At 38.2% G+C, this 288,358-nt stretch overlaps 2 non-coding genes and 2 pseudogenes across 2 annotated transcripts; 2 read left to right on the top strand and 2 right to left on the bottom strand.

Moving 5' to 3' along the window:
- Positions 1 to 20,643: 20,643 nt before the first annotated feature.
- LOC143657077 (RNA-binding protein 3 pseudogene) lies at positions 20,644 to 140,642 on the bottom strand (annotated as a pseudogene).
- On the top strand, positions 139,655 to 139,761 carry LOC143675170 (U6 spliceosomal RNA). The gene has a single exon (XR_013171414.1). It is a non-coding gene; the product is annotated as a U6 spliceosomal RNA (small nuclear RNA).
- A 10,517-nt stretch (positions 140,643 to 151,159) lies between the features above and the next one.
- On the bottom strand, positions 151,160 to 151,266 carry LOC143675275 (U6 spliceosomal RNA). Its single transcript, XR_013171513.1, has one exon. It is a non-coding gene; the product is annotated as a U6 spliceosomal RNA (small nuclear RNA).
- Positions 151,267 to 255,270: 104,004 nt separating this feature from the next.
- LOC143661362 (coiled-coil domain-containing protein 25 pseudogene) lies at positions 255,271 to 255,690 on the top strand (annotated as a pseudogene).
- Positions 255,691 to 288,358: the final 32,668 nt, after the last annotated feature.

The following is a 288,358-nucleotide window of genomic DNA, read 5'->3' on the forward strand; positions in this document are numbered from 1 at the left end:
TTACAGAGTTGTGTATTCATCACCACAATCAGTTTTAGAACATTTGCAACACTCTAGAAAGAGAAATAAAAAGAAAAAAAGGAAAACATACATCTTTTTCAAACATTCCATACCCTTTACAACTCCCTCTCATTGATCACTAGTATTTCAATCTACCCAATTTATTTTACCCCTTATCCCCCTATTATTTATTTATTTTTATCTTTATATTTTACTCATCTGTCCCTACTCAGGATAAAAGGCGCATCAGATACAAGGCTTTCACAATTACACAGTCACACTGTAAAAGCTCTATCATTATGCAATCATCTTCAAGAATCAAGGCTACTGGAACACAGCTCAACAGTTCAGGTACTTCCATCCAGCGACTCCACTATACCATAAACTCAAAAGGGATATCTATATAGCATAAGAATAACCTCTAGGATAATACCTCTCAACTCTATTTGAAATCTCTCAGCCACTGAAACTTTATTTTGTCTCATTTCTCTCTTCTTCTGTTTGGTCGAGAAGGTTTTCATCCCATGATGCCAGGTCCTAATGAATCACAGGAATTCTGTTCCACATTGCGAGGGGGTATTTAAACCCCTGGGAGTCAAGACCCACGTGGGGTGGGGTGGGGAAGGCAGTGAGTTCACCTGCTGAGTTGGCTTAGAGAAAGAGGCCACATCTGAGTAACGAGAGAGGTTCTCTGGGAGTGTCTCTTAGGCATAATTACAAGTAGGCTTAACTTCTCTTTTACAGGAGTAAGTTTCATAGGGGTGAACCCCAAGACTGAGGGTTCAGCCTATTGTTTGTTTGTACCCACTGCTAGTAAGAATATCAGGAATTCTCCAAATGGGGAAGTTGAATATTTCCTCCTTTCTCTCCAATCCCCCAAGGGGATTTTGCAAACACTTCTTTATTCGCTGCCCAAATTACTCTGGTATGTATTGGGACACCACACTAATCTGAACAAACCAACAAGATCTCACACCCTGTTTGGGATTCCATGTACTTATGGTATTCAACTAAACTAATCATACAAATTAGGTAATGCACTACCCAAAATATAAATTTTGCACCAATAAACACTTCGCCCTTCGGTCTCACACCAAAATTGAAGTTTTAAAATATGAACGATATCATCCTTCACCCTGTATTCTGATCTACCCCAATCCTATTCAGATCAGCCTCATTCATATCTCTAGTCAAAACTGATCCACCTTTCAACTTTTTATACAGTATGACTGACATTTTGATTATATTAGTATATATCGAAGGCTAACATTACAGTCACAGTAATAAGATATTCTGGAACACAGCTGCAAACTCACAGGGCCACCATCACCATACTAAAAAGCCATAGTAAAAAGGGATGGAAACAACGCTCACAAATGCCATTTTGAGGTGAAATAAATGAGTGTACACTTTTTTACTTCGCTCATTGCCAGATATTTTTTTCTCTTTAGAAACTAAGTCTTGAGACACAAAATCAACCATAAATCCAATCTTCTTCTCAGCATTCCAATAGGGGCACCTAGGGAGCCCAGTAGCAGAACAGTAGAAAAGCTTTCTTACTCTCCATTAATAATTGTATTGAATTCTAAGAAGCTCTGCCTCCAGAGTTATAAAATAAATCAGAACAAATTAATTAGCACAGTCTGCTGCAATTAAATTTAAGTTCAGTGTTCCAGGTAAGGGAATTCAATACAACCATATGTATTGAATTAGACATTCATAGTAATACTGAAATGAATAAACTCTTTGCCTGAGTTTCAATCGAGTAATAGAGCAGATGCACATGTAAACTCTTCCTTATGTCCTTAGGGTCTGAGGTATGGGAATTGGAAGTATTTTACTTTACTTTTCCAGCTGAGTCAACCATTAGTTCATAAAGTCCACATTGTTGGGAGTCCTTCCTCTTTCTCTTGAGCCTTTCTCCTTTCTTACCCTGTTGCCCTGTTCATATTTCCAGCCGTCTTTTCTTCCTTTGGTACCTAGGTGATCAGTACCTGATTGGTTCCAATTCCAACTGTTTTCCTCCAGGATAGAAGCTAGAGTTTTGGTTCCCAAACTCTGTACCAAGGTGTCCTGGAACACAGCAGCAAACTCACAGGACCACCATCACCATGGATATTTTACATTTTAAAGAAAACAATGTGACTTCTGTCAGAGACCATGTAAATGAACATATGAACGACCCTGTGAACTAAGGTCTTAACATCAGGCAATGTTACATTCTTCTAATGTTGCATTTTTGCAAAGCCAGGTTTTTGACAGTTGTTGTGATTCAAGCCAGTTCCCTTGTAAATCAGTGTGGAATAGGAAATAGATATCCAATCTTATTCTAAAGTTTGAGAAGCTGTGCAATGGTCTATAGGCACATACCTTCCATTAGCTAAGCAATTATTGCCATTTTAAGAATAAAATAACATTTTTTCTTTCAGTTTATGCACAGTATTTTTTCCAAGTTGCTCTAAGTTATTATGCCTAAAGTACTTATTAAGTTGCTTGGACTGTAACTACTTAATAGTTGAAACTCTTGGCATTTCTTTCAGCCTTGGGTGACACAAAGGATGCCCTGAACTGAGAAAGTCTTGAGACCTTTGAGCTTGAGGAAAAGTAATATGCTCCTAAGGTTCCATGAGAGGTGTATAAAACCTTTACATGGTCTTCCACCTACAACAAGAAGAAAGCATTCTCTCTGTAAAATGAACCAGCCGTTTTGGCATCAGTTCTATATGTTTTCAGAATCAGATGCATTATTGTTTCCCTCTATCTGTCCAAACAGGGGTATGGATGTCATTGGGTGTAGGGGGAAATTGAAGAAAGCAAAGAAGGGGTTAAAGGAGAAGAAACTCTACCCTGCCACACCCCTAGATAATTATTATCCAAGTGTTATAGTGAGATTCAAAGAAATTGTAATGGGAAATCAGAGAAGATGCATGAAAAGAAATGGCCAAATCTGTTCTTTCTTCTCTTCCCTTTGTGGGTAGACTGGTGAGACTTGAGAGCCCATAATACAGAAGACTGGTATCTTAAAGTTGGAAGCAACCTCAAGGATGCTCTAATATTGATTATGAGAACTTTCTCATTTTACAGAGGAGTGAACAGACTAATGAAGGCAAGTGATTTGTGGAAGTTCTCATTGTTAGCCTTAGAGCTGAAAATAGAGGTGTGTTTCAGGGATGCCCTGTCCATCTTTTGTCTGCTTCTCAAGCAGGTCCTTATGTGTCCTTGGGGTGCAGCTGCTGGTAAGGGCGGCAGCTATTGTCACTTGCTGGGTTTTGTGCCATTTGGTAGGCAAAGTATCATGTCACACAACCACAGGAAAATATACTCAAGTTGTAATTTTAGTCACAAATTCATCCTTGAGAAAGTTTGCATGAACACTTAAACCAGCTCCTGGTGCCCAGCTCACTACTCTTCACACACCATGCCTCCACTTAAAAAGTGGCACCATTAATGTGTCCAGATGTTGTATTCTAAGCTCCTGACTGGAGTGTAATGATATTGTTAGAACCGTAGGCTTTGTGTTTTACTGGCTTCTCTGTTTCTCCCAGTCTTTAAGAAGAAGAATCTTATAAACTCTTAGAAATAAAAAAGGTATGCAGAAATTATAGGTGATCAATTTTCTTTGAAGTATATGCATTCATGGTGCCTTTTCCCACCATGAATGCATACACTTCAAAGTCAATGAGTCAATGAGTGTCTGAGATTCTCTCTCTCTCTCAATCTCTCTTTTTTTTTTTTTTTTTTGGCATGGGCAGGTACTGGGAATTGAATCCAGGTCTCCGGCATAGCAGGTGAGAATTCTGCCACCCTGCCACCATTGCCCACCCTGAGAGTCTATATTTGAAGTTACCCTCTTTGCACACCAAATTCTTTTTTGAAATAATTTTCTCTGCACAACTTTGCCTCATCTGTTTGAGCAACGTGATGCAGAAAGAATAGTAAGAAATGCATCAGTATTATTCCACAAACCTGCTGGGAACATGAATTCCCAGGGACATCTGGAAATTACTTTAGTAGAATGTAAAAAAAACATCTACTCCAGAGATTTCATATGACTATAACTTCTAAAATAGATATGACAATTTAGTGAAGAATTTTTCAGAATAAAATAAAGCAATAGCAAACAAGATATAGTAGGTAAGGAGCAAAATTTAATAAATAATAAAATGGTGAAGAAGGTCAAAAGGAAACAAAAGGATGATTTTTGGATGGAGACACGCGGTTGTTTCAAGTAATGAGGTATTTTGTAGCTATTGTTTGCAAGGGGTTGGAAAAACAGCATTGTGTAGTGGGATGGCAGGGCTTGGAGCTACAAAAACCTGGTTTGTGCCCAGCTCTACCAGGTCCTAAGGAGGAATGCCTTGAGCTTTACTAGAGGCAGACAAGTCATCAGAGATAGGATGCAGTGCTGTGACCTCTTGTTGTTTTGAACTGACTGTGGACACAAATTCAGAGCAGGTCTTGATGGCAAAATTTCACTTGTGAGGCATTGAAAGGAGAACTCTTGTCAGCATCTAAATTTGCTTCTTTAAAGAGACTTTCCTTGTTTATTTACATTAGCTGGTCTTCACCGAGTGTGTATTGCCTTCTCTTGCCTCTAAATGGATTTCCAGGTGGAGACTGTATGTCCATGTGTGTCTGCTTTTGGCTTCTATAGTTGACTTTCTGGATAAAGCTAGATGGTGAGCCAAGTGGTGAGTATTTCTCCAGGATCTTCTAGGTTTTTCTAATTTCAGGCCGTTGTTTCTGTCAACTCCAGCCATCTTTCACACACATACTTGCACATGATCTGAATCTTCTGTTCTTCTAGTACTTCTGAGTGATCTAGACTAGCAGTCACTGTATAGCTGTGAGAATGAAGGGACAATCACAAAGAATTGGGCCCAGCATTGAGGTGTTAAACAAATCCTGGAATTTTAATTCCAGACGTCTTGTAATTTAAGAAACATAAAACACTACTTAAGTTACTGCCAATCAGATGTTCTATTACATGCAGCCAAAATACTCCTGTTTCAATTTTATACTTTAAAGGGTCAGCTAGAATAATTTGTAGCAGGAGATACCACAATCTCATCTTTAAAACTGAAGATAAAAGTGCCTGCCCTGAAAACTATTGAGAGAATATATGTGAAAAAATCTAAAATGCTGCTTGCAACATAGTAGATATTCAAAAGTATTTTCTTTTCCCTGGCTTGGCTCTGCTAGATCTAACATTCTTGTTCAAATTGTTTAACTGTTAATGCATCAATTTGCCATTCTCTTAAATGGAGCCAATGTCTTCCATCTTTATGATTTTTTTTTAATCCTTTTTTTTAAATTCCTTATGGAATCTATTATGCTAATAAATTAAATTTTTGAAATGTTTTTATCACTTCCCCTTATGCTGTAGACTTGGGCCATAGGATAGTAACCCTAAGTGCTTCATTAGTTTTTCCAGGACCCTAGAACACAATAAAATAAATTATTTACTATAGGTCAATTTGTATTAAATACAAGTGTAATGAAAACATTTTTTTAATAGGATAATTTGAGGCCTTGGGATCATAGAACATTTAGGGCTAGAAGGAAGCTTCGAATCATTTAGAGTATCTCTCTAAATACAGGGTAACTTACGTCAAAATAGTTAATAGAGAGCAGAGTATACCCACTCTACAAAAGAATATTTCTCTGAGTGAAACAGAAATAAGAACATACAATGAAACCTAAAAAAAGAAATCCTATCAAGAACTATTGGCTGTTTGTTTTGAGAATTTGTATTTTAAAATAATTTATTCTATTGTTAAAGAAAGACAAGATGGTGGTTTGCCATTTCAATTCAGTTAATGATTTTAGATGCAATTCAAGGAACAAATACATAAAAGATTCACAGGCATATTTTTGTAAGAAATTGAACCCTCTGGTTTTCTTTGTAAAAAATTTATATTATGGTAGTATTCTCACTATAGAAAGGTACAGCAAATGTATAGCACGCTCATGAGTATAATTTTTGTGCTGTTGCATGAAATCAACATTGATAATAAAATGAAATTGCATAAAATACAGTTTGTTTTAAGGCAAATACTTCTTTGATAGGAAAACAATGTCAATGATTCTGACTAGGTTAGACTCCGACTAGGTTAAATGGGTCTTCCATTTAATTCTGTGACTGAGATCCATAATACTGCATAAAATCAGAAGTTGCTGGTGGTATCCCATATCAGCAATTCTAAATGTTGCTTTTACCTTTGCCTGGAACTGTGGAAGTGAATTCAGGAAGCAAACATTTCTGGAAAGTTGGGTATGAGTTTCAAACCCAGGGAGGCCACACAAGAGTCCCATGCTCCTAGACAGCCCCTGGATTTTGTTATAAACTGTCACCACACCATGAATGTATAACATTCATGCCCAAATATGGACACTCAGCCAAACCAAGTGCTTTCACTGATGGACCTTTGGTGTGATTTGAATTACAGGACCTTTTCCTATGTACATATACCTCTCCCTCTCCAAAAATAAAATGAAAATCATGTCTTTTCCAATATGGTTATTCCTGTCACCAGAAGTCTGGGGAAGAGGCTTCAAGGCCCACACATGGAATGCTCCCCAACAGCTTGTTAAAGTTTCATGAGCTCATCTGTAGTCTTTTGTTAACAACTCCCCACAGCACTCCCCTTGCCCCCTCCACTTACACACAATTCTCTCAGCATTTAAAGAATTTTAGAGAAGGGAGGTGACTTCAACATGCTTAAGGGAGTTAAATTCCATGGCTGGCCCACACACGTTGCCTCTAGTCTCCAGAGATTGGCTCAGGAGTTTACGCCACATGTTTGCAAATTAACATAGGCCCCTTATCCAAGAAGTGAATTCATGTCTTGAGCCATATATTCTTCATTGTACATATTCAGTGCTTTTCACTGAAAAGTGTTAGACTATGTGTTTCAAGATTCGGCAGTTTTATTTTTAGCTGAGGCTCAAAGGCTAGAAGGTTCAAAAAAAAAATCTCCTTTTTCAAGGCATTAAAAAAAATAGAGAAGTAAAGAAAATAACCAAGTTTCACCTCAGTGAATTCTGTTGCTTAACTTTTTGGTTTTGACTGACGTATTGAGTAGTTTTTGAATGTGGTGCTTATATTTCTGGGAATAAAGAAGCAGGGATGTGTCAGTGTCACTGTGACCTCTAAAACTATTTATCTCATCTAGCTAGGGATGAACAAAGCAGGACCTTTTGCCTCATTTTCAAGGATCAAGATTGATTTTCCACTTCTGTCTTGTCTGAGTAAATTATTTTATGGTTTCAAAATTATATTCATGTGCTTTACTTCATTTTATCCTCACACCTCTAGACATTGTTGCTTTCTTCTCATACAGATGGGAAAATTGAGTCTAGGGGAGCCATGTATTTGATTGCTCATGGTCTCACATTAAATAACAAAAGATAGGACTAATCTATTTTGCATAGGGAATGAGGATTTATCCTGGAAAATATGTCACCCCATGGATCTATGTTCATCTCTCAGAGGCAGTTTCAAAGGAAGATTTTCAACAGTATCTCGAGTAATTACTTCATCTACTACAGAAATACTCCAAAGCAATACTCCTAAAGGGAATAGCATTCATTTGGATGCCCAAGTCTAAGACATTTGCCGAAAGTCGGGCCTTCCCCTTTGTTGGGACTAATTTAGATTTCATAGCTCTTTTCCCAGTGTTCTTCATCTACTCCAGGGCCTTAGTGCTTTCTGTTTTTGTTCATGTGGAGAAAATGCTATAAGATGACATTTATAGGTAGAAATTTCCTTCAATGAGGTGATAAAGAGCCATTAATCATGTCTTCCCAGAAGAAGGGGGACAGGCAATGACTCCAAAGCTGCATAATCCAAGCAAGATTCCTAAGCTTTTCTCTATTTGGGCAAATGATTAAAATATGGATTGCGTTTATTTATTCTATGTATGTATGTATCTACCTATCTATCTACCTACCTAGTTGGGGGAGGCATGGTGGAGAGTTATAGGGACACACAGTTCTATGATTATCCCACAACATGGTCTGGTAATTAGTGTGCAAGTCAGAGGGATTGGGCTGTTCAGTCCCAAATTCAGTCAGTGAATGAGGGCAGGTTGTTTGCCTGCTGAGAAGAGCATGGGCTTTGGATTCTAATTTTGGATTAGGGATTCTAGCTAGAACTCTGCCACATGAGCTACATGGCCTCAATTAAGCAGATTGCTTCTAAGCTTACTTCTTCTATAAAGTAGGAATAAGGACATCTTTATACTTTATTGGGAATAAATAAAACTCTTGCTGTAAAGAACTTAACCAAGTGCCTGACACATACTGAGTACTTGGCTAAAGTTACATTATCTTAATACACTTACTAGTAATAACAACAATAAGCACTTGAAAAGCTATGTGGTGTACTAGAAAGATCATCAGTCAGAGTCAAAGGACTTGAGCCTGAATAATAGATAATTCAGCTCTTAGTGAGCTAGCCAAGCATTTACTGTCACTGAGATTCTACAATAAACTGTGGGATGATTCTTTGAGATCACTTTCAGTTGTAAAACTTCAATTATTCTAATTCTTGAGTTCGTTTCTGGTTCTCCAAATAGGATGAATGCAAATCCTAGGTCCCTTTCCTTCTTACTAAGCCAGTCCTGGTGCCATTTTTGATGTAGTTAATATGTATCTGCCTTAAACTCGTTGAAACCACCAAATTTTCTGTGTCCTCTTGTGAGAATATTTAAATTCTTTCTACCTCTATTTATCTTTGTGGCATTAGCAACAATGTGAGAAGTGTGAACTCCTGGGTTCTGAAGACTGGGAGGCATGGTTGATGGCTGTGACAGACAATGACAGTGCCCAGGACACAGACATTTATGTGAGCTATTCCTTGCTCCCTTGTTTGTATGCTTCCTTATTCGTGGGACAAGCAGAAGAATTAGAATAAATGGTAATCCCCCACTAGCTAAATCTAGGGATATTTTTTTAGTGTTTACCTTCCTTGATCAATCAAAACCATTAAAATTTTTGACTGCTATGTTTCAGAGGGTGGCAGTGGTGGTGTTCTTGGATGTGTGTGTCTTAAGTTGGATTCACCAGAAGTGAACTTGGAGAATTCACGTACGTGCCTGTGATTTATTGAGGGAGTGCTCCCGGGAAAGACCAGTAAATGACTGGGGGAAACAGGATGGGGGAAGGATCAAGTCAAGCACTGGTGCAGTCTCCTGTGAAGTGTTACCTTCAGTCAGACCCCACAGGGGAACTCAGCCACAGTACTCATCCCCACGTGAGCCAAGAGAATTGGGCTTTCATACTTTCGAACCTGATTAGTCATTGCTATGGACCGCTTTGGGGGAATATAAATTTCTAAGCATTTCCAGCTCTTTGCACATATGGGGAGAGCTTCTGCAATGACCTTGGGTCAGTCCTCTGAAAAGAGTCAAGGGTGCAGACTACTTGTAAATGAGATTGAGGAGATCTGGGTGGAATGCTGCAATGTCCATTAATCTGCGGTGTTATGCTCTACTTTTTGTGTCTCTCCTTAACCACATTCCTCTGTCCATTTCATCCACTCCCATGATTATATCATAATGACACTCAGGATTTCTTAACACTTATCTCTGTACTTGACCTCTTACTAAAATATATGACTCCCTTTATTTACATCAAAAGTTGACAAACACCCCCAGTTCTTCAGTTTGGTGAAGGCTGTGCTAGGGGACTCAAAGATCAAACTAATGTAGTGTGGTCTACTTGGGGTGATGCTGATGCCTGTTGAAGTTCTGTGTGGATGGGTAAACACAGATTGGGACACAGTGGGGCAGGCCTGTGTCTCTTTATGGGCCCTCCTCTAAGGTGCCTCTACACATCACACAAAGTTTAAAGATTATATGGAAGGGTGACATATTACGGTTCTCTAGTGAAACAGAACCAACAGGAGATATCTGTAAATATAAGATTTATAACAGTGTCTCACACAACCGTGGAACTGCATGAGTCCCAAATCTGTAGGGTAGGTTGTGTGGCTGGCAGCTCTGATGAAGGATCTTGACAGGAGAGGCTTGCTGGCTGAAGAAGCAGTGAAAATTCTCTCTTCTTCTCCTTTAAAAGTCTTCAGCTGATCAGATCAAACCCAGCTGGTTGGATGATCTCATTTGCGGGAACCAAGCCCTTCATTGAGCATAGTTATAGTCAGCTACAGCTGCAATAAACTGGTAATTTTATAAACCAGCCACAAGATATCCTTGCAGTACCGATTAGGCCTTTTGTCCCCAGGTCCTTGTCTCTCTTCAGGGAAATTCTTCTTAAAACTTCCAAAGTACAGATCTCCAGTCTACTCTGAGGGAAACCCAAAGCACTGGGGCTTTGTCACATCCTCACTAGGCTCCATCCTCTCACACTACCGGATGCTTTGTGGGTGTGATGTTTCCCAACAGCACATTTCCTAAGTCTGGATTTCCAAGTCTGGAATAATACTCAGCATAATAGTGAGGTATAACAGAAATAATGGAAAATGGTGGGAGCAGGGTGGTCTAGGGTTGACTTTGCCATTCCCAGGATTGTGAGAGAGGCCAGGTGGGTGGGCACTTCATGTCAGGGTCCACAGAAGGTTTTTTAGTGGTGTGAGCTGGAGGCATGCCTTATATTCTTCTGAGTTCAGCACATAAATGGTGGATCACACACACATACGCAAACACATACACATACACCACAGACACAATGCCATAGTCTTAAGAGCAAAGATTAATTCTCAGATGCTATATAGCTGAAATTCACAGGGAGGAAGAGATTCATTTTGCCTGTTTTCATTTGCTAAAGACATTCTTGGAAATATGTTAAAGATGACAGAACTTCTAAATCCTGGGTCCCCAAATGACTATATCATGTGTTGTCTCTTGTCTTCTGCCAGTAGCAACTGGACTCAGATGGGTGAAAAATAAATTCTGCAGTGCTGGGCCACAGAGATTTGGGGGCTTTTCTTTCACAGCAGTTAGCATTGTCTTAACTAACACATATCTTTGCTTGAAATAAGTAATGGCGCCACCTTTGACCACATACCTTTTAATGGGTGCTTCATTAATTATACAAACATTTGACCCCCTATAAAATTGGATCAAGTTCTTAGTCAAGGTTTTAGCCACCACCTGTTTTAGCCACAGCTGCATATAGTGGGGTGCGACAGGGAGGTTAGGTGATTTTTTTCTTACAGCTCCACATTTTCCATGACAAATATCTCTGATGAATACTGGGCACAGTCAAATACTCCTTATTTTTTTGAATTCAGTAATTGGTGTTAGCTTTGTAGTCACATATGCCAGCTTCCTTCTTTCACTCACATTTTCTCTCTAATTAGTCAAAGAGTTGTTTTGATTTTATATTTTTAATGGCCCTCACATGTATCCAATATTTTCTTCCCATTTCTACTCTCACTATCTTAAACCTTATTATTTCTTATCCAGGTTATTGCCATGGCTTCATAAGTTCTCAGCCTCCTCCAAATCATTCTACATCTTACTGCCAGATTAATCTTAAAGCTCTATTCTGATTTTATCATTCCTCTATTCAAAAATCATCAGTAATTCTCCATTGCTTACCAAGTGTTCATATTCCTTTGCAAAGCATTCAAGGCATTCCATGACCTGATCCCAACCCAGATTTCCAGGCTTTTCTATCACTCCTCTCCTTTATAAAATAGTATTCCAGTCAAACTGGACCACTTACTTTTCTTTAAGTGTGCATGATTTCCTCACTCCTTACCTTTTGCTCTCTTTAAATGATTTCCCTTAGCTTATGATTTCCTATATGCCCATTACAGTCTGTCAGAATCCTGCCTTCCTTCAAGCCTCAGATCAAATACCTCCATGAAATCTTTTCTGGTTTCCTCAGTGAGAAAGAGTGCCAATAACGCTTTGCACATACCTTCCTTTTGACACTTATGACATTTACTTTGAGTTTTAGAGGCAGTGAATTATAGTGGATCTGGTGTCAGATAACTTAGGTTTGAATCTGTGTTCTGCCTTTTATTATTTCTGTGTGACGTTAGTGCAAATCATTTAGCCTCTCTCAGCCTTGGTTTTCTTTCAGATTACATAAGAATGAACGCTTATTCTACATAACTCACATGGTTAATTTTAATGTAAAATGGATGAATACATATTTAAGTTTTGCATATAAGTTTATATTTTGTCTAATCTCCTCAATCGCATATCAGATTCCATGTAGCTAAAAAGTATATTTCATTGATTTTTGTGGTGTGTGTCCTCCCTCAATATGGGATACATATATATATATACACACACATATGTAGCTGTTACTCAATAAATGTTTAATTAATTTTTAATACAACTAATTACAATGAAAAAGAAGGCCGTGTCATTTTAGGTTTACACCCTACATAAACATTAAACTCTTTAATGCAATCCTTCCCTTTGTCTCTTTATTTGAGATTTTTTCTTAATCCACTTCCACTCTTTAATCCAAATGGTATAAAATGATATTGTTTACTTTTATGGAATAACCTCCTCAGTGTTGGTAATCCAGTTTGACTACAATGTTCATCAATAATATCATAAGTCCTTTGGTGAACAAAATAAGAGGATTTTTTTTCCCTTCTAGTTTGGAAAATTTATAGAAATTTCCAGATACAACTCTGTACTACTACAAGTTTGGGAATTTAGATCTCATCATTCTTGTACATCAAGTAAAGAAAACACATACACATAAATGAATAAGAAGAACTTGTTTGGTTTTGAAAAAAAAAGATTCTCTTTATATCCTGAAGGCTCACCCATTCATGAGAACCAAGAGTGTAGAGGTTCAGGGCTTTTGTATGATATGCATATAATTTGCACTCCCCTACATGGCTTGGTCTGCTTTTTTGGTCTAGTAAGATGATTGCCCAACTGGATTGTTAAGATTTATTTATATTTTCCCTTCCTCCAATGTATTTGGTCCAGATGCCCTTTCTCAGAACTATCAAGCAGTTAGTAACGAGACTCACAGGGAATGTTGCAAGACATCACAATATTGAATAGACTACAGCTTTAGAGGATATGGATCACAATGAGAGGGTGTCACTCATTAGTAAATGCTTATCTAGAAGAAGAAAAATTCACTTTTATTTATTTCTTTGATTGAACCAATGATGAATCAAGCTAAGAGACTCAAGATCTTGTCCCTGGTTTGGAGAAAGAGCTGAAGGTGCACTCCTTCTACAGTAGAAGAAAATCTTGTTTGGGTTACTTTAGAAGCAGCATAGGATTAAAGAATGACATACTGCTTCTTGGAAATGTCTGGCTGGATTTTGTGCCACTTTTGGAAAATGAGGGTGATGCACCAAGAATAACAGGCTGCTCAGAAAGAGAACTGCATGGAAACGTCTTATCCCCTGTTTCAGTTTGCTAAAGCTGCCAAAATGCAATATACAAAAAATGGATTGGCTTTTGCAAAGGGGATTTATTAAGTTGCAAGCTATAATTCTAAAGCCATGAAAATGTCCAAATTAAGGCATCAACAAGAGGATACTTTCATTGAAGAAGGGCTGATTGTGTCCCGGTTCTTCTATCATGTGGGGAAACCCATGATGACGTCTGCTGGCCCTTCTCTCCTGCGTTGGTTTAAAAATGGCTTTCTCTCTCTCTGCTCCTGTGGGTCTTTCTGGCTTCTGCTGGAGTATTTTCTTTCTCTTAGTTTAGCATCTCAAGGGAGATTTTCTTTCTTCTCCAAGCAACTATGGGTCCTCTCTTAGCTTCTCTGGGACAAGCTCTGAACTTCATCTCTTAGCTTAACATCTCCGGGGCATTTTCTGTCTCTGAGCATTTGTGCTTCCTCCAAAAGGTCTCCCTCTTATAGGACTCCAGTAAGTGGATTAAAAATCTACCCTGAATGGGTGGTGTCACTTCTCCATGGATACAGCCTATTCAAAGGGTCACTCCCAAAATAGGTCTGCCCTCACGAGGAATTAAAAGAACATGATTTTTCTGGGTTGTATAACAGTTTCAAACCAACATCTCCCCCCACCCAATTCCTTGGGTTTTATTCAAGGAGAAATTAGAGGGCAAGAGAAAGCCTAAACAATAATGCACAAATTCCTGCTAATACTGATATATAAAGAGTTATGGGCCTGAAATACTTAAAAACAAATCTGTCTGATACTATAGGGGCTACATACATGAAGACGGAATCTTAGGTCATCTCAACGATTTCGATGTAGAATTTTCCATCTTGTCTAGAACTCAGGGAAGGAATTTCATGAGAAGAAAAGGGAAAATACAAAGAAAAGTATTATCAGAAGCTGTGCTGAATCAAAGAAGCTGTGAGGAGTTGCTTAGATAGAAATGGTTGTCACTGCCATTTCCAGACCATATATACGGTCTTCTTTTTTGGTCAAGTAAGATGATTGCCCAACTGCACAAACACTTCAAGCTTGTATAAATTGACTATAAGGAATGGTTGGAGGATAGGGTCTGGTTTAAGACACTGTGTTCTCTCAATTGTTCGTGCTGATGAAATGGACAGTGACAGTTTGGGTAATCCAATATGTGGTGTTCTCTCTCTCACTCTCTCTCTGTCTTTTTGTCTCACATGAACACACTTCCTTTCTAGTTTCATAAGAAATTCTAGTTTCTAGACAGGTAACTCTGCTCTTCTCTAAACCTCTCTTGCCCAGCATACTTTCTCTCCTTTCATTGCTGTTTTGCTGGAAGCCAAAGTTCATCTAAATAAAAGTAAACATGTCTTTGGAAAATTGACAAATGATAAGAAGATCAGCTTCCTGCCTTCAAAAGACCGAATGACAGTTGATTAACTTCATTCTTGATCAAGCTGGTAGAAGTTGAATCCTGGAAAGGATCAGTTACATTTTTAAAGAAACCCACTTTGTCCCAGGGACTGAGGTTGTATGTTTCAGCCCCATGTCTCCTGAAGGCAGGGACTATGTTATAGAATTGTACTTTCCCACAACTTTTGGTCAGTAACATTTTAATGAATGAGTAGAACTATTGATTGTAAGAGGAGTTGTTAGAGAATATTGATGATACTCTGCTGACTAGGAAAACATCTCAAAAATGACATCTTCTGTCAAAGACCTGAGTTCAATTTCTGGTCCATGCACTTTCTCAAAACTAACAAACAAACAAAAACCAACCAAACAAAAATTCAACAAATGTGCTGGGATAATGGGATACTCACATGGAAAAATAATGAAAGGGGACCCCACCGTACAGCATACGAAAAAAAAAAGATATCTTCTGGATTTGTAGGCAGGAAAGTGATTTGAATTCTAAGCAATTCAAGATAATGACCTGAGGAAGGGGCTGGTTTGGGACAAAAATGCTAATTTTAGTTCCACTGGCTTCTTTTCTTTTTAACTTTTTGTGTGTGTGCGCGTGTGTGTGTGTGTGTGTGTGTGTGCTCAGCTTACTTCCTTAATCCTTTGGAATGTCCTGGACTCTGTTATCCGATTGAGGGAGGCAGAGCTACACACAAACTCTTTTGGCCCTAGTACATGTACATGGTTAACTAGGGGCACGCATGGGGCCAGTAATTTGAACTGAAAACAGGCCTGAATGAAGAGATATCTGTATTGCATCCCAATACCTCCTGTGTCCAACTAGTTATCAGAAGCCCGTGTGGAATGAGAAGGTCTTCCAGCAATCCAGGCTCATCACTGTCTAGTGATTTAACACAAGAGCCCAGACCATAAATTGGACTTGATGTAAAACAGCAGCCAAGGCTGAGAATCCTCCTGGGTGTGCTGGGCTCTCCTCAGGCTGACCTAACCAGCAGGCATGCTGTCACAGTCTCAGTCGTCTGCTGTCAGTTGTTGGCTCCCTCTGGGAGGTCCCTGCAGCAAGCACTCCAGTAGTCTAGACGGGAGGTGACAAACACGTTGACCTTTGGGATGAGATTGATCTCCATGTTTTTTGACAAGAAGCCTTTCCAGAAGGCAGTCTCAGGAGGAACAGCCTAGAAACTTCATCATCTGTGAGTGGAATCCAGCCTGTGTATCTGTTCCACCAAGACTGCAATGGCAAAGAGAATCTCCCAAGGTTGTTTTTGTGGGCTAAAGGTGATGTTTATTTATCTCAGAGGTTTTCTTGAACTATTCAGATTGGGATTCAAGAGTGGGCTGTTTGCTGAAAAGAGGGAAGTAAAAAAGGGAAAACCCTAGGAAAGGTGTTTTTCCACATGCTACTTCATTTGATCCTCAGAAAAAGTTACAGGTTTGGCATCATTACCTTCATGTTAAAGAGGTAAATAGAATCTCAGAGATTATTAAACTTTATCCAAGGTCAGGCAGCAAGTAGTTGCCAAGGCCTAGATTTGAGACTAGATTTATTATTGTCATTGTGCCAGGATTACTTCCCACAGTCTGGTTTGTCTGCCTACATTGAGTGTGACTTCAGTTCCTCCTGGACATCTGGGGATTAGACAAACATTTAACAAAACCTTAAAATACAGACTTTTGCTTCTCCTCAAACCATGTACATTTCAGTAAAATGAAACTCATCTCCACATTTAATAGCCATGGTTGATAGTTATCTTATTACCCTTGAATGAGACTAGAAATTGTTCAGTTTTGAGGTGAAGTAGGAATTAGTCTAGACCAATGTGTCCTAAAGTGCATTCCTTGGAACACTAATCCCTGCACATTCTCTGCACAAGAATGGACGGGAAAATTGGCATAAAATATTCCCTTCATGGAGAGTCATGATTGGAATTCGTTTTGTTGAAACTCAGGTCTCTCAATTTGATGTATCATGCAATCTTTTCCCCTACGATATAACTAATTAACATCATATGGGTCCAGTGTTCTGTGAACCACGATTTCCCTGAATCTAGACTCTCAGAAGCTTTATTTGCTTCATCCAGGCAAGGAGAATGGGATCAATTATCCAAGTTTTCAGCCACTGGCTGTGGCAAAGGTTCCAAGCTATTAGCAAATGCAAGGATGATTGCATACAGCTTGAGAACTACTTAAATACTGTTTTGAAGATAGTGAAGGCATCTTCAAGCTTGAAGGAAATATACTAGGCTGTATCTGCACTTTTCTAGAGTGTATGCTTTGTGTTTCAAAACATTTGCACAGAGCATCTTTCAGTAAGGTTTACTAAACATAAATATTTCAAATCCAAAGGCATTTATCTTTTGCAGATTAAAAAATAATAATAAAAAGAAAAAGAGTCTTTACCAAAATGCTCTTGAACCATTTGGCAAAGGCAAATGTGATTTTCTCTTTTCATCTCTCTTCCTTCTTATTTCCTTCCTCTTCTCCTTCTTTCTTCCTTCTAGTCTTTTCCTTTGCCTTTGTTCTTCTGCTTGCTTGCTGGCTGGCTGGCTTCCTCTCTTCCTTTAGCCTTGTCCTTCATTATATCCCTATTTTGAGTACTTTATTGAAATATTACCCTAAAACCAAGCTTTGTGGCAAAGACATCTCTGCTGAAAGTCCTAAAGGAGGCAGATGAGGAAGAAGGGACAAAGGGAGAAAATGAGTTCATCAAGGCCTCACTGAAGAAGTCTCTCTGTCTCACAGCTTTACAAGCTCTGTGACCACTTCAGAGACCACAGAGAAAACACACTTTTTCGCACTTTTGGTAAAAGTTCAGATACAGCCTTTGGAAACAGAGTGGTAGAAATATAGTTAAAATTTAAAAAACATAATTTTGAGAATAAGAAGTCAGTGATATTTGTCCCTGGTTTGGTTCTTTGTCTTATGCCCCTGGGGGAATGATCTTTAAGGAAGCAGAGGGCATAAGAAACAAAATTACTTGGCATTGTCTGAATATGTTACTTGACCTGCATTAGGAAAGTGACACATATACAACAGAGAATAATAGAATGAGATAAATGCATTTGGAAAGGATTTGTGCATGAATGGTAAATGGAGATGGAATCTGCTCAAGTATGTCAGAAAATCAGCTTCTAAATGAAGTGTCTGGGGTAGGAAATACCATTGAGACAGGCATTGGAGCTGCATGGAAGGTTGAGAGATGACTGTGAATGGATACCATGCTTCTAAAGATCACTTTGAACCCTTGTTCCAAACATATGATTTCATTTATGCTTCTGACACAGTTTCACAATGGCAGCAAATCTGGTCTCATCATTCAATGTTATCAAAGATCTCCCATTAAGCATATTTTAAATGTGTAGATTTGGGCTTCTCTCCACATCTGACCGCATCTATAATCCATTTTGCCTGAATGATTTGTCACTCTGGGACTAGACATGATAATAATCCTTACACAGACATGCAGATATCCAGAAGTCTTTAACCATCTTGGAGTTGAGCTTCATGTGATTAGACTTGTCAATTAAAAAAAAAGGATTTCCACTGAGATTAACCTGGGCTTGTGGGTAATAAAAACTACTCTGGTTGAAAATGAATTTGAACCAAAATTTCAATCTATGAACTAATAAATAAAATTATAAATTTCCTCCAATGATTTGTTTTGGATTTTTTGGAGTGTTTGTAGGTACACTAGATATTCTTTTTGTTCAGTTTTAAAAAATAATTAATATATAAATATATATTTCAAATCTAGGGGGATTGTCTAAGTATATATACTACTTTGATTGCTTCAAGGTATTTATTGCTTTATTCTACCATGAAATTTCACATGCCCTGCCTATTTAAAGGGGAATAATATGTGGTCCAAGAATTTCCTTTAAATTATTAGGAAGCTGAAATTCTATTTTTATTTGTTCTGATAAACACAAAATTCTGTCTCTCAGATCTTCAATATAACACTAGGAGGATAGCTCTCTGTTTAGGTTTGCTTAAGCTGCCAGAATACAATATACCAGAAATAAACTGGCTTTTACATTGGGGATTTATTAGTTTACAAATTCACACTTCTAAGGCCATGAAAATGTCCAAATTCGGGCTTCAACAGGATGATACTTTCTCTGGAGACAGGCTGCTAGCATCTGGGTTTCCTTTGTCAGCTGAGAAGGCGTAGGGCCAGCATCTGCTGGTCTTTCACTCCTGGATTCCATTGCTTTCAGCTTCTGATTCCAGTGACTTTCTCTCTGAGTGGGCCCTCTCTTAGCTCCTCTGGGTATTTATCTTTCAGCTCTCTCTGGGTATGTCTTTCTTTTTATTTCTTTCTTGGTGTTTCTCTCTCTGAGTTCTCTGGGCTTTTCCTATCTTTTTATCCTCATAAAAGATTCCAGTAAAGGATAAAAACTCACCTAGAATGGGGTGCATCACATCTCACTTGAAATAGCCTAACCAAAACGTCCTACTCACAATATATCTGTACCCACAGGAATGGATTAAAAGAACATGGCCTTTTCTGGGGTACATGACAGCTTCAAAACAGCACACTCCCTAAACAAAGAACTTTGAGACAGCTTAATTTTTCCAGTAGGAAGCTTTATGTGTTCACCACCCAGGCATAACCAGGCGTTCTGCTGTGCTTGGTGGAGGATCCCAATAAAAAATGTTGCAAAACCACAAGCAGTAACACACTCTTTCAAATAAGAAGCTGAAGCAAGCTACCTACTTCTTGACTCCTTTACCCATTATGAACATAATCTATCTACCAGACAGGAGAAAAACTAGGTCTTGAAGTAGGAGTTAGAAGTTTATAGAGTTTAATAGTCCTTTTTTAAATATTGTGAAATATACATATTTTTGTATATGTGCTATATTGTGAAATATAGCACATATACAAAAAAGCAATACATTTCAAAGTACATTGTAATAAGTAGTTATACAACTGATTTCATAGTTTGATATGAGTTTCAGTTCCACAATTTTGAGTTTTTCCTTCTAGCTGCTCCAAGATCCTGGGGAATGAAAGAAACATCAATACAATGATTCAACAGTCATACTCATTTGTTAAATCCTACATTCTTATTATAACTTCTGTTTCTCCTTTGATCCTTATCTCAATCTTTAGGGGTATGTTCATTCTAACTTTTTCGCATTGGAAAGGGATGTTGATAATATAGGATGGGATAGAACTAGTTGATATTCTTGGAGAGGATGACCCCTCTGAATTTCAGGACTTCTGGCCTAGGAACCTATCTGGAGTTAGTAGGTTTCTGGAAAGTAATCTTAGTGTGTGAAACTTTTGTAGAATCTCAGATAAAGCCCTAGATGTTCCTTAGGGTTGACAGAAATGGATTTGATTGGGGGTTGGCAAACCCTGGTAATTAGCAATATCTAGCTGAATATAGTGTAAGAACAGCCTCCAGAATACACTTTTGACTCTATTTGAACTCTCTTAGCCAATGATTTTTACTTTTATTATTAAATGTACCTGATAGCTACCAATATCTGGGCCCACGATTTTTCTGGTCTCTACCTTAAATTTTGCATCCCTCAATGGATGTACAAGAAACAGGCATTGCTGATATATTAATTGAGTTGCTGAATCAATTATTCAACCCATTTTTTGTTTGTTTTCAAATTCCATCTTTTTAATCAGCTACATGAAGGACATCCTAAATACTATATGGAACACAACAGAATATATCTTCCTTTCAGCATTAAAAAGATGACATTCAGAGACATTTTAAAGAAGTTCTTCTATATAATCAGAGTGGTGTTCTCATAAGGTAGAGTAAAAAACACCTCTTAGCAATCATGGTCTTGATGGAGCTTTCTTTTAGGTACATCTGGGAATTGCTTCCTAACTACATTATATGTGTGTAGGCCTCATCTCAGTTGTCATAATTGTCTCTGTAATTCCCTCCAGAGTAGTGGTAATAACCACCCTGACTTCTGCTACCATAGTCTCTGGACCTTCCATATCTATACCTTCCAGCCAGTTGTTATACTGGCTGCTCTTATATCCTGGTCCCCACTACTTCTAGAGTCACTGTGACCATGCCTGTGCCCTCATAGGCACCCCTTCTTATTCCCCGGGCTGACTTGCCCACGTGCTCCACACAGATCTGGTGGCTATCCAGGGACTCTCCATTCATAGCTGGCATGGTATCTGAGACATGCTCTGGATTGGTGAAAGTGATGAAGCCAAAACCCTGGGACCACTAAGTCTCCCAGTCCTTGACAACAACCACTTCAGAGATGGAAGCTACTGAAATGGTCTTCCAATGCCTGCTCATCAGTGTTGAAGTAGAACCCTCCCAACTCAACCCTCTGTTGAGTTTCCTTTCTTCAGACAACATGGTAGGGACTTCAAGTCCTGGAAACTGGAAAAGAAGACAGCCAGACCAATAGCCAACACTGAGGAGCAGAGACTCTCAACCCGTTTTTCACGAGTGGAAAGGTAGTTCTTGGACTGGGGATATGGAAAAGACAACAGAAATAAGATTTATGTCCTGTGAAGTTTGTTGAGAGGAGAATCAATATATACATAAATAAATAAGTTCACATAGTGACAAGAGCTTTGAAGAAAATAAAACAGAAAAAATGGTTGGAACATTCTATTTCAGATTAGGTGATCAGGAAAGGTCTCATGAGGAAGTGTTATTTAAGCTGACAACTAAATTAGGGGACAACATAGTCATTTGGAGATCTGAGGAAGAGGGAGAAGGAATACTGAAGGCAAAGGCCTTGAGATGAGTTTGTATTTGGAGTGTGGATTTGCTCAAACTTAAACAAGTGTGGTTAGAGCAGAATGAGCAAGGAAGAGTGGTAAGGAAAGAGTCAGAGAATTAGGCAAGGGACAGAGCAAGATAGCTTTGAAGGTCATGGTAAGATCTTCAGATTTTATTCTATAATAGTCTTAATAAAGCTATTGTAGACCTTTATATAAAGAGATGATTCTGTGGCGCTTCCATATAAATGCTAAATGTCTTGTTTTTCTGAGCAGTGGAGATAATTTTGCATTGTTCTCTCTTTCTCTGATCATCTTGGGAATAGCCACCTAAAGAGAGGTTGAGCAATTGCTCAACAGAGTAAAACTTTAAGAGCATTCAACCAAGACCTTAGATACATTAGATCTAGGATTCAGCCTGATGTCTGAAACCTATGCCCACTTTTGATAAATATCTAAAAATGCCCCGCTGAAGATTCTAATACGTCCTTGGGTGGGGCAGGGGAAGTTGGTTCCGTTCTTTTCCTTATGCTTGTTAAGAAAAAAAAAGACACAATTCAGATTCTCCATAATCCCACTAGAAGAAAAGATTTTGTCTAGTTGTCTTTCTGTAGTTTGCAAAACATAAAAAATAGGTTTGTAAAATTTCCGAACATGAAATTATGTTATGATTTTTTCCAATATCCAACTTCTATCAGGTTGAGTATTCTCACCATATGGCCTAACCAACTAAGAATCCATTAACTATTGCATTTGGTTTCATGTTCCATCATCTTACAGGTGTTCCTTCATCTTACAGGTGTTCCTTCATCTTACAGGTGTTCCTTCATGTGTTACTGCACTATGATAGCCTCATGGAGTTGGAACCACGCATAAAGATTTGGGGGGCAGTGCATGGAAGTCATTAGGCTAGGTGTCAGGGGACCCTCATTCTAGACCCAGCCCTGTCTCTGATCTGCAGAATAACCTGAGCATGGCACTTGGTCTTTCTGGCCCTTCCCCCACCCTATTTTTTAGCTGCAGAAGGTAAAAATTATATCTTTTTATCAGTGAGATTCCTTGCAGGTACAAGTATTTATCTATAAAATCGGCTTAAAATCCAAAGAGGCAGGATAGCTCTGACATAAAATTATGTGAGAGAGAAAAAAATTATCACTATTGTCTGACCTCCCCATTCTTTTAACACCACCCAAAGGAACAAAACTCAAAATATGGTATTTTAGACATTATTCACTGAATGAAAAAGTATGGTAGAGAATAGCGAGCCTTCCTATACCCTTAAACATACATTGTTCAGGTGATAACATACTTCATCTTTGTAAAGAAGCTTGTCTAAAAATCTTTGTGCCTTGGAAGATTTCCATGTTTATGTATGTGTTGGAGGTAGGACTGCACCTCCTTCCAAGTTATACTTCATGAAAGTCAGTAAAAATACACAATCACATTTCTTTTTTCTTTCCTTCTCATCTCTCTCCTACCTTAGCAAACAGATAATAATGATTCTGCACAAGATTCAGTTCAGTAGGTACCTAGATATACTGGTGGATTAACTTGGGGCAGACAGTGAAGTTTTTCACTCTCCGAGGTGGAAGCTGGGGCTCGGGATGTTAAGATGCTGTACGAGACCTAAGTCTGCTAGTCTACATATCAGCTCATGGATTAAAAATGGATTTGTTAGAGGCAGATACCCCTCAGAATTGAAGCAGGAGTTCAACAGATACTTGTACATCAGTGTGCATGGCAGCATGATAAATAGCCAAAAGATGGAAACAACTCAAGTGCCCATTAATAGATGAATGGGTAAACAAAATGTGATTTATATATAGATAAGTAATAGAATGTTATTTAACTGTAAAAAGGAAGAGAGTTTTGATACATACTACAGTATGGATGAACTTTGAAGATATTATTGTTGACTGAAGTAAGTCAAACCACAAAAAGAAAAATATTGCATCATTCCATTTTTATGAACTAACTAGAGTATGTAAATTTATAGGAACAGAAAGTATATTAGATGTTACCAAAGGATGGGGGAGGGGAAACAGGAAATTATTGCTTAATGAGTACAGAGTTTCTGTTTGAGGTGATGAAAGATTTGGTAATGGATAGTGTTAATGGTAGCACAACATTGTAAAAATAACTCATAGCACAGAATTGTACACTTAAAAATGGTTAAAATGGGCTTGGCATAAACACATTCTGTAGGTCACAACTAAGCTATTTCCTCCCCTATTTCAGCTCATGATGTAAGTTACATCTTTCCTTGTCATTTTAAGCGGTCAATTATATAGTCAGTGTCCACTCAGACATCAGTTTCTTGCTGTTTTAAACAAAACCAAGCCACTTGTGCTGGTTTGAAACTGTTATATACCCCAGAAAAGCCATGCTCTTTTAAAATAATACATATTTTTATTGATAAATCTTCACAAACATACAGTCCATACATGGTGTACAAACAATGCCTCACAGTATCATTACATAGTTGTGTATCATCACCATTATCCTTTTTAGAACATTTGCATCACCCCAGAAAAAGAAATAAAAAGAAAAAACTCATACATTCCATACCCATTACCCAGCCCTCTGATGGACCACTAGTATTTCAATCTACCAAGTTTTTTAATCCTTATCCCCCCCTATTATTTACTTTTTTCCATATTTTTTTACTCATCTGTCCATACCCTGGATGAAAGGAGCATTAGACACAAAGTTTTCACCATCCACATTGTAAAAGCTATATAGTTATACAATCACCTTCAAGAATCAAGACTGCTAGGACACAACTCAGCAGTTTCAGGTACTTCCCTCCAGTCACTCCAATCCACCATAAATTAAAAAAGGATATCTCTATAAAGCATAAGAAAAACCTCCAGGATAACTTCTCAAACTCTGTTTGAAATCTCTCAGTCACTGAAACTACTTTGTCTTATTTCTCTCTTCCCCCTTTTGGTCAAGAAGGCTTTCTCAATCCCATGATGCTGGGTCCTGGTGAATCCTGGGAGTTTTGACCCATGTTGCCAGGGAGATTCATACTCCTGGAAGTCATGCCCCATGTAGGAGGGAAGGCAGTAACTTTACCTGCCCAGTTGGCTTGGAGAGAGAGGCCACATCTGAGAAATAAAAGAGGTTCTCTGAGGATGACCCTTAGGCATAATTAGAAGTAACCTATCTTTTGCAGGAATAAGTTTCATGAGGGTGAAGCCATGCTTTCTTAATCCAGTTTTGTGGGTGCAGATTTATTGTGGGTGAGACCTTTTGATTAGGTTGTTTCCATGGAAATGTGACCCTCCTAATTGTGGGTGGGACCTTTTGATTAGATTATTTCCATAGAAATGTTACCCTACCCATTCAACATAGGTCTTTAAAAAAATGTGATTTTATTGATATATGATGTATTCACATACCATGTAATTATCCAAAGTGTGTACAATCAATGGTTCACAGTATTGTCATACAGCTGTGCATTCATCATCACAATCAACTTGGTTTTTCTTTTTTGTGAAAAATAACACAAACACAAAAAAAGCAATGAACTTCAAAGCACACCACAACAATTAGTTGTGGAACAGATTTCAGAGTTTGGTATGGGTTGCACTTCCACAATTTTAGGTTTTTACTACTAGCTTCTCCAAGACACTGTAGACTAAGAGAAATATCAGTATAATGATTCAGCAATCATACTCATTTGTTAAACTCTACCTTCTCTGTATAACTCCACCACCTCCTGTGATCTTTCTCCTACTCTTTAGGGTTATTTGGGCTAGGCCCATTTTAACTTTTTCATATTGTAAGGGCTAGTGATAATATGGGATGGGGGTGGAACTAGATGATGTTCTGGAGAGGCTGGACCTTCTGTGTTTCAGGATTAATGTGGCCTAGGAACCCATCTGGAGGTTGTAGATTTCTGGAAAATAATCCTAGTGAATGGAACCTTTGTAGAATCATATATTGCCCTAGGTGTTCTTTAGGATTGGCTGGAGTCATTTCGGTTGGGGCTTGGCAAGCTGTGATAGGTAGCAAAGTCTAGCTAAAGCTTGCACAAGAGTAGCCTCCAGAGTAGCCTCTCGACTCTATTTGAACTCTCTCAGCCATTGATACCTTATTTGTTACTCTTCTTTTCCCCCTTTTGGCCAGGATGGCATTGTTGATCCCACAGTGCCAGGGCCAGACTCACCTCTGGGAGTCTTCTCCCATGCCACCAGGGAGATTTTCATCCCTGAATGTCATGTCCCATATAAGAGTAAGGGCAATGAGTTGCAGAGTTGGGCTTAGAGAGAGTAAGACCACATCTGAGCTACAAAAAGTTCCTCTAAAAGTAACTCTTAGGCATGTCTATAGGTAGGCTAAGCTTCTCTGCTACATACAGAAGCTTCACAAGAGCAAGCCTCAAGATCAAGGGCTTTGCCTGTTGTCTTGGGAGTCCCTAATGTTTGACACAGTATCAGGGATTTCCCAGGTGGTATAGTTTAACTGTTCCGTATATTTTCTCTCATACCCTCAAGGAACTTTGCCAGTGTTTTTAAATTCTTTGCTACTCTGGGATGCATCCAGGCATTACAACAAGCTATATGGGATTACAGGCCTTCATTCCATTCTGGGCTCCCTGTGCCTGGGTTGTTTAAATTATGTGTCCAGACAGGTCCAGCAAGACTATGTGCCACTGAAAATTCAGGTCCTGCACAAAATAAACCTTTCTTCCTTTGGTCTCATAGAGTAGGTGAAGTTCTAAAATTAGACAGTGTCTGCCCTACCCCTGTATCCTGAATTACCTGAGTTCCAACCTAACTGGCTTCATTCTTATCTCCATATACCAGGTTATACACATATAACACAATCTCTTAAAATAGAAACAGCAATGGCTGGTCCAGACTAAATGTCACTGCTATGAGAGCTTGCAGTCTAGGTCCCAATTTTCTTATGAGTATTTTCTAAATGAGATCATACAATATTTGCCCTTTTTTTTCTGGCTTATTTTGCCTCACAGAATGTTCCACAAATTCATTCACAATGTTGCATGCCTCACAACTTTATTCCTTTCTGTAGCAGCACAATTTTCAATCATATTATATACCACTGTTTGCTGCTCTACTTCTCAGTCAGGGCATCCTTCAGCCACCTCCATCCATTATGCATCATGTCTAATGGCCAAAGCCAACAGCCTATCAGCACTCAATTTTAGACAATTTCATTGTTCTCAAGAGAAAAATAACTGATAAGCATATCCTCACTAAATAGAAACTCCAAACCTCCCCTTAACTCTTGTTCCTACCCCAATTACTTACCCCTGGTATTGCTGTGGTACTGTTGATGTTTTCCTATTAAACAAAGGCCATAGCATGCAATAACAGCTTTCCCCCATATCATTATATCATATACTCCTTGTATAAGATTAATTCCTTTGAAATAGTTCATTCAAGTACTTACTTATATATTTTTTAAAATTTTTTTATTAATCAAAAAAAGAAAAGAAATTAACACAACATTTAGAAATCATTCCATTCTACACATGCACTCAGTAATTCTTAGTATCATCACATAGATGTATGATCATCATTTCTTAGTACATTTGCATCGATTTAGGAAAAGAACTAGCAAAACAGCAGAAAAAGATATAGAATGTTAATATAGAGAAGAGAATTAAAATAATAATACTAATAAAAAATATATATATATAAAAAGGAAAAAGAAAAAACAAAAACAAAAGATACAAACAAACAAACAAAAAACTATATTTCAGGTGCAGCTTCATTCAGTGTTCCAACATAGTTACATTACACTTAGGTATTATTGTGCTGTCCATTTCTGAGTTTTTGTATCTAGTCCTGTTGCACAGTCTGTATCCCTTCAGCTCCAATTACCCATTATCTTACCCTGTTTCTAACTCCGGCTGGTCTCCGTTACCAATGATATATTCCAAGCTGATTCTCGAATGTCGGTTCACATCAGTGGGACCATACAGTATTTGTCCTTTAGTTTTTGGCTAGACTCACTCAGCATAATGTTCTCTAGGTCCATGCATGTTATTACATGCTTCATAAGTTTAGTCTGTCTTAAAGCTACATAATATTCCATCGTAGGTATACGCCACAGTTTGTTTAGCCACTCGTCTGTTGATGGACATTTTGGCTGTTTCCATCTCTTTGCAATTGTAGATAATGCTTCTATAAACACTGGTGTGCAAATGTCCATCTGTGTCTTTGCCCTTAAGTCCTTTGAGTAGATACCTAGCAGTGGTATTGCTGGGTCGTAATCCATTCTGCCAGTCTATGTCTTTTGATTGGGAAATTCAGTCCATTAACTTTTAGTATTATTACTGTTTGGATAATATTTTCCTCTACCATTTTGGCTTTTGTATTATATATATCATATCTGATTTTCCTTCTTTCTACACTTTACTCCATACCTCTCTCTTCTGTCTTTTCGTATCTGACTCTAGTGCTCCCTTTAGTATTTCTTGCAGAGCTGGTCTCTTGGTCACAAATTCTCTCAGTGACTTTTTGTCTATAAATGTTTTAATTTCTCCTTCATTTTTGAAGGACAATTTTGCTGGATATAGAAGTCTTGGTTGGCAGTTTTTCTCTTTTAGTAATTTAAATATATCATCCCACTGTCTTCTAGCTTCCATGGTTTCTGCTGAGAAATCTACACATAGTCTTATTGGGTTTCCCTTGTATGTGATGGATTGTTTTTCTCTTGCTGCTTTCAAGATCCTCTCTTTCTCTTTGACCTCTGACATTCTAACTAGTAAGTGTCTTGGAGAACGCCTATTTGGGTCTATTCTCTTTGGAGTGCGCTGTACTTCTTGGATCTGCAAATTTAGGTCTTTCATAAGAGTTGGGAAATTTTCAGTGATAATTTCTTCCATTAGTTTTTCTCCTCCTTTTCCCTTCTCTTCTCCTTCTGGGACACCCACAACACGTATATTTGTGCGCTTCATATTGTCATTCAGTTCCCTGATCCCCTGCTCAAGTTTTTCCATTCTTTTCCCTATAGTTTCTGTTTCTTTTTGGAGTTGAGATGTTCCATCCTCCAGTTCACTAATTGTAGCTTCTGTCTCTTTAGATCTACCATTGTAGGTATCCATTGTTTTTTCCATCTTTTCTTCTTTGTCCTTCACTCCCATAAGTTCTGTGATTTGTTTTTTCAGATTTTCTATTTCTTCTTTTTGTTCAGCCCATGTCTTCTTCATGTCCTCCCTCAATTTATCGATTTTGTTTTTGAAGAGTTTTTCCATTTCTGTTCGTATATTCAGCATTAGTTGTCTCAGCTCCTGTATCTCATTTGAACTATTGGTTTGTTCCTTTGACTGGGCCATAGCTTCAATTTTCCGAGCGTCATCCATTATTTTCTGCTGGTGTCTGGGCATTTGATCAGATTTCCCTGGGTGTGGGACCCGGCTGGTTGAAAGGTTTTTCTGTGAAATCTCTGGGCTTTGTTTTTCTTTTCCTGCCCAGTAGGTGGCGCTCGTGGCGCTCGTCTGTCTGCGGGGCCCACCAGTAAAAGATGCTGTGGCTCCTTTAACTTGCCAATCCGAATCTCGCAGTTGGCCTGGGAAACCGCGCGTGGAGGGGGGGGTCGCGGCTTGGGGGAGTGCCGGTCCAAATTGCCCAGCTGGCCCAAGACGCCAAGCATGGCGGGAGGGCCCCGCTATCCAACGTTCCCAGTCAGACCGGGGAGCCACGTGCGTGGAGGGGACCCCAGTCGCCAGCTGCCCCGGCCGGGAAAACACGCGCCCCTTGGGTATCTCACCGCAGCGGATTTTCCCTGCCCGTTCAGCCGTTCCAGAATGGGATACGCTGTCTTTTTGGTCTCTGTCGTGGCTCCGGGAGCTGTTTTGTATTGTTTCTGTTTTTTTAGTTGCTTTTCTGGAGGAGGAACTAAGACCCGCGCGTCTTACTAAGCCGCCATCTTCTCCGGAAGTCCTTACTCATATTTTTAATGTTAATCTATGGCACACATGAGTCTATACAACCTTTTCACTTATATTCACTTTCAAAGTGACACACTGCTTATAAATCCACAAATAAACTGTGTTCACTTCTATCTACTCTCTTATCTTTAAGTTCAACCTCATTAGTTAACCATTCACCCATCTCTAGCTTCTGTGTATCTCTAGGTCCCCTATATTCAGTATTATAAGTCTCTGACTTTAACAGGGTCATAAAAGCAAATTAGTACAATATCTATCCTTTTGTATTTGGCTTATTTCAATCAGCATTATGTCCTCAAGTTTCATCCATATTGTCATGTGCTTCAGGATTTCATTTCGCCTTACTGCTGCATGATATTGCATCATATTTATACTGCATTTTATTAATCCACTCATTTGTTGATGGGCACTTGGATTGTTTTAAGTTTTGGCAATTGTGAATAATGCTGCTATGAACATTAATGTGTAAATGTCTTTTTGTGTCACTATTTTCAACTCTTCTGAGTATATATTGAGTAGTAGTATTGCCTAGTGTTTTAGTTTGCAAGCTGCCAGAACACAATATACCAGAAACAGAATGGCTTCTAAAAGGAAGGAATTTATTAATTTGCAAGCTTACAGTTCTAAGACCATGGAAATGACCCAATCAAAGCAAGTCTATAAAAATGTCCAAATTAAAGTGCCAACAAGAGGATAACTTCACTCAAACAGGCCAATGAAGTTCAGGGTTTCTCTCTCAGCTGAAAAGGCACATGGTGAACATGGCGGCATCTGCTAGGTTTATCTCTAGATTTCTTGTTTCATGAAGCACCCCTAGGAGCATTTTCCTTCTTCATCTCCAAGGGTCTCTGGATGCATAGGCACTTATGGTTCTCTCCAAAATGTTTCTTCTTTTAAAGGATTCAAGTAAACTAATCAAGATCCACCTGGAATGGATGGAGTCATATCTCCCTTTAATCAAAGGTTAATACCCACAATTGGGTGAGTCACATCTCTTTGGAGATAATCTAATCAAGTTTCCAACCACCAGTGTTGAGTAGGAATTAAAACATGGCTTTTCTAGGGTGCATAATTCTTTCAACCAGCACACTGGTTTGAAACAATATTTAGTTGGATTGTTTTAAGTTTTGGCAATTGTGAATAATGCTGCTATGAACATTAATGTGTAAATGTCTTTTTGTGTCACTATTTTCAACTCTTTCATCAGCCAGTGGTAGAATTCTTGCTTGCCATGCAGGAGACCAGGGTTCAATTCCCTGCCCATGCACTTCTCAAAAAATAAACAACAAAAAAAAATTCAGCAAATGGTGCTCCAATAATGGATACTAGACAAGACAAACCCTCGCACCCATTCTGGATAATAATTAATCAAGGGTTTGTCTTGTCTAGCTCTTGAAGGAATGTGAGTCATGATAAGGAAAAAGATAGGAAGGCAGGATGGCAGTAACAGAGTAAAGGGTGAGGTGCCACACCCCATCTTTTCTTCAGCTGTACCTGGCTGATGAAAGTTTAGAGTACGTCTTTTCCAAATTTAATGTGCATATGAATCACTTGGGGCTCTTGATAAAATGCCAATTCTGAATCACTCAGCTTGGGTTGTCGTGGAAGATAGGCGAAGACCTGAGGTCCTGCATTTCTAACAAGCTCCCAAGTGAAAAGAGATACTGTTCTATGGGCCACACTTCGAGTAGCAAGGGTAGACCATATGGAACCAGTGGTGACAATTGACAAAACTTCCAAATCTGTGTGTGCATGCATGTGTGTATGTGCATGTGTGTATGAGACAGAGACAGAGAAATAAGTTATGAGCTCCTTCTCCTTACAGGACAGTTTGGAATTTTAAGGAGAGACAGAAAATAAAACAGGAAGGATGAGAGGATGGGAATATGGTAACTGAGTGAGACCAAAATCCCAAATTTATTAGTATTCCTATGCTCTCCCTTTGCTGACATCCTGCCAATATTCTCCATGTTTTTTTCACCTCATGGATGTGTACTCCCCAATCCCTTTTCTTGAAATACACTTTCCCTGCTATCAGAGGCCCTTCATCTGTCAGAGAAGACATCTGTCATCAGGTAAGATCTTCATCATCAAATTATATGGTAGCACCTATTCCTTTTTTTTGGAGTTGTTACTCTTATGATATTAATAAATGTTCTTTGTTTTTTCAAGAACAGGAATGGGTCCATTATGTTCTCTCCATAATGAGAGAAGCTTCTGGTGCATAGGAGTTGCTCAAGGTACAGTTTGAATGAATAGATGAAAAGGTCTGGAGGGTCATATGTCCTAGATCTTCTGGGCCGTAGGTCTTTCAGGCCATGTGTAACCTCAATTGATTTGGCAACTCTAGCCCCAAAGTCATCAGAAAACATAAACAATATGAATTGAAAGGTAAAGGGGAAGGGAGCAATGCATCACATGTTGGCAATTTAAGATAGGAGAAAGGCATGGAGTCAGCCAAAATAATTATAATTTTAATATTCTTTAAGCACCTGGTGATTCCAGATATGGTCACAATATATTCCATCTCATCTCATTGAATCCTCACATTAGGTAGGTATTAGGTGGTAGATACTATGGCCTAGAGAAGGTAATAATTTTCCTAGGTCTTTTGGCAAGGAAATGTCGAAGGAGAATTCAAATTCAGCAGCTGTATATGAACACTTTGGAGGCCTGTCCTTGTGGTTCATCATCCATGTGATACCTAATGCCCAATATCTGCTTTCTCTAGTGGCTTCAAGCCCCAGGAGGGCAAGAGTGCATGTCCAACCCTTGGCTGTGTCCCTGGCATCCACCATATTTTATTGCACATTATATGTACTAAAAAATAATTGTTGAATGAATGAATGGTCTGTTCAACTTGAAACACGTCCTTTCCTGTGCAATACGCAAGCAGTAGAATAGTAAAGAGAAGCTTTGTAAAAATACATTCATTTTTTTATTTGACCTTAATGTATGTTTCTGAACATATATGTGTTAGAATGGTGTTTTTCACCCCTTTATAAATTGTCCCTTCTCCTCGCCCAAGGAGAATTTTGGACATTTTTTTCCTCTAATAGTGCCTTCCACCCCTGAAATTTTAATACTGTAGTTATATTATTTATCTATTATGTGTGGTATATATGTCTGTGATTTACACATAATAAGGTTAAGACTTTTTGCCCCTCAAGAACCAATTTCTCCCTATTTGGGGCTATATCACTCTGTTGAGAATACATGGATTAGAAAGATGCACATCACGAGTAAAACTTTGAAAGTGCTTAGAATAAGTTTTATGTTTACTCAACAGAGTTCCAGTTATGTGGTAGAGACTGCCAATCATCTTCCCATATCCATCTTACCTTATTTTGAAGTTACAAATTGCAGATTTTTCGTTAACACATCACCATGAAACTAAAGGACTGGTCTTCTTATCTTCTCTTGGAGACTCCCTTTGGTCATCTGATCAAGTTATGGTCTTGCGCTCCAAGCAGTGAAAGAAATAAATTCTACATTATATATATATATATATTTAAGATCTCTGTTACCTAGTGCTAAACCTAATACTGATTGAAACAAATCCTATTTTCACTACATCTTAAATTATTAATCACAAATTCTTTTTAATTAATTTACGTTTATCAAACCACACTCCCTGTAAATTTTTTAAGATTTCCCCTGTGCCCTCTTTTTTTTCTGTTTTAATGAGTTGCATTAAACATTTGTATAGAGATGCACACTTTGTATATTTAGTATTTGCTAATGTGGTGACTACAATGCAAGTCATTTAGTCTTAAATTTATGACTTCAGTGTAAGTGTAATTGAATTTTGAATAAGGGGCATTTTTGATGAGGGAAGGGTAAATGAATACTAGAATAACCAGGAGGTAATTAGTAAAGAGAAAAAAGGAGGAAAAATGTTAAGATGAGATAAAGTAAAGGATGATAGATTCATTTAGAAAAGAAGGAAGATAAGAAGGGAGAAAGTATTGGGAATTCACTTTGAGTTGCTATGATTAGCAGGGAAAATAAGGTTCTAATGGTTGAAGTAACTGACAGAGAAGAGAAAAGTTAGAAACAGAAGTCCTTAGGGAAGGAATGGATTCCAGCCACAGTTGGGTTTGTACAAATTTGGATTAGGCTTTTGCCCACTGGAAAACATCTGCAAGAATTGTGACAGGCAGAATAGTACAAGGGTGTAATGGGTTAACTTGTGTTCCCCACAAATACATCTTGTAGTTCTAATCTCCCAATACCTCAGAATATGGTCCTATTTGGAAATAGGATGCTCAAAGATGAAATTAGTTAAGACAAAGTCATCCTTAGCCCAGGATGACTGATGTCCTCATAAGAAGAGGAGAGACAGACAAACATAGGGGGAAAGGCATTTGAAAATGGAGGCAGAGATTGGAGTCATGCTGCCACAAGCTGAGGATTGTTGACAAACACCAGAAGCTAAAAGAGGCAAAGGACTCTCCCCTACAGTTTTCAGAGGAGGCATGACCCTACCAATACCTTGATTTTGAACATCTAGCCTTCAGAACTATGAATGATAGATTTCTGTTGTTTTTAAGCCATCCAGTTTGTGGCACTTTGTTCTGGCATCCATAGAAACGTAATAGGATGACCCATTAATTATTTTGCTTAAGAGTGATGGGTAATGGGTGATATCAGGAATTGGATTTTTGTAAGCATTTCTTTGCTTTCTGGGAACTTGATTGCAATGCCTTTTGTAGTGGTAACTAGCAGAATGACTCACAGTAAAGTACAAAATTGAGCAATAAAATGTAGGCCTCTTGGAGATTTGAAAAGAAATAAAAAACACATAAAAACAAGGAGAGAGTTTGGTTGCCTTGTGAGGTTGCATCAAGAGAAAACATTTACTGGGATGCAACATCTTGCTTAGTTTAAGATTATATAAGAGCATAAATTCTCTTTACAATCCATGAGTTATACAAAAAAATTATTATACATGCTGTATGGAGTGTCTGTGTAGCAGATGTATTTAGTGGCAGATGTTATTAGTGTCAGACCAATAACCATTCCTTACTACTTTGTTAACAAAACTCTTACTTTGGTCAGAGACCCAAAGTACCCTGCTCCAAAGACTGGATCAGCCTTAGCCTAAGTCAGTCATGGAGCTCCCCTTATTCTTTATTGGATTTTCACTTTCCCAACCTCCCTTGCAGCTAAGGGTGGACATTTGACTCAGTTCTCATCAATGACCTGAAGTCTTAGGTCATTAGGAAGTCTGCTAGGGAGTATCTGTGAAAGATCTTCCTGCCTGGATAAAAATGCAAAGATTTACTGGTTTTTGGATGCTAGTGTAATGACATGATAACTGGTTCTGTGTTGACCATTTTGTGAGCTTGAGGCAACAAACAGAAAGATAAAATGACTAGACAAGGATGTTGATGAACCATAATTATGGAAAAAACTATGGTGTTTTGTGTGAAGCTTGGATTCTTGATAACATTATTGAGCTGCTAAATCACTCTCTGGTTGGCTGTGGACAAGATGCTAGGCTTGATGGTGCTGAGAAATAGTAACCTACAGGGGCAGCAAGAACCCTTTTAACTCCTAGTAGGGCAGACCATTTTGTTCTGACACTGCTGACTCTCTTCCAGATAAATGGTATTAAGGGCAACAATCACATATATCTGAAATCCCCTGACTCAGTGGCTCCCTTGTACTGATTTTATCCTTTGACTCAAATTTGGGCACATTCTGCAATTCCCAGAGAAACACCAACTTGTCTCTTAAGTTCCTGTACATCTTTTTTTTTTTTTTGTCAGTTTGGTGGTAAATTGCAAGGAGTAGTAAAACAAAATCACTCTAGCCAATTCTGAGTTGTTTTTCCTCAATCTTTGAACCTGTATAAGTATTTGTAATCTTACCTAATTTAAATATCCTTATAGTTTAAGACTCTGAGAGCTGGGTTTTCTTTATTTGAGGCCATAAGCATTCCTAACATTTGTCATCAGAAATCCCTACAAAGACTCTTTGGATCACAAAGGAGATAAGGGTCATTGGAGGAGAAAGCCTGTCTTCTGGCAGTTTCATCTTAAATGTTGAAATTACACTCAAATAAAAAAATTACACAAATGAACAAGAGTCCTGAATGCTGTACAGATATATGAGAAAATAATATCTATTCATTTAATTCAATTCCAGCCAAGTATTGGCAACAGAAGTAGCAGAAGTTCTACATAGTGACCAGAGAATGTTAGAAAGCCTGGGTTTGAAACTTGGCCCCAACACTGTCTCTTTGAGTGGTTGTGGGTAGGTTCATCACCACTCTAAGCTTCAGATTCCTAATAAAAATCTCTACACTTTATAAGGTTATGATGAAATGATCTGAGATGGCATATTGTTTAGTTTATAGTGTTAAGTATGCACTAGATTCTGATTGATAGAAAAAGGATAATATTCTATCTTCAAATATGTGAATATAGAAAATTCTTGCGTTCTTGGAGAAAGTCACTTAAACATCTTTGGATCTCCGTTTTATAGTACACATAAATGGAAAGTTTGGACTAGATGGTTTCAAAAATTTTAAATGTCATTTGGCTCCAAATTTATATTTGTTTATAAATATATAGGAACAAATTTCAGAAATGAAGAAAAAGAAGAGATAAAAATATAAAGAGAAAGAAAGCATATGGGAGGCTGGACTTAAAAATCGGAAGGGGACCATGGACAAATTCCATCTTTGTACCTTCCTTTAATTGCCTCAGAGCCCAGGGTGTTCCCCATCTCCCAAGCTCACTCTTTTGAAAGGGGAACCTCAGAGGAGATACATAAGGTGGGAAGAAATAAGAATTGAGGTAGTAGTCTGCCTTGTGCTTGGAGATAATAAGGCTTCCTTCTTCATGTCTCGCCTCATGCATTTATACTCAGCAGGTCTCACCAGCAGATAGTCTGGCACAAGGTGGCACTGAGATGGGATTTTAAACTCTCTTCTGGGTCATGGTGCCATCAAATGTCATGGCACTCTAGGTGGCTATTCTGCTACCCACAATACAGATTCTGCCAGGTGTGGTGGGAACTAATGGGAACTTTAGGGAAACTGAGTGAGCAAGGTAACCTGGGAGGTGAAAACCCATCTAGGGAAATTTTTATGAGAATGTAGTGGGACATGTAAGCGGGGAATGAGAGGATAGGATGATACTAAACCCTAAAAGTAGGAGATGGTGGGAGATAATGAGAAGTGGGGGACCTGTGGGGACAGATGCCTAATATAAATGATCTTGAAGGATAATTTCATTCCACAATTGTGAAAACATACATTTTTCAATGCTTACCATTTAATTCTCAAAAATTAATGACTTAGGTAAATCTTGTATATTCTCATCCTTACTAGCTCACCTCGGACTCTTTACTCTCTTTGGGATTTCTTACCAGGTGGTCCCAGATGCACCTTTCATCATATGCTTTCTGATTCATGCCAGAAGCTTTTTAACTCATCTCACTGTGAGCAGGATTTCCCCCCAAATAGATCTATCTGGGATCATAACACTGTTTGTAAGAGCAAGTGTGGTGGTTTGTAGCTATGTACCCCAGAAAAACACGTCTTAAACTTAATCCATTCCTGTGGGCATGAACCCTTGTAAACAGGATGTTTTGGTAAAAAAAAATAAAGGGGGAGGGGGGAGCCTTCTTTCTCTTGGCCCAAAGTTTAGCACATTCTGACAGCCAGTGGCTGGGAAGATGCTCAGCTTCATGCTGAAGCAGCTGACTGCCTTTGAGGGGCCATGCAAAAGAGCCCAATAGGATGAATACATTTTTTTTTTTGGCTTAACAACAGGAATTTATTGGTTCACAGTTTCAGAGGCTAGAAGGCTTGCTTCTTCCCAGGGTATCTCTGGCTAGCTGGCAATTTTTGAGGTTCCTTGGCTTTTCCATCACATGGCAATACAAACTGATAACTTCTCCTAACTCTTCTGGGTTCCATTGGCTTCCTGCTGCTCTCCATGGCTTCTGTCTCTGTGGCTTTTTTTTTTATTAATTAAAAAAAAATTAACAAAAAAAAACATTTAGAAATCATTCCATTCTACATATATAATCAGTAATTCTTAATATCATCACATAGTTGCATATTCATCATTTCTTAGTACATTTGCATCGATTTAGAAAAAGAAATAAATAGACAACGGAAAAAGAAATAAAATGACAATAGAGAAAAAAGAACTATACGTACCATACCCCTTACCCCTCTCTTTCATTTACCACTATTTCAAACTGAATTTATTTTAACATTTATTCCCCCTATTATTTATTTTTATTCCATATGTTCTACTCTTCTGTTGATGTAGTAGCTAAAAGGAGCATCAGACATAAGGTTTTCACATTCACAGAGTCTCATTGTGAAAGCTATATCATTGTTCAATCATGATCAAGAACCATGGCTACTGGAACACAGCTCTACATTTTCAGGCAGTTCCCTCCAGCCTCTCCACTACATCTTGAACAACAAGGTGTTATCTACTTAATGCGTAAGAATAACCTCCAGGATAACCTCTCGACTCTGTTTGGAATCTCTCAGCCATTGACACTTTGCCTCATTTTACTCTTCCCCCTTTTGGTTGAGAAGGTTCTCTCAGTCTCTTGATGTTAATTCTCAGCTCATTCTAGGGTTTTTCTCAGTCCTTTGATGCTGAGTCTCAGCTCATTCCAGGATCTTTGTTCCACATTGCCAGGAAGGTCCACACCCCTGGGAGTCATGTCCCATGCAGAGAGGGGGAGGGTGGTGAGAGTGCTCATCATATTGGCTGGAGAGAGAGGCCACATCTGAGCAACAAAAGAGGCTCTCTTGGGGGTGACTCTTAGGCTTAAATTTTAAGTAGACTTGACCTACCCTTTGTGGGGTTAAGTTTCATGTGAACAAACCCCAAGACTGGGGGCTCAGCCTATAGCTTTGGTTGTCCACACTGCTTGTGAGAATATAGGATGAATACTTTTGATGAGGTTACTTCAGATAAGCAGCGGCCAGGTTGGGCTTCATCTTAGTACTGATTATTTTTTTGTTAAAAAAACAAACAGATTTCAACAAAGTCTGATCTTATTTATTTGCTTCTCTTAGGAAATCTTATTTTTGACTGGACTCAGACTTAGAGTTAGAAGCCTTCAGAGAGGACAATTGCCATCTGTTGGCATCTGTTCCTGGCCTTTTTCTTTGGCCACCTTGTTTCTCTTGACCCAAAGTTTAGCATATCTTCCTTATTTTTCTTATTACACTGTTTCTTCAGGGCAATGTGCTGATGTTTATGTTGCAGGATACACAGAGTAACAGGATGCAGAACCTTGGGCACTTGGGCCTTTGATTTCCTGCCTCCTTTCTCACAGCCTCCTGGTGGACATGATCTTTAAAGACTGACAATTTTGCTGAGGCTGCTAGTTTTTTAAGGCCCCAAGTGATGAGGCATAGTAGTATCCTCAGTCCAGTAATATCCTTCTCTCTCTTTTTTTAAAATAATCACCAAGTTGGGAGCACTCAGATGGCCTCCAAAATGCAACCACAAACAGATTTGTGCTTTCTTTCCCCAGTTCTCCTTGATCTATAACAAAATTCCTCCTACTCAGTACGAGGTGGACGTGGACATGGGTCAAGACATCCTGCTTCATGGGAAACCAGCCTGTCGTTTCCACCAGTGATGTGGACAACTTAACCCTTCCACTCTTCACCCAGAGTGTCAGAAGCAACTTCTGTGGCCATACACTTTTTTTTCTTCACTTTTTTATTGTATAGTATAATATACATACAAAACAAAGAAATATAAAATCTATAGTTTTCCAAGCACTCTTCAATAAGTAGTTAGAGGACAGATCCCAGAATTTGTCATGGGCTACCATACCATTCTCTCAGATTTTTCCTTTTAGCTACTCCAGAATATAGGAGGCTAAGAGGAATAAATATATATTTTTTATCATTGCAATCAACTTTTTTTCTTTTTTGTAAAAATAACATATATACAAAAAGCAATAAATTTCACCACACAGCACAACAATTAGTTGTAGATCAGATTTCAGAGCTTGGTATGGGTTACAATTCCACGATTTTTTATTTTTACTTTAGCTGCTCTAAGATACTGGAGACTAAAAGAAATATCAATGTAATGATTCAGCACTCATACTCATTTGTTAAACCCTACCTTCTCTGTATAGCTCCACCATCACCTTTGATCTTTCTATCCCACTCTTTAGGGGTATTTGGACTATGGCCATTCTAACTTTTTCACGTTGGAAAGGGCTGTCAATAATATATGGTAGGAAGATGGAACTAGCTGATGTTCTGGATAGGCTGGGCCCTCTAGATTTCAGGATTTATCTGGTTCAGGGAACCATATGGATTTTGTAGGATTCTGGAAAGTTATCTTAGTGCATGGAATCTTTGTAGACTCTTATATATTGCCCTAGGTGTTCTTTAGAATTGGCTGGAATGGTTTTGGTTAGGGTTTGGCAAGCTATGATAGGTAGCAATGTCTAACTGAAGCTTGCATAAGACGGACCTCCAGAGTAGCCTCTCGACTCTATTTGAACTCTTTCTGCCACTGATACTTTATTAGTTATGCTTCTTTTCCCCCTTTTGGTCAGGATGGAATCGTTGATCCCATAATGCCAGGGCCAGACTCATCCTTGGAAGTCATCTCCCATGCCATGAGAGAAACTTTCACCCCTGGATATCATGTCCCATGTAGGGGGGAGGGCAGTGATTTCACTTGCAGAGTTAGGCTTGGAGAGAGGGTGAGGTGTGGCCATACACTTTTTGTATAAGCTACAAAGTTTGTGTTCATTGTCTACTTCAATGAGTTTCTGGAAGCCAGCCACTGGGAAGGAGATGTTTAGCTTCAGGCTGAAGCAGTTGACCACCTCTGAGGACCATGAAAAAGAAGTGAATAGAGCATTTTGATGAGGTTACTTCAGATAAGGAGGGGCCCAGGTTGATTTCATTCCTATTATTGGAGGCCTTATAGGGAAAGTCAATGAGAATAAAGAAAGCCACAGAGAGAGAAGCCAGAAGCTGAAAGTCAGTGGAACCAGGAAGAGAAAGGGGAGACCAGGAGAAGCTGCCATGTGCATTGTCATGTGACAAAGAAGACAAGGATCGAGTTCATTGGCAGTCGGCCCCAGACTGCCAGTCTTTGTGAAGAAAGTGTCAACTTGATGACACCTTGATTTGGACTTCTCTTAGCCTCAAAACTGTGAACCAACCAATTCTCATTGCTTGACCCAACCTATTGCTCGGTGTTTCCTTTAGCAACAAGAAAACTAAAACAGCAAATATTGTTCTAAGTATGTTAGAAATATTAATTCATTTAATCTGCTGAACAGCCCAGTGAGGCAGATACTAATCTTATTTCCGTTTACAGATGTGGATACTGAGGCAATGGAGAGGTTAAGTGGCTCACCCAAGGTCACAGAGCTAGTGAGTGGAGGAGCCAGGATACGAACCTAGGCTTCCCACCTCCAAAGCCCATATTCACCTACTGTGCTATGTTGCATCTCTTTTTATGAAATACTGCTTTTACAATGCTTCTTTCCTGCTTCAAAATCTAAAATGGTTTGTTTTTGTTTTAATTGGCTAATTTGTAGAATGAATTGCAATCTCTTGGGTTTGACATAGAAAGATGTTCAGCAGAAGATTTTATCTATCCAGGTTTGCCTTTAACTGTTCTTTATGAGGCCCCTCTCTCTTTGCCAAACCCATCTCCTTGTGCAGATCTTCCGTGGTGCTGGAGGTTGTGTTTTCACTGCCATTTGCAATTCTTTTCTTCTCATAGGGCTCAGCCTGGGCCATTTTCCCTTCCCTGAATTCTACAGAATTTGAACTATGAGTTAGCTAATGTAGGAATTAAATAACATGCGATTCTTTTTTTCTTTTTTGGTTCTTTTAAAGAGTGTCTTATATCCTGAACTAGGTCTAAAAGTTCTCTAAGGCAAGAGCCAGATCTTCTAAGTAGATCTAAATCCTCCAGGTCTCAGTTTTCTCATGTATAACTTGACAAGAGACTTCTTTTTCTTTTTTCTATTCGTCTTTATTGGTTTTTTCAAGTTTTCTCTTTTTTTTTAATTAATGGAAAGAAAAAAAAGAAATTAACACAACATTTAGAAATCATACCATTCTACATATGCACTCAGTAATTCTTAACATCATCACATAGATGCATGATCATCGTTTCTTAGTACATTTGCATCGGTTTAGAGGAGTTTAAAATGTAAAATGATGCATTCATCTCAGTAAATTCTGTCTTACTAAAATTATTTTTAAAAATTTAACTTCTTAGAACTGTTAAGTATATAATAAAGCTAATTTTCCTTAACCTCAAAGTATTAAGTCTATATGTTCAAGTGGAAATGATGAGAGGTCACTATCTTACCTTGTATAACATGGAATCTAATGTTACTTTATTGAGTGCCTCATCACCCATTAGGACAATGACTACTGTGCCTGATCAAAAATCCTTACAGTATCCTGGTTCTGAGATGTTTCTCTTCTCCTTTTCACTTGGTTGATCATGGCTGAGGTGAACAGTTCTTCTTTGTATATCATGGTAATTTTTTATCTTATATTTATTAAGTTACTTTATGTTAGGTACTCTGCTGAGCAATATACATGCATTTTCCATTTAATTCTCCCATTAACTTTTTCATGATTTTTTTTTTTTTTTTGGATGGGCAGGCACCAGGAATCAAACCTGGGTCTCTGACGTGGCAGGTGAGAACTCTGCCTGCTGAACCACTGTGGCCTGCCCTCTCCCATTAACTTTTGATGTAGTACTATTATTATTCCCATAATATAAATAAAAAGACTGAAGCTTGCAAGGACAGGATACTTCCCCAAAATTAGAGGACTAAAAAGCTAAAGAGCAAAGATTGGAGCCCACATCTATTTGACACTGGAATATGAGTTCTTAACTCTGGATAAGAACCCGGCAAATAAGATGGATAATGACATGAGATAGGTCTTTGAAAGGTATCTTGATGAGGGCAGGTTTAGGCCATTTTGGGGTAATCTCGGTTCTTAACTGAAATTCTCCAAGTCTTCTCATTAATGTTAGTTCATATCAGTGTGATCATGCAGTATTTGTCATTTTGTTTCTGGCTAATCTCACTCAGCATAACATCCTCAAGGTCCATCCATGTTGCTACATGCTTCATGAATTTATTCTTGACAAAGATTTTTTAAAAAATATTTTATTGATAAATCTTTACACACATACAGTCCATACATGCTGTATGATCAATGGCTCACAATGTGATCACATAGTTATGTATTCATCACCATGGTCATTTTCTAGAACATTTGTATCACTCTAGAAAAAGAAATAAAAAGAAAAAAAAACTCACACATACCATACCCCTTACTGCTCCCTCTCACTGACCACTGGTATTTCCATTTACCTAATTTGTTTTACCCTTTGTCTCCCCTACTATTTATTCATTTTTTTTGTATGCTGTATGGTGCGGTCACATTTAATTGTTTTTCCATGAGAGTATCCCATTATTGCAGCACCATTTGTTGAATTTTTTGGCTTGTTTGTTTTTTGGGAAGTGCATGGACCAGAAATTGAACCTGGGTTTCCTGCATAGCAGGCTAGAATTCTACCACTGAACTACCCTTGCCCCCCTATTTATTTATTCTTTATCCATATTGTTTTAACTCATCTATCCATACACTGGATAAAAGGAGCAACAAACATGAGGTTTCACAATCCCACAGTCATATTGTAAAAGTTTGACCTTTATACAATCGTCTTCAAGAATCAAAGGTACCGGAATGCAGCTCAACAGTTTCAGGTACTTCCCTCCAGCCACTCCAATACACTATAAACTAAAAAGGGATATCTATATAATGCATAAGAATAACCTTCAGGATAACCTCTTGACTCTTTGAAATCTCTCAGCAACTGAAGCTTTATTTTGTTTGTCTCATTTATCTCTTTCCCCTTTTGGTCAAGAAGCCTTTCTCAATCCCTTGATGCTGCATCCTGGCTTCTTTCAGGATTTCTGTCCCAAGTTGCCATTGACAAAGACTTTTTAAGTTCTTGTTTAGTTCTGGAGTTCTGTAATGTTTCTGGAAGTGTAGAACAGGAAGCAAAGTGCTGGGCAGAAGTAGATGTTTAATAAATATAAGTTGTTTTGAGTCATTCTGAAGTCCTTCTGAAAGAAAGCAAAGATCAGTATTTCTTTGATTTGGTTAGAAATTATTGAAGACTAGAATCATGGGGATTCTAAGGGGACTTGCTATAATTACCAAGAATTTTTCTTAAGAGTTACCCAAAATATATTGACACTTTAAGGCTTAAAATTTTGTATGGAATTCCATAATCCCAAATAACAGCATTTGATCAACTAGACTGAAAATGTTAAAACAGCAGTGCAATGAATTGCAGCTATTTTATGATGAATACTATATACTGAAGAGGTGAGATAAAGTTGTGATGAGAAGGACTCTCTTTTGAGAGGCTCAAACCTTGTTCCTGAATGCCAAAGTCATTTTATTTGCCAAATGGAATAATTGTTCACTTACTCTTGATAACCCTATTCAAAAATTGTCATATTAAAGCCCATGGGCCATCCAAGTTTCCAGAAAGCATTATAAATAATACTTGGTTTTCATCAAAGCATTAGGAGTTTTGATCCATGCTGATAGTTACTTCAAGGGGATAAAGTATAATTTTGCTCCAAGTAAAGAATAAGTAATGGAAGTAAAGATGTGGTACCCAGGTTCCCCTTTGGGACCAACATGATCATTCTTCTCAACTTTGGGGGTGCAGGCTGTGGGTGGCTCACAGTTGAGTTTCTCCAGAGACTTGTTTTTGACCTAAAGGAGCAGCTTCACCCAATGTTAGACTCCCACCCCAGAGGCAGCTTCTATCCAATGACTGGTTGATGCAGGAGTCCAAAGGCCTGCTTCACCACTGCCTCATTAGGGGATATTATGGATTGAGTTGTGTCCTCAAAAAGATATGTTGAATTCCTAACTCACAATACCTCAGAATATGAACTTATTTAGAAACAGAGTCATCTGAGATGAAATCAGTTCAAATGAGCTCATCCTGAATTAGAGTAGGTCCTTAATGCAATATGATTGGTGTACTTATCAGAGGAGAAGTGAAGCAGAAACAAGTACACAGAGAGAAGGCCTTGTGAAGATGGGGGGAAGCAGAGACTCCAGGGTAGCAGTGACAAGACTTCGAATGTCAAGATTTGCCAGCAACCACCAGAAGCTAGGAAGAAGCCAGGAAGGATTCTTCTCTAGAACATCAGACAGAGTTTGACCCTAGTGATGCTTTGATTTCAGATTTACAGTCTTCATAAGAGTAAGAGAATATATTTCTGTTGGTTTATGGCGCTCCGTTTGTGATAGATTGTTATGGCAGCCCTAGGAACTAAATCAGGGAACAACTCTGAAGGACCCTCCTAAAGCTAGTGCTCCTGGTGAAATGGACCAACACCTTAATTTTGTCCTCTCCCTTTGCTGGGTCCTGCTTCTTTCACTCCTTATGGGTGTTGATCCCAGGAGCAAGCTCAAGTAAATTCCCTGCCCTCTATGCTCCGGCTCAGACTCTGTTTCATAGAGAATCCAACCTATGACAACACATATGTATAAAATGCCTAATAATTCCAAAGAGAATGCATGCATTCTATAGGATCCTGAATTTTTTTTTGATTGCAAATTTAGTGAAGGATGATGGAATAAAGTTCATGTACTGGTTTTTTCAAAATTGTATCTGTCATGAAAAGAAAGAATATCCAATGTATTTAGAAAACTTCAGAGCACAGGTAAGGAAAATCCTGATTCTTTATATAATGCCAGCATAATTTTAACACTAAAAATTGGTCAATATATTACAAAAAAGGAAAAAAGCCTATAATTTCCTATATGAATATAGATATAAAAATTCTACATGGCATATAGTAATTGATTTTGGCTGCATATTAAAAGAACAGTATAATATGTCCTAGTAGAGTTTATTTGAAGACCATAAGGATGGTTCAATATTAAGGAATCTATCAACCTAATTTATTACGTCAACAAATTCAATGAAGAAAGCCAATGATTATATCAATAGATGCCTAAAGGCATCATAAAATCCAACAGCCATTCCTTATAAAAATTCCAACTAGTTCATAAATAAAGGAAACTATTTAAATATGATAGATTCTTTTTATAAAAACCTAATAGAAACATTATAATAAACCATGAAATGCTGAAGGCAGTTACATTAAAATATAGCGCTGATTTCTTGTTAAAATTAATCTATAGTGAAATTAATCACACCTTCCTTTCTAACCCCCACTCATCTAGGACATTTCCCCAGTGCAGTGATTGCAAGGACATATATAGAAGTTTCTTTCTGCCAGTAGACCAAGATTTTCTATAGGTAGGTGCGTGTCTCACAAATCTCTGTATCCTTAACCCCTGACATGATTCCTGCCACAAAAAATTTATGGAAGGTATAAACAATTGAATGAATATAGTAGTAGAATTTTGCCTTTTCCTTTCCCCACAAGAGGACTGAGTCAATTTGATTTATATATAAGACATTGAGCATATCATGAACATAATTTTCAAAATCTGTTCCAAAAATTCCAGAATTTTATCTGTATCAGGGAGTAGAGACCAATGAGCCCAAACATTTTCACTTTTTATTATATTGTATTTCCATTTTATTACTTCAAAAATCCCACATACTTTCATTATGACCAGTGTTATAGCTCCTTCCTCATTGTTTTAGGATGCATCCATCACATTGAGAAGTTTAGCTATAAAGAACATGAAAATGCAATAGTATGTCACATAGCTTACATTTATACACCTTAGAAGCCATAACAAGATTGACAGACAAACAAATAAACAAAAAAACCCAAAAACTACTTCGGAAATGCTTCTCTAAAAGTAATTTTAGGGTACACAGGTGGTTCGGTGGTAGAATGCTTGCCTTTCATGTGGGAGACCTGGGTTTGATTCCCAGATCATGCACTCCCACTCCCACCCCCAAAAAGGGAATTTTAATTTCATATACTTCTCATCTTCTAAAACTGAATTTTCTTCGAATTCGTTTTTTCCTTTCAAAATTTCTGCTTCAATCCAAAGGCATCCACATATCTCACTTCTCTGGAGCCCTGGGTTACTTCATTTAAAGGACCAGGCTTCCTTACCTGAAACTTGCTGCTTAGTTACTTTTTCAGAAGCCACTACCTATTATCACTGAGTTTTTCCTCTAAGAGTCAATGGATTTGTTACCTTCATTGGTAACAAACGGAAGTTGCATGTTCAGGACCCCACCCTGGAAAGGTTGCCCACCCACAAGTTAACCTCACTCAGTTGTTCAAGAAGTGCTTATGATGCTCAAACACTGGTATAAGTACAGTGTGAAGACAGGGCACAGCCCCCATCAAGGAATCCACAATATGGCACACTTATTCTTTTTTTAGACCTTGTTCATGTGTATGCTATTTCTTGATAGAGTCCTATGGTAGCAACAAGGCAAAAAAATGTCATGTTCTTACATCCAAGCAATCTAATTACTCTAATGAATGATTTTTTAAAAAATAAATGTTTCCTTTCCTTGTTTTCTTCCTCTCTCTCTAATCACCACCATCATTTTCTATCTAAATATCTAGTCACCCCTCTCTCTATTTAGAAATTATCTATCTACCTATCTATCAAATCTATCTGCCTCTCATCTATTTTTTATCTATCATCTAACCAACTATTATTGATCTATCTATCTAATCATCCATCTACCTATTTGCTTATTGTCTATCACCATCATTATCTATCTATCTATCTATCTATCTATCTATCTATCTATCTATCTATCTATCTATCTATCTATCTATCTATCTATCTATCTATCTATCTAATCTATCTATCTACTTATCCATCCATCCATCCATCCATCCATCCATCCATCCATCCATCCATCCATCTATCTATCTATCCATCTATCTGTCTTTCTATCCTTAGCTATCTAGAGCTATCATCCTTGTTTTGGTTTGCCTAGCCTCTATTCTCAATCCTCTCCTCCTGGAAACAGAACCCAGATTTCCCTTTCTTTCACTGTCAGACTATGTGGTTGGGGGAAGTCCACCTTCGTGCATGCTCATATGGGGTTGCTAAATGGGTAGAACCTAATCTTGGAGTTGTTGATGCCCATCTTGCTCCCACACACGGAGAAACTATTTGAAAAACAAGCTAAACACAGAAGAAAATGAACTGAGTGATGACGGAAGGCACATTTTTGTTGACACCATTTGAGTATTTGGATTAAGCCAGGCTTGAAGCTAGGCCTATAAGCTTTTCAATCATGTGAGTCAATAAATTGTCTTTTAAAAAAAAATCAGTTTGAGAGGCAATTTTGTCACCTGCAACTAAAATGCATATAACAGGAGCTTCTACTATATAGGGTATCAACAGAGGAGAAGTGTCCCCAAAGGAGCCCAGAAAGAATTAACCAAAAGAGTAAAAGAAAAATCAGAGTAGTATGTTATTTCAGCATTTCAGAGGCTAAAACTAGAGGGCATGTCAAGGAGATGATGGATCAAAGAATGGATATAAGTTATGGAAGATTGCTCTATTGCTTGTCTTTCACAAGTGGTACCAGAATACTTATTTTAGAGAGATATAGATTTCTTGGGAAAAAATACTTTGATAAGCATTTGATATAGAACAACTCATGCTAAAGTTTTGAAAGAAGGAAAACTTGATCTTTACAATAGAAGAATTTTTGGAGTTCTTGGGCGTAATTCTAGAAGGAAAAGAATCAGGAAGATAGCAGAGGCCCAGCTCTCTGTGTGGTGTGACCCTGTCATGGCATCTCACTGAAATTTTTTAAGATTTAATAAACATGTATGTGACTGAAGTTATTATTACTACTACTGCTGCTGTTCTATACAGACCAAAGAGGGATCTGAATTCCATGTTAGAATAAGTGTGGTGAGGGACAGAGAGAGCAGGTAACAAAATGGAAGCTAGGGATGCAGAGGTGGCCTGGAGACCAGAGTGGAGAGTGTTGGGTAGAGGTGAGGCTGTTGGAACCACCCTGAGCCTTGATTACTTTATATATCCTTCATAGGATGGGATTAAATGAATAACCACATGTGCGTGGCACTTTGTAGCCTTTTAATAGACAAAAGACATTGGCTATTTTTGCAAAGCTCTTTGGAAGGGTGTTGTGCTCCTATGAGCTATAGAATTAGGGTAGAGTAAGCAATTTTCTCTGGTGCTGAAGGTCAAGAGAAGTTCCCAACTGATGCCTGCCTTGTACAAGAGATTGAAAATTGTTTTGGGGACATGACCGCACAGAGGGTACTACTGATCCTGGAGAGAGCAGTTTTAATGAAGGGATATAGACAGAAGCCAGGCAACATTGTGTTCAGAAGTAAGTGGATGGGAATATAGAAAAGTTTAAAAGAATCTTGACTAGGAAAGGCGGGAGAAGAGCGGGGTGGGGGGGGGGGGTTGACTGATGGGGGTCAAGGAGGGAACAAGGGTGGATTGCCTCAGGATGGGAGTGATTTAAGAGTTTCCTTATTGGTAGGATGGAACCTTACGCCAGAGGCTGTCTATCCACTCAGGGTGGTGTAATTGTCTCTTCTAATAGAGGTGATACTACTCTGATACCACAAAATTTGCCTTATATTTCTTTACTCTATGTCCCATCTGTCATTTAGATTTAAAGAACATAGTCAAGACATAAAAAGCATAGGCTGTTGTGAAGTTTCAATTTGTGTCTTGTGCTTTAAAGAGGTTTATTATTTTTCCATGCTTATGTACTGAAAACTAATCTGTGCTATATAGCCTCTCATATTTTCTTCCCAAATAGAGAGAAACATCTTACTGGCATATCAGCACTCTTCAATAGCTGGAGGCATCATTAAAAATTTAGGTAATTACCTTTAACAAGAATAAATGAATTTTGAGTACATAGGTTCCCACCTCTTGAAGCAAGGCAAAAGAGGTTAACAGGAAGGGTGACGCTTGGCTGGAGGAGTACACATATGTTATTCTTAATTGGAAGCGTCACCCTTGTTCCCCTGAGTGGCTGCCAAGGAAATTTCTACATGTTACTTGAGATAAATGGGCAAGTCAAGGAGCAGTTTGCATCTTTAAGATGAACTGCTGGGCTATTCCTTTGATATCCTAGAGGGGATGATGGTGATTAAAGAGAGTTTTTATAATCCTAGTATAAGAGAGTGTAGTCTTGAAGGAAGAGGCTTGGCTCAGAGAACCCCCTGACCAGTGATTCTGGGAGGTTGTCTTTCTTTTCGTTTTTCTTATTAATGCTAGAAGGAGGCTGACTTGGAAGACTCACACCAGGAGAACCACAGAGCATGAGTCAGAGTATCTGTCCTTTTTTTGTAAAGAACAAAGGAAACAGAGGGGAACCTTGAAACGAGAGTTATATGAATACACTCTCTTCCCCCTAAATCTTTCCCTTTCCTCCTTCTTTGGAGGCACTAGACTTAACAGCTATAAATTGAGCATGGTTGCACGATGCCAGGGAAACAGTCTAGGTGGAGAGTCAAGAATCTGAGGCTAATGTCTAGTTTACTCACATCTCTGGCACTCATTTGGTGACTTAGGCAAATCTTACTCCTCCAAGCCTCTTTTATCCCATGTGTAAAATGGTAGAAAGTATACAACCTCTAAGATTCCTGTCCATTCTGGAGTTCTGTGCATCTGGAGAGATGGGCTAGGAAATGCATATTCACAATAAAGACATTCAGAAGAAAACAGTTTCTTGTGTATTTTGCTTTGGGACTTATATATGCCATGTGATTATATGGGAAAAGGAAGAATGGATGTGAGACCCAAGCATCTCAGGTTGGTATGTGCAGACAATAATACCCTTACATAAAATTTTGGATAAACACTTATTATACACTTGCTTTCACCCCAAATATTTGGTTTTCAGCTTCTTAATCTTCTGTAATGCTGGAAATTACTTTTGGCATTTTGATCATTCCTAGGGTACAACTTTATGCTATTTGAAACAGAAATGGTTTCAGCCTCAAAATAACACAGTTACTGCTAATCAACTCAAAATCTTCCAAGTCATACAGACCTTCAGAAACCAGAACCTGTTTTTCTGGAACAGGAAATGTATTTGCTCAATCCATGAGATTGAGATCAAATTTGGATATTATTTTCCCGACTCTTGTCTTTGGAAAGCAGACAAAGAATACCCCAGCGGCATGAGTTGTTTTGTGAGTAGCAAACTCTATCAACATTTTCTTAAGAACAACATTTTGGCCTATGAATAAATTATGCAGCTCATAAATATTTTTTCATAAAAGTATTTTATCTTTGAATCCCTTATGCTTGGTGTGGAAGGTAGCACATATTTTCTCACTCAAAAATATTCATTGAATAAATGCATACCTGGATGGCATTTAAAGGAGACTAGGAAATCTGTCATTTAGGAATTTTTCTAATTAAAATTTAATTATTGCTATCAATTTTGATCTATTATGTATATAAAATGATTGACATTTAATGAATTTCTGAGTAGATTCTTCTGAACTTGTCTTGAGATACAGTCTTAACTTTCAATTGCTTCTCTTGGCATCTGACTTAAAAAAAAAACAAAGAGAAAGAAAGTGAAAAGAAAATGAGCCTGACTTGTTTTCGAGACCTCTATGGACCCATTCAGGGATGATTTAATCTGGGAATAGCTCCTCAAATCAGGTGGAGTATATCTGAGAGGTGGGCCTCCATTAAAATCTTCTTGAGTCCCTGGTGGTGCCATTTGAAGTATGAGCATCATTGGATTCAGAGAGGAAATATGGAAAGGAAAAGAGCTGACGAGAGGAGGATGTGATTGCTTTTGACAACAAAAGATGGGGAAAGAAGTGCTAACTATTCATTTATTATTCTGGCCCCTGGCTAAAAATGTGAGTAGAGACTTTAGATATGTCCCACCAGCTGCAACTTGGCAATATTTAATTTTGATCAACTATTTTCCTTTTTGATTAAGATAACTTTTCCTGGAGGCTTTGCCTGTGGGAAGCAAGCTCAGCAGTCTTGGGCTGGTACTGAGTCTTCCTCTGATCATTATGTCTGTTAATGAAAACACTGAGAGTGTACATGATAAAAGAGTATCAAATTGGGACCAAATGTTTAAAGGACTTCTTTGCAGCTGGCCAGTTGACATTTATACGTTGAAATATCACTCCAGGTTTGATCACACACATTTATTAGATGTATAAGATGTTACATTTTTTTTTTCCTGCAGACAGCCACAGAACACAAAAGCTAGTCGACTACATCACCATCCTCATTTTACCATGAGAACCTGGGGTCTGAGGAGGTAAAATAACTGACCAAGGGCAATATTAGCTAGAAGTAGAATTTAGGCCTCTTGATACTTTCAAAATTTGTAACAGAGGATGCATTGCCACATCTTGACAAATACTACGTAAGTTCTAATCTTCTATAAGGCTTCACTTGAGGTAGAAAATGGTGTTTTCAAGAGCTCCTAATGTGTGACTATTATTCCTATAAGATTTTTCATGCACATGCATAGCTTCCTATCACGGCATGTGCAGCAGAAAAATCTTTATCTCTTTATTTTGGTTCGATCCTCAGGGCTTTACAAATCTACATGTGAACTTTGGGGGCATCAACCTGGCTTGCATCATATTTAGTTCTTATCCAACTATTTTACCCTCAGTGAGGGGCTGCAAACTTCTGATCTTCACTTATGAGAGGCTGCAGGCTCTGTTTCAACAGGAGAGGCTGCACAATGCAAATCAAATCCTCTTCAGTCTCAAGAGATCACTCTGTGCACAATTTTGGGGAGGATATTGGTGGGGCCAGGGCTTCTTGGTTCCACACACTTGTTCTATTTCTAGCTAACAGAGAACAGGGCTTTGGGTAATTCACTTCTCCTCTCTGTGTCTCAGACTTCTGTCGGTGAAAGGAGGATGTGGGCACAATGGCTTCTGAGCTCCCTTCCAGCACTTGTAATATGAGAGACTTCAATGTGCTTTCAAAATTAGAAAGGACAATGACACCTGTGGGCCTAATGATATTTCTGCAGAAAGAAAACTGGGACCATGTTGGGAGAAGAGCACTGGAGCAGAATCAGAGCATCTACCACTCAAAGTCCTGTGCTTCAGGCAAGCCACTTAGCTTCTGTGGCTTGGTTTCCTTAGGTATCTTCTGAGAACAGTCACACTGGCTTCATCACAGTGCCTCATGGAACTCAAGGGATGCCAAGTCCTCCTTGTGTACCTACCAGCCCTCAGTATGCAATGACACACTGCTTGTAGTCTTGATGTTTTCTATTTTCGGGGGTTGTACTCCTCCTGGGGTATGTTCAGGTGCTGGGAAAATGTAAACACATTTGAAGAGAGTCATTTGAAGAGGGACCAAAAGAACAAACAAACTACAAACCACTTCCTGAGTTAACTTTTGTGACTTTCCCTTGCCACAGTGAAATCCCCGTCAGCCCTGAGTGGATGTTCCAGATTAAAAAGCAAGACATAAGATCATCTTTGCAAAAGGGCAGACATGGGAGTGATGTAGGAATCAAAGTATTTTTCTGTTTTTGCTTTTTAAAAACTGAACCATATTTCCTGTTTTTATTCGAACCTTTTGGCAAGGTGGTTTCCGTTTCGTCAATGTCTCTTCATTTCTTAACCCTTGAATGTATTTCATTCTTTTTCTGTTCGAAACTACTTAAAATTTAATGTTTGGTAATAACTTTCTTAAGATATAATTTAATCCTCATACAATTCACCCATGAAAGTGTTCAAAGTTTGTAAAGTATACTCTTAGGGTTGTGCAACTGTCACCCACAGTCTTGGATCTACTTTTGCTACAGTCACAAATGTGCTCCTGATGATCACATCAGTGTATCTTCTCAGTGCTCTTCTCATGCACCTTTCTGTGCATACAGCACAGTTGAATAGTCCCTCCTTGATATTTCTATTCCCTTGACTTATGGAGGTTAATCTTCTATGTATTTACCACTGTAATGGGTGAAAAAAAATCACTCCAATGCTCTTTTAATTTGTTTAATTATCTCTTCTTATGTCTTTCTTTCTATAGTTGACCTTCCTGAGAATGAAAATCATGGCTTATTTACTTCTGAAGTCCCAGGGCAGACCATTGGAACACCTGATTCATTACATACGTAATAAATGCCTATTGAGTAAATAAGACATGTAGAACATATCAAACAATGGTGGACCTGAGTTTGTGCAATTACTGAACAAATTTAGAGGCTAGTGTTGATCAATACTCTCAGGTTCCTTGCAAGATGACCCAAGTAGTACATGAATGATTGAGAAGATGGGTAGACTGCAGTTTTGGGAAAAGATGCTGTATTTAAGGGATGTGAGCAGCAATGACCTCTGTTTTGTGTGGACGATGCAGCGATGACATCTATTTTTCAGCCCAAAGAGTGCTTTCACATCCTTGATCCAGTTTGGTGTGGGCAATAACCTTGGGAGGTTGTTAGCACAGTTATTTAGAGTTCTATTTTACAGGTGAGGAAACTGAAGCTTATAGAGGTTAAATAACTGGCTCCAAGTTACATGATTAGTGTGGATTTAGAACTCAAGCTTAGACTTGGTAAATGGGTTTTTGGAGAAAAGACAGGCTGTGCTAAAAATAATTCCTCTGCAAAATCCAAGTGAAGAGATAAAGCTGGAATTTTAATGTTCAGATTTCTACCAATTTCTATAAGATTCCTATCTTTTCTACCAGTTTAGGAATGTTTGCATTAAAACCATTGCCGATTTTCATTAATGCTTAATGACAGTAGGATGAAAAATACAATTTTTGCCAGTCTCATCAAACAGCTTATTTAGTGCTTATAAGATCTTGATAGGCTGCTGCAACGAAGACACCAAATTAACAATGTTTTAAAGAACATTGTTCTTTCACATCTAAGTAAGAACGGATGGGTAGTTTAGGGTAGGCATGAAATTTCCACAGTCCAGGGACCCAGCATTCTTCTCTCTTGTTCTCCTGCCACCTTCCTTTCACATGAATGAAGAGGGCTGCTTCAGCTTCAGCGATATAATCTTCTTTCCTGGTAATGAGAAGAGGTAAAAGGTGGAAAGGAAGGGCATACTACTTCACTGACAAATGCTAATTTCCTAGTTCTGATAATGCCCTATAGTTACATCAGATATTACTGTTGAAGGACCATGAGTGATGAGTACAGGACATCCCTGTAGTGTATTTGTAGCTTCTTGTGAGTCTATGATTAGACAACTAGATGTAAAGGAGGCTGGGAAACAGTCTTTATTCAGAACCACTGAGTCCTGAAATTTCATTGGGACAATCAGTAGCCTCAGCAATGTAGCATGTCACTTGTCAGGTACTGGGTTTCAAGGGTAATCTATTTACCCTGAAGGTGATCCATTCAAAAGAAGAGTTATCCGCAACTCTGTTTCTCCCCTAACCGTGTTTCTTTTCTACATCTCCCAGCATCTTTACCCCTTCTTTTAGCTCTGAGGTCAGATCAGGTCTTCTAGAACTGGATGACTCATGGGTTATCAGCCGAGTCCCCAGCACTGACCATGCCCAATCTCAGCATTTATCACAGGGTCCCAGTGTTCCTTCCCTACCACACTCTCCCAGCATGGTAGGGGGGCAGCTATTGAGGTGGTTAAGCTTTACACAGCCTCTGAAGCCACTTTGGACAAAGCATGTAATCTTTTGGTCCCTCAGTTTCCTCATTTGTATATGAGGATAATATTTGTGTCAGTGTTCAAGAAATACATTGAACATTGAATAGGACTTTCCAAAAATGGCTTTGAACAATTGCCCCAATCTCAATGTCCCATCAGATTGGTAGCTTCCTCTTCCTAGCACAAAGGGCTACAACCTTCCATGGATTGCCAAATCCTCTAGGGTTTGAGAGCTAACTTTCTCAACAATTGATGTAAACAGCTGGCACCTAAGCCCCAAATACCTGGCACCCAAGCAAACTTTGTAAGATGGTTTTCATGCCTGCTCCATATGAAGAAAGCTGGAGCAGCATCCTTTGCTGGGACATTGCCCCTCTCTTAGAACAAAGTGCTTCCAACTCCACCTAGGTTGCAGCAGGGCTCTCGGCAAAATGCTAAGAACCCAGGGATCCTGCACACCTCTGCCCTGAGTGCCAGCCTTACTTAAGGGATGCGTCTGGTATTTGCTGAAAACTCTTAGAATATCAGTTTACTGTAAGGATTAAATGAACAGATTTGTAAACAACACTAAAGACGGCGTCTGTTGTTAGCTTTCAAATGGGTTAATCACCAAATTAAAGGGCCATAGTGAGATAGCAGATGTAAAAGCCACAAGTAAACTATAAAGCATGATACACGTATTAGCTATTTTTGCTTTAAGCTACATCCATCTTTTGTAGTATAATGTCCTCTTTATAACCCAAGGTATAAACAGAAATGGGAGTTATATCAGTGTTTATTGCAGAATGGAAGAAATGAGGTGTATGTGAACAACTGGGCAGGAGGACTTTCAATTTAATTGGTTTTCCTTCCAGTATTAAAGTCTTTAATTATTTTGAAAGGATCAACAAAGCACTGGAAATTCAGACTTGTCTTTGTATCTTCAGAATGGGGATGCTTTTTTGTTCCTTTGCACTAACTACCAAAAATCGTATCTGTGACTTTCCACAGAAAGTTGTTATAAACCCAGTTTTTTTCCCCTCACACTTTAAGGTGTAAAAATATATTTTTATGTGTTCTTATAAGCCTCAATATGAGGATGAGGTGGATAAATTCCTGTTAAAAATACTACCAGGTTACTACTGCCTAGAATGAGAAATGATATGTCAATAAACCTGGAACACGACTATCTCGATTTATGGGTACAGGGTACCTTTACCACGAATATAGCAGCAAGGAAAATATTCAATTGTCTATGATTACTCCATAAATGACACCTGCAGAAACCTGAGTCAGTCTTTGTTCCCATCTCTCCTCCACATCGTCCTTTCAATTCCATTTTTAATATATCTTAAAGCTATTCCCTTCTCTTTATTACCTTCGCTGCCATCATAGTTCCAGCTGCCATCTTCTCTCACTTGAACTACTACAAGAGCCTTCCCTCTTGTCTCTCAGCTTGTATTTTTGTCCCACTCCAATTCTTTACAAAGAAGTTGGAGTAATGTGGGACAGGACTCCCAGGGATGGGCCTGGCCTTGGCATCATGGGATCAACAATGCCTACCTGACCAAAAGGGGAAAAAGAAATTAAGAAATAAGGTATGAGTGGATAAGAGATTTCAAATAGACTTGAGAGGCTATTCTGGAGTTTACTCTTATGCAAGCTTCAGCTAGATATTGCTAATTGCCATATTATGCTAAGCCCCAACCAACAAAATTCCTGAAAACCCGAAAGCATACCCAGAGTTCTATCCGAGGCTCTATGAAAGTTTAATTCACTGTTCATTTTTCAGAAACTTGAAACTTCAAGATTGTTCCTGTTTAAGCCCTGAGGCCCAGAGGTACCAGTCTCTCCAAGAACAGTAGCTAGTTTTATCTCCCTAATCCATAATGTTGACACCCCTTTTCAATATGAAGAAATGAGAATGGTCATTGCCTAAATATACCTGAAGATTGGGAAATGGATCAAATCAAAGGGAGGAGTTGTAATAGAGAAGATAGGATTTAAGAAATGATTGTGACTACTGAATTACTATATTGATATTTCTTGTTAGTCTCTAATGTATTAAAATAGCTAGAAGGAAGTGCCAGATATTGTGGAACTGTAACCCATATCATACTTTGAAATTTACTCTATAACTACTTGTTAAGCTGTATTTTGAAATGTATCACTTTTCAGCATATATGCTGTATTTCATGATAAAAAATGCTAAAAACAAAAAGTTAGAGAAATCTTTTGAAGCCTAAATTGGATCATGTCTCTTCCTGGTTCTACTAGCCTCTTATTGCACTTGAAGTACAACCCAAACTCATCAACATGTTCCACAATGATGTGCATAAACTCAGAAATTCTCCCTGCTGTACAGAAAGATGCAGCTACCCTGGATTTCTTTTAGTTCCTGGAAAGTGCTAGGTGCTTTCAGGCCTCAGAGCATTTGTACATCTGATGTTCTTCATTCCTCCCCCTGACCCCCTCTGGTTATGCTTTACTCTCCTTCTGTCTTGGCTCAAATGTCTTATTTCTCTCTCTCTCTCTCTCACACACACACCTTTCTAATTAAAGCCCCTTCTTTCATTTTTGGGACTCTGGGTTGTTCACTCATCATTCTAATTACAGAGCATATAAATACATCAGTATTTGTTCATGTATTTATTTAATAGTGTTTTCACTCAGTGGCCAGCAAGATTGTTGAGGACAGAGACCATGTTTGGTATGTTCCCTACTGAATACCTAGTATTTAGCATGGTACATAGCAGAGACTAAGTGTTCAAGAAATAGTGATAACCTAACAAATACATTCTTACACACTGTGATAGTATGTCCAAAAGCTAAGGACATACAGGGATTTTCCATTGAATTACAGTCTTGTTGGGAGGAAGAGAATGGACATATGGAATCAATTGGGGACCCTGGAATTTAGATCTGTAAGACCTTAGGCAAGTTTCTAAACTTTGCTGGACCCATTTTTATCATTGGTAAATTAAGGAAAATAGATAACTGTAGAACTCCCTTTACCCTCCAGTAGGGTGGTGAGAATGAAATGAAAGAATTATTTTAATAGTGCTTAAGAACCCTAAAATATTTATGCAAATTTTCATTGTTATTATTAAATGAAAAATGGTATCTGCAAGGAGAATAGGAAAAGAAGGAAAGGCAGACAGAATGAGAAGGAGGGGTAAACGAATGACAGCCTAGAGCTTGTTGGTAAATAAAAACAGTGGCCTGTAATTTGTTGTCCATTCTTTGAAATGTCAATATTTGAGTAAAACCAAATCAATCAAAATAATCATAAAGCATTTATAATATGTAGATTCTTAGACTGCTTATACCTTTGGCCAATCTTCTAGCAAATAAATCTCACTGGATTAAGAACAGATGTTATCCATATTTTTAAACTTCTTAGATCTTTACAATTTTGAATATTGCATCAACATTCAGTGCTTACTTTTGTCATGCATGATTTCATATCTTCCCTAATTCTCCTTTGCTTTTGTAAGTCGTACGCTAATTTCTAAACCTGTATGAATTCTTTTATGATGCTAATGATTGCTTTTCTTATGCCCATTTAATGTACTTATTTCTGAAATTCTCAATTCATCTGTCAATTTAAGTAAAACTTATAAAGCATCCATTATAATCTGTGTCATTGCATTTACTGTGGGTGATTTTAGCTTAGAAAGTGTTAGGTAAACCTTAGTCACAAACTTCACTCATGACATCATCTTGACTCCTAGTATCACAGTGGAATTTTTAAGAAGACAGCAAGACCTACTTCTGGTCTAAAACTGTATGATGGAGAAATATCATCTCTGGTCTCCAAGTGGGCAAGACACTTCAGTGAATTTATCACTCTAACTGTAATTTAAAAAAAAAAATAATGGATCAGCAAAGTGTCTTATTTCATTCAGTGTGAACTTAAATTCTTTGAAGAAAATGTATGCTTGGCACAAGTGGGTGCTCCAGGTATGCTTATGGATTCACCGATCCTTTTATTCAAAAACTATTTCTTATGTGCCAGGCCCTGTGTTGTGTACTAAGGTTAAAATAATAAAAGAACAAACAAGATGGCCCTTGACTACGTTTTTACTTTCTTATCCATTTGTGTCTTTGACTCGGAGCTCAGTCAAGTAAAACTCATAAAACTCAGACTTGGTATGAAGACTACTGATAGTCTAGAGATTAATGGGCCAATAATAGTTGCCTGATAGTTGATTCTCAATACCAGTTTTTCAAAACCTGAGTTGTGATTAGTTACACACAAACACACACATATATATTATCTATCATTGCAATTCACTTTAATTTTCTGAAAATAAGGATGCTCCATTGCTCCTTGCTGACCTTCTGTATTAGCCAGGATTCAAGTTTGGCTGTCTTCACATAAACCATAACAGTAAGTTAAAACAGGGAGAGTTTTATTTAATTCATAGATAAAAATCCAGGTTGGCAGGGAGTTCAGGGGAAGGTCAGCTGTGGTCCATAAGATTACCCTGGGGCCCAGGGTCTTAGTTTCCCAGCTGCTAAGTCAAATATCATACAATGGGTTGGCTCATAGTTTAAGAGGCTAGAAGGTTTGCTTCCTCCTGAGGTCGGTATCTTCTGGCAGGCCAGTGATCTTGGGGTTCCATGGCTTTCCTATCAACTAGGAAATGCATAAGGCAGCATCTGCTTTTTTCTCTCCTGGGTTCTGTTGACTTGCAGCCTCTGGCTGCTCCCTGTTGCTTCTTTTCACTCTATCTGAATCATTCCATTTATTATAAAGGACTCCAGTAATCCAGATTAAAGCCCAAACTGATGCAGTTGGTTATATCCTAACCCTAAAAAAACAGTATCTTTAAAAGGTCCTATTTACCATGGCTTTGCACCCACAGGAATGAATCATGATTAAAAACAAGTTTTTAGTGTTTTCCAAGTCCCCTTGGGAGAATGGCAAGAAAGGGGGAAAATCCAACCTCCCCATGTGGAGAATTCCTGATATTCTCAAAGCAATTAGGCCAGGCCCTCAATCTTGGGGGTTGCCCCTATGAAACTTATCTGAGCAAAGGGTAGGCTAAGCTTACTTAAAATCAGGCCTAAGAGTCACCCCCCAGAGAACCTCTTTTCTTGCTCAGATGTGGCCTCTCTCTCTCAGCCAACATGCAAACAAACTCACTGCCCTCTCCCCTCTACATGGGACATAACTCCCAGAGGTGTAAACCTCCCTGGTGATGTGGGACAGAAATCCTAGAATGAGCTGGGACTCAGCATCAAGGGATTGAAAAAACCTTCTAGATTAAAAGGGGGAAGAGAGAAATGAGTCAAAATCATATCAATGGCTGAAAGATTTCAAACAGAGTTGAGAGGTTATCCTGGAGGTTATTCTTACGCATTATATAGATAGACCCTTTTTAGTTTAAGGTGTATTAGAGAGGCTAGAGGGAAGTGTCTGAAACTGTAGAGCTGTGTTCCAGTAGCCATGTTTCCTGAAGATGAATGTATAATGATATATAGCTTTCACAATGTGACTATGCGATTCTGAAAACCTTGTCTGATGCTCCTATTATCTACGGTATGGACAGATGAGAAAAACATATGGATTAAAAATAAATAAATAACAGGGGGGACAAATGTTAAAATAAATTTAGTAGATTGAAGTGCTAGTGATCAATGAAAGGGCATGGTAAGGGGTATAGAAAAAATAGGGGAAACAAAGGCTAAAATATATTGGGTAGATGGAAATACTAGCAGTCAGTGAGAGGGAGGGGTAAGGCATATGTATGAGTTTTTTTCTTTTTTCTTGTTATTTCTTTATCTGAATTGATGCAAATATTCTAAGAAATAATCATGGTGATGAATATACAACTCTCTGATGATACTGTGAGTTATTGATTATATACCAAGAATGGAATGATCATATGGTAAGAATGTTCATGTTTGTATGTTATGTTTAAAACAAAAAACAACAAAACAAAACCTAGGAGACAGTATTTTTCTCTGTCTTGTGACTCTGCCATTTCCTAGGCTTGGCTTTCATCAGTGTGGATTTGTCTCACTACCTCTTGCCTGTGCCCCAAGCAGAAGGTTGGGAAAGGAGAGAGGGGAGGACACAGTTTCCTTTTAAGAACATAACCTGGAAGTTGCACAGGTGTTCCTTCTCACAACCCGTTGTCTTGTTCTATGTTGTTTGACTGCACCAAGCTATGAGGGAGCCTGGGAAATTTAGCCTTGTGTCAGGCAATCTTTTATCTAGCAAAAACTCAAGGAAAGGAAAAGATTAAATACTGGAGACTAACTAGCAATCTTTGGGGCATGTCCTGACTCTATTCCCTCTAGGTATACATTGCGTTGTTTAAAGAGATTTTGCTATTGTTCCATAAAATCAACTTGAATATGAAAAGTAACAGAGTTTTAGAACAAACATCCCCATGAACTTAACATTCAGAATTTACAAAAGGTTTCATCCTACTTCTTGACCCAGTCCCAGGGCATAAAAGTTCTGATCCCCTGCACAATTCAATTCTCCTCTTTAGTCTCAAGGACTAGTAGTATGCACAATTTCCCTCATCACTAGTCCAACAGATGCCTACTGGGAGGAAATGGGCTACAACAGAGGCAGTCTATTAATGGCAAATGATGACATTTTACATATTCCTTATAAGGTCACCTCCTAATTCAGCATGTCTGGAGCCAGGCCCCAATCTGGCCAACTCACTAGCAGAATCTTCCTTGCAATCATTCATTGTTCTGGAAATCAGCTTTGGCTTCTGGGTATTCTTTAAAGTATTCATTTATTCACTCACTCAGTCAATATATATTGAATACCTGTTATGTGCAAGGCACTGGTGCTGGCTATTATAGGACTCGGAATAAAAGCATAAAAATGTTTACAATCTTTCCTGTAAGGTATTTATGGTCTGGGAGGGAAGACAAGGGATCTACACACTTAATTAATTAATCCTGTAATGTTTAATGGGTACAGAAAGTGGATGGCAATTCAGAAACAGACGCCATCTTTTCTGGTGGAGGGATTGTGCTTTAGGAAGGAGGAGTTGGCTGCTTAGGATGTGTCAGTTTTTAAAAGATACTCATAATAGTGACTTTTCTAAGCAGTGGGAACAGCATGAGGAAAATTGCGGAGGCAGGCATGTCTAGAGGTGTTATTACCTAGGCTGAAATTCCTCTAACAGGAAGAGAAGAGAGGCTCTAAGTACATTGGTAGCTACAGATGCCAGCTCCTTAATGCAGCGCTGCGAAGTGACTCTGGGGTCAGGCATCTAGAGGGTATTATACGCCTTCAAACTCATGTGACCTTATCCTCTCCACTGGGTCCATAGCAGCAGTACTCTGCACAGGAGCACATAAGGACCACTTCCATGTCTTCACAGGTCCTGGCAATGTCCCTGTGGTGACCTGTGCTCCCAGGATAATGGGGCCCATTAATTCCTTGTGTGGACAGAAAGCATTCCAAAGGTTGGTTTGCCAAAGGAGTTAATATCTGAACATCAATATGGCCCAGTACACTTCTCAAAATACAGGAAATTCATTATGTTGCATTATTTTTATTACTATTTGCTGTTGTTGTTTCTTAACTTGCAAATGGCAAATCTCCTTCTGCTGTAACGGATAGGGGAATTTTTCCTCTGTCGCAGTATAGGCAAGAATTGGGAAAACAACAGAGAGATGTGATTTAGGAAAGTAGATTATCCAAAGAGTCCTTTGAAAAGCATATATAAAGGAAGACTATTCTATTTTCATGACACTCAGAAGTGAGACTCTCATGAGTTAATTTCTCAAATACAGGAGAAATATCAAATCCTTAGAGGTTCTAATTGTCTTAATAGTTAAATAAAGGCATGTGAGTTTTGGTGCTGAGCATAGAAGATTCTGCATACAACTCTTGCTGGAAACTGGAGCCTGAAACAGAATGGAGGTAAACTTTAAAAATGGTATTAAAATGTTAATTTCTCTCCAATCTTTTCATTTATAACAGTTTTTGATCTCACAAAGTTGAAAAGAATGGTTTCAGCTTTACCTCAACAAGACGATGTCTGACTGAATTGTGAACATTTCAAAACCAGAATCAGTGTTCTGATTTTGATTTACATTTAAATGAAGCACCTTACAGACGGAAGACTTAAGAAAGTTGTCATGGCAGGAGATGCAGATTCTAGCTGAGGAGGAATCCAAAACAGAGGGAAGGGATTACAGGGCCTACCAAACAGCTGATTATTTTAGTCTTATCTTCTCATCCCAACAGGGATAAATGCTAGTGTTGGTGACATGTTTTGACCTCCCAAGAAGAAAGGGAATATGACAACCCAAGGTTGTGTGGATATCTTTGCTGTTATTTATGAGGTTTAAAGCTGTACAAGGGAGTGCAGTGATATTTCCATGCAGGTACTTTCTCTAGATGAAAAATGTACATTCAACTGGTGGGTATGAGCAGCTAAGTGCTTTTTCATTGTATGGCCCAAAGCCTCCTTACTTACCATTTACTGGCTCTCTTCTAAGTATCTAAGACTGAATATGCAGATTGTTTATGGGACCATTTGGTGAGTAATAGGCCCATGAGTAATAAATCAGCATTAATGTTCAGGCTCTTTTCACTTTTCTCACTCTTTTTACTAAGCTTTTCCCGAAAATATTCTTGTTACTGGGCAAAGACTGTGGATCCTTTTGCCCAATGCACTCAAACAACCAATACCTGAGACACTGGGTTTGCAAAGAGAGAAAAAGTTTACTACTTTTATATAGCAGATCAGATTGCCTATTGGCCCAAAAATCTGTCTCCCCAAACTGCAGTAATTTTTATAGTTTTATAGCCTTATAAGATGGGTAGGTTTTAAGATAATGATTACAGTGGCCCCAGATGATGTAATTAGAGGTGATCTAATTATTGAGCATGTGCAGATTGGTTACATGCTTAGTCACAGAACTTATGTAAGAAAATAATGGCCTTAATTTGATGATGGGTGTGATTTTTAGCATTATAATGTATAGGTGACTTGTAGGTTAAAATCTAAGCTGCTGAGCATGTCAGGTGGGCCCATTTTGGTTAGATTCAGTCTTGGTTATCAAAATAACTTTGGATTGGGGTAGGTTAGTTCTGGGCTGACACAGGACCCTTCATTAATAAACATTAGGGGCTGTCTTTGGTGATCACAAACTAAAGTAAAAAAAACTGGATACAAGTAAAGGTTAGTCACAAATTTTCTACAATCATAAGATAAAAGCTATACAACCATTATCAGAAATCAATGCAGCTGGATTACAATTCAGAAATTTCAGGTATTTCCCTCTGCTTACTCCAATATACCAGGAAGCAAAAAGAGAAATGTCTATTAAGTGATCAGCAATTAAAAGCATCCTTTAAATCCTAATTTCTGACTACCAGGATTTTGCTGACTACATTCTGACTCCCAGAATATTGCTGTGTCTTGGAAGGATATTCCTTGCCAAGATAGCATTTGGTAGACTATCAAAATTGACTCAACACAGCTGAATATCTGGAACTTGGAAGGAAGGAAGGTGGATCTCAAAGTTGCAACTCACCTTCTTGAGTTGATTCCAGACATCCACCGGATAAGTTTAAGGCAAATATCATGATATGACAGGTTTTAGAGCCAAGGCATATGGGCTGTGTTGCTTGCTGGCAGACTCACTTTGAAACACCCTCACACATTGCTTCTAACAATGAGAATAAAACAGTAGTAACTAGGAGACTTAAAATGAGCTGCAAATAGACAGGAGGTACCTGTTTGGCTGTAGTGCTCATCTCTTCTGCTGATTGCTAAAGGTCAAGTTCCATGTCACTGGGGAACCTCCAATACAGGTCTCTGCAGAAATGCTCTTTCATCTTAATTAGACATGACCTCCTCTGAGACAGGCGTTCAGTTCTGTGGGCCCTAGAGTAGGCAGCTCTTTCTAGTATCCATTGGGAAATGTCTTTTATTAAGCCAGCAGAAGCAGCTCCTGGGAAATTATTTGGCTCACTTTTCATTATTAGATTCACACTATTCCTTTGCCTGACTGTTGTATAGAAAAACTACTATAGTAAAAAAGGGATCAAATAATAAGTGGCTGGAAAACATTTCCTCTTCTAGACATGGTCTGAAGAGCTTCCATTCAAACTCTATTAGGCAAACTGGGGACCATTAGGTACATCAACTTGGCAACACTGAAAGTGATTAGGAATTATCCTGTCCTTCACTGAGAAAGTCCCACTGAGTCCCAACACACCCATTTTGGGACAGGAGATGGCTGCTTATATAACTATTCCAGCCTTTATCCACTGGATTAAGGGTAAAGTGAACTTAATGCACCCTCCTTAGGGAAGAGGAGGCATTACTTGAGTAATACTGCAGAAGACATAGTGCTCCAGCCTGACATCTTGACAATTTGTCCAGCCAACTTTGTGAAGATAGTCTCAACATCCACATTAGCTCTCTAGCATCTGAACCCTGTGGCTCCTCAGCCCCTCTGAGAACTTGCCACCTCCAGGATGTTAATTTCAAATTCAGGGACCTCCCAATCCCTGGCTCCTTTCCAGTCTCTGGAAATGTTTTTTCTTCTTTCTGTCTTTTTTCTCTCAAAAGCACCTTCCCACAATCATCGTGACTTCCCCTCTGGAGCGTAATCTCTTGGGTGAATTTAGGCTTTCAAAGATGAGAAAGGACTTTGAGCTGAAGAAGGAAAAAAATCCCCAAAGACAATGAAATATGAAAGGGTCATCAATTGGCTTAGAATGGGCGCAGTGGATGTGGAAAATACAAAAAGAACAGACACAAATTAAACCCCTCAAAAAATTGTTCTGTCATATCAGTAAATTGTCATTTCGATTAAGTTTGACAGAACATTTTGTACCTTTTATATGCTACTGGTGCAAAAAGAACATCACGATGAAAGGTACATGAGCTTGTGTTTAAACAATACACGGTTGTCCAAGGAGGTCAACGTATGAGACACAGACGTGTTGGGGTGGGGGTGAGGGACGGTAGGAGGAAAGAGAAGCAAAGACCAGTCAGATTATCAGGGACATTGAATATCCAAAATTGACTCTTAATTCTGTAAGCAAGCAATAGCTTCTATGTGAAGACTTGGAAGGATCAGACTCACACTTTAAAAGGATGACTCAATGGAAAATGTGTTGAAGCAGAAGAAGGAAGCAATGGGTCCAATTAGGAGGCTTTGTTTCTTGGGAGGTGATAGAGGCAGTTTCCCCACTCAACATTCATTTTATTTGCGAAGCCTGGGTTCCTGCCAAAGCCTATTTTCTTTTCTTCCCATCTGCCCTTCAAGGTCTTTGCATACCTGCATCCACATGTCTGCTCTGACTGTCAACCTGTTCTCCTTCCCCAAATAGCTTCCCCTGGGTGACACCCCTGGGTGCATTAGGGTGCACTCTCTGCCCTCAGGAGGAAGTTCAGGGCTGCTTGGGTTGGGACTTCCAGAACCCTGTAACCCAGCACATGTGTCTAAAAGCAGGGGCATGGGTTCCATGTGGACTCCTTCCTCAGGCTGGGCCTGCTAAAGCACAGGGCCTGTGGCTGCGGCACCAGTTGCTGGGCTTCAGGGAGGTGTGGGGGGTAGATCCAAAGTTTCTTTATAGGAAACACCCCCCTTTCACCAATGTGTAGTGATGCCACACAGAAGAATTACACAGTTCCTCAGTATGAGGATATGCAAAAAAGATGTCTCTCAGCAAAGGGCTGATGCCATCACTCTATTCTCTTGTGATAAACAGATACTGCTAAGCAGATACCATAAAGACTCCATCATCTCCTAATTGACTCATTTCAGAAGATTTCCAGTGACTTTTGTTTTTTCTCATTCTTTAATTGACAGGGGTGGTTAACAGATGGAATTTCCTGTTTATCTGTCCCTGGTCTTAAAAAGGTCTAAAAGAAGACCAAGAGTTCTTCTAGAATAGATAGAGACCCCATGATGCAATGAAATCCATTGAGAATGTTCATTCCATTCTCAGTGCAAGACATTTTCCACCTGAATCCACACGGAGCAGCTCTTATTTCTCTTCATGGATCCATTGCCTTAAGTATGTGTATAATGGTGAGTGTGAGCATGCATGAATATGTGTGAGTGTATGTGTGCACAAGTGCAATGTAAGAAAGGACAGAGTGCAAAGGTGGAAGGATAAAACAAACAAACAAACGAAAACACTCTGATGAGGGACTTTCCTGTTTATCCTCCTCCCTTTTTTTGTCCAGCAGGAACAAAGAGCTGAGTTTCAGGGGTGCTGAGTTCCCATGGGGAAACCCGCCAATGACCCAGTGGCATGGACCAGTCACCGGGCTACTCTGTATTTTAGTTTCCCCTTTTGCAACATAAGTAGAGCACATCCAATCAAATGAGACATGAAGTGAGCTTTAGAAAGTGCAGGGAAGCTATGACTTTGGGTAATGGCTTTAAGACTTCCTCCTACTGGCATCTCTATTTTTTTGTAATTCCTTCAGCTGAGTTGGAATGCTGGGTTAGGGATAGAGAGTGATGAAAAGTGAGAATTCTATATTTTGTTTTTGTTTTCAAGAACAGAGTCTCTCTCTGGTACCAGGACACTCTTGTATTTCTAGCCTTAAACAGCCATATCATGAAGCTCTCAAGTCAGAGTAGGTGCTTATACAGGATTTTGAATCCTTTTTATTTTATCTTTTATCAACAGATGAGTTCCGTGTCCAAGTGTGTCCATGGCCTCTGGCTCATACTACTTGCCTCTGTGACTATCACCCAGAGTTGGGATTGCTAACATTGATGTCCTTTACCCTGCAGAAGCCACTCTCTGGCCAGTCTTGGGCTTTCTCACCAACAGCACCTGCGTTTTCTCCAGAGATTTGAGAGGGGGCAAAGCAACACTAGGTATCTTCTCCAAATGGGGCTGTAGAATGTAGTATAGACTAAATAAAATTGTTCCAAAGCAGTTTTAAGAAAAAAAATTTGATTATTTGATTTTTCCAACTCAAAATGAGCCTCCTGTTTTAGAAGCTAGAAAACTGCATACCTTTTTGCTTTCTTTGCATTAGAATTTGCTTTTTGTATGCATTAGAATGTGCAGTGGAAAAGGAGCAAATTCAAACTCTGGCTTCATTATTTGCTGACTATTCAATGTTGAGTTACTTAACATCTTTGAAGCTTAGTCTTCTCATCTAAAAATTGAATTTAATAATATACATCTCAAAGGGCTGTTGTGAAGCATCCAATATGTGATATGAATATTTGTGAACACATCTAGCAGCAATAGTGATCTGCAGAATACCTACACAATTCAGTGTGTATGTTAATTTTCAGTTCTGTCTGTTCTATTATTTCTCATTGCACAGAATTCATGGAGCAAGTAATAACGCACATTGGCTAGGGAAAACTTTTCCAGGGACACACAATGTTTGCAACCATCACACTTTCTTACTTATTGTAAGGGGAGAGAAGGCACTCTAGTTCTTAGTGTCATCATAGCCAGGATGTTCCACTTTTGGTTAACTTTCTTTTATTTTTTTGCTGTAGAAAAAGAAATGATTGGAAGTCATTTTGCTCATTCTAAGGAGATTAAATCATCTTTGGTATCCTTAAATTGGTTCTTACCTGAAAAGGGAGGGAATGATTTCTTTCCCAATTCCCATACTTAGATAATCAGGGTGTACGCATAAGGAAGAGGGTAACAGAAACTTAAAATTATAACATTTTTTTGGAAGCATATAGGCTCCCAGAGCCTATCAGAATAGTTTCATTTTGATGGTGGATGGGTAGTCTTCTTGTCGACTAAATATGTGTGGTGAGGCTCTTTATGATTCAGGGGTGATTAGGAAAAGTCATCTAATTTTAGGAAAGAAGAAGAGTAGTGGATCTCAGGAAGGATAGGAGACAGTGGGTCTGTGTCTCCAATGGGCTGAGGCCTGAACTATTGTGACAGTACTGGGAAGTGAGCTTGGTCCTTGGAGGCATGGCTCCGCAGGAGAAAGCTGAGCACCTAAAGCTACAATTCTGGGACTTTATAGTGAGTTGAATGGTAGCCTCCTAGAAGATATGTCCATGCCTTGACCCCCACATCCTGTGAATGTGACCTTATTTGGGAAAGTGTCTTTGCTGATGCAATTGAATTAAGAATCTTGAGATCAGTTCATCCTGGATTATCCCATGGGCTCCAAATCCAATGACAAGTGTCCTTCACAGAGGAGAAGGCCACATGTAGGTGGAGATAGAGATTGAAGTTATGCAGCTACAAGCCAGGCAACACCTGGATCCAGGAGAAACTGAAAGAAGCAAGACAAGACAGGATTCTCTTCTAAAATCTCTGGGGGCAGGAAGGCTCTGCCAATATGGATGATGTGGGGCTTCTGGCCTCCAGAGCTGTGAGAGAATTCATTTCTGTTGTTTTAAGGCAAGGAGTTCATAGTGGGTTTTTATAACAACCTAAGGAAACTAATGCAGAACCCAAAATATTCTTGGCTAAACATACTTTTGTGGGAGTGAGATCATCTTCTCGTGACTGACCAGGCAGGGTGGGCTCCACAGGGACATGTGTGGGCAGCAGGCCTGGGAGATGCTGCTGCCTGTGGGGCTGAGAAGCAGAGGAGGTGAAGGATCCATCAGACGCCAAACTCTGTCTTCTTCAAATGTGTATGCCTGAATCATCCCACCTCTCTCCTTTTTAGGAGCTCTAAATCCTCGGGCCTTTCAGATATTTTAAGGAGCATTACAGGAGAAGAATACAGACAGTCTACTAATTTGGCAATAAAGGCTCGATACAGCTTCATTTAGGTAAAACAAAAGATATGTGAGGCTAATTGTATCTTCCATGTGTGAAGCAATTTGTTTCATTTACTTAGGTCTGCTTTAGTATTAGTCTGCTTGATTTTCCTTTTGCCTCATATTTCAAGTTATTTATTTATTTTGGCTGGTGTTCTTTTTCCTTTTCCAAAAAAACAAGCAAACAAACAAATCACAGAATGGCCTGCCTGGCAGACAGATCAGATTGGGGAAACAGGGCACACTCTTACTACCAGTTATTACTTGTCTTTCACAAATGCTGGTCATGGGTTATGACCTGTGTTCTCAGCGTTTGCTGGGAAATTACTCTTGTCAACTGCATGAGCAGTTGTACCTTCCTGCTCTCCCTTATGTGTCTTGGAGCCAGTACATTCAAAGGAACTTCTTTTTGTCTTCATATGGAGAAATATTATATTTTAACATTTCGCTTTCTATTAGGCTGCAGTTGCTGTCCTATTGGACATATTTGTGGTGCTGTCATTAAATATATTGAGTCTCTGAGAAAAGTAATATCTGGAACAAAAATAGGTGTAGATTATTTTATGAATAAATTATTAGGCTACAAATAATGTTGGTTGGCAACAAGAGAAGGTATGCCTCCCCACAAATAAAATTGTGGCAAGGTTGGTATGGGCTTTGCTGCTGAGAGGCATAATGAATGATTCTATTTTGCAATTTTTCTAAAATGTAAGCATTTTCAATTCATTGATGCAGTGTTTGGTCTCAGGAGAACACTGAGAATTTCTAAAGATATTTTCACTTTCCAAGTACAAATTGTTCAAAGAAGAACATTGTGCATTGCATGCTGTGTTAGGACAGTTGTATAATTTCTGATGAACATTGATTCAAAGTTGACTTAGAAAGGTCAATGGTGCTGCCCTAACTTGTTAAGAAACTCTTTGTTTCTTGTTTTACTTTAATCTATATAGTTTAGACTTCAGACAGTCCAATCTGTTTTTCAGAACTCTATGAAATCTGCTGCATTGATGGAGACAGAAAACAATCTTTTAGGACTTTTACAGATATCATGTAGGTCTCTGAGTCATAAATTTTTTTTTTTATTAATCAAAAAAAAGAAAAGATATTAACACAACATTTAGAAAACATTCCATTCTACACATGCACTCAGTAATTCTTAGTATCATCACATAGATGTATGATCATCATTTCTTAGTACATTTGCATCGATTTAGGAAAAGAACTAGCAAAAGGGCAGAAAAAGATATAGAATGTTAATACAGAGAAGAGAATTAAAATAATAATACTAATAAAAAATATATATATATAAAGGAAAAAGAAAAAACAAAAACAAAAGATACAAACAAACAAACAAACAAACAAAAAACTATATTTCAGGTGCAGCTTCATTCAGTGTTCCAACATAGTTACATTACACTTAGGTATTATTGTGCTGTCCATTTTTGAGTTTTTGTATCTAGTCCTGTTGCACAGTCTGTATCCCTTCAGCTCCAATTACCCATTATCTTACCCTGTTTCTAACTCCGGCTGGACTCTGTTACCAATGATATATTCCAAGCTGATTCTCGAATGTCGGTTCACATCAGTGGGACCATACAGTATTTGTCCTTTAGTTTTTGGCTAGACTCACTCAGCATAATGTTCTCTAGGTCCATTCATGTTATTACATGCTTCATAAGTTTAGTCTGTCTTAAAGCTGCCTAATATTCCATCGTAGGTATACGCCACAGTTTGTTTAGCCACTCGTCTGTTGATGGACATTTTGACTGTTTCCATCTCTTTGCAATTGTAGATAATGCTGCTATAAACACTGGTGTGCAAATGTCCGTCTGTGTCTTTGCCCTTAAGTCCTTTGAGTAGATACCTAGTAGTGGCATTGCTGGGTCGTAATCCATTCTGCCAGTCTATGTCTTTTGATTGGGGAATTCAGTCCATTAACTTTTAGTGTTATTACTGTTTGAATAATATTTTCCTCTACCATTTTGGCTTTTGTATTATATATATCATATCTGATTTTCCTTCTTTCTACACTTTACTCCATACCTCTCTCTTCTGTCTTTTCGTATCTGACTCTAGTGCTCCCTTTAGTATTTCTTGCAGAGCTGGTCTCTTGGTCACAAATTCTCTCAGTGACTTTTTGTCTATAAATGTTTTAATTTCTCCTTCATTTTTGAAGGACAATTTTGCTGGATATAGAAGTCTTGGTTGGCAGTTTTTCTCTTTTAGTAATTTAAATATATCATCCCACTGTCTTCTAGCTTCCATGGTTTCTGCTGAGAAATCTACACATAGTCTTATTGGGTTTCCCTTGTATGTGACGGATTGTTTTTCTCTTGCTGCTTTCAAGATCCTCTCTTTCTCTTTGACCTCTGACATTCTAACTAGTAAGTGTCTTGGAGAACGCCTATTTGGGTCTATTCTCTTTGGGGTGCGCTGTACTTCTTGGATCTGTAAATTTAGGTCTTTCATAAGAGTTGGGAAATTTTCAGTGATAATTTCTTCCATTAGTTTTTCTCCTCCTTTTCCCTTCTCTTCTCCTTCTGGGACACCCACAACACGTATATTTGTGCGCTTCATATTGTCATTCAGTTCCCTGATCCCCTGCTCAAGTTTTTCCATTCTTTTCCCTATAGTTTCTGTTTCTTTTTGGAGTTGAGATGTTCCATCCTCCAGTTCACTAATTGTAGCTTCTGTCTCTTTAGATCTACCATTGTAGGTATCCATTGTTTTTTCCATCTTTTCTTCTTTGTCCTTCACTCCCATAAGTTCTGTGATTTGTTTTTTCAGATTTTCTATTTCTTCATTTTGTTCAGCCCATGCCTTCTTCATGTCCTCCCTCAATTTATTGATTTGGTTTTTGAAGAGTTTTTCCATTTCTGTTCGTATATTCAGCATTAGTTGTCTCAGCTCCTGTATCTCATTTGAACTATTGGTTTGTTCCTTTGACTGGGCCATATCTTCAATTTTCCGAGCATCACCCATTATTTTCTGCTGGTGTCTGGGCATTTGATCAGATTTCCCTGGGTGTGGGACCCGGCTGGTTGAAAGGTTTTTCTCTGAAATCTCTGGGCTCTGTTTTTCTTTTCCTGCCCAGTAGGTGGCACTCATGGCGCTCGTCTGTCTATGAGTCCCACCAGTAAAAGATGCTGTGGCTCCTTTAACTTGCCAATCCGAATCTCACAGTTGGCCCTGGAAACCGTGCATGGAAGGGGGGTCACCGGTCGCCGCAGCTTGGGGGAGTGCCGGTCCAAATTGCCCAGCTGGCCCGAGACGCCAAGCGTGGCAGGAGGGCCCCGCTATCCAATGTTCCCAGTCAGACCGGGCAGCCACGTGCGTGGAGGGGACCCCAGTCGCCAGCCACCCCGGCCGGGAAAACGCACGCCCCTCGGGTATCTCACCGCAGCGGATTCTCCCTGCCCGTTCAGCCGTTCCAGAATGGGGTACACTGTCTTTTTGGTCTCTGTCGTGGCTCCGGGAGCTGTTTCGTATTGTTTCTGTTTCTTTAGTTGCTGTTCTGGAGAAGGAACTAAGACCCGCGCGTCTTACTAAGCTGCCATCTTCTCCAGAAGCCTGAGTCATAAAGTTTGAATGCTTTTGTCTTTCTCACCTTTTCAAATGCTTGGGGTTAGGTGTAAGGAGCAGTAGACTTGCAGGTCTGGGTTCTAAGGACCTAGTATATCTTGGCATAATGGGGAGAAAATGTTTGCCCTTCCATAGTTTCTCATATGGGAGTGAACATTCCAAAGGCATCAGGAAATCGGATCATCCCACCATTACTCCAGCAGGGGCAATTTAATCTTTTCTGCTTGGATCTCCAGGAGATCATGAGACAATGAACCTTGAAAGAATGAGATATCACAATCTCAGTACTTTTGCTTTCAGAATAGAAAAATACAAAACACTAAACACCTTTATCTTTACCTTATTTTTTTTTTTTGTTGTACTTTCCTCTTCCTTCCTATACCATGTGCTGGGATTAGATGAAAGGAATGTAAGGGAAGGAGGTGATTAGTATTTACTAATCTCATCCTATGTGCCAAGTCTAGTATTATACTAGATTCTTAATGAAAAGATTTTAATTCTTGCAATGTCACTTTGAATTGGCCTCTGCTATGATTCCCAGCTTTCAGATGAGGAAAGTGAGACTTAGATACTTAACATAATTTCCCTAAGATCATACATCCGGTAAGAGACACAGCCGAGATGGAAATCCAGATCTATATCAGTCTTCAATCTTTGCTCATTATTCCAGTACTTTTTTTCTTTATTATTTTCTTCATAATCCTCTTTCTTCTAGTGTTTCTTGCTGCCATCACTCTGGTCCTAAATTTGTTTGCCCAGAGAGCAACATTCTTAAATCTCTCCTTTCCTCTTCCCCTCTCTCTTTGCTATATTGTTCCTGTCAGTTTAGCAGGCTGGGTAGCCAATCCCATGAACGCAATTCAATCAAAGAGCTTAGTGACAGACATGGCTATAACATTTTACTCTTCCAACATAAAGTCTGCATTTTATCATTCCTAGTTACCATGGGAGAACAGATGTAGAGGCTGACTCTGGAAAACCACAAAATTTGTCCAGCCCAGTGATGTGTGAAGGGAGGTCTCCTCTCGTCAAGTATGGCTTGTCTTTCTACATAGGAGACAATGAGAAGTTGTTAAATAATGGCCTTCTTTCCTTCTCTTGTGTGAAGGCACATATAGAAAACCCTTCTGAGCATGTAAGGGGATTTTGGTCTCCTATGGAACTTCTAATTAATTTCACTGTTGATCCAGATATTATCACATCTAACTGGGGGTTAGATCTCCAACTTGAATCTGTATAAGGCATAGGTTCTAAATTCGCCAGTTCCCCCACCCCCTTCACCACAAGATTATTCGATTTCTTTTATGATATGGGGCAGACATGAAAGATTTCATTTTCAATTTCTTTTTCCTAAAGGCAAATAGCAACAAATGGCAAGTGGCTACCATTTGAGAGAGAATGCACTCCTGGACTCTCTCTGTTTAGGCCTCCGGGGTACTCTCCCCATTCCAGACCAGTTCTGAAGATTTTTTTTTTAAATCCACCAGTATCACTTCTTTCTCTGCAAGGTTGTCAGCTGAATGAATCAGTCTTCCCAGGAGTCCCTAGAGACAAGTTACAGATGCTGTCTGCCCTAAGGATGTCAGCGTTTTTCACCAAGGGTAACCAGAGAACATAGTATAGCAACGACACCAATGGAAGTGAACTGCAAGAGGTGAGGGAGAGAGGAAGGAAAAAAGGTGGAACAACCACTGCAACCTGTCACAGCCCACACAGACCACATGAGTTTGAAGAATGTACAAAAAAGTGTCTTGCCACTCGCAATACAGCAGAGAAGATGCACTGTCTTTGAAAGAATATCCCCACTCTGTGATGGTAGCATATGATCTTGTGGTTTAATTAGAAAAGAGGGAAGGTTGGGACCAGGCTTTAAAAACAAATAACAACCCCATCACTGATGTTAGCCATTAAAGAACTTGGAAATTCAGTTAGAAAGGTTTAGATTTGTTTGTCTGAAAGAGAATCACTAGAAACACTCACAGGTTTGAAAAGAGAGGCAGAATGAGCCTCTATCCCTTTTAGTATTTAAACTTCTCTCACAGGCTAGTGGTCAATTTTGTTGTGCAATATTTGAATATTCTGAGAAAATCAAACTAGTGATCTAGGTGCTTATTTTCTTTTCCATCTGTGCAATGTGAAAGCAGTCATAAATGTTGGGAAAGGGTTTATTAGAACAAAGACCAAAGAAATTCCAGCCAGATGGGTTATGGACAATGTAGATCCAAGAAGAATTTGCTGTTGGGTGCCCATCCTGCCCAATTTGGAAAACGGCACTATCCAGATTTCTGGAAGAATAACTATAGCCATCCCCACTCTGCTCACCTGAAGTCAGGTAAAGGAAGAGAAGAGGCAAGAGCAAAAGGAGAATGGAGCACAGTAATATTCATTTAGTGGGGAAGGAAAGCAGAACCAAAAGTTTTAATTCCTTCTATTATTTGTGTTTGTCTGAGGAGGAAGTGCTGGCTGAGGTTTGAAGAAAACACATTGCCATCATGATGACTCTATATGTGAGAAAGTAAAAGAAGGAAGCATAAATGAGGCTTATTTTTTTATGGTTTTGATTCCTCTCAGCAAACCAGATTTTCTGTTACAAAAAATAAAAGGTGATAGAATTTTGCTACCTGGAAATTTTTTCAAAAAGGTTGTGGGTAAAGGTGCTAAAAGATATGATAGTTGCAAAAATTTTTTGCTTCTTAAATTTTATTGGTTCATATAAAGAAGGATTTTTAAAAGCTTTTTAAAATTTTTTATTAATTAAAAAAATTACAAGAAACAAACATTCCCAACACATACACTCAGCAATTCACAATATCATCACATAGTTGCATATTCATCATCATGATCATTTCCCAGAACATTAGCATCAATTCAGAAAAAGAAATAAAAAGACAACAGAAAAATATAACAAACAGAAAAAAGAAATTTACAGGCCATACCCCTTACTGATCCTTTTCATTGATCATTAGCATTTCAAACTAAATCTATTTTAACATTTGTTCCCCCTATTATTTATTTTTATTCCATATGTTCCTCTCATCTGTTGACAAGGTAGATAAAAGGAGCATCAGACACAAGGTTTTCACAATCACACAGTCACATTGTGAAAGCTATATCATTACACAATCATCATCAAGAAACATGGCTACTGGAACACAGCACTACATTTTCAGGCAGTTCCCTCCAGCCTCTCCATTACATCTTGGATAGCAAGGTGATATATCTACTTAATGCGTAAGAATAACCTCCAGGATAACCTCTCGACTCTGGAATCTCTCAGCCATTGACACTTTGTCTCATTTCACTCTTCCCCCTTTTGGTCGAGAAGGCTTTCTCAATCCCTTGATGCTGGAAAATATTTTTTTAATTATGAAATATAATATATATATAAAGACAACAAATTTCAAAGTACATTGTAACAAGTAATTATAGATCAAGTAAGGTATGGGTTGCACTTCCACAATTTTGGGTATTTCCTTCTAGCTGCTCTAAGACACTGTAGACTAAAAAGAAATATGAATATAATGATCCCATAGTCATATTCATTTATTAGAATCCTATCTCCTCTGTTACAATTCCTCCTGGTCCTTTGATCCTTTTCCCATCTTAAGGGATATTTGGGCAATGGCTGTTTTACCTAATTCATGTTGAAAAACAGTGTCAACATTATTGGGTAGGGAGATGCAACTGGTTAATACTCTTCACGAGACTGGTAACTCTGGGTTTCAGGGCTTCCCTGGCCTAGAAGCCAGATTCCCTGGCCTATAAGCCTCTAGAGATTTATAAAAAATAAACCTAGTGAGTGAAACTTTTATAGACTATCAGATAGAGCCCTGGGTATTCTTTAGGGTTTACAGGAGTATTGTTAGTTGGGACTTGGCATACCATGGCAATCACCAATATCTAACTGAAGCTTGTATAAGAGCAAGCTCCACAATAGCCCCTTGACTTTATTTGAAATCTCTTAGTCACTGATACCTTATTTTATTACATTTCTTTCCCCTGTTTTTCGTCAGGTAGGTGTTATGAATCTCATGATGCCAGGGCCAAGCTTGTCCCTAGGAGTTATGTCCCATATTGACAGGGAGACTTATACCCCTAGACATCATGTCCCACTTTGGGGGTAGTGTTTTAATTTGGTAATGCTGTTGGAATGCAATATACCAGAAATGGGCTGGCTTTTATAAAGGGGATTTATTAAGTTACACTTTTACAGTTCTAAGGCCAATAAAAATGTACAAATTAAGACATTCAGAAAAAGATACTTTGATTCAAGAAAGCTGAATGGCATCTGAGATTTCTCCATCAGCTGCAAAGGCAAGTGGCTGGCATTTGAGGTCCTTACCCCAGGTCTGTTGCTTTGTGCTTCTAATTCCAGTGGTTTCCTCTCTAAGCATCTGTTGGGCTCTCACTTAGCTTTTCCATGTCAAAAATCTGGATTCTAGCTTGCTTAGCATTTCATGAGAAAGCACATGCCAATGTCTGCTGGGAGTGCTCTGGTTTCTGGTTTCAAATGACTCTCTCAGCTCCTGACATCCCCCCTGGCTTCTGCAATTCCAAACGTCTCCATCTCTGTTGGCTCTGAAGCAACTCCCAAATGTCCCCACTTTTAAAGGGTTCCAGTAAACTAATCAAGATGTAATGACTAGTTTATTCATTGAATGGGTGGAGTCACATCTCCATCTAATCAAAAAGTCACACCCACAATTGAGACTCCATGGAAACAATCTAATCAGACAGTTTTCCCCTTAAAACAGTAAGTTTGCCTCCACAAGATTGGATTAGAAAAAATAACATGGCTTTTCTGGGGATAAATAACAGCAAACTAGCAAAGTAAGGGTAAAAATTTTACTTGCAGAATTGGGCTTAGAGTTAGAGAGACCATATCTGAACAACAAAAGAGGTTCTCTGGAGGTAACTTTTAGGCATAATTATTGGTAGGTTTAGTATTTTAGTTTGTAAGTTGCCAAAATGCAACTTACAATGCAACAATATACCAGAAACAGAACAGCTTTAAAAGAGATAATTTATTAAGTTTCAAGTTTTCAGTTCTAAGGCCATGAAAATGTCCAAATTAAGGCATCAAGAGAAAAGTACCTTAACTCCAAAGAAAAGACCAATGAAGTTCTGGGTTTCTCTCTCAGCTAATGGACACAGGGTAATGTCTGCTAGCTTTCTCTCCTCATTTCATAAGACTGTCCCAGGAGCATTTTCCTTCTGCATCTCCAAAGATCTTTGGCTGTGTGGGCTATGCTGATTCTGAGCTTTTACAAAAATGGTTCCTTCTTAAAGGGCTCTAGTAAACAAACCTACCTTGAATGAATGGAGACACATCTCCATGGAAACAATAAAAGAGATGCCACCCAGCAATATTGAATGAGGATTAAAGAACTTGGCTTTTCTGGGGTACACAACAGATTCAAAGTGGCGCATTCCACTCTTTGGATCCCCAAAAGACATGTTCTTTCCAAATGTAAATTACATTCATTCCATCACAATATCACAAAGCCTTAAACCATTTCTGTAACAATACAAATACAACACAAAATTAGTAACAGTACAAAATCTCAACAAAGTCAGCTACAGGCATGGTCTGTCCTAAGGCAAAATTCTCCTCTGGCTCTGGACTTGTAAAACTCAGAACAAGTTATCTGCTGCCAGTATACAAAGGAGGGACAATCATAGGATACATATTTCCATTTACATAGGGAGAAATTGGAAGGAACCCAGGGGTCACCAGACCCAAACGGTTCTGGAAAACTGCAGGGCAAACTCCATTAGACTTCAAAGTCTGAGAGTCATTTATTCTTGGTGCTTTAGAAAGCACACCCTTTCTAAGGACCTGTGCAGTGGCCTGGCTCTCTCTAAATGCAATCTTGCAGAGCACTGGGGAGACCACCTTTTTCTCAGTTCTGCTGTCTCAAAATATCAGGGCAGCACCTGAGCTCTCTGCCATCTCCAGGACACATGTTCAACCCCTCCAGAACAATGGGGTGACAGCCAGACTCTTCCCAACCCCCAAGGAATGTGCTCCATCATCTCCAAGTCCTGGGGAACAACTCTTCCAGAACATCGAAGTGGAAGACCCACCCTCTGCCTTTGGGGCAAACTCACCATCTCCAAGTACTTCGATGGGTCTGCTCTCCTGGCTTCAGGTTTCTTGACTTCAGATCTTAGCTTCCTTGGTCTTGCTTCTGAAGTTATTTTCCCTTCAATTTGTCCCTTTTCTTTCCCTTTTGGTCCAGACTGGCAGTGGTTCCATTTATACAGATCCTGCAACACTCTTGTTGGTTTTCTATGCAGTACACTAGTATCATGTCTATCAGAATAAAGGACTTTCTACAGTCCTTTCTGGATGACCCCATCTCAAATCCTTGCTTGTCCTATAATGGCTGCCTTCTTCCATGTTTGGTTAAATCTTCATGTGGGGCATTATTCTCTGAGGTCTCCCTTTCTGGAAGCTCAAACTTTCCAGACCTTCAATTTCTGATTTATTTGTACCCTACAGTTCAGTTCTCAGCTTACCTCTTTTCTTTTGCATTTTTCTGTAAGCTGCAAAGAGAAACCAGGTCACACTTTCCACATTTAATTTGGAAATCTATTCTGCTAAATATCCAAGTTCATGGCTTTTAAAATCTGCCTTCCATCTAAATCCAGTAGTCAATTTTGCCAGATTCTTTGCCATTCTAAAACAAGGGTCATCTTCCTTCCACTCTGCCAAAACACATGCATCATTTCTGTCTAAGCCATTAGTAGAAGTATCCTTAGAGTCCACATTTCTACCAACACTTTCTTCAAAGCATTCTAAGCTTTCTCTACCAAGCTCTTCACATCACTTCCAGAATCTTCTCTTTATCCATTTAAAGAGCTATTCCAAGATGCTTGGTATTTGCAAACTGCAGCAGTACTCCACTCCTGGTACCAAAATCTTTTTCAGTTTGTAAGCTGCTGGAAAGCAATATACTAGAAAAGGAATGGCTTTTGAAAAGGGAATTTATTAATTTGCAAGTTTACAGTTCTAAAGCCATGAAAATGTCCAAATTAAGGCATCCAAAGAAAGGTACCTTAATTCCAAAGAAAGGGCTGATGAAGTTCAGGGTTTCCCTCTCAGCTGGAAGGGCATATGGAGACATTTGCCAGCTTTCTATCCTCATTTCACAAGGCTTCCCTGGGACATTTTCCTTATGTATCTCCAAAGGTCTCTGACTGTGTGGGCTCTGTTGGTTCTGAGATGCAGTAGGTGAAGTTCTAAAATACAGACAATAGCATCTTTTATCTTGCATTCTGATTTACATTAGTCCCAACCATATGAGCTTCATTCTTATCTATAAATGAAGCATGCTTTTTTTTTTGCTTCTTTAACAGGTGCTACATGTAGCAATGTTGACTTTCAGAGCTGCAGAACTCCAACTCTGAGTCTTTAGTGTCACACAGGTACCTAAAGTTCCAGGAAAACACATATGTGGCACAGAATTTCAGAATTTAAAAATAACACTTGAGCTCAGGAATAAATGAAACTGCTGTATGAGCTTACAACCTAGGCCCCAATTTTCTTATAAGTATTTTCTAAAAGAGACCATACAAAATTTGTCCTTTTATTTCTGGCTTATTTTGCTCAACAGAATGTCATCATGGTTCATCCACTTTGTTGTGTGCCTTATAACTTCATTCCTTTCTGTAGTTGCACAGAATTCCTTCATATGTAAACACCAGAGTTCACTCTTCTGCTTCTCAGTCAATGTACCTTTTGCATTTCCATCCATTGGGTATCATGAATAATGTCACTACAAACATCAGTGTGCAAAAGTCTATTTGAGTTCCTGCTTTTAGTTATTTTGAGTACATTTCCAGTAACTGGATTGCCTGATCATATGGCAACCCTATATTTAGCCTCCTGTGGATCCACTGCATTATCCTCAGGAGTGGTTACCCCATTCTACTACCCTGCCAACATTGAATAGGTATATCCCTCTATGTTTCTCTAACACTGGAGTCTGTTTATTTATTTATCTTGAGCCTGAAGATCTTGTTGAGATATATTCATACAGCATATATTCTATCCCAAATAAGCAATCAATTTTTCCCATTATCCTCATTTAGTTGAACAATCATCAACACTCTTAGTTTTAGACAATTTTTATTGCTCCAAAGAGAAAAATAATACATAGAAACACCACACCAAAGAGAAAATCCAAAACTCCCCTTAACCATTGTACCCCATCCCCACCAATTATTTACCCCTTGTATTGTTGTGGCATTAGTAATATATTCCTGTTAAATATAGGTCATAGCATTCAATAAGTGGTTTTTCCCATGCACCCCTCTATTATTATTAACTCTTTTTACAAGTGTCATACCTTTGAAGTAGTACATGCAAGAACTTATTTATGTTTGTACTGTTAATTGGTGAGAAACATACCTCTAAACAACTCTTTTCAATGATATTCATCCTCAATATGGCTCATTTACTTATAAACCTACTAATAGACTACTATCATCTCTATCCATTCCCATACTCTTATGCTCAATCTCATTAACTAGTAACCATTTCCCCTTCTCTAGCTTCTGCCTATCTCTAGGTCCCTTATATTTTACACTTTAAGACTCTGAGTCTACATTTTCCATTTTCTATCCTATTGTATCTAGCTTATTTCACTCAGCTTTACATCCTCAAGGTTCATCCATGTTGTCATGCTTCAGGACCTTATTTCTTCTTATTGTGGCATAATATTCCATCATATGTATATACAGCATTTTGTTTATCCACTAGTGTGCTGATCAACATTTGGATTGTTTCCATCTTTTGACAATTGTGAATAATGCTGCTATGAACATCTGTGTACAAATGTTTGTAGTATGACATTGCTTTCAGCTCTTCTGGGTACATACCAAGTAGTCAATGACTGTACCATTATACATTCCCACTAGCAATGAATAAGTGTTCCAATATCTCCATATATTCTCCAATATTTGTAGTTTCCTGTTTGCTTAATGGCAGCCATTCTTGTAGGTGTGAGATGATATCTCAGTGTAGTTTTGACTTGCATTTCCCTTATAGTTAATGAAAATGAACATCCTTTCATGTCCTTTTTAGCCATTTGAATTTCCTGTTTGGAAAAATGTCTGTTCACATCTTTAGCCCATTTTATAATTGGGTTGTTTGTTCTTTTGTTATTGAGTTATATGATTTCTTTGTATAGACTAGATCTCAAACCCTTATCTGATATGTGGTTTCCAAATATTTTCTCCCACTGAATTGGCTGCCTCTTCATGTTCTTTTACAAAGTCCTTTGAGACACAGAAGCATTTGATTTTAAGAAGTTCCCATTTATCTTTTTATTTTATTGCATGTGCTTTGGGTATAAGCTCTAAGAAGTGACTTCTTATTCTAGGTCTTGAAGATATTTCCCTATATTCTCTTCTAGGAGTTTTATGGTACTGGTTCTTATATTCAGGTCTTTGATCCACTTTGAATTAATTTTTGTATAGGGTGTGAGGTAGGGTCCTCTTTCATTTCTTGGGCTATGGATATACAGTTCTCCCATGTCCATTTATTGAAAAGACTATTCTGTCCCAGTTCAGTGGATTTGGGGGCCTTGTCAAATATCAATTGATCATAGATCTGGTGGTCTATCTCTACACTCTCAATTTGATTCCATTGGCTAATACTTCTATCTTTGTGTCAGTACCATGCTGTTTTGACCACTGTGGCTTTATAATTAGCTTTCAAGTCAGAAAGTATAAGTCACCCCCTTCATTCTTCTTTTAAAGGATGTTTTTGGCTTTGAGCCCTTTTCCCTTCCAAATGAATTTGGTAACTAGTTTTCCAAGTGGGTTCCTGAAATTTTGATTGGTATTGCATTGAATATGTAAATCAATTTGGGTAAAATTGACATCTTAATGATATTTAATCTTCCTATACACAAACATGGAGTGTGTTTGCACATATTTAGGTCTTTGATTTCTTTTAGCAATGTTTTTTAGTTTTCTGTGCACAGGTGCTTTACATTCTTGGTTAAGTATATTCCTAGATACCCAATTCTTTTTGTTATTATTGTGTATGGAATTTTTTCTTGTTTCCTCAGTTAGGTCATTACTTGTTATAGAAACATTATTGATTTTTGCTCATCCATCTTGCATCCTTCCATTTTTCTGAATTTGTTTATTAGCTCGAGTAGCTTTGTCATTTATTTCTTGGATTTTCCAAGTATAGGATCATGTCATCTGCAAATAATGAAAGTTTTACTACTTCCTTTCTGATTTGGATGCCTTTTATTTCTTTTTCTTACCAGATTGTTGTAGCTAGAACTTCTAGTACAATGTTGAATAACAGTGGTGACAATGGGCACCCTTGTCTCATTCCTCATCTCAGGGGACAGATTTTCAATTTCTCACCATTGAGTATGATGCTGGCTGTAGGTTCTTCATAATGCCTGTGTTAGTTAGGGTTCTCTAGAGAAACAGAACCAACAGGAGAGATCTATAAATACGAGATTTATGAAGGTGTCTCACACAACCATGGGAATGGAAAAGTCCAAAATCCTTAGGACAGGCTGTGAAGCTGGCAGCTCTGGTGAACAGTCTGGATAAACTCCACAGCTGATGCTTGCTGGTTGAAGAAGCAATGAAAGAGTCTCTCTTCTTCCTTAAAAGCCTTCAACTGATTGAATTATCTCATAGTGGGACATGCCTTAGTTGAACACTGATGTAATCAGCCTCAGATACAATCAACTGACTGATGACTTTATACACCAGCTTTCCGCTTCCTTGCAGTAATGGTCAGGCAAGTGCTTGCTGGAACATACAACTGGGCATAATCATTTGGCCAAGTTGACACCAAAACCTAATCAACCCAATGCCCTTTATCACATTGAGGAAGTTTCCTTCAATTCCTACCTTTTGAAGTGTTTTGTCAGAAAAGGATGCTGAATTTTGTTGAATACATTTTCAGCATCAATGAAGATATCATGTGATTTTTTTTCTTTCCACTTGTTAATATGCTGTATTTCATTGATTGATTTTCTTTTGTTGAACCACCCTTACATACCTGGAATAAACCTCACTTTGTTGTGGCATTTAATTCTTTCGATGTGCCATTGGATTTGATTTGCAAGTATTTTGTTGAGAATTTTTGCATCTATATTCATTAGGGAGATTGGCCTGTAGTTTTCCTTTATTGGAGTATCTTTATCTGGTTTTTGTATTAGAATGATGTTAGCTTCATAAAATGAGTTAGGTAGAGTTCTTCATTCAAAAAATTGAGGAAATAGGAACACTAACTCATTTTATGAAGCTAACATCCCTCTAATGCCAAAATCGGACTTTTTTTAATGAATGAACAAAAATTTCTAGTGAACTGAATCTGATATCTGCTCTTCTTCCCCCAAAGAAGAAAAGAAAAAGTTTCATGCTTTTTAAAAAAAATTTTTTTTTACCTATTTACAAACTCACATAATAAACATTTATTGAGCACCTATTATTTGTCTGGCTTTATTTAATATTCTCAATAATGGTTTAACTGAGTTTACAAAAAATAAAATTGAGGCTCAAGAGAGGTTCAGTTATTTTCCTAAAGTAACGAAAGTAAGACAATTTTATCGAGTACTTCCTTAGTGCCAATCATGGTTCCAAGGACTTTCCGTGATTTTACTAACTTAAAAGACTCAGCCTGAATTAGAATCTGATGACTTGATCTTCTCATTGACATCCCCTATTTGTAGGTGATGTGACTGAGCCTCAGAGAGGTTAAGTCACATGCTCCAGGTTAACATCAGAGCTACAACCAGCAGCTGTATTATTTCTGTTTCTAGTCCATACTTCTTGTTCTCCTGACTTCAGGAAAACAAGGAGAAATCCTATTTAACCAGGAAACAAATTATTTGTACTGGGGACAGCCCCTTCAGAGGAGATATTTAGTGAACTGTGGATTTGTTTTATGGGCTTATTTTGCCCTTTGGTGTGATGTCTATCAAGGTTATCAAGCTTGAGGATAAAGAGACAAAGTGTTCATTTTCTTGGATTTATAATTTCAACTCTCAAGTCATGCTCCAGATAATTTATAAATGCTGTTTATAAATGTGTATAAATACTGTTCTGAATTTTCTGGGTTAATGTGGTGATAACCATGTGGGTGAATCAAAGTTTGCCCAAATTCTGGAATTACAAATTACAAGGTATTTTTAGAGCTGCAGTGGGCATGTCTGACTTGTGTAAAAATACCGCATCACAAGAGAATAATAAAACATGAAGTCCTTGTCTAGGAATACGTTGGAGACTTTTCTGGGTTACTGTTCTGTCTTATGATTAATTCCTTCTGGTTGTGAGTAATACGACACATGATTGAGGCTATGCATGCAAGAACCTTTCTTTGCCTTTCCTTGCTTCTTGTAGGTTCTGGGTGGTAATAAAGTGCCTCAATTATTTGATGCTTTCCTGGTATAGGAGTGGAACACAGAATCCACAGGAATCTCACATTTTTTCCTTCCAATTTTCTGCTGGAGTCAAGAAGAATTCAGATTTGGAATCAATGCATGACATGCTGTGAAAGAATTAAACAGAAGACCTGGTAACATGAAGATAAAATGTCTCTTTCCACTCTTAGATTTTCTTTGGCTAAAGCAAGGCACAGTGATAATAAAAGCGAGAACTTATCTCGAGCAGGCAATTCACCCCATTGCCATGCAACCAGAGAGTAAACTGGTTTTAAAACACTGGTCAAAAGGTGAATTAAAGCAATATTATTTATTTACTTTCCAGTACAAATAGATGGATCTGTCCTTTTCCAAGGTGGTTATATCCAGTATTTTGGAGGAGTTTTCACTCTGAAATATTAGCATCTTTGTGCTTTTAAGCACATCATTGCCCTTCTTTCAGAGAAATCAAAATGCACGCTTACAGCCAATATGTTTTGTTAGCTAGCCCTCTTCTCTCCCTCAAGACACTGAGGGGATGCATAGATGGTAAAATGTCATCCACACAATTCAGCAATTTCACTGTGGGCTTCTATGAATATTTACTACCAGTGGGCCATGGGGTTTCATGCAAAACTTTTCTGGCCTCGAGTCAAAAATCTTTGCGGTTTAGCTCTCATCACAACCTGATTCAATTTCCTGACCATGGAAAAGGATTTCCACTAAAATTTCCCCTCTATAAACCTGGAATTGTAATAAATAAATGTTTCCTTCTCACCACCTCCAGGCCCCAAGGACCACCTGGGATTTGTGATGATTCAGCAATACTTGTGAAGGAGCTGGTACCCAGGATTATTTCCTGTAAGTATGGTGAATTTCAGATTATTTGGTTGTTTCTGTTTTGTTTAAGAATTTCTTCTCTTGGCTCAAAGCCTAGATTTTATTTCTCAGAAGGCTAAAATTTCTATCCTGAGACATAGTGCCTGAATCAGAATAAATCTACTTCTCAGTTTTATCAAAAGTCAATCCTATTACTTTTTTCTTAGTCAGTTTATGTTGTCCAACCTTTCTTCAACTTAAGTTCTGTTACCTCTATAATCAGATTTGAGCTACAATCAGAGATTTGCTCTTCTAATTACTGGCTTAGGGCTGGCTCCTGCTTCTATGGCAGGGAGGGGAGGGACTTGAATTGAGACAAATGACTGATACTGGAAGTTTACCTGGTGGCAGAAGCAACTCCTTTAAAAAATGGGATATGTTGCCTTGATCTCTTCTCTGGGTTGGCTTTTTTTTTTCTCTTTGAAGTGAAAACAACCAGCAGTGATGTTTGACTTCCCCAAGGACCTAGCAGTAATAGGAGAGGATCAGTCCAAGGCTGGGGTCCTGGTTTGGAGAGACATGCGAGAGCAGGCTGAACTCTGTGCACTCAGAGGTCCAAGTCAACATTTCACAGTTTCTGACAATATTCCCTCTCCAGTCTCCTTGCTTCCAATGTTGAGTCCTTGACCTTTTTCCCTTTCAATCTACTCAATTTATTTTGCCCCTTTCCCTCCTATTATTTATTTATTTTTATGCATAATTTTTTTACTCATCTGTCCATACCCTGGATAAAAGGATCATCAGACACAAGGTTTTTGCAATCGCACAATCACATTGCAAAAGTTGTGTCATTATGCAATCATCTTCAAGAATCAAGGCTACTGGAACACAGCTCAACAGTTTCATGTACTTTCCTCTAGCCATTCCAATACACCATAAGCTAAAAAGGAATATCTACATAATAAGTAAGAAAACTTCCAGGATGACCTATCAACTCTGTGAGTACCTGACCTTTAAAGAATATAAATGGTCAGTCATTCTGCTTAAAATCCTGCAGTGGTTTCCATTGCCTGAGACCAGAACACCAAAATTATCACAACTGGCAAAGCCTGACTTTGCCTTGTCCCTCCCTAAATTTCCAGTCTTTTTTCACTTTTCTCTTTGTTATTTCTTCCAGTCACGTTAACTTTCTTTCATTTCCTCAAATTTGCCCAGCTCTTTCTTGTCAGAAGATCTTAGGTCATATTTTTCTTGCCTGGAAAGTTCTTTGTCCATTTGACTTTTACTAATCATTCAGGTTTTAGCTTAAATATCACATTCTTGGAAAGCCCTTTATCATTAATCTATTGCAGAGCACTTTGTTCTTTTCTTTATTTGGGTATATGCTTAATATCTCTCTTAACCACTGGGTTGTACGATTTGTAAAGATGAGAGTCAAATTTGTTCCATTCACCACCGAACCTCCACTAACAGGCCACATGCAGATGTTCAAACAGTTTGCATGTGTGCAACTTGTGGTCAAGTCCAAGGCGAACAGTTCAGACTCAGATCACACTCAGCATAGTGCTGGATAATGAGATAAAACCAAGCAAGTTGCACACCTCCTGGAGGCCCAACTCTTTAGGAACAAGAGCATGCGTCGAGGTCCTAGAATACAGGACAGGACTAGGAAATTCACATGCTCTAAATGCAGAGGTGGAATCTAGATGCATGTTTGAGCAAGTGGCAGAGCTAGAAAAGGACAGAAATTTAGTAAAGTAGTAGGTGGTAGACACACAACACCAATAATGGAGTTATTATTAAAGGAGACCTCAAAAAACAGAAGCAGTATCATGCCTTAAGCAGGAAGTTTCCCACATGAGATCATTCAGATTTCAGTGCAGTGATTCAACTTACAAGGTCTTGCTGTGGCTCTCCTGTCACAGTTACAAGGCCTGATGGGTCCTGACATCCTTTTTGCCCTACAGAGTATGTGAAATGTCTGCATCTGATGACTTGCCCTGGCTGTGGGCACTCAGTGCACACAATACCTCAACCCAGGCAAAGCATGCTGTGCAAACACTGCATATCAATTTTTGGCATTCACCATACAGTTTGCAATTATGACAGCTCCCTTCTATTCCCAAAGGCATTTAGATTGGGTGATAGAACATTCTCATCTATTTTAACTGAGTTGTATCAGATTAAAAGAACCTGAGGCTGAGAAGCGAACACGAGTAACAAAGGGGGAAAAATCATTCAATGCTGCTTTTACAAATGATTTTTTTGCTTTGTAAGGGACACCCACCCTTATTAGGGAAGAGAGAGGCAAAACGAATGGCCTAGAATCTTTATGGGGTTGATTTAAAAAGCCTGATGGAATAGGATAATGTAGACTGCTTTTCAAATTATATTTATCTTTCTTAGGAGTTTTGAATGAAAGGGTTAGTATAATCATCGGGGATCCACCTTTTAGTCTTAAAATTTTTCCTCACATGTTCCCAAATTAGAAAAAGACACAAAAATTAAGCAAGGTCAGCCAACTTTGCCCCTATTTCTCCTTCTGATTCTATATGTATTTCAATTTTGTTGAGGAGATAAGCTTTTCTTTTCCTGACATACTACTGAGGCAGTAAAGTGCATCTCACACATCATGGCCTTCCCTTTTGCTGGTGTGGATGTTTTCTGGGAAAGCAGGGTACATTGTGAAAGAAAAGGAGCAAGGGATTGACTTTTCCAGGAAAACATTTTTTGTGGGTGACCCACCATAGCAAAACCAGAGGAAAAAATAAAGAGTAGCAGCTGTTAAACTTTGGCCCTGAGTGGGCCCCAAATCTTCGAGGTTGGAGGCCAGGAAACAGGGTGACCCAGCTGTGTTTTTGCACCACACATCTGGCCTTGTAGAGCTAAATCCTTGGACTTCACAAGAAGTAGCATGGTGCAACTCTGCAAAATAAGCTTGGGAGGCACAGCACCTGCCCTCTGCAAACACAGGTCTGATGTCGGTGGTGGGACAGCCACGTATTTCAGAGGAAAGGTAAAAATTTAGATAGAAGGTAACGATGCCTGTCGGAATTGTAGTTGGTAAGATGCACAGAAGAAGCTGATGGATTTCACTGCCCACTAAACCAGAAAAGAAGGAAGAGACACAGTAATTACTTCTGGAAATAGTGTGTGTTATTTATTTACTGTGGATACGTCAGGATATTATTGTCGTGTGGTTACAGAATGCCTTTTAATGAAAAGTCTCATGAGTAGATGGATGCCCTTTGATTTTATAATTTAATATACTACTCTTCAGTGAGTAGATTTAGCAAATGATTTGGTCTTTAGTCAAAGAAGCAGAAAATTTTGTTTATAGGTGTATATCTACATCCAGGTAACTGTAGTATGGTTTTTCTTTTTCTTTCCTTTCTTCCTTTCTCTCTCTCTTCTCCTCTCCCTCTCTCCCTCTGCCCTCCTTCCCTTCTTCCATTTTTCTTCCAATCCCTTCCCTCCTTCCTTGGCTGCTTCTGAAAACAGCTCAGCATTAGATAACTCCCCTTGTTTTTCTTAGGTATGGAGCAGATATTTCCACTCAGTGGTTCAGCTTATCAGGAGAAAATTACAAAGAGGGGGAGTAAACCAGAAAATGACCAGGAGTGTATTTCAAAGTTCTCTGTTGAGAAGAAAGCAAACCTTCCTCCTGGCTCTATCAAAGAACACCCCCTCACAAACATCTATCTGCCCCAGACGCATCCTTTCCTTACAACTTGTCTGATGACTCAAAGGGAATTTCAACATCTTCTCACCCAAGCACAAGCTTCTATATACAGAAAAATCTTCCTGGGGTGCACGTGTAGTTCAGTGGTTAGAATGCTCGCCTTTCATGCGGGAGACCCGGCTTCAACTCCCAGACCATGCAGCCCCCCTCAAAAAAAAATCTTCCTGCTATACGGTGATAACTGAGCAGACAGTGGGGTGGGGAGCCACTTGTAAATTATCATTCTTACCAGCCTGTATGGGCCAGACTAGAGTATTTTACTTGAAGCCGAGGGCGTATAAACCAGTGCTTTGTTGGACTCTCAGGGTGAGAGGAAATTTCTTCATCAAGGGCTCCTCGTGGAAAACGTTGTTTCTGTAATAGCCTGAGGTCAAACTCTGGGAATAGCCAGCAAAAATTCTTCTGGCAGCGTTCAGTTGTCTTGACATCATGAAGGGAGAAAAGGATCCCTTTCTCCCCTTGCCCCCTTCCGGGATGCAGGGCTGGGCCCTGGATTCTGAAGAACTTTGTCTGCCTCAGCCATTTTTGCAGTGCTCGTAGAAGCAGGCTGTGCCAATTGCAGCTGAGATTGTCTTTGCTGGTCAAAAAAAAAAGAAACAAAACAAGCTTTTAGGCCTGGAGAAGCACTGTTTCTTTAATTATGAGAAATAACTACCAGGTAGGAAAAAGAGATTGAAGGCTCAGAAGAGCTGCAGTCTCCACAGATCTTGCATTGGGGCTTAGAAAAGGATAACTGTGGCATCATGTGTTATGTTTTTCAAAGGCAGTTATTCTTAGAAGAGTTTGAAGTAAAACCCTTAGGAGGCCACAGTCATAGGCATTATTCAATCACGAAGGGACTCTTTTTTAAAAAAATATTTTTATTGAGAAATCTTCACACACATACAGTACATCCTGTATACAATCAATGGCTTTAAAAAATCATCACATAGTTGGGTGTTCATCACCATGATCATTTTTAGAATGTTTGCATCACTTCAGAAAAAGAAATAAAAAGAAAAAAGAAAAAACTCACATGTCCCATACCCTTTATCCCTCCCTTTCATTAACCACTGGTATTTCAATCCACCTAATTTTTTTCCACCCCATCCCCCTTATTATTTATTTTTATCCTTTTTTTTTATTCATCTGTCCAAACCCTGGATAAAAGGAGCAACAAGGTTTTCACAATCACACAGTCAGATTGTAAAAGTTATATAGTTGTACACTCTTCTACAAGAATCAAGGGTACTGGAACACAAGTCAAAGTTTCAGGTACTTCTATCCAGCCACTCCAATACACGATAAACTAAAAAGGGATAAATACATAATACATAAGAATAATCTACAGGATAACCTCTCAGCTCTGCTTGAAATCTCTCAGCTACTGAAATTTTATTTTGTCTCATTTCCTTCTCCCCCCTTTTGGTCAAGAAGGCTTTCTCAATTGCATGATGTTGGGTTCCAGCTCATCCTGGAAGTTCTGTCCCCCATTGCCAGGGAGATTTACACTCCTGGGAGTCGTGTCCCATGTAGGAGGGAGGGCAGTGAGTTCATCTACCAAGTTGGCTGAGAGAGAGGCCACCACAAAAGAGGTTTTCTAGGGGTGACCCTTAGGCATACTTATAATAGGTTTACCTTCTCATTTGCAGGAATGAATTTCATAGGGGTGAATCCCAAGATCAAGGGCTCAGCTTATTGAATTGATTGTCCCCACTATTGCGAGAATATCAGGAATTCTCCATCTGAGGAAGTTGAATATTTCCTCCCTTTTCTCCAATCCCACAAGTTGACTACAAATACTTTTTTATTCTCTGCCGAAATTGCTCTGGGATTTATGAGGGCATCACACTAACTCGAACAAACCAACAAGATCTCACGCCCTATTCAAGATTCTATGTAATTATGGTGTTCAAATAAACTGACCTTAAAAGTTAAATTAGATAATGTGTTACCCAAAATGTAAATTTTGCACCAAATAAGCAAATAAGCATCTCTCCCTTTGGTCTCGCACAGAAGTTGAAGTTTTAAAACATGGACCATATCATTCTTTACCCTGTATTCTGATATGCTTTAGTTCTATCCAGGTCAGTTTCATTCCTATCCCTTTTTGAAGTCTGATCACTATTTCAGCTTTTTTTTTTTTTTTTTTAACAGTTTCTGTATTGGGTAATGCTGACTTTCATAGCTTAAGACTCTAGCTCTGACTCTCAGGTGTCACATGAATATCCGAGGTTTCAGAGAACAATCAAGGTATACACAAACAGCTCAGTGTCACAGAAGTTAGGAATAACAGTTACAACTCCTGAATATATGTGACTGCTGGAAGAACTTACAATTTAGAAACCTTTACAATAGGCCCCAACTTGATAACCTGGGCTCTCTACTTCAATTCTTAGGGTTTGTATTTTACAGTTAATCCTTTGAGTGAGCCACGATGATGTTTATCTTTTTGCTTCTGACATTTCACTCAGCATACTGTCCTCAAGGTTCATTCACCTAGTTGCCTGTCTCACAACTTCATTTCTTCTTGCAGCTGCTCAGTAGTCCACTGTACTACAGTTTTCTTCTCATTCCTCAGTTGATGTATCCTTAAGCCTCCTCCATCTATTGCAAATCATGAAAGAACGCTTAAGGCATAAACACCAGTGTGCAAATATCCATTCCTGTCCTGACTCTCAGTTCCTCCAGTTATACACATAGCAATGCAATTGCAGGATCATATTGCAACCCTACCCCTAGTCTCCTGTGTGACCATCACACTGCCCTCCAAGGGGATGCACACAAGGGGACTCTTAAAACGGACTGTTTCCAAAATGCTATTTAAAGAAATTTAAGGAGAGAATTTTGGCAAGTTTTGATGTAAAAAAAATCCAAATACAAGGAAACTTGGGTTTGGGGTGGACATTAAAGTAAGTTAAGGTAAATATGAAAAGTCTCTGGCTCAGTTAGCAAATTTCCTGATAATTTTTTTTTCACTTAAGTTTCTAGGGGATGAGCGAGTGGAGGAGTTAGAGGCTGTTTTGCATTTCTCCACATGCTCTGCCACTCTTCAGTCTGATCTGAGTACCTGCCTCAAAAGCAGATCAATACCAGGTGGTTAACGTCTTCTGAGCAACAGAGGGCGAGGCTGTGCTTACACTGTGGCTTCTAAGACACAATCTGGTGCAAAACACACACTCAACTAATACTTGAATGAAAATATGGTGGAGGGAGGAGAAAGAACTGAAAACCACTTGGCTTATGACTTGATTTTACCTAATAATAACTTTAGGAAATCAAAAACAGTAGGCAGCAACTTAATATTTTGTTTCATTTAAAATCTTTTAATTCTAATTTAATCCCAATTCAGTCACCGTTTACATTTTGGATTTTTCCCAGAAAAAAGATCTTTAAAGTTCATTTAGTGAAAACATTATGTCTTTAAAATCCATCAATGTTCCTTCCTTTGTTCTTTCTCATACATCTCCACAATAACTCGACCTCGAATTTGGGAGATGAGGGAAGAGAAGGTTCTTAGGATGAAATGGTGAAGGGTGGAGGGTTTGAGTTGTCCTTGTGGGGCTTCTAAACAGCTCTCATCTCTCCTATTCCCTCATACTTTAGTCCTTATTTAACCAGGGTCAAAAACTGTTTTTAAAAACCTGGCCATCAAGTCTAGGGAAGTGATAGAAGACCACCTGGACTTTCTCAAGGGCAACCAAGCACCATACTAGACTAAGGGTGTGATTGTCATGGGAGGGATGGGGTCGGGGATGCCACCGATTGTGGGAGGGATGGCTTAACCACCCACACTATGGTGAGTTTCATGTAATTGTTGCCATTAATCCTAATTTTCAAATGCCTTTTAGGACTTGGATTTCAAAGATCAAGATGTGCCCTTTTTCATTGGGACTTTTTGGGAAAGAGAAGCAGGGGGATTTTGTAGCATGGATAATAGAAGAGTGGTTGGACATTTTTGAACCCCTAGAGAAGAATCAGGATGATTTCAGGGGTGTGTGTGTGGCTTGCTGTGCCTGAAATGAGTGAGGTTGGTGGGGCTGGCATTTTGCAAAAAGTTCTCAGTGAATGATATTCTGGGAGACAAAAATATCAATTTTTCCCAACAATCTGCATCATCATAAACAAGACACTCCAGCATCAATCTGTATTAAAGGGAGAATAAATAAATAAACCACCTTTAGAAAAATATTGTGGAGAAACCTATTACGGTTCTCTACCTTTGATTTGTTATAGCTTAGATCATTTTCCTGACTTCGAAAAATCTCTGGTTCTGATCATTTGAAGAGGATTTCCATAGCTGTCAATGAGTGACATGATATAGAAAGCCCTTAGGATCTTACCCCTTTTGCTTCATCTCTTGCCCCTTCTATACTTCAGACTTGTTGAACTCTTCCAAGACCTTGAGGTGTCTTGCTTTCACTTCTCACCTACTGTCCCTTTTGCATCAAAAGCTCTCATCTCATGTATTGACAAGGTAAGTCCAACTCACTCAGGCTCCAGAAAGCCTTTTCTTATTCCCAAGGCTGGGCGAGGGGTCCCTGCTGTGTGCCACACATCATTCTGCCCTCCCCCAGGCCAGTACTTAATGCATGGGATTGATAAGCCTTGTGTTTGTCTGTGACTCACCCTAGGCTCAGGGAAAGTTATCTGTGCCTCAGTTTCCTTCAGCTTACTTACCTGTAAAAATGGGGCAGTTAGGTACCCTGATCATAGGAAGCATGAAGATTAAATGAGTGAATATGTGTACAGCACAAGGAGGGTCTCTGGTACATGGTGAGTGCTCAACGAATGTCATCTTTTATTTTTATTATACTTGGGGGGTGGAGGAGTGGGGTTATGTCTGTGCTTTTTATGTCCCTAGAGGCTGTCTTAGTGCTCAGGTAGAGTAAGCTGCTAAAATATCTTTATTAAATTCATGGGAGAAGTTATAGAACTGTGTAAGTGCTGAGTCATAGACTTAGGAACATTGATGCCTCTGATAAGAGTCTTGTGGCTTTGCAAATATGTAGATTTACTCAAGCCAGCTCTGTAATATATGGCGGCAATAAGGCTTTGACCTTAATGCAGGCAACACTGGATAGTTCTGTGGGAATGAGGGAACTCATTTCTCAGCACTCAGGGGCCTGCTGAATTGCTTATAGGGCACTAAACAATTGAAGAGGCTAGAGCTGGGAGAAAACTGATAGGTACACATTCCCATTCACCAGCTCAAAGGTTTTGAAGAAAGACAGGAAAATGCAGAGGCAACATGGTCAGTAAGGAGAAAAGAACCTGGTTTTGTCTCCCAGCCCTGCAGTGTAACCAGCTATGGTTCAGTTATTAACCTCTCTTAGCCACAGTGTCTTCATCAACAAAATGGGAATTGTGGGCTTTGGAGTTAGTTGGTCTGGACTTAGAAAACTAATTTTGCTATTTACTAGTTGCATGACCTTAAGGGAGTTGCATAACCTCTTTAAGCCTCCGTTGAACTCATCAACAATATGTATATAATCATAATATCTGAAAATAAGATTGTTTGGTAGATTCAATGAGATGATATATACAAAAAGCAGCATTTCTAAGTGCTCAATAATGGGCAACCTGCCTGCTTGTGGTATTGGTATAAATTATTTCTTCAAGTATAGCATTTACACATGAAATATAGGATTTGCACAAAAAATTCTGATTTGTTGAGTAGAAGCTTAAAGGCATGTCTTCCTAACCTCAAACAGCACACATTCCTCTCAGGAGACAATCTTACTAAAAGAAACGACAACACAACTTGCAGCACAGACATCCAATTTGTTTTAACTCTATAACATTCACAATCATTTAAGTATTCCATTCGCTTTGGTTGCTTTTGGCAAGCAGCACTTAATCATAAAGAGAAACAAGCCAATGAGTGTCTCCTTCTTATAAAACATGTCTTTAGACACAAGCATTGTGCAATATGATTACAGACTGTTATGGGATGGCCTTCTTCCTACGAAAAGCGATGGAGCAAGCCATGGTAATTCTATTGGAACTTTGCCTGGCTCAACTGAATCTCAATAATACTTTTCTTTAGAAAGTGTCCGAGAATGGCTGGTGAATCTAATTGCCACCCGGTTCAACATTCTTCAGCTTACATTTTTGCATGTTTCGTGCGTTGGAATCAAATACCCTTAAATTGTTCTACTTTTAACTGCTGGTTTGCATTCCATCTTGAGATCACACTGAGGGAGGAAAGAAAAACAACTTTAGCAGAATTGGTTTAGCTGCTTTACATTCCTCTGCTTTACAATGAAAGTATCTTGTTTATGCCTTTTGGCATCTGTGAGTAGAACGCTGTGGATTTAATGGAGCCCTGAGTGAGCAATGGCGTGTGCTCTTGGGTAATTTATTGGCAGTTCTTCTGCAGTGGTCCCATCCATATGCTCAGGTGGTCTAATTTCTAATTCCAATGTTTCATCTAGAAACATTTTGGTGTACACAGTTTCCAAGACAGAAGGGAAAACAGGGCTAAGAACACCTTTGCCTCAGAGCCCTGAGGACAAAGAAAGCCTGAATATAAAATGGCCCACACTATCCCCCTCATATTATAATGTTCTCCTCTTTGCTTTCTGGAACTCCAGACCCAGTTTCCAAAAAGTGTCCTGTCACAGAGTCAGGAATGGCCTGCAGAGAAATAGGAAGTCCAGAATAAAACCACTGTCTGAGAACTCGCTTGCTTATTTGAATATTTCATGCATGAGTACTATGAGCAGGACTAAGTGCTGGCCCTGGAGATTCAAGAGTGAAAAATGTGGACTCTTGGCCTTCAAAGACCTTAGTGAGGGATACCACACACGCACTTTGAGTAGGAGGTGATATGTGTCAGAGGGGCTAATGAGGTGCTCACAATGTATGCAGAATGGAGAGTAATTCTACCTGGGAAACTGGGGATGCTGACACTGAGGATATGGCATTTGAGACAGACCTCAAAGGGCGTCCCACAGAGTTTCCAACAGTGTTGAAGAGGCTCTTCTGTCAGACAGGACCACAAACAATGAGACTTTTAAAAAATAGTTCATAGTCATGTTTGGTAAACAGGATGGACATCATTGTGTCTAATTTATAAAAGGAGAAGCTATGTTCAAAGAGGTAGAGTGATTGACCTGAGTTCACATAGATGAACTAGAGCTGGGACAAGTAGGCAGGGCAGAATCTTAATTTGTGTCTCCTTAGTGCCCGCTTGGTCATGTGTTCCCAAACCCAGTGCCTGTGAGACACCCAAGATTCTAAGGCATTATTGGCTCTAACAGATGTGTACCCCATGCCTGAAGTGCTACAGCTCAAAAGGCAGACACACCAGTGTCCTTGAATGTGCCAGACCCCTGTGCACCTGGGGTTTCCTGGATGGGGAGAAGTTTCAGCCAGCAGAAGGATGTCCTGAAAACTATGCAGCTACTTGCAGTTCCCAATTTGAGCCATTAGACTTAGGGGATACAAGAGAGCAATCAGACCTAAGGGGTGAGCTGAGCATCCTTTAACGAGGTACTTTCTCTTTATGTGGATTGTTCAATGACCCTTACAACAGCTTTGTGATATAGGTGTGACAGGATTTTCTTACTATAAACAAGGATACTGAAGTGCAGAGAGGTCAGATGACTTGCCCATATGACAAATACGTCATATAACTGAGGCTGGAATGCAGGCATCCCTTTAGTCCAGCTGACTTTTCAGTATGCTAAGGGATGTGGCATCTCTTTATCTTGGTTCCTGGAACGCCTTTGATAGGAAACAAATGCCTTTAACTCTATAATAGAGCCAAGGTTTAAAATGAAGTTCTAGTCTGTCTTCAGTTTTTCCCAAACCATAAGTCATTGTATCAGCTCTTTCCCTGATAGCAATTTTTGATGAATGGAGAAGGTACAAGGGGAAACTTCCAGGATGCCAAGACTCTGAAAGAATGGAAGAGAAAAGTGAAAAATGCCATTTCCTGCCAAAATGAGGGTGAAAAATCAAGAGCTTCACACCCAAGACCTTCAGTGATGACCTCACCTTCCCCAGAATCTACATGTTCTCTACACATATAATCTTCTTTAGCTTCCTATCCTCAAACATGATGCAGCTTCTCTACCCTGAATTTTTAAAAAAATTTTTATTAGGGAAGTTGTGGGTTTACAGAATAATCATGCATAAAATACATGATTCCTGTACACCATCCCACCACCAACCTTGCATTGGTGTGGAAAATTAGTTACAACTGATGAAAATACTGTTTTTTGTACTTCTGCTATTTTTTAACAATAGTTACACTTGTTACAATTGATGAAAGTTTTTCTTTTTTTTTTTTTGCTATATAGTTATACAATCATTATCAAAGATCAGGGCTACTGGATTATAGTTCAGCAACTTCAGGTATTTCCTTCTGGCTATTCTAAAACCCTAGATACTAAAAAAGAAATATCTATATCATGAGTCAGTGGTCACAGTCATTTGTCTAATCCTAATTTCTCAGTTACACCTCCTTCCTCTCATTTGATCTTTCTTGCAATCTTCAGAGATATGGGCAATAATCATTTTAACTTCTTCATGTTGAATGGCCTAACTTGAATTTTGCTCATGTTTCTTCTAGGAGCAATGTTCTTCTCAACCCGTCTTGACCTGTCAACATGACATTCGTCCTTCCAAGACCATTTCAGGTCTTTCTTGATGCTCCTTCCCAGATTCATTCTTTTTTTGCTTTGTGTTCCATACAAAAGCTCTGAGCACTTTGAAGCTTCTTGGTAGTTGCCTTATTGTGTCTTGAACTAGAGTTGAGTGGTGTTCTTCTATTACTATTATTCCCCCATTGGAGTGCAGAGGGAAAGGCCTTTGTCTAAGAGTTTCTAGGAGTATATATATATATATATACTCCAGAGGAGGCTCAGTTATCTAGTCATAAAATCTCCTGGACTTTAAGAGAAGAGCTGAATGTCCCAAGAGATCTTCTTGGAGTATGGAGAAGAAATGGTAGAGGTGAAGACCTCTGGAAAGAGGGTGCTTCATGTCCAAATATTTGACCATCTGTGACTCCTTCTCCATCTGTAGCATACTCCATTGCAAACAGTTCCTGTTCAACTAATTAGCATTAGTGACATTACCAGGGTGATAGAGTCAAGGGGAGAGAGAGAGGTCACTCTGTCCCTAATTCCCAACTCTCAAGTAAAGCTGCTCTAATACTTTTTTACTTGCGCAACACGTTGGCTTCCATCCAGCCAATGTTTGGAAATTTCTGACTCACATTAAGGACTTTGCTTTTCAAAATGACCTCAGTGTAATGGATGAGAAAAGGCCATTCGAGGTTTAGGTGTTTGTGAGTACAAACAAGAATCCCAAGATTTTTCAGCAGCTCATTTAATATGTGCAGTGCTTGACAGGTTACAAAACAATTGTAAGCATATTACCTGCCCCCATAATTACTCCCAGAAATAGGTAGGGCAGGTATTATTATTTTCCCTTTACAGATGAAGCTCAGAATTCAAGAGTCTTGTCTGACAACACAGTTAATGAGGGGCAAGGTAGTTTCTGGAGCCCAAATTTTCATTTGATGAGTCTAAGGCTATTTCAGCTATCCTCAAAACATCCTAACTAACACCCACAACCACTACTAAAATGAAAAGGGTAGGAATGGCCAGGAGGTGAAATTAAAAAATGAAAAAAGAGAAAAGGGAACAAAATGGAAACTGTCAGGGAATATTCAAGCCTAGAAGCAGTCCAGAGAGAAGCTGTTAACTTTATTTTGCCAGAGGATTTTTTTTTCTTTTTTAGGGGAAAAAAGGAAATGAGAAATACACAGAGAAATATTGTCTATCCCATACTTTTGTCTTGTCAGCAGCACTACCTCACAATGCAAGGGCTAGAAATAAGGACACTGCCTTCCCAGAATCCTTTACAGCAAGGACATTGTTTCAGTTTGTTAAAGTTGCCAGAATGCAACATACCAGAAATGGGTTGGCTTGTATAATGGAGATTTATTAGCTTGGCAAATTTACAGTTTTACGGCTGTGAAAATGTCCCAATTAAGGTGTTAAGAAAGAGACACCTTCTCTGAAAAAAGTCTGCTGACATCCTTCACTCCCGTCTGTCACATGGAAAGTCGCATAGTCCTTCACTCCTGGAGTTCATTGCTTTGAGCTCATGGTTTCAGTATTTTTCTCAGCTTCTGTAGGTTCTTCCTGCTTCTCTGGGCATTTCTGTCTAAGCTCTCTCCAAATGTCTTTGCCTCTTATCCTCTCATAAAGGACTCCAGTAAAGGATTAAGACCCACTTTGAATGGGCTAGCGCATATATCAATTGAAGCAACCTAATCAAAGGATCCCACCCACAGTAGTTCTGTGCCCACAAGAATGGATAAAATAATATGGCCTTTTCTGGGGTACATAACAGTTTCAAACTAGCACAGGCAAATACATGTGACTTAATTGTGATAAATGGGACAAAATATATATGCCGAGAGACTTCTGGGAAAGGTTTTCCTCCCTGATAAAAAAGACCAGAAGTGGAGAAACTGCCCTTCTTGTTTTGGATGGTACTGTGTGAGAACATAATGTCTGGCACTGCAGCAGCTACCTTGAGATCAGGAGGGTAAAAGCTTGACGATGAAAAATTAAAATTGAAAATAAGTGAGTACTCTTAATTTTGGTTAACAAAATGCAATCAGATAGGGGGGTGCAAGGGTAGTTCAATGGCAGAATACTCGCCTGCAGTGTATGAGACCTAGGCTCGATTACTGGCCTATATATTTCCGAAAAAAAAAAAATTGAACAAACGGTGCTGCAAAAACGGGATAGTCACATGGAAAAGGAATGAAATGTGACCGCCACCATACAACATACGCACACACACACACAAAATGCTATCAGATAAATCACATCGATTTCAATAATGTTTTGTCCCAACTTTGCATCTTTGTTTATATATTCTTGTAACATTTTGTTTCTCTCACCTGGTTTGTTCACATAATCATCAGGCTCAGGATTTCATCCATCCTCAGGCAATTTCACCATACCTTAAATTTCTGCAGCATGTTAATCCAAGAATTGGAAAGCTTCTTTGAAACCATAGTATTACATTTCTTTGCCACATTTCTCATCAGAGAGGAAGTAAAAGGCACTCTCCTTTTTCCTCGGGAGTAAAAGGGAGCTAGCAAAGAAGCAAAGCCCATGGAAAAACAAGAAAAGGAGCTGTGATTCTCTACTTGTGAATGAATGTCCCAACTCTGCTTAAGCGACAACAAAGATCATATTTGGGGAGGACAAAGGACAAAAAACAAAGGAAAGATGATTTCCGGCAACACTGCAAATTGGCCATGATGTGATAAACTACAGCTTTCATGTGTTACGTGGCCCAGAAGTGGTTTCAGCAAGGCCTGTCCTGTGGAAAAGCTCACTGTGGCGGTACTGGGCTTGTACTTTGCTCAGCTCAGTGCCGGGGAGATTCATTGATGACATGAAACCCACTTGATGTGCAGCTGGTCTGCAATGAAGAAACGTGTCATGTGATCCCGAAGCACTTTATGTCTAATGTTGGTTTTCCACGGTACATCTGTTTGCAGAGGAGCCTTTTGAATGCTTGTAAGCCTTTTGCAATGTTTGTGGATGTGGTGGTGGAGGTTGTCGAGTCTGTAAGTATGTGGGATAATGGGGTGCTCAGCAAGACGCCAACTTGTCAAATGTGGTCTTTAGACCAATAAGGATGGGAAGGTAATGGGCAGCTCTCATGGTAAAAAATTTTCCCTGTTCCTATACTTGGCCTGTAAATGTAGCTTTCCTGATATTTTGAGGTCCTGCTCCTCTTGTCCTTAAAGATATTGTTGCACATGTTAGGGCTGGGCCAAGCTCCGTTTTGTTGTACAAGTGGGAGCCTGAGAAGAAACAGAGAGGAGTCACTACAGCTTCTGCACAAATCATGACAAGGTGCATATTACTGGAGGCAATTACAGGCATCTCAGGGGCATTCAGTGGACTCTGACTCTGACTTTAATGACCCCCCCAAATCCACTTGCCCTTTCCTGTTTTCTTTGTAATCTTCAAGTAACAAAAATATTGAGCAGGCTCTTATAACTATAAAATTACAGTAGAGTTCCTTTTTTAAAAAAATAAAGCTTGATTTATCCTTTGACTTAGAAAATGTTTCATTATGCTTTTATTCAAAGTGAGAATAAAACCAGGAAAGCAGGAAGGGACTAACTCAGTTTGTCTGGTTTACTTGGCACCAAACCATTCATTCAGGCCCCAGCCCAGGATAGACGTTTATTTTTACATGGCTAAATTGGAGGAGGCAGCCTGTTCCACACTCAGTTTCCAGAAGGTCTCTAAAGATCAAAGACCAGGTATAATCTTATTGCTGCTACTTAGACTTTGGGAAAGGGTTTCTGTATTGGATAAGAAAGTATTTATAAAGTATCAGGTGTAGTCACCAGATTATCACGAGTACAATCCTTACGTTGTCAAGCAACTACTGTTACTTGTGGTCTATTTTGTGTTATTGCAAAGACTCTTTGGAGTGGTGTTAGCCCTCAGGGTCACCTGTCATTTACTCTAGGGAAGGACCTAAATTGTCTTATAATGAAAACTTAAGCTCTTCTTCCTTTGTAATTCTATGGCACCTTCTTACATATGTCTATTACACAACTTGTCACATTAGTCCAGATTCCTGTCATCATTGCAAATTGCCATTGATGTGATAAACTACAGCTTTTGCACATTAGTATGGTATTATGGGTATAGATTTGTTATGTGAGGGAGAAGGAATGGAGTTAGGGAGTACAAAGACAAACTCAGTAGACAAACATCTAAGTGATCGGAGAAAGAGGCAAAATCAATTAGATCTTGACAGTTTAAGTTCCATAAAATATGAGTGAGTCCACAATAAAAATTAACCAAAACTCCAAAGATAGAGCATTACTATATTTGAAAATCAATAGAAACAAATAGTGCTAGATTTCCCACATACCTCAGGTATTAGAATTATCAGATACCAAACATAAAGTAGCCATATTTTAAATATTAAAGGAAATGTAAAAGGGGAATAAAACAAGCAAATAAACCAAATCCTGGATGATGAACAATGACAAATATTGACAGACAGATTTGAAAAACAACCATATAGAACTTTAGAAAGAAAAAAATTGACAAAATCAAGAGCTCAATGGATGACCTAAATGGCTGAGATTAGGCAAAATCTAAAGAGAAAATCAGTGAACTAGAAGATAGGAGCAAAGAAATTACCCAGAAGTAACACAGAGATAAAACAAGATGAAAAATACAGAATAGAATTTAAGAGATATGGAGGATAGAAGAAGACATAATATAACATAAAATACAAACACTCAACAAATCCAAATAAAAAGGTCAACAGAAGCCAATAAAAAGCAACAAGAAAAAGGAAGCACAGATGGTAGAATTCGGAAGATATCGATAGTGACAATAAATGTAAATGAATGAAATATAATGAATTAAAAGATGGAGATAATAATATAGAAAGATAGTGACAATAAATGTAAATGAATGAAATGTAATGAATTAAAAGGTGGATATAATCATATAGAAAGCAACAAAATCCAGTGAAATATTCCTTACAAAAGACACTCTTAAAATTCATGGGCATAAAATAATTAAAATAAAAAAAAACTAAAGAAAACCAAGCTAAAATAGTTATTAATATTAGATAGATAAATTTTAAATCTATATGCATTATTAGGGATGAAGAGGATCACTACACAATGATAAAGATTTAATTCGTTAGGAAGAGTAAAATTCCTAAATTGTATAAGTTAAACGAAATATCTCAAATTATATAAAGCAAATATTGATGGTACGCAGGAGGAAATTGATAAATTTATAATTATACCGGGAGCTTTCACCAACCCTTTTTTAATCATTCATAAAGAAGGCTAAAAATTAATAAAATATAAAAGAGTTAGAATACAGAATTAAAAAGTTTGTTTTAATGAGCATATAAAATTCTGTGTCCCACCAAGTGGGGTGGGGGAAGTGGAGAGGAGTGAGACAAGGTAGGTTCTCAGTGGCTGAGAGATTTCAGGCAGAGTCAGGAGATTGTCTTGGAAGTTGTCCTTGTGCATTCTATAGATACCCCTTTTTAGTTTATCGTGTATTGGAGTGGCTGGAGGAGAGTGCCTGAGACTGTTGAGCTGTGTTCCAGTGGCCTTAATTCTTGAAGATGACTGTATAACTATTTAGCTTTTGTGTTGTGACTGTGTGATTTGAAGAACTTGTGTCTGGTGTTCCTTTTGTCCAGGATGTTGGTAGATGAATTTAAAAAAATAAAAAGAATAAGGAATAGATGGATAATGGGGAGAAATGGAGGGTGAAAATTGAGTGGATTGAGGTGCTGTGGGTCAGTGAGAGGGAGGGGTAGGGGGTGGGGGATGTGTGAGTTTTTTTCTTTTTCTGGAGTCATGCAAATACTCTAGGGATGATCATGGTGAAGAGTGCGTGGCTGTGTGATAATGTTGTGAGCCATTGATTGTGTGATGTGGTTGGACTATATGTGTGTGGATGATTCTATGAAAATATTGGGGGAAAAAAATTAAAAAAAAAAGAGAGGGTTTGGCTTTTCAAATGTGCTGGCCCAATATAAATATAGTTATATTCAACAATATATAATTCATATCTGACTATATTTGGCCTTCCTGTCCTTAGTACAAGTTTATTTCTTCAAACATGGTTCTTATTGTGATATTTTTTACTTGGTTTAATTTTCAAGATGTTATGAGATATATGTTAAAATCAAAGTTTATTTCTAAGTGAAAAAGAAAACAGTTTTAAAATGTATTTTTTGGTAACTTCAGTGAACTCCAAATTAATTGAGAAAATGTTAGCTTTACATTGCTTAAACTTTTATTGCAATATCTACACAAGTATAGATATATTATATATATGTATGTGTATGTATAGTTCAAAGAAGAATAATTACAGAACAACTGTGTGCCCATCATCCATCCTAAAAAAAAAAAACCTGTGTCCCCAAATTGAAATACACACTCTTACAAAGCATATATGGAAAATTTACAAAAATGGACTAAATTGACTACATAATAGACATACATAAAAACAAATCTCAAAAAAATTTGAAAAATGGTGTCAGATAACCATGTTCTCAGACCATAATGAAAAATGTTATAAATATAAAATAAAAGGTAAATTAAAAAATTTGCAATATACTTGGAATTCTATAAACACACTTCTGAATAATGCATTGGTTAAAGAGGAAATCACAATAGAAGTTAAGAAATATTTAAAACTGAATTTAATGAAATGCTATAGAGTAAAACTTGTGAAATGCCTTAAATGTCAACATTTATAGCCTTAAATGTTTTTTTGGTTTGCTAAATGCTGCCGGAATACAATATACCAGAAATGGAACAGCTTTTAAAAAAGAAATTTATTAAGTTAAAAGTTTACAGTTCTAAGGCCATAAGAATGTCCAAATTAAGGCATCCAGAAAAAGATACCTTGACTCAAGAAAGGCCGATGCCTGTGACATGGGAAGGCACATGCTGGCATTTACCGGTCCCTGTTCCAGGTTCTGTTGTTTCCAGTTCTGATGCCATTGGTTTCTTCTTTAAGCATTTATGGGCTTCTACTTAGCTCCTCTGAGACACAACTTGCTTAACATCTCATGGAAAGGCATATGGCAACATCTTGGCTGTTCACCTCCAAATGTTCATGTCTAGGCATCTGCTCTCTTTGGCGGCACTCTAAGCATCTTCAAATGTCTGTGTCTATGTCACTTCTGAAGCAACTCCAAACTGTTTCCCATTTTAAAGGACCCCAATAAATCAGCAAACACCTTAAATGCTCAAAGTCATATCTCCATCTTGTTAAAAGGTCACACCCACAATTGCATGGGTCGATCTTCATAGAAATAATTTGATCAACGGTTCTACCCTACAATATTGAATCAGGATTAGAAGAACAAGGCTTTTCTGGGGTGTATAATAATTGCAAACCAGCACAAATGTTTATATGAGAGTCAAATTGCTGAAATGTAATGAGTTAAGCATCTAATTTAAAGATTAGACCAATAGCAAGATTAAACCAAGCAACCATTGAAGAAAGGAGATGATGAATGTAAAGTCTGAAATTACTGAAATAGAAAAAAAATGTAGCAATAATAACTAATAAAGCTAAAAGCTATTTATTTGAAAATATAACCAATGCAGATACACTTCTTTTTAGACTGGTAAAGAGAAAATGAGAAGGCACAACATGAGGATGCAAAGATGACTTAAAACCAAGAAGCTAGTAATAGAATGTTATGAAAAAACTTATGCCAATCTATTTGAAAACTGAAGAAAATATGAAAGTTTTAAGAAAACTTACCAAATGTAAGTGAAAAAGAAAACTAAAATTGTTTAAAATCCATTAAGACAATTAAATGAATAATTAAGTCTTCTCAACAAAGAAAACATCAGGCCTGGATGATTTTATAGGTGATTTCAACTGATATAAGAATTAAATTATTTTAATAGTGTATAAATTCTTCCATAGAACAGAACGAATTTAATTCAGCTTTTTAGGCCAGTGCAACTGTTTTTTTTTCATTTTTAAACATGTCATACAATCTAACCTAAGTAAAAAAAAATAAGTAGGTTCCTGGTATAATCACATAGCCATGCCTTCACCACCACAATTTATATGAAGACATTTTCATTTCTTCCACAAAGAATCCCATACTCCACCCCTGTATCCCCCACTTCTTGACATAGCTTTGGCATATTGCCTTTGTTACATTCAATGGAAGCATATTAAAATGTTACTGTTAACTATATAACCTAGTTTGCATTGATTGCATTTATTCCCCAGATACCATCCCATTTTCAACACCTTGCAATGTTGACATTCATTTGCTCTCCTTCATGAAAAAACATTCCTATATTTGTACATTTAATCATCATAATTGTCCACTCTAGGCATTGCTAAATTATACCATCCCAGTCCTTATACTCTGTCTTTGCTTCTCATGTCATACATGTTCTCAGCCCTCCTTCCTCAACCATACTCACACTCAGTTTCATTCAGTGCACTTAAAATATTGTGCTACCATCAGATAGTACTGTGTTGTTCATTTCTGGATGTTTACAATCAGTCCTGTTGAACATTCTGTACTCCTTCAACATCAGATGCCCAATCTCTACCCTCTATCTCCTGATAACCTATATTCTTAAAGTTAACTCTTAAAGTTCACTCATTAATGTTAGTTCATATTAGTGGAGCCATATAGTATATGTCCTTTGATTTCTGGCTAATTTCATGCAGCTTAATGTCCTTAAGGTTCATCCACATTATTATGTGCTTCATGACTTTATTTTGTCTTACAGCTTTGTAATTTCACATCATATGTACACCACAGTTTGTTTAACCACTCTTCAGTTGTTGGACATTTGGGCTGTTTTCATCTCTTGGCAATCATGAATAATGCCACTGTAAACATCAGTGTGCAAATGTCTTTTTGTGTCCTTGCCTTCAGTTCCCTTGAATATATACTTAGCAATGGGATTGCTGGATCTACAGCAATTCTATACTTAGCTACCTGAGCAATGCCAAAGTAATCACTCAGAGTAATGACTAGAGTAACCACATTTTAAATCCCCACCAGCAGTGAATAAGTGTGCTAGTTTCTCCATGTCTTCTCCATCACCTATAGTTTTCTGTTTTTTTGATAATGACCATTCTAGTAGTTGTGAGATGATACTTCATTGTGGTTTTGATTTGCATTTCCTTATAGCTAGTGAAACTGAGTATCTTTTCACATGTTTTTGAGCCATTTGTATTCTCCTCTTCTGAAAAATATCTGTCTTTTGCTCATTTTTAAATTGGGTTGTTTGTCTTTTTTGTTGTTGAGTAGTAGAATCTCCTTATATATTTTTGGAATTAAGCCCTTATCTGTTATGTGGTTTCCAAATATTGGCTCCCATTTGTAGGCTGCCTTTTAACTTTCCTGACAAAGTCCTTTGACGCACAAAAGTGTTTGATTTTGAGGAATCCCATTTATATATTTCTTTTTTTAATTGTTTGTGCTTTGAGTGTAAGTTCTAGAAAACCACATCCTATCACAAGATCTATAAGATGTTTCCCAACATTTTCTTCTAGAAGTTTTATGGTCTTAGCTCTAGTGTTTAGGTCTCTGATCCACCTTGAGTTATTTTTTGTATCAGGTGTGTGAAATGGGTCCTCTTTCATTCTTTTGAATATGGATATCTAGTTCTCCAAACATTTATTGAAGAGGCTGTCTTGTCCCAGTTGAGCTGGCTTGATTGCGTTATCAAAGATAAATTATCTGTAGAAGAAAGGATCTATTTTTGAACACTTAATTTGATACCATTGGTCAGTATATCTATTTTTATGCCAGTACCATGTTGTTTTGACCACTGTAGCTTTGTAATAGACTTTAAAGTCAGGTAGTATGAGACTTCCACTTTATTCCTCTTTTCCAAAATATTTTTAGCTGTTCAGGGCACCCTGCCCTTCCAAATATATTTGGTTATCGACTTTTTATTTCTGCAAAGTAAATTGTTGGAATTTTAATTGGTATTGCATTGTATCTATAAAACAATTTAGGTAGCATAGACATCTTGATGATATTTAATCTTCCAATCTATGAACACAGTATGCCCTTCTATTTTATTTACATCTTTGATTTCTTTTAGCAATTTCTTGTAGTTTTCTGTGTATAGGTTTTTCATGGCCTTGGTTAAATTTGTCATAAATATTTGATTTTCTTTTGTTGCTATTGTAAATGGATTTTTTTTCTTGAATTCCTCCTCAGATTGCTCATCAGAGTATAGAAATACTACTGATTTTTGGGTGTTGATCTTATACTCTGCCTCTTTGTTGTACACATTATCAGGTCTAGTGCCTTTGCTGTAGATTTTTTTTTGGATTCTTGACATATAGTATCATGTCACATGCAAGCAGTGAACCTCTTACTTCTTCCCTTCCAACCTAAATACCTTTTATTTATTTATTTTTCTGCATAATTGCTTTAGCAAGAACATAGAGTGCAATATTGAATAACAATGGTGACAGTGGATATCCTTGTTTTTTTCCTGATCTTAGGAGGGAAAGCTTCCAGCTTTTCCCCATTGAGTATGATGTTCGCTGTGGGTTTTTCATATATTTCCTTTATCATGTTGAGGAAGTTTCTTTCTGTTCCTATCCTTTGAAGTGTTTCCATCAAGAAAAGATGTTGAGTTTTGTCAAATGTCTTTTCTGCATCAATCAAGATGGTCATATGTTTTTTTCTGTTCTGATTTATTGATATAGTGTATTACATTAATTGATTTTCTTGTGTTGAACCAGCTTTTCAAAACCACTTGGTTGTGGTGTATAATTCTTTCAATACGCTGTTGGATTCTATTTGAAAGTATTTTGCTGAGGATTTTGAGTCTATTTTAATTAAAGAGATTGGTCTGTAATTTTCTTTTCTTGTAATATCTTTGCCTGGTTATGGTATTAGGGTGATGTTGGTTTCATAGAGTGACGTTAGGTAGCTTTCCCTCCTCTTCAATTTTTTTGAAGAGCTTGAGCAGGATTGAAACTAATTTTTTCTTGGAGGCTTAGTAGAATTCATAAGTGAAGCCATCTGGTCCTGGACTTCTATTTTTGGCAAGCTTTTAGATGTCTTATTCAATCTCTCTACCTGTGATTTGTTTGTTGAGGTTGTCTGTTTCTTCTGGAGTCAATGTCAGTTGTTCATGCTTTTCTAAGAAGTTGTCCATTTTGTCTATGTTGTCTAGTTTATTAGCATATAGTTGCTCATAAGTATCCTCTCATTATCTTCTTTATTTCTGCAGGGTCAGTAGCTATTTCCTATCTGCTATGTCTGATTTCAGTTATATGCATCCTCTCTCTTTTTTTTTTATTTTTGGACAGCCTAGCTAAGCATCCATCAATTTCATTGATTTCCTCAAAGAACTAACTTCTCATCTTGTTGATTCTCTCTATTGTTTTCTTGTACTTGATTTCATTTATTTTTGCTCTAAAATTTGTTATTTTTTCCTTCTGTTTGTTTTGGGGTTAGTTTACTGTTCTTTCTCTAGTTCCTCTAACTGAACAGGTAATTTCTTTATTTTTGTGCTTTCTTCTTTTTGAATATAGACATTTAGGACAATAAATTTCTTTCTCTGTACCACCTTTGTTGTATAACATAAGTTTTTTTGGTATGCTGTTTTCATTTCCATTACACCAAGATATTTATTGGTTTCTCTTGCAATTTCTTCCTTGACTAACTGGTTGTTTAAGAGTGTGTTTAGCCTCCATATATTTGTGAATTTTCTGGCCTTCCACCTATTATTGATTTCTATACTCATTCCATTATGATCATAGAAAGTCTTGTGTATAACTTCAGTCTTTTTAAATTTACTGAGACTTGCTTTGTGACCTAACATGTACTCTATCCTGGAGAACGACCCATGAGCACTTGAGAAAAATATGTATCTTGCTGTTGTGGAGTGTAATGTTGTGTAAATGTCTGTTAAATCAAGTTCATTTATCATATTATTCAAAATCTCTGTTTCCTTATTGATCCTCTATCTAGATGATCCATTTATTGATGAAAGTGGTGTATTGAAGTCTCTAATTATTATTGCAGAGGTTTCTACTTCTCCCTTTGGTGTTGTCTTGTGTACCTCATGTTCGGAGGCACTCTGGCTTGGTGTATGATTATTTATGATTATGATGTCTTCTGGATGATTTGTTCCTTTTACTAATACATGGTGTCCTTCTTTGTCTCTTTTAATTGCTTTACATTTGAAGTCTAATTTGTCAGATATTAGCTATTAATAATAGAGCTAACCCCTCTATTCTGGTTGTTGTTTTTTTGAAGTATCTTCTTCTAGCCTTTCACTTATAATCTGTTTTAAATAGCACATAGATGGGTCCTGTTTATTGATCCACTTTGCCAGTCTATGTTTTTTGATTGGGGAATTTAATCCATTGACATTTAATGTTATTTCTGTAAAGGCAGTACTTTCTTCTACCATCTTGTCTTTTGAATTTTAGATTTCATATATTATCTTTTTTTTTACCTTGACTTATAGTCTTCATTTCTTCACTCTTCCTCAGACATCTCTCTCCTGTCTTCTCTTATTGACCTGAAGTGCTCTCTTTAGTATTTCTTGTAGAAATGTTCTTTTAGTCACAAGCTCACTCAGTGTCTGTTTGTCTAAGAATATTTTAAACTTTCCCTTATTTTTGAAAGACAATTTTGCTGGGTATAGAATTTTTGGTTGGCAATTTTCTCTTTCAGAATCTTAAAAATATCATACCACTGCCTTCTTGCCTCCATGGTTTCTATTGAGAAATCTACACATAGTCTTATCAACCTTCTCTAGCATGGAATGGGTTTCTTTCCTCTTGCTGCTTTCAGAATTTTCTCTTTGCCTTTGACATTTGACAGTCTGATTAGTAAGTGTCTTGGATTAGGTCTACTCAGATCTCTTCTGTTTGCAAGATGCTGCGCTTCTTGTATCTGTAATTTTGTTTCTTTCATAAGAAATGGGAAATTTTCAGTAATTATTTCCTCCATTATTCTTTCTGCCCCTTTTCCCTTTTCTCTTTTTGGGACATCTATAGCATGTATATTTGCATGCTTCATGTTGTCATTTAATTCTCTGAAAACCTGCTGTATTTTTTCATTCTTTTTCCTTATCCATTATTTTGTGTATAGGATTTCAGAGGCCCTGTTCTCTAGTTCATTAATCTTTTCTTCTGTCTCTTCAAATATGCTGTTGTAAGTCTCCATTGTGTTTTTCATCTCTATTATATTTTTCATTCCTATATGCTCTGCCATTCATTTTTTTCAAGCTTTTGAATTCTTCTTTATGTTTGCCCCATGTCTTCCTTCATCTCTTTTGCCATATTTTCCCTGAAGTCATTGATTTGATTTTTGATTGATTTAACATGCTTTGATTGAACATTAGTTAGTTATTTCAACTCCTATATCTCATTTGAAGTGTTGGTTTGTTCTTTTGACTTGGCCAAACCTTCATTTTTCCTAGTGTAAATTGTAATTTTTTGTTGTTGGCTCAGCATCTGATTTCCTTGATTAACTTTCCAAGAGGTAATTTTCACTGTTGTACCTAGGGTTTTCTTGTTTGTTGGTTTTGTTCTCTATCTGGTTTTTTTTTTTTTTTTTTTTGGTGTTTAGTTCAATGTATTCTAGACTTCTAGCATAGCATCTATTTAAATGTTCAGAAGTTTTTAGCTTTTGTTTTACCAATCTTTGCCCTGCCTAAATGAAACCTTTTTTTTTTTTATTAGGATGGTCTCCCCAGGTATCACTGACTTCAGTCAGCTTTTCCCAGCCAGGTCTTAGGAGGAATGTGAAATTGATATTAAATTACTCTGGAATGAGACCAAGCAGGTTGTTAGAGATTCCTGTGAAGCTTCCAGACTCTGGGCTTTTTCCTGTCCTTTCCAGCAGGTAGTGTTTGTCAGTCTGCCACTCTTTACTGGCATGAAGTGGTGTAGTGCCTTCAATTCTAAGCTAAACCTGTAGCTGCCAGGGGCATGATTGAGACAGAGGCTTGTGTAGAAGACAAGCTTAGGACTTAGCCCTTGGGGTCTGAATTCTCTGAGGACTGCCATTTGACCTGGACCCTGCCCCTCTTTTCCTGGAGAAGATACGCCCTTTAGGAAATTAAACCTTCACTTGACTTGTTATTTTGACTCTCAGATCTATTTTAACTTCACTTTTGCCTAGATCAGGGTTGATAATTGAAAAATGCCTGAGACTTTCTCTTATGTGCTACTTAGAATAGTTTTTTAAAAAAGTTCTCTTTTCAGAGCAGGTCCCTAGCCTCCAAGTTTCACCTGTCAAGAGCTGGAGTTGGCACATGGCTCTATGTGTTTTGTCATACAGTCCTTTTTCAATGTTCTGAGCTGGGTTGACTCCAAAGGTCTGTTGTTGGGTTTTTTTTTTGTATGCTGTATGGTGGGGGTCACATTTCATTCCTTTTCCAGGCAACTATCCTGGTTATTGCAGCACCATTTGTTGAGTTTATTTATTTTATGTTTGGAGGGGATGTTCACGGGCTGGAGATTGAACCCAGGTCTCTTGCATGGTCTTTGGTATTTTGTTTTTGCTTTTTTTTCTATCAGTCCTTCCCCCTCTCTGAAAGCAAAAACCTCAGGATTCCTTCCCTGCTTGCTCTAGGTATATCTGTGTTTTGAGCTTGTATTCAGTAGACCAAATTCACTAATTAAAACCACAATTAGAGCTTGGTTAGGCTGCCCTACCTTGCTCTCAGAAGGGGCCTCTTCTTCTGTGTCAAGTAGTGGGGGAGGGGCACCAGCTTTTAAGGGCTTTGCTCCTAGTTCTGTGGTGTGATCTTGGCCCTTCCACCCATTCCAGGCTGATGGACAATGTGTGCCCAGTCACGGATGTTCCCCAAACAGTTGTTCCAAACAGGTCCTGGCTATTTACTAACAGCTCCAGCAGATGAACTAAATTCCACACCGCCCTAGCCTGCCATCTTGCCCATCCCCCCTCTGTAATTCTGGCCAGTATAACTTTGACTTTAAAACCTGGCAAAGACATAACAAAATAGGCCAATTTCACACAAAAACAAAGATGTAAATATCTTAACCCGGACATTAACAAATGGTATACACCATCTTATAAAATGATAATACAGCATTACCAAGCTGAGTTTCCTTTGTGAATGTAAGTGGCTTAATATTAGAACACACATGGATGTTATTTTAATATCATAATAGATTAAAAAACAAAATCATCTTAATAGAGGCCTATTAGTATAAAAAATTCTTAGCAAATTGGGAATATATGCAAATGGCCTTATACTGATAAATATTAAGTACCCAAAATATACATATATTAAACATATCTTAATAGTGAGATGTTAGAACATTCATTTAAAAATCAGATTAAGGTAAGAATGCTGCCTGCCACTGATTCCATTCTCCACTGGAGGTTCTTGCCAGTACAGCAAGTCAAGAAAATAAAAGGATTTATATAACCAGTAACAAATGCAAAATATAATACAAAAAGAGATTCTAATAGTAACAAAGACATTGTTCCCAACAATGAATCTAACAAATACTGTACAAGATCTGTATGAAGAAAACTTGATATGTCAATAAAATTTTACTTAAGGACACTAAGAAGACCTAAAGAAATTGAGAAATAAACCATTTTCATGGATTTAATGTCTCAATATTATAAAGTTGCCACTGCTCCTTAAATTGAATTATAGATCCAGGGCAGTTTTCAACAAAATCCCACCACAATTTTTGAGGAAAATTTAAATGGAAGTGCAAAGTCCCAAGGCAAACCAAGACCATGTCTAAGAGGAAACATCTGGAGGGACTTGAATTACCAGATACCAGGCTTATTGTAAAGCTATTATATTCAGTATAATGTGGCATTTCTATAGGGATTTACAAATTAAACAAAATGAAAGAGAATAGCCTTTCAGATGGAACTTTACATGACAGAGGTGGCATGACAAATGTTAGGAAAGGACATTGTATTCAATAGGTGTTGAGATTGGTTGTTATATACATTTAATTTTTAAAAATTTTTCATTAATTAAAAAAATTACAAGAAACAAACATTCCTAACATATACACACAGCAATTCACAATATCATCACATAGTTGCATATTCATCATCATGATCATTTCCCAGAACATTAGCATCAATTCAGGAAAAGAAATAAAATGACGACAGAAAAATATGACAAACAGAAAAAAAAAAGTTTTTCAGGCCGTACCCCTTACTGATCCCTTTCATTGATCACTAGCATTTCAAACTAAATCTATTTTAACATTTGTTCCCCCTATTATTTATTTTTATTCCATATGTTCCTCTCATCTGTTGACAAGGTAGATAAAAGGAGGATCAGACACAAGGTTTTCACAATCACACAGTCACATTGTGAAAGCTGTATCATTATACAATCATCATCAAGAAACATGGCTACTGGAACACAGCTCTACATTTTCAGGCAGTTCCTTCCAGCCTCTCCATTACATCTTGGATAACAGGGTGATATCTACTTAATGCATAAGAATAACCACCAGGATAACCTCGGGACTCTGTTTGGAATCTCTCAGCCATTGACACTTTGTCTCATTTCACTCTTCCCCCTTTTGGTTGAGAAGTTTTTCTCAATCCCTTGATGTTGGGTCTCAGCTCATTCTAGAGTTTTTCTCAATCCCTTGATGCTGAATCTCAGCTCATTCTGGGATTTCTGTCCCACGCTGCCAGGAAGATCCACACCCCTGGTAGTCATGTCCCACGTAGACAGGGGGAGGGTGGTGAGTCTGTTTGCTGTGTTGGCTGGAGAGAAAGGCCAGATCTGAGCAACAAAAGAGGTTCTCTTGGGGGTGACTCTTAGGCCTAAATTTTAAGTAGGCTTGACCTATCCTTTGTGGGATTAAGTTTCATATGAACAAACCCCAAGACTGGGGGGTCAGCCTACAGCTTTGATTGTCCACACTGCTTGTGAGAATATCAAGAATTCAACTTGGGGAAGTTGAGTTTTCCCCCATTCTTACCATTCCCCAAAGGGGACTTTGCAAATACTTTCCCACTCACTGATCAGATCACTCTGGGATTCATCAGGGCATCACCTGGACAAACCAACAAAATCTCATGTCCTATACAAAGTTCCATGTACTTAAGGTGTCCAATCAACTATCTACATAAGTTATATTAGGAGATGCACTAGTCAAAGTATAGATTTGTACCAAATAAACATTTTTTGCTTTAGTCTCACACATTAGTTGAAATTTTAAAATATTAAGTACCATCTATTTTCAGCACACTGCAGTAGTGACATTCTTTTGTTCTTCCTCATGCAAAAACATTTTTTAAATTTGTACATTTAGTCACTATCATTATACACTCTAGGCATTCCTAGATTACACCATCTTAATCTTTATTGTCTATCTTTCTTTGTAATTTCATTTATGCCCCAGCCCTCCTCCCTCTATCATTCTCATATGCAGCTTCATTCAGTGTTTTAACATAATTGTATTGCAGTTAGGTAATATTGTGCTGTCCATTTCTGAGTTTTTATATTCAGTTCTGTTGCACAATCAGTATCCCTTCAGCTCCAATTACCCAATATCTTACCCTATTTCTATCTCCTGATGGTCTCTGTTACCAAGGAAATATTCCAAGTTTATCCGCTAATGTCAGTTCATATCAGTGAGACCATACAGTATTTGTCCTTTTGTTTCTGGCTAATCACACTCAGCATAATGTCCTTAAGATCCATTCGTGTTGTTAGATACTTCATAACTTTATTCTGTCTTACAGCTGCATAATATTCCATCTTATGTAAATGTCACAGTTTGTTTAGCCAACTGTCTGCTGATAGACATTTTGGCAGTTTCCATCTCTTGGTAATTGTTAATAATGCTGCTATAAACATTGGTGTGTAAATGTCCATTTGTGTCCTTGGCCTCATGTTCTTTGAGTAGAGGCAGCATATAGATGGGTCTTGTTTTTTAATCCATTCTGCCAGACTATGTCTTTTGATTGGAAAGTTTAATCCATTAACATTCAGTGTTATTACTGCATGGGTAGTACTTTCTTCTACTATTTTGCCTTCTGGATTTTATATGTCATATCTAATTTTCCTTCTTTTTACCTTTACTCATAGTCTTCTTTTCTACACTCTTCTCCACACCTCTCTCTTCTGTCTTCGTATCTTTCTCTAGTGTTCCCTGTAGTATTTCTTGCAGAGCTGGTTTCTTGGTCACAAATAATTCTCAGTGATTTTTTTGTCTGAAAATGTTTTAATTTCTCCCTCATTTTTGAAGGACAATTTTGCTGGATATAGAATTCTTGGTTGGCAGTTTTTCTCTTTTATTAATTTAAATATATTATCCCACTGTCTTCTTGCCTCCATGGTTTCTGCTGAGAGATCTGCACATAGTCTTATTGGGCTTCCCTTGTATGTGATGGGTTGCTTTTCTCTTGCTGCTTTCAAGATCCTCTCTTGCTCTTTGACCTCTGACATTCTGATTATTAAATGTCTTGGAGTATGTCTATTTGGATCTATTCTCTTTGGGGTACACTGCACTTCTTGGATCTGTAATTTTAAGTCTTTCATAAGAGTTGGGAAATTTTCAGTGATGATTTCCTCCATTAGTTTTTCTCCTCCTTTTCCCTTCTCTTCTCCTTCTGGGACACCCACAACATGTATATTCATGCACTTCATATTGTCTTTCAATTCCCTGAGTCCCTGCTCATATTTTTCCATTTTTTCCCTATAGTTTCTTTTTCTTGTTGGATTTCAGATATTCTGTCCTCCAGTTCAGAAATCCTATGTTCTGTCTCTTGAAATCTACCATTGTAGGTTTCCATTGTTTTTTTCATCTCTTCTACTGTGTCTTTCATTCCCATAAATTCTGTGATTTGTTTTTTCAGACTTTCAGTTTCTTCTTTTTGTTCTTTCCTTGCCTTCTTTATATCCTCCCCCAAATCATTGATTTGGTTTTTGATGAGGTCTTCCATGTCTGTTTGTATATTCTGAATTAATTGTTTCAGCTCTTGTATGTCATTTGAATTGTTGGTTTGTTCCTTTGACTGGGCCATATCTTCAATTTTCCTAGTGTGATTTGTTATTTTTTGCTGGCGTCTAGACATTTAATTACCTTAATTAGTTTATTCTGGAGATTGCTTTCACTTTTTTTATCTAGGGTTTTCTTGCTGGATGAATTTGTTGTCTATCTGTTCTTTGACATTCCATTCAGCTTTATCTGGACCTTTAGCTTAAGTTTTGTTTAACAGAGGAGAATTTTTCAGTTCTTGTTTTCTTGTTTCTTGCCCTGTTGTGCAGTGCCTACCCCCCCTCCCAACACACACACTTAGGAGGGTCTACTCAGATATTATAGACCCCAGCCAGATTTTCCCAGACCAAACTGGCCTCCTATCAGAAGGAAAGAGTCACCTGCATTGGTTTTCCCTGAGGGTGAGACCCAGCAGGTTGAAAGACTTTCCTGTGAAGTCTCTGGACTCTCTTTTTCTTATCCTGCCCAGTATGTGGCACTTGTCTGACTGCAGGTCCCACCAGCATAAGATGATGTGGTACCTTTAACTCTGGCAGACTCTCCCTGGATTCTGGGGGGCTCACAGCCAGTCAAGCTGGTCCAGACTGGGGTATGCTGTGTGTCTGGTCACTATCGTGGCTCCGGGAGCTGTTCTGTACTGTTTCTGGTTATTTAGTAGTTGTTCTGAAGGACGAACTAAAATGTGCATGTTGTTAAGCTGCCATCTTGACCTGGAATATATATACATTTAATTTTATAAACAGGGAAATGAAAGTTAAAGCCGCTTTCACAAAGTTCAAAATCTTGCAAGAGAAAATAATATATTATTTGTAAATATATATGCTAAAAATATAAGGTAAATCAATGATGAACACAAAATTCAGCATAGTGTTTACTTGTGGAGGGAAAAGAGAGGAACAAACACACAGGAGTTTCAATACTGAGTAAAGTTCTAGTTCTTTTGTTAATCGGAGGATTCACGATGTTTATTTTACTGTGATGCTCTTAGTTTGTATATCTGTTATGCACCAAATATTATATAATTTTTAAATTTCGGTGGGGGACATAAATGAAAGAAATAGGAGAAAAAGACCAGGTATACAGACTTTTCTCTGGTTCCTTGCCTCTCAAATGCCGTCTTGGAAGGTGGGTCTTTGAAACTGCAAGTGAAAAACATGGACCTATTGTCAGGTGCCACACAGAAAGGAGCCTTATACCTTTGGACTCTGATAAAGTTTACATGCAGGCCCCTGGCTATCTGACCACTCCTTTGTAGATGGTAGAACTTGACTCATTGCTTATTGAATGAAGTGAAGAACACCAAAATTACATTTTGAAGATGAAATGGCCTTTGTATTGTATTGCACCCAAAGCACCACATATATGGTCATTTAATAAATGCTTTTTGATGATAGGAATGATAAGGGAAAGTGTCTCTTTGGCTTATGCCCATTGGCAGGGTCATGAAACCTATAGATGATAAACTCTTTGCTATTTGAATAAAGCCACATAAGGAATTTGTGCTCCCTTGATTTTTCCCTGTGGAGCTTTCTCCCGGAGGCTAAGCAAATAGTTTTGCCATAAAGACCACACCTCCAGGGTACTGTTCACTGGGGATTTGGGGAATATGGGAAACATCTGGGTTTATGCCAATGCCCTTTTTTCTCACTCAGAGTCCAGATGGGAAATAACGCGGGGAAGTTTCCACCCGCTCTGAACTTACAGGATCCTCAGCAGAACAGCGTTTATCCTAATTGCCTGGGAATCTTGGGCATTCTCAGACTGGCTAACAGAAGGGAAAGGACTATTTTGAAATGTATCTCTATGGCTAAAAGCATCAGGGTGAGCATAGCTACCCTCGTCCAGACATATCTGAATGCTGCTATGGTTCCTTTGCCCAGCAAATGGCAAGACCATGTGCGACTTTACCTTTAGGATCAAAGTTCCTAGGAGGCAGGCTGTCAAAGGAAGAAAAGAACCCTCTGAAAAAGAAAGCAGGTCTTGATTTGAAGTAAAAAAAAAGAAATCACAAAATAGTGAGCCGCCATCCTCTTTAAAATAAAAAAGAAATAAAACTTAAGCAATGATTTCAAAGACAATGCAGCAAGCTTGAATTGTTTTTATTTGTTGGTTTTTAAGTTCTTTCTCAATTCTGCTGTTCATTTCCTCTTCTTTCCTTGAACTTTTATGAACTGTGGGGAAGACCACACCCCCTACCCACACCGCCTGCTTCTCTCATCCTTTTATGACCCCAATGGAATCCCATCTTTCTTGTCCCTGAATCCCTCAGGGCTAGAGGATCCCTCCCTTTGTGATTGTTTATGACTGTTTTTTTTTTTTTGTCTGAACAAAGTACTTGGCAATAAACCTTGTTCTGCCTTTTAGTTTTGATTGTTGCTGAGACCTGTTACTTAAATACAAGACATGATACACCAGACAGAATATGAGATTTGGAGTCAATTTAATCCAAAATTTTAAAGTAGACCTTGCTTCTTTCCAAAAAGGAATTGAAAAACAATAAAAAATACAGTTGCAATAAAATTAACCACATAGCAGAAATATGCCAATCATTAGGATAAATAGAGCTGAAAATCGGGCACTGAGCCACCTGCCAGCACCGTGAAAGGAAAAACATGACAAGTTACAAAGAGCTCATTACCTAAGAAGAAACACCAGCTCTGAAGAGTAGGCTAGCTCCTCACCCTGTCAGGAAACTCTGAAAAATTATTTAGAGTTACATCTGGTCTCAAATTCCAGCTCTTCCACTTACTAGCCATATATTCCAGGCAAGTTCATTAATTTTTTAACATCTCCAAGATTTGTTTTTTGTGAATCTGTAAAATGAATATAAATACCTAAATGAGTTATTGTGAGGATTAAAATGAAATAAATATATGCAAAGTAACCATCAGAATGCATGACACATAATAGTTAATCCCTATCTATCTATCTATCTATCTATCTATCTATCTATCTATCTATCTATATCTATCTATCTATCTATCCATATATGTTTATGTGTATATTTTTTACCTAATTTCTCCTACTTCATAAATCCTTTATTTTTATTTCATTTTTCCATGGATTTGGAACTTTTGTTCTTTGAGATTACAAATTTTGAAGGCAAGGATTGTGTCATACTTTTTAATCACTCTTACCTATAAAACAGTGGTCATAAAACTGGAATTAAATAAGTATTTATTGGTTTGATTCTTTCCATGAGAATGTCTTAAGTTCTCATTTGCTTCCTTTTTCTCAGGAACACTTTCTTTCTCTGTTAGGCTTCCCTTTTCTCTTGATTTCAGTGACAGGAACTATCCTACTTCTGGGATTGTACTCTGGGGCTAACTCCTCCTATGGCAAGTCTCAATGATTTTCTATGTTGCTTCTGCAGAATGGAGAGTACTGGCCATTGTCCTGCTGTAGATACCATTGGTCTCCATCAATGCCTGGGACAGTAGAAGGGGGATGAATGGCAAGCAAGTTTGTCTAATCCAAATTCTGGGCAATCAGAGCTGCTGACTGGGAGTGATCTCCCAGCAGGTGTATGGAGGCACACCTCCCTAAAAGGAACTTGGAAGTCTGTCAAATCCACAAGGCCTTCTGCCCAATGGCCCACAGGAACCCCAGACTGTTCATTGTGTATTCAGTGGGCACTCTTTAGTGAGTGAACAACGTGAGTGACCCTGCTTCTATGCCCTGGAGCAACTCTGCATTCAGAGATGGAAGGAGAACAATTATGTTCGGCAGGATGCATTGGCATTCAGATCTTCCCACAGATCCAGCCAAGCCTTAATGAGATGTCTCCCTAGGCTCTGAAGTTCAACTCTCCTTTGAAAACTTGGTGCTATAGCTTCCTCTCCTGCCTGTACCTTGGTTCCCAGGAGAGCTGCCATGGGACCTGCCAAGCACCTGGAGGAAAATAAGACCCTCTTGAATTGTCTTAAGCTCTGCTTTCAAAGAGGGCTCAATCTACTCATTTCTGCACTCTGCTTAGAGTCCATGGAGCTTCCCCAAGAGTTTACATCTTCCAAGATATAAGCAAGTCTCACAAAGACTCTTCCAGGCAGGCTTGATCACCCCAATTTTACAGAAAATTAATCCAACACTAGCAAATACTGGCTACCAACCCATCATCTTCCTCACATCAGAGTCTGTGCTTTGCCCAGCGGGCTGGGATGTCTTCTCTCCAAAATACAGAAATTTGATGTTTATTTAAAAATCATTTAACATTGCAACTACACTTAATTGGATCCCCATTTTGAGTTTGATTTTTTTTTATTTGAAGTACCTGGCAACAAATAAATTCAAAGATGTTTTGGAAAGTCAGAAGTAGGAAGTTTATTTAAAGAAGCACTGATGTATTAAGAAATACAACAACCTAGCAGGGAAAATCCAAAAGAGAGTGGCAGAAGGCTTCAACATCAATGTAAGCTTTTGGGACCTACTAACTCATGCACACTCTCTTTCTCCTGGATGGTCTCCTTAGATCCCTACTAGATGAGAATTCATTACACATGATGTTTTGTAAATAAATCTAAGGTCTCATGTGCAAAACATGCCTTATACTAATGAAAGAAAAGAGATTAAAAAAAAGAGTTTTGTAAAAATCACTAAGCATGTATTTTTTCCCTAGCCTTATATTTAATGAGTCAGGGTTGGGGGGGGGGTCACAATTTGAGGTCCAATAGGTTTAAGCTAGGCTGCTTCCTTTTCTGTCTCTTAATTTGTCAGGTTTATTGATATAGTAACACAACTGATTTATCAGGGGAATCTCATAAGTGTTGATATCATGATTCTCAAGTTCAAATAAAGCTGAATAAATAATTTGAATTGTTGTTGGTGCATTCTACCTGGTAGGTGAACACAGTTCTTTCTGTCACCCAGCCCACCTTGCTATGAAGATGAGAATATTAAAAATAAACACAATAAACCAGGTGTGAAAGATTATCACATGACTTTTCTGATAAACACAAAAGTATGAATTTAAGTAACTCTCATTAGACAGAAAAGAATCTTAGAAATGGCATAACTAGGATTTAATTTTTAATGACATTTAAAAATTATTACCAGTTATATATTGGAACAGCTAAAGGTTATATCATCATTGACCTATACTAAATTTTATTACAGATAATCATACTGGATTTCAAGGTGAGGCTTATTTTTTCATTTGGATTGATGACAACTCACCTTTTCCATATTCTCTCACAGGGTGACATCTGTTGAGTTGATGCAATTCACTGGTTTGTTAACATAAATCATTAAGCAGTTGGGCCAGTCTTTTTAAGTTCCTGCAGCCCCTGACATAGACAAACCTTGGAAAAATTGATTAACTGAACATTTTCTGACTCTACCTAGCTGTATAGACACAACTTTCATCTTCAGCTTATTCTTCTGTTGAATTTGGCAGCCATTGGGTTTGAGGCTCTATATAAAGTCATCCAAATGGCAGCTCCAACCACATAGTCTGGACCAATATTTCAGTGAACAAATAAACTCTGGGCAAAATGAATCAGGTGGAATTGCTAGGAGCGCCACAATTTTCAGATAACATTTACCCTTCCTGAAAATTTAAAAACTGTTCTTTACAGAAACCATTATTTAGAGTTCTTCTTCTAGAGTTTTAAAAATTTGTCTTATATTCTTGTATATCCATTGATAAGGTCAATGAAAAAAAGCTCCACCTATTCTTAGTCATTACTTGAATTCAACTCACTGTCAAATCTACCATATTTTTTCTTTATTCTCCATCTCCTCGTAAAAAGAAAACACCAAAACTGCTGTTATAGTTTGCTAGCTGCCGGAATGCAGTATACCAAAATGGAATGGCTTTCAAAAAGGGGAATTTAATAAGTTGGTAGTTAACAGTTCTAAGGCTGAGAAAATTTCCCAATTAAAGCAAGTCTATAGAAATGTCCAACCTAAGGCATCCAGGAAAAGATACCTTGGTTCAAGAAGGCCGATGAAGTTCAGAGTTTCTCTCTCATCTGGAAAGGCACATGATGAACACAGTCAGAGTTTCTTGCTCATCTAGAAGGGCACATGGCAAACATGGCATCATCTGTTAGCTTTCTCTCCTGGCTTCCTGTTTCATGAAGCTCCCCATTTTCCTTCTTCATCTCCAAAGGTCGCTGGCTGGTAGACTCTGCTTCATGTGGCTATGTCATTCTGCTCTGTTCTCTCTCAAATCTCCTTCAATCTCCAAAATGTTTCCTCTTTTATAGGACTTCAGAAACTAATCAAGACCTACCTAAATGGGTAGAGACACATTTCCCCGAATCCAGCTTAACAACCACTCTTGATTGTGTTACATCTCCAGGGAAAGGATCTAATTACAGATTCAAACATACAGTATTGAATGGGGATTGTTCTACCCTTACAAAATGGGATTTAGATTAAAACATTGCTTTTCTAGGAGACATACATCCTTTCAAACCAGCACAACTGCCTTCCAGTCCCTTTCCTCCATAAAAGAACTGTTTGAAAAAGTAAATAAAGCAACAAGAAATGAGGAACTTCATTGTGTTGCTTTTGGAATCAAAGTGTGATAGTGGATTTAGTGCATGTAATTAGTGCATGTAATAACTCTAAAGATGTATTGAAGTCATCCATGTAAGTCAGACTGCTGATGTAGAGAGACCTAATGAGGAAACAGAGCTGAGCAAGACCAAATTTAGCAAGCCCTGCCACTCTCTTCAGATATTGCAGCTTTTTTTAATGTCTTCATAGGAATGTAGTTCTGTGGGAGTGCTTTGAGTACATCCATCTGATCCTTTTACAGACAGTGTGAGCTCTAAATTTTATATATAACTATTTGTATGTATGCATATGTGTATGTATATACATATGAATGTATATATAAAAATATATATGTATATGATTCACATGTAGACAACTGCTTAGATGTTTTAAGATTCATCTAATTTCAGATCTAACTTTAGGCAATGGAATCAAACTGGAACTCAGACTCCCATTGCGGTCTGGTCAATCTACCATGTAATCCTATTTATGGGAACATTTTAATGTAAAACTAGAATCTTTGCTGGTAGAAGCCTGATGTTTCCATTTGGGCTGTTGGGGGTCTGTCTCTGCATTGTTATAGACCCTGCAAATTGCATCACATCAGAATGGGGAGTACTGATTTGAACCAGTACCACTGTATACACCTGCATTTAAACTAGAACTTTATGGAATATCATGGGAGAAGGTGAAGCTTGGCATGATAGAGGTAGGTGAGACATGAGGGCTTTAGGACAAGTTTTGGCTTCTGCAAGACTGTTTAGTGCTTAAAGTTACAGAATCATTAATGACTGCTTTGACCGTCAACATCGAATTAGTCACTTTGGATTATGGTTATATTTAGTCAAAATATACTTATTTAAGTTTTGTCATTTGTTGCAAAATATCAAATAAGCCATTTGGTTAAAAAATTAATTATAATTAAAATGCATTAAAAAAGAATTAAATGGTAATTGCTTGCAGTTGCTAAATCCATTGACTATTTTGTGGTCATGTGAACCCAGGCTGGAATCAACAGTCCAGGGATCTCAAATTCAATTACTTAAGAGTTTACACATATAAGCAAATGAAGTAGCCTAGTTCAATACATGCCCCATCCAAATGGATATTACTCTCATGTACAGCAATTATGACCATGTAGGAATATGAGCCCAGTATGGCCAAAGTTGATTATCAAAGAAACTTCCTATGTTCTCTAAACATGCTCTATAACTAAGCCTTTAAAACTTTGTTTAAATATTATCTGTGTTGGGAAACATTTCTTGACTCTGATGGGGAGAATGAATTGCTCTGATCCCCATCTCATACCCATAGCATGTTGTACAAATCTTCAATATTGATTTCACTTCATTAACAGTATAGTTATTACACATGTAGGGATAATGTCCCCAGCTATGCAGAGAACTATTCAAGGGCAGACTCCATGCTTCACTCATAATGTCCAGTTCCTGGCCCTGAGTAGGTGCCAAACAATGTTGAATGCATGTGAGAGAACTATGGAGGCAGGAACTTTAAACTCTTAAGTTTTTTAGTTGATTTGGTGATGTAATGGTTAATCAGCTATATCATCTTGGCTAGGCTATGGTATCCAGTTGTTTGCTCAAACACTAGCTTCGATGTTGTGGTGAAGGTGTTTTGTAGATGCAATTAGCACCTATAGTCAGTTGACTTTAAGTAAAGGAGATTACCCTCTATAATATGAGCAAGTCTCATCCAGTCAGGTGAAGGCCTTCAGAGCAAAAACAAAATTCTCAGAAGAAGAAATTCTGCCTCAATACTGCAACGTCAACCCTTGTCTGAGCGTCCAACCACTGGCCTCCTCTATCAATTTCGCACTCAAGGTTACAACATTAACTCTTGCCTGTATTTTTCAGCTTGTTGGTTAGCCCTAAAGATTTCAGACTTATCAGCCCCCACAATTGCATGAGCCAATTCCTTAAGATAATTTTCTTAATATATAAATATATCTCCTATTGGTTCTGTTTCTCTGGAGAATACTGGCTGTTACAGGTGGTTTAGCAAATAATGGAAGCAATAAACAAGTTGGGGTCAGTCCTTGGTAAAGCTTGTAATTAGCATTCCTAACCCCTTTTTAAATACTTTTTCTATATTTTAGTTCTTTTATTGCCACTTACTACATTCTTTTTCCAGCTGACACTTCAAATCCAGCTCCCTATCCCACACCAAGGTAGGTTTTATTAGAATATTACCTTCAACTCTAAGTTTTAAGTCTTCAAACTCTGAGACTACAGTGCTTAGAAATAGCTCAATAAATACTTTAATGAGTGGACAATTAATCCATTCATCAATTGCTTTCTGTCTGGGGCACCTAGCTAAGAGCAAAGCTGTAAGGGGATGTGATCCTGAGCAAGTGACTAGAAAAACAGATCACAGAGTTAAAGGGAGGTGGAAGATCCCTAGATGTGAAACCTGTGGACTTTTAATTTCCTTGGGAACTGGATTTAACTGGTAGGAGAACTTGACTTGAAAAACGGGTCCATAGCTAATGATTTTGTTGGCTGCTTAATTTTACACATAGACTTTAGATTTCTAGAATTCCATTCTTCCTCATATAAATGGCAAGTCTGATAGCTGGAGAATATGCTTACCCTGGATGAATATTATCTTACAGGAATAAGATAACAGAATAGCATCAAGAACACCCTGTGGCCCAGTGAATCAGTGACTTCCTCCTCAAAAGACAAAAGTTTGAAGAGTCATGAAGATCCTGCATTCAAGAGCTTGCACATCAATATCTAAGGTTAAGCACAGAAGCTGGAATAATAAGACATGCTTGAGACAACACAGGATTGAGGAATTGCTCATGCCCTCCTCATGAAGATCCGACATCATCACTGATCTGACAAGAATAAATCATGTGGACATTACTTAGTTTTAGTACCCTACCACCTACCTATAAAAACCCCAACTTACATCCCCACTTTGCACTAGTTTGGGGAAGATCCCTCCAGTTCCTTGCAAAGTGCACTTGCAATAAATCACCTTCACACTGAGAGACATGTTTATGCTTCGTAGCACCGGGTCAGAGGGCCCTTCTATTGGAAAGAGGCATGCTTGCAGTATCAAATCTTTGACCAAGATATAAATTGCCATTAGCTACTTCACCTTTGAAATGGAATCAATGCTAACTTTAACACAGCCATTTGGAAGTTCATTGAGAGGTCCCTGGTGTGGAAGGGACAGTAGGTCTAGTTGTTGATCAGGCTCTTGTTTGGTGATATGGTCATAACATTTTGCTGCAGAGCTGAATTAATGCACCATAGAGTATGTTTTCCTCTGTGGCATGGCAGGTTGATTGTGTATAACAGATTATACTCACTTCTTAGGGTGAATCATAAGTAGATATTTCTCAAGCCACATCATCCCCATTATAAAAGACATTATTGGATTCTTAGTCTTGGGTGGAGAGAGAAAAAGTTGCCTGCAGCCACAGAGCAAAACAAAATGTTCTTGTCAATTTCAAGTGCTTTGGTGATGGCTTGGTAAAAACAGTAGTGATGTGTCCGTTTTGTGCCCTGAAACTTTGTCCTATGAGTAAAGGGAGGGTGACTTAATGGTCTGCTGTGTTCAGTATGTCTGGATTTCATGGTTTTTAAGTTCCAGCAAGAGGAATTTAATTAAAATATAGTAATAAAATAATAATATTGCAGCAGTAATTGTTGCAACAGAGATTGAGTTCAATTTTCCTCCAGTTTGTTGTACATGCAAATGCTTTTTTATGCAGCTGCTTGTGGGAAACATATATCAACATCTACAGATACCACAAAGCCCCACATTTGTTTATTGCTATTAATTTTTTACATCATGTACTTGCCTGAGAGCTCCTTTATTTATTCTCCCACCAGTCCGGTGATTGGGTAGGAGGAAATTTAGTATCATATTTCACACATGGAGGAATGAAACCACAAAAGGATTAAGTAGCTTATTCCAGGCTACCCAGATAGTGACTGGCATAATCTGAACGAGAACTCTGAATGATACCTAGATTCCCAGCTGATAATGGATGTTTCAGGAAGTTGCAAGCACAGAGGGTAGAAAACTTTTAAGTAACACCTTTTCATCTGGGATAGTTCAGGGACATTGCTGCCTAGAAGCCAAGGGATGGACACATGACCGAGATGACATAAAAATCAAAGTTCTGTATTATTCCATGTGGTGACAACTATGACCACATATTAAAAACTAAAGATTGCTGAATAACTTTAGGTTTCCCCTAAAGATGGGTCTCTAGGAGACTGAGAATGGATATCCAATGATGGAAGGGAATAGGACTTTTACTCAGCATATGTCCTGGAGCACCTACCTGCCCAGCTATGCCTCCAACTCACCTGATTAAGAAAAAGCCATGAGTGCTCTCAGTGGGGCCACATTATTGTATGTTATGTTTCAGCTGACCTTCCCTGTGTTACTCAAGAGAATCATCTACTGTTGTTAAAAACTTTCTATTGCCAGTATGGCTGGGGACTATCTTGAGGGCACTGCCCATGGAAGAAGCAGCTTGAAGTAAATTAACACCTGTTTTGCAAAATTCCAAAATTTGATGAAAAGTCATTTTGTGTTAGGTGGAAGGATAAAGGTGGAAGTCTATTTTTGTTTCTATAAATTCCAAGGTCAACATATCTAAAAGGCAAATAACATCTTCTTCTTACAGGTCTCTGCTGTTTAGGTATGTCAGTGGTCAGATTTTATCTGCTTGACTGAATCCTCTTTTTGAACTTTTAGGCTGAGTTTTGAGTTTCTCTTCACCCCTTGCTTAGCCTATGGCCCTCTAAATAAGTGTTTCTCAAACTGGAATCTGAGAAATACCAAAGTATCTGAGAACTATTTGTGTCCTCTCAACAGCAATTTAAAATTTTTGTGTTGTAATAATAATCAGAAAATTAATACAAGCATGCTCTGGATTGCAGTGGACATTTTTTGTTGATTGCTTGACACATCCATTCCCAGTGCCCTTGATTTCCTTTGGAAACCACTTCTTTTTCTGTTCTGGGTACGGCTGTGTGAGACGAAGCCCATCCATGGTTTCTGGCATGAGTTCTGATCACAGCCAGTGATCTCAGGGGTGAGCACATAACCCAGACAGAGACAATGGGGAGTGTTTGCCAGGAATTCCAGGAACTATAAACTTTCATTTGCTTCTATGGGCACTTTCTGGAGAGAAATCCTTTCCCTCTAGCTTTGGTGGTGTGCAGATGTGAGGACTGGAGCTCTGAAGGCCTCCTGAGAATAAAGCAAACATCAAGAGAAGCAGAGCTGGGAAGTGTAGAGAATCAGAGCCTGGTGATATACTTCAACCTTGAGGATCAAGCTGGGCCTTTTATTCTTTTATTTGCAACTTTAAGAAATCCTGACAAGTACATAGATCATTTGGATTAATTTAGTGCCCATGTTTATGCTTATGTTTCCCATATCTTCAGTGCCAAGAAGTACTACCTTAATTATCTCAAGCTAATAAGAAAATAATAGAGGCTGATTTAATATGTAAATGATGCAAATGCACATTTTATAAATGAAGGTTTTGCAGTAATCCAATTGAGAGAAGTGAGTCATCAAATGGCATCTATGCTTTGAACTGTAGAATCTGAAAGGACCTATACCATAGGCATCTAGGCCTGGTTCTGATTAACTCTCAGCCACACAACACCATCAATCACATCAAATTAATATTGCTAATTAAAAATTGATTGGCTTGAAGTTTTGTTTGTATTTAATTTTAAACTTTTTAATCGTACAAGAACTATAAGCATAAGGGCTTTTATGTCTATAAGTTTAAGTTGTGCAGATTTGAGTGACTTTAAATTAAAATTAAGTTAATACCAGGAGCTCCAGGGGAAATGTGTTTGTTTCTTTACAGGGAATCTGTTTGTTTCTTGAGTTTAAGAAGTATTGTCATAAAATGGTAAAAGGTGTGTTTATGTTTAAAAGGCAGGTTATGGGATTGCATAAACATCCTCCTGCCTGAAACATTACTGATCTGTACCGAACTATATAAAAGTCCATTTCTAAAATTTCAACCTTTTAAAAAAAGAAGGTACTTTCTTTGAGGGAGGCCTACATGTTTTGCAAGCATCATTGCTCTCATTTTCAATTTACCAGTGTGCACGTTCATTCAACGACCCCCTTGGAATACATGTGAGAATGAAGCCAAAGTTCAGTAAGTTTGGTTCCAATGACTGCAGGAATAGCTCATTTTATCCCAACCTATGTTCAATTTACTTCTAGAGAATAGCTGAGGATAGGCAGGGATGGGTGAGGGAGAGGCAGGCTTAGGTAGTGGGGTTAGCATGTAGGAGGGACTCTTCCTTTTTTCACCATGGGCCCCTAAGGACTTGATCCCCACTGGCTGGCTCCCCAGTGCCCATTGTCCACCATAACCTTGGAGTCATGAGTTGTCTAATGGAACAGGCTAGGTAGGGATTTTGAATCACTCGGACTGTGTCCCACAGGGAGCAACTGTTTTCAGGAAGGAGCCTCTGGGTGTAGATGGCATAGTAGTCTGTGTTGACCTGCTGCAAGAACAAGCTCAAGTTGATTCAGGTCAGTTCAACAAACACTGACTGAGTTCCTTCACATGCTCAGCATTGTGCTCTGCCTTCAGGGTCACATGGAGAGACAGGCTGTGGTCCTTTCTCTCAAGAAGTTGGTGGTGTGAACAGAAAACAGATTTCAATACATTGTGGTGATGCAGTGACAGTGACAATTACCAGATTCTATAGAAAACCTTCCACTCACCATCTGTCAAATCAGAAAAAAGAGGGAGAGAGAGGAAGAGAACAAGCTACTCATTCTCTCTTCTGTCCCTTCTCTCTCTCACCCCACCCCCACAGCCAGATGTTTGACTAAGTATTTTGCCTTACAGTTGCTTGCATTGGCCTCATCTTAGTTAGATTAAGTTAGCTTTAAATGAAAGATGGAGATTCAACCTTGTTGCAGTTATCAAGACTGCCACCGATGTTTGACTTGTATATTTCAAAATTGGTCAGCAATGCTTTTGGCCAGTTTAACTTTGCTATTGAAGAAAACATATTAGGCGAGACAATTACAGCTTTTATTTCTGCACCTGTGTGCAATGAAAAATACTCTTTCTTGCCAACACAGAGATAATGCCATCATTCTAATGATACTCTGGCAGGTGGGAAGTCAGAGAATGCTTGTAGTGCTCATTAGATTCCAGTCTTCCTTGCTCACTAATTCTGGTTGTTCCTTCAAGTGCTGAAACCTCCAGATCCAGTTCCTGCAGGATATTGGGAAAGAGGTAGTTGCATTTGTTGAAATGATTTGGAGGAAAGAAGTGGGGAAATGGGGTCTGATATGTGGTGGTTAATGAACGAGGTGGGAGACATCAGTATTCAGGTCATTGTACATTTTCTTTTTCTGAGCATCCATAAAGAGAGTGTTGTAGTTTCAGAGCTGAATTTTTCTCTGTTTTGCTTGGCTTAGTAATTTGGGCCAATATGTCTGGGTTGTCAAAAACCACATCCTCCGTATTTAAAGTCTTTCCATTTTTACCTTTCGCTTCCTTGCCAGCCAAAAGCCTTCTTGTGTTAATTCTATTGATTCCTTCCTTTTCTTATTTGGAAAAGAGAACCTTGAAAGTCATGCTGTGTTAATGTGGATAGCATGTGTCAGAGGGAACTTTTCTATAAAATTGAAAAACTTTGAACACATGGGTAGGGGATATTTTTATTTACATTTCTTTTTGGGTCTTATCTAATAGTTCATTAAAAATTGTCTGCACACTTAATTTATCGAGAAGTCCAGAAAAAGTGCAATGTAATCTAATAAAGATTTAATTATGCTGAGATATAATGAGGTCTAAAGATCCTAGTGGACTGCTCTCTGAGTGAGCTTGCTCTCATGATACATTTCTTAGTGCTGGCATAAAAAATTATAAGGAGATGCTCTCTGTATGTGCATTGCTCTTTGGAAGAAAATGAGTTTATTTGGGGTGTATGTGTGTGTCTGCATAAGTATTGCTTAATGCTGTTTATGAAACAATAGATCCATTTTATACAGTTTTTTGAAAGGGGCCTCAAAGATTATAATCTTCAAGAGAACAGCTATATAGAAGAGCAGCTAATTCTGGCTTGGCTAAATTATTCATCTAGCCCTCTGCCATTTATTGAATACCTCTTGGGGAATTCAAAGAAGTACAGCCTAAGGCAGTCCCTGCTTGCATTGTTCAATGTACTTAGTTTAAAGTTTCAAAAATTGAGTTGTTTATATATGTTACATAGAGGATAAAGAAAGTAGAGGGCCTGTGGAGTAGAGAAGCTCAGTTATCAGGTGTTAAGAAAACATTGCTTACTTATACCCCTCTAGGAAATATGTATTGTGCATTTAGTTAAAGGTTCTGAGCTATTCTTCCAAAAATATGTTTGCTTTTATTTAGCCTAGAGATTCTAATTCTAATTTGACCATGCATATGCTCTCCCTTCTTAGTGAATACCTACCTACTCATCTCGTGGGACAGAATCCAAGAAAAAGGAACCCATTCAGTGTGCGAATTAAGACCGTTGACTGACTTGGTCTGATGTCATATAGACACATCCTTTCCCAGAGAAATGATCCTCAAAGTGTGATATATTTATGATAAAATGAGAATTCCTTTCTGTAATTCAGAATTTCAGCACTACTTAGCCGGAGGCTCAGCCAGGACGCCAGCATCCTGTCTCAGGATGGAATGGCAGCCTGCACCTTACATCTGCTTGGTTAAAGCACTCACTGCCTCCTTTCCTTCCCTTTCAGAACATTTCCGGGTCTCCTCACATGAATCATTGCAGCAGTCTCACTCTGGCTTTTTAATCTTTCCCCTCCTTTAGTGCTCCCTCCGAAGTGTTGTATTCACAATGTGCAGTGTATCCACGCATTTGGTTCTTTAAATGGGTTCACCATGGAATTTGAACAACTCTTCTCATCCCTGATGTTGGGGATTCAATCACTGCCCCCACAAAAGACACGTTCAAGCCTTAATCTGCACTCCTAGGTGTGACCCAACTTGTGAACAGGACCTTTGAAAATGCTATTATTAAAGGTGTGACTCATTTGTGAATAGAATTTTTGAAGTTCCTATTTGAATAGGATGGGCTTTAATCTTATGATTGGAGTCCACATAAATAGAGGAAATTTGGACACAGTCAGTCAATAGAAGCCAGCAGTCAGTAGACAAAAGAAGTTAGTGGAGATCAGAGGAGCAACACAGGAAAAAAGGGATTGCCATGTGACAGAAGATTGCCAGACTACTACAGATTCCTGGAGCAGGTAAGCCCTGCCAACATCATGATATTGGACTTTAGCCTCCAAAACAGCAAAACAACACATTTCTGTTGTACAAGCCAACACATTTTGTGATATTTGCCATAACAGCCTTTGCAAACTAAGGCCCTGGCTCATTTTCTTTCTCATTCTAATCTTATACTCAAGCTACCCAAGAGGAAACAAAAATTCTGCAGAGATTAAAATATTTTTTGTATGAACTCTTTGAATAATTTAATATGAGACATTCTAGAGATAATACCTTATATTTGTTTACTCTTTCTAATTGTTTTTCTATTTAGTATCTCATTTGAGCACAATTAAACCTTGAAAGAGATCCAGATGAGGAGAATTCACATGAGATACATCTTCAGAACTAGTCACAGTGGCAAAGCTAGGAAATAATGAGCAACCAAACTAAAAACCATGACTCCTAAGGCAACTAGGCTTTTTTGCAGTACTAGAGTTTTCCCAAAGGTGAAAACTTTAGGTTGGGCACAAACATGGCATTCAATGCCATTGTGTCACAAGGTAAAAATGTCAGCCATGTTTCAAAATTTTTCAGCCCCATAAAATATATTAAAGTGGTTTCTATTGGTTCTAGATTTTAACAACTCTCTAACATTGACATATCTCTCCTTTTCATGAAAATAAGGCAGGATACAAATAATAACATATTAGTTTCATTTCATGGTTATTTTCTATTTGCAGTGACATAAAGTTTTCCTTTTACTTGAAAATTACTTTATTGACCAGATAACATTTACACAGGGTACTGAATTCAAAAAAGCATTAAAGGATATACCTTACCTTCTAGCCAGCAAAATTTTCTCTGAAGACAATGGTAGTCATCAATTTTTTGATGTTTCTAGGTGTATATTATGTACATAGTAATATGTATGTATATGTGTGTGTTCATATGGTGTTTTTTGAAAATCAAAAAGGTAGCATATTATTTATGCTGTTCTGCCCATTGCTTTCTTTCTGTTAAACATGATGAAGCTGGTTCATGGATGACTGAAGATCAGGCAGTCATTTCATACCATGCTGGCTCTTTCTTACTTCCCGTAAATGAAAACAAGCAATGTTACTGAAAATTTTTCTTCAAAACTAAAATCTTGCCTGGTAACATGAGGTTTAACCACATGACCTTTGTCTTAACCTTTTCCTTTAAGCTCTCCTTGAACTAGAAGAAGAAAGGACGCTTATTTAATAGCAATAGTGAGGAGAGCTGCAAAAGGGGAGAGTGTTCATGAACATTTCCACTCCTAATGGCTCAGAGAAGCCTGGAGCATGAATCAAACTAATGAAAGGGGAAAATGGTTTTTCCTAATGGGCTTCTCTCCAGAGAGCTAAGATAGATTTAACAAAAAGATGACAATAGTCTGATTTGCTGAGGTCCAAGCAATACGGACCACACATTGAAATAACTCAGGAAAACAAGCAGTCAGCCCAACCCAACCTTGGGACTCACCTGCTTTCTCCTTATCTAACAGGCAGATCTTTTCTGTTACTGGGTTTTCACCACAAATATGTTTGACCAGGATATTAGCAGTCTTTTAGCCAACCCATTTTCCAATTTCTATGAACCTGCCAATATTCAACCTCAAATGGGCACAATTATGCCTTTAGAGGGTCAAAAATATCTGCTTAACTGTGGTTTGGGCTGGTTGGCTTGGTTCTTTGGTGGATGTGGTCAAGGTAAGGAGTTAAATCTTGGTGTGGGGCAGAGGAAAACTGTTCATTCACCTCAGAAATGCCATGAATCTCAGCTAGACTCTTGCTGATGGCAGGAGGTTTTTCTTCAAGGTGTCAGAGAGCGTGATAAGGTGATTTGGGGCAGACTAGTCCAACTATTGAAGGGAAGACTCCAACCAGCCAAAAGCACATGATTAATTAATTTGTCAATCGTCTCCCTAAAAGCTACAGAATGCTCTGCTTAGATGTTTTGTTTAGCTCTAACAACTATCCTGAGAGTATGATATATAATGATTATTATATATATTATATATTGTCATTTATATTATATATTATTTCTATAATAACTATTATTTTTGTCACCCCCATTTTACCTGTGTCAGAAAGGTAAGGCTCGTGGAGGTTTAGAAGTGTGACAACTTTCATTCGGATAAAGGGGCCAATCTTAATTCAAACCCACGTCCTTTGACAGCAAGTCATGAATCAGCAGCCTCAGTTTCAAACGGCTGGCTAAGCTGCCTCCTGAATCACCTGCCTGCTACCCCAAACTGACTCTAGCACCCTTGTTCTTAGAATTATAATCCCATGTGAGAAGCTTAGGTGTAGTGCAATTGAGTGCAATTCAGAGTATAGACTTTTATTTGCCAATTAAGCAAATATCTGGGGGTCTCAAATACGGCAAAAAATTTGAAACTGGTACATGAATTACTGAAGGTCATATAAGTTACATCTGCTCAATTGTTCAAAAAAAAGAGTGTTCTTAATTCCCTCTGCATCATAATGACAAAGGGGAACACTTTATCCCAGAAGAGTTCTAGGGCTGTTGAAGGTGTGCTCCCATGACTAGGTGTTCAAATATGGAACTTGTAAAAGGATAAGCAGGGACTTCATTTGTATTCAACCTGTTTGAGTTGAGCCGGTTGTTCCACAGCAAAGATTATAATGCTGAAACTCCTGTGCTATAAGAAAATGCCAGAGCACAACAATGAGAAACAGTAATTCTAATTCCCACAGATACCGCTGCTTTTAAAACTGGGGGCATTGTGCAAGATGTTGCAGTGTGAACAATGCTAGGGCCAGTTTCTAGGTATCAGGTAACTAATTCCAGCTGTTCGACCATGTCTTCTGAGAAAGGCTTTCCCAAGGTTAGCATCAGCTCCAAGAGTTCTACAATGAATTCTGCAAACAAACAGGGTTTTGTAGCCAGTCTGGAACTTTATTCAGAAATACATGTGCTCCTCCTACCACCTAGTCCCTTCCACAGTAGACACAAATTTGCCTTGATATTGCACTTTATGGATAAGAGCACTTGACTTCGGATTCTACACATGGACTACATTTTCTGCTCCTCTGCTAACCACACTTTCCTCAAGACACTCAATTGCAGCAAAATATAAAGGCATTTATCCAAAATATTTGAGGCCCACTCAAGGGCCAGATAAATGTCGTCATGTTTATTTTCTGGAATCAGGGTTAAGGGACAGGGTTAAGGGAAAGAACTCTTCTGGTTCAAATCAAGTTTACTGGAAATGAAGTAATCATACTTTGCACAAAATGCTGTTTTTTTGTTTCTGTGAGACATAATAATCTGACATGCTGTAATGACTCTTCAATTGTCTCCTTTTTGAATGTCATATGCCTGTTTTATTTGTATTTTTGGTTATAGCATTGCTGAGGACAGAGACTACCAATTTTGGCGTGGTGGGTTGGTTATATCTCTCTGGTTGTAGGTAGTCAATATTAGATAACTTACGTGTTTTTAAAACCAGGGTAAGTAGATGCCCAGCAACCCAAAGTTAAATATCCTTGTGGATGTTTAATAGTTCTTTGGAAATGAGAGCTAAATTTGGAGCAGTAAGTGCTTTAAAAAACAAACCAATACCTTTGAGAATGTTAAGTGATGTGAATTACAACAAAATCAGGAAGTAAGGAGTCTAGACAAATAATACATAATGATATCATTGGCTCCTTCCCTCTTCTCTTTTGCCGTGAGGCAAATTCGCATTTCATGCTAAACCTCGAACATACATATGGCTGAACTGGGCAGTACCCAGTTGGTGAATAGCCTTCACTATTTCCTGAACACATAAACACTCTTCATGCTTCTTTGACTTTGCACAAAACATTCCCTCTTCTTGGCCTTGTCTTCCTCCTATTTCATTTTTTGAAATATTTCTTTGCAATATTTATCCTGCTACGTACCCCCAGTACTGTAATCCCCATCTTCCAGTGGTAGAAGGCTGAGCTGAACAAGTGGCTACACAGGTTAAAGACTATCTTCCTTGGCTTCTCTTGCATGTAGATGTGGCCCTGTGACCAAGTTCTGGTCAATGGGATATAAGCACAGGTAGCAGCATCTCCTTTGCTATCCTCTCTCTCTTTCCAGCATGGAGATAAGCTGGTGGAAGCTGGAGGAGCTCTTCGGCATTGAGAACGTAGTTCAAGCACAGAAGAGCATTAAGGGAAAGGCAACTTAAGTGCTTGATACTGCACAAAGTCAAGCCAGCTCTTGTTAACCTGCTTATACTGTAGAAAAAACAAACTAACAAATTATTTGAGTCATTATTTTCTGGAGGTTTCTGTCACTCGCAGTGAATTTAATTCTAACAAATCCACAACCTCGCTTTAATGCCAGTGTCATGGGCAGGAATACTGAGTTCTGAGCAAAGGCCATTGATTACCCCAACTTTCCCTACCATGGAAGTCTTTTTGGTCCTCTCTTCTTTCCTCATAGGCTCCTTGAAGTCCCCTCATTTTCAGGCTCCCTTCTAGACAGTATTCTCATTCTCATAGCCAGAGATCTTCCCTTTTAAGGGGCTTTCTGGAAAGGTATGTTTTCACTTTAAACCAGGCTTGTAAGTTGACTGCCCAGAGGTCCCATATCAAGGTCAATTGACTTTTTGCCTCTGGATTCATAGGAACTCTTTGGGAGGTGTAAGCCCCAGGCTCCCCAAGTCCACTGGACCACTCTTATATCCCTACCTGTGACTTTTGGGTTCCCTAACCCAGGACCCTTGAGTCTCTTCTGAAACTCTCCAGTGCTGTTTCCCATTCCTTGTGTTTCCATGTCCCACACCAGCTCCCTTCCATGCCTCATCAGCACTCCTGAGCCCTCATTTTGCCAACAATCAGGGCAAGACATCCATTAGACACATGACTCAATCCCAGGATTCATTCATGTTCATGCCCCCAAGGCCTTGATCAGTACAGAAATTAACACTTACCTCCATTAATCTTGATGCTTTACATACAGTTATTAGTTTATCATAGTCTGTCACAGTAAATTTTGGTTATTTTTGCTTTGCTTGCTTATAAAAGTAGTACATGCTCACCTTAGAAAATGTGACAATATAGAAATGTATAAAGAGGAAAATAACACTCTTATAATGCCTTAACCTAGAGGGAGGTATATTTAGCATATTTTTTACTTTTTAGCCTCTTTGTGTGTGTTTGTGTATAATTAATTTTACAAAAGTACTATCATACATCCTATGCAATTTTGCATCTATTTATTTATCTATCATCTATATCTATTTATCTATCTAATCCAAGATCTAATCTATCTATATCTATCTTTCTATCTACCTATCTTCTATCTATCTATCATCTTCCTCCCTCCCTCCCTCCCTCCCTCCCTCCCTCCCTCCCTCCCTCTTTCTTTCTTTCTTTCTTTCTTTCTTTCTTTCTTTCTTTCTTTCTTTCTTTCTTTCTTTCTTTCTTTCTTTCTTTCTTTCTTTCTTTCTTTCTTTCTTTCTTTCTTTCTTTCTTTCTTTCTTCTATCTAGCTATCTAGTCTAATTTATGGCTACAAAACACTCTGCCTTGTGGATATGCTAGAACTTACTTAATCAGTCTTTTTTGCTTAATATTTAAGTGTTTCCCTATTTTACATGGTTTAAGTAATGTTGAAATAAATATTTATGTGGTCATATTTTTTTCCACCTTGGATTATTTCCTTATACTTGACTCTTCAAAGATCAAAGGCTTCTAGATTCTTAGAAGATTTAAGGATTCTTGATACATATTGCAAATAGCTAAATGGAAAGTTGCATCAACCCCAATAATGTCCTGCCACCTTCTGGTGTGCCTAGATGTTTATCATTAAAAATCTTTACTAATTTGAAGATTTAAAAAAAGTTGCCTCATTTTAAATATTTTCATTTATTTTGTTATAACTGAAGTTGAATATGTAATATGTATAGGTAGATTTTGTTCATTACTAATTTGCATTTCTTCTATTATCTTCCTTTCTATCTTTGGCTCATTTTTTCTAGGATCATCATGTTTTTTTAAAAAGTTGAGCAAACTCTTTATATAAAAAGTATTTTAGTGCTCTCTTCGGCAGCACATATACTAAAATTGGAATGATACAGAGAAGATTAGCATGGCCCTTGCGCATGGATGACACGCAAATTTGTGAAGCATTACATATTTAAAAAAAAAAAGTATTTTACCCCTTTTCCTATCATAGTCAGTGAAAATATTTTTCCCTGTTTCTAATTTACCTTTTAATTTTGTTCATGATATTTGTGATTAGCAGTCATGTAAAATAATCATCAATCAAATACTTTGTTTTTTTCATTTGTGGCATTTTCCATAAATTTTAACCTTAGAAAATTGTGCTCAAACTCCACCCCCCAAGTAAACCAACAATAATTAAGAAATTCTTGCTTCCTTCCACTTATTTACAATGATACTTTCATTAAATTCTACACATTAAATTCTCCATCTCCTAATGATCTATTTTGGACTTTTGTTCTATGCCCTTGAATTTTTCATTCTTGGACCAATATTAAGGTTTTCATTATTACAGCTTTATAATAATTGAGTTATTTCAGCCTCTAAGTATTGAGAAACTGCTATGTATCAGAAGCTGTGCTTGGCATGGGGACATCGTTCCTGCCCTCATATTCATGGTTACTAGGTCAGGTATCAGGACAGTAATTGACATGGACAATCCAGTGTATCAGGAACAATGAGAAGGAATTTACCCCGGGTTGGGAGTCAATGACACTTCCTGGAGGAGTGACATTTAAGTTTAGATCTGAGGCTTATGACGGGCAGATAAGCAGATATGAGAGATGGGTGGAGCAAAATCCAGAAAATCCCAAAGTCAATAGAAAGCCTGATGCATTTGGGAAATTGAAAATAATTGTATGTGTTAGGAGGAGAGAAAGACATTTGGCTCTGGACAGGGCCCAGATCAAGAAGGATTTAAATCAGGTAAAGGAGCATGGACCTACCCTGAGAACAGTGGTGACTCTTTGAAAGGGTTTAAGTAGGAGAGCCACTCGATGGGATTCACATGTAGAGACATCGCTCTGGCTGTAATATGGAGGATGAATTAGAGGTAAAAATTATGACAGGAAAATCAATTGTTCTGGTAAATCAGATGAAAAAAAAATGATACCAGCATGAGATACAGTACTGGCTCCAGGAACAGAGAGATATGGATAGATTTGAAAGATGTGGTATATTTGGAAGATATTTAGGTGGTAAATGGTCAGAAATTGGTGATTGATTGGTCATGTGGCTTAAGGAGAGGGAAGACTCAGGGTCAACACCTTAGGGCTTCTGCACTGGACATGTTGGTCCCACTCACTCACAAAGAATGCAGGAAAAATGGATATGAAGTGGGAAGTTGATTGTTTTTGTACACGTTGAGTTCAAAATATGTGTGATACACCCCAAATTGCATGTCCAATAAACAACTGACTGTGCTGGCTTGGAGCCTGGATGAGGATGAGCTATTGTGGAGGTATAGATTTAGGTGCCTTTCATACTTAAAGGGTAGGTTAATCTACAAGAATGTATATAAATTCCCAGGCAGGGTTCACAGAGTGAAAATAGCAGAGGATCTAAGGAATACCAATACTTACTTTGCTGGCAGAGAACGGGAGTCACAACATTAGGTAGAACATGCAGCCAGAGGGCAGAAAAGCAGGAGAGTTGTGGTATCTTGGAAATGGAGAGAAGATTTATTTTTTAGATGGTACTGCCAAGTTCTTCTGAGACATGAAGAAAGATAATAACTATAAAGTTGTTATTGGTTTTAATCACAAATATGTCATTAGGGAACTTGAAGAGAATGATTTCACTGGCTTAGAGAGAGCACAAGACGGATTATAGTGAATGGCAGAATAAATGGGAAGCAAGGAAATGGAGATGGGAGTCTCTATAACTCCTTAAAAAGTTTGGCTTTGAAGGGAAGACTAGAAGAGAGAGATAATTTAAAAAAGAGATGTGAGATCAAGATAATTCAGACTTTCCATCCAGGAATGTTTTATACCTCTCCTTTTGTTTGTTCAAATCTTGTTTTATGGTTCTCTGAGAAATTTATAGCACTCTGTTTTGGTTTTCTAAAGCTGACAAAATGCAATATACTAGAAATGGATTGGCTTTTACAATGGGGATTTATTAGCTTACAAATTTACAGTTCTAAGGCCATGAACATGTCCAAATTAAGACACCAAGAAGAAGATACCTTCTCTGAAGAAAAGCTACTGGCATCTGAGATTCCTCTGTCACATGGGAAGGCACATGGTGACATCTGTCGGTCATCTTCTCTTGAGCTCTCTCCAAACTTCTCTGAGTATTTCTGTCCTTTATTCTTTCATAAAGGACTCCAGTAAAAAGGATTAAGACCCACCTTAAATTGGGTGGGTCACATCTCAATTGAAGCAACCTAATCAGAAAGTCCCACCCACAATAGGTCTGCACCTACAAGAGTGAATTAAAAGAACATGGCCTTTTCTGGGGTGCATACAGCTTCAACCAGCACACTCTCAGTGTGGATTTTGAAAATGGTTGTTCCTGGTTCTCTGTTTTTCTCTGACTTTTTTTTTTCTCTGATTTTAAATGTGATTCTTCTCCTTCTTCTCCTTCTCCTTCTCCTCCTCCTCCTCCTCCTCCTCCTCCTTCTTCTATTTATAGTTACTAACCAGCTATTGATTGTATACAAGAATCAAAGTGATTGTCTATGTTTGTATAATTATCTTTTTCCCATCCATTTTGTTATAATCTCTTATATTATTATTTTATATTATGAAATTAATAATATGATATGACTATAATAGGTATTATAGTTTATTGACCATCTTGAGGTTTCCATGATGATTGATTTTTGATTGACTAATTATTATTGTGACTGTCATTCCCTCCCATAGTATTTAAAGGAAGGGACATGCCTTAAAATATAAAATTAAAAGAAAACTTATAAATCACTAATTTTTTCTTTTTTTAAATGAAGAACTGAGGTTCAGGGCAGTTAAGTTCCTACAGTTTTATTTATGTGTATTTTCCCAGGTCCCATTATAATACCATTTAATAAATGTTCATTTTACTTACCCCAGAACACATCAGCTTCAGGATGGTGGCAAGGATGATTAAAGGTTTATATCATCATAATTATGGTAACGAGATGTAACTATTTCAGTGAAGACTCTAGCAACTTCTTCATAAGCTAATTAAATTTTGCTCTTGCTGCTTGTGCCACCGAATGGTGGCTTTGACTAGCTCTTTGTTGTGTCTTCCACCTAGCATGACCACTGATGTGGGCTCTGTGCAGTCACCACGCTCTTGCTGTCACCCGCCATAGGGGGACAGAGTTCCATCCTTTGCTATTGACACCTACATCTTGGATTTCAATAAGTAGCCTGGCTCTGTCAAGCCACAGTTCCCTCTGCTAATGCCTGCAGTACATGTTCCCAGGCCTTAGGACAGAGGCCCTTTAAAAAACCCAGGTCTTTCCTTTAAAACTTTAAAAGCCAATTTTATTTAAATATAATTTATATACGATATGGCACTGAGGTATATTTCAACGAACCTTGACAAATGTATACATTTGTGAAACCATCCCAGTCGGGGCAGAACATTTCTGTGCCACCCCACCCCATCCCCAGTTCTCTTAAAAATTCTTTCAATCAATCCTACCCCCAAACCTGACCATGTTCCAGGAAACTACTGATCTGCTTTCTGTCTCTAGATTAGTTTTGTCTGTCTAAAATTTCAAATAAGTGAATCATGCAGTACATGGTTTTCTGTGTCTGGCTTTTATCACTCAGATGATTTTTTTTAGTTTATTAATGCAGAGATTAGAGGCTCCTTTTTATTGCTGAATAGTATTCAATTTATGAATATATCACAATTGTTTATCTATTCACCTGCTAATGAACGGAAATAGGCTTTTCTTCCCATTTGGGGGCTAATATTAATAAATATACCAGGAACAAATCGTGTACAAATAATTTATCTTTGGTAAATAGTCAGACAATTGCTGGGTCTTAAGGTATTGCATGCATTTTGCTGTCCCTTTCCTTTCCAAATTGCTTGTGGATTTTTTATTTCTTCATGTAATTCTGTCAGTTTGCACTGTCTACATTATGAATCAATGTTGTTAGATACAGGTACAGAATTACAATAAATTTCTGGTGAGTTGTTCCCTTTATCACTGAATGATAAGCTTCAGTTTTAAAAATAGAATTTTCCTAAAACTCTATTTTGCCTGATATTGATATTGCTTTCTTTGGCTAATATTTTAATAGTGTATATTTCACCATTCTTATCATTAAAAAAATTAATTTACATTTTCTTCAAACTTATATGTATCCAAGATTTCGAAAGCCATATTGTACTACAATGTTTAATAAAAATCTGCCATTTTCCTTCTTATCACTTCCCACACCAAATCCTCCAGAGGCAAAAAATTAAAATTACTTTTAGTTTTTTATTCCACATTTGCTTTTACAATTTTAGATACCATATTTAGAGTATATTTTTTACATTCATCCTTTTTGGGCCTTATCTATTGACTTCCAAATATGGTAGATGAAGATGTCTTCACTTACACTTACTTGTTCCCCATCCTTCTAACGTGGATAAGTAATATTCTCGGTTAACATATTATTCAGAGTTTATATCACGTGAGTATTTAACATTATTTACACCTGAGGCATAATAGTGTTTTACAAATGCACTTACATTTTTGTATAATGTTCTTCCCAGATTAACTACTGCGTCATTTTGTTGTTTTCTTAAAAATCCATTGCTATATCCTCAAACTTTGCAGCATGGCCATATGTATCGGGCAATCTACCTACTCTGCTTTCTTTCTTAGTGACAGCCTTTCTGGAGTCCTCCACCTCTCTATATTAATCTAGACTTCCGGATCCAGCCTGACTTCTCATGATGCTTTTTACTAAGCATTGGATTTAGCCTTCGTGTTTCATTTTTATGCTGCCTTAGCTTCCTCCTTCTTAACAGGGTTTCCCTCTCCTCTGGCCCATTACACACACCCACACACCTATTAATAGCCACTCGATGAACTTCAAATTCCTGAAATGAGAGCAAATTCTCTCCTCTTGTTTTTGTTTGCTTGTTTGTTTGTTTCGTTTATGTCCAAACTGCAAGTGACAATGAACAATGAAAGAGTGAAGAGGCTGTTGGAGAATTTTAAGCGTGGGAGCAATGTGTCAGAATTTCTACTTTAAACCATAAACCACCACTGATTGCCGAGTGGAAAATGATGCAGTTATACCTAGTGCAGGTATGACGGTACATATCTGGACTCAAGAGTAGTCGTGGGCATGCTGATAGAATTGTTGTAATTTAGGGTTTGGTAATTGAGTGGTGAGGGATGAGGAGGTAGGAGGGTTCAAGGATGACTCCTGGGATTCTGACTGGGTGGATGATGGTGCTTTTTACTGAGCTGTGGAATATTGAAGTGAGAATGGAGGAGGGAAAGGAAGAGGAAGAAGAAGAGTCTATTTGTGGGTGATGGTGATACGACCTACTGTATACAAAGCCATTTTCATATACATTTCCCAAATGTGCTAAACTTTTTTATTTTTATGGGCGGGTACTGGCTCTCTGGCATGTCAGGCAAGAACTTTGCCACTGAGCCACCTTGGATCACCCTGCGCCAAACTTTTTAAAGCTAAAAGTAGGCTGGTTCTGGCAGAAGTAAGATGGAAGGTATAGTGCCCTGTCTGTTTGATCATTGTGGGTGAACTCTCAGTTAGATCACAATGTTTTTCATGAATTAAAATTTTAGTATAATCAATTACTTTAATTAGTCACTCCTGTTTATTCCCTGGGAAACCGTTTTACTTTTTTTTTTTTTTTTTAATCATATTCTCTCCTTCCAAGCAGAAAAGATAGGCCTATTTAGTCAGCAGAAGAGGTTAGAAACTGAGGTGGAACTATTCCAAAAATAGCAAGATGGAAAATAAAATGTGAAAAAGTGCACAACTTGAACTGAAAAAAACTTAGGAAGAAAAAATGCAATAACCTACTTAATGAGCCAGCCAACTTCAATAGGAAATTATTGAGAAGGACATATAGTGCTATTTCACCTACAGAGAGCACAGAACCAAAAAAGGCTGCTGAAAAACAGTGTAGGCCTATTCAACAAGGAGAAAGGAGAGGTTTATAAAAGGCAGTCTCTAAATCTTTCACTATTAGAAGGAAATGGGATCAATTATTCTTAAGTCCCATGAGCCTAAATCATATACAATCTTACATACATATATGTACAAATCCACACACATCAGAAATTCATATCTGATTAAGTTGAGTTATAGCATGTGCCCTGCACCACAGGGAAACAGAGGAATAAGAAAGTAAAATTAGCATTGACTGTAGAGTGTGATTTGTGTCATGATAGAAACAGAATCATGTAACAAAATGAGCTAATTCCCCTGCTGACCCCTCATCATTGAGGAGAGATTGTAAGGCTGTGTGTTCTTCATTCTAAATCACATGCAAACTAAATCACACATTGACTAACGAAGTCAGGACGGCTTTAGTGTCTGATAAATTTACAAGGAGTAAGAAACAACCTTGAAAGATAAATTTACCTCTACTAAATTTATGCTTTGCCTACACTTTTCTCAGTTATTATTATTTTTTTATTATTATATTATTATTGAATCATATATTCCCTTGCCAAACCATTATGTTTGAATGCAGATGGTGGGTTTTTTTTGGAATAGAGATATAAAGGGTAAATCACTATATAGTTTTTCTTCTTCAGAGTTAGTGCAAAATGGTATGCTGAACTTGTAAGAAAACCCTAATAAAATTATTCAGCTTTGTTTTACTTTGTGGCAGGTTCTGGGCCAGTGATACCATACATATTTTCTCACTCAATAAGATGCATTGAAATACCTTCTCAAAGTCTGAGCAAACACTGAAGCTTCTATAGGACTCATGATTAGGGTTTTAGAAGCCTTGACTATGCTAAAAAATTTCACTGCCCACATCATGGAGGAAAATCTCACAACTGTAATTAGACCAAACTTCTCTCCCTAAGTTGTTCTATGACAAATGTGAAGAATAAAAAGAATTATTCCATTGTATCCTCTATGTGACATTCAATATTGTGGAAGCCTAATAAGATTTTCTCAACTGAAGAGAATATTCAGTGTAATAAAAGCAAAACATTCAGGCAGTATAAAGGATTTTTATTTTATTTTGGAGATACTATATAAACAGATCTACATGGTGAAAATAAAAATATTGCTGAAATAATGTTTATTTATTTATGAAGCTGTGTTGACTACACTACTGCCTCAAGGAGATGTTTACTAGTATGACTCTAGTTTTATACCACAAAAAGCAGCATAGAACAGTGGAAAGATCACAAAATTCATAATCAAATGCCTGGGTTTCAAGCCCAAGCACTGACACTTAAGAACTCTGGGACACTGACAAATGTCAATCAATCAATCTCATCTTAAAACAGGGACTATAAAAACATCTGGGGCTTACCTTACATGATCACAGTGAAGATCAAAGTACTCAACGTACATGTTTTGTGAATCATAGTAAAAAATGCATGTTTCCCACCACTGTTTCCTTGTTTGTCGACGCTTTCTTGAGTAGAGTGCTTTATCTGAATTGTGACCAAGATGGTGAATGGTGAACCAATTTGTTATTGAGTAATCTGTAAGCTTCATTTGGAAGTGAATCTCATCATCTTTTACATTTAGCATGCATTAGGCTGAGAAGACTGCTTGAAAGGAAGAAAGCAAGTCTGATTCACAGAATGAATCAAACTGATGACCGAGGCAAGTTGTTCTATACTTTGGTACTACATGTTTTAGTTTTGCAATAACAATTTAAATGATTCCCCAAAAGACAAGAAAATTTATGTTGGACACACTTCCTGCATCAATTCCATATTCCAAAAAGGCACTCTGGAGTCCATGTACAGAGACACTGAGATTAATAAGGCAGCTCATCTGTACTACTTGACTATAATCCTGTTGGTTCCCTTGTGGGACTTTTCGGAAACTCTGAGCAAAGAGGCCATAATTCTGTCAACACCACACACCACAGGAGCAGGGGTTAGGACTTGATCCCTGGAAGCCTTGCAGTTCAACTTGCTTTATAACACTGGAATAGAATGTGTGGACTTGCCTAGGATTTGGCCACAAGGCTGCAAAAGTCATTGTCCTAAGAGCTGTCAGAAACAGCCAACAGCAACCCGGCTGCTGGCGTTGAACTAACAATGCTCAGTGGATACCCCGGATCTCCAGGGAAGGAGACAGGGAAACAGCCCTTGCTAAATCACTGGGCTACATCAGGAGTCTTCTCAGCACTGGTAGGATATAAAGTCATGTAAGGTGCTGATTTTACCGTAAATCTCTTACGACATGGCTGGGGTGACCAACGTGAGAATGAGAATAGTTGATTTGACACAGTCAGAGGGTTGTGTGTAAACAGTGACTGTTCCTTGGTGGGTTGTATGCACTGCCCATCTTTCTTTATTCTGCTTTGGGTCCCAGCAGTCTGTCCAGTAAGGATAATGTTAAGCAGCTCCATTGCCCTCTGGCTTCCAGTCAAATGGGCCATTGAGGAGCCACAGCAGGTCAGTGAGAGGGAAGAGAGCAAGACAAAGTGTTAACTTTTCTCCCTTGTCACCTTTTCAGGATCACCAATGGGTGGCCACAGCTTTACCAGTTGTCCCTCCCACAAAGCCTTCTTTGTCCTTGGTTGCGGTAACCAAACCCTCCTCTCACTCCCTCAGGCCCAGGATAGTGATGGCGCACAGTCATAGCTAACCCTGGGTTACTGCACTCTCCTTGTGGTTTCCCTACTCCCTGCTCATAAATAATGAATAGTTCCTTTATTAAATCCTCCCATGCATTCCAACCTGAGTGTGTCATCTCCTTCTTGCCAAGATTCTGATACACAAGGCAAGCTGGGATTGCACCGGCCTGCAAATGGGGCAAAGCTGAACTTCAGGCACCAATAACTGGTGAGTAGGATGTCATTCAATTACAGTGACAACAGGGGTCCTCTGCTCCCATCGCTTTCTTAATAAGGGTTGCTTTCTTTTAGTTCTGTCTTAAAATATCATATCAGAAATGCCTGATTTCATGATGAGATCCAAGGCACTTATTGAAAGGAGGTTTGGGGAACTATTGCTTAATCTGTTGGCTGGTTCATTGTATACAATTATTTGGATGGTGCCATTGTTATTATGAAAAAAACTAAATGCTTATTCCCACTCCTTTCCTATTTCCTTATTTGTGCCTTCTTAATTTTCTACTGTTTCAAGTTAGAATACACATCTATCATTCAGAACACCAGATTTAGGTCAATATGCACACTCTGAAAAAAACAAGAAGGGAAAAAATATCTCACCACTGTTCAATATTTATTATTGTTAAAATATCGAAGCATTATATTTTTTGGTGGTGTGATTATAGGCATCAGCGCACACATTAACATATTGTTACGGTCAAATAATCCATTTAAGTTGGCTTATTCACTTTATGTGTGTGATAAAATCATATTTTAAAAGTTATAGCTTGTATTGTTATAAAACAAAACATACTACAACGGCATGCCTGCATGCCTTTGGAGATGCCTTAATCCTTTGCTACTAACCCAGCTCCTCAAGTACTATGTGCATGCAGACATTAAAATAAAGTGTATCAGAATTAACTTTATTTTGTTTTGAAAGCACTGAGGCCCCCTATAATCATAGTTTAATGCATATCTCAATGGTATTTTCTGGTCAATACCTTCATCTCCTTCAGTAAGAGTATTCCCCTTCTTTTGGGAACTGCTTATTTCCCATTTTCAACCACACAGTTACTTCAGGAGCTGCCCTGTCCTTCGAAGACTCTGCCCTACTCTGATTACAATTAAGTGGTCCAGAAGTCAGCATGTGGCCTCAGCTTAGTCAATAAGGGTCTTCCTGTGAGATTTTTCTGAAAGGGACAGAGAAAGAGAGTCAGTTCCTCTCTAGAGATGGAATGACAATTTGAATAAGCCAACTTAAATGGATCATATATGATGTTAGAAGGAAAGTTTGTTCTTAATGAAGAATTAAAAGCCCTAGCTAGGAAATAACTTGAGTATATCACCTTGGGGCTGAGAAGCAGTTGAAGAATCATGTAGAAAAAAATTGTGGACATCTGGATATCATATGGTGAACCCAGTATTTTCCACTAAGTTTCCAACTTTAGTCATGTGAGAAGATGCTCTATTTGGCCTTAGATATAGTGCCATGTTGAGAAAAGTTTCTCTCTTTAGACTTAATCATGAAATCAATGCCACATCTTATCAGGTAATGCTGCATGCCTCCTAGGTTAAAACAACTCTTAAAATGATGATTCTTTCCTAAATTGACTTCCATAAGAGTTTCTGGGGAAACAGTGAATCTGATGGTCTTCACACAACCTTTATGTGAGTAATTTCATAAAGCTTGTGGATTAAAAACATAGGCTCCAGACCAATAGAAATGAATTGAGAACTCAGAAATCAGCCCTCATATTTATGGTCAACTGATATTATTTTCAGTATTTAAATACTTTTCCTTTCTTTATTGATGCTTTAGTTTTGAAGGGTTTGAAAGACATTTAATTCCTTGAGACACCCCCACCCCCAATAATAATCAAAATTCTCTAACTTAGTTTCCTAGCTGCTAAAACAAATACCATACAGTGGGTTGGCTTAACAACAGGAATTTATTGGTTCACAGTTACAGAAGCTAGAAGGCTCCAAGATCGCTATCTCCTGGTTGGCTGATAATTTTTGGGTTTCTGGATTTTCCTTGCACATGGTAAAGTACACGGCTGTGTCTTCTTTCTCTTCTGGATTCTGTTGATTTCCATCTTCTGATTATTCCCCTTGGCTTGTCCTACTCTGTCCCATTTCCTTTGCTTATAAGGACTTCAGCCGTACTGAATTAAAGCCCACCCTCCTTAGGGTTGGTTATACCCTAACTAATAACATCTTCAGAGATCCTATGGGTTCATATTGACAGGAATGGATTAAGATTAAGAATATGTTTTTCTGGCATTCCTAATTCATTTCCCAACACTAACTTCACTAAAGTGAGAAATAACATATTTAGAGTACTTAAGAGAATAGAAAGTCAGTACAAATGATAGAATTAATCAAGGGAAGTGTGTTTTGATCAAAAGGGAAGAGTATGACTTTGTGAACTGGTAGTCAAAACAAGTTGTTAAGAGGATAATATGCTAGAAGGAAGTGAGGGTTCCTTGAGAAGCTATGGGTGAGTCCAGAAATCTGGAGCAGTGGACAGGAGTGTGTTGCACCTACCTACTCCTGAATTAACAGTGGGGGCAGGAGAGGCTACCACACAGCCCAGACATCCACTATGTCCCTTCCTGTTGAGGGCTCTGACTTTGGTTTGTTTGATTTCTGTTTTTTTGTTTGTGTGTTTGTGGGGAGGAGGGAGCTTGTTTGGGTACGGTTTATTTGTTTTATATAAAAAAAGTGGCACTTTAGTTCAGTAAACTATCAGTTTCCCAGTATTCAGCCATTTTTTATTTCAGCCATTTTGCTTTATAAGAAAAAAATATGGAATGCTTGATAAATTTGCATGCCATCCTTGTGCGAAAGCCATGCTAATCTTCTCTGTAACATTCCAATTCTAGTATACATACTGCTGAAGTGAGCATGGCCAGTGATTTTTGACAAGAGGGCAAAGAACACTCAATTGAGAAAGAATAGCCTCTTCAACAAATGGTGCTGGGAAAATGGTATCAGCATTTGTGAAAGAATGAATGTGGACCCCTACTACACACCATATACAAAAATCAATTCAAAATGGATCAAAGTCCTAAATATAAGGGTCAGAGCTATAAAACTCCTAGAAGAAAACATCGGGAAGAATTTTCAGGATCTTGTGTTAGGCAATGGTTTCTCGACATTATACCCAAACCATAAACAACAAAAGAAAAAAATTGGTAAAGGGGACTTCATGAAAATTAAAAAATGTTGTGTTTCAAAAGACTTTATCATAAAGTAAAATGACAATTAACACAGTGGGAAAAATATTTGGAAATCTCATATCCAATAAAGGTATAATATCAAGAAAATACAAAGAAATCCTTCCATTCAACAACAAGAGGACAAACAACCCAATTAAAAAATGAGCAAAAGACTTGAATAGGCATTTCTCCAAAGAAGATATGCAAATGGACAAAAAGCACATGAGAAATGCTCAACCTCTTTAACCATTAGGGCAATGTAAATCAAACCACAATGAGATACCATTTTACACTTACTACAATGGCTACTATTTTGAAAAAAGGAAATTAGAAGTATTGGAGAGGATGCTGAGAAATAAGAATGCTTATTCATTGCTGATGAATGTAAAATGGTGCAGATTCTGTGGGAAACAGTTTGGCAGTCTCAAAAAGTTAAGCATATAATTGCCGTATGACCCAGCAATCCCACATCTAAGTACATACTCAAAAGAATTGAAGGCAGGGGCTTGAACAGATCTTTGCACGCTGATGTTCATAGTGACGTTAATCATAATTTTTCAAAAGATGGAAGCAGCCCAAATGTTCATAAACTGATGACCGGATAAACAAAATATGGCATATACACATGGTGGAATATTATTCATCCATAAAAAAAGGAATGAAGTTCTGATACATGTGACAACATGTATGAACCTTGAAGACATCATGTTGAGTCATGAAATAGTTACAAAAAGACGAATAGCCTATGATCTCACTAATATAATAATTAGAATAAACAAAATCATAGTCAGAAACTAGAATATAGGTTACCAGGAGGGTAGGGGTAGGGAATAGGATGTTAAGGCTTAGAAGCTACAGAGTTTCTATTCGGGAAACCATCCATTACCAAAACATTTTGGTAATGGATGGTGGTGATGGTAGCACAACATAGTAAACATACTTAATAGCACTTAATTATATAATTGAATGTGGTTAAAAGGGAAAATTTTAGACTGTGTATATGTCAATAGTATAAAATTAAAAAGAAATCCAGGGAAATGCACAACACAAATAATGAACCTTAAGTTCTACCATGGACTATACTTAATAAATAGTACAATTATAAAAATGTGCTTTCCTCATTGTAACAAATGTACCATACCAATACAAAGTCTTAATAATAGTGTGATATATGGGAATATTGGGGGGTTTTATGGGCAGGCAACAGGAATCAAACCCAGGTCTCTGGCGTGGCAGGGGACAACTCTGCCTGCTGAGCCATGGAACACTAAGCATGATTGTTTTGTAAACCCATTGAGTGGTATGCTTGGTAGAGATTGACATAGGAAAATTTGTTCCTACAATTAAAAAAATGAAAGCGAAACTAAGAGATAATGACAAATGCAATACATGATACTGAATTGGAATTAAGAATGGAGGAGAAATGGCTGGAAAGGACATTACTGGGACATAAGAGAAACTTGAAATATGAAATATAAATTTTATATCGATGTTGAATTTCTTGAAGTTGATAAAAACACTTAAGGTGATTACATAATACCCTTGTTCACAGGAAATGCACATGGTCATATTATATGTTCAAGGAATATGATGTGTACAGCCTTCTCTTAAACGATGATAGATAGGTAGATAGGTAGATACAATAAAACTGCAAAGGTGGAAAAATATTAAAATTCATAGATCTGGGTATCTGTAGTGAGGGTGGGGTGGTATATTAGAATTCACTGTATGGGTTTGTTTTATTTTTGCAACTGTCCTATAAGTTCAAAATTATTTCAAAATTAAAAAAATACAAACATCTACAGTATTAGTTTGTTAAAGCTGCCAGAACGTAATATTCCAGAAATGGAATGGCTTTTATAAGGGATGTTATTAAGTGGCAAGTTTATAGTTCTAAGGCCATAAACATATCCAAACTAAGGCATCCGGAGAAAGATACCTTGACTCGAGAAAGGCCAATGTCTGTCACATGTGGCTGGCATCTGTCTGCTAGTTCTTACAAATACAACACCAAGTAAAAAATTAAGGCATCCAGAGAAGGATACTTTTACTCAAGGAAGGCCAATAGGTCCACAACACATCTGTCAGCTGGGAAGGCGTGTGACTGGCATCTGCTGGGGTCTTTGGCTTCTGGTTTCAAACAGTTTCCTTGAGGGCATTTGCTTTCTACATCTTCAAACATCTGGGTCTCATGTGTTGGCACTGAAGCAATCGTTCTCCAAGCATCTGCATCTGAGGTTTCTCCAAAACAATTCCCCTTTTAAAGAATTATAGTAAACTAATCAAGACCCACCGTGAATGGGTGGAGTCACATCTCCATCTAATCAAAAGGTCACACCAACAATTGTGTAGGTCAATCTCCATGGAAATAACCTCATCAAAGATTTCCACCCTAAATAATAGGTCTGGCCTCACAAGATTGGATCAAGATTAAAGCACAGCTTTTCAAACTGCCCATCCGCCAACATGAGTATTGGGAATAAAAGCATCAATATGTAAGGGTGTGTGTACAAGATATTTATTGCCTACTGTGGTCAACAAAATTGCAAAGAAAATCAACATCTCTCAATAGAAGAATAAGTAAAATTTGGTAATCTGGATCAGGGAATATTAAGCAGTCACTAAAAGAATGATATAAATCTTTAACAGTTGAGTTACAGGATTTTCTAGGTATATCATGAAGTAAGAAAAATAAGAAAAGGGAAGTATATATAATATGACTCCGTTTTCATGGAATAAAAAAACCACTTCTCCTTACCACCTGTGGTAGTTAGATTCAGTTGTCAACTTGGCCAGATGAAGGCACCTAGTTCTGTTGCTGTGTACATGAGCCAATGGTACGTGAACCTCATCTGTTGCTAATTACATCTGCAGTCGGCTAGGAGGCGTGCCTGCTGCAATGAATGATGTTTGACTTAATCGGCTGGATGCTTAAATGAGAGAGCGCAATGTAGCACAGCCCAAGCAGCTCAGCATACCTCATCCCAGCACTCGCAGCTCAGCCCAGGCCTTTGGAGATGCAGAAAGAAGTCACCCTGGGGAAAGTTGTTGGAACCCAGAGGCCTGGAGAGAAGACCAGCAGAAATCACCCTGTGCCCTCCCACATAAGAAAGAACCTCAGATGAAAGTTAGCTGCATTTCCTCTGAAGAACTAACAAAATAAATCCCCTTTTATTAAAAGCCAATCCGTCTCTGGTGTGTTGCATTCCAACAGCTAGCAAACTAGAACACCCCCATTTTATTTAATGATCTTATGAGCATGGAGGAATTTATTGAAGAATGTTTACAGTGTGCAGACTCTGGTTGGTAGAGAACTATTGGGAAGTGTGTCTGCAAGTGGGGAAGTTAGTAAGTTGATTAAATCAAATGGAAATTTTTATTTTCTGTACTAGCTGAGGTTCCTTTCTCAAAAAACTACCAGTGTATATGTGCAATGGTAAAAAAAGTTATTTTACTTGTGGGAAATAAGTAATTTGGAAAGCATTGAGTTCACTTCAGAGTAATCAAGTGAATTATTTCTGAATTAAGATCCATTTATCTCCTTAAACATCATTGCTTGGCCCAAATATAAAGAAATCCTAAAAATTGATCAGTTAAGACATGAAATAGCGGCCATCATTTGAGAAACTGGTTGTTCTCCTCCAGAGTCTCTTGGACCACTTTCACAGTACACAATTCACACATGCATCCTCGGGAGCCCTGGCTCCGAAAATCCACACTTCAGCCCAGGTTCATGGATAACCTGATGCTAAAGCAGCTCAAACAGAAATCTGTATCTGCACATTAGAAACAAAAGAAACAGAAGGGAAGGTGAACCAACTTTTATAAATAAATGATGGGGGAATAAAAGCTATAACATTAAATTAAATGGCAGGCTACTGTGTGTCTCCTAAACCAGAAGCCCTAGTACTAGATGAATCCAACCTTTACAGGTTTGTTGGCTAAACAGATCATCCCAGAGCAATCAAAATTCACCTTTGGCTGGAAAGAAAGGAAAAAACATACTGTCACAATGATGTTCCTATTAAATGTGATCTATTGGTTGATAGATTGACTCACTCAGGGTCCAAACTTTAATTGAGGGTCTACAGTGTACTAAAAAAATATTTTGGGCTTTGGGAAGTGATGGTAAATGTAAATATGACATAGCCCCAAAGCATAGAAAAAGTATATAAGGTGCTAAGCAAGTATACAGCAATTCTAATAATAATTATAATTCAGGATGGTCAGATTTTTTTCTCTGAATGGATGAATTTTTGACATACTGCAAAATCCTATAGGATAACTTGAAAAAGCTCGTCTCAACCATGGATATTTGACTGATAATTAAATCAGTTTTCTTTCCAGAGAGGGGTTTGTTAGAGTCCATCAGCTTGTCAGGTTCTATTACCTCCCAATAGGTGTTCAGTGATTGAAGGAAATGAATTGACAAGCTTCAGGCCATTTCTGAAAGCACCAATGCCAAGCCTTAACAAACCGCAGCAGAAGTTTCAGCGGAGGAAAAAGACAGCGAGCAAAAATTTCGCTGCACTGGAACATTTTGTTGTTGCCACGCAAGGTGTTTTTGTGAATAGGAAGTTATCTGCTTTTTTCAGTCTAAAAGATAGGAACAAAGAAAGGTTTCTCATCCCCAGCCTTTCTGATCAATCTTCTATAAGGAGCCAAATTCTTCAGGGCAGAGTAAAGATCATTCTTTAACATATAGTAATTCTTGTTTATGTAGTTCATTCAGTCCGGTTTTTAAAAGTACACTCTTCTTTTTCCTCACTGGCTCTCTTTCACCATCTTTTTGTCATCTATCTTTCCTCTTCTTCTCTCCAGGTCCTGTCCGCTCCACCTTTTAATTGTTGCTTCTGTTAATTTCAAACTCTTGGGAGTAGATTCACAAATCTCCCCAGAGTCTAAAAGAGGTATGCCTATCGATCCCATTTGAATGCTTTAGATGAGTGCTGTACATTAGAAAGGAAAGAACTAGAACAGTGAGGATAAGTAGGAGGGACCTGGCTAGGGGTGTCCACAGTTGCCTCTTTTCTTTCTTCTTCCAGTATTTTTTTTCAGTATGCTCTATGGCGGGGGTCACTTTTCATTCTTTTTCCATGTGAGTATTCCATAATTGCAGCACCATTTGTTGAATTTTTGTTTGTTTGCTTTTGGGAAGTGCATGGGCTGGGAAGTGCAAGAACCTGGGTCTCCTGAGCTACCCTTGCGCTGTCCTTTTTTTAAAAAACCATTCCTTCTATTGTGGGGAGGGGAAATTACTTGATGTTTTGACTTCAGCTGTTGTAGAATACGGTGACTTACAAACAAAATTTGTTCGCCAAATGCCTAGCTCTTTTTGGCTTTTAATAAATGTTAATTCATTTGGCTTTGCTTTCACGAACTCTTTAAGAAGCTGTTACTGAAAACATATTTCTGAGTCGAGGTGAAAGTACATCAGGCAGAATTTATAATATCTCCTAGAGCAGAAATGGACATTATTAATATCAACATCGAACCAAGTCTGCTTCTAAACATTGTCAAAGTTATTGTGGATGCCACAGTTCTAAACATTTCTGAAACACATAGGGTAAACAGGTAAACAGTTGTCTCAATATCGGAGACAGTTAATGTTTTCTTCCACCAGAATTAGAACTTCTGATGATTCCATGTGCTTTTTTGCATATTTCCTCAAGGCTCAAGTAAATTTTTGCTCAATTATGTCTTATTAGACTCGAGGACATCTTTCCTTTCTTCTTTTGATCTGCAGATGCATAGTTATATAGCAACCTACTATCTCTCCATCTTTTTTTTCCTCCTTGTCCCTGTCCCATCAGCAGTAGGCCTTGAAGATAAAAAAAAAACTGGACGTGTGCAACTTTATGGCAGCAACTACTTCCCCCTAGCCATCATTTCAGCTGCCCATATTCCTTTGGAGTTACATGGTTTTCAGCATAAATCAGCTTGTTTGTATGCTTTGTTTTGTTTTAAACATAGAAATATGATTTACAGCTACCTGGTTTTGCTAGATTGGAGGAATTACACTCAGAAGGACTAGAGGGGCCATAGGAAATTTATCTGTGGGCTGAACTTTTTAAGTAGCAATCCACAGGGGTAATTTACATGAAAGAAAAGGCAGCATGGGGTTGCCCTGGGATTTACAGGCACTTTTGTTAGAAATGAAAATATCACATATCTGACCAAAATGGATTGAACGGTTCAATGCACACAGTGCTCTTTTCATTGGTAAACAGTTTGAAAAATTCAGCAAGTGAGAAATGAAAAGCTGATTTGGTTTAAAATTGAAACCACCCAAATAAACTTAATACTTATTCCAAGTATCAAAGTTTTGCGTCTAAAATATAGAGCTGTAGGCTAGAGTAACTGACCTGGTAAGTTTAAATGTCTGTGCTTACAAAGTTTCTGTTTCAGTGGAAATGAGGAAAGAAATATTTGGAATGCAATACTTAGAATTTATGAAGAACATTTGTACTTAACGTACATTTATACCTCTTCAGACAAGTCGAATTGAGAGTCACTTAGCAGAGTGAAAGCTTTGTTTCCTGGCACTCGATACCCACGAATCTCGGGTAATAGGTATGCCTATTGAAGTCTTCAAACTGAGAATAAACACTTGGAGGGAAGGATCACTAGAACACAGTGGGCAGTTCATTGTAAAAGTTAGTTTAAAAAACACAGCATTTCTTTTGTTTATGAGGAAGGCGGTAATTAGCTGGCGTTATACCTTCAAGAGCCTTTGTAGACTAAGATGACTTACAAATAAAAGTTGCTAGGTATTAATTGCCTAATTCCACTAAGAATTTAGTAAAAGTCTGCCAAGGCTTTTAATTAAAGGTAAAATCAGAGGCTTATAATACAGAACATGGGGAACCTAGAGACACACAGAAGCTAGAGATGGATAAACGGGTAGCTAATGAGGTTGAACTTAAATGTAAGGGAATAGAGAGAAGTAAAGGCAGGTCACTAGTGGGTCTATAAGCAATACAGGTGAACATGATCACAAGAGCTTGTACAGACCCATGTGTCCCACTGCTACATACTAAAAATATAAATTGGTTCTTGTATGAGCTACCGCAAAGGTATGAATCTTGTCCAAGAAAGCTTCAGTTTGGGGTGTAGGGGGGAAACTGCCATTGCATGCTGTGGCCTCTGTTTAACAGGGAAACATCAGCAGTACCACAGCAGCACCAGGGGTAATAACGGGGGGAGGGAAAAGAATTAAGGGAAGGTTCGGATTTCTTACTTGGGGAGGGTGTGTTTATTGGTTATCCTTCTCTTGGGAATAATGAAATTATCTAAAATTAAGAGTGTTGATGGACTGTGGACTTTGGGCCTCTACATGATGCCAGATGAATGCAGGTGGCTGAAGGATGCACTGACTGAGAAGTATGATCGAATATTGTACTGCTACATAAAGGAACAAAGTGAGGAATGAAACGCTATGAATGAAACTTTGGGACATTTGGTGAGGCAGAATAAGCCGGAAACAAAAGAACAAATATTGTATGGTTTCCTTTGGAAAATACTTATAAGAAAATAGGGGCCTAGATTGAAATCACTTATAGCAGTCACATTTAGTCTGGAGTGGTATTTATTATTTCTAGACTTTGAGATTTTTTTATACGTACATAACCTGATATTTAGAGATAAAAACCAAGCTGATCAGGTCAGGATTAAGGTAATTCAGAATACAGGGGCAAAGAAGATATTTGACTTGTATTCTAAAACCTCATCTACTCATTGAGACCAAAGGAAGAAAACTTTATTTGTCTAGGACCTAAATTTTCTGTAGCACATAACCTAACTCAATCTGTCTGGATAGATCATTTAAACAAGCAAAACACAGGGATCCCAGAATAAGAATGAGGACCTTCAATCTTTTATAGCTTAATGTAATGCCTGGGTAAATCCTGGAGTATGTTTTAAGTGTATAATAAAAAAGTATTGACAAACTCCCTTGAGGTATGGAAGAAAAACCTTGGAACTATTAAACCTTACCACTGTGGAAAACCCTGATACTGTGTCAAACATTAGGGACACCCAAATCAGTATGCCAAGACCTTGATCTTGAGGCTTGCTCTTGTGAAGCTTATGTTTGTGGTGGAAAAGCTTAGTATACCTGTAGGTATGCCTAAGAGTTACTTCTGGAGGACCTCATTTTTGCTCAGATGTGGCCTCTCTCTCTAAGCCCAACTCTGTAAGTGAAGGCATTGCCCTCCCCCCTACGTGGGACATGACATCCAGGGGTGAATGTCTCCCTGGTGGTGTGGGAGAGGATTCCCAGGAATGAGCCTGTCCTTGGCACCATGGGATCAACAATGCCATCCTGACCAAAAGTGGGGAAAAAAGTGTAGCAAGAAATAGGTGGCTGAGAGAGTTCAAATAGAGTCAAGAGGCTACTCTGGAGGTCACTCTTATGCAAGCTTCAGTTAGACATTGCTACCTGTCATAGCTTGCCAACCCCCAATCAAAACCATTCCTGCCAATCCTAAAGAACACCTAGGATATTATATAGGATTCTACAAAGGTTCCGTGCACTAGGGTAACTTTCCAGAAGCCTACAACCTCCAGATGGATCCCTGGACTGGATAGGTCCTGAAACTCAGAGGGGCCAGCCTTTCTAGAACATCAACTAGTTCCATCCCTCTATCCCATGTGATCGGCAGCTCCTTCCAACATGAAAAGGTCAGAATGGCCATAGCCCAAACACTCTTAAGGATTGAAAGAAGAATCAAAGGAGAAGAAGGAGCTATAACAGAAAAGATAAGATTTAACAAATGATTATGGCTGCTGAATCATCATATCAATATTTCCTTTAGTCTCCAGTGTCTTGAAGCAGCTAAAAGGAAAAACCAGAAACTGTGGAATTGTAACCCATACGAAACTGAAATCTGTTCTATAGCCAATTGTTATGTACTTTGATATTAATTGTTTTTTTGTATATATATTGTATTCCCTAATAAAAAATGTTTAGAAAATATGAATAAAAGTCTCTTAAGGGGTCGGCAATGGTGGTGCAGTGGCAGAGTTCTTGCCTGCCATGCTGGAGATGTGGGTTCAATCCCTGGTGCCTGCCCATGCCAAAAAAAAATTTTAAAGTCTACTAAGGCTTTTAATAAATGATAGTTTCTTCCCCTACCTCCCTGCCTCTTAGAGATCTTAGATTTTAGAGAAGGCAATAGGGAAGTTACATAAAACTCCGAGTTCATTTGAGTTTCAGTTAGTAGATATTTTCTATTTCCCATAAATTCTGAATATAAGTAGGTATTCATTTATTTGATACACACACACATACAAGCACATTGCACGTACATGTATGTGTGTATAAATGTGTAGGTGCAGATATGCTATAGTGGGATTTTTCAATGTGGGTTTTTGAAAATCCATATTTTTATTTGAAATAAAAGAAATTAACATTTGAAACTAACAAATTCTAAATTTTCAAGGCATAGGACCTAAAAAATAGGATTAGTGCTAGAGATTTCAGAATCACAGAACTACATTCTGGAAGGAATCTGGCATCTGTCTAATTAGCCCTTCCTCTTCATTTTCCAGATGAAGAAATAAGACCCAATAAGGTTGACCGATTACCTAAAATTGTCAATCCTAGTGGCCTCAATAATGGGAGATCTTTATTTGAAACAATGAAATGTCATTTGGAGCTAGATCTGAGGAACGTATTGATCAAGATGGATAATACTACCCTTGAAGCAAAAATTATAGAAGCTTATAAACAAGCTACTGAGAAATGTCCCAACTTACCTTCTCTTCCTGCCCAAGCTCCTATTTCTGTAAGAAGAAAATTGCTAAAGCTTTTATAATAACCGCACCACTAGAAGAAAATGTCCAGCTTTGTAAATTTATTTTGAAAGATAACTTGGATGTATAAGCTCCAGGGTGTGTATTTATTTTCTTTTTGCTTTAATTAGGAAAATTATTTAAGTTTGATCTCTTCTAAGACGGTGGCCTTAGACCTCGGACAAATGTCCCTGTTATCATTGATTTCTATAGCAAGATAATTGTGCCAACCAAGAACTCATAGATTAAACACACACCTTCCCCCACATACGACAGAAAATATTTTCTTAGTTTATAAAGCAATAGAGAAACAAAACATTGTTCTCTTGGATGATTTTAAGTTAGTTCAATGATATTCTTGGTAGGAAATTCTGGGTTAGAGATCTAAAGAAACGTTGAAACAATTTGCTTGATTTATTTACAATGATCAGCTTTGAAAGTCTTCTTAGCATGCTATATTCTAATTGTCTGCAAATCAATTATACCTAAGTGTCTGAAAATCATAGTCATATATAATTCAGGGAATGTATAATACCTTTTCTTCAGTTTTATCTGGTGAGTAACCAACATTTGTATTTGCATCTATAGTATTCGATTCTATTATTTTATCACAGTGAATGCATTTTGTCTTTTTTTCAACTAAATTTGCCATTTAGCTGGGCAGGGTTCCAGTTTTCTCCATCTTCCTGGTTAATGTTTCTTAAGGAAGGCAGGGAGAAGTGGCCAGTGAGGGAGCCTTTGAGATCTTACTGCTTATATATGTTCTTTTTCTTGATTCCGTGCTCACCCTGTGGCTGCAGTCTGTTAAGTGTTTTCTGGAGCTTTTAGAAAGATGCTTCTTTTTGCTGGTTGTTCAAAGCTCCTCTGTGTGGACAGAGACCTGAAGTGCCTCACTAAACCATCTTACCTTTTTCTTCCTTTCAGTTGCCTGGACTGTAGTCATGATAGCTGGAGTCCCATTGGTTATTTAGAAACATGAGGTAACCATTAGTGGAAATAAAAATAGGTGATAAAAAAATTTAGGAATATCTTGAAAATATGACTCTTTTGAAGCACTAAATCATTTTGAAAGATGACAATATAATGAGCATTCCAAAACAATTGGACTGAATAAATTTCTGAGAGAGCAATTCATGTTAGTGTCAATTCAATTTACAAAAGAACTTAATCCACTACAGATCTCTGTGCTACCAGAATTATGAGAACTTGGAAAGGAAGATTTAAATAAAGAAAACTGTGGGAGGGGGAATGCGATCTCCTTCTTTCTAAGAGATATTTGCACTATTTAAAAATGTTTCTGCTATTCAAAAAATGGTTACACTTTACATTTCTCATTTGACGTGTTTTCAGTATAAGCAATAATTTTCAGGAATGTAATACATGTATGCATTTAAAGAGTCACTGCTCTGTGTACTACCCTTTGTTCAGGAGTGTATGCTTTTTCAGTAAATATCAGGGAGGTCTCCAAATTCTGGTCTCACTAAATATAACTACGAAGTGAAGTAATATTTTATTTAACATCCATATTGTAATGATTCTGAGAGTACATCTGTCAATTTAGGCAGGAGTCCAGTATCTTTTTCCTAGTTTTCCTTCCTGGTTTCTAAGGACCTCTAGAGCAATGGGTTTATCAGTTCTTCTTGTCGAAAGCTTGCTGCCCCTGAGAGGTGTTAAGAACGCACACAAGCCATTTGAGGTCAAACTCTCAAATCCCTGCAACTCTGGACAATTCCCTTTGCTGATTTCCATTTCTTCTGGAACTGCTGCCTTGGTCCACATGGGAGAGGCCAGTGTCGACAGCTGTGCTGAACCCCATAGGCCCCTAAAAGCCTGGCTGTGCTTCTCATCCTTCTGGCCAATGCAGAAGGCCTGGGGTTTATTACTTTATTATATCCCTGCCTCAAAGTCTGACTTGTCACCCATTCCTTCTGTGGCTGGTGATCTGTTCTCTTTTGGCACAGTTGCAGGTGACTGACAATTTGTTCTGCCCTCTGAGATTTCTCAAACTTGAGAATGGTTGCTTTTCCCTTCAGTGTTCTGCTCAATCTGGGGCATTTTATAGCCAAACGGCCAGTTGCTTAATTCCTGGGCACAATTTTAATGTAATACAATGGGAATGGTGCTGTCTGGAGGAATGGCATGCTGTTTCCTGCTCTGGGCTGCAAATATGACATCCATTAGTTTCATAGCTTTTAATTCACCCAAAGAGCACATTCATAGTGGTATATTATCATTGCTTGCATCTTAAAAATTAAGTATGAAAATATGTAGTGTATGATAACAGGTAAAGTAAGGTACACCTTAAATAAGAGGAAGAAGGTAAAAGAAGAAACAGGAGTTCTTAGATATAATAGTGTGAACAAAAGAGAAAAAATCAAAGTAGAATTCAAATGTTTAAGAGAATATGGGAACCAGAGAGAAGACCTACAGGTTAGCCAAATAGGGTTGAGTCAAGGAATAGCTCCTGTAGACCCAAACAGTCTGCCTACCTTCTCGGAATCTCAAGAGCTTCATTAGGTTGATAAGGAAGAACCTAAAGTGATTATAAAATTTTGAGTATTAGGTAGAGAATTAACTAGGTAAGTGACCTAATTTAGGTCATTGTGTAGAAATTTCTAGAAAACCAAGTTTTGAGTAGACCTTCAGTCAATGACAAGCATTAGTAAGTCATTCTTTGCTTGTGATTTCCCATTCAATTACATATTATTTTTGCAAGTATTTATGGGGTGTTCATCATTCTAGATACTAAGGAAAAATGGTAACCGTTCACTTCAGATTTCTAGTCTCATGAAGCTGGCATTCCAGTGAATGAGGGAAAGAAAATAAACATGCAAAGAAGTAATTGTGGATAGTGAGAAGTTTTGAAGTAAACAAAATTGTGAGTATCAGAGCTTGAATAGAAGGGTGTCTACATGATTGGGAAAACCTCTCTGATGGGTGCCACTCCAGATAGGAGTGAAATGATGAGCATGAGGTAGCCATTCGAAGAATTCATGAAGTAGCATTCCCTGTAGGAGGCTCAGCTAGTACAGAGGCCCTGGGCTGGAACAAGTTTCGTGTGTTCAATGAACTGAAAGAAGGACAGTGTGGCTAGATTATTGTGAAGGAAAGAAAGCATTTTGGGAAATGAAATGGAGTGGCAAGCAAAGGCTAAGGCTTCTAGGTCTTTATAAGGAGTTCACAAGTTGGAATTTGTATTTCATTAGAATAAGCAGCAACTGCAGGGCTTAATGAAGGAAACTAACTTTCAAAAGATCACCCTGGTTGCTGTGCGAGGCACAGACCATGGAAGTAAGGAAACCAGGTTGGAGGCTGTTAGCATAGCCCAAGTGAGAGAGGATGATGGTTTGGGCTAGTGGGGTATTAATGGAGATGCGAGTCTTATTTTTAGATATCTGCTTGAGTAAATTAAAGCTGAACAAAACTGACATTTCACCAAGCTGAGAGTGATTATAAGGTGCATGTTAGATAGAATATGAAAAATTAAGGGTCCTGAAGTAGAATTCCAAGTCTACAGCAATCAAGAAGACATCAAATGATGGATGGTGATGTGGATATGGCAATGAAAGTCTAGAATTTTGTCACACAGTTAATGTTTATGGGAAAAAAACACACAAGTTTTTGCACATTTTTGGTCATGGATTTAACAGTTGTGATGCCTTGGTTATTGTGAAACAGGATTTCCATGAAGTTGCATATGAACCATAAAGAAAACAGCAAATAATAAACACAATTTTCTGGAAGAGCATCTTCTGGAAGAGCAATCTGGTGTTGTGTGATTATTAAAGACCCATACATCAATTTTATATGATCTGTGGCAACCCAGATGTAAACTTTGTCTCAGCTGAGGTTTACACTGGGTAATGTTGCCTCACAGATAAAGTTCCATCTGTCAAAGGGAAGAGGATTTGTGTTATATCTTCCAATCTGAGTTCAGATAAACTGGTGTACTTAAGAGGAATAATGATGTAAACCTCCCCTGGATTTCTGTAGAGAAAGGAAATACTCCTAACCCACTTAGCAGCAAGCTCTTCCTGGGATTTCTAAATATATAAAGGGGAAATTAAGTACTAATGCAGATGGAGGACTTCTTTTGGACAAAGCCACAGGTTCTTCTAAAATAACATTTAGTTCCATTGCCCCAGTGATCCATCAATCTATCCATTCTTTTATTTTGCAGAATCCATTTATTCAGTCCATTTTTTTTTAAGAAACTACAAGCTTCCTTGCTGTATCTCCTTCCAAATATACTGGTAGCTACCAAGTAAAAGGAACCAACATAAGCATGATTTATGGTCCAAATCCTTAAATTTTTATGTTTCCTCCACACTTACCTGTTGGTATTCTACTGAAAGGACAAGTCCCACCTTCATGGCTATTTTATCTATTTGTTTATTATCAGTATGGACTCATCAGCGCCTACTTTATTCACTGAGTTATAATCTGTTGGTATTGTTTCTGTTTGCTAAAGCTTCTGGAATGCAATAGACCAGAAATGGATTGGCTTTTTATAAGGGGGATTTATTAAATTCCAAGTTTACATTCGAAGGCCATAAAAATGCCCAAACCAAGGCATTGGCTTTCCCTCTAAGCATTCATGCATCCTCACTTAGCTTCTCTGGGACAAACTCTGGGTTTCATCTCTCAGCTTAGAATCTCCAAAAGTTTGTGTCCTGGTTTCCTCTCTCTGTTCTCTGTGGCAGCTCTCAGCTCTGTGTTTTCCACCTTTTTATTCTCTTCCTAGAGGGCTCCAGGAAAAGGATTAAGACCTGCTTTGAATGGGTGGGGTCAGATCTCCATGGAAACCACCTAATGAAAAGGTCCCACCCAAACAATAGATTTGTCCCCACAAGATAGGATTAGAAGAACATGGCTTTTCTGGGGTACATAAAAATTTCAAACCAGCACAGCTATCCTTAATTTTTTTATGCTCAAAGTTTTCCACATTTGCCCATTGGGAGCCTCTTCAGGCTTGTTTTTGCATTTTATTCCCATTTCTCTCCATCTCCTCCTCCTGCCCCTCTCCCCCTTCTCCCCCCTTCCTCCTCCTTTTCTTTATCCTTCCTCTCCTCCTCCATCTTCTGTTGAGGCACAATTTTTCTTACTTTAAATTTTAGAATAGTTTTAGATTTACGTAAAAGTTGCAAAGATAACACAGAAAATTCTTATAGACCCTCTACCTAGTTTCCACTATTGTTAACATCTTATGTTATTATAGTACTTTTGTAGCAACTAAGGAGCCAACTTTGGTACATTGCTATTAACTATCCTCTACACTTTGTTTGAATTTCACTCATTTTTCTCTAATGTCCTTTTTCTGTTTCCCGAACAGACTATTGTTTTACATTGAGTTGTCATGTCACTGTAGCCTCTTCTTTTCTGTGACAGTTTCTCAGACTTTCCTTGTTTTTAATAAAGTTGAGCAGTGCTGCCTGTCTTTTTTTGACATTTCCAATTTTTTTGGAGGACTCCTTACTTTCTGGTTCAAAAAGATGCTTCATTCTCATTTTGCTGTTTCCCTTATTTCAGCCCTGGAATTTACCATTTCTCCAAGAATTCCTGGTTCCTATAGAGAAAAAGCATTTAGAAACTAATATTTGGGCACTAAATAGGCTTATTTCTACTGGTTTGTCATTGATCTTAGACCATTTTAACAGACAGACTTAGGAGATATAGATTGACTCTAGATAGATTTTTAGTTTCTTATGGATATCTGCAGCTTCAATCCAACTCTACAGTGTTCTTTCTTGCCTTCCTCCATTCCACACTTATACCTTTCTTCTTTTAATATGATAGTCTCATCTTCTCAACATTATCTACACTTTCTCAGTTATTTGCTCATCAGTTGTTCAATTCCACAACACACATAAATTAGTTCCAGAATTCTATACCAATATCACCACAGAAATAATCATAGAAGAAAAATTGCGGATTTATTTGCAGTGTTCTTTTCTCCTTAGACTGAAGGTATGCAGTTACATTATTAAATTCAAAAGATACACTACTTAACTATCTTTTTCTCCCTCTCAGTGTGATTATGTTACTTATTTAGAATACAGTTGGGTTCATTTGTTTCTGTTTGAATTCAGTTTTAGAACAATTGCTAGAGATATGAAAAAGTTGGTTGGAAGTGAGAATATATTCAAAAAGGCATGTAAGATTAAAATTTATATATGGGTGAAAATATAATAATAGCAATCACATAAGGCATGCACCAGGCACTGTGCAAAGCACTGTGCATAGATTGACAGGGTTTAAAAGTATCATTTATGTTCCCACCCATTTCTTGAATAGCATGGCTTTGTGCAGCTCCAAGACCAAAGAACATATCAGGCATGGAGTTAGATGTGCATTTTTTTGGGATGTATGAATAGAAGAAGATTCTTCCCAGCCATTTGGGAAACAGAAGTCAGCGCTCCACAAGGGAGTGTACCTGCAAGGGACAGCTTATAAGAGTTTAGGACAAGGACATACCATAATGTATGAGAACAGAGTTTCAGCAGGGTCTCATGACAGGGGTGTGGAGATTTGTTGTAACACATCAGGGGAGAGGAGCTTTAACGCTTTACAGGATAAGTGGTTTACGATACCATCTGTGCATCTTCCCTGAGGAGGTCTGCCGACCTCTGACTTCTGTCCAGGTCACGTAGATGGCTACATGCAGTAACTTATTCTCAACATGGAGGGGGAGACTGGGCCCTGGCTTTTCACAATTTAGCAAGAGATTAAAGATCTAATTCAAAGAATGTTGGATAATGTCTTCATTTGCCAGGCTGCTAAGACAACTACCACATAATCAAATGGTTTAAACAATAAGCATTTATTCATTCATGGTTTTGAAACTTTAAAAAGTCTGGAATCAAGATATCAGCAAGGCTTGCTTTCTCCCAGAGCCTGTCGTGCTCTCGTGATGGTTACCAGTGCTCCTTTTGATTCCTTGGTGTGTATCTCCCATCGCATGGCGATATTCCTCCTGTCTGCTCTTCTGATTTCCAGTGACCTCTGGTTTCTCCCTGTGACCTTCTCCAGCTTCCTGTTTTTGGTTTCTCCTCTTTATAAGGCCTCCAGTAATATGGATCAAGAACTTTCCTCATTCAGTTGGGCCACATTTTAACCACAAATAAAACATTCAAAAAATCTTATTTACATTGGGAATACAATGGATTAGGATTGAGGGCATGTTCTTGAAGATGATTGTTTAACAATATAGCTTTTGCAATGTGACTGTGGGATTGTGAAAACCTTGTGTCTGGTGCTCCTTTTATCTATGGTATGGACAGATGAGCAAAACGTATGGATCAAAAATAAATAAATAATTGGGGGAACAAATGTTAAAATAAGTTTAGTAGATTGAAATGCTAGTGATCGATGAAAGGGAATGGTAAGGGGTATAGAAAAGAAATAGGGGAAACAAGGGCTAAAATGTACTGGGTAGATGGAAATACTAGCAGTCAATGAGAGGGAAGGATAAGGGGTATGGTACGTGTGAGGTTTTTACTTTTTTTTTCCTGAATTGATGCAAATATTCTAAGAAATGATCATGGTGATTAATATAGAACTATGTGATGATATTGTGAGTTATTTTTTGTGTACCAAGAAGGTAATGATCACATGATAAGAATGTTCATGTTTGTATGTTGTTATGTTTAAAATTTTTTAAAAAAAGATGGAGAACATGTTTTCTTTTGGGGTACATAATTCTATCTACTATAGATATATTTTATTCTTAAATTATACAAACTTTCAGAAGTAAGTGAAGAAATCCATTAGGTTTGGAGAAAGCCTTACAGAGGAAATGACATCTGAGAAGACAGTGAATAAACAGATAAGCTCATTTCATCCCCTCGAAATTTGAATAAAGAAACTAAGGAAATGGAATCTCTTGGGGTATTCCAAATTACAACAGATGTATTCTAAAATCAATCATCCCTGAACCAAATGTCCAAATTAAATGACATTCTCCATTCTCCACTTCAGATGTACTGATTGATATGCACGCAATGCTGAATGTTTGAGACTATTTGACTATTCTGGGAGCCTTGTACATTTCCACTTCCACCAGTTAAGTCACGTGCTTATCAAAGTCAGTTAACTTTGTTCTTCAACTTTTTATGCTGTTGAACTTAGCAAATTATATTATTCAATTAAATTTTATATCATTTTACTAATGTAATTAGGACTCTAATTAAATGCTAAATAAATCAATGGAATATGAGTTTTTTTAAAAACAGAAAACCTATTCCTTCCAACACACAACTGAAGGCTTTGAAAAAACTCTATAATGGCCAGTCACAAAATAAAAAATATATTGTTGTATTGTGTATGGACAACCACCATAAAAGGGTGGAGAGGAGATTATAGAGATTGAAAGGAATCTTATCTCAGAGCATGCCGCAATTGCATGTGTGTCCTTACGTACCTTCTTTAAAGTGTCTGGTGTCACTTTAAAAGGAACCGTAGCTGGAACTTGTGGATTATGCATGATGGGTGGAATTACAGAGGAAGTCGAACTCTAATCCATGCTCTTTCAAGATGAACGAACTCTTTTGATCTGGGTTTGGCCAATAGATGTAGACATATACTTTCAGTCCAAAAATTTAAAAAAGTTTATAATAATATGTATCATTTTTAAGGATCCCAGTTTAAAACTTAAAAAAAATTAACCAACTATCAACTGGTCTTATTTACACTTAAAAAAAAAAAAAAACACACATGCAATACCATCCAAACCACTTATTGCTTCTTTTTAACCACAGGTGGCACATTTGAATAAATGATGACACATGCAAATAACTGGTAGGGGAGGGTGTGTGTGTGTGTTTTTGCGTCTGTGGGTGTAAACTGATGATTGATAAATCCACTGATGCGATGCTGTGTGATGGCAGCACAATACTCTCAGTGTAAGTAACAAAGCTGAATATGAATATAGCTGAAAGAAGAACAGGGTACTGTATGTGACAAGGAGGAAAGCTAGAATATAAAAACTGGGACTGTATAAATTAGGAAAACCTAGAGAGGATGATGATGGGAGGTAATTGCAAGAGAGTTCCTACATGAACTAGAACAAATGTACATCACTATTACAAGATGTTCATAATAGGGTGGGATACAGGAAAAATACAATTAATGAAAACTCAGGTCTATAGTTAATAGTAGTATTGCAATATTCTTTCATTCAATGTAACAAAGACACTATAGCAAAACTAAATGTCAACAATAGGGGGTAAAAGAGGCATGGGATTTTGGTTGGTTGGTTGGTTTTTGTTTTGCTTTGTTTTTTCGGAAGAAACGAGAATATTCTCACATTGACTGTGGTGGTGAATGCATAACTATATGATTATATCAAGAACAATTGATTGTACACACAGGATGGATTGTATGGTGTGGGAATAAAACTGTGTAATTCTTTTTAGAGAAAAAATGAATTGAATGCAAGAAAGCAGGACTGCCAATATAGGCAACTCTTTTAAGAGTTGTTTCTCTTTTTCTTCTTATTACACCCATAGTGTTTTCCCTGGGTTTATTATGGTTCTTAGGAACTCTCAGGTGAATTATAGAGTGCCGTTTAATTTCAAAACCTGTATATTGACACATACCATGAGCTCTGTGATATGGGAGGCTGAATGACTCACCTGTTCGATTAGACTATAAAGTCCTTGAAGGCAAAAAAGGAAAAAAATCTGCTGAAAATCATAATTCTGTTTCCAGTGTTAATGTATTCATGTTTTTTCTCTTTACAATCAACTTTTTAAAATTGCTTTTGACCCAACCGCAATGCCGCTGGAGTTTATGCAGGCAGTCTGGCTGCATGAATGTGGGACCTGTGCCATCTCACAGGGGCCCCATACTCAGAATGGCCTCATGCTTGGTTTAATGCTTTGCTATTGCCATCTTGAAAGTCTTAATAATCTTATCTTTGACCTTGGGCTTTGTGAGTGAAGTCCAATGGGGCCCTGGAGCAAGCAAGGAAGCAGAGGAGATAGGTGCAGCGTGTCATTCCACAGTTCTCTGCTGCCCCATAAGCATACAGTTTCTGCATGAGTATAGGATTTCAGTGGTACCCCGAGGCACAGGAGCTCAATGAGACTCCAAGTGAGTACAGGGTAAGCATATTACACATACAACTGAGTAAGCAGGAACCTGACAATGCCTGCCACACTTTTCTTCAGACACCAAAATAAGGCAATGACATTCTAAGAAATATGAACCACCAAGGAACCCAGTGGTAGAGCAGAATATCATGCCCTGCTAAACATGACCATACTCTAATCCCCCCAGAATCAGTGAGTATGTTAAGTTACATGGCAAGAAGAATTAAGGTTGTAGATAAAATTAAGGTTGCTAATCAACTGACCTTGAGATGGGGAGATTATCCTGGATTTCCTGAAGGTAGGCCGAAATAATTGCAAGAGTCCTTAAAAGTGGAAGACAGAGGCAGAAGAGAGAAAAACATATAGATAGCATCTAAGAAGGACTTGGACTGATGTTGCTGAATTTGGAGGACTTGGACTGATGTTGCTGGATTTGAGGAAAAGGGGCCCCTCGTTAAGGATTAAGGGCAGCCTCTAGAAGCTAGAAAAGACAAGGAAACAGAATCTTACCTAGAGCCTCTGGAAGGAACGTAGTCCTGCCAATATCTTGATTGTTGCCCAGGGAGACCCATTTTGGAGTCTGATCTCCAGAACTGTAAAAGAATAAATTTATGCCATTTTATGCTGCCAAATTTATGGTAGTTTGCTACAGATGTCATCAAAAATCAATATAAACCCTATCATCTTGTGTCTTACCTTTCTTATATCATCCAACTATTTGCACTGAAAATGATGACACAGAAGGAAAGGGAAAGATGGAGCATCCATCCCATAATTGCATTTTATTTCAGTCCATCTTTACTCATCAGCAAGGTGGAGGTAGTGTGTTGGTAGAATGTGTGCATAGGAAGAAGCGAAATAAAAACAGTTGAGTACTTTCATGCAGTTTCCTCTGTTCTTCTTAAGAATGAAGCACATGTGCAGGCACAAGCTACAAAATACAAATTGCATTGTTTTGGTGATCCTGCACATAAGTTAAATGCTCTTGTATTTGCATTTAAAATTGGAATTGCAAAATTTGAAGATCAATAGCAACATCCATGCTACAAATGAAAAATTTTAATATTTCTCTACTTAGAATGACATCAGATAGCAAATAAAAAACACCACAAGGAATTGAGAGGCCACTGAAGAAAGGAAAAGTTTTTTATTTTAGATTCTTTAACAACACTTTTCTCCTGCTTTTTGAACAAAGGTTCCCATATTTTCATTTTGCACTGGGCCCTGTAACTTATGCCAGCCCTGATCCTCGCACCACGAGCAAAGCCTGGTCTTCTATAGACACTGCACAAGTATTTTTAGGAAAAAAACCCACGAGGAATAAAACAATCTCAAAGGCACAGTGAAATGACTTTAGTCTTTCCAACACCAATCTGAGCAAAGGCAAATTTAACCCTGACCAACACCCTACAAGAAACTCACTGCTCCCCTCAGGTAGCATCTAACATTTGATAGATTTGTCTCTGACCTTAAAGAATTGCCACATTTTGACCCAGTGTAGTAATACACTTGGAAAAGCTGGTAAAGGGAGACAGGTCTCAGGTCTCTTCAGAATCAGACAACCTGTACTGTGAAACCTCCCAGAATTCTACAGAACCATTTATTTGCTGTGCAAGAAACATAGAACAGCTATTCTTCAAATGCACTTCATTTGGGGATTAAATGTAATTCTCCAGCTTACTCCACTTCAGCAAAATATCAGCTCACACCACCTTAAGTCTTGTAGCCTCCTATACACCTTCAAGTCGTTGAACTCATCCTCACATTCCTTTACTCAAGTCCCTTTACTCAAGTTCCTTCCTCACAGGAACACTCAGCTAATTCTGCTCCTACGTGACAGCCTGGATAGGGATGTATAGCAGGTGCCTAACAACTAGTGAAGGGCCAGGAGAAATAAAGGCCATTGACAAGCCCAGAGATGGAAGTACAGAACTTTTTAGATGTCAAAGGAGAAAGTTAACTTTTCATCCTTCTGGAGGTCCCACTCTAGGGAATGGAGCCAGCAATTTATAGCTTGGTAAATTGTCCTCTGACAAATATTCCTCAAGTAGATTAAGGGTATAGATCAGAAATACTTATAGGGAGAAGTAAGGACCCCCATCACTTTCAACCTAAACTCCCTGAATTGCCTCACCCCCTTAACTTCTGTGATGATCAGCACCATCCTAAACCCTCTGGTGGAGAGAGAAACAAGTCCTGATACAGAGAGGGCTGGGGAGGTAGCTCCACAAGTCCCAGAACTTCCCCCTTGGCCTCCCTCAAGAAACCCAAACCTGTCCTGTGAACCAGAAAAAACAGCAGGCTAATTTCAACTCATGCTTCCGAGGCTGTTGGACATTCAAGGTGAAATCCTCAGAAGTCATGTTAAGAGGTTGAAATGTAGGAATTCTGGATAGTGTGGGTAAGCAAATCCCCTATAAACCTGTCTCTGTGTTCCTGGGTGACCTTGAGGAGCCAAAGAAGGCTCTCTGTTAAAGTTGAAGCTGATGCTTTCTTTCTCAAAGCCCAAGCTCTTAAGATTCCCAAACCCAAATCAAACCATGACACAGGCAAAGGAGACACTGTCTTATTGGAAGAAACAGAAGTATTTGTGAAAGATGACTATTACTGATTACAAACACAGAGTTCATCTTTATGTTCCTGAGCATTAAAGGAGTTGCTGAAACTGGGTGGGGACATTTTGTTGAGCAAAATTTTCTTCCCAAATGAGTTGAAGGAGGACTTTCTGGTTGACAATGAAACCCAAGTCCCCAAAAGTGAAGATGACACCCTGAATACCCTGTGTGTAACTGGATGGCACTGAATGGGGACTCAGGTCTCTGGGGCTGAGAAAGAGATGATATGGTTGTAATTGTTGGACATGGATTTCAGGATCTCCTTGCAATGTCTCTCTTTGTCTCTGATCTGCCTCTCTCTGCTAGAAGATTCAAGCCTCTGAAACCTACCTGAAGGTTCCAGGGATGTTCCACAAAGGAATGCACCTGTGACTGGATGCACTTCCTTTTGCTGTCAAAGCACAAAGCTGATGCTAAGCCCCATTTTCCTCTCTGAGCTCTGCCCAGTGGCTCTTTTGTTCTCCCAATTTCCAGTATCTTCTTGCCCACTGTAGAGTGGGCAACTTTGTTCACACCTGAGCCTGGGCTCTGCACAAAAGCTGCCCTTGACGAAGCTTGTAGCAGAGAATTTTCTCACTCTTTGCCCTTCCTCCAGGGCAAAAGCCAATGAAATAACTTCCAATCTTAGTCCTAAATTGACTTTTGTAACAACTTACAACTTAAGAGCCTGCCTCTTCTGTGGTAGGAACTGGAGGGGGATGGTCCTTACAGTGGTCTCTGCTCATTCCTGGGTAGAGTAGCTGAAAGATAAGAGGCCTGATTCTGCATTCCCTCATTGAAACCCTCCTACTTTGAGTCTTCTAGGATCTCCACTCTCTTTAGTTGGGTTGAAACTTAATTTGGGGGAGTTTCCCAGCCTATTGGATTTAGGGATGTGTCTTGATTTTGGCTGAAGACCAGAGGGTTCTTCAGCTTTCATTTTTTCCCTGGATTTCATGGCACCTGACAAAATTCTTACTTCAGTTGGAACCATCTTTAACCGTGGGGGCTTGGTTACTCTGTGGCTGGAGGCTCATAACTGCCATTCTCATCTCCTCATTTACTGGCAACCATACTCAAAATGTTGACACTTCTGGGTGTCCTCTGTAGGCTTCAGGATAGATTCAGTCTGCCTGGTTTAGTCCACAATGCTAGATGTGAGCAGATCAAAGTTCTGTTTTTCCTTTCCCCAGTCTGAAGAGCTTCTGTCATCATGTCAGAGCAGGACCCTCTTAGGGCCATCTGGCCTTCCTCACTCATGAGTGAGCAGTCACTGAGAGGAATGTCCAGGATGGGGCTTGTTCTAGTTTGCTAGCTGCTGGAATGCGACATACCAGAAATGGAATGGCTTTTTAAAAGGGGGAATTTATTAAGTTGCAAGTTTATAGTTCTATGGCAGTGAAAATGTCCAAATTAAAGCTAGTCTGTAAAAATGTCCAAATTAAGAGGTTATCTTCACTTAACAAAGGCCAGTGAAGGTCAGTGTTTCTCTCTCAACTGGAAAGGCTCATGGTAAACACACCAGCATCTGCTAGCATTCTCTCCAGGCTTCCCGTTTCGTGAAGCTTCCCTGGGGACATTTTCCTTCCTCATCTCCAAAGGTCTCTGGCTGCATTGGCTCTCATGGTTCTTGCGACTGTCTTGGCTCTCAAGCTTTCTCCAAAATATTTCCTCTTCTAAAGGATTCCAGTAAACTAATCAAGACTCACCTGGAACAGATGGTGTCACATCTACCTCTAATAAAATGTTAATACCCACAATTGGGTGAGTCACATCTCTGAGGAGATAATCTAATCAAGTTTTCAAACTATCGTACTGAATAGGGATTAAAAGAAATGGCTGCTTCCACAAGATGAATCAGGATTAAAACATGGCCTTTCAAGGGTACATGATCCTTTCAAACTGGCACAGGGTCTAAATATTTTGTCATCTTCTGGTCTCCCAGAACTGTCATAGGGTTTCTTCTAAGAAAGTTGAAAACCTCAGCTATAGAGACAGTCCAGGTAATGTGGGTGACTGAGAAGGGAAAGACAGATTAGGAGCAGGCTCAGGCGGGGAACTTGTCTCCAAGCTAAACAGTTTTATGAATTGAAGGACAGTGATGGGTAGGACCTGCCCCTCTTGAATTTAAAGCTGTGTGAAAAGGGCTTTTAGTATCTGCCAAGGGTGTAGGACAAGAAAGAAAATCTGCTGGGACTTTCCAGGAGATGTTGCTGACTTATCAAAGATATGGAACTTTTGCTTTCAAACAGCTATGGGACTTTCCAGAAGTTGTCACTATAGAGTGGGCAGCAAGACATGAGCAATGCTCATGTATAGGAACCTGGTGATCTATCCCAACCTCTTGCCCATGGGTACCTCTTAGCAGGTGCAGTTACTTCTCATCTAAATTCTCCCTTTGACCTTAATAATTCATTCCCTGAGTCTATCTCTGAGTGGCGCATCCAGGCATTTTTTGTTCCCTTCTCAGATACAGCCTCAGGCCCTTCACTAGATAGCATTCTAGCTCTTTCCTGCATTATCTTTTGGAATTTTCTACAGGCTATGCCTAAGACCCTTCCCCATGTCCTTTCTTAGCTGAGATTTTTCTGGGCCCCTCATCTGGAAGTTTCCTGGTGACTTGGTTCAATTGTTCCTGAATCCCTTCTGCTCTGACCTATAACTAAGATGGCTGTGAGGGTGCACATCTGCCCTTGGCAAAGTTGTTTCTGGTAATTGGCCCTGGGTTGCTTCAATGCCTGTGGTTTCAGATCCTGTGGCCCAGGTCTGATCAGTGTTGGATGCACCTCTTTGGAAAGTGATGCTTTAGTTGTTTTCTGAGCTTACTGCTGAAAATGAAATATCCAGGAGAGATGGAGACCAAAGCATAGGCCTAAGAGGCCTATGTACCAGGGAAGGTTGGAGTAAGTACCCACGGAAGCCTAGGATTTGGGGACTACAAGGAACACACCCCACAAATTTTCTATCTATTTTTGTGACAAGCACCATTTAAGGTGTTCAGTTTCCATCATGGTGATAGTGATAGATGGTACCTCTTTCAGTGCTCTGGAGAAAGGCCTCTGCAGGCTCTAATCTGTATTGGAAGAGAAGTTGGGAGGAGTGAAAGTGAGGACTGAAGCTGAGCCTGGGCTGAGCCTGGGTCAGGGAAAGTAACAGGCAGGGTCCAGCCCAGAGCTGTGGTGTGGTTTTGGAAGGGGAAAGCCCTAGGACAGGAAGGATGGGGATCCCTTAGCCTGCGTTGGGACTGAGGGGACAAAGGATATTCCCTGAGTAAAACAGGGTGTGGGGAAGAGCTAACAGAATTGAGGACAGTCACCACCTTGAACTGTATGTAGACGAAAGACACCCTGGAAGAGCTGACCACATGCATGCTGCACACGGTGCCTCACAGCCATAGGATCTGTGGGTTGCCATGGCTGGTGCTGCTGCTCTGGTTTGCCTTCAATGCTCCTGAAGAATTGTAGGGTTGCGGTGTCCTACTGGTCTACAGGTGACGAACGTGTTCCACATTTCTCTAGGTAGCCTGACCTCAGGAATTTTGGAGATGATACCTCCTTCTTGTTTTTCTCTTCCTCAATTTGCAAATCCCCTGGGTTGATGACTCTTATTTCTAGGTACTCTAGGACATCAAAGAAGAGAGAAAAGAGTCTGGTAGGCTCCACATGCCTGCTCGCAAGTCCTCTTTTGAGGGCCTAGAAACGAGAAGAAGGTTAAAGCTGGTTGAGGTGCTGCATCTAGGAGAAGGCTGAAACAGGCAGGCATGAAGGGTCATTGCCTGAGACTGTAGGAACAGAAGAGGCCAACCACCTGGAGCCATCTGGAGATTAGCTGTATGGCACAGGGCTCAGTGAGATGGAAATTAAGTCAGATAGAGTGAGAGTTAAAGTGGAGACTGTCTAAGGTGGAGTAGAGAGGGTGGAGCAGATGACAATCAAATTAATCAGTGGGGTGGGTCAAATCAGGTGAAAGACTGATATAGTGAGTGGTTGGAATCAAATGAGGAGACTGGGTCCAAGGATTAAGTGAGGTTTGTGTGGATAATAGGATCCTGCGTCTGAGTATACCTTGGTGCTAGAAAGGGAATGTCAAGTGTTCCCTGGTTCATATCATGCACCAATCATAGAGCAAGACATACAATAGACACCATTTAATAAGGAATCCAGGAATAAATCAGTGACACCATAAATCCTTCAACTCATAAAAACAATGTAGGACAGCAAATTAATAGTGCTTTAGGATTTTATTTTTGAACATTACAGCTCTTGAAAGTAAATTCTGGTTCCAAATATATGTATCACTTACTTTCTGAATAGTGTTATTAAAAATTCTTTTAAGCACTAATCCAGTTTGGTGCATTTTTCTTCCTCCCACCCATATCCTTACTTCAATTCTGCCCCAGCCTCTGCCATCCTAACACTTTTTATTAGGTTCTTGAATAATTCCAAAGTTTTTACTATAAAATTACACAAATTCAAATGCATTTCCTTATTCTCTCCTCCTCTTATTCAAAAGATGTTGTATTGCCCATTGCTTTACAACTGTTTTCATACTTGATAATAGACATTGGAAATTTTTCTTTACTATTTTAATAGAAATTGTTTTCATTCTCTTTACTATGCTGTATAGAGTTGATGGGCATCTGTATCTTTTGTGTTATAAAAAAATGACAATGAATAACCCCACATGTACATCATTTCACAAGAGTCCAAGTTTCCTTGTAGCAAAAATTTCCATAAATGGAATTGCTGACTGCAAGGGTACATGCATTTATAATTTCTATGGTTATTGCCAAAATGTCTTCCATATGTGTTGAACCAATTTACATTCACACCAGAAATGTAAGTGCCTGCTCCCCCACAGCCTTACCACAGAGCGTGTCATCAAACTTTTTCGTTTTTTTGCCAGTCTGAGAAGTAAAAAATGGTTTATGGATGTATGTAATTGCTTGTATATTTCAATGTCATTCCCCTTTCACTCACACACACAAATACATACCGCTCTTCCCCCTCATCCCTGTTTACTAAAGATTTCTATTATGGAAATCAGAGAAATAGCCTAAGTAATGTAGCGTCTTCATGCTCCTTCAGGAGGAAAGAGAAGCTAATTGTCTGAAAGCCTCTCTTCAGGGATAGGAAGATGATATCTATTCAAATCACCTACAGACCTAACCATCATGTCCTACAAACCCCAAAAGAAATAAAACACCCACTGGTGGTGGTAACTACTGGAAAGCACCAGGTTGTAAATCGCTGAGAGAGAAAAATTTCCAGAGCTCAATTCTGCAACACTGCCTAGCTGCTTGGAATGTCTGCTATGAATCTATGTCTATCAACAGAGCCATACATTTTAAGATAAAGTTAATCAATGTCATCAAAAAAGACTGCACATTACGGCGATTTGAGGAGGAAGAGGCAGTGCCGAGAGACAACCAGAACATTTGCAGACTGTGAGCACAATTTGCATCTGTAATTTTATTCAGCAACTCCCAGATGGAGTATAAAGAGATTTCCGTTTTTGTTTATCTTGTCATAGATCATGCTTTTGGTTAAATTAGCCTTGCAAAAAGTTTTCTTGACTATTTTGGTCCACCAACATTATCTTTGGCTTACAAAGGTGTCAGAATCTGCTGACATTTTACAACTGACACCTCCATTTAGTTACCCTCCCCCACTTCCTATGGCAATACACTGCTCTAAATTAAGGGGCTTCCTTAATTTAAAATTGAGTTATGCAGCTTCCTACAGTAACATTAGTCTCTAGTTCCCAAAGGGATTCGAGCTCAATTGAAATGACAGTAATTAACACGTATTGTGCAGGTACTGACTCGTTATTTGGATCAAGCTATTAGTCTTCACAGCAATTTTATGAGATGGGAATGATTATCATCCCCATTTAAAAATGATAAACTGAGGTCTCGATAGGTTAAAGGGCTGGTCCTGTTCTCTTACCTAGATGTGCCTCTGGTTTTGAATGTGTAACTGTATAAAATAAATTATATTTGGTGCCTCATCACCTTACCTAACCTCTTCATAATTTCCCCTTTTGTGTGACCTCCCAAGCTAGCTCTCCCTGGGTGTAACCCAGTACTGGATGCAACTAGTGAGGCATCCCCCTCTATGTGGCTTGGATGATAAAGGTCCCTCCCAGCTTCTCCAAAAGGCCCTTGCCACTTCTGCTTTTTGCACCATGTTGTTTAAAACTGCAAGAATCTCCAGCATCCATGGGAAAGCCCTACTCCTCCTCTCTGGTTCTCAATAGAGGCAAGACCCCTGGACGCAAGTGTACTTCCTCCCGGCTTCAACCGCTGACCCTCATGGAACCCCAGGTAAAATGAGGGTCCCTCCGCTGCCCTCAATCTCTCCTCCCTCCATCCAAGTTCTTTGACCTAATAAAGCTGTCTTTGGCTGGCCAGCTATCTGTGTTTGCCTCTCATCACCCGAAGAACTTCCACATAGCATCTAAAACAATTGGCACAGTGAGCAGGGGGATTCGATGCTGCTAGTGGCCAGGAGGGAAGGCTTTTCAGCTGCTCTCGGTTTACTAGTATGCTGTCCATTCTGGAAGCATTCTTCACTTGCTGGAGTTCATTGGCGCTGCTGCCCTTTGTGTTTGTGGGCTGTTGTCTGGGTTACCCACACTAAATTGCGGACGCATTAAAGGCCCAGGGTCCTGTAGAGGCAGGGGCAGCTCCCTGGAGACCGCTGAAATTGGCCATCTGCCTTAATAGGGCAAGAGAGAAGGCAGCAGGTCTCCATAGCTCCCCTGAAAAGAAACGAAGGCTTGGTGAGTCCAGTGCAAATTTGTTATAAATTTATTGGCTATTGTCTTGCAAAGATAAAGACCCCTATGGAAACACAGGAGGAGCCGTTCCCAGGTTCCCAAGTCTGTGTGTCTTAGGTGGCCCTGGGGGTAAGGACTTAGGGGCCTGCTGATGGTTGTGTCTGCTGAACCACCTGGAGGCCCAAAGACGGTGCGGGATCCAGATCTGAGTCTCAGTTCTACCGCTCTGTCCGAGCTGTGTCGGCCAGAGCTTGTTCAAAGGCCTTGTCCTATTCCTAGTCTAGAGGAACGTTTCCCCTGCCAGCACATGGGAAGGGGCACTCCTGTCCGGACAACGTGGGGCTTCACTGGCCAAAGGGGCACGAGGGTCTACAGCACTTATGCTGCTGCTGCCTTCGCTGCTGGTGCTTTTTGACCCCTGCCCCATGGGGTATGGGGTATAATCCTTGACCGCTGACCCTAGCCCCTCTGAGGTTAACTGGGGCATCTGGGAGAGAGAGGTGGCAGCTCAGGAGACAGGGCAGAGGCCCTGCTCCCACCAATTTTTTTCTTGCAATAACCTACAAGGTCAAACGAACCCAGAACGGGGAGTATACTGAACGCACAACCAGAAAGTCTAAGGGTTTTCAACCTGGATCTGAATTATTAGTAATCCCTCTGAAGATGAGTCAGTTAGTAGACATTGCCAAAGATTCCAAATTGCATAATTAACTCCAGACAGTCCTGACATCTGTGCTAAATTTATCTACACCAGGAACTTGCAGTGTTTAAAAGGGAGAAGGCTGGCCTCATCCCCAGGATTAGAGGAAACTCAGGACTAAGAGGCCTGTAAGACCCCTAAAAATTAAGAGGACTTCACTTCTCATGCCGATTTTTTTTTTTGATAAATAAATGGAAAACGTAAAAACTAAAATGTTATTGGAAATGCAATGTTGGACAATGAAGCTTTTTTTTTTCCCATGGATGAATGTGGATGGATGAATACTATTTGTTGCTAGAGTGAGACAGGGTTCAGCCAACTCAATTTCTGACTTTTTATTTTTAAGGATTTAATATGTCTTCTTTGAATCAAATCATTCTTATTGTTATTCATCATTGGTGTTACATTAGCATTTAAGCTTCTACAGAGCATAATTGATAAACATGTTTAGAAAACGTTGGGGTATAAGAAGGCAATTTTTTTTTTCTGTCCACCTTAAATTTTTTTTTTTGTTAGGAAAATTGCAGTTACAGAAATATCACATAAAAAATACAATGTTCCCACATACTCCCCCATTATTAAAAGTTTGCATTAGTGTGGTACATTTATTACAATTGATTATAACTGTACTATTAGATATAGTCCATAGTTTATATTATGGGGCACTCTCTGTCCCCCTCCAATATACAACCCTATTATCAGCACCTTGCATCTGTCTTACTTGGATTTTTATGGCGTGGAAGACAGCTTGTCCATTGGTAGCCATTATTGCCCCCAAAGGTAAGCCACATGAAGGAACACTGATATAGCTAGGGACCTCCTGCATCAAACGGCGATGGGACAGGGATACATCATTTTAATGCCCACTCCAAGAAAGATTTTGTTTAAGGGAAACAAGGAAAAAGAAGCATATCCATTGTTGAGAGTCTTTAACATGGGGGTCCAAGGTGCCACCCCCATCCAAGGGGAAAAAAGTGAGGCAATGGTCTAGGATCACTCAAGACGCTAAGTCCTTCCAGCCAAGAAAAATGCCCGCTGGCAAACAATGAGGCACAACTATTACTTAAAAAGGTCAAGATGATGCAACGGGCATGAATTTCTTTGAACATTAAGACAATAGAGAACCAGATGCCCTTTGACACTGAGTCATGGAAAATTTTCTTTCAGGGAGCCCCTGTCTGCCCCACCTTGCCCCAATTTGGCTCAACCTTATTGGCAAATCTCAATCCAGAGGTTGTGGATAGGGTGGAGTTATTGACAGAACTTGAAAGGGACTCACATCAGCATCACAGTCCTGGTTTATCAGGTTGAGCAGCCACCACAGGGTGGGGGGGGGGGGTCACATGGCCCCTCACCGGGAGGCCCTCCTCCTCTTGCAGATCAAAGGCTAGGTTCACAGGCCCCCTGGGAGTTCTGACTATTGGATCAATTCTTATTAAACAGCTACCCCTGGTGGTGGCACCTTTTGCTCTTGCTCTCCCCACTATTGGTATTTATGCTATAACACGTCACCTGGAATAAGAGCAAATCTTTGGTTCCTTTGATGGGTCATGTCAAATGGGGCCCCATAGCATGGCCTTGCCAATTGAAGTGATAAAGCCGCAATATTGCCTGAAGTAAGCACTGTGGGGTTCTGGCCTAGATTCCAAGATCTCCTCAAAGAGGGAGTCATTATACTTGCCACATCCTAGCCCAGTTTGGCTTGTTCTTAAAGCCTCCACCAAAGAAGGGCGATTAACCATCAGTTATATCAACCCTTATGCACAAGTCCTGCCCAACAAAGTTCCTATTCCTAACATCATCTAATTAAACAAAACAGAGATATACACAGGAGCAAGGGCAACCGCTTTGCTATGAGTGACTTGGCTAACATGGATCATTACGTGCCAATTCCTTAAAAAGAAAAGAAAAGAAAAGGTTAAAAAAAAAAAAAAAACAAAGAAAAACTCCTAACCACTGCTATCAAGTCTTTATAAATGGTCTTTTAAAAACTGCTTAATGGGGGTAAGATATAGCTGACATCTGTTTAAAGGACAACTCCAAAAATGGCCTCTGAAATAACATAGCCACACTCACATCATTTACAAAAATGAGGATAGGCAATAGCACCCCATTAAGAGTAAGGGTCATCAACCTCTGTCAAATTCCTGGGCATCAACCTGGTACCATGGGATCAACAATTCCATCCTGACCAAAAAGGGAAAAGAAGTTAATTAATAAAGTATCAGTGGCAGAGAGAGTTCAAGTAGAGTCGAGAGGCTACTCTGGATGTTGCTCTTATGCAAGCTTCAGGTAGACCTTGCTACCTATCATAACCCGCCAACCCCCAACCAGGACCATTGCAGCCAATCCTAAAGAACACCAAGGGCAATATATAAGATTCCACAAGGGATCCAGGCACTAGAGTAACTTTCCAGAAACCTACAACCTCCAGATGGGTCCCTGGTCCAAATAAGCCCTGAAACCTAGCCCAGCCTCTCCAGAACATCAGATAGTTCCATCTCCCTATGCCATATTCATGACAGACCCTTTCAATATGAAAAATTTAGAATGCCATAGTCCAAACACCCCTAAAGAGAGAGATGGTAAGATCAATGGTGGGGTTATACAAAGAAGAAAGGATTTAGCAAATGAATATAAATGCTGAATCGTTAAATTCATATTTCTTTTAGTCTCCAGTATCTTGGAGCAGTTAGAAGTAAAAACCTAAAATTGTGAAATTGTAAGCCATGTCAAACTCTGAAATATGTTCTACGACTAATTATGGTGCTGTGCTTTGAAATTTATAGCTTTTTTGTATATATGTTATTTTTCATACACAAAAAGAAGGAAAAACAGTCGATTGTGATGATAAAAAACTATTTAAGCCCTCTAGCCTCCTATATTCTGGAGCAGCTGAAAGGAAAAATATGAGAGGACCGTATGGTAGCCCATGACAAACTCTGGGATCTGTCCTGTAATTACTTGTTGAAGAGTGCTTTGAAAATTATTGTTTTTTTTTTATTTCTTTGCTTTGTATATATGTCATATTATACAATAAAAAAAGTTTTAAAAAAATCCTGGGCATCATTTGGTTCCCTAAGGGCAGCCAGATTCCCACCACCATCAAACACAAGCTCACTTAGGCTCTAAGACATGCAACACACCTATGAGGCTGTTTCATGTTATGGAGATACCACATACCACATCTCTCACTTCTATTACAATATCATGGATAAATGTGATACAAAATCACATTTACACCTGCTGCTTTCCCTTGGGAACAGCCCCAACAGTGCACCCTAGAATTGGCATGCTAGGCTATTTCCCATGCTATGCCCCTTGTCCCACTGAGAACAGCTTTCCAAATATACCTCTTGGAGTCCTTGGACTAGGCATGGAAAAATCCTAGCTGCTTTTTGGGCTCTTCTGAAAATGGAGGTGCTTACAGGGCCACAAGTGTTCAGTCTACACATGCAGAATCCCATATTGCCATGAGTGAGAGACAAATCCCAGCAAGAACTTAGCATGGCCACTGATGCTTCAGTGGTAAAATGGAAATGGCACCTACAGGAGAGGGTTAACCCTGACACAGAGGGTCTTTCTAAATTATAGGAAGATGTGGATTCCCCCATGATTGGCCCCTTGCCCATGATCTTGAGATGCTGGCAATGGTGTCCTCACAGGATAGGGATCAACTCTTCTCCCATTGCCTTATTAATTTTGTGGGTCCACTTCCATCATTGATGGAATTATTAGAAATAAGAGATTACAGCTCCAAAGCCAAGTAGTGGAATGGTCTGGGTCACCTCTAGAGTTGACCAAAAAAACTATGTCTGGTGGATGCCAGTCACATAAAAAAAATGACCTCCTTTTGACCTTCCATGAGAACCCATTACCCATATGAGGTGCAACACCCAGGCTGGAAAGCAACATGCAATCTCTCAGCAAAGGAGAAATAACATCATATCTGGCTGTCACAACAAATAGCAGCCCTACAAGCTGGTCCTTGCTGACTGGTGCAATGTCAACATTCACCCTGTCTCTGGGTTTTAGTATTTTTATTGGCTGCATGGGTCATACGCTTACTTAATGACCCATAAATCCTCACCATCTAGGCCAAGAAATGCTTAAACAATACTCAGCTAATCCTAAAATTGTGTCCAGAGATGGAAGAGAGGTGATTGCTGGTGGTCGCTCCTCACCCAACAAGCCATTGGACATGTTGCATCAGTGGCACCAATGCATAAATGAGTCTCAATTCAAGCATTCCTGAAATAAGATTCTCATATAACAAAAATGGCCTCACAAATATAATCAAATAAAAACTGCATGGTTAATTGTCCCCTACCCCTAGTCTGTCAATGCACTATTCTAAGACAAGGGCTTAGAATGCCAGAAAAAGTCTACAAAAAAAAAATGAATTAGCACACAGTTGACATATGTGTAGACAAAACATATTCTTCCTGTGGAAAAATGTTCAGGGGGCCATGTGCGAACATGCAAAGACATTGCTAGGTGCATCTTAGAAGAACCACTAAAAGTCAGACTTCTGGGATGACAACTATTTTACAAATCCTACAGAGATTTCATAACTCCCCATTCTTTATGGATTGCTACTTGAGGGGGGGATACTCGCCCTGGGTTGGGGCCTGGCAATCACCACTGCATCTCAGACGACATCACCCCAGTTCATTGGGATGACCTAGTCACTGGAGGTGATTTTTTCTCAAATGACATGGCTCCAGCCCATGACCCCGTCGTGGAGAGGACTTGGCCTCCATTTGAATCCACTTGGGGAGTTAGAGTACAGGACCAAAGCACTTGGGACTTAGACTTAGATTGCCTGCCCAGGAAGCCCATGCAGTACCATAGAGCCTGCAAAACTGTGAGCCCCATCCTTACAACGACAAACAAATATGCTTTAGGGCAATCAACAGTTGTCAGCCACGACAGCCCAGCAGGCTGGCACCCCAGACCCTGGGCCCCATGCTGCAAAAGCATGGATCTCTAGCTCAGGGGTCTTTGACTATAAACTAGCAACACATCTTCTGCTGGCTAAGGATGGGGAGTCTGTGCTTTGACTGGTTGCATGTACATCAATGACTCAGGGCAGGGCCAATATAATTTATGAAAGATTTAATGACAAATACACATGATTAATAATATCTCCAACACTTTTGTTAAAATGTATAATTCCTCACTATCTTCAGACCTGCGTGGAACTTTTCTCATGGATAAGCTTACTACCTGGGGAGAGTGGCTTCACCAGACCTTCCAATTACTAGTCATAGGACTAGTTCTAAATTTGCTTATGACTGATCATTAAAGCTATAAGGAAGGCTTAGCTATAACCATCTTAAAAAATGATGTTGAGGGAGAAAAAAAAGAAAAAAAATGATGTTGAGGAACCAAAGGTTGGATTGTAATGGGATAAAATGAACTATATTTGGTGCTTTGTCATCTTGTTTGGCCTAGAGATAAGCCCTTTTGAGACAACACTTTAGTCAGCCCCTGCCCTGGGTATAACCGAAACTAGTAAGGCATGCACCTCCGTAGGGTTTGGGTGCTGAGAGCTGCTCCCAGCTTCTGCAAATGGCCATTGCTGCTTCTGCTTATATGCTGTATAGTTTAAAATTGTTAATCCCCAGGATCCACGGGAAAGCCTACCTCTCCCTTCTGGGTCACAATAAAGACACACAATAAAAAAGAACTAAGGACTCACATGTACTCCTCTCCCAGGGGGCAGCCTCATTCTCCCTCTCTTATCCTCCTTCAACCCCCTCACCTGCACCCTACAGGCCATTTGATCTAACAAAGCTGTCCTTTCATGCATTCTAGGCTGACTGTCATCTGTGTTTTCCTTTCATTACCTGAAGAGCTTCCACATGCCATCCAAAAGGAAAGGCAGGTGTTCTTGCTCTAGAACATGGAAAGTTAAGAAATGAATCAGAGAGAGAGAGTATGTGAGCAAGTACACATGTTTCTTTAGGTCAAGTAACTGCTTGATTTCACTCAAACAATTTGACTGACAAATCTCTCCCTCTACTCAACAAATTTTAATCATTTCAAGGGTACTAAAATAAATATAATGTGGGAAAAAATGCATATTAATCCTATCAACATAAAATGTTTTTATCTCTTTTGTATCTTCTTTTAGTCTTTGAACATATACATATTTTATATAGTTATGATTATAGCAATCATGTCATTTTATATTCTATTTTTAATTAATAGTATATCACAAATATTTTCCATGCTTTTATATTGTATTCATAATTCTTTTTAATGACTTTATAATATTCTATGTAGTTAACTTACTAAGTTGATTTAACTATTCCCCTATTGTTGGATTCACAAGTTCATTTAAATTCTTCTACAGTCACAGGTAACTTGGTAATAAATATTTTAATGCTTATAGCTCTAGGCTTCAATTTGAATTACTTCCACAAGGGAAAGCTCTAGAAGTGGTTTAAAAACCACAAATGTCTGTCCCAGCACTACTGCCATGGCAATGAATGGGCATGCCATTTTCCCCACAACCTCATCAGCAATGAACTATTTTGAAACAGTTGGCTTAATTTAGTAGATTCACCAAGCCATCTGAGCATGAGTTTGTTTTTATTTCTTTATTAAGTTGAAGTATAACTCTTTTTAGGAGTAACCAGGCAAATAAAAAACAAATAAAACAGGCTTTTTGTTTATATTATTCAGGCTTTTTATCCCCCTACCTAAACACCTAAACCAGGTCTTGAAAGTACTGTTTGAGTTGGGATAAATAGGGAGCCATTCCTTTGACTGAGCTCTGCTATAAGTTTCTGACTATGTTCCACATAGAAAACATGTTTCTTACCTTTGTGCACCACTAGGATGTGATATGTTACATTCTGACCTGGTAACCTTGGCCAGGTCCCTTGAAGGACGGGTCTTTGTTTTCATTGCCCCAAGATCTCAATGTACAGAGTGACATCCTTTGTTGAAAGGAACTGAGCACATGGCTATGAACAAGTTACAAAGATGAAGCTAGAAACTCACTATCTTTAACTCAATCTAACGAGGTGCAAATATGACTCCAAATTGGCACCATATTTTAAGTCTCTACCTTCTTCCATCAAAAACCAACTACATTGATTTTGCTCCCCATGCCACTTCAGAAAGAAAAGTACTTCACCCTTGTAGATTTGCCCTCAAATAGGCTTTTTTTTTTTTTGCAGAGAGTGAGGATTTGCCCAATAGCTCCAATATCTTACTCATCTCTGCCTCTCGGCCAATACAAACAGCTTAGGCTTTATGAGCAAGCCTGCCATAAAGGGCAGGCCACATAGGGGACCTTTGCACTATAATTCACAGGGATGAAATGCCTTGATATATGTTCCTTAAACTAATGGAGCTATTGTATAAAGCTGCTAGTTATATCATTTTGCTCAACACATCATATTGCCAGAATTCCCTTCTTTATAGGGTATAACTAAGTTGCAAAATGACACCACTGGACATTGCAAGGCACATTGAAGGACTGCATTACCTGAGAGGAAATGGACAGATAAAATCTGTATCAGTGATCATTTTTCTTCTTTGCACATCAAATATAAACATCTTCAGAGTTGTTACCGTGGTGTGGAATGCCAGATTCTTTGTAATTAATGTCATAACCGACTGCCTTAAATTTTCATGAGCCTTTTATGTTTCAAAAGTAATATGTACGCTAGGGTAAAGAATTTTTTCTATATGAATTCTTGTGTTTGTAGGATGTAGTTTCTTAGAGTAGAGCTAACCCAGAATAGCTTTTGCAGCAATAAAAGGCAATTTTATAGAAGGCTTGCTTTATTGCTACTGAACACAATGCATTTATAATCTATTTTTATTTTCTCCAAGGAAAGCCTCAGAGCAACAAGGAAATCTTTGCAAGTCTCTGCATTCTAAAAGCTTACTTACGTGCATTCATAGCAGCATGGATAGCAATTCATATTCATAAAGAAGCTTGAGTCCTACACTGCCCAATCATTTATATGGGTAGATAATATTAATTTCCTTTTACAGATGAGGAAAGTATCCCTCTGCAGTGCAACAGAGTCATCCAATTAATAAACAGTAGAGGGACTTGAGATTTGCATTTATTTGCTCTTATTGCAGCAGCACCATGACTCGTTCGGGAATAACAAGATGCTTGGAATTACAGACCTAGGTTGGGCTGGAGGAGGAAGGCGCATCCCTCTCCACATTCTACATAACACTTGTTCCTCAAAGGAGGGTTGCAGAGCAGCCAGGGTCAACTCTTGCAAACTTCAGTCTGTTCCTCTGCAGACAGTTCCCAATCCTAAATCTTTCTAGTTTCTCTTCACCACATTGGGAGAGCAGGCAGCAGGTAAAGCTGCAGACTGAGGCCACAGGCAAGTTTTTAAAACTGTTTTCGCATAGCCAAAGGCAAGCCGAATAACTAATATTATCAGTGAAACTATTATTCCTGAGAAAAATTTTGAAGATAAAAGGGCCAAGAAAGATTTGAATTTGCTCACATCTTCACTGGCATCAAGTCTGTAGATTTGTGCAAAACTCATTTTAATCCTGCACCCATAGTATATAACTCACCATAAACCAGACTGCCCTTGAATCTGAGTTGAGACGTATTTACTCAGTTGCCAAATAGACTTCATTATAAGAATATTTCTTGGAAATTATTCCTGTTTTGCCCTTTTCCATGTTTCCCATTCCCAACAGGATGATAAAATTTCTATGCATATCGGACACGAAGTGCAGGAAATTTCTCTAAGATACTTTTGTTCATTATTCTTTGCATAAAATATACCACAAAGGTCATGGAAGAATTCAAATGACAGTAATTTATTATCTATCACCAAAGTTCTGAGTACGATTTCTCACCTGTTTTCATTGGGTCTCCTTCTTCACACTGCTGAGAAAAGTGAAAGACGAAAGTGTGCAATTAGAGGAAACATCACAGCAATTAGCAGTAGTGGCAAAGAAGATGTCCGTGGGAGAAGGGAAGTACAGTAACGTCTAACAACTGGCAGCAATTTCTGGCAATATGATACTAATTAAACTTTTAGGAGCCTGCTTCATCCTCTAGTCTTATGCAGCTTGTTCTACCCAGTCAAAGTGAAGCGGGTAAGTCAGGTAATTATACAGATAATGTAAAAGGTATCACTTCTCCTCCTGCTTTCTTCCTTTAGGATAAAAATGAAAACGAATGACCTAGACATTTGACTTACACAAAGATCCACATTGCCTGGGTATCATATATAATGTGGATTTCTGTGTAGAGAATGCCAAGTCCTGTTGTTGCCGTAATGTTAGCTTGTTAAGTACAGGGTCGGTAGTCTATACATTTGCAATGGCCAAGTGAAATACATCACATACAAATCCCTGACTTGTCACATATATTTCCCTACTAATACTGGGAAGAAAGGAGTCAGTATGATGTCCTCTATCAGCCAAGCATTCTGGAGTTGCAGTCTGGATCATTCCTAGGAGACTGTTTAAAACAACACTACCTCCTTCAGGGATGAAGACAAATGAATAAAAGTCCATTACTGCTTCCAATTATTTTGAAAAAATAAGTATTAAAAAAGTTCCCAGTTCTCCAGAATACTTTATTTAAGCTTTTAGAGGCTTAATGCAATAACTGACAATTCAAGAACATTTAAGAAGGTAAAATAAATCATCTTTGCATTTCTATCAAAATAAGGAAGAGGGACGCTCTCCTTGGGGCATGTGGAAATAGATACAGAATTTAGAGTATTGGAGTTGATTCAATGGGGGAGGATATTGTTTTCTTGCCCTTATTTTCACTTATTTTAAACCAGCTTATATAAATACATGTTTAAGAACTATCACTTGACATTCTATAATTTATATTACATTTATGCATAACTGGCTAGAATTGTTGAATAATTTTCAAAGCAGACATGTTCAGAATGCCTGGCTGAAGCTTTCCAACCTAGCCTTCTACTGCCTGGAGCTTGTGTTGAACTGAGCTGGACAGAGGAGCGGAAATGGAAGAAAATCAAGACTGAGTAGGATCAGTGAAGCATCATCCCATGGGATCATGGCATATCCAAAGATTTGTAATTTTTGTCCTTCACAGAATTTTCAGTATAATAGAAATTACCAAAGGGTGCTTTATCCTTAAAAAGACATGACTGTATGCTATGCAGGATGTGGGAAAAGCTCCCTTAGCTCCTCTCTAGAAAGTCAATCTGTGCTCATAGGCCACAGGAATGTGCAGCTTAATAGGGTGATTGATTTGAAAATTCAAGTTAAAATAAATATTCATAAAAGATTTCCACCCACTAGAACTTTTTAGTTCCAAATAGTGAACTCTAATCCATTGTCAATTTGTTTGCACTGAATAATGCTGTGGATCTGGACCAATCTGGTTTGGCTTAGGCTGTTGTGTGTACTATGAAATATCTGAGATGGCCTTTCATGACTAACTCCTTGCACACCCTCTTTGGTACGTGTTAGAAAGATGTGTACTCATTAAAAGCAACAGCCAAATGGGAAGCCTAAGGTTATCTTATTAATAGTTGGTACACGATTGATGCCCCTCATTGCAGGCTGAGATGGCCTTTCATGACTAACTCCTTGCACACCCTCTTTGGTACGTGTTAAAAAGATGTGTACTCATTAAAAGCAACAGCCAAATGGGAAGTCTAAGGTTATCTTATTAATAGCTGGTACACGACTGATGCCCCTCATTGCAGGCCTTTTGTGGCAAGTTATCCTGCAGCAGGTGGCCTACTCCAGTGGACCCAGAGTCCATGCTGCACCAGTGGCATGGGCAAGGATGGTCAATCTGTTGAAGAATAGACTCTTCCGTGTTTACTTCATGGAGAAAGAAAATGTAATATTTTTAAGCACCTACTCTGTGTTCAGGAATTGCAAATGAAGTATAGAGAACAAAGGAGACATTGTCCTTTTCCTTTACAAATCTTATAATCTGGTCAGAGCACACAGAATGGAAGTGTCAACCACTAGTGTGCAGGTTTGACCCAAATGTGCACGATATCAATGGCAGTTTTCCTAATTGCCTCAATGAGGCATTTCTCTTTTTCTTTTTAAATATTTTTATTGAGAAGTCTTCACATGCACACAGTCCATCCATAGTATTCAATCAATGACTCACAATATCATCATATAGTTGTGTATTCATCATCACGGTCATTTTTAGAACATTTGCATCACTCCAGAAAAAGAAATAAGAAGAAAAAATTCATATATCCCATACCTCTTACCCGAACCATTGACCGTTAGTATTTCAAACTATCCAATTCTAAGTTTTTACCCCTTAGTCCTCCCTATTATTTATTTATTTCTGTCCTCACTTTTATACTCATCTGTCCACACCCTGGATAAAAGGAGCGTCCAACACAAGGGTTTCACAGTCACATGGTCACAGTGTAAAAGCTATATAGTTATACAATTGTCTTCAAGAATCAAGGCTACTGAAACACAGCTCAGTAGTTTTAGGTACTTCCTTCTAACCACTCCAATACACCATAAACTCAAAAGGGATATCTACTTAATGCATAAGAATAACCTCCAGGATAACCTCTCAACTCTGTTTGAAGTCTCTCAGCCACTGAAATTTTATTTTGTCTCATTTCTCTCTTTCCCTTTTGGTCAGGAAGGCTTTGTCATTCCTGATGCCAGGTCCCAGTTCATCCCAGGAGTCTTGTTCTATATTGCCAGCAGATTTTCACTCCTGGGAGCCACATCCCACAATGGGGTGGGGGACCAGTGAGTTCACCTGCCAAATTGACTTAGAGAAAGAGGTCACATCTGAGGAATAAAAGAGGTTCTCTGGGGGTGACTATTAGGCATAATTATCAGTAGGCTTAGCTTCTCCTTTGCAGGAATAAGTTTTGTAGGGGTGAGCCCCAAGATTGAGGACTCAGCCTATTGAATTGGTTGTCCCCACTGCTTGTGAGAATATCAGAAATTCCCCAGATGGGGAAATTTAATATTTCCTCAATGAAGCATTTCTGAGCCCTGTTATAAATAGTCTTTACACTCCCTGTGTATTAGTTAGGGTTCTCTAGAGAAACAGAATCAACAGGAAACACTCGCAAATATAAAATTTATAAAAGTGTCTCACGCGACTGTGGGAACGCAGAGTCCAAAATCTACAGGGCAGGCTGTGAAGACGACGATTCCGATGGAGGGTCTGGATGAACTCCACAGGAGAGGATGGCCAACCGAAGCAGGAAGAGAGCCTGTCTCTTCTAAATCCTCCTTAAAAGGCTTTCAGTGATTAGATTATGCATCACTCATTGCAGAAGACACTCCCCTTTGGCTGATTGCAAATGAAATCAGCTGTGGATGATTCATTAATTCTATGAAATGTCCTCATCGCAACAGACAAGCCAGCACTTGCTTGCCCAACCAGACAAACAGGTACCACGACTTGGCCAAGTTGACACATGAACCTGACCATGACACCCTGCTTTCCCTGAATTCTCAAGTGCTGTCATTCTCAAGTTGTGGTCCTAAGACCAATAGAATCAGCATCACCTGGGAACTTAATAGCAATGCAAATTCTAGAGTCCCACCCAGACTTACTGAATCAGAATCTCTGAGGGTGGGTACCAGAGCAATATGTGCTTTGATAAGCCTTCCAGGTGATTTTGAAGCCCATTAAAATGTGAGGACCACTGCTCTAGAGCAGTGCTTCTCAAAATTAATATGCATATGAAACTCCTGCAGGTTCTTGTCAAAATAAGCTTTCTGAGGCAGTAGGTGGGGCTGACGTTTGGCATTTCAAATGTGCTCTCAGTGATGTCAGGGCTGCTGATCTGCACACCACATTTTGAGTAGCAAAATATTGGGCGTCCTTGTTGTGCTTCAACCTAGTGGTAAAGGTTTTCCTTCTCTTAAAAGGAGGCATTGGGGTGGGCCATGGTGGCTCAGCAGGCAGAGTTCTCACCTGCCATACTGGAGACCTGGGTTCGATTCCCAGTGCCTGCCCATGTCAAAAAAAAAAAAAAAAGAAAGAAAAAGGAGGCATTGACCTTATTTTCTCTCGGTACCCATAGATACTGAAATATGAATCCATTACAGCATCTGTCACATTCTACAATAATTATCTGTCTATTAGTCTTTATTCTCCATTGTTCTATCTACTTACTGAGGGCACAGAGAATGTCTATATTTGCAGCTACTTTAAGTGCCTGGCTTATAACAGGCCTTGATAATGGGTGATATAGCAAGATTCTGATGTCTATATCCATAACTATATTGATATAGCCTGGGAGATGTATTAAAACTCCTTGCAAATAACTTCTGCATTATTTTTGTGGCAACCTTTTGAGAATTGCTTCTTGCCAGCTCATGGTGAACTGGTTAAATCCAAAAGGCTGAAATTCTTCAAGCACAGCCAAAGTGAGATAAAATTTAGGTTTAAATGTGTGTCTGGTGGAGGGTATGAATGAAATAAAGCTGGTTATTGTTTGGTTCCTGGTGAACTGTGGCTAAGAGGTTACTAACTGCATTCCCTTCTGAGAAGTGATTGTCAGTTCCCAGGAGAAAACATGTTCCAACGTGGAGACTTCAGCATTCTATCTTGAGAAGACTTATTTTATCAATGACAGAAGCTGGAATTCTTTACCCCTTCATTCAGAGTAATATTGTCAAGATGGTAAACTACCTCTTTTTCAGCCTATTTCCCCTTGGTTAGTAAATTCTTGATATGGAAAAAGTTTTGTAGGTAGCTCATGAATATAGCTAATATTATACCCTAAAGAGCCCTGACTGATGCGGTGATTTCACCATTGTACCATCTTTCTCATGTGCTCAGAGGAATTATTTCCAATTGTGTGAAGATTGCCATCACTGAGGTACTGGCAGTGGGAAAAGCCAAAGATGGTTGGTACTATCCAAATGAAAATCCTGTTCTACCCAAAGGAAAACTAACTTGTGAGATTTGGACCACCTGTCTTTGTAGAAAGTAAGCCCCACATTAAAAGTGGTCAATTTCAAGAATTTGGTGAATAATATGAAATAAAATTAAGCGATTTAAAGTTACCCATCCTAAGTTAAATGAACATAAAAGATTCGAAAACACCTCTTCACAGATGTAGACTTTATTTATTGCAGAGTTACAGGTTTCAGTGGTGCCTGATAAAGATCTCCAAAATTAAGAGAGTGCCCCAAGACTTATTTACAAAAGGACCGAGAGGAGCACCCTTTTCTTCCACATACTAAAGAAAACAGTAGGTCATATTGCATTTTCATTAGATGCTTAATTATCAGAATCTTTCACAAAACACTTTATCTACAACTTCCAAATTATTTCACTTGGGATCACAGGAGTTAGTCTATTGGAATGATTTTGAGTGAAGTTTGGCTTTAAATTAAGATCATCTGGCTTTCACAGATCAAGCAGCAGGTAGGAAATCTATTGTATCATCCAGACTACCAGGACCATAAATTGATTTGAAGCTCTGGCCTAGTGGAATGTGTTCTTCTCTGGGCAGCAGTCCAGAGACAGCAATAAAGAGGGCAATTACCTTGTTTTGTAATCATTCTCCCTCACACCTGAACATTTCTTTTTTCATGTTTTTATTTTTAAGCAAAAACGTTCTACTAATGTGGAAGAGTTGATTTCTGAATCTTTATTATGGTTGTCAATGGATCTTTTGCTTCTGTGGGAATTATCAATCAAGTTATCAACCTGAATAAAAGTATAATATATATTTAAAATCCCTATTATCACCTTTTCCCTATATCTACCCTTACAGCTGTCAGCTGAGAACTGAAAAGCTAGCCTTCTTTCTGGGGTTTCCAAGTGGAGTGTGGAGGGAGGAAGAAATTCTCTTCCTTGAAAAATCTGTGATAGCTCAATTTACCGGCCAGAAAATGAAACATTTGTCTGATTATGAGACAAAAGGATACAAGCTACAGATACTGCTTAGTCCTCATAGGGTCAAAGACCAGGATGGTTTTTTAAGTTTTAGGTCTTAAAAATGTTGTATCAGGGAGGGCCACCGTGGCTCAGCAGGCAGAGTTCTCGCCTGCCATGCCAGTGACCCGGGTTCAATTACCGCTGCCTGCCCATGCAAAAAAAAAAAAAAAAAAAAAAGATGTACCAAAAGTAAAAATTAGTAGATCTCTCAGCCTACCTCTTCCATAACTAGGGGGTACAGACCTGATTGATAACTCTTGGAGGGCCAAATAAACACATGGCACTCAGCTAGTTCTAGAAGATACCATTCATTTACTCTTTCCTTCATTCCATAAGTTGATTGAATAAACCAATGTAGGAATCCTATTTAGACGGCATTACCATACTCTGCAGGCATTTAGACCCAATCTCGAAGCAATCTTTCCCATAGGAGAGCACCCTTACACAAAATCTAGCCAGTTGATAGGAGGAACCAGTAAAAGTTAAGTGCTGCTTAGCTTTGGGCAGGCATGGTTGATTTATTCTGATGCAACAATGGAATCTAAATGAGGAAAGGGAGGGGAATAAAAAAAGAAGGAAAGAGAGTTTGGCAACTCTGCCTATCTAGGAGCCTACTCTTAGTGTTAATGTGAGAAAAGGAAATGATATTTTTATTTTCATTAAAATGCAGCAAGCATCAAAGTCAGAAAATAGATTATCCTTCCTCATGGCTAGAAGCAAACAGAAGCAGATGAGCGTGTTTTCTGCTGGGTGTTGCTGGGGCTTCTCTAATTCAGATCTGTCACTTGGCATAGGAGTCAACTTGCAGGCAGGAGGAGGGGAGATGAGAGAACTGGGTCGGTCACTGTACAAGCAGGACAGGCAAGAGCTCAGCTAGTCTGGAAGACACATCATTCATCCTTCCTTCCTTCCTTCATTTCCGAAGTTTATATTGAAAGCCTTCAATGTTAACCAGGGGTACCTTTTACCCCTGGAAACAGGAAGGTGACCAATATGTGAGGGTGTGTGCAGGTTGCTCACCATATAGTAGAAGGATCAGATAAGTAAGTAGGCAATTGCAATACAATGTGTAAATGCTACATATAAGGACTTCAAGAGCACCTTCAGGTTGGGCATTAACTTCTGACCTGAGAGTTCAGGGAATGATGTGCAGGAGAGGAGACCTGAAGGCAAGACACCTGGAGGATCAATATGTCAGGCGATACCAGGGCAGAGTGGGGAGGGGAGGAGAGGGGGAGAACAGAGAGTGGGCAAGGAGTAATGGGAAGGGATAAGACAGCACGTTCAGAGACCTGGAGGTGAGGGAGAGCACAGGACATTGGGGACCAACAAATAGTAGGATATGACCAAACATGTTCTGTGAGGAAGAGAAATGAGGGTGAAGAGGTAAGAAAAAGAAGATTCTTGTAAGCCTCTCTAAAGAGTTTGAATTTCATCAGTCTTAAAAGCTCTGCTCTGGACAGCTTCGGAACATTTGGATTATGCAAAGTGTCATGGAGGAGAAGAAACACAACAAACAGTATATATGTAAATATTAAGAGATTCATGGGAATTGGCTCACAAGACTGGAGGCATTGGCAAATTTGAATTCCATCGGTCAAGCTGCAAGTTGGAAATGTAGATAAAGGTAAAGTTGAATTCTCCCCTTCCCCCCAGAAGCTGGTTGGCTGCAGTAGAGGCAGGAACCCTTCTTTTTGACTTTTGAAAACCCTCATTTCTGACTTTAAGACTGATTGGATGAGGAGATTCCCCTCATTGCCAAAGGCAATCACCTTTGCCTATATTTCACAATGAGCCATAGATGCAATCACCTGACTAAAGATGCAAATCCCTCTATGAAACACCCTCACAGTAGCAATCAGGCCAAGACTTTCTGGACCAAACAATTGGATACCCTAGCCTAGCGAAGTTGATGCATGAAATTATCCATCACAGAGGGCCACATCACAAACACAGCACTTCTTACGTACCTTGGGGTACTAAAGGGATTTGTCTAAATTTTCATTCAGCCCTCCCCAGGTGTTCAGTTTCTGGAGAGCAAAGAACAATTTTCTGTAAAGCTCTATATTTTCTCACTATGGGGAAAATAACCTATTGTGGGGTGATATGTTAAGGCCAGAATCTTAGGGATTAAACCTCATCCTCCCCCAAACAAGGAAACCACCAGCCTTTCCAATACTCTCTGATTCCCATGCCCTTGGTGGTTAATAATCATGGAAGGTGAGCAGTGTAGTAATTGGTTCTTTGGACAACATTACACATTTCCAGCCTTTCTCTGCTCTTTCCTAAGTTAACAGAAATAATGATACCAGTGTGCCAAGGTAAAGCCTCTTTGTAAAGGGGCGTTTTCCACCAAATGGGAAAATTATGAATCCCTCGCAAATTTTAAAAACAAAAACTCTTTGTGAACAGCTGTGCTGCAGAGCTCTTTGAGTACCCATGTAACAACCACACAGGGAAAGGCAGGTGGATACCAGTAATAGTCTGAAAAGTGTATCAAATGATGCTTCCAGAAATCACCATTCATTCATTCATTCAGACATTTATGGAAAACCCACTCTGCACTAAAGTGATGGGAATTCAGTCAGTTTAGTCACTGACACTGCTCACCAGGATCTCCAGGATGGTTGTGGTGTGGTGGAGAAGGGCACAATCATTGCAACACAGTGATCTAAATGGTGGGATAAAGACATGCTCAGGACCCTGGGAAGGAGAAGAATTAGCAAAGGGGCTCTGAGCTCAGCCTGAGTTTGTGTCATGGGTTGAATGGTAGCCCCCAAAAGATACGTCCCCCTGGAATCTGTGAATGTGATGTTATTTGGATCTGTAAAGTTACTTTACGGATATAATTAATTACGGATCTCAAGATGAGATCACAGTAGATTAGGGGAAGTCCTTAATCCAAGGACAAGTGTCCTTATTACAGACAGAGAAGAAGACATAAGACACCAAGGAGAAGGTGTTGTGAAGGTAGATGCAGAGAGTGGAGTTATGCTGCTACAAACCAAAGAATATGCCTGGCGCCATCAGAAGCTACAGTGGCATTGAGCAGAATTTCCACCAGAGCCTCCAGAAGGAACCAACCTTGTTGACGCTTTGATTTCAGGCTTCTGGCCTCCAGATTTGTGGGAGATCTTGGTGGTTTTAGGTCACCAAGTTTGTGGTAATTTTTTCAGGCAACCACAAGAAAGTAATACAGAGCAGAAGTTGTGAGAGATCAAAGAAGAGATAATATTTAGTGAAGTCTTGAAGACGAATTGGAGTTAGCCAGCTGAGATGATTAGGGTGGGGGTGACAGAAAGATGGAAAAAGAGGTAGGTATGGAAGGTAAACTATATGGTTTTCAAGGAAGGATCTTGAAAAATAAAAACCTGGTCTTGACAATTGATTTATACTTTACCTCATGGTTGAAGTCGTGTGGTCAAAGAGAAGAGGATTCATTAACACAAACCCTCAAAAAAAAGTTCTATGGATAAATAGATTTAGAATGAAATATATTATTTGTATTTTAGAGATCCAAAGTTAACAACTATCTGGATAGCCTTGAGAAATTTTGCACTGTTTCATCCAGAGTTTGAAACTTCTTCATGTGTATGTGTGTGAAATATCTATCCAGAGTGCAAGAGAAAGAGAGCTTCTAGAGCACACGTGGAAAACACTGCTATAGACAATATAGGGTGATGTTAGAAAGTACTCCCCTTCCAGACATGACACCAGACTGCCAGAGCTCTTTTCCTTTATTGGATGCTTTTTTAAAATTTTGTAATTATGTACCAGTGATTTTTTTGTAATTGTAAATTATGTTGCAATTTTTTTAATTCATTTTGTATTTATAAAATTCTTCAATTTTATAATTGTTTGTTGTTGTTAAAAAGCCAGCATTTTGCTGCTAGGGGTTTTCTTATTAAGCTGTGATTTATCAGGTTCATCTTAGAAATCCTCAGAAGCAGCTCCTTTCTGCAGAACAGGTGTCCATAACGATGAGTGTGAGAGGTCGTGGAATGTCCTGGGAAGAGGGGGAAAGTTCCTCAATGTGACAAGGTGGTGCAGGGGTAGAGAGGGTGCAGGTAGGAAATGTTCCACAGAGACTGACCAACAATTTGGGTTTCATCAGAATTGGGCCTGGCCTCCAAACGTCTGTGTATTCGTTCTGTTGTGGGCTCACTTTGAGGAAGTGCATATTTACTCTCGCAGCTGTGTCTTCTCTGCCCTTTAATTCTTGTCCCTGACCTTCCCGATTTCTGGCCAGCAGGCCAGGTCTTGGGTTATTGGAGACAGCATCTCTACACTCACTGTGTGCCCTGGTCACACTTTTCTAGGATTCTGTGTTGTTTTCACAGGACGGGCAGAGGGAGATGAATGCCTTTCAGAAGATGACATTTACCGATAAGCTATGTTTGACCAAAGCAAATTGCAAGCGTGCAATGATTAAGTCTGAGATAATTGAAAAGAAGGTTTTATTTAAACAACAACAGCAGAAGCCCCCACACCCATCCGTGCCAGGGTCCACATTTTATGGTGGCAAATTAAATGGCAAAGATATGATGTCTGGCACCTCTGGGTAGCTCAGAGGCACACCCATACAATGAATCCCAATTTAATTCACTTTAGGGCTTATGGAATCTCAACCAAAAGCAATTTGTAGAAAGAATTTTCTATAGCAAAACATTCAAAATGATTACAATTTTGTCCATTTTTCTCTCTCTCAACTTGGTATTAGCTTTGTGCTTATTTGTTTTCTAGATTTGGCTTGATTTTAAAGTGTCTGTAAATCTTTCCCTAAGTAAAGGACAGGTTGCTGCTCTGTATGCAAATGATAAACTTGCCTGCCTTAAAAATTTAAGATTGACTTTGCATTGACCCCACACTTTATACCTCAGTGGAGATCTATGAAGGGATATTTATAATACCTGTGGACATTGTGTATGATGCCGGTGGGATTTTTCTTCAACAGCAGATGAATAGCAGAAACCTGGGCAGATTAAAATGTGGCAGATATATGCAAAAGGCAAGTTGAAATGATTTACATAGCTGAGCATTGTTACTGTAACTCTTTGTGATCTCTTTCTCTCAGATACTAAAATACTATGATTTTCTATAAAAACAAAGAATATGAAACTGATAAAGGCACACACATGAGAAAACGCCAGTTGAGTCCCCAAAAGCTTAGAGTGTAAATCTCATTTTCTTTCTTTAAAGAAGGCATAAATTTGAGGACAATTTAAACAATTTTTACAATGCCCTTTCCCCCTCCTAGGGGCAAGCCACAAAAATCTCATTCATGTTGAATGTTCATGGGCTTCAAAACATACCCCACTGCATGTCAGTTCCCAACTTTAGCAGAGAGTTTTTGTTTTATTTTTTAATCTCTTTTCACATTGCCTTAAACATTAGAGTAGATCAAGCAGAACATTGACCTGGGATGAAATATGGATTTTTTTATGCTTCTTTCAAACTCAGATTTTATTAAGGTTATTGAAAATAAGATCACTGCACTCAAAGATGCCTTTTATCTCAAAGGATAAAATTAACATGAGATTAACATACCTATTCTTATCCTACAACAAACACATTTTCATTCCAAACCTCAGTGCTTTCCTGCTCATACTATTTTAGAGCTACATTTCTTAGTGTTTCATTTTTATTGCACAGTAGGATGTTAACTGTCCTGTGCTCTCCCATGGGAATGTTGAAATTCTCCAGGTCACTGCAGAAGTGTCTGGAGCCAGAGTCCTCATATCCTAAGATTATGAGTTCTGTTTTTTCCTTCAAAGCTTTGCATTCATTGGCTCATAGCAGAGCAACCAGCAGTGCTGGAACTGAGCATTCCAAGAGGCTTCACACATGATTGAAAAAGTGAGGAAGATGATGTTGTCCTTTCTTGGCCCTTGTCTCCCTCTAAGAATCTCCTCCACTAATCCCCTCTCATTCCTAGGACCCTCATGCTCTTCTCTATGTCCTTCATTTACCAGGAAACTCTCCAATACCATTCTCATTCATTGAATGCATAGCCCATAGTAGTCTCTCAATAAATGTTTGTTACTGAATAAATAAATGGATGAATGTATCATTTACATGTTTGGGGAGGCTAATTAGAAGGAGATTTAAAAAAATGGACAATGCAATATGAGTACATCTTTTTGGCAATAAAGGAAGTAAACAAGTCACATCTAAATCTTCCAACCCCAGTCTTTTGCTTATTAGGACAAATGGGAGAAATGGAAGTAGTTGATGTCTGTTTCAGGAGCAGAAAGAAAGGAAGAGGGGGCAGGAGAAGGGCAGAATCCTCTAATAGATGCCAAATTAATCTAATACTTCCCCATGTGTTCTGACCTGACATCATTTTTGAGGGTAAAAGTCTGTTAGAAGGGAAATTACTAGAAAGTGATGATGAGTTCTCTAGCAGAGGGAAAGAAGACAAAGCAGCCAGTGGAAATAAACGAGATTAGTTTGTGGTGCACACAAGAGTAGCTCTTCAGGTTCCTGACTTTGTGAGAGAAAAATTCTGGGTTTGGCAATCCTGTTGCATTGTCTGTCTTCCCTGCAGTACAGATAGTCACAGAAATCTGTTTCCTTAAAGTGAGAGCTCACTCTCCTGGTTCCTGCACGAGTTAATCTGGATCCAGAATTTTTTTGACTTTCTTAATCTGCTGGTAATTTCTTCTGTGGAATATGGGAGAGGAGAACTGGGATTCATCAAGGCAAAATCAAGTCACCCCCTGCGTGGGAAAGAAGAATTTGGGATTTCTCCCTGAATGTGGTGCCGAGTAAAGAATAAAATTGTTTCATACTTCCTTTTGGAGTAATGATCAAAATACTCTGTCTTGTGGGTCACCATTTCTTTATTAGAAGAGCTGGAAGTCAAATAATGTGTTACCCTTTTTGGGAGACTTTGAATTATGAATTTCTTTCATTAAGTTGTGGTTGCTGTCAAAGGGATTTCTATCGTTATTCAGATGCAGAAAAACTAAGGGGTTGTTCCAAAGCCTTCTAAGCCCTTTCCAAACGAGCATCAGAAAGGCAGCTTCCTACTCTATCCTATGCTTAGAGTAGCTTCTGGAACAGAAGTGCCAAGTTCAACCTGACAGGGATCCAGAACCCTCTTTCTGTGACCGTGAGAAGGAAACAAGCAACCTGTGAGTAAAGAAGCTGGGCTGAACTTCACAGCCTTATATATAAATATCAGTTAGGGCTCTAGTTTGTAAAGAAAAGAAAATCCAATCCAAAAAAAATCACTAAAATTGAATAAATAAAAAAATAAACAAATAAATAAGATTCATTAGCTCATTTAATGAAAAAGTCCAGGGATCCATGTGGCTGTGTTGAGAGATGAAATACGGTAATCAAAAACTGATTCTCTCTCTCTCTCATTCTTTTTTCCACCATATTAGGAAAGTTCAGCTTTTTTGCTAGTTCTCAGAAAAACCTATCACTGTGAATCAAGAAAGTGCAGCACTTAAAATGACCAAGCTTAAGCTATATGGCCCAGCACTGCACCCCTGGACAGGTGGAAGAGGCGCTGGAGAAATGGCAGGGCCCTGCTAAAATTCATTGTGCTTTATGAATCTTATCGGAGGTGATTTGAGTGGCACAAGGTAAAGAGTTTGGGGGAGCACAGATCTTAGGAGGTACTTAGGTGATAGGGATTCTCTGGCTATGTCCATATGTGCTTGTGTGACACACCAGAAAGAAAGAACATTTTAGACTCCTTGGACTTTGATAGTGGAAATATCAGAAAATTTCAGGGAAGTTTTGGGGGGAATATATGTGGAATCTGAAAGCAAGGTGTTAATGACTAAAGTTTAATTATGTGGGACTAATATTTTCCACTGAGAAGTGAACACACACACACACACAACAAAACAGGCTTAGTGGCAGCAAGAACAGGTGAATAATTTTCCTCTTCTTGGACAGTTCACTTGACTCATAGTCAGTGCTTCATACCTAGTTATCCTTTGGGTCCCAACTCAACAACACAACCTCTGGGCAAGTCATCCCAGACCCCTTCCATAGGTCAGATTTTCCCTGCTATAGAATTTCATAGCATCTTTTTTCTTTCTTGCATAGCGTTCATCACAATTTTCTTCTTACATTTATTTATATAATTGTTTGCTTAAGCATTTGTGTTCTCCATTAGACCACAAGCTCCCCGAGGGCAAGGTTTGCCAAGCTTATATGCCCTGTGTCTACCACAGTATCTGGCACATTATAAAATGTGCATTGGATATTAGTTCAATTAATGACTTCATAAAGATAAATTCTCAATGGGTGCATTTAAGCACAAATAATACCTTCCTAAGAAAGATGGTGTCTTCTTCTGAAAACTAATAAAGACTAGATAGATATTCAACTGCATCAAAGTGATAGCTGAAGCCTACACAATGGCCTCAGGGCAGAAAGAAATTCCTTCTCACCTTATAATTTTGAGAATTGTTACAGAATGATTGTTTGGAGTTTCTGTTCATGGCAACTTCCAAAGTCTGCATGTTTCATTTCAGGTCAGTTAGCAAGAAGAAGGTGATTGTCACTGACCCCAGCACATGTACTACCCGCTTTTTTCCACATACATGAAAGCCTTTCTGGATTTATTTGTAACGTCTATTTCTAGTGACATTGCGTTTTGTAACAAGTAAATTAAGAAGACAGTGATTTTCAAATCATCACTAGGGAAGTATTTTTTTTTTAATTTCTAATCTGTGGCAGGATACTCTTGTAAAATATAATAAAAATGAATTACTATTCTGTGGTAGAATGCTCGCCTGCCATGAGGGAGACCCAGGTTCAATTCCTGGCCTCATCCCCCACCAAAAAAAAAAAAAAGAAAAAGAAGAATTACTAGTATATTGAGATGAGTAAACAGTGACATACAAACTCTAGGCTCAAGTTTTCATTAGATGAAACAGACATATAATTACTTTGTCAAATTGCTATTAAAGTTTCTAAATATTCTCAATAATTTGTACTTTTTCCGTTTTTATGTGACAACCTTAATTGGTCTACAAATGATATGTCACTATGCAGTGACAGAAAAGTCACAAGACATTAGTCCAGTTCACACATGTGTGTGGAACTTTCAGCAAATTGTTTCTTTTCTTTCTTACCAAATCATTCTGTGAAAATAGGGAAGTCAATATGACCAGAGAGCCTTTCTGTTCATCAAGTATAAGTTGAGAAGGTGACAGGATTTTTAAAATTCAGGGTTCCATGTTGTATTAGTTAGGGTTCTCTAGAGAAACAGAATCAACAGGGAACACTTGCAAATATAAAATTTATGAAAGTGTCTCACGTGAACGTAGGAACGCAGAGTCCAAAATCCACAGGGCAGGCTGCGAAGCTGATGACTCCAATGGATGGCCTGGATGAACTCCACAGGAGAGGCTCACCAGCCAAAGCAGGAATGCAACCTGTCTCCTCTGAGTCCTCCTTAAAAGGCTTCCCATGATTGCATTTAGCATCACTAATTGCAGAAGACACTCCCCTTTGGCTGATTACAAATGGAATCAGCTGTGGATGTAGCTGACGTGATCATGACCTAATCCTATGAAATGTCCTCATTGCAACAGACAGGCCAGCGCTTGCCCAATCAGATGAACAGGTACCACAACTTGGCCAAGTTGACACCTGTCCCTAACCATGACACATGTGATTTTTTAAAAACACTTCTACCAACAGTTAAATATTAAATATTTTAAAATTCTATGGAAAACATGAACAGGACTAAAAAAGAGGGTGAGATGAGTGATACCTTTTATATTAGTTTGATATTTTAAAATTCCATACCCTTTAAAAAAATAAAATCTACATTTCTTTTACATATTGGAGCGTCAATTTCCATTACCCTAGAATTTAAGTAAAAAGAAATGCATAGATGAAAGCACTAAGCATATTAACCTCGTTACAAAAATCAGCTCATAAGGATAGAAGATGAGATGCTATAAAAATGATTTTGTTAACGTTGACCAGTATGACAAGACACTTCATTTCACATCATTTGATTTTAAACACAAAATATGCCACTGGGATCAAATCAGATTTTCTTTGACAATCTGTGGGAGAAGGAAAGATCTGTGGGAGAACTACATTATCATAATTGTGGGATTAAATACACGTGCGTGCGCGCACACATACACACACACACACACACACACACACACACACACACACACACAAACTGCCTCCAAGTTTTCCGGAGCTGGAAGACTGCAAAACTTGATTATTGCAAAGGTGGATTGGCATATTAATTTAAAATAAGACTGACATTTGAAGCACATTTCACATTTCATGGCAAATTTCATCATTCTAAATATAGGTTCGGATTAATTATGACACATTTGGAGCTAAACTATTTTAGAATTCAAAACACTTCCTTCTTGGAATGGTTGCAGCAAATCAGGGTGTTTGATCACGGCTGCATAGAAAAGAGACTGGATTCAGTATTACAGGTCTCCTCATATTCTGCCTTTATCTTTTATTTTCTGTGTAGGCTAAGTTGGTAGAGTTGTGCGAAAGGATGGGGTTTTGAGTATAAATGGGATTTGACATTTTGAGTCAAATAAGAATGGTCTGAATAAATAAGAATGGTTTGTCTTCTTGCTATAGAAGTCACTCTTACCAGCATTTAAAGTGAAAACCACAGAAATGTGGGAGTATTCATTCTCTTTCAATCACACCAGGAATTTTATATTCAGTTATTTCCATGACATTATTTTCCCCTTTTGTTTTCCAATTTATTGACTCATTACTGGGATTGATAATGATATTTCTCCTGAATGACTATTATATACATTTTTTTCAGCTATGGCTAGGAACTGGAGATATAATTTTTATCTATTCTTTAGGGAGTTTCTTAGGCAGACACTGATATTTTTCCTAAGGTACATAAAGATTGGGAAGTCTTATAATTTTTTTTTACTCTTTGTTCTTCTAATGGTTTTATTGTACTACTGAACAAAGCATATGTATGAAACTTCATTTTCTCCCTTATGTTAAAACAGGAAAGATGGTGAGGGAAGGAGGCAGGAACAAATTGAGAAAAGAGAGTCATGAAAGCTCTGAGCTAGAAGGAATGCTTATATCCAGGAATGCTTAAATAATGTCATTGAGACCTCCTGGCTCCTTTTACAGATAAGGGAAATAAAGTACAGAGAAGGTTTTTAATTCAACTGCGTTTTCTCAGCTAGCTAGTTACAGAGCTGGTCCAGGATATACTACAGGTCCAACCAGACGAGTTGGAAGTGTTTCTTTTCACCATCCTGAACTTCATTTTTTTCATCTGTGAAATCAGGCTGTTAGATTAGAGAATCTTCAAAGGCCCTTCCAGTGCTAATATTTCAAGAATTGGAGTTGTCAAACATTAAGGTTTAATTCCTGGCTCTGCCTCTTCACTGGCTGAATGATCAAAAGTAGGTTGTTTAAACTCTCTAAGCCCCAGTTTCTTCAACTATAAAACCATGGTTAATTACTTAGCTAATGCAACACATATTTATAGAATTTCTATCATGAGCCAGGTAATGGTGGCACAGGGGTGAACGAGGCAAAAATGGTCCCAGTTTTTATTCATTCATTCATTCATTCAAAAAGTATTTATTGAGCACCTGTCATTTGCCAGGCAATGTGATAGGTGCTGGAGATACATCAGAAATTATTCCTAGAGTGGAGGGAGGCAACCCAAAAGTCACAGCAATTAGTATTACGAATGAAAGAGACATGAAAATGAAAGAATAATAAGGTGGCATCTATATCCTTTACAAGGGAAATCTTCTTATAAAAGTGACATTTAAGCTGAATCTTAAATGACAAAAGGAAACTAACCAGGCAACAAATGGAAGGAAGGAACCTCGGTGCATCTGAGTAACTGAAGGACAATCTGTGTAGCTAGGAGGAGTCAGATGAGAAGACCATTGGAGATACGTTCAGAGGCCAGGCATACAGGGCCTTAAGGGTTGGTTATTCTGTGTTCAATCATAAGCTATGGAAGGTTACTTGGAGGAGAAGGGTGAGGAGGGGAGTGATTTGATCTGATTTATGTTTAGAACGTCTGTCTGGCTATTTGATGGAGCATGCATTGGCAGGAGCAGGAGTAGAAGTAGGAAGGTCATTTGATAGTGTGTTATAGTTGTAAGAGATCACGGGTCCATGGATTACAGTGGAGGGGGAAAGCGAAGAGATGTCACCACTTGGAAAGATTTTGAAGGTAGACCAGTTTGAATTTGCTGATGAATTGGATGTGGGGATTTAAGGAAAGGGAGAAATCAAAGCTGACCCCTAGTGTTAGAGACATAGATTTGGGGTGGGGAATCAGGAATTCCCTTTCAGGAATGTTATATTTGAGATGTTGGTGAGGAGAGAAAGTGGTGTCAAGTCATCAGTAAAAGGTCTTGCTGGAATAAAAATAAATACAGGGGTCATCAGCGAAGTTCACGAGAATAGATGAGATTACTAGGGAAAGGTGGGACAATAAAAGAATTTAGTTCCCAGTGGGAAGGAACTCCACTATTTAGAAGTCAGATATAAGAGCAGCTTTCCAAGAAGAAAAACTAACAGTAGCAGCCAAAAGAGAAAAAAGAGACTAAAGGACATTGTGATGGTAGAAGCTATCGAAGGAGAATGAACTATCAGCAGCACTGAAAGTTGCCAAAGGATCTTGGGGATAAAAGACAAATATTCACTGGGTTATATAACATGGGGTTTGCTAGCCATTTAAACAAGAGAAAATTGAGTGAAATTTGAGGGGGTAAGAAATTCTGGAAGGCATTGGGTTGTGACATTAGATAATGAGGAAGTGGAGATCACATTTCTGAAAGTTGGGAGCAAAAAACGGGCAGTAGTTGAGAGAGATGAAGGCTCAAGCATGCCTTAGTTTTCTTTTTTAGAGATGGAAGGTATTATGTGATGTTTCTAGGCTAATGGTAATTAGCCAATGCTGGGGGAGCAGCGTGGATGTTGTAGAATATAGAGGAGGGAACAGAGGAAAAGAAAAGTCCTTGAGAAGGTGAGAAAGGCTGCGGTTGGGAGCACAAACAGAGGCTTAGTACAGAGCTTGACACATAATAACTGGTCAGTGAAGATACCCACTGATGATGGTGATGGCTCCAGGGAGCTTTTCGTTATCTCTCTACTGGCCCAGCCTGGGAAGAGAATGTAGTTGTAAAGAAGAATCCTGAGAATAGAGACAGGGGTGGAGTCACCAATTTTTCAGGTTCAGTTACCATGGCTAAAGGAGTGTAAAACACTGAATATTATACGTACATGTATATAATTCTTGACAATAGAAACAATAACATAGCAAGCTTGGACAAGACAAAGGGATTTTTAGAGGCATTAGAAAAGAGTCCTCCCTCCTCTCCACACACACTTCCAGCCACTCAAAAACACCTTCCCTCTGAGTACAAAACGGAAAATTGTCTTTCTCATGGAGGAAAGTTCGGCAATACCTAACACAAATTTGAATGCATTTACCCTTTTACAACGTACTTTCTTCTCTGAGAATTTTGCCCAAAAAATACTCTTGCAAATACAGAAAGAAAACACACGCACACATTCACATGCACACGACTCATCACTGTGGTATTATTTGTATACACACAATATTGGAGGCAGCATACATTCCCATTTGCAGGATGCCCATCGGTTAAACTGTGCTACATTTGCACAGAGTGAGGGAGATCTCTATGAACCCATATGGAATGATTTCCACCGTAGATTGAAAAGTGAACGAACTAAGGTACAAAAGAATGTATGTAGTATATTACATTTGCTTTTAGAAAGACAGAGAATATATTTTATTTGCTTATTTTTTGCAAGAAAATACATAGGAAATATAAACCACAGAGAAATAAAAACGATGACCTATAGGAGGTGGGCAGGAGCAGGATAGGTGAAATTAGAATGGCCCTGAGACCTCTTTGAGAATAACTTTTATCAGCTCTTACTTTTTAATTATGCAAATGTTTAAAATCTTATAAATAAATAAATATAAAAGGAACAAATACTGGAATTTAATATAGGCAGAGGCAAATAAGCATAACTAAACATCACGTTGAAAGCATATCTGCACAAAGATGGTAGTTAAGTCCAAGAATGTTGAACATGATACTCTCTGGCTTTGTTGCTTTATAGGATATATATATGGACAGAAACAACTGCATGGAAATGTTGGACTTTCTCTGATGGGCTTATTGTTGGTAGTGGTGCTATAAATAAAAAATTATTTTTTATATTGTGGAAAAAAATAAATGAGTAAATATATTGATATTGCTGAGAACCAGGATTTTCACAGTGGAAAAAAGATTGATACAAAAATGGAATGGGGGAAATGAAGAGGCACCTTCTGGTATGGTATTGGATTAAAATGAATGGTATCAGTATCATAATTTTACATACATATATATATATAACATTTCCTGGCTGTCTGCCAAAAGAATCTGAAAGCAGTGAAATGCTAGTAGGAATAAACATCCTCATGCCCATATATTAGTTTCCATTAACATTTCTCCACTATGATGGTTAATTTCATGCATTAATTAGTTTAGGTTGTAGTTTCCGTTGTTTGATCAAGCAAGTACTGGCCTGAATGTTACTGGGAGGGTGACTTAGTTTGTAGACTGCTGGATTGCAATATACCAGAAATGGAATGGCTTTTATAAAGAAATTAAATGAGTTACAAATTTGCACTTTAAACCTATGAAAATGTCCAATCTAAGGCATCCAGGGAAAGATACCTTAATTCAAGAAAGGTCAATACATCTGGAACACCTCTGTCAGCTGGGAAGGCACACGGTTCACTTGCTCATAGGCTCCATTGCTTTCAGCCTCTGTTCCTGTGGACATTTCTCATTCTGCTTCTCTAGGGCTCACTTTCAGCTCTTGACTTCCCTTGGCTTTCTCCAGGTTCTGGCTTGCTTAACATCTCATGGCGATGTCTGCTGGGCTCTAAGCATCTCCAAACATCTGTGTCTTTGTTCTTCAAACATCAGCATCTGTTTCAGCTCTGTTCTCTCCAAAATGTTTCCTCTTTTTAAGGACTCCAGGAAATTAATCAAGACCTACGGGAATGGGTGGAGTCACATCTCCATCTAATCAAAAGTCACACCCACTATTGGGAATTATTTTAGTGGTGATAATCTGATCAAGAGAGTCTAACCTACAGCATTAAATCAGGATTAAAAAGAAACAGCTGCTTCCAAAACATGGAATAAGGATTAAAATATGACTTTTCCTGGGTACATAATACTTTCAAACCAGCACAGAAGGTATTTCATAAATGGATTTGCATATATAATCAGAAAGAATTTCTGCCTCAGCTTCAGACAGACACCTTCTCCTGGGGGATCCGTTCTCAAATTCAACATCACCTTTATTGGATTTTCCAGCTTACAGCCTGCCTTGTGGAATGCAGATCTGCCAATTCCCATGGTACCGTGAACCAAAGTCAATTCCTTATTCTCTCTCTCCCCCCTCTCTCTCCTTCTCCCTCTCTCTCTCTCTCCCTCACTCTCTATTTCTCCCTCTCTCTCTCTCTCTCCCACTCTTTCTTCCCTTCTTCCCCTTTGCCTCTCTCCCTCTCTCCTTTTCTTTTTTTCTCAAGATGTATATGATCTCCTGTGGATTCCGTTTCTCTGGAGAACACTAACATATCCATTAAAAGGAACTGGAGATTCTTTTTAAGGTTAGCTTGGCACGCTTTGTGTCAGAATTCAAAGTACTGCTTATTTATTAGCAGACACATTTGTAACAGGCACAGAAGATGGCTTAAAGAAGACCCCATGCGCCAACTGTGGGACAATTTGAGTGTCAAAAGGAATAATGGCAAATCAGGAAGTGAATTCAACCTCATCAGCAAGTCCAGACAAAATCAAAAGAGAAACTGTACAGCATCCCCTACAGTCATAAGAAATAATAAATCATTGTTTTAAGGCAAGTTTTGGGGTGAATAGTAATGCAGCAATAGATTGAAGTGAAATAAGTACATACATTTTTATTGGTCAGGCTTCTTTTCCTCAACATGGTTCTGAGATCCATATTGATGCATGTACTTGAAGATCATTCATCCTCATTGCTATATAGTATTCCTTTGTGTGAAATACTGTAATTTATCCATTTAACTACTGATGGGCATTTGGGGCTATTGCAAATAGTGCTGATCTGAACATTCTAATACGCATCATTGGGTGAACATACATGTGCAATTGGGTTTGTAGATAACTTAGCAGAGGACATGGTGGGCCACACAGTATTCATGTGATCCACTTTTTTGAGAGTTAGTCATGGAGATGATCTAAAATCAGGGAATTGTTAGCTCCATACATGAACATTCAAGGGAAGCTGGGCCAGCTGTTTTTGTTTTAAAACTTCCAAATTTTGCCTGTTCCTCTACTGGATTATTTATTTTCTTCATATTAATGTTCATGAGCTATTTGAATTTTAATAAATCTATCCCTTTATTTTTATTGGGGGTTCATAAATACAGGGTTTCCCCTATTTTAAAAAATTGTTATGGACTTTGTCTATGGTGTTTTTAACATGAATACATTTATTAATTCTTATAAATACCTACCAAACCTATAATAACTATAAATAGTTTAAAAGTTTTTATTTGATTATATTTTTAATCTTTTATTTTATGGCTTCTGGGAAAGAATTTCAGCCTCTGCATTAATCTGAAGGTGAAGAAAATGGAACATTTTTATGGCATGCAGATTAAAATAGTCCGCCATTGGCAAAAAAAACAATTTTCAATTTGACCCTCCAATTTTGCCCTGGTTCCATTTGCATTGGCTAATATTTTCTTCCTTCCTTCCAATCATGGTTATTTCTCCTGTCTTTCCTCCATACAAGACATCTCTTCCTCATCTGCCTATGGGAAAGATGTTGAAGAAACAAGCAGAAAGGGACCCTATTTCTACGCTCAGTTTATAAAGTAGGAGGGGAAATGAAATGCACATTCATCTTGTCATGACAAAGGCAAGAAAAAATGCCAGAAGAGTTCACAGGACAGATTATTTGCAGCTGAGAAATTCAGGAAATGGTTTGGGGAAAGTGGGGCATTGAAGTTGGATCTTTAATTCTAGCTAAGATTAGTATGCGCAGAAATAGGGTGGGGAAAAAGCAGGAACAATGAAACAGGGTGTGTAAAAGAAACAACTGGAGGCTATGCTGGCCTGAAATGTAGGCTGTACATTCAAGAATGTACATCTTTGCATACATTTTGGACCTAAGTCATTCATTCATTCAAACTTTTTTCTTTTAGATTGTGCAGATTTAGCAAGAAAGGCAATGTTGAGCATACGGCATGTGAAGTTTGTTAGATGTGATGGTTAATCTCATATGTCAATTTGGCTAGGCTGTAGCACCCAGTTTTTAAATCACACTAATCTAGGTGTTGCTCTAAAGGTATTTTGTAGATGTGCTTAATATCTACAATCAATAGACTTTAAGTAAAGGAATTGCCTTGACAATGTGAATGTGCCTCATCTAATCAGTTGGACGTCTGAAGAGCAAACACGGATGTTTCCCGAAGAAGAAGAAATTCTGCCTCAAGACTGCGACATCAACTCCTGCCTGTGTTTCCAGCCTGCTGGCCTGCCCTACAGATTTTGGATTTCAAACTTGTTAGCCTCCACAATCACATGAGCCAAGTCCTTAAAGTAAATATATCTCTTTACACACACACACCCACACACATACCTTATTGGTTCTGCTATTCTGGAGAACACTGACTGATAATTTATAATATGATACAATTTCAATTTTTTTCAAGTCACCTTATGAATACTTTTCTTATAAATCCTTTCATTTCCATTCTGACAGCCAGTGAATGCCATAGTTCAGTCCTTAACTCTCTCCATTAAAAAATGCTCAGTCAGGAATTCCTGCACTGTCCTGATCCATTGAGCCATTTGGCTGTGTGCACAATGTTGGTTGCCATTTATTCCCACAGTTGACAGACAGTTAGCAGCATCATTGTCTAAAACACACACTGCTGAGCAGCTTTCAACACTCCTTTAAGTAGCCCTTGGCCTCCAGGACCCAAAGTCAAGCAATGGTATGGTTCTATTGCCTGTGGTTTTGGGGGAAGCCTGTAATAGTGACTACTAGAGGGATATGCAATTTTTTTAATCTGGAAGACCCAATTTCCCCCTTTTCCTAAACACTGGAAACAGTTGGTCAATGTAACAACCTACTCGCTCATTACAGAAATAATTGTATCAAGCTGACATGGTGGCCTTGAGTGGAGAAGGGTTTTGAGAGAATAATAAGATTTAAACTCCAATTCTTTTTAGCTGCTGGCTAGAATTAGTGACTGGAGAGAAATAGAACCCCTTTGCTGTTTTAATAAATCCCAAATTGAATGTAGATTTAAATTTGGAACATCTGAAAGTTTCTCCAAAGATGACATATAAAAAAAGTACCAATGGAAAGGTACAAAGAACCTACCTTGGTTAAGAAATTTGACTCAGTTCCTCCATCAGAGAGCATTTGGGAAAATTATCTCCATGTGGTTTAATTATTACTGATCACCCTGTCCTCCTTCTTGAGCATTTGTCAACAAATTTCTTAACTAAGTGCCTCTAATAAACCCGACATGTCCTTTGGATTGCCTCGTAGATATAACTCCTCCTTGGAGATATTGCAGTGTGGTGGTTCAATGGCTTTGTAATTTAAGCATAACCAGTAGAAGGAAAGAAACAATCTTATCTTCTCCAAGTAATGACTTAAAGCCACGATTCTGAAGACATGAGAGCTTCATGGCTCTCATCTCAGTCTTGTTCCCCTGTTCATTAGAGTGTGCTCAAACTGCGGAGGGGGTGATGGACTCTGAAATGATCTCAAATCAGGAAATGTTGAAACAACTGTTTATTCATGTTGAAGAAGTAAAAACACAGCTGACACATGCTAAAAGTATTCAAATACTGAAAAGGGGTATCGTTAAGAGGAAACAGTCTGTTCATATTTCTAACAGGGCTGGACTACAAATATTAGTGGGAAATTACAAGATGGCAGGTTTGAATTTAGTAGAAAAATGAATTTTCTAACACTTTGCAACAATAGAATGAACTGCCCAATGCTAAAAATATCCAAGTCTGGATAATTGTCTGTTGAGGTTATACTTTATTAATATCTAATATCTCTTGTCAACACTGAGTCCATTAATTCCTTAATTTATCCCCATTAATTATTATTGAGAAATTATGGGCCAGATATTGCCTAGATATTGTGGAAACAATCACAAATGACAACAGATGTTACCCCTAACATCATGGAGTTTATGGTCTGGTAGGAAAAGACAATGAACAAATAATTACACAATGTATACATGTTATTAAACTGAAATGAGTGCTAAGAAGGAAAGGAATGTGGTCCTATGAGAACATATAACTGAGGAACCTTCCTAAACTTGGGTGGGTGGGAGGTTGTCAGGAAGGTTTTCTTGCTAATGTGATGCTTAAGTAAAAAGCTGAAAGATGAATGAGTAGACTTAGTTTGATGGGAAAAGGGAGAGGGGAGGAGAAGAGGAGAGGTTTCAACCAGTGAACAGCATTTGAAAAGTCCTATGAAGGAAAATCTTTCCTGATAGAAAGTAACTTCTCAGACTCTTATTAAATATACAGCTCCTTAGGCCCCTCCCATTAAAGTATTACCTTTACTTGGGTATGGAATGGGGTTTGGAAATTTGAACTTATCAAGTAACCCATATGATTTTTTTTTTTTAATCACCAGGAGAGTCTCAGAAACATGACATTAGAGAAAAGGACCAATGTTGCTGAAGTGTAAAGACTGTGGGATTGTGGGGTGAAAGGTAAGTTGGGTTAAGTGTATTGATTTTTATCCTGAAAGCAATAAGTAGATATGAAGATTTAATAGTGAAAAATTGATGGGATTCTTTCTTATAGATTCAGCCATTTTTGTTAATGAAGGAAGAAAGATGGCTGGCTGAGAGTAGGGGCAGGCAAAGTGGCATCCTCACATTTTTGAGGAAAAGTTATCCAGGAGAAAGAGGTGGGTTGATTGATGGTCAGTTTGAGAGGCCCACTTAAGGTTAGGGATTATGAATTTATAGTGATAATTTGCTCTAATATGTTTTTATCTAGCAATTATCAGGTGATTGGTGTTTGTCATAGAGAAAGGTCAATGGCAGGGTTGATTCCAGGTTGGATGAGGCAAAATACAAAGGCACAAAAGAGTTTAGGATATTGGACAAGAGTGATCTTAGAATGGAAGACAATGGCACATAGACTCGAAAAGGAGAGAAGTGAAGAAAGGAAGGGCTGAAGGATTGCTTAGCATGGAGTGACCAACAGACTGGTCATTCTGATAAGACCAGAGTATGAATAGTTGAAAGTGATCAGGAGAGAGATGGCATCCTGGTCAAAGGGTAATGTGCTTGGAGTCATGATTTGGAGCTCTTATATAATGGTGACATCCAAAGTAGTATGCTACAGATAAGTTTCTTGATGTGAAGTGGAGTAAACAGTTATTAGAAAAAAGGGGACCAAGTAACCAAGAGGTATAATCCTCATCATCCCTATGCACTGAATTTAGGAGAATCAAACTGCAGGAGGGAGCTTTGCTTCAGTGTGGGACCTGTTGTTTGTTTCCACTCTACTCATCAGAGTGTGCAGAGCTGTAGGATGGAGATGGGACTGATTTAGGTAATCACAACACCCAGCGATTTATCAGGCCAGGGAGCCAACAGAAGCCAAGAGGACCTAAGCACTGAGAGTAAAATGTGGTGTGCAGTCATAAATTGAGGGAGATTATGAGAAACTGAAAGGTCTTTAACACTGAGAGAGAAGAATAAAAAAAATTGGAAAATAAGCAGGAAACCAGGCAAAACCAGTGTGGAGACCCATGGGTTGGGGTACCCTTCCATATTGAGAGTAAGTTACTGCAAGTAGTTGCCTACAATGACCAGAACAGAAGTTAAAGTTCATTGCACCTCCTGGGGTGGGGGTGGGGGAGAATGTACAGATGGTATTGTAAACAAAGCATTATAACTTTCCTCTCATGATCACTGTTGATAATAAACCTCCAGATCCCTGTATCTCAAGTCCCAGCTGAAACTCTGTTCTCACACCCTTGTCCTAAACCCTTATAAGCCCTTGCATTCTCCCACCCCTTTGCAGAACACTAGTTTCCATTTCTCTACCACCGCCATTGGGAAGACTCTTCCCCTGTTCATAATTCCCAATGAAATTCATGCCTGACTCCATGCCTGACATGTCCTTTGGTCTTCATGCTGCTCTATCCCTATCCCCTGCCCTCCGAGAGCTGGGTTGGAGCAAACAGAGTTTGCGGTGAAGACTCAAGATATGCAGTAGAGCAGATGCAGGACACCAGTAGTAGAGGAGACACCTTGCTGTGGGGTAACCTGAGCTGCATTACTCCCTTATGCTTTGGATGAAAACTAATTCAGGATAAGCCTGGCTTGCAGATGGTAGTAAATGAAAACAGCCAGTTTATAGGAAAATACCTGGTTGAAAGAAATGCTTGAAAACACATGGTCCTTTGCCTTTGAAGATGCCCCTATTATACTTTAGACTCCAAATTGGGACTTAAGGCCAAAAAAAGAACTTCTTCCTATCTTCCCTTCCCCAATGGTAATTGACGAACCTATATAGCTGTTGGAAAATAAAATTGTAATGCTTCACAAGTCTAGAGTCTAGAAATAATGTTTTTTCAAAGGACCCATCAAGGGGAGATAGGCACCAAATGAACATACTTATCCTGCCTTTGCACAAAACCAGTGTATCTGAAGCTGGCATGCTCTGTGCATTTTAGGGTGCTTCCCCTTGAGGAAAATGTGATGGATTAAGCAATACTACATTTTAGCCCAGGAAAGAAGGTGACTGTACTTCAGAAGGTCTTGCTGTAGCCTTATCTAGCTATGCCTCTTACTATTGGCTGAAGAGTCCCTGGAGCCAAGGGGATAGATCCGTTCAGAGATATACCCCAATTCTAGATCATGCTCTTATATGTAGAACCTCAGAATTACCTAAATGGACTCCATCCTTCAGATCCTGATGGGTCTGTCCCTTTGGTTTTCACTCCTAGGGACAAGATGGCACTAAATGATGGGTGTACCCTAGACTGAGTAGCAACCAAGGACAATTGTTTATGGATTCTGTGGCTGGAGCTTATATATATGTTACCCAGGGTGTCCACATATATATGCACAGGTGTGGAAAGGAACGAGGAGCAAGAAAAAGAGGGAAGATTAGTAGCCATGGGTCAACTCTCCCTGCATGAACATGGTCTGTGTCAGACTGAGGAGTCAGACCAAGGAGTTTGAGAATCCTAAACTCAGACCTGACCTCTTAGGTTTTATGAAGTTCTACTTGTCAAGGTAGGAGGATAGAACATATTTTATTTAACAGTCTGTTAGCTTGATTTGTATCTTTTAAATATTTAGATATATGATACATGGACCACCACTTGCACTCTTGCCCAGGCCCCTAATATTTGAGTTAGGCCTGGGCTTACATGTACAGATTACTCCAAATTTACATATTCCCTCATCATAACACTGACCTATGCATATCAGTTTATGTATCGTCTCTCCTCCTAGACACTTAACCCCTCAAATACTGTCTTTTTTATGTTTAAGTTCCCCAGCATGTAGTTGATTGTCTTTTGGCACATAGTAGGTGCTCAATGAATATTTGTTCAATCAACAAATGGGTTACACAGTCATGAAGGTTCTCTGGCTGAGGCAATGCTCCGATAGCTCCTTTCTCTGTTCCCAAATCCTGGAGTCTCCACTTCTTTTTTAGTCCCCATGGACACGTGTGTATTTCCTTAACAAATTTTACTTCCCTCTTTAGTGTTGCAAATGAATGTGAAACGTGGAAAGAAACTTATTCTGAACAGGTGGCATCAGGTCTCTTCCTAGCAAGGTAACTGTCTTTGTTTTGAAAAGTACCATGAGTAGCTATGATGCCCTATTTCAGAAAGTGTGTGGAACCCAGGAAACTTAAGTAGTGACTGGAGCAAAAGTATCACAGGGAAAGGAAAATCGCGGTTTAAAAGAGAAGATGAAGACTTTGGAGTTCTGGAGGGCAATTGTGTTGGTTTGAAAGGATGTATGTCCCCTAGAAAAGCCATGTTTTAATCAAAATCCCATTTCATAAAGGCAGAATAATCCCTATTCAATATTGTATGTTTGAAACTGTAATCAGATCATCTCCCTGGAGATGTGATTTAATCAAGAGTGGTTGTTAAGCTGGATTAGGTGATGACATGTCTCCACCCATTTGGGTGGGTCTTGATAAATTTCTGGAGTCCTATAAAAAAGGAAACATTTTGGAGAATGGAGATTCAGAGAGAGCAGAGAGTCCACAAGCCAGTGACCTTTGGAAATGAAGAAGGAAAATGCCTTCCGGGGAGCTTCAGGAAACCGGAAGCCAGGAGAGAAAGCTAGCAGATGATGCCATGTTCACCATGTGCCCTTCCAGCTGAGAGAGAAACCCTGACTGTGTTCACCATGTGCCTTCTCACTTGAGAGAGGGGCCCTGAACTTCTTTGGCCTCCTTAAATCAAGGTATCTTTCCCTGGATGCCTTTGATTGGACATTTCTATAGACTTGTTTTAATTAGGACATTTTCTCAGTCTTAGAACTGTAAACTAGCAACTTATTAAATTCCCCTTTTTAAAAGCCATTCTGTTTCTGGTGTATTGCATTCTGGCAGCTAGCAAACTAGAACAGCAATCTAGAAAGGAGCAAGGAAGAGTAGACAGCAGCCATCAAGATGGTAGGCCCACATGATGTGATGCATCTTTGTGAATCCTCCCACCTGTTCAAGTGAGATGGCTATATTTCTTCATGTGTGTTTATAGGACATTTTTTTCTAGAAACTAAAGAAAGGACTTCATTCTGCATTGGAATTACATGCACAAAAGAGGAAATATATAAGGATGCAGAACCTCAGAGTTCAAGATTTTTGTGAGAATGAAATGTTAGCTTCATAGAGTTTGCAGAACTCCCAGAGAGGGTTTTGAACTTCCATGGATTGTGGAAGTGGCTGGAGTTCAAGGCTGTCTCGTCTAGGTTAGGAGATAGCTAGTACCCTTGCACCTGCTCTTTCCAGTCCTTTCTCTCCTTTCACTAGGGCTCCTGATCTCTCTTAGGTGCCTTATGAGAATTTGCTATGTATGCTGTCCCTGACTTGCCATTCCTCTGTCCCCAGTATAAACTACTGCTAGCTTGAAAAGGGAATTTAAGTGAGTTAATTTCCATCTCGGAGGTACTTACGTTGCTTTTGAATTTATTAGTGCTTTTTACATACAGAAGTAACCCAACTTAGAAAAATGTATAGTACAAAAATTTATAAAGTAAATGGATTGAAAATATAAAAATAAACACGTTTATTACTTTATTTATAACTGTACTTTAGGATTTTATGTTTGGACACAACAATCTAGTCTAGCTAATTTAAGTGGAAAAGGAATTTATTGGAAAGCATGTTAAGGGTTTGGATCTATATGTGGGTTCATAAACAAATATCTGTTGATGCAAGTCCCAGGCTTTGGAAAGGACAGGAACCAGAATAGCTCTGGGAATCATGGGAGCAGGAACTCCTGGAGTCTCTCCAGGGTCCTGCCATTGACCTACGTAGGCTCTGCCCATTTCACACTTGAATAATTTCCATTTGAGATTCAAATTCTCAGAAAAGTGTGAATTGCCTGGCTTAAGTCATGTACCTTCCTCTTGGCCAGGGCACTTTGATCAATCGACAAAGAGGATGGATAGTGTCCAGACAAAATATATTTCCATTTTCAGAAGCTGAGAGAACGAATTCGTGGATCAAAAACTTCAGATGTTTATTATAATTCTCTTTGTTTAATGCTCTGCTGTTGCCCTCCTTTAAAAAAAAATTATTGTAGTAACATTTACAACTCAAAATTTCCCATTCTAACCAGCTTCAAGTGTACATTTCAATAATATTCATTACATTCGCAATATTGTGATCACCAATATCCATTACCCCAACTTTTTCATCACCTCAAACAGAAACTTTGCAACCATTAATTAATAACTCCCCTTCTCTCTCACCTCCACTGGCTGCTGATAATCTATAATCTATATCAATCTCCATGAAATTTGCTCCTTCAAGGTTTTTCATATAAATGAGAGCATAAAATATTTGTCTTTTTTGTGTCTGGCTTATTTCCCTCCATATGATGTTTTCAAGATTCATCCATGTTGTAACATGCATCAGAGTGCTTTATGACCTTATTCTGAGTTTTCATACATCGGTATATCATGGACATGCATTTGTGGCAGCTCGTAAGGATATAACCTTTAAAAAAGCTACAGTGTTTTTATGGTATGGATGTGGTATTTAGATGTCAAAGCCTTTCTGAACAGAAGTTATGTTGGCATTTCTTCTCATATGATTCATTTTTAGGGCTTTTATTTGGACCCTAGTTTTCACAACACTTCCTGGCCTCAGAACCTCTAACACAGTCCACACTGCTTGGACAGCATTGAAAACTGACCCCTGGCTTAAAAACCACATTCCAATTTGGGAGCCAACCTTTTGAAATAAAAATAGGTTTGCATCTGAATGCAGGGACTGTTGATTTTGCATTCTAGGTACAGTGGCAGAAAGTGCAATTTGCGAACTTGCAGCTGCTGGCTATTTTCATAATAATAGCTCCCCTTTATTAAGCCCCTACCATGTGCTAGGCACATTAACTACTTAATCTCCACTCCTTATAGAAACTCCAGGAGTTAGGCTGCGCTATCCTCTAGAGAACCAGACATTGAGGCTCAGTAAATGCCAACTACTTGCCCAAGGTCACAGAAGAACTGAACTGGGATTTGAAATGTATTCTGTTTGACCTTCAACCCTTGGCTTTTTCCATGCTACAGTGCAGCCCCTCCTTAGCCTGCACTTAGCAGTTCTGCTCCAGCCCCTTTCTCCAACTTCCTCTTAAGAGTTTGTGTACATGTTTGCTTCCAAGTTATATTGGAAACATCTCTGAAAACACTGAGTGTGTTTTATTTATCATTGTGTATCCTACAGCAACCAGCATTGTGCTTTACACAAAGTAAATGTTCTTTCTTTTTTTCATTCTCATATTTTCTCTGTACACCACACACACACACACACACACAGATGGTTGGGGAACTGTGAGTTGTTTTAAATGATACAGATGGCTGTTGAATCTTACTATCTTCTGATAAGCAATTTTTGACAACAACTAATGGCTCAAAAATTCCTTCTTGTAGCAATTGCTTAAATAAAAAGTTGGGAAACCCCAATGGCCCTTCTCTAAAAAGCACAGGGCATTAAAACTTAGAAGTTCTCTGAAGTGATTTCAAATGCTTCCTTAATAGTTGTTCCACCTTGCTCAGGCCCAGAGGGAGAACAAATGAGGCTAAAAAGTCATGAAAGACAAACACTTTTGGGCACAGAAAGTAGATTTCAAGGAGCCAGCAAAATTCTAATCTATGCAGGTAGAATAGATTTGTGCAAATTAAAAATAAGGTGAGTGACCTAAGAAAGAAGATAAGTGCTAGGAGAAGCCAAAACTAGAGAAAAAGCTGAAATACTCATGACTTCCCTGTGACAGGTTCAGGAAGAGGAAAGGAAAGCACTACAATGGGGAAATGAAGAGGCAGGAGACAAGATTCATTCAAACAGAAGTACGCAAAGGAAAAAATGCCCTTAAATGAACTTGAATTCTAACTTATAATGTGCCATTTTACTTCTCAATGAGAAGGAATCTTTGAAAAAAATTTTCGTGTTTTAAAAAAGATCCAAAGTTTGCATAGGTAAGTGGAAAAATCAGAGTTGAGGGAAGTTTTATGGATAACTCAGATCAAAAGTTAATGAAAGGGCTGCAAGGGTAGTTCAGTGGTAGAACTCTCACCTACCATGTAGGAAACGCGGTTCAATTCCCAGCCCATCCACTCACCCAACCCCACCAAAATAATGAAAAAGAAAAGTTATGATAAGAAGAATGAGATCTTAATATGTGAGACAGAATAAAGGTAAGAGTGAGGTGGAATTATCCAACTTTATCTTGTTCTCCATTTAATTTGACTGTAAAGATAGGGCATTTGATAGATCCTGTTGGAAAAGGCGATATCATCACTTGAAGGAGCAATTTGTTGAATAGACTTTGCTTCATGTTCATGTTTGCACTTAAAATATAGATATTTTAAACCTTGCAAGTTAAATACCTGCTTTCCCTGATTTATTGGAATCAGTGATATTTCACCTTGATTTCTAAAGATGATTCTCAATTGTTTCGTGTATAAGCATTAGCTGGGGAATTACTCCAAACTACATATTCCCAGGCCTCATTCCCCAGAGAGTCAAAATCACTTAAGTTGTGGTTTGACCCTGGATTTCTCACTTTAAAAATAACCCCCAGGTGATTCAGATGCAGTATCCTAAAACTACTTAATAAATACTGGTTTACATGATAGTGCCAATAGTGTGATTAATGAAACATCCAGATATGAAGGGTCTTTGTAGCTAATTGGTGCATTTGTTGGATGGCTTATATTCATGGATAAGGTCAAAAGAAGAGAATGTTCTAATACCATCTGGTTATAGCTTTTGGGGTGGGGTGAGGTGCGCATTGATCTTAAAACATAGGGATCATGCTTGAATGGGCTTGAAAAACAAAGTAAGGATAGGATGTCTGAAAGCTATGGTCCCCGTCACCTGAAATATAAGGAAGTAGGACACCCACTGTAGCTCCCTCAATCTTTAGCACATTGACATGTTTAGTCTGGTCTAAATTAAAACTCAAATTTATTATTCAATTCAAAGTTCTCCCATCCCTCAGCTCAGGACTAACATATGACATGAGAACATGCAGTGGAGAAGGACAACATGGTCTCTATTTTCAATACTTCTTCACCTTGCTTTTCCATTTCTCTCTTCTCCACTCCCACTTGTTATGTTGCTCCTGGAGTATCGGTATCAGGAAAGGATGGATGAATGGTGTGCTGCTTTGAAATTGGATGATATCAAAACATGCAAAAAGACAGTTTATCTGTTGTTATGCTTTAAGAACAAATAACAGAAACTTTTTTCTCATCTAGTTATAATAAAAAGTAAAATGTATTATCTCACATATAAGATGTGTTGAACCAGGGTTGGTTAATTGAGAACCCAATGATATCATCAAGGACTCAAGTTCCTTCTATGAACACTATTCTATGAGTGTTTTTTTTTTTTTTTTTTGCCTCAATCAAGCTTTAACTCTTGGTCACAGGATGGTTATATTAGTCCAGGCATCATATCCAGACATGTCAATTTTAAAAGAAAGTTGAAGTCTCTCAACAAAGCTGCCTTCTATATTTCACTGGAGAGAATTGGGAGTGGTTCTTCTAATCCAGTCACCACTTAAATGTGTAGGATTTCTAGGATTCATTAGACTGGTCAGGATTTACCCCTCTGTGGTGATAGGTTCTTTCTTCCTGAGGAGTAAAAATTTGTATTCTGTAAGCAAGGAAAGAGAGACAAATGGAACTGCTACAGGCTTATAATGAATGTAAACAATAGTTTTTTGGACTCCTTCACCCCTTCCCCAATTACTGCACACCATTCAGCTAGTTATTTCTTTCAGTGAGTATTCATTGAATACCAAGAATCAACCAGGCACTGTTCTAGGTACTGGGGACAAAGATGTGAATTTCTTCCATTTTTAATTTTTCTGATTTTCTCCTACATGCTTATGGTGTTGTTTTCTGATACACCAAATTTAGACATTGACAATTGACTACCTGCCATGAATCATGAAGATTTAAGTATATCTTCTATCACTCCCTATCCCGCCTACCCCTTCTTCTACATATATATAGTCCCTCCACAAAACCTCAGATAGGATTCTTAAATCTCTGTTTCTTATTTTATAAACTACAGATAATCTTCCCCTCTCTTTCTCTCTCTCTCTCTCTGTCTCTCTCCACAGACGCACATCACTGAGCATTTACTGGGTGCCTATTAGCAATCTGGCAACAAGAGTATGAAATTTTTCTTAAGTCTTTTTCTTTCTTATGGAGTTTTCCATCCCTCTGGAGCCCTGGAGTTAGATACTGCTGCTTTTTCTCACATTGCCTCTCCCTCAGTCAAGAACCTCCAGAAGGTTAAAGACTTGACATCCCATTTCCTTGAGAACTCAATTTCTGGACAACAATGTGCCAGAGGGCTCTCACTTTGTGGGCAATATCTCTTGGCCCCCAAATTCCAATGATGAAGACATTAATCCCTCCTCATCTTCTTTTTACCCCAACCTCCATCAACTATATCTTTCTCTGCTGTTGTTGATTCTGAAAGGAAAAGATCAGTAAATAATATAATTTCATGACTATGTGAACATGTTTTATGTTGCAGAGTCAGTGTGTTCAGATTACATTTCTTTTCTCCATGAGTCAATGTCACTCCAAAGAAATTATTCTTGTCAAAATGTGTTTGAATTCTCTCATTTTAAAAAAATAAACCATCAATTGCCTTTTTTTTTGTATCATCAAGTTATGCCAATCTTCATACTGTGTAAGCCATATCTTTTCAACCACTGGTTCCATGAATGGATTCCAAATGTACCAAGATCTCTCAGCTCCGTGTCAGCCAGTGGGACTGAAGTTTCACAGGGCATAGAGGCAAGTTGCTTTCCAGCTACATGTAGCCTCTTTCATTCACTCCAGTGTCCTGTAGAACATTGCTAATGTTTCCATCTGTACCATGACATGAAAAAAATTCAATACTGAAAAGATATCAACTTCCCTACTCCTTTTGTTTACTACAGAAATTTCCCAGAACCTTCTGTTCACCTGCTCTCATCAACTTCCCCCCTTTTCTACCACAGGGATTTCCCAGAACCTGAGGTTGTACTCTACTTCTGCTGTAAGGTCTTCCTCCCAGGACTTTGCTTCTCTGCTCTCCTGGATTAGACTCAAGGCTTCCCTTGGATCCCATGTTTTATTCTTTCTGGTTTTACTTTCTTATTTTCCTAGAGTGTATCTTCAGATAACATTCTTGAAGGTTTACTAGAAAATAAGAATTCTGAGTCTTCTAATTTTCTAAATGTCCTTATTCTACCTAAACATGGGATTGATAGTTTGGCTGGATACAGTTCTTTCAGAACTTTAACGGCATTACTCAGTTTTTGAATATTTGGTTGCTGATGAAAAATTGGGGGTCACTATATTTTAATTTTTTGTACATGACCTAGAAGCTTTTAGAATCTTCTATTTCATCTTTGGTCTTTTGAAATTTCATGATGGTATGTCTGTGGATGTCATTTCCAGACATTCAGTTGTGCATTCAAGAGGCCCATTCAGTATAGAGATTCATGTTTCTTTTTAGCTCTGAAAAATACTTTTCTCTTTTTTTGGAATTCTCCCTTCCATTTTCTCTATTCTTTCTTTATAGATATTAGATGTTGGACCTCCTAGGTAAACCCTTATAGCTATTTTTATTTTCTCTCACATTTTTCTGTCTCTTTATGTCTTTGTTCCATTTTCTTAGAAGTTTCCTCAATTTACTTCCAAACATGACTATTAAGACTCCATGGCAAAATCCTCTCTGTTTTGGATTTTAGGATTGTCTAAATTTATAACTGGTTCTTTCTTTGCTCAGCCTAAAGCAAAATCTTCTAGAAGGCAAACTCTGTCCCACATACAGAGAGATTCTGCTCAACCTTTCAATTGCTTCATTCTTAAATGCAAACAGATAACCAAGAATCATTGGTCATTTATAGGAAGCTTGCAAGATGAAATGTAACTAAGTCTACTAAAGTTTAACCAAGGTAGACAAACGTAAAAGTTGACTCCCATGGAAAGAGATAATTCAGAAATCAATAAGGAACAAAACCAAAAACTATGTAAATTTAATTAACGTCTTTCATTAATTTATCCTTTCATTTATTTTCTTCTGGGGAAAAGTAATAGGAGGATACCAGTCCATTACACACATTCTTAATGTACTATCATTTTAAGGGGTCTGTGAGGGAAGGCAATAAATATGTGTGCACTGTGTAAGATCAGATATAGCAGAACAAATTCTGACTTCAAAATGTTTTGCAGTGATTTTCATTTACCAGTTGATGGTGCATGTAGTCCCCAAAAGAGAGTTCCAAGTTATCAAAAATTCTTAATTAAAATATGATGATGTCAAATGTCCCATACAGTTAATTACATCCATCTGTGAGCTGCATCCTGAATTACGAAATTGGTGCAAAGCTCACTTAATGTCACTTCCTCTGTCCAACATTGATAGTTACTACTCCAGACAGTGTTAAAGCATGCCACTGAGGACTAGCCTGTGTGATGAGAGATGCATTCAATGTGTACTTTGTTTCCATAAAACGTTTTGCAGAAGAGAAATGAAGTATTCTTCTATTGGAGTGACCTCATGGATTCCTGACTTTAGGTAGTGAGAGGGCTAGATTGGTGATCTTAAATGTTTTTGTGCACCTCCTAAAAAATTATAAAAACTTATATGCCACTTTTGTATATTTTTAAATAGATAGCTAAATTTTCTTTTGAAAGATTAAGTCATTTCAAATGATATAAATATTGACATGTAAAACTGTTACAGCATATTTAAAAATTTACCCAATATTACCTAAATATCATATGAATTTATATCTATTATTATCCATTAAAAACACATTTGCAGCTGCTCCTTAGCAGTTTTTTTTTTCTTCATTACATTCCTCCTACTGAATTTTATCCTAACATAATGGATACTTAGGTTGGAAAGCCTTTCATTAATTGCCTTTATTGGTTAATTCTATGCAAAAAATATGAAAGTAAGTTACAATTAAAATATTGAATATATTTCCTGCCACTGTAAGAAGGCTCTAAGGGTTCATTTTTCTCTTGATTGATCTATCATTGCAATCATTAGTAGCCCTCAGCTATTCAAAAACAACCTTACTATATTACAAAATTTGAAAAGTATTCAACACAAAATGTGAAAGATTTCTTCTTTGGACATAAAACTTTTAAGGAGATGGACAGAGCTATTTACCCTGAATAAGTCACATATCCATGAAAAAAATATTTCTTATTTCTAGAATAAGACAAGGTTCAGCATCTTTTCTATTCTAGTTTTTCATTTTTAGAAGATGTAGCAACAAGGGATTATTTATTAAATAACTGAGAACAGATAGAGTTTTGATACAGCAATGTCACTCATTTTTGGAACTCCTTTTGAGTTATTTGTCAAAAATCATATAATCTATTCTGAAAAAAAAAGCGTTTTGAATTACCTAGAAATCTGACAATATAGTTAGACCCTTTTTCAGTTGTTTGAAAATATGTCTTGGAAACTACCTGAAATGCGCATGAATTTGTTATCCAGATATTACAGTCATTCACTTTCCCAACATCCGCACTAGTGTTTAGAATTTGCTTGGTGCTTTGTGGGTTTTTACACTCTGGAGCAGGGCATCATATTATGACACAGTGGGACTTATGCCATTCTTTTTTGTAAAGTGGAATAAGAGCAGTTGTGAAAGGGATGTCTCAGTGATGTTATCTTCCTAGTCCAATCAACTTTAGGAAAGAAAATATATGAAGTTGAGGATCCAAACCGACTCTTTTCAAATCATCTTACACCTTGGGAAGGCTTTATGAACTCCCAGAAGGAATAGCTGCCCAAAACACTTCAAAACTATAGGATTTCAGTTCCCTTCAGCCTTTGATTTTAAGAACCATTGAAGTTTCCTTTATCCCAAAAAGGACACAACAGCTTCAAAATACTTTAAAGAAGCGTTCAAAGTTATTGGGAAAAACAAAAAATGCAAACTGCAGAGGAGAAAAACTCTATGGTTAGGAAGCCCTATAGGCAATCAGAAGAGACTGGACAATACAGAATAAAATGAAACCCAATTTGACCTGATACAAATGGAAGCATGGGGATTTAAGTTTTTATAAGAGAGTCCACAAGGTAAAAAATAAGTGCAAATCGACTTTTTGTGCCCAACAAGCAAGCAGACATTTTTATCTGAAGAGATTTTAAATCATAATGTTATCATTGATTTAAAAGTTTTGGGGGAAGATCCTGACTAAACGTGGGTTGACAGATCATTGCTCTAAGATAGTGGCTTTCAATCTTTTCAAACACAACCCACAGTAAAAATACAATTCACATCCATATAACCAAAACAGGAGTTTTACATTGCACAAAAAGCTGATAAAAACAATAATAAACACCCTTACAATGCAGGAGTCCTCTGTTATTTTATCTTTTCTCCTCCACTCTTCTCATCTATTAATAATAATGCTGGTCAAAGATCACCAAATTTATTTCAAAACCCACTAATATGTAATGATGCAGAGTCTGAAAACTACTGCTCTAAGATTCTCTGAGAGACAACTTTATACATTTGTATTAAACTTTTATTTAAAGCCATCCTTGTAAAGACAAGCACACATTATTTGACTTCCCTGTACTTAGGAGAAACTGAACTGTTTACACCTCAAAGGCAACTGCAATCTTCTTGGTGGCAACCCACTCTAATTGTAGCACAGAAACTAGGATGAAGTAACCTCTGGAATGCTATAGCACGACTGTAAAAAAAGAAATCAATCTAAGAAATAAGCAACATCCTCAGAAACCAATTTTTAAATTGATGTAAACCTTCCCTTCAGAGATGATGGAAGGTAGCAATAGAAAGTGCGGGTGGAGGAGGCAGGGCAGTTGGGAAAGAGCAAGACTTAAGAGAATGGGTGATCTAAGTGGAAAGATAGTTACTGGATTTTCTTCACACAAATGATCTTTCCAATAGAGTGCTAGATTATCTACGTGTTCCACACATCTTGTAACTGATAGCTGTCCTCATTTGCCCTCTCTCTCTAAGAAGAGAAACATGCAGAAGTAAACAAGGACATCAACTTCCTAGGAATGTGCTGTTGGAATTGGCTCAAGCCTATGAGAATAATGAGAGACCAAACACATCATTAGGGCACAATCCAAGCAACACAAGTAAATGAACACAACCGAAAAGGTCTCTGAGTAGAGTGCTGAGACAAGAAATGATTTTCAAAAGAAAAAGAGCAATTATATTTCCAATCTACTCATTACTGTAAGGAAATATTCGGAACGGTCCTTTGTACAGGTTGGAAAAAAGCAAAAGAAGCAAAAAGTTTCTGAGATACAATACCGTATCACTTCCGAATCAAATTACAAAACAGGAAGTGAACCGAAATTTATTACCCTGAGGTGTTTCATGATTAAATAAATACCCAGAGTGCCTATAGGATGTGGAACACTTACAACTTCCAGAACTGTCAATAGAGAACTTGGTGGTAGAATTAAAAATAAAATACATACAGAAAAGCATTGTCCTAAAATCCATAAAGTCATTGGAAAGCCATCTGAAGTGACTGTACATGAGTGGTTCTAACTATTAACTGCATAATGGAATCAGCCGAGAAACTTTCAAAACCCCAAAAACCAAAGATCAATCCAGACCAGTTAAATCAGGGTCTCTGGGAATGGGACACAGGCGCTGGAGGTTTTAAAGACTAATGCACGGCCAAAGTTGAGAACCATTGCTCTAGGCTCTTACTATTCACTGTGCAACCCATTGATCAGAAGCAACATTGTCATCTGGGTACTTGCTAGAAATACAGAACCTCAATCCCTACCTCAAACCTACTGATCAGATTCTGCAATTTAACAAGATCCCTGGATGATTTTTGTACACATTGAATTTTGAGAGTCACTGATTTAGAACACACACAGATGAGTAATTCCAGGTGTGCACTGCTTCCTCAATATTTGACTGTTTCTTGCTTGATGCTATTCTGCATCATAATACTTGGAATGAGCCATGTGCTAGCTCTTGCCTGGTTTCTCTGGCTCTGACGTCTTTGCTAGAGTTGGTGCCCCAAAGCCTAAAATCTGCAGGGCCAATAGTCTAGGCCCTTCCCCACTGGCATCTGAATGTTGCTAGAATTCTACCTAGAATCAAGTTGTGTCTTGATGTCAATCAGATCCTGCACAAATTTAGGTATGCTAATCTTTGTGTGTTTCTTTATTTTATTATTTTTTAAATTGGGCATCTATTTTAACTCTAAGTCTCTTGCTTCTCCTTCTCAAAGTTTTCTTTCGATTTTTAATGCTAATTCTAGTTAGAACCCCACTCTGAATTCAAGAGTGGCTGTGGGCCAGTTGGCCTTATTTGCATATGTTATAAGATTCCTTTCGTCAGTTCTCTTTCAAAAAGGTAGGCAGAATTTTGCATAATACATGGAGACCCTGGATAATGATGCTATTGAATTGACATTATTGATACTGGCAAAATCCTTCCAGTCCCTGCCCTGAAACTTTTCTTTTATGAAGTCCTTACTTCAGTCTTCTCTTCTTTCCTACCATATTTGTTTGTGTGTGACCCATAAAACTCCATGTCTCATGCCCAGCTGAGTTTTAACATTATTCATATGGTAAATGCTCAATGTGTAACCATCTCAGGCTCAGAAGACTTTTAAGGAAATCTCAGCAGCCTTCTGTGTGTAGGTGCAAAGAAGCAAGCAATAAAAGGAGAAATGCAAAAATATCCTTTACTGAACCAGAAAACTCTTTTCCACTATTTTGCCAGTGAATATCAACTTATTATGTCTCTCCAGGCACTAGAAGTAGAAGGCTTAAAAGATTCTACTGTGGCTTACCCCTATTATTATAGATTGAATTTGGAGACATGTGCAACTCTGGTTCTCTGAAGGACAATCAACTTCTGAAATGGAGGATCTGAGATTCTTCCAATAAAGAACCTAAAGGATCATGTCGCATTCAAATAATAGAACCAAGATATGCAGTTGATTTAGAATCAGGAGCTTTTTAACTGAACAGCTGTAACCCATTTGGGCAGTTGTGCAAAACAGAAAGTTGGCAGACTAGATACTCTTTTCAGACATTAAACACAAGATGCTTGAGGCCAAATCTTGTGATTAAGAAATCAAATGTTTTCTTTTTCCTCTTCCAACCTATTCTCTGAATGTGGAAAGTTATGTGCTTTTTCTTCTTTGACTCCAGTTGTGGTTGTTGGGAACTGCCTGTCTCCTCACCCAGTCTAGATTAAGCCACTGGAGATCAATTCAATTCAGTTCAGTCTAATCTGTTCCAATTCAATCCAGTCTAATCTAATCTAATTTAACCTCATAGACCTTTCTTTGTGGGAGAACTATATGAACATAAAGAATTTAAATACTTTGGGATTTGATATAGCAGTTTATTCCAGCTCACAGCTCAGCTCATAAAATATCTTGACTCTGGTGCAACATCTCTGCCTCATTGCTTCCACTGTAGACTTACAGATTTGGTTTCTAGACACTTTTCAGCATCCTGGATTCCGTTTTTATAATTTCCAGAGTCTATACATGATTTACTTTTCCAGTTTATTTGGGTATGATCTGCTTTTCAAGGCAACAGTGCAGCTTTTGTGCCTGACTCTATCTATGACATACCTGCAGCTACTCTCATCTCAACTCTTTCTTCTGTTGCCTCTCTGTATGTCTTCTTTCAGTTCAACCTTCCAGTCTTCATTCTTTCCTCCCACAGCTTGGCCTGGCAAGGACTGCTCTCTCTGAAAGGTTTTACTTTCAACTACAAATGCAAAGAAATGTATGGGCATTTGGTGTGGACTTTTTGTTCAGTATCAGTCCCTAGTGAAATATGGGGATGGCTACTCTGAGTGAAAGAGAAAAAAAGCAAGATAAATGAGAGCAAGTATTAGAAAAATGCTTTCATGACTAGAAGAAGTTAAGAAACTGCTTTGACCACATGTGAACAGTTGAGGGTTTGGATTCCAGTTTCTGGTCTGCTTGGGGTAGACCAGACATCCAAGAGGCTCAATAACAAGAAGTGGGGGATAAGGATGGGTTCTAGTGATAAATGATTGCTGACTCCTGGCTCTCATAAAGAAAAGGGTGAAGACAAAACTTCTATCAGCAGGCACACACACACACAGGATTGCCTTACAGGTTGTTAAAATATTGATAACCTCTCCTCTTTGGCCCAACCACCTCCACTAGTTTCCCTAATGCCTCTAGCACCTAAGAGTTTAACATTCTGATTGGTGGTTCCAGGGCTTGATCCCTTGATAAATATTGTAAAAATCACTCATGGATGAAGCATTCTCTTCTCACAGAGGGAGAATGTTTAGAGACTCTTCGGAATCCAATAGAAAAGGAAATACATTTCCGGATTATCACGAGACACTCTATACTTGCAAGTTGCCTAGAAAAAATCCTTAGGGGCTGCCTAGATTCATCCCATTCTTTTGCTTTGTCCATTCTCCTTATCAGCGTGACATTTGACTGTCTATCTGATGGCCAGATCTTCCTATCCTTCTGCCCTCCACCCAAACTGCTCTCTCCATAACACCCCACTTTATACCTCTTCTCTTTAAAGAGTGACCACAATCACCTTCTTGGACAGGGACTTGATGGTTCCAAATCTGATGAGCAGATTATTCTGAAGTGTTCATTCTAATACCTCCACAGAGTCATATGCCAGATTCTCTGCAGCAACTACCAGAGGTAATCAGATACCTGGTAAGCCCAGCACCTCCTGCCATTGCCCTCCCCCACTGGGTCATGGTGGAAGAGAAGAGCAGTTTTGAAATCGGACAGACCTGGGAAATACAGCATCTCTTTACTGCTCAAGTTAACTGAGCAAATAACTAAAGCTTTACGAACCTGTTTTCATGTGCAAAATGAAGGCAGATAATACTTCACAGGGATAAAAGGAATAAATGAAATAATGCTGTTGTAGTGACCCACTTATTTTCTTGGTCTGTCTAGCACCTTTTCAGGGAACCACCCCTTCCCTATTCTTAATGTACATGGTTTGGCATTAGGAATGGCCACATGAGCCAGGGAACCAGAGGATTCCATCCCCTCATGCCACCATTGGCCATATGGGCACATGACCTAAGTCTGGCCAATAAAAATCTTCCCTAAGAATTTGCTGAAGTTATTCACAAAGAGGATCACTTTTCATTCATGCATTTTGAACAAACAGCAGGAGAGAAAGAATGATTATTTTTTATGATGTGTATCCAATATGCTATGCATTTTCAGAATAATGGTTATAATAGTGCCCTGTCACTTGCAACCTAGAGAGTTTAGGGACATATGTAAAGCTCTAACTCTCTCTCTGTCTCTGTCTTTATATATATTTGTATGTATATTGAGCACTAAATTAATTTTCAATAAATGGTAGTTGCATTAATACACCCTTAAACTAGCTTAATAAAAAAGTGAATTTATTGGTTCATGTGTCCTGAGATGGCATAGGGTGTTGCAGAGAAAAGCTGACCCTTAGAGACTCCAGAAACTTTTAAAATGCTATCTCTGCTTCCTTTATGTTCATTGGTGTTATGATCCCTACAGGAGATGAGCTATTGGGGTGGGGTGGGGGTGGGTGGGTAGAGGTATGACCAGAGACAAATGAGATCTTCATAATCTCAGTTTAGCAACCCAGAGGAAAGACAGGGCATCTTTCCCTCTCAGTGTCTATGTATTTTCCTAAAATTCAGGTTGGTCTTGACCATTGCTGAATCTGTCACTAAGATATGCATGCATGTGCATATGTGGGTGTGTTTTACACTGTAATTGATGCATTCACTAAAACCACATGGAGTGGAGAGCAAAGTTTCCCCAAAGGAAAGAAAGTACCACTATCAAACGAATGACAGAAGGGATACTGGCAGACTACAATGGTATGTATCTGCTATTGATAGCATCACTGTCATTGTCACCATCATCATCCTCACTCTTAAGGAAGTGGACACACGTCAGCTGGCTGTCAGATTGGTTTACAGGGTGCGGCAACATTTGTAAGCAAAAAGAAATGGATGTGGTAAAAAAGTAGTAGTATCTGACCCTTTTCACAGTAAGAATTGACTTGCCATCTATGGCAACAGCATATGTAAGGAATATAGCCTTATTGAAGGGAAATAAACCTTCATCACTAACTTATGGTAAGCATTATATTCCATTTTCAAATATTAGTATTAGTTGGGGTTGAAACTACATGTGGAAAGTGTTTTAGCTCTGCAGACATGTCATGAACCAAGTACTCCTAGAAATACTATTTTCACCTAAAGGCACCCTATATAGCACAGCCTGGTTTACCTGGTGGCCTCTTAATGAATATGAATTCAACTCAATTCTTCAACCAGGAGAAAAAAGGCAATATATTTCAGTGGTTCATTTTCCATATGTCACATCTTTGGTAGCAAGTTACTAGAAGGGATATATCTGGTTGCAGTTGGTTAATACTACTCCGTGTAACACTAGAAAACATACAAAAGATCTAATTCTCTATTTTCTGTAGCAATATCTGCATGTCTTTATTACGTAATTGGCTTTTCTGAAAAAATAAAAGAGTCTCTCAGAATAGCATATGAAAGCCGACATGACAATCAATTCGCCTAGTGTATTGTGGATTTGTAAATTCAGTAAATGCAGATATATGTTTAGGCAAATTCACAAAGGCACATCATAGAATTTCTACTTTATACAAATTAGCAGGCCATTTGGAGATTTTATGGCTCTTGGTGATAAACTGTATTAAGTCAGCTTTTGAAGAAATGGATTTTTATTCTCCTAAATTGTATGCATTCAGGCCTTCATCATTTTATATTAACATGCTATTCGTTTTACCGATTGAGAACTTAGTAAACAAACACTCATATTCTCTACTAAAAAAGAATTCTAATTTTCCCAAACCGTAGGGAGAACTAGTAGCACTGCCAGAAGTAAGTTCTGAGTTCAGAAATAGAAAAGCTTCTCCCCCATTAGAAACCCCTCTCCTCCTATTGCTTATTTTCAACCCTATCCTGAAGTAGGAGTGCTAGATTTAGCAAACAAAAATATAGGACACCCAATTAAGCTTGAATTTTAGATAACTGACAAAAATTTAAGTATAAGTATGTTCCATGCAATATTTGGGAGAGACTTACACTAAAAACAAAAATTATTTCTTGTTTTTTCTGAAATTCAGATTTGGGCATCCTATATTTTTTGTTTGCTAAATCTGACAATCTCACTTCTTTCCTCTTCTTTTCAAAATTTTGTGCCCTCACACTTTTTTTTATGCCACTTCCAACTAAAATATGCTCAAGGAAAAGGATTCCCAAACTACTTATCCTAAGATATAAACCTATATACAACCCTGAGGCCCTAAGGCCCTATCTCAGCTGTTGCTGTACCCAAGAGAAACACAAATTGGATTCGAACAACACCGGCCTTGTAAGGGAAGGCAAATCTTTCCTGTTAGTCCCTTGAGTTCATACAGCAGATCACACAGTACATCTTATTCGAGGATGCCTTCTTTTCTTACTTTTCTTTCAAGTCTTACGCTGTGAGGTATTTCTTTCCCATCTTGCTTGTGCTCTCCCAGACTCCTCTCTCCTCCCCATACATTGTTATCTTGTCTTTTCCAGAGTTCTGTCATTTGCATCCTCACACATATTCCAGCGTCAATAGTAGCTTTGGAAGAAGAAGATAAAAAGAGGAAATGCTATGAGCACATGTTTATTTCGCCATACCCCGTCCACCTATCCCTACCAATCACTATTAACAAATGAAATACTTATAATAATTATTTTATTCACTGGGAAGTTGAATTATATTTAACCTTCTAATTTTTGTTCCCAAACTAAGATGGTTTGAATTTCTGAAAATGCACCCCTCAACTGTTGTTTAAATTTATATTATGCATTAATGTCTTAAGTGATGAATTCTAACATAAAATATAAATGAAGAAGGCTTTTTTCTTTTCTTTGTAGCTAGCAGGGTCATACCAGAAGCCCAGAAATTATTCCAAGAAGGCAGAATTCCATATTCTGCTCTCTGTCTGGATAAATCGTGCTTGTCTGCAGTGATTTCTCAGCATTTCCATACCGTCACACTTATTAAAGCTGCCATTATCCAACATTATTTTTCCCCACTCATCAACATAGCAGCTTATAAGTACTTGATAGGATTAAACAGAGACAACCCAATTCTGTCATTTAAGCAGCCAAGATCATGAGTCCGGGCATCGATATATAAGGTTACAAAGTCCGGAAGCTCATTCTTAACTGGCTGTCATCTGTATAGCCTGAGGATGAGTCAGCCTGGTTTTAGTTTCTATGGTCAGTTAGACACCCTGTACAGCAAAACAGATGGAGTGTGATATTAAGACTTGAATTCCTTTGCTAAAATCTGTCCCAGAAAATTAGCAAAAAAAGCCTTGTGCAATCCAAGCCTGGTGATCATCAAGTGCAGACTTGAAAATAGCTGTTTACCTTCCACTCACCCAGAATAAATAATGATTATTTCTGGGTGTAGAGAAAAAAAAATGTTTGTTTACTTTGTTTTCCTAGCGTTGAGACACCCACCACCACCACACCAACCAAGGAAAGGCGGTCTAGAAAAGCATTTGTGGGACTAGATGATAATCACAGCAACAGCAGCAGCAATTCTAACAGGGACAAGCTAGAAAATGTGACTTTAAAAACATTGCCCTGCTAAAGGCTAGACTATATCATCTGAAAAGTGAAAAAGATTATTGACTATAATTGAAAGCAGAAAGAGAGCTAGTCCACCTCTTTAGATACAATTTCTCATTTTATAAAAGATTTAGCTATAACTCTGTAAATGAATTAGGCAGCATCTACACAGTAGAAAAACATCCAGTTACAAAATTATTAATTCAGCCAAATGACATTTAAAAACTACAGTATAGTGCTCCCAAATTAATGAATTCACTTTATTTCATGGACCTGTTCCATTGTTTAAGTATTTAGCTACACCCTATATCAACAATTTCCCCTATGATTTATCATGACTGGTTCTTCCTACAGCTAAAATTACCTTTTTGTCTGGAATATACATTCGGATTACGCAAAGGTATTATTTGGCTCTGATGATTTTCTCTCTTTTGGAAATGTTTTAGAAGGTAGATATGATACAATACTGAGCCATATGTGAGCTGTATCAATGAGGCTCATGCACGTATGAAATAATGTTAAGTCAAAAAATAAAGAAAAAGCTAGACCCAAAGAAAATGTGCACATTGATTATAGCTATTTGAAACTATTACACAACCTAGCCGGGAAAAAGAGTGAATTTAAGGGGTAATAGTCCATGGTTCATTAGGGGTGTGTGTGTGTGTGTGTGTGTGCGTGCGTGCGTGCGTGCGTGCGTGCGTGCGTGCGTGCGTGCGTGTATATGTGCATATGTGGATTGTGTGTATGAAGTCTGGTTTATAGTGATTTAAAAAATAAAAAGGTCCTGGAAAGAAAAGTGCTAAGCCAATATTTGTTTCAAAATAAAGTTTTGTACTATGAAAACATGCATACATAGGCCAAACAATTTATCACTACAGGTGGAATAGGAATCTAGTGACTTAATTTAAAAAAAAAATAGCAATAGCACAATATTCATATTTTTAAACTTTATATAGGATGAAACACTACTAGCCTCCATGATATCACGTGTGTAGTTTCTCCTCTGAACAATTTTTATAGATACTTATAACCTCCCTAAATTATAGGTTTACTTGAAAAAATAAGGGGTTGTTGTATAATAAGGAAGCTGACAAATGTTTAACTATAACAGTACTAGTTATTGCTACTGTAATTTATGCATGGATACAGATTCTAATTAAGTAATAGCAGAGGTTGCCTTTGAATTTATGAGGCTATAATCAGCTCCCTTGTGCTCAATAAATGCCACAGCTACAGTCTGTGGTGTTAATTTCACACTACAGTGGGAACTAGTGGTTGTTGCCAAATATGCTCATAAGTCACAGGCAATTTGGATTATTACCATAGTGTGCACTGCATGGGGAAATGAACTAGTTCATAATCACTTTTTAAAGTCATTATTGAGTGTTTGTGTCTGATAACTCTTCTGACATTGATGAGGCATAGTGTGGTAGCTTGTCTTTTTCCAGAAAGTCATTTCCAGATAAAATAAATATGCAGAACCCTCTGGAAAATAACAATACAAGAAGTCCCCACTTCCTCAGCTATCGTACTATGTCTGGTGCATATTTGCTGAAAACTCGAGATTTTTCCTGTAAACTGTCCCCTGTTTGATGTTCCCTAAGGGAGCATGCCTGATATGGGGACATTTCTATTGGGGAGTTCATAAATTAATGTGATGGGATTTTATAAATGCCATAAGCTTGCTGGCAAAACTCTATCCTGTTCTAATCCAATTTTCTGAAGCTGGGCATCAACTAAAGCACTCTTTCTGTGAAGTTTAGTGCCAGAATTACCTTCCTTAAAATGTCACCAAGAGAAGTAGAAGAGAAGTGGGCAAAAAAGCTCAAATAAACACAGTATCTCTTTCTTTCTTTTACCTTCTCTCTTCCATTTCAGAGAAGTTACTCTCACCTGTGCAATTCTAAGCATTCCACCTAGGACTGCATTGTATTCCACATCCTAGTTTTAAAATCCAAAACAATGGAAAGGCTCCTTATTGTCCAACAGTGAGCAGATTCAAACACCAGATGTTAGCTGTGAGAGGTCTTACTTTGTTGTCATTGAGCAAGCAAATTGCATTAATTCCAAGGGCAGCCTTCTTTGGCTGGTTTCAGGAACCACTCATTTCTATGTTAAGTATGTTCACATCATTTCATGAGGAGCCCACTAAGCTCCAATGCAATCAACAACATATTAGGGGAATCATGTTTTCTTTTTAAGGGACCAGCAGAGAAGGCAGATGGCTCCCCATGTGATATTGTTTTAGACCTGCCAAAATTAAGATGCCAAGAGACTGATGCTAGTCAAAGAGTTTCACTGCCTCATTATTCTCTTCCAAATAAAATGAAATGAAATAGATATTTCCTGCACAGCTTTCCATTATCTACCAAGGGAAGATGCTTAAAATATCTGAAAGATCTTGGATGCAGGAATTGATAGGTCTCCTTTGATGATATGCTGTTCTGAGAAAGGGGATTGCAGTACCCCATAGCAATTCCTTGTGGAGGTAGTAGGCAATCATTCCAGAAAAACATGTGTGTGTGTGTGGTGCATGTGTGTGCATTTTGACACCTCTTATTAATGAAATTGTGGCTTTATGGTATCTATGGTGGTTTGCAGCTGTATGTATCCCCAGAAAACAGATGTTCTTAAAGTTAACCCATTCTTGTGGTTGTGAACCCACTGTAAGTAGGATCTTTTGATAAGGCTACTTCAGTTAAGGTGTCACCCAACTCAATCAGGAAGGGACTTAATTCTATTACTGGAGACCTTTATAAATGGAATGGAGAGAGAGAGAAAGAGAGAGAGAGAGAGAGCCACAGAAGCAAGAAGCTGAAATCAATCAAACCCAGAAGAGAAGGGAGAGACTAGGAGAAGTGCCATGTGCCTTGTCATGTGACAGAGGATTCAAGGATCACTGGCAGCTGATCTTCAGGAAGAAAGCATCACCTTCATGATGCCTTGAGTTAGATATTTTCTTGAATTCAAAAGTTTAAGCTAATAAATTTCCATTGTTTAAGCAACCCATTTTATGACATTTGCTTGGAGCAGCCTAGGAAAATAAGACACTGTCATGCAGTCATAACTTTTCTGAACTTAATAGTCTCCCTTCTATTAATGTATAGATACACACATAGGCAAAGATCAGGTCAGCAGCTTTACAAACGAAAAAGGCCTCAGGAAGAAGATTTGTCACTGTTGTCCTCCTTCAAAGCAGATGAATAGCCTAGCTTTTTGAAAGGAAGACAGAGAGTTTCACGAAATCTTGCTTGACAATATAAACTGAAGTTCCAGGTTATTTATAATGGCCAAGGAGATGCCATGCTAATTTCCCTTGTAGAGATAACTTGCTGAGAGGCGCATTAGTGGACAGCCTCCTACTACCACACCTCTGCATCTACCATGACATTCATGCCAAGGTTGCATTCTCCTATGCAGCTCTGAGCATGGTGGAGATATTGGAGCTGGGCTATTTCTCCTATTGTAGGACTCCTGGAATGGATCATCTTTGTTCAGGGGCTCCCCATTAGCCTAGCCAAGACTTGCAGAACCCCATGTAGTCTGAGGCTCATTCTCCTCAATATACCTTTCTTCCCTCTCTCCTTTCCCAGAAGTCAGACCCTGCATCACAGATCAAAGGCTCTCTCTCTTTCTTCTCATGCTCCCATGCCCCCTTACCATAAATGGCTCTAGACTTTGTCAAATGTCCACCAAAGGGAAAATTGAGCCTGATTCAAAACCACTGATATAAGGGAAGAATGCTTCTCTAGGGGGAGCTAGGTGTTTCCTCCCTGGGCTGCTGCAGCACTTAGTTTCATTAAAGCCCTTTTCATGTTTAATTGACATTGTTGAATATTGTTACCTCTCATCAAATTTTAAGCTCCTCCAAAAGAATGGTGTCTTTCTAATTAATGCCTTGTATTTCTTCAACCCCCTTTTATAAAAGGTGCTTATTTAAATGTTGAATCAGGGAAGAGAGGGAAGGAAGTAGGGAGAGAGGAAAAACAGAGGCAGCAAAGATGGCAGGAAAGAGTGAATTCATGGACCACTTTTTTCTACTAACCTGGTATGTGTTCACATGTTTAAGCCTGGGCAGTCATCGTTCATTGCTTTCCATTTTGGCCTTACTGTGTGATTCTTTCTTTCTATATTATTTGTTTGTTGAGGAACTGTTCATTTATTATACTTCAAGTGTTGAAATACTCTTTAGTTTTTGGATCTTCTCATGGTCTCTCCTGACCACTTTGACAATGTTTCCGAGCAACAGCTGGCAGCCTAGGGTCCCTCCCCGGTAATCGACAGCAGTTAGTCATCAATAACATAGACAGCTCAGACACCAGGGCACTGCTCCAGAGGGTGACTACTTTTTGCTTCGGATTAACAAAAAATATTCTGAATTATACGTGGTCTCAAGTGAAAGGTAGATAGGAGTGCAATCAATTAACTTGGCTGATGTCATAATCCACATGAATGGCAGAAGAGCTAAAATTCTCGCCCTTTCCGTACGAAAAATCTTTGGAGGGTGATTAGCAGTGTTCCAAAGGCTTTAGGCAGGTCATTGTGTTTTATTTCTCTAACAAGATGACAGGCCTGAGAGATTTGGAAAGGATTCATTTGCTTATTAAAAATATTTAAAACTCAGGCTAGCAGGAATGAGAATGATGCCCGTAGGCATAGCAAAATTGTACTAGACTCCATTTTCGTTCATCTTGCTTTCAAAGCCTGCACTCTTCTGAGCTGCAAGAGGGAACAGATACAGCCAGGAGTGAAGAGACTGCCTGTTCAGGTGTGGGCCAGGTGATATGACCAGCCCTAGAAGTACCCCTGAACCTGCACTAGGTCCTCCTACTAAATCTTCTTCTCTAAATCTGTTCCCTAGGTTGAGGATTGCCAAGTCTTTAAAAAGATTTTTTAGCTTCTAAAGTTTTAGTCTTTGCTATATTTCATAGTCCACATAACAGCTAGCAATATCTTTTCCCATCCATCTTTGACATCAGAGAACATTTTGCCGTTGTCATCCAAATGGGAGTTTGATGGAATTCTAAATTTGTAAGGGATGAATAAATTACTGAATTCTACAGATCCCAAATTTTAATGAATAAAATATCTACAGAGGGAGCTTATTAAAAATTCAGATTCTAGGGTGATTCTGATACAACCCAGAAATTTGCAATTATTTTAATGAAGTATAATCTACATATAATAAAATTTGCATATTTGAGGTATACAATTTGATGAATTTTGATGACTGAATACAGTCATGTAAACTCAATCACAATCAAAATATAGACCATTTGCATCACCCACAAAGTTTCCTCATGTCACTTGGCAATCCATCTTCTTCCCTTTTCTCTCACCTGTAACCACCAGGCAACCACAGGTCTGCTTTCCATCCCTGTAGTTTACCCTTTTCTAAAATTGTTTAAAAATGTAACCATGTAGTATGTAGTCTTTCAGGCTTGATCTTTTCCCCCTTGGTATAATGTTTTGAGATTCCTCTGGGAATTTTGCATTTTAAACAGAAACTCTAGATGCTTTTGGGCAGGAGTTTCATGGTCACCCATTGATAAGCACTATTCTGACTGATCTTCTTGTTTCATCAATGAGGAAACTAAGGTGTAAAGAATGTAAGTCCTTGTCTGAAGTCAAATATTACTAAGAAATCTTTAGAACAGATATCCTTGGGTGACTTCCTTGAAATCAGTTGATTTTCCTCTACTTCCCTAAGATGAGAGATTGAGTGCCTGAGGAAACACATTTGCAATCATATCTTGAAATGGTCTCCTTATTTTGGATTATCTTGACTAATGATATGAGATCCAGAAAATGAATATCCTTTGTATATATTTTTCTGGATTACAGAAAATTATTGCCAGGGCTTTCCTTAAATTCAGAAACATTTACTGAGGGATAGATGATGATTTAACAACAAAGTAACTGTTCACATTTTTCATACTTTTGCTTTTTTATACATGGTGAAATGCAGTGAACAAAACTTTTAAATTGAGAACTCTGTTTTTAACTTGTTCTCAAGATACTGACTAATTGATTAGACCCATTTTTCACCTGCCTATCCTCATCCTTCCCAGCTGGAAATAGATTGTATTGATCTTGAAGGAGCTAGCACAGTGAAGGTCCCCTTATCCACCTTTTCTGGATTACAAGATAAAGCTACAAAAACCACTAGGGGAATGGGTGGGAGAGGGAAGTACAGCTAGGATATATGACAGCAAAGCAAGAGGACCCAGGATCAGGAAGAGCATAGCTAGAGGCTGCTTGGGTAGGTCCACTTAGGGCCAGTTGCAGCTCCAGGAAGTACTCTTCAAATGTCAATGCTGGTAAAGTTACCCCTGCTGCCTAAGTCCTTTGATCTTAGGGAGCCTAGGTTTATCCCATCAGACCTATACCTAGGCCTAATCTTACAGTTGAGGGAATGAACTGAATTTCTGGAAAGACAGAAATCTTTCTGCAGCCAGCAACTTACTTATTCATGACTTGAACCCAGGCCTGTTGGGTTCTATTACCCATTCTACAGTGCTGCCACTATTTTCTCCAAAACTAAATGTAGGTCTGGGATGTGTGTGGCACATCAGCTGGTGAGAATGTACAGGTAGGGGGAAAAATTCTTCAATGCTCTCATCATTTAAAGGGCTTGTGAAAGTTTATGAGGCTATTTCCCTTTTTGTTGCTTCTCTAAAAATTGGAAGTGCCACCAATGCCATAAAAATCAAGGGAGTTAATCTTCCATCAAAAGTAGTAAAAGAAGGGGGAAAGGACCAGAATACAACTTTTAAAGTAAGCATTCAATTCTACTGATAATATTCTTGTGATCATTTATGACTTCCTTTTTTTTTTTTTTTTTTTGGCTCATCTTCAATATTTTAAAGGAGCATTTGTAATTTATCGATCCTGAGTCATCCTGACACTGAAGACTGTTGGAGGAAATAACATAGTCCTTGTCCTGAGGAGAGCTGTGGGCTCCTATAACACCCTGAGGGTTTGAAGTCAGATGGACAAGGCTGTGCTCACGTGCTTCTGAGCTCCTTCTTCAGATCTCCTGGGGAATGAAAAATGTGAATGCTGAGAAAATAAAACAGACTGGAGGTGTGAATTGTATTTTTATAATCAAGTTATATTTCCATATATAAATTTGTACATCGCAACAGAAATAAAAACTTGGAAGAATTTCTAAATAGCATTCAACACACATTAAAGGTATTTTTACGAGTTCCCCAAATAATCAAGTTCACCAATAGTTCTTGGTGTCTTTCTGCTGAGTCTCTTTATCAGTGGCCGTGACTAGGCCCTTCCCTCTATCTTGAATACTTTTCCTTTCTTGCCTCACCTAAAAATCTCTCAATACGTTTTCAGTACTTGATTTAGAGATCAGCTACTCTGAAATGCCCTCTCTGACTTTCTGAGCACATTATATATAATTTTATTTAAAAAATATATCTCATGATATTACTGTTAGTTATTTCTCCCATTTATCATCCTATTAGATTCTGAACACTATCTTATTCATCTTTGTGTTGCCCAGCACACAGATGATATTTAATAATGCTAGAGAATAGAGTTAATGAATGCCAACTCCTATTCCTTCTTGTCACTGGGTCTACCAACCTCCAGCTCACATTCCTGCGTTATCTGATAGCATTGGCATCTTGCAACGCTCTTCACTTCCTCATCTCTTACTATCATCCTGAGAGACTTCTGTGTAGTCAATTCATCCAACATCCTTGACATGAAGGCAAACGGAGCTTTCATACCAATTCTTCTTCATGAACTCATTCCCATTTCCCAAGAGTGGTTCTTGTCATTTCACCAAAATGTTTCCCTTCCAAAATAGTAAATTTCAATATGTTGTTCTATGACCTCAATTTCATATCTTTCCATCTTTATTATCCTTTCATTCCCATTGGACCAGATTTTAAATATGTGAGCATCCTCATTTCCTTCCTCTGAGTTTGTTGGCCCACTCTTGAACCTGGTTCTTTAATAAGTCCAAATTTATGATTGGTTACTTCAGTTCTTTGCTTACCTGCAACCTTACTTCCTTTCACCTTCCACTTATCATGTTCCAGAAATCTATAATAGTAGTTATATTTCCCTTGTATCTAAGGCTGCTGAATGTTGCTGGACAAAATAATATAGCCTTGCAAATTATTGCCAAGATGAATTTCTAGTATCCAATGTGCTTTCAGGGTGGCTAAAAATTTTACTGATTCATAAGGAACGATTGGTTGTTGAAGTCTTCACTGTTATTTTCAAGGTGACTTCCTATTTCAGGCATGTCTCATGCATAATGACACATCCTTTTGGCTTTTCTCATGAGTCTTCAGCCATCAGCTTTGCCCCAGCTGCTGCTGCAATGGTCTGCTCTATATGGACTCTTCACAATGAATATTTTGTCTGCCATCTTCACACAAGCACAGTAGCACACCTCCCAGTCTGGTGCTTTCCTGGGAACTTGTTAGGCACTCACATATGAGCAAAACCAGTAGTGCAGGGAAGTTGACATTCTTGGGGAAAAACTTTGACGAGTGGAGACAGGACCTACCAGAAAAATTCTTCTTCCTCCCTCCCTGGTCTGTCCTGCAATATTCCCATGACCTGCTTCAAATGAACCTCTGACATCATATGATCAGTTGCACTTGGCCCCAAGCAGTGACTATCTCAGTAATGTACCTTCTCATATTTGCTCTTCCTCCTTCTCGGTCTCGGGTCTTTTTTCCCTCCTTCTTACTTCCTGTAGTCACTGCTTCTCTTCCATAAATTGCCAGAAAGTAGGATTTTGCCATAGGTTCTGTTTGTTGGGTAATCCAGGCTAGGACACTTCCTATGCCCCACTACCCTCACTCTCAAAAGACAATGCCTTTCCAACTTCATAGACATCATAGAGGCCACTAAGTGTGACAATTTTCAACTTCCTTCTTCCACACATGTAAACTTATCTACCCATGCTTGATGGCAGCCTCAGAGAAGAAGAATCACTTCTCAAATACAAATCTAATTTCTTTCAGTATGAGTTATAGTCTAACCCCTTCTTTTCCTCCAGAACTGTAACTTGTCCATTATAATTCCCTCTTTTCTGTGATTTCACTCTCTTCTTCTCTATGTTGTCTTTCCTTAGGCTGCAAATATGCGCATATCTCTTATACTAAGTCAAAAGTCTTCCCTAAAACTGCATTCCTTTTTTTTTTGCTCCCCTTCTCTTTATGGCCAAATTTCTTAAGAGAGTCATTAACAATCTTTCCTTCCTTTTCTTCTCCTTGAGCCTACTCTTTAATTCACATAATGTTGTTTCTGCCCTCAACACTTGCATAAAACTGACTGATCAAAGGTCACCAATCATTTCATTGTTACTAACTCTAATGCACAGTTTTAAGATTGATTTCTTCTGAGGCTCTTCACACTTTGGGACACAATTTTCTTCTTGAAACCCTCTCCTCTTTTGATTCCAGGATTCTATCTCTCCTAAAACCCAAACCCCATTTCTGACTCTTAGATTCCTTTACTCGCCTATTTATGTCTGACCACCTTTAAAGGAAAACTTCTGAAAGATTCTATCATTTTTCCATTCCATAACCCTGCTGCTTCTCACTCTACACACTATTCCTGTGGAATTACTTCCACTGCCATGCTTCTAATTAATACCACATATTTTGATGGCTTTCAAATTTCTCCCTAACTGAAATGTATCTCTAAAGTACTAGGTTCACATGACAATAGCATAATCGGTGTCTCCATTAAACAAATCAATTCAACATACAAAAAGTCTAATGCATATCTTGTGCTCTTTCTACCCACAAAGCACTTCTCTGCCAAGTCTACCTATCAAACTTCTTTCGTCTTTAACACCCATTTTAATGCCATCTTCAAATCTTCCCTGTTTACTCAGAGTTTATCACTCTGTCCTTGGTCCCTATTTCTTCCAATAAACACTCATTGATAATTTACTCTATATCTAACCCTGGAGAAGGAAAGTTGAAAGTAGCTGCATACCAGAAGAGAAGTCAACCTAAAGGTCCAAGTTCCTCTAGTAAAGGAGACAGGAGACAGAATTTGGTAAGACTGTGGCTTTTGAAGCCTAGTTGGTATAAATTTGAAGGTCCCTGAGACCACTTCAGGGGGTCCACAAGGGCAAAACTACTTTCATAATAGTGTTAGGACATCATTTGCCTTTTTCACTCTATTGACATTTGCATTAATGGTGCAAAAACAAAGGTGGATGAAACTTTGTATTGTTTTATAATGAATCAAGGCAGTGGCATTAAACTAGTAGTTGTTGGATTTTTCATTGTCAAGATTTGCTGTAAAAGAAAATGCCAGTTTCACTTAGAATGTCCTTGATGGAACAGTGAAAATTATTCATTTTAAATCTCAACTTGTAAATACAAGTCTTTTTAATCATCTGTGTGATGAAACAGGTAGTACACATAAAATACTTCTGCTGCACACTGAAGTACGATGGTTATCTTGAGGAAAGGCACTCATCCGAGTGAGTTGAGAGTTAGACTAGCTGCAATTTTTTTGTGAAATGCCATTTTTATTTGAAAGAATGACTGACAAGCAAATTATGGATATTTAGACTGGGGTATTTGGCAAATGTTTTCTTTAAAATGAATGAACAAGCCTGTTGTTTCAAGGAAAACAGTAGACTATATTTATTGTCAATGATAAAATTCAAGCTTCAAGTGAAAATCAGAAATTTAGAAAACATATACACCTGTGAGTTTGACAGTTTCCTAATAGTTATGTTTTTTTATTGTTTGTGATATCTATGAATATGAATTGTGTAATGAAATGTGTCAGCATTTAGAAGCTCTATATAACTAATTGAACCAATATTTTCCAAATTACCAATGTGTGATGGTAGAAAATCATGCATGAGTGAAATATCCTTCCAAAGTAAAATACAGACGGATGAATTTTAATTTGTTTGTAGTGTAAAAAGTTCATTGAAATGGTTTCAGATTCCACATTGCGACTAACCTTTAAGAAAGTACAACTTGGCAAGTTTTGATGCAATATTAAAAGGGAATATCCACAGTTATCTAAAAAAGTTATTAAAATACTTTCCTTTTTCCAACTACATATCAGTGTGAAGATGGATTTTCTTTATGTACTTCAAATGAAACATATTTACAGCAGATTGAATGCAGAAGCAGATATGAGAAAACAGCTGTCTTCTATTATGCCAGACATTAAAGAGATTTACAAAAGTGTAAAATAACTCTACTCTTCTTACAAGTATTTTTTTAAGAAAATATAGTTTGTTAAAAGACAATTTTCAAAAAAAGTAAAAGCATGACTTTCATACAAAATTAAAAATGCACACAGGTTAAAGACATTATTCTATTTATTAACCAATGAGGGAGCCAGGCAGATATTATAGCCAGTTCAAAAAATAAGTTATACTCAAATGTATATGAAGTTAAGGTATGTTGAAATGAATTGCAAACAGAGACAAAGCCGTTTTATTTACATTAGGGAGAAAAGCCAATCTAATCTTTATTAGATGGGATGGAATTTATATGTGTATCAATTACCTACAATTCACAGAATCATAAAATAACTAAAACAAACAAACATAAAACTATAGTCCAATAACCAGAAGTATCCTCTAAATGATACATAGTTTTCCACTGAAACTCATTTTTTCCAGGTTAATTTTCATGTAAAAATGTTAAGGTTAACAAGGTTTATTATTTTAAAGTAACATAAATGGTATTTTTAAAACAGTCTCAATTTCAATTTCTAATATGAAAAATATAGCTAGATGTATCCAATACTGAAAAAAAAAAAAAAAAAGAACTCTTTGGAGTCCAAAATAATTTTCTAGAGTATAAAGGGTTCCTATAACCAAAAAGCTTAATAACCACACAGGTAACGATTTGAGAATTAAATAATCACCATGCCTGTCTTCTCCCCAGATTAGGAATTTCTCAAAATATCACCAACTCTGTAATCTGGTCTAACTTCTTCCAAAGATGACTGAGTATATCCTCTCCTCCCTAACCTTCCCCTAGTACAGCATATTGCTCAACTAGACCCCTTAGAACACTTGAGACTAACCAAACCCACCAGTGAGATGGCCTGGGGCTGGATCCCACCCTGCTGTGAGAGTCAGGGATGGTCTTCTGTGAATACTGCCTGGAGAGCGCAATTTGCTGGTCTTTACCATAATTTACCAGCCTCTACCTTCTGCTCTTCTCTGGATGTTGGACAGTGTTCTACTTGCCTCTAGAGTTTCAAAAGAGTTGTTTCAGATAGTTTCTGCCTGTTTAATAGTTGTTCGGTTACACTCTTGCCAAAATCTTCAAGTCCTCAGTGTTCCCTTCTCTATCTCCTATGCCTGGTAACCTAATTTTACAGTTCTCCAGCTAATTGTCCCTTCTGCTCCCACTTACAGGGTTCTGAGTACAACACATGAAACTTGGCATAACTGCAAATTTATGTTGCCTAATTTCGTGCAGACTACAGAGATGCTTTAAATTTATACATTTCCTGAGTCAACTCTATCTCCAACTTTTTACACACCCCTTATGCCCTTATTCTACTACTTTCTCCCCCAGTGCACAAGAAATAAATTTCCCTCCTTCCTTCACACATTCAATATAAGGATGCCATCATGTGGGAATTCTCAGTTTTCTGCCACTGTTACCCATTACTACATCCACATAGATCTTGGCTTCCTGTCATCTGTCACAGTGGAAGAATCAGAATTTCTCCCTTCTAAAAACACTTAGAGACATGGATCCCTGCAGGATGGAGCCCTACCCTTATGAGATGGATCAGACATTGCTGTGCACTAGCCGAATGATGCAACCAACGTGCAGTGACTTCACAGGGAAGGACTCAGGAAATAGGTATACCAATCTCACTTATCTTCCATTCTCATTTTCTCTTGCTGGTGCTTCCCCTTGACTGGACCCATTCAGAAGCTAGGGAACTCACTGATATAATCCATTAGATTTAAATCTCCTGGTTTACACAGCTGGCAGGAGAAGGTGGAGAGTACATCTAGAAGAAGGAAGGAAAATACCCTACACAGCCTTCTTCATCAGAGCCATGAAGCAGAGAAAAATGTTCTGGCGTTTTGCATTTCAGGGATATATGGTCCCCAAGACACATTCTGAGTTCCAGCCACTTAATTTGGAGTGCAGAGGGTAAAGAGGGCAGAGACGAGTGGACTAGAACCTTGTCCATATTCTGCTGTATATCAGGTCCTCTGACTGGAAATGATTAGGCATTCACTCAACAAGTGTTCATAAAGGGAGGTGAACAACATGCTCACACCTTTCCTACTTACCCAAACAGCACCCTGTTAGCTGATAATCCACAGGACTGCCACACAGATCTTTTTCTTAGGCCATTCTCAATATATGAGACTCCTCCATACCTCAATATGAAGGCATATCCCAGAGGATTCTCCCCATAGTCCAAAAGTCTCAAAAAGCAGTTATGTCAAATATTACTTTTCTGAGAGGCCCATTCTGAGACCAACTGTCCCTGTCGACTATAGAGGAGAACTTGTCTGAATGCATAACCAATGAGTTCAGAGAGAGGAAGGAAAACATATGCCACTTTTTTCTAAGTAGTTATTTAACTCCTCTTACTTCTTCCTTGCTCTAGATCACATCTAGTAGTCCCAACTATAACAGCAAGAGATTGCTTTAGATGTTCAGCATATATGCTCCTGTTGGTCAAAATAAAATAATCTATTCTCAATCACTATAAGAAATTAAACCAGAAAGTTTTTCAAAGCCTAAGCCTTGTCACAAGTAAATACGAGCAAGCTATGTTGACGGCAGGCTTAAAAATTCAGCGATACGATAGGGAAGATGCATATCTGCTCTTCTGATTTAGATTTGAGACTAGATTGGGTAGGTTTTGTGACAGAGCCCACCAAGTCTGAACTGCAAGCAAATCACCTTCATTAAGATCAGATCCAATAATGGGAAATAAAGTCACCAAGCTAAAGTGAGCTGAGCCTTACAAAAGACTTCCTCAGAGCTCCTGTTTATATAGGCAAATTACTCACCCTGATGATCTGTGCCAGTGCCCTGGCTGGGCCTCTGTCTGCTTTTTTTGATCCAGTGATTTGTCAAAACTAGAGCTTTATTAAAAATGTACCCTCTGCACTTCAGAGAACAAATATGAAAATCTGGTTTCAGAATATATCAGAATCATTTATTTTTGAAGTTGGCAGCATTGGCTGTGAATACTACTCCAGGATGGATCTCTCGCCTCTGGAAGAGTAATTATATATTTTTCAGAACAGGCTTCTCTCCTTTCATCCACGAGAAACAATGAAATATTAAATGCGATATGAAAAAATTAAAATGTTTTGAAAGGGGAAAGGAGAGCAAAACACACACCCTGACTGGCAGCCGCTACAGGGACACCCTCTGGTAATATTAAAGAGCAGGTCGTCAGACCTTCCCATCATCTCAGTGTCTTGCAGAGCTGCTGCCTGCACGCGGTGACAGTATTACCTGATCCTGGGCCCTAAGGTGACTAGAACAGGTTGTACATCTTTGAGGTGACTGTCCACGTTTGGCCAGGACCCTTCCATAGAATGCCAGGACGAGGAGTTGGGAAGTAAGAAATCAGCCAGTCAGCCACTTAGATTTGATTTTCAAGAGATGGCTCGTATTACGGACTGAATTGTATTCCCCCCAAACAAACATGTTCAAGTCCTCCCCCTATCCTGTGAATGGGACCTTATTTGTCAATAGGGTCTTTGAAGATATTGGTTAAAAGGAGGTCAAATTGGATTGGGGGAGGGGTCTAATCCAATATGTCCAATGTCCTTGTAAGAAGAGAAGAATTGGACACAGATAGTGAGTAAAACGCCATGTGACGACGGAGGCAGAGAATGCCTTAGATTGCTGACAAGCCACAGCCAGAGCCAGGAGAGAGGACTGGAGAGGATTTTCCCCAAAGCCTTCAGAGAGAGCACAACCCTTCCAACTTCTAGCCTCCAGAATTGTGAGACAATAAAATTCTGTTGTTTTAATCCACCCAGTTTGTAGGATCACAACCTTAGGAAATTAATACGATATGGAATTAAGAAAGATAAGTAAGAAATTCCAGCTCAACCACTTACCCACCAGATGGTCTTAGAAAAGTCACCTATCTGCTCTGAAGTCTATTTTCTTAGCAAGGTAAATAGAAATAATAATATCCACTGTCCACATAGAGGGTTAAATATGAAGTGAAGCATCCAGCATAGAATAGGCATTTATTAGAATGACAGCAGTAAACACGTTTTTTGTGGTTATATTATACCAAGCTCTCCTACAATGACCATATGATATAAGAACAGTTTTTATCCCCATTTAACAGATAAGGAAATGGAGGTACAGCAAGTTTAAATAACTCATCTCAAAACACAACCTGGTGGTAAAGCAGAGCCAGCATTCAAATCTAGGCAGTCTAGTACTGGCTCTCCAGCTCTCATCCTTTGCTCACCACTATAGGAAATTTGTATGGGTTAATGTTAAATTTCCCCTACACATAGTGACAGTTTTTATTTTTTCTCACAGAAATGAAAAGGGGTTTTGTTTTTGTTATTGTTGCATAGACATACTCTGACAAACTTGAGAATGCATCTCAAGAACCTGGGGTTCTTTTTTGCAGTGAATGACCTTCCTTTGCACTTTCTAAGAAATCCAACACACCCCAGGTGGAGAATATTTAGTTTAAGTCCCTAATGTTCCAAAAGAAGCTCACTGACTCATTTACATTGATATACCATGAACCACAAACTGGTCGTTAGATATCTCTAATTTTTTCTGGTTGTCAGGAATTATGAAGACTTCTTAAAGCTAGAGAATTACAGACTATCCAGATGCACTCCAATACATTTAAGCATCAGCTGCCAATCAGCAAAAGTTGAGTGTTAACTTTGTAGGTGAAAACAAAGTGGCATTATGCTAAGTCAGGGCCCTGGCATGCCCTGCTTTATATGTTAGTCTTGTTCTACATAAGTTGATATGTTTTTGTAAACATGACTATGGAAGCCATCAATAAACATTTATGACTGATTGAATAAATGAATTGAAAGCTGCAAAGAGAATGGATTTTGTAAATAAATCAGACTTTAAATTCAGAGGAAAATTTACTGTTTTGTAAAATCCTTTTCTGAAATGGAGGCTCCTTCTGTGATAGAAATAGTTCTGGTTAATGTACCCTAGTCAATGCATTCGAATTTTGGCTTGGTGTGATTTTTGTCCATATCTATAGGTATATATATATACGTGTGCATATAGTTATTTGTATGTGTATGTGTGGTAGTTAGGTGAGGCTTCAACTTGGCCAGGTGATGGCCTAGTTCTTTTGCTGTGGACTTGAACCATTAGCATGTGAAATTCATCTACGGCAGATTCCATCCCCAGTAGGCTAAGGGGAGTGCTTTCTGCAGTGAGTGATGTTTAATTTAATTAGCTGGAGGCTTAAAAGGGAGAGGTCAGAAGAAAATTCAATGCAGCACAGACCAAGCAGCTCAGCATACCTCATCTCAGCACTCTTAGCTCAGCCCAGATGTTTGGAGATGCAGAAAGGAATCGCCCCAGAGAAAGCTGTTGGAACCCGGAAACCAGGAGAAAAGGCCAGCTCTATAGACCGCCCTGTGTAACAGAGACCCTCAGAACAAAATTCGCTGCCATTCCTCTGAAGAACAAAGTTTTTAACTAAATAAATCCCCTTTTATTAAAAGCCAATCCATCTCTGGTGTGTTGCATTCTGGTAACTTTGGCAGACTAAAATAGTCTATATCTATATCTTTCCTTCCTTCCTTTCTTTCTTTCTCTTTCTTTCTTTCTTTCTTTCTTTCTTTCTTTCTTTCTTTCTTTCTTTCTTTCTTTCTTTCTTTCTTTCTTTCTTTCTTTCTTTCTTTCATCTATCTATCTGTCTGTCTGTCTATCTATCCATACATATCAGCAACAGTGACGCAAGGCAAAATCCTGAGCCCATGAAGGGCATGAGGTTTGGGAATGAAGCATCTATGGGTGCCACACTTGGTTTTTCCTGTGATAGCTACCTGTGAATTGTCAGCAGTAATCCAACTGTAATCAGACACCATCTGTTATTGCCTTTGTTTACTATCAAAACTTTGTGGAATATAGAGCTCCACGTGGGAGTCGCCTCGTTGCCGCAGGGATCGTGGTGTTCTACTTCCCCAGCAGTAATGTTCATTCATCTGCTTACACTATTTACATGGGAAAGGATAAATATGAAAATGAAGATCTAATAAAGTATAGCTCGCCTGAAGATGTTTGGTTTCATGTGAACAAACGCTCTTTGGTTCATGAACACCTTTGATTACATCAAGGGATGAAGATAGAAGACATTCCAAAGGAAGTGCTGATGGGCTGTGCACATCTTGGGAAGGTCAATAGCGTTCAAGCCTGTAAAATGAACAAAGTTAATGTGGTACATATACCACGGTCCAACTTGGAGAAAACAGCCGACATGGATGTCAGACAGATAGGCTTTCACAGGTAAAAGGACGTTACAATTGTGGCGGTGGAGAAGAAAGTGAATGAGATACCAAATCAATTAGAAAAGACTAGAATGGGGTGGTTCCCAGACCTAGCAGCCGAGAAAGAATGTTGAGAGCGTGAAGAGAAGAATGAAATAAAAGCCCAAATTCAGGAAATGAAAAGGATAGAAAAACAAGAAATGAAGAAGAGGGAAATGGATGAACTTAGAAGCTATTCATCATCAGTGGAAGTTGAGAATATGTCTTCAAATCAGAACAGCAATGATTCAGATGAATTCATGTGAATGGAGAAAAGGACCTGGTACAGAAGTGAATTTAGGGACAGTTGCAGACATTTTGATCTCAGCTATGGTCTGAATTCCAAAAAACAACTAATCAAAATCCTTCCTTCATTCTACATAAATCTTAATTTCAGAGATTTTTTTTAAAAATTCCCTTTTTTGCTGGCGGAAAATGATCACGTTGGACTTGAACAATACAGACATATAAGTGGACTTGAAAATAACATATAACTTTAAGAAAGTGAAAATATTTTTGCCAGAACATCTCTGGGTTCCTCATAAACATTGACTGCCTTTGTTCTTGAGATAGGCTTTAGAAAGAACCAACTCTGAAAAGTATTTCTGTTACTGTGGTCTTTCCCTGAAAACAGATGTTTTGAAAAGTTTTTCATACTTTTAAAGCATCTTCTCCCCTGTTAAAAAGATTATGTTGATGGGTTATATCTGTGAATGTTCCCACATGATTAGAAAAAAAGAAGCATAGGATTTTGAAGATGCTAGTGGTATTTTCAGAAGATTGCTGGCTTCAAAGTTCATGCACCATTGTGTTGTCTTAGTCTATTAGCTTTGTGATTCTCAGGCTTTCAGCTTGTCCTAGCTTCCCAGTTCTATCATATTTAAAAAAATAATTTTTAAATTAAAAGGTGTTAAAAATGGTTGAGTTCTGTGGGATTTTTTTACTTGAGCACCAAGTAACCCAAGCCACATGCATCACCACTTCCACACTTTGGAGTCATTTCTCAGCACTAAGGCAGAGAAATAGGAGAGAGGATGCTCTGTGAATCATTTTGGAAATATGGGTTACCTGATTTTCATCTTGGGATGCACCTTGAAGCAAAAGTCCACATTACAATTATGATTTTAGAAAGAATTAAGCATTTTGCTAACCAGCCAAATTTGTTTACTTACCTTGAAATAAGATTTATGTTGACTTGGAACGTGAGGGTTTAGATTTCACAATTGTAGACTCAGTTATTGAAGATTAACATTAGTACTGATTTGAATACCCACATATCCGGTGTGATTCTGAACAGAAGATATAATTTTCTTGCAGAGTATAAAGCTACCCTTCTACAAGGAGACAAAACAAAACAATGAAAGAGAAAGAGAACAAAGCTTGTGGGACAGGAAGGACACAAATTCCTATTTAACCTCACTCAGAGGTCTATACCCAGCATTCTTATTAACTGTATTCTAATCCAGCAAGAACCTTCTACAGGGAAGATTCTACCTTTAACAGCACATTGATACTGTGGATAGAACCAAAAGACTTTATTGTTTCAATATATCCCCAGTTGGCCTGTGGGTTTGAATTGGAAAATTCCCTTAAGGGATTTTGAAGGGGTTGTGGAAGATGACTTCAGAGATTAGTGACTGTGTGTGTATATGTGTGCATGTTGTGTGTATATGTAACAATATTCAGCCTGGAGTTCTGTAATCTAAAAATTATAAAAAGCGTCAGTTTTTGTTTTTAAAAAAAAATTTTATGGAATATAAATAACCCCCTTTCTCCTCTTCCCATCACCACCCCTTTCTCTCACCCTCCTCCAACAAACTTCAGAGCTGCTGCTTAATCAATTTATTTTTACCCAAGAGGCACTGAGATAATAACCTAATGGCAGGTTGAGTTTTCCAAGTGCTTAAGTGTAAACCTTACAATCATGTATCAGTAGAGATATGAGTATGAGTTAAAGCAGAAAAAACTTAAATTCTTGAACCAGGTTATCAAGAGTTCAGACTGATAACAATTTTCTATGTTTCTAGTAAGAGCTGATGGTGCAAACATCAGACCAGCACTAAAACCACACAGGTACAATGACGTTTGAGGGAGTATGGTGCTCTGTGATTTTGATCCATATATATTTCAGTTATCGTAAGATCCTGTCCTTATTTAAAATGATCATTCTGATATTATATGTACTTGTAGTGTCACATTTACATAAAGAAAGGAAAGAACTGAGATGGGGTTGGAACTTTTTAGAATGACTAAAGAGTAGGAGAGAGTGGGATTGGTCTACTGCACTTAAAACTAATTTTAAGTCTAAGAATATGTGCATTTTGCATTCAGCCCTTGAGGATGCTTTTTTTATTTTTTTGCATAGGCAGGCACCAGGAATCGATCCCAGGTCTCTGGCATGGCAGGTAAGAACTCTGCCATGCCAGAGCTGAGCCACCATGGCCCACCCTGAGGATGTTTTTTAAATTCTTTTCTGTGTAAATGCATTTTATTTTCTTTAAATGTTTAATCAGCACAACTTTCTTGTTCTACTGAGGTATGATAGCACACTTGTGTAGATGGTAAAGATATTGTTGGCGATCCCTTTGCCCTTTTCCTAGCAGTAAAGCAGCCAGTGTACAAGTGATTACAGTTAGTCCCCTTTATTTTCCGAGCAAAAACTGAACTAAAGAGAGAGTTCACTCAAAACATAAAGTAGAAAGGAGAATCGAAAGATTTGAAGACTCATTGACTCTAAAAGCAACAGAGCAAAGCAAGGTGAGAGACTTGTGTGTTGCTTTTAGCTTGCACGGAAGAGGGAACAACCTGCTATAAGGCAGAAGCATCAGTCAAGATGGGGAATGGATGGGGCCAGTTGAGAATGGGTTTGTGTTGAGACTTGAAAGAGAGGTAAAAGGAAGACAAAGTGGTGGAAGTGATCAAAAGGTAGATGGCAAGACCGGAAAAGGATGAGAAGATCAACCATCTGCAGTCAAAGGACAGTTGAGGCCTTGACGATGAATAAGTTTTGTTTGATAATATCCTTGTTATGAATTGAATTGGGTCTCCAAAAAGATATGTCCAAGTCCTAATCCCTAGTACCTCAGAAAGTGTCCTTATTTGGAAATAAGGTCCACCATACAGATGGAATGAGGCACATTAGTATAAGGTTATATTGGAGTAAGGTGGGTCTTTAATGCAAAATGACTGGTGGCCTTATAAGAAGGAGAGGATCAAACATAGACAGATGTGGGGAAAACACTGTGGTGATGACTGGGGGACAGAAGAGGCAGGGAAGGATTCTCCCCTACAGGTTTCAGAGGGAGCATGGGCCTGCTGACACTGTGATTTCAGACTTCCAGCCTTCAGAACTTGAGACAACAAAATTCTGTTGTTTTAAGGCACCCAATTTTGTGGAACTTTGTTACAGCGGTCCCAGGAAACTAAGACAACTCTTAATTGTATTAAATTTAAAAATGTATTGGATTTTCCAAAATAGTTTAATTTACTTTTGAAAAACCAAAAAAGAAGAAAATACATTCTAAATCAAGATACATTGAACATACATGTTCATCTCTCCCACTCTGAGGCTACACTGAAATGATAATAAAAGTTTTAAAGAGAGTAAGAAGGGAATGGGAGGGAGATACCAGTAGATGAGAGACTTCAAGAAATTTCTGAAAGATGATAAGTGCATGTAAGCAGAAGAAACAGAGTGGGAAATGCACAGTTTTTAAAAGAATGTGCATGAGTGATCTCAAGTGAAGGAGAGCACCCACCTGCCTGAAGAGGTTAAGGGCTTGCAGTCAAAGGAAAGGAGTGAGTGAAGCGGGTAAGACAGAAGAGAGTTATAAGATGGGTGTCTCCAGTTCCATTCTTGCCTGCTGAGCCACCATGGCCCGCCCCCTCCAGTTCCATTTGCATCCCAACCTATGTGGAGCTTCAGGCAGCTGTGCCATCACCTCTAAGATCTCGCTCTAAAGATAGGGGACAAACCAGCAAAAGCCATGATCTCTTCTGAGAATTTTGACCCCACAGAATAAGGCATTCCCTATCCTGGCATTTGGGCAGCTCTGGATCTGTCTGGCAACTCCATGCCCGCTTGACATAAAGCTGGTCTTTCCACCTGCACAAACGATGAAGACAAGTAGCATGAAATAGAAAGGCCACAATTATTAGAGGAAATAGATATAATTCAAAAAAAAAGAAGAGAACTCTACAGAAAGAGTCCCCTGGTAATGTCAAAAGAGATTTGAGAAGATATATCCATAAAATAAAAACAAATTACTGTGAAATAGAACACAGAACAACAGAAGTAAGAGTTTCAAAAATTAAGTATAATTGCTATAAGTTAAAGAGGATGAAATCTACAAAAGATAAAGAGAAGGTAAAACTGAAAAAAAAAAGAGACAAAACAGCTAAATTCAAGAAGTCTACCATCTGACTAATGGGAGACTGAGAACAATCAATTATAATAAGAAGGGGTGAGAATTCTTTAATAAAACTAATAGAAGAAAATGTCCCAGAGATAAAGAGGGACCCAAGTAATCAAGCCGAAAAAGCACACAGAGGAGAAAAAGGGAGGAATAATAAAAGAGGCTTTTCTAGAGACATCTTTATAGAATTTCAGAACAAGAAGATTAAAGAAAACTTCTTAAGCTTCCAGAGAGGATTAACTCACTACTTCAATGGAATGAGAATCAGACAGGCACAGGACTTCCTATCAGCATCACTGGATGTTAGAGGACAATAAAGAAATGCTTTTGTGAAAACACAGAATAGCATTTTGATCTATTTGATAATTTTGTGGGGTTTTTTTTTGAAGAATTAATGAGCAGGTACATAGAAGTAGTGACTGATTGAATACTGTAATTACTTCCACTCTCTCAACACATGAAGATTCCTGTATATTTTAGAGTATAATAAAACACAGATGTGAATAAAAATATTTTTTAAATAAAGAAATGCTTTCAACATACTGATGGGAAATTATTTAAAAGAAATTAAATTATTTCTTTTAAAAAATTTGATGTAAAATACACATGCTGACATGTTCAAATATTAAGTATATAAACTGATGTGTGTGTGTGTGTGTGTGTGTGTGTGTTTTACCATCCAGATCAAGGTGTAGATTATTTCCCACCCAAGTTTCCTCATGCTCCTTCCTTTCCAATACACATCACGTGCATGCACAAGATAATTAGTATTCTGACTTCTGACACCTTAGATTTGTTTACTCTGTTCTTGAACTTTATATTTAATCATGCAGTATATGATTTTTATATCTAGCTTCTTTTGCTCAATATGATATTTTCAAGATTCATACAAGTAGTTCATTCTTTCATATTGTTGAGTAGTAGCCCATTGTATTATTATAGCATGATTTGTCCAGTCTTTCTCCTTTTGATGGACATTGGCTTGTTTCTAGTTTGGGGTTATTATAAATCAAGTTTCTACACTCATTCTGGCACAAGTTTTTGTAGACTTTGTAATAATTTACTTTGGGTATATAACCAGGAATGGAATTGCTGGTTTATGCTTAGGTGTGTGTTTAAAAGTATTGCAAATTGACATACAGTTTGTACCGTTTGAACCACTCAACAGCAATGTATTCTGAGAGTTCTAGTTGCTCTACATCTTCACCAATATTTGGTATTAAAGATACTAGTTTTAACTTTAGCTATTTGAGGCAGCTTGCAATGATACTTCATTGTGGCTTTAACTTGAATTTTCCTGTTCAGCATTGATCTGTAGTAGCTCCTCACATACTTCTTTGTCTTCTGGTTATCTTCTTTTTTGAAGTGCCTGCCCAAGAATTTGCCCAGTTTTTTAAAAATTGGATTGTCTTTTTCTTATTGATTTTTAGAAGTTTGTTACATATTCTGGATCTTGGTCTTTTTTTCAGAGTATATGTATTGTAAGTATTTTTTCTAATCTGTGGCTTGCGTTTCATTTCCTAACTTATGCTAGAGTTCTATACATGGCCAAACTGTCCATTGAATATAGGATCAAAAATAAGAACTTTTTTTTGAATCCAGTAAAATAATTCATCTTGCCAGCTTGCTGAAAAAAATTATCCATTCCATAGCATTACTCAAAATAGCCAAAAGCTGGGAACAAACCATGTCCATCAACAACTGACTGGATAAAAAAAAGTGGTACATACACACAATGAGATATTATTTGGTTATAAGAAAGAATGGAGTTATGAGACATGCTGCAACATAGAGGAACCCTGAAAACATTATGCTTGGTGAAATAAGTAAGTCACAAAAGGACAAATATTGTATGATATCATTTATAAGAGATGACTCAAAATAGCAAATGTGCAGAGACAGAAAGCAGATTAGAAGTTATCAGGGGATTGGGGACTGGGGGAAGGGGAATGATTATTTAGAAAAAAAGAAGACTTTGATGTAATGTGAATTATCTCTCAATAAAGATGTTGTGATGTTTTGAAGCTGTTATGTCCACCAGAAAAGGACATGTTCTTTTAATCCATTCCTGTGGGTGTGACCTACTGTGGGTGGGACCTTTGATTAGGTTGTTTCAATTGAGATGGAACCCACCTCATTCAAAGTGGGTCTTAGTTCTTTACTGGAGTCCTTTATGAAGATAATAGAGAGGAAACACCCAGAGAGCTCTATGGGAAATGCCTAGAGGAGTTGATAAGGAGAGCCATTGGAATCAGAAACTGAAAATAAGGGAACCTGCCAGAGAAGGAATAGCAGATGCTGGCCATGTGTCTTCCCATGTGACAGAGGAATCCTGCATGCCAGCAGCCTTTCTTCAGGGAAGGTATCTTCTTCTTGGTGCCTTAATTGGGACTTTTCATAGCCTTAGAACTTTAAATTTATAAACGAATAAATCCTCATTGTAAAAGCCAGTCCATTTCTGGTATATTGCATTCTGGCAGCTTTAACAAGCTGAAACAGATTTTAAAATAAAAAAGATATGCTTAGCAATTATTCATTTCACCAAATGCTCTATATATTTATAAGCCTCTTCAAGTGAAAATGCCCCCATAAGAAACAAAAGAAAGGGTTATATGTAGGGACATGCTTGTATATGCCACATGACTTGTAAAGATACACAATAAGTGCTAACAAGGGTTGTATCTAGAAAGGGTAGGGGGGGGTCACAAGGGGAATAGGGTGTTGTGCTATATGCATGAATTACTTATTCAAAACAGTATTATTTATTCTTATTTTTAATTTTTATTAGAGAGATTGTAGGTTTACAAAAAAAATGCAGAAAATACAGAGTTTCTATGTACCCCCTACCCTCACATGTGCTATTTTTGTTACTATTAACACTTCCATTAGTGTGGTGCCTTGCTAAAATTGATGAAACAATCTCATTATAATTATATCATTAGCTATAGTCCATAGTTTACATTAAGGTTCATTGTTCGTGTTATATACTCTTATGTTTTTCTAGTAATATAAATATATACATATTTATATTTATATTATATTATATTATATTATATTAACTAAAATTTCCATTTTCCACTACATCCAAGTATATAATTTAGTGGTGTTAATTACATTCACAACATTGTGCTACCATCCCAATCACCCATTACCAAACTTTTCCATCAACTCAAACAGAAACTCAGTACAAATTAAGCATTAACCGCCTAGATTGATCCCAGCATCTGAACACCTGTAATCTAGTTTTTGACTCTATTAATTTGCTTATTCTAATTATTTCATATCAGTGAGATCATCCAATATTTATCCTTTTTATAATAATAGACACTGTATTATTTCACTCAATACAGTGTCTTCAAGATTCATCAATGTTGTCACATGTATCAGGACTTCATTCCTTTTCATGGTTGAATAAAATTCCATTGTATGTATTGAGGGACATTTGGTTTGCTTCCATCTTTTGGCAATTGTAAATAATGCCACTATGATCACCAGTGAGCAAATATCTGTTTGAGTCCCTGATCCCAACTATTTGGGGTATATATCTAGAAGAGGGTCACATGGTAATACTGTGCTTAACTTTCTAAGGAACTGCTGAACTGTTTCCCCCGGTGCTGCACCATTTTACATTCCAACCATATGAAAAAGTATTCCTATTTCTTCACAATTTCTCCAACGCTTTTTATTTTATGTTTTTTTTTTTCAATAACAGCCATTCTTGTGGGTATGAATGCTATCTCACTGCGATTGAACTTGTGTTTTCCTAAAGGCTTAATGACGTTGAGCATCATTTCGTGTATTTATTGGCTATTTGTATATAACTTTGAGAAATGTCTGTTTAAGTATTTTGCCCATTGATTGAGTTGTGTATCTTTCTTTGTTGAGTTGTAGAATTTCTTATACATTCTGGATATGAAAGCTTTATTGGAAATGTGGTTTCCAAATACTTTCTCCCACTCTAGGTTTCCTTTTTATTTCAGGCTGAAGTCCTTTTATGCATAGAAGTTTTTAAATTTGATGACATTCCATTTACCTACTTTTTCTTTTCTTGCTCTTGTAAAGTCTAGGAAATCACTGCCTAACACAAGATCCTGAAGGTGTTTCCTTATGGTTTTTTCCAGGAATTTAATATTTTTATTTTATATTCAGGTCTCCCATCCATTTTTAGTTAATTATTGCAGTTTTTCCTGCACTGTTTGTTGCACAGACTATTCTTTCCCCACTGAGAGGGCTTGGCAACTTTATCAAAAATCAATTCGGGGTGGGCCATGGTGGCTCAGCAGGCTGAGTTCTTGCTTGCCATGCTGGAGACCTGGGTTCGATTCCTCGTGTCTGCCCATGCAAAAAAAAAAAAAATCCTTTGGTCATAGATGTGAGTGTTTATTTCTAAACCTTCTATTGGATTGCATTGGTTTATATGTCCTTGTGCTGGTGCCATGCTGTTTTGATTATTGTAACTGTAACAAGTTTTAGAACAGAATTGTGAGTCCTTCTACTGTGTTCTTTTTCAAGATGATTTTGACTGCTTGCAGTTTCTTATCTTTTCATATAAATATGATGATTGGCTTTTCCATTTCTGCAATGAAAGCTGTTGAATTTTTATTGGGATTGCATGAAATCTGTAAATCACTTTGGATAGAATTGACATTTTAACAATATTTAGTCTTCCCATCTATGAACATGGAATGGGCTTCCATTTGTTTGGGTCTTCTTTGAATTCTTTCAACAATGTTTATAATTTTCTGTGTACAAGTCCTTTACATCCATGGTTAGATAAATTCTTAAATATTTAATTCTTTTAGTTGTTATTGTAAATGGAATTTTTCTTGATTTCCTCCTCATTACTAGTGAAATGTGACAAAATCACTACTAGCTTTTGTGTGTTGATCCTGTACTCCACCACTTTGCTGAATTCATTTATTATCTCTAGTAGCCTTATTGTGGATTTTTCAGGAGTTACTTTATATAGGATCATGTTAAGTACAAATAAGGAAAAAAAATTTTTTCTTTACAATTTGGATGCCTTTAGTTTCTTATCTTGCTTATCTTTTTTTTTATTAATTAACGGAAAAAAGAAATTAGCCCAACATTTAGAAATCATACCATTCTACATATGCAATCAGTAATTCTTAACATCATCACATAGATGCATGATCATCGTTTCTTAGTACATTTACATCGGTTTAGAAGAACTAGCAACACAACAGAAAAAGATATAGAATGTTAATATAGAGTAAAAAAATAAAAGTAATAATAGTAAAAAACAAACAAATAAACAAACAAACAACAACAACAACAAAAACCTATAGCTCAGATGCAGCTTCATTCAGTGTTTTAACATGATTATTTTACAATTAGGTATTATTGTGCTGTCCATTTTTGAGTTTTTGTATCTAGTCCTGTTGCACAGTCTGTATCCCTTCAGCTCCAATTACCCATTATCTTACCCTGTTTCTAACTCCTGCTGGACTCTGTTACCAATGACATATTCCAAGTTTATTCTCGAATGTCGGTTCACATCAGTGGGACCATACAGTATTTGTCCTTTAGTTTTTGGCTAGACTCACTCAGCATAATGTTCTCTAGGTCCATCCATGTTATTACATGCTTCATAAGTTTATCCTGTCTTAAAGCTGTATAATATTCCATCGTATGTATATACCACAGTTTGTTTAACCACTCATCTGTTGATGGACATTTGGGCTGTTTCCATCTCTTTGCAATTGAAAATAACGCTGCTATAAACATTGGTGTACAAATGTCCATTTGTGTCTTTGCCCTTAAGTCCTTTGAGTAGATACCCAGCAATGGTATTGCTGGGTCGTATGGCAATTCTATATTCAGCTTTTTGAGGAACCGCCAAACTGCCTTCCACAGTGGTTGCACCATTTGACATTCCCACCAACAGTGGATAAGTGTGCCTCTTTCTCCGCATCCTCTCCAGCACTTGTCATTTTCTGTTTTGTTGATAATGGCCATTCTGCTGGGTGTGAGATGATATCTCATTGTGGTTTTAATTTGCATTTCTCTAATGGCCAGGGACATTGAGCATCTCTTCATGTGCCTTTTGGCCATTTGTATTTCCTCTTCCGATAGGTGTCTGTTAAAGTCTTTTTCCCATTTTGTAATTGGGTTGGTTGCCTTTTTGTTGTTGTTGAGTTGAACAATCTCTTTATAAATTCTGGATACTAGACCTTTATCTGATATGTCATTTCCAAATATTGTCTCCCATTGTGTAGGCTGTCTTTCTACTTTCTTGATGAAGTTCTTTGATGCACAAAAGTGTTTAATTTTGAGGAGCTCCCATTTATTTATTTCCTTCTTCAATGCTCTTGCTTTAGGTTTAAGGTCCATAAAACTGCCTCCAGTTGTAAGTTTCATAAGATATCTCCCAACATTTTCCTCCAACTGTTTTATGGTCTTAGACCTAATGTTTAGATCTTTGATCCATTTTGAGTTAACTTTTGTATAGAGTGTGAGAGATGGGTCTTCTTTCATTCTTTTGCATATGGATATCCAGTTCTTTAGGCACCATTTATTGAAGAGACTGCTCTGTCCCAGGAGAGTTGGTTTGACTGCCTTATCAAAGATCAATTGTCCATAGATGAGAGGGTCTATATCTGAGCACTCTATTTGATTCCATTGGTCGATAAATCTATCTTTATGCCAATACCATGCTGTTTTGACCACTGTGGCTTCATAATATGCCTTAAAGTCCGGCATCGCTAGACCTCCAGCTTCGTTTTTTTCCTCAAGATGTTTTTAGCAATTCGGGGCACCCTGCCCTTCCAGATAAATTTGTTTATTGGTTTTTCTATTTCTGAAAAATAAGTTGTTGGGATTTTGATTGGTATTGCATTGAATCTGTAAATCAATTTAGGTAGGATTGACATCTTAACTATATTTAGTCTTCCAATCCATGAACACGGTATGCCCTTCCATCTATTTAGGTCTTCTGTGATTTCTTTTAACAGTTTTTTGTAGTTTTCTTTATATAGGTCTTTTGTCTCTTTAGTTAAATTTATTCTTAAGTATTTTATTCTTTTAGTTGCAATTGTAAATGGGATTCGTTTCTTGATTTCCCCCTCTGCTTGTTCATTGCTAGTGTATAGAAATGCTACAGATTTTTGAATGTTGATCTTGTAACCTGCTACTTTGCTGTACTCATTTATTAGCTCTAGTAGTTTTGTTGTGGATTTTTCCGGGTTTTCGACATATAGTATCATATCGTCTGCAAACAGTGATAGTTTTACTTCTTCCTTTCCAATTTTGATGCCTTGTATTTCTTTTTCTTGTCTTATTGCTCTGGCTAGAACCTCCAACACAATGTTGAATAATAGTGGTGATAGTGGACATCCTTGTCTTGTTCCTGATCTTAGGGGGAAAGTTTTCAATTTTTCCCCATTGAGGATAATATTAGCTGTGGGTTTTTCATATATTCCCTCTATCATTTTAAGGAAGTTCCCTTGTATTCCTATCTTTTGAAGTGTTTTCAACAGGAAAGGATGTTGAATCTTGTCAAATGCCTTCTCTGCATCAATTGAGATGATCATGTGATTTTTCTGCTTTGATTTGTTGATATGGTGTATTACATTAATTGATTTTCTTATGTTGAACCATCCTTGCATACCTGGGATGAATCCTACTTGGTCATGATGTATAATTCTTTTAATGTGTTGTTGGATACAATTTGCTAGAATTTTATTGAGGATTTTTGCATCTATATTCATTAGAGAGATTGGTCTGTAGTTTTCTTTTTTTGTAATATCTTTGCCTGGTTTTGGTATGAGGGTGATGTTGGCTTCATAGAATGAATTAGGTAGTTTTCCCTCCACTTCGATTATGTTGAAGAGTTTGAGGAGAGTAGGTACTAATTCTTTCTGGAATGTTTGATAGAATTCACATGTGAAGCCATCTGGTCCTGGACTTTTCTTTTTAGGAAGCTTTTGAATGACTGATTCAATTTCTTTAACTGTGAGTCGTTTGTTGAGGTCATCTACGTCTTCTTGAGTCAAAGTTGGTTGTTCATGTCTTTCCAGGAACCCGTCCATTTCATCTAAATTGTTGTATTTGTTAGCGTAAAGTTGTTCATAGTATCCTGTTATTACTTCCTTTATTTCTGTGAGGTCAGTAGTTATATCTCCTCTTCCATTTCTGATCTTATTTATTTGCATCCTCTCTCTTCTTCTTTTTGTCAATCTTGCTAAGGGCCCATCAATACTATTGATTTTCTCATAGAACCAACTTCTGGCCTTATTGATTTTCTCTATTGTTTTCATGCTTTCAATTTCATTTATTTCTGCTCTAATCTTTGTTATTTCTTTCCTTTTGCTTGCTTTGGGGTTAGTTTGCTGTTCTTTCTCCAGTTCTTCCAAGTGGACAGTTAATTCCTGCATTTTTGCCTTTTCTTTTTTTCTGATATAGGCATTTAGGGCAATAAATTTCCCTCCTAGCATTGCCTTTGCTGCGTCCCATAAGTTTTGATATGTTGTGTTTTCATTTTCATTCGCCTTGGGGTATTTACTAATTTCTCTTGCAATTTCTTCTTCGACCCACTCGTTGTTTAAGAGTGTGTTGTTGAGCCTCCACGTATTTGTGCATTTTCTGGCACTCCGCCTATTATTGATTTCCAACTTCATTCCTTTATGATCCGAGAAAGTGTTGTGTATGATTTCAATCTTTTTAAATTTGTTAAGACTTGCTTTGTGACCCAGCATATGGTCTATCTTTGAGAATGATCCATGAGCACTTGAGAAAAAGGTGTATCCTGCTAGTGGGATTTAATGTCCTATAAATGCCTGTTAAGTCTAGCTCATTTATAGTAATATTCAGCTTCTCTATTTCTTTATTGATCCTCTGTCTAGATGTTCTGTCCATTGATGAGGGTGGTGAATTGAAGTCTCCAAATATTATGGTATATGTGTCTATTTCCCTTTTCAGTGTTTGCAGTATATTCCTCACGTATTTTGGGGCATTCTGGTTTGATGCGTAAATATTTATGATTGTTATGTCTTCTTGTTTAATTGTTCCTTTTATTAGTAGATAGTGTCCTTCTTTGTCTCTTTAAACTGTTTTAAATTTGAAGTCTAATTTGTTGGATATTAGTATAGCCACTCCTGCTCTTTTCTGGTTGTTATTTGCATGAAATATCTTTTCCCAACTTTTCACTTTCAACCTATGTTTATCTTTGGGTCTAAGATGTGTTTCCTGTAGACAGCATATGGAAGGATCCTGTTTTTTAATCCATTCTGCTAGTCTATGTCTTTTGATTGGGGAATTCAGTCCATTAACATTTAGAGTTATTACTGTTTGGATAATATTTTCCTCTAACATTTTGCCTTTTGTATTATATATATCATATCTGATTTTCCTTCTTTCTACACTCTTCTCCATACTTCTCTCTTCTGTGTTTTCGTATCTGACTCTAGTGCTCCCTTTAGTATTTCTTGCAGAGCTGGTCTCTTGGTCACAAATTCTCTCAGTGACTTCTTGTCTGAGAATGTTTTAATTTCTCCCTCATTTTTGAAGGACAATTTTGCTGGATATAGGAGTCTTGGTTGGCAGTTTTTCTCTTTTAGTAATTTAAATATATCATCCCACTGTCTTCTAGCTTCCATGGTTTCTGCTGAGAAATCTACACATAGTCTTATTGGGTTTCCTTTGTATGTGATGGATTGTTTTTCTCTTGCTGCTTTCAAGATCCTCTCTTTCTCTTTGAAATCTGACATTCTAACTAGTAAGTGTCTTGGAGAACGCCTATTTGGGTCTAATCTCTTTGGGGTGTGCTGCACTTCTTGGATCTGTAATTTCAGGTCTTTCATAACAGTTGGGAAATTTTCAGTGATAATTTCTTCCATTAGTTTTTCTCCTCCTTTTCCCTTCTCTTTTCCTTCTGGGACACCCACAACACGTATATTTGTGCAGTTCATATTGTCCTTGATTTCCCTGATACTCTGTTCAAATTTTTCCATTCTTTTCCTGATAGTTTCTGTTTCTTTTTGGAATTCAGATGTTCCATCCTCCAAATCACTAATTCTATCTTCTGTCTCTTTAAATCTATCATTGTAGGTATCCATTGTTTTTTCCATCTTTTCTACTTTATCCTTCACTTCCATAAGTTCTGTGATTTGTTTTTTCAGATTTTCTATTTCTTCTTTTTGTTCAGCCCATGTCTTCTTCATGTCCTCCCTCAATTTATCGATTTCGTTTTTGAAGAGGTTTTCCATTTCTGTTCGTATATTCAGCATTAGTTGTCTCAGCTCCTGTATTTCATTTGAACTATTGGTTTGCTCCTTTGACTGGGCCATATTTTCAATTTTCTGAGCATGATCCGTTATCTTCTGCTGGCATCTGGGCATTTAGTCAGATTTCCCTGGGTGTTGGACCCAACAGGTTGAAAGATTTTTCTGTGAAATCTCTGGGTTCTGTTTTTCTTATCCTGCCCAGTAGGTGGCGCTCCTGGCACACGTTTGTCTGCGGGTCCCACCAGTAAAAGGTGCTATGGGTCCTTTAACTTTGGAAAACTCTCGCCTTGGGGGAGGTTCGCCAGCCGAAGCGGCTTGGAAGAGGTCCAGCTGGCCTGGGGGTCCGAACGCGGGGAGGGTCGCCGGCCGCCGCAGCCCATGAGAGTGCCCATCCGAATTTCCTACTCGGCCTGGGGCGCCAAGCGTGGCGGGAGGGCGCCAGCCGCCGCGGCCCGGGAAAGTGCACCATTCCCAGCCGGACCGGGGAGTCACATGTTTGGAAAGGACCCCCTGGATCACCGTTCTGCACGGCCTGGGGATTTCCAATCCAATTCTCTCAGTTGGTCCGGGGGGCCACGCGTGGTGGGGGCGCCAGCCACTGCAGCTTGAGGGGACCACCTGTCAAATTGTCCCAGCTGGCCCGGGAAGGAGGAAGGAAAGGATTCCGGCCGCTTGCCGCCCCGCCCGGGGAACCCCGCGCCCCTCAGCGATCTCACCGAAGCAGGTTCTCTCAGCCAGTCAGCTGTTCCAGGATGGGGTACGCTGTCTTTTTGATCTCTGTTGTGGCTCCAGGAGCTGTTCTGTATCGTTTCTACTCCCCTAGTAGCTGTTCTGGAGGAGGAACTAAGATCCGCGCGTCTTACTAAGCCGCCATCTTCTCCGGAAGTCCTATCTTGCTTATTTTGTTTAATTGCTCTGGCAAGAACTTCTAGTAGCATGTTGAATAACAGTAGTGACTGTGGGCATCCTTTTTTTCCCTGATCTTAACAGGAAAGCTTTCAGTCTTTCATCATTGAGTATGATGTCAGTTATGGGGTTTTCATATGTGCCCTTTATCATATGAAATTTCCTTTTAGTCCCAGTTATTAAGTATTTTATCAGGAAATGTGCTGAATATTGTCAAATACTTTTTCTGCCTCAAGTGAAATGCTCTTGTGTGTGTGTCTGTGTGTTTCTCCATTCTATTCATCTGGTATATTACATTAATTGATTTTCTTATGTTGAACCAGACTCACATAACTGGGGAAAATCCTACTTGATTGTGATGTATAATTATTTTAATATGCTGTTGGACTGAGTTTGCTATTGTCTTATTTAGGAATTTGACATGTATATTTGTAAGAGATATTGGTGTGTAATTTTCTTTTTACTTGGCATCTTTATCTGGCTTTGGTATTAGATGTTGATATCATAGAATGAGTTAGGAAGTGTTCCATCCTCTTCAATTTTTTAGAACAGTTTGAGCAGGACTGGTGCTAATTCTTCTTGGACTGGCTGGCAAAATTAATCAGTGAAGCCATCTGGTCCTGGACCTTTTATGTTGGAAAAGGTTTTTGATTACTGATTCATTCTCTTTACTTGTTATTTTTCTGCTGAGATCTTGTGATTTCTTTTGGAGTCAATGTAGGTAGTTTGCATGTTTCTAGGAATTTTTCCAGTTCATTTAGGAGTTTTAATTTGTTGGTATACAATTGTTCATAGTATTCTTTCATAATCGTTTTTAATTCTAATAATGTTCCTTTGTTCATTTCTAATTTTAGTTATGTTGTCTTCTATTTTTTCTTTTCAGTTGAGCTAAAGGCTTGCCAATTTTATTGATCTTTCCAAAGAACTAATTATGGCTTTGTTGATTTGCTCTATTACTTTTTATTCTTTATTTCATTTATCTCTACTATAAACTTTGTTACTCCTTTCCTTTGCTTTGGGTTTAGTTGCTCTGCTTTTTCTAGATCTTCCAGCTTTAAGGTAAGGTCTCTGATCTGAGGTCTTCTTTTTTAATGAAGCATTTAGAACTATAAATTCCCTCTCGACACAACCTTTGCTGTATCTCATTAGTTTTGTTATATTGTGTTTACATTTTCATTTGCCTCAAGATATTTCCTAATTTCCCTTGTCATTTCTTCTTTGACTCATTGGTTGTTTAAGAGTACTTTGCTTAATTTCCACATATATGTGAATTTTCCAGTTATCCCACTGTTATGGATTTCTAGCTTCATTTCATTGTAGTCAGAGAAGATACATTGTATGATTTCAATATTTTTTAATTTATTGAGATTTGCTTTATGACCTAGCATATTGCCTCTCTGGGAGAATGATCCATGTGCACTGGAGAAGAATGCATATTCTGTTGCTATTGTTGAAGTGTTCTATACATGTCTGTTAGGTCTAGTTGGTTTAAAGTATCATCCAAGAGTTCTCTTTCTTTATTAATCTTCTGCCTATATGTTGTGTTCATTATTTAAAGTGGTATGTTGAAGTATCCCACTATTAATGTAGACCCATGTAGTTCTCCTTTCAAATCTATTAATATTTTGTGTAAATTTTCAGGGTCTATCCTTAGGTTCATGTATATTTATAAATGTTGTGTCTTCTTGTTGAATTGACCCTTTTTTCAGTATATGGTAACCTTCTCTGTACCTCATAACAGTTTTAGATTTAAAGTCTATTATATCTGATATTAAGATAGCCATCCTAGCTCTCTTTTTATTACTATTTGCATGGTGTATTTTTCTCTGTCCTTTCAGTTTCACCCTGCTTGTGCCTTTGGATCGAAGATAAGTCTCTTGTATATAAGATATGGTTGGGTCACACTTTTATATCCATTCTGCCTATCTCTACCTTTTGGTTAGAGAGTTTAACCCATTTACTTGTGAACTTACTTGTAACTAACTACTGATAATGCAGGACTTTGTTCTGCTATTTTGCTATTTGGTCTTAGTAAGTCTCATTTCTTTTATGTCCCTCAATTTTTCCATTAATGCCTACATTCATATTTATTTGATTTTTTGTAACTTACACTTTTGAGTCCCTTCTTATTTCTCTCAGTATATATTTTACATATATTTTCTTTATGGTTACAATGGGACTTTAATATCCTAAATCCGTAACAGCCACGTTTGATTTAATACCAACTTAACTTCAGTAGCACACACATAAATGTTCTTATACCCCACCACCTTTTTGTTGCACTTGTTATAAATTATATTTTTACATCATGTGTCCGAAACCATATATTTATGCATTTGCATTTTAGAACCTGTAAGAAGTTGAAAAAAAGAAGTGGAATTACAGACAAAAAAATACAATACACAATACTGGCATGTATAATTACCCATATAATTACCTTTACCAAGGTGTTTATTTCTTTATGCCACTTCAATCCACTGTCTAGTGTTCTTTCTTTGCAGTTTGAAGAACTCCCTTAGCACTGCTTGTAGGGCAGGTCAAGTGATGAAAATCTCCCTCAGCTTTTGTTTACTTAAGAATGTCTTAATCTCGCTCTCTTATTTTTTTGAAAGACGGTCTTGCTGGGTATAAAATTTTTGTTTGGAAATTGTTTTCTTTAGCATTTAAAATATTTTACCTTATTGCCTTCTTGACTTGATGAATTCTGAGGGGAAATCAGCATTTACTCTTATTGGGAATTCCTTGTACATAATACTTGCTTTTCTCCTGCAGTGTCCAGAACTCTCTTTTCATCCTTAGTATTCAACAGTTTGACTACTGTGTTCCTAGGAATGGTTTTGTTTGAGTTTATCCTGTTTGATGACCCTGGGGATTTTTGAATTTTCATATATCTTTATTAAATTTGGGGCATTTTTCTGCCATTATTGCTTTGAATAAGCCTACTGTTCCTCTTTTTCTCTCTCCTCCTTCTAGGACCCCAGCAATGTGTGTATTGGTATGCTTGATGTTGTCCCACAAGTCTCTTAGGCTCTGTTCAACTTTAAAAACTTGTTTTTACTTTCTGCTCCAAGCCTGAGTCATTTCAATTTCTTGTCTTCAAGTTCTTTCTTCTGCCAGGTCCAATCTTTTATTGAAACCCTCTAGGGAAATTTTCATTTCAGTTATTGTGCTCTTCAATTCCAGTATTTCTGTTTGATTCCATTTTAAATTTTCTATCATTGTTGAGGTCCTCATATTGTTCATCCATTGTTTTCTTGATATCCTTCAATTCTCTCTGTGTGTGTTTTCCTTATCTCCTTGAGCATATTTAAGATCATTTTTTTAAAGACTTGCCTGGAATGTCTGAAGTCTGGTCTTATTTATTGATAATTTCTGGATTTTTATATTGTTCCTTTTGATGGGCCATCATTTCCTCATTCTACCTTTGTCTTGCAATCTTTTCTTATACACCGTAAATCTTGATAATTTAAAGTGTTAATTCTGGAATTTATTCCCTGAGCTGTCCTTAAGTTTATTTCCAGCTAGTGATATGACAGAAATTTCCTTGAGTGCCAGAAGGTAACAAAAACAAACAAACCAAAGGGAAAAAAAAACCTTTTACAGTCTTTTCAAATTGGTTGTGTCGGCTGTTGCTTTCCTTCAGAGTTCAGCTTTCCTATCAAGAAATTTAAAGAAAAAGTAAAGTTCAGGGTCCTCTCCACCTTTTCTGAGCCTTCTTCTCTCGGATTTGTATTGCTTGTGGCCTTAGGAATTCCTCTATTTAGGGGAATTTGAATACTCCCTCTATTTCGTATGAAATAGACTTTCTTTCCCTCTTGGGTGCTGTGTTGAATGTCTTAAGGCAGGTAATCCTTTGCCCCAGGCCACTGTGATTTGTTTGTTTCATATACAGCTTTAGCTGTAAGCAATTTGCTTCTGCCTGCAGGGCAAGTTCTGGGAGGGCAAGTCCCAGATAAATTTCCTGGGCAGCCACCCAATAAATTGGCATTGACTCAGATATATCACAGTATGTGCACAGGGGCTATTCTGCTGCCTCTGGAACAGACTTAGAAACCAAGGATAGGAGGACAGACTAACTCCACTCTGCACTGGGGAAGGGTAGGAAGGGACCAGCAAGGGCACTTTTTTTAAAGTTTTGTTTTCTTGATGCAGCATTCACCCAGTTACTGCACCATTTAGTTATTTTCTGGAGTTTTAAGGAAGTTTGCTGTGCCCATTTTTGATAGTTTTTCAGAGATTCTGCATGGGAATAGCACTCTGGAGCATCTTACAGCACCATCTTGGTCAACAAACAGTATAATTTATTTCATTTATTTATTTTTAATTTTTAATTTTTTTTTGTATGCTGTGTGGTAGGAGTCACATTTCATTCTATTTCCATGTGAGTATCCCCTTATTGTAGCACCACTTGTTGAATTTTTTTGTTTTTTGTTTGTTTGTTTGCTTGTTTGTTTGGGAAGTGTATGGGCCAGGAATCAAACCCAGATCTCACTCCTGGCAGGTAAGAATTCTACCACTGTACTACCCTTGCACCCCCAGTATAATTTATTTTTTAAACTGAATTTTTTAAAGTTAAGACCGGAGAACACAATAAACTGTCCTTTGCTCATAGGGGTAGGATATCTTGAAATATTGTGGCAAAGTTTCTAGTAACTTGTCAGTCTATTTTAGAAAAAGAGCCATGACCTCTACCAGCATTGAGCTGCTTTGTTTTTTCAGGAGAAAAGGCTGCATTTTAGTCATTGCCAAAATGCTGATCTGAGAAGCTTTGTTCTTGAACATGCTTTTCAATGAAAACTGATTTCATGCATCTCTCTCTTTTTTGTCGTTTGGTGTTGTTGTTAAATATCCATACAAATTGCATTCACATTTCCAAGTGTAAGTTAACATGACCACAGGTAATCTGTCTGCCACTCAAGACTTGCCTTTACTATGGATTTCTTAAGTGTAAAGCTTTTAATAAGCGTCCGCATGCAGTATTTCACTTCCTTCACACAAGATGTTACCTCTTCGCTATATAAACCATCCTCTTTGCTCTCTGCAGCTGCCATGCCATAGTGTAACCTGCCCAGAGTGGTGTCCAACCTCCCTACATGGAACCTGCCATGTTTCAAGAGAAGAGATACAGTAACTAAAATATTTTTAAATGATTTAGGTAGCAGCTTCTCTTTAAAAAACAAAACGACATATTTATGCAATTTTAGAGATTAGCTGGATACTTGAGAAAAGCCCTCCAAAGCTACAGGGATTATGGATATTGACGAATGCTGCAGGAGAGGATTTTAAAGCTTTGGGACTTGGTATTCTTGAAATAGGAAATATTTTCCTTTTTCTCCCCTACTTTATTTTTTTGAACCCCACAAACAACAAATATTACCTTTTTCTTGGAATAAAGATGGAATTTGGAGATGGAACCTATAACACTTTGGACAGCAGTTTTTATTAAGGGTTGAATAGAGTGGGGTGGGCATTTCCAGAGATAACTTACCATGAAAAATGGTAAATCTGAATTTTCATAATCAACCATGAGGATTTGAAAAGGTAAGAACTCAAATGATACGTCAGGGAATTTTAGGCCTTGTTGTAATTGCACAGTGGGGCATCTCCATGGAGGGAGCCTGTTGTTTACTCACCTAGTCCCATCTTTCCTCTGTCTGGGTTGGCTAAAGTGCTCACCTGAGAAGCTGTGTACAAACTACATATTCCGTACAGGGCTCAATGACATAAAGTGCACTATCCGTGTAATGTGGACAAAAGACATAATTTACACCCTTAAAGCTACTGCTTTCCACTGTTTTTTCTGGAGGAGAAGGCTGGGTAGTAGAATTTGAAAGCCATGGATGGGTGAGGAGAAGGTAAGAAAGAATAGAGATGGTAGATCTTGCATTGGCAGCTTTATGTGTGTTTTTGACCCTCGCCAAAATATCAGGGCTTATTTCTGCTTAGGGAAGGTTAGTTCTGGTCCTTTAAAATAAGCAACAAATGGGAAATTCAGGACACCAATAGGCTTAGCTACCCTCCAAAAGGTTTCTTGTTTCTCTGTAAGCTAACTCTCCACTCACAAGATCTTGTCCTTTGTTACTCTAATTTTCCTTTTATTTTTTGATTGTCTAAGAAGATGTGGACTAGGGTTTTGGCAATGACCCCATGATGTATGCCTCAAAGTTGGGGTGGTTTTTGCTCCTTTTGTTACTTCCCTAGCAATATATATGCAGTGTTGTCAAAAGCATATTAACTGTTTTTAATGGGAATTCCCTGGGCAGGTCCCTTGTTTTTTGTCAGTAGCTAAATTAAACAAAAACAAATTCTCAGTTTGAACAGAGAAACTTCTCCTTAGGAATCTGAAAGCATTATGTGTTCTACGTTTTGCAACATGTGAAATTTATTTTTCTGAGAAAGGGACATGTAGATCTTATTGTAGCTTTATTTAAGCAGAAGAGGTAATAGTTGCAATTTACTAATCTTATTTGTTTCCTCAGACAGAATATGCATCATTAATTTTATAGAAAACACCCCATATTTCATAGAATATAATGTCATTGACCATACGGCACACCATCATTTTATAGATTGCTAAGAAAAAAAACACTGCAATCAATTAAATTTACATAACATTCTCTTCCAACTTAGAGTTTTTATTTTCTATTTATTTAAAGGCTATTTTAGACTTGTTTAGACATAGATTTTTATGATACAGCACTCTTGTGCATTCTTAAAGAAGGAAAGCATAACCAAATTAAATTGTCTAGGTATTTCTAAAGCTTCTTTACATTCAGATGCTGATTCTTCTGAAAACTTTTCAGTTCAAAGCAGTAGATATTGTGATTTTTCCACTTACTGTTGTCCTCTACAGCATCATTAATGTGGGTGATGCTATTTCTTTAAAAAGTGCTCCAACCTCCTCTCCAGGAATTACTTCTAAACTGCTGATAACCCATTCTGTTACTGTTTCTTTATTGTAAAAATACAACATATATACAAAGTAAAGAAATAAATAGCTATAGGGTGGGCCACGGTGGCTCAGCAGGTAAGAGTGTTTGCCTGCCATGCTCGAGGACCCGGGTTTGATTCCCGGTGCCTGCCCATGTAAAAAAATAAATAAATAAATAAATAAATAGCTATAAATTTCATACTTCAACAAATAGTTACAGAACCGATCCCGGAGTTTGGCATGGGCTACCATTCCACCATCTTAGATTCTTTCTTCTAGCTGCTCTGGAATGTGTAGCAAACTAAAACAATATGTTATGAAAAAGCAACAAATACCTTTGCTCCAGTGAATATAACAGAGAGGAGACTTAGACCTGCTGTTGAGAGCATGCAAGGAAGAACATTCCTGGTGGGGGAAATAGCTTGCCTCCCATAAAGCAAGTCTTACTTTTTTTTTTAACCCTATCCAAAAAATGTTTCAATGCTTCAAAATTGCACATACTGAAAGGTTTACACTTGATATGTCAGAAAGAAAAGGCTTAGTTCCCCCAAACTTACTTGTGAAGGCAGTCACCACTGAAGCAGAGTAAAAAGTGTGGTGAAGCACCATGACAAGTATGAATTTCTGTTGGAAAATCAATATTAGTATCCTCAACTTCATGAGCATGCTGTGCTCACATAGCCTTATTTCACTCAAGTAGAGCATTTTGCCTAATTGGAACCACTATTGTCTACCTCTGACTGGCGCTGATAAGTTGTTTGCAGAGTGCACTCATGCCCATCACCTTTGGGGACCTCTTAAAACTGGAGAACTGCAGACTTAAACATGAGGCATGACACAGAATGAAAAGCAGACGAGGAGAAATCAGTGAGCAAGTTGGAAATATGTGGGCCAGAGCCAGCAGGGCTAAACCATGTGCGCAGCTGGTCCCCAAAGAAGCTAACTCGCAATGCATGTGACAATAAACCAGGGTGTGATGAATTGGGTCTAACACTCAGGGATGAGCCTGACCTTACCTGACAAACACTCCATTGTGCTAGCGTTTTCTGCACTGTGAGATCTAGAGAGTAACGGTCAGGGAAAACAGGTCCTTCCTTTGAGTCAAAAGAGGAGTCACAGCTCAGTCTTACCTGGGTCCACAAGGGTTCCAACTTGGGAGAACCAGAGCACAAGGGCTCAGGGTAAATGCAAGTCCAGGAAACAATGGGCAGATGCTTTTCTTGTTTGATGGGGCCCCTGAAGTCAGTCACTCATCCCAGGCACACACGCTTCATGCTACAAGACTAATTTGACGCTTTTTCCTCTGAAGCCCACCTCTCTCCTTAGAAGGACCTTAGAGGGGAGAGAGGATCTCTAAGAGACTTTAGGCCTGCGTAGGTTTCTCCCAGAGAATTTCTTAGACTAAACCCGCAGGTGGATTGCCTTTAGTCTATATTCACAGCCAGTGGTGGATGATGTTCACATGTTTTCAGAGAAAGCTGAGACTCCTGGATGATAATAATTGTATGAGTCTATCTAGCTCCTTGAATGGGGTTAGAGGAGCTACTTTGTCTTGAATCCAGGTTTTCTGATCCCCAATTCCTTAAGAGAGGATCTTGATCCCTCTTAGGAAGGGAAACTTCTCCTGTGGATTTATCAGCTGCATCAAAAAAGAAAACAGAGTATCTGCTCAGAGTTATTTTCTCCAATCAGAGGAATATGGAAGGAAATATCACTGGCCCCAATCTCAATTTCCTTACCAGCTTTGTCCCATGAACAAAGAATTATTTTTGTCTGAGCCTGACATTCTTTGGGTCACAGTTCACTCCGTGCAGCGGGGTCACTGCACGGAGAGCAGATCAGCATCACTGACCATATATTCTTCTGTTCTGACAGCAGGTTTTTAGGATTGAAGAGTTTCTTCCTTCAGTCTTTTCTGGTGCTTTCTGTTCTCAAATAAGGTCACCTGGGTAGGGCTCTTGACCTACCTTACACAGAGAGGCTGAAGCAGGGTCTTTCCCTCTAATAAGAGAAAGTCAAGCCATCTCTTCTTTACTCTCTTTCATCTCACGTGATAGCCTCATATCAGCTCAGCAGCCCAGGTCAGTGGGAACTGGGTAGCTTAGGCAGCTAAGTAGCAGCCATTGGTGATAACTACATGATTTTTTTTAAATGTCTTTCTTGTTTCCTTGTCACTGTCACTGGTGGATGTGTTTTGAATTTGGTTTTCCAATGGGATGGGGGGTGGAGGATGGATATTGATATAGGCCAAAACCTTGTTTAAACCTCTTGGCCTTAGCCAAGTTAGAAAGATTCTTATTAGTTGGTATTTTCTAACATATTTGGACATTGTTCTTTTTGTGTTTAATATATTCAGCAGAATACTTGGAAGATAGAGGGTGCAAGTAATTGAACTTGGGCCCTAAAACCTAAACTCAATCTTGAGAGCCCTTACCCACAACACCATCCAGCATTAATGGTTGGTAATCATTGGTAGGCATTCAGAATGTTTGATTGTATAAAGAAACTCAGGTGTCTGCTTATTATTACCATGTTTCTTTGTCTACAGAGCCCATTCATTTTCATACTGTCTACTCAATTGGTTCAAGGACCTCGTCTACTCTGTCCTAGAAACTAGGAGTTGTCATTGAACATATGCTAATTTAGTTTCAACAGAAAGCAGTGACATTTCTAAACCAAACTATAGACTATTATGAGTGATTTTCATTCACAAGACTCCAAGATAAACAGTGCTTCTTCTTCTGCCTTTTGACAGCAATTGTTTGTTTGGAAGAATGTTTTCCAGGGTAATATGTCATGAAAATAAAGTGACAACAATCAGAAAGTTTTGCACACTGAAGAGGTGCAGACAAGGAAGAGTTGAAAGGAGGCAATGAGTCACACTGTAATATGGAAAACATTCCCAAAAATATACTTGCTAAATGCCAACTAAGGAAACATTCAGCTAAAGGATTATAGTTTCACTTGAGCAGAATTTTTGGTATGATGTAGAATTATTTTCTATGATTAGAGCTCCCTACATTTTTATATTCGAGCATTTTTCAAAAGGAAGAAGGTATAGAGGTGTTATTCTCTGTATCAATGTCTTCTTAAAAGTGCCAGAAGGTTTCTTTAATTTAGAACAATATCTTGTCATAAAATTTTCACGTTCTAAAGAAATTAAGCTTTTCTCTAGTGATCTGAGGTATCTTGACAGTGCAAAGTTGTCTGACTAAACATATTTTTGAAAAATTTAGCTGTAAAGCAACAACTTTTAAAAATTTATCTAAGTGATAATAAATAATTGATTTGACTCAATTTTGTACTTTTGGCCTGTTGCTTAACGGTATATAGATACAAAATTAATATGGGGAAAGAGGCCAGGTCAGTGAATTCTCCTCTGAATACATAACTGGCTAACCTCACTGTATGCCCTTGAATAAGTCAATTAAATTTACTAAGACATGGTTCCCCATTCGTGAAATTAAAGGATTGAGTGGATTGAGCTAGAAGGCCCAACTGAAAGTTCATCTTTGTTTTATTTCTCTTTCTCTGTGGACCTTTCTCCACTTATTTTACTTGGTTAAAGAAGTCTGTGTTTTATAACACTACCAATCAGCTACAACTATTTCATTTCTCCCTTTTATTCAGACATTTATTTCTGTCCCTCATTCTGGCTCTTATTTATGGTAACAATGAAATATAGATGAAATGCTTTGTACATGAAATAACTTCAGTGGAAACCCCATTCCTATCTAACATAGAGTGACTGTTAACACGGAATCTCTGCTTCAGCCCTATGTGAGAGCTGCTAAAATGACAATTGAGCTACACTTTGGAGAAGAACAAAGGAGCTATGTACTTTTGAAAATGCTGTCATTTTTATCAGACAATGTTCTGCCAACAAGAAAACAATATGACACTGAATTCTCTAACTGTTTGACTGGTTATGCAGATGTGAACAGATATTCTTTTGAAATACCATTTGCATGTTTATAGTTACTACTGAAATACCTTTTAAACAATATGCAGTTCTAGATATGCAAATTGTGGTGGCTAGCCTCCAAGGTGTTCTCCAGGGAACTTCACCTTCTCCCTTGAATTGGGTTTGACATATTGTACTCAATATGCTATTGTGGAGATGATGATGTGTGACTCCCAAAGCCAGATAATAGAAGACAAGGAGCTTCCACCTTGTGCTCTCTTTGATCACTCACTTGAGGGGATATCAGCCACCTCGTCATGAGAACACTCCAACAGCTTTATGCAAAGGTACATGGAGTGAGAACCTGAGGCAGGATTGAGAGAGCCATCTTGGAATCGCATTCTCTAACCTGGTCAGTCCTTCAGATGACTGCTGTCACAACAGTCACATTTACTGCAACCTCAGAGACCCCGATCCAGAACCACCAGCAAAGCCACTGTGGCATCTCTGAGCCACAGGCGCTGCATGAAATGAAATGTTGCCACATTTTGAGGGTGATTTGTTACGCAGCAACAGGTAACACACAATTCAAAAGGAAATATAGTGGGTTTGAAGTTTCTGGCCAGTGTGTATGTTTAAGGGGATGAGGGTGAGGGTAAATAAAGTTCTTTATTTTTTATAGCACAACTTAATTTTAAATTCTGTTCTGTTCAATTATGGGGGAAATAATGTTATTCCATTCTGGGGTAATTCAGTAACTTCAGGTTGTAACTTTGCTAATTCAAGATTTCTCCACACTCCCCTATTCACCCAGGAGAGGAATCTGTGATGGAGGGTGGCAGCTTTCTCCTGTCATGGTGTCATGTGTGGGTGTGAGTGGGCTTTGTCATATGTCTCCAAGGGCATTCACTAAAATATTAACAGAAAACATAGGTGGCATAGGTGTATTACTAATAAGAGCTATGGAAATGGAATTTTCAATTTTCTTTCTAGATCAAATGCTTTTCACTCTTTAATCAACTCTGGTAGTTCATTAAAATCCAGGGGAATTATACAGGGCACAGAACAAACTATAAAGTCCCACTTAAAATTCTATGGTTTCTTGTGGAGTTAGAAGGCCAATGTTAATTTAAACGCGTGGATTCCATTGAAAGCCCTTTCCTCTGCTATGTGTCATAGACTCTCCATAAAAATGTATTAATACCCCAAAGCTATTTTGGAGGGGCAGAAAGTATAATAAACTATTTTAACATAATTGACTCTTTAAAGTGAATGTTGTCTGGAGAAGCCTTATTCTGGATGTCCCAAACTGTCTTCAGCATTTTTAAACAAATACATATATATTTATCTCTCTCTATTTTTTTTAATCTTCAGCTTTAATCTTCCTGGAATAAATGTCATTGTCCTCCCCTTAGAGTCATATAAAAGTGAGTATGTTGGATAAATGACCAATAAAACATACAGTGACAGAAATGTGGGTTATTAGCATCCAGGACTGGAGTTGCATTATACTGAATCACATACTTAAATAGATAAGGCACAAGACTGTTGAAAATAACATTAACTATGACAGTCATTTGGACAAATGCTATGAGGCATGTCCTTCTACATAGCATACCTAAGAAATGAATAAAATTGACTCTTACAGCACATCTCATCTGAAGATTTTCCTTTTGTTGCTTAGCCTTTGTTTCAGGGCTGGAATGTAAATGGCTTTCATTGTGTTCCACGTTCAGTTATATCTCTGGGTTTGGGCCATTTCATCAAAGTAACAGCCTAAGACACATTCCTGTCACACAGCTCCTTCTCTATTTTTATCATAGCAAAAGCAATTCACTTGTTAGCTTCTATAATCTTCATATAAGTTGAAGGATAAAAATAATATATTGGGAGGACAGTCATGTGAGAAATCTTTCTTTTCATAAGAGAAAAAATTTCATGGCCCATTTGTTCTTTGGATTTTTCATGCTATTTCTTAATTTCAGGGTCATTGTCACTTGAGAGAAAAATCTGAGTCATCAAACTGTATTACCATACAGTCTGTAATCATGTATTTATTTTTCTGTCTTACTTATTTTTCTTTGCTTTTTATTTTCTGGTTGCTTATCTATTTTAGAGTTGCTTTATTGTGTTATATTGGTTTTGATTCATTGCATAGCTCTCAGTTTATGAAAGCAAATTGTGAAGGAATGTTCTAGTTTGCTAGCTGCCAGAAGGCAATATACCAGAAACAGAATGGTTTTTAAAAAGGGGAATTTAATAAATTGTTAGTTTACAGTTCTAAGACTGAGAAAAATGTCCCAATTAAAACAAGTCTATAGAAATGTCCAATCAAAGGCATCCAGGGAAAGACACCTTGGTTTAAGAAGGCCGATGAAATTCAGGGTTTCTCTCTCAAGTGGAAGGGCACATGGTGAACACAATCAGAGTTTCTCTCTTATTTGGAAAGGCATGTGGTGATCACAGTCAGGGTTCCTCTCATCTGGAAGGGCACACGGTGAACATGGCATCATCTGCTAGCTTCTTCTTCTGGCTTCTGGTTTCATGAAGCTCCCCAGGAGGCATTTTCCTTCTTCATTTCCAAAGCTCTGCTTCATGGTGCTGCTCTCTCTAAATTTCTTTCATTCTCCAAAATGTTTCCTCTTTTATAGGACTCCAGAAACTTATTAAGACCCACCCAAATGGATGGAGACATCTCGTCACCTAATCCAGTTTATCAATCACTCTTGATTAAATCACATCTCCAGGGAGATGATCTGATTACAGTTTCAAACATACAGTATTGAATAGGGATTATTCTGTCTTTATGAAATGGGATTTAGATTAAAATATGGCTTTTCTAGGGGATGTACATCCTTTCAAACCAGCACAAGGAATATCACAATACATTACAAAAAGTGGTGACAGATAGAACAACAATATCAAATCTTAAAACAATGATTAAAGAAAAATGAAGGAAAGCCAGTGGTGTAGTAGCTGCTATAACTAGGGCATTAAAATGAGCTGATTCCTAGGTAGTTCATATATAAAATCATTCTGATAAGCAAACCTGAATGCTGATGTTTGAGGGAGGTGAAAGACAAGGAACATGAGGAGGACAGTGGTATAATTATTGTAGTAACAAGTGACACCCTGAATCAAGAGACCTATCAATTATCTTGTCGCTTTGAATTTTCACTGCACCATTAAGGACTCTCAGTGAAATGTATTCATGGAGAAACAGGACATTCTAATTCAAGTCAAGGAATTTTATTCTGTGAACCAGGATATCCCATTACCCCAAATGATTTTTCACTGTGGTATTTCAGAACTATTGCTTTAGAAATGTTTCCATTCTATTGGCTATATAGATTTTATTTCATGTTTATGATGGACTCTGCAATCAGAGAAGATTTCCCCTTGTCTTCTAAATCAGTGGTCTTAAGATGCTATTTTTCCAGTACTTTTAACCTTATTACTTTCATCATCAATATAAAAAATAACTGTGGGAGTGTCTTTTAAAGTATTTATCACCAAACAGATCCTAGTAGTCAATCAACTCAATGTATGCTAACTCTACAACACAGCCTGTTAGGTTGTTTACCATTATATTATCTATATAGCGCTATATAATGACAAAGCAGATCCTGACAACAGCTCTGGATATTTAACTACACATTAATTAACTAGTTTTCACCATGCTCCCCACCCTAGACCTGTTCCTGCTTTTGCATTGCTATCCACTCTTACTTAAATCAGAAACTAGGGATTTATCTTGAAGTTGCCTGCAACTGTCCCTACCGATGCAAACTTTCTAACTTCTAAGCCCTATTAATTGTGCCTTCCTAATATTTCTTAAATCCATTCCAAATACCACTGTCTTACTTTAGCCTTTCACCCTCTGTTCTGATTTATTGCTAAATGTACTAGCGTGGTGATCTCAAGGAGAGAGTCCAACCCAGGTCCAATGTTGAGGAAGGTTTCAGCCATAGCTGAATTCTTCCCTTCACTACCTCCAGGCTCTCAGGCTACAAAAATTATTGATTAAAAACACTCAAACTGTAGCTCCAAGAGGAAGGCAAACTGATCCCAGATAAGTAGAAAGGAGGCAAAAAGAATTTACTAATTCTGTATCAGAAGAAATAGGCTGGACAGAGCTGTCCACATCAGTCAAAACAAGACAGAATAAAATCACCGTGAAGTCATGAAAACAAACTACAGCCAAAATTATAAAAGAATGGCACTCACATAATATAAAAAACCCAGGTTGGAAGAAAAAGATAACTGAGAAGTAGAGGCAAATTTCCTATCAGTAGTTTCCTTTTAAAAAATTTTATAGGTATTGAAATGTAACTAAGACCTCAGAAAACTAGTAATAAAATAAGATTATGAAATAGAAAACTGAAAGTTAAAAAAAACACAGAATTAAAACAGCATCAATATAGATCCAATAGATAAATTAGAAACAACAGGGAAGAAAATAGGTAAGACTGAAAATTGATTTAATGGGATGAAAAAAGGATTTGAGATAATCACAGTGATCACAGATTAATGAACAAGAGTTTAAAGCAATTAGAAAAAACATCATCACCTGACAATAGAAAAAGATAATGTAATATGAAGATTATTGGGATTCCTGATAAAGAAGAGCCAACAAATGGACAAAGAAAAAATATCTCAAAACATAATTCAGGAATGCTTCCCTGAAATGAGTAAAGAAAATACATGCAGATCAGAAAGATACAATTATAGAGATTAAAAGATATAAGATGATACAATGAATAACTGTATCAATAAATTGAAAATGAAATTTAGATAAAATTTACTTAGATAAATTTTAGAAAACATACTGGAAGATATATAACTTAACCAAAATCTTTCAAAACTAAGTAGAAATTTCTATGTATTTCTAACAATTAAGGACATGCTAATAATTGTAAACAAAGAATTAAAAAATATACTTCCAAAAAAGATAATCTCTGTTTTAATAAATTTTCAAACAGCATTCCATGAGGACAGTACAATTTTTGTACAATGTTAGAAAGGAGAGTACAAAGTAGAAAATTCGAAGCTAACTTTTCTCATGAGCATAGGTGTAAAGAAAGCTTAAGCAAAATATCAACAGCATATAAAACAGATTTTGTATCACAGGTATAATGAGTTTATCCCAGGAATGCAAGAGGGATTTAACATTAGAAAAATTATAAATTATAATTCACTGTATTAATGGATTAAAGAACAAAAGCCATATGAGCAACTTAATAGAAACAGAAAACTCATTTGATAACACCTCTTGCAGTTAAAAGTGCATTATCATTCAATGAATAGAAGAAAAGATTTTTATATTAATAAAGATTAGGTATAGATACCTAAAGCAAACTTCATTCTTAATGGAGAAATGTTGGAAATACTCCCTTTAAAATTAAGAAAAAGATAACAATGCAATAACATTGCATATATTCAACATTTTCTGAAGGTCTTTGTTAGTGCAGTAAGAACAGAAGAAAATGTTAAAGGCATGGAGATTAGAACAATGCTCTTTATTTGCAGATTGATGATTTGTTATTTATTAGAATAAATAAGAGAATAAAACAAACTGTAATATGATTTACAATATTATATTTTATATTTACAATATTTACAATATAAACTGATATTTATATGATCTGTATACAAATGTCAACCACATTTATAAATTCCAGCAATAGTTTGAAATTTAAAAAAAAATTATGACATTTAAATAGCAATGAAAAAGATAAGATTCTTAGAAATAAATCTAACAAATATTGTGCAGAATCTGTTTGGAAAAATTATAAAATCATGTGAGATAAAAATAACTTTATGTAAAGACATTGCAGAAGACTTTAATAAATTTCTGGTATGCAGGCAGAAAAATCCTGGATCTTAAAGATGTTATTTTTCCAAACCGTTCTATAGATTCAATGTAGTTATTAGCTTAGACATACACACTCAAAATAAACCCTCAATAGAACTTTTAGAGGCACATTAAAAATTGTTTCTAAAAAGTATGTGGAAGAGCAAAAAGCCAAGCTTGGATAAGAATAGACAAAATAGCCCCCCAAAAGACTGAGGTATGGGATTTTCCCTACCCCATATCATTATTTATTATAAGGTTTTACAAATTATAAGAGGATAGTTGCCTTAGTTTGCTAGCTGCCAGAATGCAATATAGCAGAAACAGAATGGCTTTTAAAAAGGGGAATTTAATAAGTTGCTAGTTTATAGTTCTAAGGCCAACAAAATGTCCCAATTAAAACTAGCCTATAGAAATGTCCAACCTAACGCATCCAGGGAAAGATACCTTGGTTCAAGAAGGCTGATGAAGTTCAGGGTTTCTCTCTCAGCTGGAAGGGCACATGGCAAACATGGCAGCATCTGCTGGCTTTCTCTCCAGGCCACTGCTTCATGAAGCTTCCCAGGGGGCATTTTCCTTCTTCATCCCCCAAAATTGCTGACTGGTGGACTCTCTGCTTCATGGTTCTGTGGCATTCTGAAGCTTTCTCCCAAATACTTCTTCTTTTATAGGATTCCAAT

Source organism: Tamandua tetradactyla, chromosome 2 (assembly GCF_023851605.1).
Source record: "Tamandua tetradactyla isolate mTamTet1 chromosome 2, mTamTet1.pri, whole genome shotgun sequence".
Taxonomy (NCBI): Eukaryota; Metazoa; Chordata; class Mammalia; order Pilosa; family Myrmecophagidae; genus Tamandua; species Tamandua tetradactyla.